This window comes from Macaca fascicularis, chromosome 10, assembly GCF_037993035.2.
Source record: "Macaca fascicularis isolate 582-1 chromosome 10, T2T-MFA8v1.1".
Taxonomy (NCBI): domain Eukaryota; kingdom Metazoa; phylum Chordata; class Mammalia; order Primates; family Cercopithecidae; genus Macaca; species Macaca fascicularis.
In genome coordinates, this window is record NC_088384.1 from 100,604,383 (window position 1) to 100,890,095 (window position 285,713).

General features: G+C 47.8%; 5 protein-coding genes, 7 long non-coding RNA genes and 2 pseudogenes across 38 annotated transcripts in view; 7 read left to right on the forward strand and 7 right to left on the reverse strand.

Annotated features, from left to right (window-relative positions):
- Window positions 1–8,661: 8,661 nt before the first annotated feature.
- Window positions 8,662–100,319, forward strand: PKIG (cAMP-dependent protein kinase inhibitor gamma). Of its 16 annotated transcripts, none has more exons than XM_074005398.1 (6): window positions 8,662–9,143; window positions 63,251–63,398; window positions 70,254–70,323; window positions 72,383–72,435; window positions 95,662–95,835; window positions 99,570–100,319. In XM_074005398.1, exons 5-6 carry the CDS (start codon window positions 95,685–95,687, stop codon window positions 99,647–99,649), a joined length of 231 nt encoding a protein of 76 aa, XP_073861499.1. In that variant the 5' UTR covers window positions 8,662–9,143; window positions 63,251–63,398; window positions 70,254–70,323; window positions 72,383–72,435; window positions 95,662–95,684; the 3' UTR covers window positions 99,650–100,319. The 16 variants fall into 16 exon arrangements, with proteins under 16 accessions (XP_073861499.1, XP_073861501.1, XP_005569143.1 ...); XM_074005400.1 differs by lacking the exon at window positions 72,383–72,435 and adding an exon at window positions 79,179–79,452; XM_005569086.5 differs by having other exon boundaries at window positions 8,662–8,724.
- On the reverse strand, window positions 79,473–85,428 carry LOC141407926 (uncharacterized). Its single transcript, XR_012419425.1, has 2 exons — window positions 85,276–85,428; window positions 79,473–79,729 (listed from the first exon to the last, which is right to left on the reverse strand). It is a non-coding gene; the product is annotated as an uncharacterized lncRNA (long non-coding RNA).
- A 477-nt stretch (window positions 100,320–100,796) lies between the features above and the next one.
- Window positions 100,797–133,072, reverse strand: ADA (adenosine deaminase). Of its 7 annotated transcripts, none has more exons than XM_005569084.4 (12): window positions 132,950–133,072; window positions 117,679–117,740; window positions 110,593–110,715; window positions 107,994–108,137; window positions 107,110–107,225; window positions 105,810–105,937; window positions 104,561–104,632; window positions 104,383–104,484; window positions 104,143–104,207; window positions 102,595–102,724; window positions 101,562–101,664; window positions 100,797–101,119 (listed from the first exon to the last, which is right to left on the reverse strand). In XM_005569084.4, the coding sequence occupies exons 1-12, from the start codon at window positions 132,980–132,982 to the stop codon at window positions 101,106–101,108; spliced, it is 1,092 nt and encodes a 363-aa protein (XP_005569141.1). In that variant the 5' UTR covers window positions 132,983–133,072; the 3' UTR covers window positions 100,797–101,105. The 7 variants fall into 7 exon arrangements, 4 of the variants coding, with proteins under 4 accessions (XP_005569141.1, XP_045218941.1, XP_015285349.1 ...); XM_045363006.2 differs by having other exon boundaries at window positions 100,797–101,217; XR_012419416.1 differs by lacking the exon at window positions 104,143–104,207.
- Window positions 133,073–133,170: 98 nt separating this feature from the next.
- LOC135965655 (uncharacterized) lies at window positions 133,171–153,637 on the forward strand. Of its 2 annotated transcripts, XR_012419421.1 has the most exons (3): window positions 133,171–134,081; window positions 136,399–136,756; window positions 153,154–153,637. It is a non-coding gene; the product is annotated as an uncharacterized lncRNA (long non-coding RNA). The 2 variants fall into 2 exon arrangements; XR_010578689.2 differs by lacking the exon at window positions 153,154–153,637 and having other exon boundaries at window positions 136,399–137,841.
- LOC141407925 (uncharacterized) lies at window positions 138,075–142,314 on the reverse strand. Its single transcript, XR_012419424.1, has 3 exons — window positions 142,197–142,314; window positions 140,833–141,038; window positions 138,075–138,679 (listed from the first exon to the last, which is right to left on the reverse strand). It is a non-coding gene; the product is annotated as an uncharacterized lncRNA (long non-coding RNA).
- Window positions 142,825–145,924, reverse strand: LOC135965656 (uncharacterized). The gene is made up of 3 exons (XR_012419427.1): window positions 145,786–145,924; window positions 143,320–143,387; window positions 142,825–142,955 (listed from the first exon to the last, which is right to left on the reverse strand). It is a non-coding gene; the product is annotated as an uncharacterized lncRNA (long non-coding RNA).
- On the forward strand, window positions 150,474–150,574 carry LOC123567327 (U6 spliceosomal RNA; annotated as a pseudogene).
- On the reverse strand, window positions 151,198–165,990 carry LOC141407927 (uncharacterized). Its single transcript, XR_012419426.1, has 3 exons — window positions 165,858–165,990; window positions 162,996–163,113; window positions 151,198–151,290 (listed from the first exon to the last, which is right to left on the reverse strand). It is a non-coding gene; the product is annotated as an uncharacterized lncRNA (long non-coding RNA).
- On the forward strand, window positions 153,680–161,723 carry LOC123567141 (uncharacterized). Of its 2 annotated transcripts, none has more exons than XR_006689909.3 (3): window positions 153,680–153,818; window positions 156,133–156,219; window positions 161,586–161,723. It is a non-coding gene; the product is annotated as an uncharacterized lncRNA (long non-coding RNA). The 2 variants fall into 2 exon arrangements; XR_012419423.1 differs by having other exon boundaries at window positions 153,713–153,818; window positions 156,136–156,219.
- Window positions 165,991–199,268: 33,278 nt separating the features above from the next.
- On the forward strand, window positions 199,269–213,125 carry CCN5 (cellular communication network factor 5). Of its 2 annotated transcripts, XM_005569089.5 has the most exons (5): window positions 199,269–199,582; window positions 199,753–199,837; window positions 204,243–204,459; window positions 209,325–209,579; window positions 211,669–213,125. In XM_005569089.5, the coding sequence occupies exons 2-5, from the start codon at window positions 199,778–199,780 to the stop codon at window positions 211,887–211,889; spliced, it is 753 nt and encodes a 250-aa protein (XP_005569146.2). In that variant the 5' UTR covers window positions 199,269–199,582; window positions 199,753–199,777; the 3' UTR covers window positions 211,890–213,125. The 2 variants fall into 2 exon arrangements, with proteins under 2 accessions (XP_005569146.2, XP_065379267.1); XM_065523195.2 differs by lacking the exon at window positions 204,243–204,459.
- On the forward strand, window positions 211,780–212,689 carry LOC135965653 (uncharacterized; annotated as a pseudogene).
- A 6,541-nt stretch (window positions 213,126–219,666) lies between the features above and the next one.
- Window positions 219,667–230,657, reverse strand: LOC102141136 (uncharacterized). 2 transcript variants are annotated; one of them, XR_281517.5, is made up of 3 exons: window positions 230,480–230,657; window positions 222,224–222,283; window positions 219,667–221,059 (listed from the first exon to the last, which is right to left on the reverse strand). It is a non-coding gene; the product is annotated as an uncharacterized lncRNA (long non-coding RNA). The 2 variants fall into 2 exon arrangements; XR_012419422.1 differs by lacking the exon at window positions 222,224–222,283.
- A 6,842-nt stretch (window positions 230,658–237,499) lies between these two features.
- On the forward strand, window positions 237,500–244,747 carry KCNK15 (potassium two pore domain channel subfamily K member 15). Its single transcript, XM_005569096.5, is given in 4 exon segments — window positions 237,500–237,887; window positions 242,526–242,567; window positions 242,570–242,774; window positions 242,776–244,747. Coding segments are annotated over 4 exon segments (1,182 nt in total). The 5' UTR covers window positions 237,500–237,604; the 3' UTR covers window positions 243,428–244,747.
- RIMS4 (regulating synaptic membrane exocytosis 4) overlaps window positions 244,217–285,713 on the reverse strand; it is a 57,561-nt gene continuing 16,064 nt past the window's right edge. For both annotated transcript variants that reach the window (XM_005569097.5, XM_065523198.1), the window contains exons 2-6: window positions 263,705–263,843; window positions 250,499–250,611; window positions 250,096–250,197; window positions 249,326–249,465; window positions 244,217–248,785 (exon numbers count right to left, since the gene is read on the reverse strand). In XM_005569097.5, the coding sequence (XP_005569154.1) occupies window positions 248,567–248,785; window positions 249,326–249,465; window positions 250,096–250,197; window positions 250,499–250,611; window positions 263,705–263,843 (713 nt within the window). In that variant the 3' untranslated portion in view covers window positions 244,217–248,566. The remainder of the gene's footprint in view (window positions 248,786–249,325; window positions 249,466–250,095; window positions 250,198–250,498; window positions 250,612–263,704; window positions 263,844–285,713) is intronic.

Below are 285,713 nucleotides of genomic sequence, written 5' to 3' on the forward strand. Positions count from 1 at the left end.
TGACTCTCTTTTCGGACTCAGCCCGCCTGCACCCAGGTGAAATAAACAGCCATGTTGCTCACACAAAGCCTGTTGGGTGGTCTCTTCACACGGATGCAAGTGAAAAAACCTGGGTTATTTTCCCCCCATATGTTGTTGAAAAGATAACACATGTACTTGGTTATAAAATACTGCATAAAGGGCACACTGTGAAAATGAAGTGTCCTTCCCACCCTTTCCCCACCCTCATCTCCCAGATCTCCTTCCGGAGTTCCTACTGGAATATGCATATGCCAACATTATAGCTATTACCCATCACTCCTTTTTACACGTGATGGCATTCTTTTTTTTTTTTTTTTTTTGAGACGGAGTCTTACTCTGTCGTCCAGGCTGGAGTGCCGTGGCACAGTCTCGGCTCACTGCAACCTCAGCCTACTGAGTTCAAGTGATTGTTCTGCCTCAGCCTCCGGAGTAGCTAGGATTACAGGTGCCCACCACCACGCCTGGCTAAATTTTTTTTGTATTTATAGTAGAGACAGGGTTTCACCACGTTGGCCATGTTCATCTTGAATTCCTGACCTCAGGTAATCCACTCGCCGCTTTTTTTTTTCACTTAACTTATTCGCTCATTCAATAAATATTTACCAAGCTATTACTATGTGTCAGGCACTGTTGCCAGTGATGAGAAAATAGTAGAGAACAAAACAAAGTGCCTACCCTTAAAAGATCTTATGCTGTAGGGGAAAAAATCAAGCAACAAGCACACACGTATATAACAGACACTGAAAAAAGCTGTGAAGAAAGAAAGGAGAACACAGAGTTGGTGGAGGTCTATTTTCTTTTCTTTTTTAAATTTTAATTATTATTATTTTTTTGAGACAGGGTCTCACTCCGTCACCCAGGCTGGAGTGCAGCAGCATGATCTCACGTCACTGCAACCTCAGCCTCCTGGGTTGAAGCAATTGTTGTAATCAAGGGAGTTATAGGGAAACGCCACACTCTGAGACTAATTCAGGAGTCCTTTATTAGCTGGCGACCGAGACACGGCTAGCGCTCAAAATTCTCTCAGCCCCGAAGAAGGGGCTGGATTTTCTTTTATACTCTGGTTTGGAAAGGGGAGGGGGAATCGAGCTGAAGCAATCTCACAGAAGTAAAAACAGGCAAAGAAGTTAAAAAGACAAATGGTTACAGGAAAACAAACAGTTCCAGGTGCAGGGCCTTTAAATTCATCACAAGGTGATAGGTGCAGGGGCTCTGGGTGCTATCTGCCGGACACAAATGCGGGGGCTTTAGAGTACTATCACCCGGGCGAATTCCTAGAACTGTGGACATAGCTTGCCACAGTACCTTATCAGTTAATTGCATTCTTTGATGTGCTGGGAGTCAGCTTGCACAAGTTAAGTCCTTGAGGAAGGGGGTGGGTAAGGAGCCCTAGATGTGTTACAAATGAAGGAGCCAAATGGAGTCCCTCTGGCTTTCTCAGCTAAGGGAGAGTCTATTCATATTACAACAAGGTAAGGTATCACACAATTCTCATGCCTCAGCCTCCCCAGTAGCTGGAATTACAGGCACATACCACCACTCCTGGCTTATTTTTGTATTTTTAGTAGAGACAGGGTTTCGCCATGTTAGCCAGGCTGGTCTCGAACGCTGACCTCAAGTGATTCGCGCACCTAGGCTTTCCAAAGTGCTGGGATTACAGGAATGAGCCACTGCGCCCGGCCCTACTATTTTCAAGAGTAGTCTGGGCAGGTCTTTTAGAGGGCTTGACACTGGGGCACAGACATGAGTGAAGTGAGGAAGCAAGCCATAAAGATACCTGGAGGAAGAGCAGGAGAAAATGCCCTGAGATGAAAGCATGCTTTGAGGCAGGAAAACAGGGTCTGGAGGCAGGGAACAAAAGGCCGATTCACACTTCAGCTATGACAGGAAATATCCTCTCCATAGGGTGTAGGCCAAGTAAATGACTTTGTAATTCTACTTCATCCTCTTCATTTACATAGGGCGTGTCCCAAGTAGAGGGTAAACTCCCAAAAATTCTGTAAAGGGGCCCTTGAGCCCCTATGCTTGGGCCCCCTCCCACACTGTGGAGTGTATTGGTGAGATGGAGTCTTGCTCTGTGGCCTAGGCTGGAGTACAGTGGCTTGAACTCGGCTCACTGCAACCTCTGCCTCCCAGGTTCAAGCAATTCTCCTGCCTCAGCCTCCTGAGTAGCTAGGATTACAGGTGTGCGCCACCACGCCCAGCTAATTTTTGTATTTTCAGTGGAGACGGGGGGTTTTCGCCACGTTGGCCAGGCTGGTCTCGAACTCCCGACCTCGTGATCCGTGTGCCTCGGCCTCCCAAAGTGCTGGGATTATAGGCGTGAGCCACCGTGCCCAATCTGTACTTTCATTTTCAATAAATCCTTTCATTTCTTCTTGCTTTGTGTGTTGTGTCCAATTCTTTGTTCAAGACGCCAAGAACCTGGACACCCTCCAATGGTGACAGCTTAGAGGGAAAATGCTGAGAGATGAGGTTGGACAAGTATTCAGGGGGCAGTTCACTTCCAGCCTTGTTGATGGTGACAACAACTCTAGATCTTATTCTAAATGTAATGGGGAAACAGTTGAAAGCTTTTGAGCAGGTGAGGGACATGGTCATGCTTACCTTTTTTTTTTTTTTTGAGATGGAGTTTCAAAAAAAAAGCTTTTAGCCACCGCGCCAATCATGTTTATGTCATGCGCATCTGTGTGAAGAAACTACCAACAGGCTTTGTGTGAGCAACAAGGCTGTTTATTTCACTTGGGTGCAGGCGGGCTGAGTCCAAATAGAGAGTCAGCAAAGGGAGATAAGGGTGGGGCCGTTTTATAGGATTTGGGTAGGTAACGGAAAATTACAGTGAAAGGGGGGTTGTTCTCTGGCGGGCAGGAGTGGAGGTCACAAGGTGCTTAGTGGGGGAGCTTTCTGAGCCAGGATGAGCCAGGAAAGGGAATTTCACAAGGTAATGTCATCACTTAAGGCAAGGACCGGCCATTTTCACTTCTTTTGTGGTGGAATGTCATCAGTTAAGGCAGGGCAGGCCATTTGCACTTCTTTTGTGATTCTTCAGTTACTTCAGGCCATCTGGGCGTATACGTGCAAGTCACAGGGGATGCGATGGCTTGGCTTGGCCTCAGAGGCCTGACAGTTTACATTTTATTTTATGTATTTATTTTTTTGAGACGGAGTCTCACTCTGTCGCCAGGCTGGAGTACAGTGGCGCGATCTCGCTCGGCTCACTGCAACCTCCGCCTCCCGGGTTCAAGCAATTCTCCTGCCTCAGCCTCCTGAGTAGCTGGGACTACAGGCGCGCGCCACCACGCCTGGCTAATTTTTGTATTTTTAGTAGAGACATGGTTTCACCATGTTGGCCAGGATGGTCTTGTACTCGACCTCGTGATCCACCCGCCTCAGCCTCCCAAAGTGTTGGGATTACAGGCATGAGCCACTGCGCCCGGCCATGTTTACCTTTCAAAAGGATCATTCTGGCTGCTGGTTAGAATAAAGACTGGAGCAGGGATGTGTTAGGGTTGAGGTATAGCAGAAGCAACGGCAGGACTAGTTAGGAGACTACTGCCATATATATAGCTGAAACCGCCTTTGCAAAATTATGACTGAGACAGTGAAAAAGATCTAACTCCATCTTCATTCTAACCTTTAAGCTGTTCTTGTTCCTTCCTGGGTGTAAGCTGAACTAACTTTGGGAGGAACTTAGTTTACAGTGTAAAACAAAGATGGTAACAGCCCCTTCCCAAAACAAACCTTCCTCTTGCCTGGGTACTAGACTGACTTTGTTGGACTAACAAATTAGCCACAAGATTAGAAATTATGGTTTAGCAGTCACACAGCTGGAGGCTACAAGATTCTGACCTTCCCTAAACGTTTCCTAAAATCAGCGCTTGAGATATTTTGCAGACCTGAACTTGATGAATCAGCTGGCACCACACAGACTGATAAACCGGCTCATCTGATCTTGTGGCCCGCACCCAGGAACTGACTCAATGCAAGAGGACAGCTTCAGCTTCCCATGATTTCATCTCCTACCTGACCAATCAGCACTCCTTGCTCACTGGCTTCCCCCCACCCACCAAATTATCCTTAAAAACTCTGATTCCACAGCCTGGAGCAGTGGCTCATGCCTGTAATCCTAGCACTTTGGGAGGCTGAGGCAGGTGGATCATTGAGGTCAGGAATTTGAGTCCAGCCTGGCCAACATGGTGAAACCCCCGTCCCTACTAAAAAAATACAAAAATTAACCGGGTGTGGTGACGCATGTCTGTGGTCCCAGCTACTCCAGAGCGGAGACTGAGGCAGGAGAATCACCTGAACTAGGGAGGCACAGGCTGCAGGGAGTGGAGATTGTGCCATTGCACTCCAGCCTGGGCGACACCGTCTCAAAACAAACAAACAAACAAAATCTCTGATCCCCGAATGCTCAGGGAGACTGATTTGAGTAATAATAAAACTCCGGTTTCCTGCACAGCTGGCTCTGTGTGAGTTACTCTTTATTGCAACTCCTGTCTTGATAAGTCCCCTCTGTCTAGGTAGCAGGCAAGGTAAACCCGCTGGCTGGTTACATAGCTTGAAGACAGCTCTGTATCTAAACTGTATCTACATCTATATCTACCTTGGTCAGTCTTAATTCTTGCTATGGTAATCTATTTTATTTTATGGTTGTATCATAATTTATTTCCTCAATTCCTAAGGATAGACTTTTTGTTTGTTTGTTTGAGACAGGAGTCTCGCTCTGTCATATAGGCTGGGGTGCAGTGGTGTGATCTCGGCTCACTGCAGCCTCTGCCTCCCAGGTTTAAGCAATTCTCCTGCCTCAGTCTCCCAAGTAGATGGGACTACAGGAGTGTGCTGCCATGTCTGGCTAATTTTTGTATTTTTAGTAGAGACAGGGCTTCACCACATTGGCCAGGATAGTCTTGGTCTCCTGACCTCATGATCTGCCTGCCTTGGCCTCCCAAAGTGCTGGGATTACAGGCGTGAGCCACCGTGCCTGGCTTTTTTTTTTTTTTTTTTTTGAGACAGGGTGTCCCTCTGTCACTCAGGCTGGAGTGCAGTGGCACAGTCTCTGCTGACTGCAACCTCCGCCTCTTAGGCTCAAGGGATCCTCCCACCTCAGCCTCCCGAGTAGCTGGGACTACAGGTGCACACCATCACACCTGGCTAAGTTCTTTATTTTTTTGTAGAGGCAAGGTCTCACTACGTTGCCCAGGCTGGTCTTGAACTCCTGGGCTCAAGCAATCTGCCCGCCTCAGCCTACCAAAATGCTGGGATTGTAACTGCCCAAGGGGTTCACCTTGCACGCTACCTAGACAGAGCCGACTAATCAAGAAGGGGGAATTACAAAAGACAAAGTAATTCACACAGAGCCTGCTGTGCGGGAGCCCTGAGTTTTGTTATTACTCAAATCATCCTCCCCGAAAACTCAAGGATCAGAGTTTTTAAGGATAATTTGGTGGGTAGGGGGCCAATGAATCGGGAGTGCTGATTGCTCGGCTGGAGGATGAAATTGCAGAGAGGTGCTGGGCGCGGTGGCTCACGCTTGTAGTGCCAGCACTTTGGGAGGCCAAGGCGGGTGGATCACGAGGTCAGGAGATCGAGACCATCCTGGCTAACATGGTGAAACCCCGTCTCTACTAAAAATACAAAAAATTAGCCAGGAGTGGTGGTGGGCGCCTGTAGTCCCACCTACTCGGGAGGCTGAGGCAGGAGAATGGCATGAACACGGGAGTCATAGCTTGCAGTGAGCTGAGATCACACCACTGCACTCCAGCCTGGGCAACAGAGCAAGACTCTGTCTCAAAAAAAAAAAAAAAAAAAATTGCAGAGTCAAAGCTGTTCTCTTCTGCTGAGTCAGTTCCTGGATGGGGGCCACAGAATTGGTTGGCAGGTCCAGTGTGGACATCTGGTTGTTAGAAATGCAAAAACCTGAAAAGACATCTCAAAAGGCTCATCTTAGGTTCACAGCAGTGATTTTACCTCAAAAGTAATTGGGGGCCAGGCACAGTGGCTCACGTCTGTGATCCTAGCACTTTGGGAGGCTGAGGCAGGCGGATCACTTGAGGTCAGGGGTTCAAGACCAGCCTGGCCAATATGGCAAAACGCCGTCTCTACTAAAAATACAAAAATTAGCCAGCGTGGTGGCAGGTCCCTGTAATCCCAGCTACTAGGGAGGCTGAGGCATGAGAATTGCTTGAACCTGCGAAGCAGAGATTGCAACGAACCAAGGTCGTGCCACTGCACTCCAGCCTGGGCGACAGAGCAAGACACTGTCTGAAAAAATCAAAATAGAAAAATCTTATGACCTCTAGAATAAGAATAATGACAGGTATTTAGAACTCCAGCCCTTCTCATTTTGGCTTGGTGGCTGGTGGCCTGTGGCCTTTCATTTGTTTTACAGGAACAGTTTGGCTTTCTGGAAAGGGCTATTATTTAAACGATACACTAAATTCTTTCCCAAAGCTAGTTTGGCCTGGCTGGGCGCAGTGGCTCACACCTATAATCCCAGCACTCTGGGAGGCTGAGGTGAGCGGATCACCTGAAACTCTGGGAGGCCGAGGCGGGCGGATCACCTGAGGCGGGGAGTTCCAGACCAGCCTGACCAACATGGAGAAACCCCGTCTCTACTACAAATACAAAAAATAAGCTGGGCGTGGTGGTGCATGCTTGTAATTCCAGCTACTCAGAAGGCTGAGGCAGGAGAATCAATTGAACTCGGGAGGTGCACGTTGTGGTGAGCCAAGTTGGTGCCATTGCACTCCAGCCTGGGCAACAAGAGTGAAACTCTGTCTCAAAAAAAAAAAAAAAAGTTACTTTAGCCTATACCCAGGAATGAACAGGACAGTTTAGGGGTTAGAAGCAAGACAGGGTCAATTAGGTCTGCTATCTCAGTTATTATTCTTCGCAAAGGCAGTTTCAGGATGACAGGTGTGAGCCATCGCGCCCAGCCCTTGATATTTTGACTGGTCGCAACTCTTTTGCTTTTACAAAAATGAAGTAATGAATATATCCTTTGCGCTCGGGTTTCAGCATTTCTGCAGTTATTCCAAGAAGTTTGATTGCTTGACACAAGGAAAAATAAATTATTCCTCAGATTGAAGTTAAATCTGATGATCTAATTCTCCATCAAAGTGTGGGGAAAAGAAAGAGATCAGCCTGTTACTGTGTCTATATAGAAAGAAGTAGACATAAGAGACTCCATTTTGTTCTGTATTTGTGATGCTGTTAATCTGTGACCCTACCCCCAACCTTGTCCTTTGCAAGAGACATGTGTTGCGGTGACTCAAGGTTTAATGGATTTTGGGCTATGCAGGATGTGTCTTTGTTAAACAAAATGCCTGAAGGTAGCTTGCTGGTTAAAAGTTATCACCATTCTCTTAATTTCAACTACCCAGAGACACGTACACGGCCAAAGGTCGCAGGGACCTCTGCCTAGGAAAGCTAGGTATTGTCTAAGGTTTCTCCCCATGTGATAGACTGAAACTATGCTGCCAAAAGGTTTATGGAGATGTTTGCATATGCATCTCAAGGCACAGCATTGTCCTTTGAACTTATTCATGTCACGGAGGTTTTTGTTCATATGTCTTACTGCCGATTTCCTCTTTTTTCTTTGATCCTATTGTCCTGCCACTCCCCTGTCTTTAAGATGGTAAAGATAATTATCAATAAATACTAAGGGAACTCAGAGACCAGGGCCCGCGTGGGTCCTCTGTAAGCTGAGCGCCGGTCCCCTGGGTCCCTGCTTTTCTTTCTCTATACTTTGTCTCTGTGTCTTATTTCTTTTCTCAAGTCTCTCGTTCCACCTTACGAGAAACACCCACAGGTGTGGAGGGGCAGGCCACCCCTTCACAAAGAAACCAATTTAATCACTCTTTGACACACCACCCCTTCAGACTATAAAAGAGAGGAATCTGCCACCCCTCCCACATGAGTTTTCTTGTCTTCAAATATTCCCAGTCTTGGCAGGGAGTGGTGGCTCACGCCTGTAATCCCAGCATTTTGGGAGGCCCAGGCGGATGGATCAGCTGAGGTCGGAGTTCGAGACCAGACTGGCCAGCATGGTGAAACCTTGTCTCTCCTAAAAATACAAAAATTAGCCGGGCATGGTGGCACCTGCCTGTAATCCCAGCTACTCGGGAGACTGACGCATGAGAATCGCTCGAACCCAGCGGGCAGAGGTTGCAGTGAGCGGAGATTGCGCCACTGCACTCCAGCCTGGGCGACAGAGTGAGATTCTGTCTCGAAACAAAAACAAAAAAACAAAAACCCAGTCTACCAAGCCACCACCTCAGGCTCCGTTTCCTCCTCGCACGGTCCCCATCTGAGGTTACAAAGAGATAAACTGAGGCACAAGCAGTACTCGCGGCCCAAGACCTCCCCCTGGCCTCACTGTCCCCCTTTCCTTCTCTTCCCCGGGCCTACTTCCAACCCGGATCCCTCCTTCGCAGCTCAGCCCTCGACTCCCACCTCGTCCCTCGACTTCCACCTCGTCCCTCACCTCGTCCCTCCTCTGCCCCCTCCGCGGCTGCGGAAAGGGACGCGAACCGTCCTGGTCCCATCCGAGCCGCCGTAGCGCGAGTGCAGCGGGAGTTCGGCAAACCAGGTCGCCAAGGCAACGGGCTGCGCTGCGGGTTGCGGGCTGCTGGCGCTAGGCTGCCCCGGGGAGGCGCTGCGGGCCGGCGGCCCAGGCACTGCGAGGCGGCGAGACCGCAGGTGAGCAGGAGCTGGGCGCCCGGTTGCGGCCCCAACGCTCCGGGCCTGGCGTCGACTCGTCGCAGGGGGCGAGGGGCTGAGCCGCCGGGGACCTCGGGGAGGGAGGCTGCGGTCCGATCTTTGTCCCTCAGCCACGCCGGGGACTGAGCTCCCGACGCCCTTTGACCCCGCCCAGCGTTCAGGGAGAGTCCGTATTCGGCTGTTTATTTTATTTGTAGCCATTGGTAAACCTCATTCGAAAGTTTCTTAAAAAAAAATCCCTTCTTATTTGGGGGCCGGAAAATAACTCGAAACTGCAGAAAATGTATTTGTGTGTGCGACTGTTCTGGGGCCAGAGAGGATTGACTTCTTTGTGCGTCAGTTTTATCGTCTGCAAAATGGGAATCATGGTAGCACCTGTCTGATGACGTTATTACAAGGTAAATTTATATTTAAAATTCGTGGAGGTAAGTCCTCAGTACTTGGGAGCTTTTATTATTCTACTACAACGAAGACCATCATTGAGCATTTATTGTGAGTCAGGGCCCGGGCTGATAGCCAGGGTAAAAAAGTGAACAAGAGACATCGTGTCCTGAGGGAACTCCACAGTTTTCCGGAGGAGACAGACCCATAAACAAGAATTCACAGTGATTCCGGTTATGATTTTGGACGTGCAGAGGGACTGTGAATGCACAGAGAAAACAGTTTAACCTGGATTTCTGGAGGTGAGGTTAGTGTGGATGATCAGGGAGAGATGCCAAAAGAAGGTGACTTCCAAAATGAGACAAGAAGGCTACCTTTATGTTGACCAGAAGATGAGGCTGGTGGAGTGTACCTTGCTGTAGGTAGAGAAAGCAGTGTGTGCAAAGCCTTGGGGAGAGAGTGCAGACTTCTTGGGAATCTGCAAGGATTTCAGGCTAGCTGGAGAGCAGATTATGAGAGTTGGAGGGGGTCTGGCTAGATGGTGTTTGAGAGACAAGCAGGTGCTCCTCCTGAAGACTCTTCGTAAGTGTGGAGGAGTTTGGGCTTTATCTTGGGGGCAGTGGGAAGCCATCAAAGGGTTTTAAGCCAGAGGTGTGTGTTTTTGATCAGAGGTATGGTTTCAGAAAGATCAGTTTTTTGTGTTTCTCTCTTGGTCTTTTTTTTTTTTTTTTTTTTGAGACATACTCTTGCTCTGTCGCCCAGGCTGCAGTGCAGTGGCGCGATCTCTGCTCACTGCAAGCTCCACTTCCCGTGTTCACGCCATTCTCCTGCCTCAGCCTCCCGAGTAACTGGGACTACAGGCGTCTGCCACCACGCCCGGCTCATTTTTTGTATTTTTAGTAGAGACGGGGTTTCACTGTGTTAGTCAGGATGGTCTCGATCTCCTGACCTCATGATCCATCCGCCTCAGCCTCCCAAAGTGCTGGGATTACAGGCATGAGCCACTGCGCCTGGCTCTCTCTTGGTCTTATCATTCCTCCCATCTGTTTTTCACTTTGCAGGCATTCATTTGTGGTGATTCATATATATGTGTGTGTGTGACTGTGTGTGCGTGTATGTATTTATTTTTGAGATGAGGTCTCACTGCGTTGTCCATGCTGGTCTCAGATTCCTGGGCTCAAGTGATCCTCCTGTCTCAGCTTCCCACGTAGCTGAGACTGCAGGTGCACACCACTGTGCCTGGCTAATTAAAAAAATATTTAATGAGCATCTTCTATGTGCAAGGCACCGTGTAGGTAGTAAGGAAGCAGGTCCCTGCCCTCAAGGAGATCACAGATTGGTGAAGAAAATATGCATCAAACAAGTGATTATAATTGTGAGGAGAATTGTGAAAGGGGGCGCATGTTAAGGTCAATCTAGCGTAGTTTGGAGATTCAGGTAGGGTTTTGATAAAATGTCTAGAGGGTGTAGTCTGAGTTAGCTATCGTGGGGATATTCCAGACATATTCAAAAGTACATTCATGGAGCCAAAAGCAGTCCACTACAACTGGAAGTTAAAGATCAATATTGAAAGAGATCTATCTAGAGAGGTTAAAAAAAAAAAAAGGCTGAGATTATTCAGGGCTACTGCATTGCATTCTCTTGGAAAAAAGAGTCATGCACTTAGGCTACGCTAAAAGAAATGGCTAGAGAAACAGGAACAGGAGAGAAACCAGCAAAGTATAGTAATGAAGTCCAGAGGAAGAGGTTGGCCTTTGTAGATGTTGCTGAGATGTCTGAGTAATACAAGTTAAAAATTAAAATGTGTCTTTTTGGGTAAATAAATATGGAGGTCAGTTGGGACCTCATTGAGCAGATTTGGTGAAATGGTTGGGGCGGAATCTATAATATCAGCAGCTTTCAAAGGTTCAATATAATATATCAGTGGGATGAGTTAAGAGTGGGATGTGAGAAAGACAAAGTGTAGGCAGCTCAGAGAAGTTTGGCTGCGAAGGGAGGTAGAGAGAAGGCTGGGGAGCGATTGGGGAATAGGTGAAGTTTTTTTGAGCATGAGAGATTAAATGCTGTTGGCAAAGAGCCAGTAGAGAGGGAAAGGGTGAGAAGATACAGGATATGAAGGAGAGAATTGATAGTATAACTTTCCTGAGAAGGTGGGAGTAGCGGAGTTCCACAGTACAGATCCTTCAATAAGGAGTCTGATGCCTGTTACTTTTTGGAGACGTGGGAAGCCAGGTTATTCCTGAAAGGAGTGCACCAGTGTGATGCAACAAAAATAAAGGTATAAGTGTGGAAGGCAAGTCACAATTTTCATTATCGGCAGATAGCAGTCATTTATTGAACTAGTATTGTGTTAAGTACTTTTCATGCACTTTTTTTTCTTTCTTTCTTTCTTTTTTTTTTTGAGACAGGGTATCACTCTGTCACCCATGCTGGAGTGTAGTGGTGCAATCTTGGCTCACTGAAGCCTCTGCCTGCTGTGCTCAAGCGATCCTCCTGCCTCAGCCCCCCAAGTAGCTGGGAATACAGGTGTGAGCCACCACACTCAGCTAATTTTTGTATTTTTAGTAGAGATGGGATTTTGCCATGTTGGCCAGGCTGGTCTTGAACTCCAGACCTCAAGTGATCCACTCGTGTCGGCCTCCCAAGGTGCTAGGATTACAGGCATGAGCCACTGCGCCCGGCTCATGCACTGTTCTTGATGAATAATGTGATGTTTACAACAACCCTGTGAGATAGGCCCTCTAATAATTGCAAGTTTATGGATAAAGAAACTGGGGTAGAATGCTCACTCAGGTTCACACAGTATTTGAGTCTAGGTTTACCTGAAGACCCAGAGCTTTTACTCTTAACCACTGCCTGGATGATATAAATCTCTACCTGTGATATGATTGTCTGCTGAAAAAATTCAAAAGAATTAAGCTAAAAATACTTAGATATAATAAGGCTAAGTGAACAGCAGTTATAAGATAGACAAAAAGCAATAGCTTTATGCAACCAAAAATAGAAAAGGTAATTGTAGGAGAACTGACAATAGCAACATGAAAAATAAATACTTAGAAATAAACTTAAAAATACATGTACCTGGCTTAGCCACACAGAGTAAGAGTTGGCTGGGCATGGGGATGGGAGGACAGGATGAGTAAGGTAAAGTAGTTTTCCCATGGGAACATCAGAGTATTGATACTGGAGAAGGGTAGGTTAAAAAAAAGAGGTGTCTGTCATAAGACATCATAAGATATTGACTTTCATGTTTTTATAAAATTGAAAAATTGGCCCGGCATGGTGGCTCACACCTGTAATCCCAGCACTTTGGGAGGCCAAGGCGGGTGGATCATCTGAGGTGAGGAGTTCGAGACTACCCTGGTCAACAGGGTGAAACCCCATCTCTGCTAAAAATACAAAAATTAACTGGGTGTAGTGATGCACGCCTGTAATCCCAGCTACTTGGGAAACTGAGGCAGGAAACTCCCTTCAACCTGGGAGGCAGAGGTTGCAGTGAACTGAGATTGCACCATTGCACTCCAGCCTGGGTGACAAGAGCAAAACTCCATCTCAAAAAAAAAAAAAAAAAAGACAATTAGGTGGGAGCTATATATATTAGAAAGATGTTTACATGATATGGTTAGGTGTAAAAAGCAGATTAGGCCGGGCGCGGTGGCTCAAGCCTGTAATCCCAGCACTTTGGGAGGCCGAGACGGGCGGATCACGAGGTCAGGAGATCGAGACCATCCTGGTTAACACGGTGAAACCCCGTCTCTACTAAAAAATACAAAAAACTAGCTGGCCGAGGTGGCGGACGCCTGTAGTCCCAGCTACTCGGGAGGCGGAGGCAGGAGAATGGCGTGAACCCGGGAGGCGGAGCTTGCAGTGAGCTGAGATCCGGCCACTGCACTCCAGCCTGGGTGACAGCGCGAGACTCCGTCTCAAAAAAAAAAAAAAAAAAAAAAAAAAGCAGATTACAGTACAGTATGTTCCTGTTTGTTTTTAATGTATACATGTTTATAATTAAAATGTCTGGAAATACTAGTTCTTTTTAAAAATGTTAAATCTTTAATTGTGATAAAATTTACCATCTTAACTATTTTTAGGTGTAAAGTTTTGTAGTGTTAAGTGTATTCATGCCGTGCAACCAATCTGCACAACTTTTTCATCTTGCAAAAGTGCAAAAGCCAAACTATACCTTTAATAGGTTAAGTTCCCCATTTCCCCCTCCCCACCAGCCTTTAGCAGCACCCATTCTACTTTTGTTTTCTATGTGTTTGGTTACTCTAGATACATTGTGTTAGTGGAATCTTGCATCCTGTCCTCAAGGTTCATCCTTGTTGTGTAGCATGTGTCAGAATTTCATTCTTTTTGTAAGGCTGAATAATATTCCATTGCATGTTTATACCACACTTTGTTTATCCATTCATTGATGGTCACTTTGAGTTGCTTCCATCTTTTGGCTGTTGTGAATAATACTGCAGTGAAACATAAGTGTACTAAAAGGTAAGCTGTTTATGAGATCATGGGGAAACTTTTATTCTGTTCTTCATTGTCTTAATTTTCCTTTTTTATGAGCATGAATTGCCTTCATAATCAGAAAAAAAAAAATCAGGAAATGTCTTCTTTAGGGGGCTGGGGAAATAAGGGTAAAAAAGGGCAGTGGCAGCAGGAAGGGAAAGGAGAGGGCAGATTTGAGAGACATTTCAGAAGGAGACTCAACAGGACTTGACCACTAAGAGGTAAGGGAGAGAGGAGTGGAAGATGAAGCTTTCCTGGCCTCTGCTGGGAAGGGGCATCAGTCCTGTTGGGGCTTTGACTAGGGGAGGAGGGAGGAAATAAGGCTGGAGAACCACCTGAGCCTTTGTTTAGCCGTTTGGACTTCTTCTAGAAGGTGGGAGAAACCATTGAAAGGAAGTGAAATGACTTGATCTGATTTGCACCTAGAGAGATTACACTGGCTCTTTCCAACCATTCTTTAAGCTGAAGCCAGATAGTGCCAGGTATCCCTTTGTGTTGCCTGTACTTGAACTTCTGTTAATTTCCTTTTATTTGAGATGAACCCATATCTATTATTCTAAAAGCACCTGGAATATTTTAAACAATGTTTTGGTTTTTTTTTTTTTTTTTTTGAGACGGAGTCTCGCTCTGTTGCGTAGGCTGTAGTGTAATGGCGTGATCTCGGTTCACCGCAACCTCTACCTCCCATGTTCAAGCAATTCTCCTGCCTCAGCTTCCCGGATAGCTGGGATTACAAGCACCCACCATTATGCCTGGCTAATTTTTGTATTATTATTATTATTTTGAGATGGAGTTTCACTCTTATTGCCCAGGCTGGAATGCAATGGTGCGATCTTGGCTCACTGCAACCTCCCCCTCCTGGGTTCAAGCCATTCTCCTGCCTCAGCCTCCTGAGTAGCTGGGATTACAGGCATGCACCACCACGCCCAGCTAATTTTGTATTTTTAGTAGAGACAGGGTTCTCCATGTTGGTCAGGCTGGTCTTGAACTCCCAACCTCAGGTGATCCTCTCGCCTCAGCCTCCCAAAGTGCTGGGATTACAGGTGTGAGCCACCGGTCCTAGCAGTTTTGTATTTTTGTAGAGATGGGGTTCCACCATGTTGGCCAGGCTGGTCTTGACTCCTGACCTCAACTTATCTGCCCGCCTCAGCCTCCCAAAATGCTGGGATTACAGGCATGAGCCACCATGCCCTGCCTGTGTTGAGTTTTATGTCAATAACACAGTCTCCTGTAAATACACTTTTTTTTTTTTTTTTTTTTTTTTTTGAGATGTAGTCTCACTCTGTCCCTCAGGCTGGAGTGCAGTGGTGCAATTTTGGCTCGCTGCACCCTCCGCCTTTGAGGTTCAAGTGATTCTCCTGCCTCGGCCTCCCGAGTAGCTGGGATTACAGGCACACGCCACCACACCAGCAGTTTTTTTTTTTTTTTGCGTTTTTAGTAGAGACAGGGTTTCACCATATTGGCCAGGCTGGTCTCAAACTTCCGAACTCAGATGATCCACCCATCTTGGCCTCCCAAAGTGCTGGGATTATAGGTGTGAGCCACTGCACCCAGCCATCCTGTAAATATACTTTCTAACTTTAGTAGGAGAAATATGAATAATTGGGAAAGTAAGAAACAAAAATAATTCAAGGTAGAGCACGTCACAATTCTGTTACAAGTTTAAAACTTAAAGTTTTTTACATTTTATTGAAAATTCTGACAGCCTCCTTTTGAGAGAAAAAGACAATATAATGTACACAGTGTCATATTAAGGAACTCTTACAAAATGAAAATTTGTAGGGTCCAGATGGATTCAGCCCATCACTTAGCTCCACTCCCACAAACCTGTAGTCTCTCTCTACTTCCAGAGCATTACAGACAGAGGGAGCTAACTGTTGTGCTAACATTTGTAAATAGCTCTGCAGTTTAGAAGAGCTGGATTTCCAAAAGATGCAAATCCATGATCTCATTTTAGTCCTCCCAACAATTCTGTGGGGTAGGGATCATCATTCTCATTTTCAAATGAGAAAATTGAAGATCAGAGGATGTGACAGATCCCTCTCAGATACTATATCTAATAAGTCCTGGAGTTTGAATCCAGGTTTTATTTTCTTCTTATATTTTAGCCTTTTATTATGGAAAATTTTAAACATACAAAAGTAGAAAAGATAATAAAAGACACCTAATATACTCAGCTTTAACAGTTACCAACATATGGTCACTTTTATTTCATCTATATTGCCCACTTCCACCCTGCCTTAAATTATCATAAAGCAAATCCTAGGTGTCGTATTTCATCCATGAATACTGTACTTCAATACACACATCTAAGAGAAAAGGATTTTTTCCTCCTCCTTTCCCCCTTGTAGTCACAATATCATTATTATACCTAAGGAAACAAGCAGTAGTCATTCCTAAGTATTACATAATATCCATTTGGTATTCAGTTTCCTCAACAATTTTATAAATGGCTTTCTAAAAAAATGTTTTTTTCAAGATGTAGTCTCGCCATGTTGCCCATGCTGTACTTGAAAGCCTAGGTTCAAGGGATTCTCCTACCTTAGCTTCATCAGTATCTGGAAATACAGACATACATCAGTGTACCCAGTTTTTTTTTTTTTTTTTTTTTTAACACGGAGCCTCACTCTTTCACTCAGACTGGAGTGCAGCGGCGTGATCTCTACTCACTGCAACCTCTGCCTCCTGGGTTCAAGCACTTATCCTGCTTCAGTCTCCTGAGTAGCTGGGATTACAGGCATGTACCACCATACCCCGCTAATTTTTGTATTTTAAGTAGAGATGGGGTTTCACCATGTTGGCCAGGCAGATCTCGAACTCCTGACCTCAGGTGATCTGCCCGCCCGCCTTAGCCTCCCAAAGTGTTGAGATTGCAGGCATGGGCCATCATGCCCAGCCTGCCCAACTTTCATAAATGTCTTTTTTTTTCTTTTTTTTTTTTTGAGACGGAGTCTTGCTCTGTCGCCGGGCTGGAGCGCAGTGGCGCGATCTCGGCTCACTGCAATCTCCACCTCCTGGGTTCACACCATTCACCTGCCTTAGCCTCCTGAGTAGCTGGGACTACAGGCACCCGCCACCACACCCAGCTAATTTTTTGTATTTTTAGTAGAGATGGGGTTTCACTGTGTTAGCCGGGATGGTCTCGATCTTCTGACCTCATGATCCGTCTGCCTTGGCCTCCCAAAGTGCTGGGATTACAGGCATGAGCCATCATGCCCGGCCCATAAATGCCTTTTTACAGTTGGTCTGTGTTCACTGGGATCCAAACAAGGTGCCCATATTAGACCTGATTGATCATCTCTTAAATCAAGCTTGTCCAGTCTGCAGTCTATGGGCCACATGTGGCCCAGGACAGCTTTGAATGAGGCCCAACACAAATTTGTGTTTTTGTTTTTGTTTTTTTTTTGAGACGGAGTCTCGCTCTGTCGCCCAGGCTGGAGTACAGTGGCCGGATCTCAGCTCACTGCAAGCTCCGCCTCCCGGGTTCATGCCATTCTCCAGCCTCAGCCTCCCGAGTAGCTGGGACTACAGGCGCCCACCACCTCGCCCGGCTAGTTTTTTGCATTTTTTAGTAGAGACGGGGTTTCACCATGTTAGCCAGGATGGTGTCGATCTCCTGACCTCGTGATCCACCCGTCTCGGCCTCCCAAAGTGCTGGGATTACAGGCTTGAGCCACTGCGCCCGGCCCCCCAACACAAATTTGTAAACTTTCTTAAAACATTATTAGAGTTTTTTGTGTGTGTGATTTTTTTTCTTCTTCCAGTGTGGCCCAGGAAAGCCAAAAGAATGGATACCCTTGTTTAAAATCTTATTACTCTGTAGCAATTTCTCCTCTTCTTTTTTTTTTTCCCTTTGCCATTTATTTGTTTTAAAAAGTCGTATCATTTGCCCTATGCAACTTCTCATATTCTGCATTTGGCTGATTGCATCTATTTATTTATTTATTTTTCTTAGATGGAGTCTTATTCTGTTGCCCAGACTGCTGGAATGCAGTGGTGCAATCTTGGCTCACTGCAACGTCTACCTCCAGGGTTAAAGCAATTCTCCTCCCTCAGCCTCCTGAGTCGCTGGGACTACAGGCGCATGCCACCACGCCCAGCTAATTTTTGTATTTTTAGTAGAGGTGAGGTTTCACCATGTTGGCCAGGCTGGTCTTGAACTCCTGATCTCCAGTGATCCACCTGCCTTGGCCTCCTAAAGTGTTGAGATTACAGGCGTGAGCCACTGCGCCTGGTCAGCATCCATTTAATATGTTTATTCCTTTTATGGTTTTTTTGTCCCTTGTACCCTATAGGTGATGCTCTGCACATCCTATTGTATCATGTCAGGAGGCAGTAAGGTCTAATTAGCTCTCTTTGCATGATATTAAGATTGATCATTAGGTTCAGATGTTGATAGTATGATCAATCTATTATAAGTCTCCCATCAGTCTTTCACAGAATGGCTTAGCAACTACTAATGATCATTGTCTAGATCCATTATTTTATTATATTGGGGTTACAAAATGAATTCACATTTTCTGATGCCAAGTCACACGCTCTGTTTAATCCCACTATCTCCCAATTAAAGGAAGCCTTTACACACTGTCATCTATGCTCCACTCTGGTAGGTGGAAAAAAAATTCCTCATTTAGTAGCTCAACTTAATGTAGTAATAAAAAAGAGCCAGAATCTATATGCTCTGTCCAACACTAACTGCTCCCAACATTGCTTTCCTGGGTTGGCCTTATATATTTGCAAAACCACACAGTGGAAGGGCTGCCTGTATTAGTGTTTTTCAAACTGCTATTCCTCAACCTACATTGTAGCCTGCTAATGTAGCTTGAGGAATATTTGGGGTAAAGGTTCCAGCATTTTTTTTTTTTTTAATGGAGTCTCGCTCTGTCACCCAGGCTGGAGTGCAGTGGTACGATCTTGGCTCACTGCATCCTCTGCCTCCCGGGTTCAAACGATTCTCCTGCCTTAGCCTCCCGAATAGCTGGGACTACAGGCACACACCACCACACTCAGCTAAGTTTTGTATGTTTAGTAGAGATGGGGTTTCACCATGTTGGCCAGGCTGGTTTCGCATTCCTGACCTCAAGTGATCCTCCCACCTCAGCTTCCCAAAGTGCTGGGATTATAGGTGTGAGCCACTGTGCCCGGCCTAGCATTTTTTAAAATGGAAAAATAGAAAAAAATCATAGTTCATCTCAGATACATCATATAGAGTAAGAGTAAGTTTTGTAAAACTTCTGTTTCAGCTCCATTTATGTATCTCTGAGTCATGATGTAAAATATATGGTGTCCTGGTCAAGTCATATAATTTTTCCAGTATTTACTTATTTTATTATTTATTTATTTATTTATTTGAGATGGAGCTTCACTCTTGTTGCCCAGGCTGAAGTGCATTGGCGCGATCTTGGCTTACTGCAACCTCTGCCTCCCAGGTTCAAGCGATTCTCCTGCCTCAGCCTTCTGAGTAGCTGGAATTACACACCCCACCACACCCGGCTAATTTTTGTATTTTTTTAGTAGAGACGGGGTTTCACCATGTTGACCGGGCTGGTCTCAAGCTCCTGACCCCAGATGATCCACCCGCCTTGGCCTCCCAAAGTGCTGGGATTACAAGTGTGAGACACTGTGCCCTGCCCAGTTTTTCCAGTATTTAAGCAACCACCCTATGCTATAACAAGTTTCTCGGTCAAGGATTCATTTATGTTCAAGCATGCTAGTTATAAAATAATACAGTATATTGATCCATTTATAAAATTATACAATATATTGATTCATTTTAGAACTTCCTTTAAAGGCTTTCTTGGGTGACTACCAATTAACCAAAATTAATTACGTTATCCCAGTGACCAAATTAATACCCTGATAATCAAATTGAACTGGGTACATGAGTTATGTGAAAAACCTTCCAGGGATTTTCACATGTACTGATGTTTTTGTTTTGTGTTTTTGTTTTTGTTTGAGACGGAGTCTTGCTCTGTTGCCCAGGCTGGAGTGCAGTGGCATGATGTCGGCTCACTGCAACCTCCACCTCCTGGGTTCAAAGATTCTCCTGCCTCAGCCTCCTGAGTAGCTGGGATTACAGGTGCCCACCACCATACCCAGCTAATTTTTTTTTGTATTTTTAGTAGAGACGGGATTTCACCATGTTGGCCAGGCTGGTCTTGAACTCCTGACCTCAGGTGATCCACCTGCCTCGGCCTCCTCAAGTACTGGGATTACAGGCATGAGCCACTGTGCCTGGCGGTACTGATGTTTTTGATTCTCTGGTTATACTGAGGTAGAGTAACTGATTCTAACCAGCACTGGAACCGTTAAAGGAATGTAGGGCCTCATCAGTATTAGTTGGTTGGAGAGGGGAAGGAAGTTAGGACTGGGCAGGAATGAGTGGGTGGAGAAACTGACTCAGCCCTTTGGTTAGCTTCTAGGCATGGGAATTCAGTGGAGGGAGCCAGACCTCCTATGCATATGATGATAGCAAGAGTAGCCCTAATTTTGTTCCTCCCTTTTCTAATCAGGATGGGCTTAGGACATGAGCAATGGGATATTTAGTGACATCAGCAATGAAGGACTAGGAAATACAGACTTTGATTTATTTTTTAAGTGATTCTTCATGGGCTGTGTGCTTTTAAGACTAGACTGTGGGTTTTGTTTTGTTTTGTTTTGTTTTTGAGACTGGGTCTCATTCTGTCACCCAGGCTGGAGTTGCTGTGGTGCAATCATAGTTCATTGCCACCTCGAACTCTGGGACTCAAGTAATCTTCTCACCTCAGCCTCTTGAGTAGCTGGGACTACAGGTGTGTGCCACCACATCCAGCTAATTTTTTAATTTTTTGTGGATACGGGATCTCTGTATGTTGACCTGGCTGGTAGACTGTGTTTTTATTTGAATATTTGTACCAAAACTTAACATTCTGCTGCTTATTGATTATATTTTACTACCTAAGAAAAGAAATATGTATTTTTTAATTGGCTTATATAAAACATAATACCTGTTTTCTTGTAGTTTTTAAGTAAAATTTGAAACATTAGATTTTTAAGTGTAGGTTCTTTTTGTTTGTTTGTTTTGAGATGGAGTTTCGCTCTTGTTGCTCATTGCTGGAGTGCAATGGCGCGATCACAGCTCACTGCAACCTCTGCCTCCCAGGTTCAAGTGATTCTCCTGCCTCAGCCTCCCGAGTAGCTGGGACTACAGGGGTGTGCCACCACGCCCAGATAATTTTTGTAATTTTAGTAGAGACAGAGTTTCACCATGTTGGTCAGGCTGGTCTCGAACTCCTGACCTCAAATGATCCTCCCACCTCGGCCTCCCAGAGTGCTGGGATTATAGGCATAAGCCACCATGCCCGGCCAAGTATAGCTTATTTTCTTATTTGTAATTTGTTAAAGCCAAAGACACTATAATAGAAAGCAACTGAAAATGACCGGCCGGGCGCGGTGGCTCAAGCCTGTAATCCCAGCACTTTGGGAAGCCGAGACGGGTGGATCATGAGGTCAGGAGATCAAGACCATCCTGGCTAACCCGGTGAAACCCTGTCTCTACTAAAAATACAAAAAACTAGCCAGGCGAGGTGGCGGCGCCTGTAGTCCCAGCTACTCGGGAGGCTGAGGCAGGAGAATGGCGTAAACCCGGGAGGCGGAGCTTGCAGTGAGCTGAGATCCGGCCACTGCGCTCCAGCCTGGGTGACACAGCAAGACTCTGTCTCAAAAAAAAAAAAAAAAAGAAAACAACTGAAAATGAAAATGATATTTCCAGGGAGGCTAATAACTTACAGAGCTTTCATGTGGCCTCAGGGTCATTGTTCTCTGTTAGCCAATCCTTAGAAATTGCTAGAACGCATAGGAATGCAGAGTTGCATAATGAGAATAAGAAAAACTTGCGTTTCAGGCAGATCAGGGTAACCTTGGGCAAAGTCTCTAAGTCTAGATTCCCTTATCTGTAAAATGTCTCATGAGGTCATGTGAGAGTTAACCATTATAAAGCTTGGCCACTAGAAGGGGCTTAATTAATGTGAGTTATCTTCCTTTCTCCCAGTCCTGATTTTGCAAACCTACCTACTCCGTGTTTCTGCTAATCACCAGAATGAAACTTAAAAAAAAAAAAAAAAAAAAAGGCCGGGCGCGGTGGCTCAAGCCTGTAATCCCAGCACTTTGGGAGGCCGAGGCGGGTGGATCACGAGGTCAGGAGATCGAGACTATCCTGGCTAACATGGTGAAACCCCGTCTCTACTAAAAATACAAAAAACTAGCCGGGCGTGGTGGTGGGCGCCTGTAGTCCCAGCTACTCGGGAGGCTGAGGCGGGAGAATGGCGTGAACCCGGGAGGCGGAGCTTGCAGTGAGCCGAGATCACGCCACTGCACTCCAGCCTGGGAGACACAGCGAGACTCTGTCTCAAAAAAAAAAAAAAAAGCTGATGGTTTAATCTTGATTTTCAGTGTCAGTTAAGCATAACATAATTCTATTGTTTTCTTATGTGCATAAGGCTTAACTTTCATTGGTTTTTGATGATCTCTGCATGTTATTTATAGCACATATTAAATGTAGTGGCCATATTTTTTAAAAATTTCTTTTATAATTTTTTTTTTCAAGACACAGAGTCTAGCTCTGTCGCCGAGGCTGGATGGAGTGCAGTGGCGCAAACTTGGCTCACTGCAGCCTCTGCCTCCTGGGTTCAGGCAATTCTCCTGCCTCAGCCTCCCAAGTATCTGGGACTACAGGAGTGCGCCACCACACCAAGCTAAGTTTTGTATTTTTAGTAGAGACAGGGTTTCACCATGTTGGCCAGACTGGTCTCAAACTCCTGACCTCAAGTGATCGGCCCATCTCAGCCTCCCAAGGTGCTGGGATTACAGGTGTGAGCCACTGTGCCTGGCAGCTGTATTTTATAAACCAAAAAATTGGGACTTGTGGTGTGACAAGTATAGTATACTTAAGAGGGTTAGGAGAACAGAATGTTTTGAAGAAGTGCACTCTCAGAGATAGGGTCGCTGTACTTTTATGTATTCATAAGGAAGCAGTACAAAGTTGTGGTTAGGAGTGAGGCCCTGGAGTCCTTTGGACATGAATTCACATCTTGGCCCAGGCACTTTCTACTTACTGCACAATATACTTAACCTTGCTAAACTTCAGAGCTTCCTCACTTGTAAAGTGGGTATTATGAGAGTTCCTTGTTTCTTGTGAGGATTGCATGAAATAAAGGGCTCAGCACAGTCTTCGCAGATAGAAAGAACTTAACATGTAAATGTCAGCTGTTACATTTGTTACTATAAAGCCTTTGACACATGAACACTTATATAGTAACCTTTTTTTTTTTTTTTTTTTTGCAAAAACCTGTTCAAAAAGCACTTCTAAAATAACTCAGTATTTGCAAACTTACTGTATAGTAAGTTCTTTATCAGGCCTCGTATGGAAAGGGCACAGAAATATTTTGAAGACCCCACGCCCTGCCTTGCATGCCCGCTGGGAAGACCTGACTTACTTTAGCCTTCCCAAAATATTTGCGTAACTCTCAGTACCTACTCCATTGCTTCTGAGATGACCTCTGCAACATGTGTATGTTTTGGCTGAAACAGTTATACTTGTCCTGGACAGACTTCAAGGTTAACTTAATCTACGGTCACAGGCTTCTTTCCCGAAGATTTCCTTGGGTGTGCCCTCCCTAGAATATTGGCCTCTTCCTCAGGCAAGCAGCAAAATAGCTGCAATAGGCCTAGACCCCAGATCTATGTATGGCACCCACCTAAGGAATAGAAAGATTGTCTTGGCTGGGCGTGGTGGTTTACACCTGTAAAGCACCTGTAATCCCAGCACTGTGGGAAGCCGAGGCGGGTGGATCACCTGAGGTCAGGAATTCGAGACCAGCCTGGCCCACATGGTGAAACCCCATCTCTACTAAAAATACAAAATATTAGCTGGGCATGATTGTAGATGCCTGTAGTCCCAGCTACTTGGGAGGCTGAGGCAGGAGAATCGCTTGAACCTGGGAGGTGGAGGTTGCAGCAAGCTGAGGTCACACCACTACACTCCAACCTGGGCAACAAGAGCAAAACTCTATCTCAAAAAAAAAAAAAAAAAAAAGAAAAAGAAAAATTGTTCCTTAGAGTGAGAAATTTTCTCAGAAGCCGCCAGAGAACTAACCCTAGAATCTCATTGGCCTGGACTGGGTCATGTGCTCATTCCTGAGCCAGTTCCTGTCAGTAGGGCAATGTGATGCCCTGATGGGCTTAGGCCTGGTTCTTGAACAAGCCGTTTACAAGAGGGATGAAATTATCTCTAGACCAATCAGAAACAGAATTGTGTTTCTGTTAGGAAAGTTTTTTTTCTATGGGTAGGGGAATGGACGCTAAGTAGATTGGTCAAAGAGGAATTGTGTTGGCTGCTGATAACAGCACGTTTAAAGAAATAACCTGTCTTTAAAGAAGACAGATTATTTTTCTCTCAAAAAATATTAAGTCCAAAGTAGATAGTCTGTTCCTGGCATGGTAGTTCCACAGTGCCATCAGGCAGCCGATCTCTTTCTGTTTCACCATGCTTATCATACAGCTTGCAGTCACCTTGTGGCTGCACGTGTTGCTCTGGCTCTCTAGCCAAACGGTCTTTGAGGCAGGAAGAAGTAGGAAAGGGGAAGGCAGAGGACACCCTTTAAAAGTACCCTAAGTCCCAACCACCATGTTCAGTTTACATCTCATTGTCCATTCTTACTTGTGAAGAAGGCTGGTAAATGCCGTTTCTTAGCTGTATACATTGCCATTCCCAACAACAGAGGGATTCTGTAACTGTGGAAGAATGAAAAATAGATACAAGCCTGGAACTGGGCAGTGCCCACCACAGGAGGCAGCCAACAATGTTAGCTATCCCCTCTATTTGGAGAAAATTGCAGTTTTTACATTGACTTTCCTTTTTCTTTCTTTCTTCCTTTTTTTTTTTTTTTTTTTGAGACGGAGTCTCGCTCTGTCACCCAGACTGGAGTGCAGTGGCCGGATCTCAGCTCAGTGTAAGCTCCGCCTCCCGGGTTTTACGCCATTCTCCTGCCTCAGCCTCCCGTGTAGCTGGGACTACAGGCGCCCGCCACCTCGCCCGGCTAGCTTTTTGTATTTTTTAGTAGAGACGGGGTTTCACCGTGTTAGCCAGGATGGTCTCGATCTCCTGACCTCGTGATCCGCCCGTCTCGGCCTCCCAAAGTGCTGGGATTACAGGCTTGAGCCACCGCGCCTGGCCCCTTTTTTTTTTTTTTTTTTTTGAGATGGAGTTTTGCTCTATGGCCTGAGCTGGAATGCAGTGGCGCAATCTCTGTTCACTGCAACCTCCACCTCCTGGGTTCAAGCAATTCATCCCCACCTCAACTTGTGGAGTAGCTGGGATTACAGGTGTGGCCCACCATGCCCAGCTAATTTTTGTGTTTTTAGTAGAGACAGGATTTCACCATGTTGGCCAGGCTAGTCTCGAACTCCTGACCTCAGGTGATCCACCCACCTCGGCCTCCCAAAGTGCTGGGATTACAGGTGTGAGCCACCACACCTGCAGTGCCCAGCCTGCATTATAAATGTTTGCTGATAATGTGTTGATAACAGTGACAGTAAATAAGAGTCAACTGGGTTTGTTCCCTAGCCTATTTAGTTTTATTATTGCGATTACAAAATAATTAAATATTATGTTAACCAATGAAATATAAAGGGAAAAAGGAAAAGAGATACTGCTTTTATGAAAAATAAGTTGAATGTGTTTACCTGATAAAGGTAAATGGCTGGCCGGGCGCGGTGGCTCAAGCCTGTAATCCCAGTACTTTGGGAGGCCGAGACGGGCGGATCACGAGGTCAGGAGATCGAGACCATCCTGGCTAACACAGTGAAACCCCGTCTCTACAAAAAAATACAAAAAACTAGCCGGGCGAGGTGGCGGGCGCCTGTAGTCCCAGCTACTCGGGAGGCTGAGGCAGGAGAATGGCGTAGACCCGGGAGGCGGAGCTTGCAGTGAGCTGAGATCCAGCCACTGCACTCCAGCCTGGGCGACAGAGCGAGACTCCGTCTCCAAAAAAAAAAAAAAGGTAAATGGCTAAGAAAAAATATTCTTTTCAAATTAGAGGTGGAACAGACCTCTGAAAAGATTGAAGAAAAAAATTTATAAAAATATGGAGATTCTGACAGGTGAGGTTCTGTAATTCTAACACTAGGAGGCTTAGGGAGGAAGATTACTTGAGGCCAGGAGTTTGAGACCAGTCTGGGCAACAGTGAGACCCCATCTCTACAAAAAGTAAAATTAGCCAGATGTGGTGGCGTGTCCCTGTAGTCCTAGCTACTTGGGAGGCTGAAGTGGGAGGATCACTGAAGCCCACGAGTTTGAAGTTACAGTGAACTATGATCACACCACTTACTCCAGCCTGGGAGATGGAGTAAGACCCTGTCTCCAAAACATATATACATATATGTTTCTGCCTTCAGAATACTTCACAAGTATCGTTCTAGTGAAAACTGGAAATCATAGATGTACATCATGAGTGTAGTTCATGCAGAAACTTTAATTGCTTGAACTCACTCTCAAGAAAAGGCCTCCACTGAGCGCAGTGGCTCACGTCTATAATCCCAGCACTTTGGGAGGCTAAGGCAGGTGGATTGCTTGAGTCCAGGAGTTTGAGACACAAGCCTGGGAAATCTGGCAAAACCCTGTGTTTACAAAAAATACAAAAATTAGCAGATTGTGGTGGTGCGTGCCTGTACTCCCAGCTACTTGGAGGCTGAGGTGGGAGAATCACCTGAGCCCAGGGAGGTTGAGGCTGCAGTGAGGCATAACCATGCCACTGCAGTCCAGCACAGGTGACAGAGAGAGACCCTGTCTCAGAGAAGAGAAGAGGAGAGGGGAGGGGAGAGGGGAGAGGAGAGGCTTTCATCCCTTAGCAAGTATTTGGAAAATAAACATACATTTTTAATGATTCCTCTCTTTAACTGTATTTTTTAAAAATGAGTGATACCATTATTAGTCCTGATCCCATCAGGGAGAGAGCTTCTACTTTGTTTCTTCAGTTGTTATGTATGGGTTACTGTGTATCAATTGAAATGAATATCACCAGGCCTTATTGTTGGTCATTATAAATGGTTCCCTGGTAAGCTTCTTTCCCGAGACACCTTTCTAGTATATTTTTTGTTTTTTCAAATTTTTTTTTATTTTTTTGAGACAGAGTCTTACTTTGTTGCCTATGCTGGAGTGCAGTGGTATAGTCTTGGCTCCCCGTAGCCTCCGCCTTCCCGGTTCAAGTGGTTCTCCTGCCTCAGCCTCCCAAGTAGCTGGGACTACAGGCATGCACCACCACACCCGGCTAATTTTTGTATTTTTAGTAGAAACGGGGTTTCACCATGTTGGCCAGGTTGGTCTCGAACTCCTGACCTCAGGTGATCCACCCATCTCGGCATCCCAAAGTGCTGGGATTACAGGCATGAGCCACTACACCCAGGCCCCTCACTGATTTTAAATAATGTTGAATATACCAAAAAGTTTGGACTGTCTCAGGGAGTTCAATGTAATGGAATTTGTCCTGATGTTATTTCTTTTTCCAAATCGCATAACACTTCAAACTTTTCTTTTTATAACATTTCTCATAAATAGTCCTCCTCCATAATTACCTTTGTGTTTATTTTGTGTCTGCTACTAAACTCTTAGCTTGTTGAGGACAGGAGTCCTTCCTTGGACATCTCTACATCCTAACATACAATGGGTGCTCAATTTACGTTCATGGAATGAGAGAATGAATCAACGTCACTGTTCTATTATTGCATAGCCATCTTCAGTAACACTTCCTTTGAATTCATTGTCAGTGGAGCTAGTCTTGTAGCCTTTTCAATAGCTTACATTCCATGTTAGAGCAAAACATGTTAAATGTTTATAAGGTAATTTCAAATATAGGCAAAAGTAGAGAGAATACTATTGAAAAAAACCTCCATTATCCATAATCAAGCTTCAACAATTACCAGCATTTTAGAACAAATTTTGATTTAGACTAAGGGTAGAGAGAATATGATGACATTGGGATGCTGATTTTGATTTTGTGGGGAGAGAAGCAGGCCATGTGTGGTGAGCAGGGTAGAGAAAGAGGGAGGCTGGTGGTCCAAATACAAACCTGCCTCATAGGGTTGTCTTGAGGATCACATGAGTTGACACAGGGAAGTGTGAAGAACAATGCCCCACACACGGTGAGTACAGCTTAAGTGCTGCCACCGCCATTACTATCACTCCCTCGTAGCTCGTGGGAGCTGAGTGTGGCAGCTGTGGCACTTACTAACTTGGTGACTTTGGACACCGACCTTTCTAAACTGCAGTTTCTTCATCAGGAAAATGGGAAAAGTAATAGCATCTTAAACATAGCATTGGTGGGGCGTGGTCGCTCATGCCTGTAATCCCAGCAGTTTGGGAGGCCAAGGTGGGTGGATCACTTGAATTCAGGCATTTGAGACCAGCCTAACCAACATGGTGAAACCCTGTTCTCCATTAAAAATAGGCTGGGGGGCCGGGCGCGGTGGCTCAAGCCTGTAATCCCAGCACTTTGGGAGGCCGAGACGGGCGAATCACGAGGTCAGGAGATCGAGACCATCCTGGTTAACACGGTGAAACCTCGTCTCTACTAAAAATACAAAAAACTAGCCGGGCGAGGTGGCGGGCGCCTGTAGTCCCAGCTACTCGGGAGACTGAGGCAGGAGAATGGCGTAAACCTGGGAGGCGGAGCTTGCAGTGAGCTGAGATCCGGCCACTGTACTCCAACCTGGGCGGCAGAGCAAGACTCCGTCTCAAAAAAAAAAAAAAAAAAAATAGGCTGGGCATGGTGGCTCATGACTTGTAATTCCAGCACTTTGGGAGGCTGAGGCGGGCGGCTTACTGGAGATCAGGAGTTCGAGACCAGCCTGGCCAACATGGTGAAACCTCTCTACTAAAAATACAAAACTTAGCCGGGTGTGGTGGTGTGCACCTGTAACTCCAGCTACTTGGGATGCTGGGGCAGGAGAATTACTTGTACTCGGGAGGCGGAGGTTGCAGTGAGCTGAGATCATACAACTGCACTCCAGCCTGGATGATAGAGCAAGACTGACCAGGGCCAAGGTGGGCGGATCACAAGGTCAGGAGATCGAGACCATCCTGGCTAACACGGTGAAACCCTGTCTCCACTAAAAATACAAAAAATTAGCTGGGCGTGGTGGCGGGTGCCTGTAGTCCTAGCTTCTTGGGAGGCTGAGGCAGGAGAATGGTGTGAACCCAGGAGGCAGAGCTTGCAGTGAGCCAGGATTGCGCCACTGCACTCCAGCCTGGGCGACAGAGCGAGACTCCGTCTCTTAAAAAAAAAAAAAAAAAAGGTAGCATCTTATCCCACACAGGCAGTGGAATAATATATGTAAATATGTTCTGGATTAATTAACATTAATCACAATTTTCCAGAGTGGTGTTCTAATCTGGAGGGAGGGACCATGGTTCTGGAAGTTTTTTCAGGAGTCAAGCCAATTCCTTCTGTGTATTCTCATTCTGAGACTTCATAATATTCGTGGCAGAGTCATTTGTCAGCCTAGCAAATAAACATTACAGCACACTAAGCTTTGTTTCCATTTGCAAAATGTTTTTTAAATAATGAAAATAATTTTACTTTATATAGCTTTTCCATATATGCACTGAAAATGAAATACTTATCAACCAAGTTGATAAAGGGATAAAAATAGTTTTCCTAAGGAAAACTATTTGCTGGGGATTTGTGTTGGAAAAGTTTTGTAGCAGTCTGTTTCCCTGTCTTTGAAATATAAGCAGTATCTTTATTTGTCTAGATTTTGCTTATAACAATTTGCTCAGCTCCTAATTAAAGATAGCTCTGCCATCCACAGGTACTTAGCTACTTTCCGAAAGCCAGAATTTCTCTAGAAAATCAGTTTTAAGACTTTAAAACACTTTGCCTTCTCCTTAGTACTATAAAGAATTCTAATTATGTAGAACATTCATCCAACCCCCCCCACACTACACACACACACACACACACACACACACACACACATCTGTCTGAGATAAGAATTAGATACTGTGGGAATAGAAATGAAATATCCCTGATGGTTTTAATCATTTTCTGCACTGTTTGTTTGGACAAGACAATCAGCTGTCACATCCCCTGGGTATAAGAGTTACATAAACCCAGGTCAGAAAGTCAATGCTGTAGACTTAAATTCTCAGGAAGTTTTAAAACTTTTAAAACTACCACTTGCGTTTTAGATTTGACTTTTTAAAAGTTTGATTTTTGCTTTTTCAGATACTAAACTTTTGGCATTCGTAGTATTTGTGATTTATAGTATCTTGTACTTTTGCAGACTTACTTATGCAAACAAACTAAACCCCCACTCTATGCCCAAATAACAAAAAACGTGTACAAGATACAGTTTTATCTCAAAATGAGCAATATCCTGAAGCTGTCATTTGGTCCCAGTGACATATGAACTGTTCGTTTTTTTCCCCATATACTCTTCTGTATAAATGTTTTATTACACAGTCTTTTTTTCTGGATTATTTTTCTGGAGATTTCGGTATACTTTGTTGATATTTCTTTTCAAAAGCTCCCGCACAAATCATCTCCAGTAGTCATCCAGCCAGTGTTGTACTAGAAGATGTGTTACTTCTAATTTAAACTTCCATTTAAGGCTTGACGCTATAGCTCACACCTATAATCTCAGCACTTTGGGAGGCCAAGGTGGGAGGATCACTTGAGCCCAGGAGTTCAAGACCAGCCCAGGCAACAAAGTAAGACCCCATCTCTATGAAAAATAGAAAAAAATAGCTGACATGGTATCCCATGCTTGTAGTCTCAGCTACTTGGGAGGCTGAGGTGGGAAGACTGCTTGAGCCCAGGCGGTAGAAGCTGCAGTGAGCTGTGTTTGCCCCACTGCACCCCAGCCTGGGTAACAGTGTGAGACCTTGTCTCAAAAGAAAACAAACTTCCAGGCCGGGCGCGGTGGCTCAAGCCTGTAATCCCAGCACTTTGGGAGGCCGAGACGGGCGGATCACGAGGTCAGGAGATCGAGACCATCCTGGCTAACACGGTGAAACCCCGTCTCTACTAAAAAATACAAAAAACTAGCCGGGCGAGGTGGCGGGCACCTGTAGTCCCAGCTACTTGGGAGGCTGAGGCAGGAGAATGGTGGGAACCCGGGAGGCAGAGCTTGCAGTGAGCTGAGATCCGGCCACTGCACTCCAGCCTGGGCGACAGAGCATGACTCCGTCTCAAAAAAAAAAAAAAAAAGAAAACAAACTTCCATTTGAGAAAGTAACAGAAAAAGTTTTGGATTTTTGTAATTATAGGAATTGTTTATTTTTCTTTGATAATACTGTATCTCTTTCAGTGAAAAGGGAGTTAGGAAGAGGTCTAAATATAATCTCTGATCTTCCTTGTTAATTGTTTAAAAATGGAATTTGGAACTAATTTTAACTTCTGAAGGAACTGGGGGAATTTTATCTAGTACCTGAGGTATACCTTAGTTTTTTATATATTGAATCTTCAGGACCAGTTTTATTCTTTCATTTAAATATGTAGTAAGCATCCAATATGTGCTTACCATTGTGCTGTGTGTTTATATATATTCGCTCATTTAATTCTCACACAAGCATTGTTAGGTACATAAAAGGGGACTTCAAAAAAATTCATGGAAAAATTGAATTAAAAGATAAAAATGAAAAAGATAAACTTTATTTCTCAATATAAGCTCCATCAAGTTCAATGCAATTTTGTAGTGATGATACCGGCCATTTAGCCCGTCCCTAAAGAACTGAGGGTTCTGGAAATTTAGCCATATTAATGCAGTCTTTTTTACATTATTAACTGAAAAAAAAAGGTTCCCTGTAAAGATTTCTTAAGATTAGGAAACAAAAATAAGTCAGAAAGAGCCAAATCAGAACTGTAAGGTGAATGTGTAATGATTTCTGTGCACAATGATTTCCCATTGAAATCTCGCAAAAATTGCCCTTGTTTGATAAGAGGAATGAGCAGGAGGAGTGTTGTCATGGTGGACGAGGACTCTGGTGAAGCTTTCCCAGGCGTTTTTCTGCTAAAGCTTTGGCCACTGTGCCTAGCCACAACTTTCGTTTTTTTTTAAGTCATCTAATCCTTACAACTGCTCCATGAGATAGGCACTATTATTATCCTTATGTTACAGATGGAGGAACTGAGGCAGAGAGAGGGAAAGTAACCTGCCTGAGGTCCCAGAGCTCTAGAGTCAGTGGTCTTAACCTCTATTATGACCTCTCACTTAATGAGGGCCAGATGGATTCCCCTCCAGCTTTTTATTATGAAAAATTTCAAATGCGGAAAAAAATTAACAAGAGTACCATGAGCACCTGTACCAAAAACCTAGCCCAAACAGTTGTTAACATTTTGCTGCATATAGTTTAGCTGCATGTGTGTGTGTATTTCCATTTTTTGCTGAACTATTTGAAAATATATCATGGACATGAGAATTCACTCCTTAAATACAAAACAAAGCATCATTTTCCTTTTACTTGGTAAATGCATTCTTGGAAAATACATTGCCTCTGAAATCATGCAAAAGTACTTTGTTACAGACAAAAAGGAGTAGAGTTCTAGGTTCAGATAACTATAAAAAGCTTTACATGGATATCTTGGTATTTGAAAGTCAAGCAGAGTAAAGGGACAATTTTTGTTTCTATAAGACAGCCCCACAATTTGCTGGATGTTTAACATCTTGGTCTCTACCTACTAAATGCCCCTTTGAGTGAGGAGACAATCAACTGTTACGTCAACCAAAAAACGCCTCCCATCCCCTCTGTTTCCGGAAAGTCCTCTAGCCAACTGTGCCTGTTGAGTGTCATTGACTTGACTGATCCTCTGCTGAAGGAGCTATAGGTTAAATTAAAATAAAATGTGCTGTCACAGAACCCTTATCATCATGATGCAGAGTTGTGGTAATAAAGGTGGTAGAACTTACCTGTAATGCTCCTTTAGTTTTACAACCGCATATGTTCTAGATTTGTAAACAAACATTCATTTATTCTGTTATATTCTGCCACCACCACTTTGTTCCACAAAAGGTTATACAGCAGATTTTTATTTATTTAACCATTAAGAGTGTCTACCCATGTATTTGAATCGGCTAGGAAATAATCATAATTGCTACGCTTTTCTATATAAAAAGGGACTTGAAGCAGACTCAGGGCCAACACAATGTAGAATCTGTTTCTTCTAGCTTTATTTCTCCCTGTGCTGCTAGAGGTACCAAACGGTTTGTCTCAGCTGTTAAACCCCCCACATACTCCATTGATCTCTTTACTTTTCTCTGTTGCCTGTCAGTCTGTTTGTCAGACTTATCTCAAATGCCATGTTGTTCATGCATATTTCTCAAAGCCATCCATCAAGATAGAATCTAAATCATCACAGCACATTCTGTCTTGTGACACTAACCACAGACTGCCTGTGTTACATTCGATTGTATGTTTCCCTTTTCTTCCACATTTGTTTCAGTAGTAGTTTCATGGGCAACCTCTATGTGGCAGGCCTTATTTGGGATCTTGGAAATAGAGAAATGAAGCTCTCCTTGATAGTCTCATTTACTTTGTATTTTACTTTTTTGATAATTGGAGTGGCCTTTTCTAGCCTTGTATCCCCTGCAGTACCTGATGCATTGCCTTACTCAGGGTGATTCATACGTATTTCTGAATTCAGTTTGGAATGAAAGGAAACAAGCAGGCACTTCCGAATCAAATCTGGTGCTGCCGCTATGCAGCTCTGTATAAATCAAACCCAACTCCTGTGCTCCAGGTTCCTTATCTATAAGACATGGATAATAACAACCATCTTACAGGATTGTTGTAAAGTTTAAAGATTAATTGTATGAAGCCTAGCAGAGTTATTGGCACGTAGTAGGTGCTCATGAAGTGGTTGTTATTGTAAGGGTGGCTCGGTCATTCCTTTAGGTCACTTGAGTGAGCTGTGGAAGCATTTAGGATCTTAATTGTCTTTAGGGAAATGCTTACTTAGTCTGGGGGCTTCTCCAAGAAGCAGGCTCTGGGGAAGGTCTGGCTCATTGCTGATTAACTGTTCCCTTTTTAGAATCAATGATCTGAGTCTGTGTTTTGGAACCACTTATATAATGTATACCACCTGTTATTTGTGTATTTTTAGAAGTGGGAGTCGGGTAATCCTAGTCCTGTCAGTAAAAGAGCAAACTATTTACCAGAAGCAGAGCTTTTTTCTTAACACTGACTCACACTGACTCATCTTTCTCATTTTTCTTCCCACCGCCTCATAACAACCTTGCAAGAGAGAGAATTTTTAGGGAATCAGTTGACTTACTTTTTTTTTATTTTCCAAAGCTGAAAGCTTGAAGGTGTCACGTCATTAATTCCACCCCAGGAAAGGCTAAAGTTTATGCTGCCTTGGAGTGCCAATGTGACCAACGCCATGTAGCGAATATCTCACATAAATCCTTGTCTAGACAAACCACTTCTGTTGGTTGAGAGGTTAGACAAGTGCCTGAAGTGTACATGTTAAGAGTAAACACATTTTGCTCTTTGAAAATTGTTGCGTTAAGTTGAACCTGGAAAATTTCCTGAGATAGGAATGTTCTGAGATAGGAAACCCAAGTAGAATTAGAGTCAGAGCTGTGATATCTTCACAGATGGATTTCAGATGACAGAGAGTCCCGACAGCACATTAGATCAGCAAAATGGTGAAGGTTTATAGATCAGAATGCCTGACATCTTTATGCCTTCATTTGACATTCATTAAATGAATATTTACTGATCATCTGTGATATACCTGCTACTAGGGTTATGACAGTGACTAATAAAAACATAGTGCCTGCTGTCATGGACCTTATACTCTAATGCTCGTTTATAATAAATGCTAAGGGAGCATAGAGATGCCTTGGCCTGCATACGTGAGCGTGTTCTTGTGCACATAGGTGAAGGGAGGAAGGAAGGCTCCTTGGAGGAAGAGGCACCCAAGCTGAGCCTGGTGGGGTGAGTTGGCATTAACTAGGAGAAAGGGGTTAGTTAAGGGAGTGTGGGATTGGCTGAAGAGTTTTACATGCTGAAATGAGCTATGAGTCTCAGGGTCGAGAGAAGAACTTGCCCTTGGAGAAGCTGAAAAAAGTGACCGAAGGACAGTGAGAGGGAAGTTTGGCACAAAATAAATTCAGAGAAGCTAACAGGGCCAGCAGAGCATTGTAGACCAGTTTATTAATTTTTAAAAAAAATTTTTTTTTTTTTTGAGACAGAATCTTGCTCTGTCACCCAGGCTGGAGTGCTGTGATACGATCTCAATCTCAGTTCACTGCAACTTCTGCCTCGTAGGCTCAAGCAATTCTCATGCCTCAGCCTCCCCAGTACCTGGGATTACAGGTACACACCACCAGGCCTGGCTAATTTTTTTTGTATTTTTAATAGAGACGGGGTTTCACCATGTTGGTCAGGCTGGTCTCTAACTCCTGGCCTCAAGTGATCCACCCACCTCAGCCTCCCAAACTGCTAGGATTATAGGTGTGAGCCACTGCGCACGGCCTAAACAAATTTTTAATCCAAATAAATTTTGCATATGGTGAAATGCTCATGACAAATGCATACACCTATGTAACCAACACCCCATTTTGAATATCATTTTAACTTGATATTGAGAGCAAGGGGAAGGATGGGGTTTTGAGCAGGGCCCAGACTTGATGCTAATTGCTAGCTAAGAACTGGGACAAGGGTGAGGGGGTGAGGGGGTAGCAAGTACCAGTGGGGACAGGGCTGGAATAGGCAGTAATTTGCTGGTGGGCAGGAGCTTCCAGCTTGGGGGAAAAAAACAGATTCTTGGTCCTCCTAACTTGTTTTTAGCAGAGGACAAACCTCTAAGTGCTTTGTAAGATCCAAAGTGTCTATGCAGAAGGCAACAGACTGTGTTTTTTCAAAGATTTTCTGGAAAGACTTTGAGGCTGCCTGCAGTTTGAAGAAAGTCTTCTGAAAAGGGAAGGGAGCATGGGGGCAGCCACAGAGACAGGATTTTCCCCAACTCAATTGATAAGATACAGGCAAATCATCACCTTATTGATTGATTTTTGTTCTTCAGTAACGTGACATTTTTTCTTTTCTGAGAGTAGGGTATTAAAAATTGTTATGGTTTTGGGTTTTATGGATTTATTGAAGCTTAATATCATTTAAGTGTCCTATTTTAATATCTGTATTTTTGACAGACTGCCAGAAATCATTTAACATGTTACTGTGCTATTTTTTTGATGCTGTCATTTTTATTTTTGTTTATGTTGTTATTCTTAAAGAAAAAAGAAAAGATACTATCAATAGAATTATCCTCAGTATTAGAAATTAAGAAATGTTTTAATTTCAATTGAAAACAAACAAGTAAACAAACATGAAACTGTATTGAGCGATCTGTGTATTCTCTACCTTCCTTTTATTCCTTTTACAAAAACTATAAGGAATAGTGCTTAACAGTTTACTGTCAAAACACTGAAATCTATTTACAGGAAGTTCATTTCTGACCAGAATTGTTTGTTTGTCTCTCCAAAGCTTGCCAGACTCTATAGGTTTTATGTAAGTTTATAAATATTCTTGTACACATTGGCTTTAAACTAAATCCTCCTAAGTATCCAGACTACATGTATCTTTCTGCGTCTAAATTCAGAGATACCATCATGTTGGTTTTAGATAAGTTACAGAGTAGTTTAGGCCCACATGATTTAAGCTCACCCACAGTTCTTTGTTGATACTTGAGGATTTCATCTGAAAAGCATCCTGTTCATACTCTGAAAATATTTCTTTCATCTTAGTACTCCCACTCATTTTGTGTGTGTATATGTGTATAGATTATTTTATTGTTCCATGTATATATATTTTGTGTGTGTGTGTCTGCTTGCTAGGGAACCTCATGTTTTTTAGTAAGAAAATACTTGTGTGATAAGGTCATAAAACCTAAGAGTTGGGAGGAATATTAGAGACCTCATTTATTTATTTTACTTTATTTTATTTTGAGACAGAGTCTTGCTCTGTCACCCAGACTGGAGTGCAATGGCACGATCTCAGCTCATTGCAACCTCTGCCTCCCAGGTTCAAGCGACTCTTCTGCCTCAGCCTCCTGAGTAGCTGGGACTACAGGTGTGTGCCACCACGCCAGGGTAATTTTTGTATTTTTTGTAGAGATGGGGTTTCACCATGTTAGCCAGGATGGTCTCGATCTCCTGACCTCACGATTCACCTGCCTTGGCCTCCCACAGTGCTGGGATTACAGGCGTGAGCCACCACACCCAGCCTAGAGACCTAATTTAAAGTTTATTGCTGCTTTATTACTATGAGCAACTAAATCATTTAACCTAAAATAATCTTTTTATTTTCTGTTCTTATTTAGCTGAATCTCTGAGCTTAAAAAAAGTGTGTTTGGCTTATATATCGCATTATCTCACATATGTTAGAACCAAAACTTAATTATTATTTTTTTTTTTTTTGAGACGGAGTCTCGCTCTGTCGCCCATAATGGAGTGCAGTGGCCAGATCTCAGCTCACTGCAAGCTCCGCCTCCCGGGTTCCCGCCATTCTCCTGCCTCAGCCTCCCGAGTAGCTGGGACCACAGGCGCCGCCACCTCGCCCGGCTAATTTTTTGTGTTTTTAGTAGAGACGGGGTTTCGCCGTGTTAGCCAGGATGGTCTCGATCTCCTGACCTTGTGATCCGCCCGTCTCGGCCTCCCAAAGTGCTGGGATTACAGGCTTGAGCCACCGCGCCCGGCCCACAACTTAATTATTAGCCATAATGTGTCTTTTGGCTAATATTAGTAGTAAGGTTTTTGTTTGTTTGTTTGTTTTTGAGATGGAGTCTGGTTCTGTCACCCACGCTGGAGTGCAGTGGTGCGATCTCGGCTCACTGCAACCTGTGCCTCCTGGGTTCAAGCGATTCTCCGGTCTCAGCCTTCCGAGTAGCTGGGATTACAGGTGTGCGCCACCATGCCCAGCTAATTTTTGTATTGTTGGTAGAGACAGGGTTTCACCATGTTGGCCACGCTGGTCTCGAACTCCTGACCTCAGGTGATCTGCCCCCCCTTGGCTTCCCAAAGTGCTGGGATTGCAGGCATGAGCCACCACGCCCGGCAAATAATAGTAAGTTAGTGAAGATCTGTACTAAATATGGATTCCAATTGAAACATTTCTTTTTTCTTTTTTATTTATGGCAGAGTAGAGAGTTGATAGGTATTTGTTGGCTTTATTAGTCTTCTCAAATTGGTATGTAAAAATCATACCAGATATATAGGTTTAAGTCTCCTTCATAGGATTTTTTTTCTTCTAAGCCTTTGGAATATGCCATGCTTTTCAAAAGGCCCCACTCATTATTTTTATGGTAGTGGAATAAAAGTCTCCAGTTTGTCAAGCTCATTATTCAAGCCTTCCAGGATTGTTTGCAGTTTCAAAATAAACTGCTGGGGGTTTTATGCATCTTGCAATATGAGCACTTCATTAAAATTAAAAGGGGGCCATGAATCTATCTACTCTGTTAAGGTCATATATAAATAAATGATTTTACTGGGATTTTCAGTGTATTTAGAGTAATCTATACTTAATGAGAGGGACTTTTCATTTCTTTTTTCTTTTTTTTTTTTTTTTGAGACAGAGTCTCGCTCTGCCGCCCAGGCTGGAGTGCAGTGGCGTGATCTTGGCTCACTGCAAGCTCCGCCTCCCGGGTTCACGCCATTCTCCTGCCTCAGCCTCCTGAGTAGCTGGGACTACAGGCGCCCGCCACCTCGCCCGGCTAGTTTTTTTTGTATTTTTTAGTAGAGACGGGGTTTCACCGTGTCAGCCAGGATGGTCTCGATCTCCTGACCTCGTGATCCGCCCGTCTCGGCCTCCCAAAGTGCTGGGATTACAGGCTTGAGCCACCGCGCCCGGCCCTTTTCATTTCTTTGTACTATTTTTTAGCCTTTCCTGAACAGTAAATGTTTAAAAAAAACTATACCCTTATTCCTTGGTCTCTAAGAACTGTGTTAGGCTGGGCGCGGTAGCTCACCCCTTTAATCCTAGCACTTCGGGAGGCCAAGGAAGGTGGATCACTTGACAAGGTCAAGAGTTGGAGACCAGCCTGGCCAACATGGTGGAACCTTGTGTCCACAAAAAATACGAAAATTAACTGGTGTGGTGGCGAGCGCCCGTCGTCCCAGCTACTAGGGTGGCTGCCGCAGGAGAATCGCGTGAACCTGGGAGGCAGAGGTTGCCGTGAGCCGAGATCGCGCTACTGCACTCCAGCTGGGTGACAGAGCGAGACTCGTCAAGAAAAGGTGGCTCACACCTGTAATCCTAGCACTTTGGGAGGCCGAGGCAGGTAGCCGGGCATGGTGACGGGCGCCTGTAGTCCCTGCTGCTCCGGAGGCTGAGGCAGAAGAATGGCGTGAACCCGGGAGGCGGAGCTTACAGTGAGTGGAGATCACGCCACTGCGTTCCAGCCTGGGCAACACAGCAAGACTCCGTCTCAAAAAAAAAAAAAAAAAGAAAGAAAAAAGAAAAAAATCTATGGTGGAGTATGTGGTACAAAGATGAGACTTGGTGCCCTTTGGGATTCTTAAAGCTTTTCCATGTCTGGGAACTCAGGAGGCAGCCTTTACGTAGCAGAGGGGCTAGGAACCTCACTATTTCTCCAAAGTTGACTAGCTTTCTGTAAGATTACCCCTATAAAATCACTAGTCATTAGAAATAAAACTTTCTGTCTTTAAATGACTATAATATTTTTAAAAAGGACAATGAATATGTACTCTATGCCATCCCTTTCCATACTGTAAATGTGTTACTGAAAGTTAGGCTATTTAGATATACTTGAGTCCTATTCTAATACACGGAGAGGTTGCTTTTTAAATTATCCTCATCATTGTGGTACTAATAGTAATATTAGTAGTACTAGTAGTTAACATTTATGGAAGACTTCATATGTTTTATATACATAGCTTTCTTTTACCCTTATAATAATCCTATGAGTTCGGCATTTTATTCTCTCCATTTTATGGGTAGGAGAACTGAGACTTCATAAGTGGACTATATGATTGATCGATTGTTTGGTTGATTTTGGTAAAGTTCAGATATCTTTTGTCCTGTGCTTGACACTCTAAAATAGTAAGTATTTGGGTAACAAATAATTGTAAGAGATAGAAAATCATCTTATCTTTTGGACTATTCCCTTCTATTCCATTCATACTGCCAGCACTCCAGTCCAACCTCACATTTCTCCTCCCTCCCTCCCTCCCTCCCTCCCTCCCTCCCTTCCTTCCTTCCTTCCTTCCTTCCTTCCTTCCTTCCTTCCTTTCTCTTTCTTTCTCCTTTTCTGTCTCTTCTCTTTCTTTCTTCCCCTCTTTCCCTTCCTTCCCTTCCTTCCTTCTTTTCTTTTCATTTTCTTTCTTTCTTTCTTACAGGGTCTTGCTCTGTTGCCCAGGCTGGAGTGCAGTGGCATGATGACAGCTCACTGCAGCCTCTACCTCCAGGGCTCAAGTGATCCTCCTGCCTCAGTCTCCCAAGTAGTTGGGACTATAAATGCGCGCCACTGTGCCCAGCTAATAAAGCTCTTTCTGCTGAAGTTATGCCTAAACTCTTCTTTGCACATGTCATTCCTTATCACTTATCACCTAAAGAATGACAGGGGGCTTTGGCTTTGAATGGCCTTCAGTATGTATAATCACCTAAAAATTTCAGTTTATCTCAGCTTCAAAGCAGTCCATCTCATCTGCCTGTTTTTCTTCTTAAAATAAACTTTTAAAAAATAAAGTTTTTAAAAGGTAAAGAATATTTAAGTAAGATTTCTTCTCCCCTTTCCTTCAAATCTCCCTTCTCATTTCATAGAAGTAAACCATTCTTAACAATTTCCTGGATAATTCTTCCAGAAATTATGCATGTCCAAACAAATATAAAATCTATTGGTTGCTTAAAAATTCTATAAATGAGATCATATTATACAAAATATTCTACTACTACTGTTCATGTAGATACATTTTATTCTTTTGAATGACTTCATGGTTGTATCACAAACCTTTTGGCTTTGAGTAACAGAAACAGGGAATATACTGAAGGAGTGTCAGACAAGGCTTCCAAATTGTCAGAACCAAGGCAGGCCAGGGAATCATCATCCTGTTTTAGCTGAAACACCCAGGCCAGTGTGTTGCCATCACTGTCCTTGGACACTGTCAGGAATAAATTCCAACTGTTCCTTTGTCATAGTGTTACTTCTTAAGGTTCAGAGTCCCATTGAGACTATGCACAATGGGGAAGTACCCCAAATAGAAAGAAGTGACTGGATGTTGGAAAACTTAAAAAATGATACATTTGCATTACATTGGTATTCTGTTGTATAAACATGCGATAATTTATGTATTAATAACTAGCCACTTCTTGGTGAATATTCAGGTTGTCATATTCAGTTTTTACTAGCAAAAACCACTGCTGCAAAGAAAATTATTTATGTGTGTCTTTGTGCATTTTTGTAAGTATATCTGTGAGATTAATTTCAAGAAGACTGCGCTGGATCAGAGAGTATATATATTTAACATTTTGATGTAGTGCCGGGCATGGTGGCTCATGCCTGTAGTTCCAAAACTGAGAGGCTGAGATGGGCAGATCGCTTGAGCTCACGAGTTCAACATCAGCTGGGTCAACATTTTTTTCATGGGCAAAACCCCAAGAAGAAAATATGAAAACAAATACAAAATAAATAAAAAGAAAAAAGAAAATTAGCTGGGTGTGGTATTGCACGCCTGTAGTTCTAGCTACTCAAGAGGCTGAGGAAGGAGAATGGTTTGAGCTGGGGAGGCAGAGGTTGCAGAGATCGTGCGACTGCACACGAGCCTAGGCGATAGAGCCAGAGCTTGTCTCTAAATAAATAAATAAATACAATTGTGATGTATATTGTAATTCATCCTTAGAAGTTTTCACTGGTTTACACTCCCATCTACAAAGTGAACTGACTTTTAACTTACAAGATACAAAGTTATTTATGGCCATGTATTCAGCAACAGCCACAAAGTGTCACACCAGGTGAAAAAGGAAGTCCAAGTTACTGAGGTTTAGAGTTTCAGTATTTATCAGGTAAGCATAGCCACCAAAGCCATTTTTGTTCTGAAAGCATTTGCTGATCCTGAGAAAGCATTTTTTAAGGTTAAGCTGTATCATTGGTGGCTTCACATATGAGGACAGAATTCTTAGCTTGTTGTCCGTCAAGGACGGGGAATCAGATAAACCACTTTTCTAGTTTGAATGGAACCCCTAAGGGCATAAGAGGGAACTTGAACTAAGTCAGCCCTCACATAGCCTTGCCACCCAGCTTCTAGGTCTAGGGAACGTAGACCGAGATCTTTCATCATTATGGTTCTCAAGTAATAGTGCCATCAGGCAGCTGGCAGAAGCAAGTGAAAATTTTCTCTCGAGGAAGATGTTATCCCGAACATCAAAATAGTCCTCTAAATAACTTTTTATGTAATGACTAGCACATAGGATTAAAACCAGGTTCACAAGGAAATAAGATACCATGAAAAGAATTAGCAAAAGCCATATACAACAAAACTATCAAAGCCATGAGATGTTGGAATTTCAGATGCAGAATATAAAGCACTATTTACTATTCAAAAAGAAATAGAAGCCAAGATAATAACGTCACAATAGGCCAGGCGCGGTGGCTCACACCTGTAATCCTAGCACTTTGGGAGGCCGAGGCAGGCAGATCACCAGGTCAGGAGTTCAAGACCAGCCTGACCAACATAGTGAAAACCCATCTCTACTAAAAATACAAAAAATTAGTTGGGTGTGGTGGCGGGCGCCTGTAATCTCAGCTACTTGGGAGGCTGAGGCAGGAGAATCGCTTGAACCCAGGAGGCAGAGCTTGCAATGAGCTGAGATCGTGCCAGTGCACTCCAGCCTGGGTGACAGAGCGAGACTCTGTCTCAAAAAACAAAAAAAGTCAGTAAGTAGACACTGTCAAAAGTGACAGCAGGCCAGGCGTGGTGGCTCACACCTGTAATCCCAGCACTTTGGGAGGCTGAGGCAGGTGGATCATGAGGTCAGGAGATCGAGACCATCCTGGCTAACACAGTGAAATCCCGTCTTTACTAAAAATTCAAAAAAATTAGCCGGGCATGGTGGCGGGTGCCTGTAGTCCCAGCTACTCAGGAGGCTAGGCAGGAGAATGGCGTGAACCCGGGAGGCGCAGCTTGCAGTGAGCCAAGATTGCGCCACTGCACTCCAGCTTGGGGACAGAACGAGACTCCGTGTCAAAAAAAAAAAAAAAAAGTGACAACAGATTTGAAAAAACCCAAATAGACATTCTAGAACCAAAACATACAATAATCAAAAACAAGAATGCAGTGGATGAATTTAAAGCAGATTACCTAGCAAGAGAGAAATAGTGGACTAGAAGATAGAATAGAAGAAAATTCTCCAGAATAAACTGTCAAGAGATTTTAAAAATGTAAAATATAGAGAAGATGGTTAGAGAATTAAAAAGACCCAGTGACAAGTTCTAATATACATTTTAAAAAGTTTTTTTTTTTTTTTTCAAGTTTTTTCTTGCTGCATTGCCCAGGCTGGAGTGCAGTGGCTATTCCCAGGTGAGATCATGGCACACTGTGGCCTCAAACTCCTGGCCTCAAGTGATCCTCCCACCTCAAGTATGTAGGTGGGACTGCACCCAGCTTTAATGTACGTTTAATTGGAATTTCAAAATGAGTGGAACAAGAATGGTGCAGAAGCAATATTTGAAGAGATAATTGCTGATCATTTTCTAGAACTGCAGAAAGATGAATTTGCAGATTCAAAAGTATATGGCCTTGAAGAAAAGCTAAAAACTGAGCAAGCATCCATCTTGTAAGTCAGACCACATTTTGTAAGTCAGAGAAAACACAGCAAAATAATTCTAAGGAAGATAAAGAGAAGCTAGGCATGGTGGTGCATGCCTATAGTCCAAGCTGCTTGGAAGGCTGCAGTGGGAAGATTGCTTGAGTTGGAGGCCAGCCTGGGCAACATAGTGAGACCCTTCCTACCCTGTCTCTAAAACAAATAAAATAAAAAGAAAGAAAGAATGAAAAGAGGCCGGGCGCGGTGGCTCAAGCCTGTAATCCCAGCACTTTGGGAGGCCGAGGCGGGTGGATCACGAGGTCAGGAGATCGAGACTATCCTGGCTAACATGGTGAAACCCCGTCTCTACTAAAAATACAAAAAAATAGCCGGGCGTGGTGGCGGGCGCCTGTAGTCTCAGCTACTCGGGAGGCTGAGGCGGGAGAATGGCGTGAACCCGGGAGGCGGAGCTTGCAGTGAGCCGAGATCACGCCACTGCACTCCAGCCTGGGAGACACAGCGAGACTCCGTCTCAAAAAAAAAAAAAAAAAAAGAATGAAAAGAGTAGAAGTTAATAAAGTATAAAGCAAATGTATAGTAGGGAAAATCAATGAAGCCAAAGTATGTTTCTTAGAAAAGATTAATAAAAATGATAATACTCTGATTAGGTTGATCAAGAAAAGGAAGACAGGAATAAAGAAAGGAGCACAAATAACCAAAATTCAAGAATTAAAAAGAGGGGACTGGGCACAGTCTTTAACCCCAGTACTTTGGGGAGCTGAGGCGGGCAAATCACTTGAGCTCTGGAGTTTGAGACCAGCCTGGGCAACATGGCCAAATGCCATATCCACAAAAATTAGCCAGGTGTGGTGGTGTGCGCCTGTAGTCCCAGCCACTCAGGATGCTGAGGTAGGAGGATGGCTTGAGCCCTGGAGCGGGGAGGCTGCAGTGAGCCTAGATCATGCCACTGTACTTCAGCCTAGGGGACACAGTGAGACCCTGTCTCAAAAAAAAAAAAAAAAAAAGTGCTTAAAAAAAGAGTGAAAAAGGTAGATTGTATACTCATTAACAAAATAATGATACTATAAATAATTTTTAAATTTTTTTTGAGATGGAGTCTCACTCTGTTCTGTTGCCCAGGCTGGAGTACAGTGGTACGATCTCAGCTCACTGTGACCTCTGCCTCCCAGGTTCAAGCGATCCTCCTACCTCAGCCCCCCTAGTAGCTGGGATTACAGGCACGCACCACCATGCCCAGCTAATTTTTTGTATTTTTAGTAGAGACGAGGTTTCACCATGTTGGCCAGGCTGGTCTCGAACTCCTGGCCTCAGGTGATCCATGTGCCTTGGTCCCCCAAAGTGCTGGGATTACAGGTGTGAGCCTCCGTGCCTGGTCACTATGAATAATTTTAAACCAAAATTTTGAAAATTTAGGTGAATGGATAAATGTATCAGTAATATAACTATTAGTAAAAACGGAGGCCAGGCACGGTGGCTCACACCTGTAATCCCAGCACTTTGGGAGGCTGAGGCGGGTGGATCACGAGATCAGGAGATCGAGACCATCCTGGCTAACACGGTGAAACCCCGTCTCTACTAAAAATACAAAAAAATTACCCGGGCGTGGTGGTGGGTGCCTGTAGTCCCAGCTGCTCTGGAGGCTGAGGCAGGAGAATGGGGTGAACCTGGGAGGCGGAGCTTGCAGGGAGCCGAGATCGCGCCACTACACTCCAACCTGGGTGACAGAGCGAGACTCCATTTCAAAAAAAAAAAAAAAAAAAATGGAGCCATCTCAGCGTGGTGGCTCAGGCCTGTAATCCCAGCACTTTGGGAGGCCAAGGCGGGAGAATCACCTGAGGTCAAAAGTTCGAGACCAGTCTGGCCAACATGGCGAAACCCCGTCTCTACTAAAAATACAAAAATTAGCTAGGCATGGTGGCCCATGCCTATAGTCTCAGCTGCTTGGGGGACTGAAGCAGGAGAATCGCTTGAACCTGGGAGGCGGAGGTTGCAGTGAGTGGAGATCGTACCATTGTACTCCAGTCTGATTGAAAGAGTGAGACTCCATTTCAAAAAACAAAAAACAAAATGGAATCAGCAGTTAAACTCTGCCCTTAAAGAAAACTAGCCTGGGAGCTTGCAGTGAGCTGAGATCCGGCCACTGCACTCTAGCCTGGGTGACAGCACGAGACTCCGTCTCAAAAAAAAAAAAAAAAGAAAAGAAAACTAGCCTGTCACTAGGAGTATACCAGAAAGAGTTAATATTACACAAATGCTTCCTGAGAATAGAAAGAGATTAGCAAAACAAAAAACCTGACAGTGACATTATGAGAAAGGAAAAATCACAAGCCCTTTTACTCAGGAAAATTTCTACATTTTACTATGAAAAATTCCCAACTATATGTTAGCAAAGCACAATCCAATATTTTACTTATTATTGTAGTATAACAAACTACCAAAGTTTTGTGGCTTAGAACAACTGATTTTTTTTTTCCAGGGATTCTGTGGGTCAGAAGTTTGGACTGGGCACAAAAAGCATGGCTTGTTTCTGTTTCTGTCTAGGCACCCAGCTGGGAAGACTCAGAGGAGGGCTTGGAATCAAGCCCTTGGCTTGTTGATCTTTGTCATGTCAATTTCTTCTTTTTCTTTTTTCTTTCTTTCTTTTTTCTTTTTCTTTTTCTTTTTTTTTTTTTTGAGACAGGATCTTGCTCTGTTGCCTAGGCTGGAGTACAGTGGCATAATCATAGCTCATTGTAGCCTCAGCCTCCTGGACTCAAGCAATCCTCCTACCTCAGCCTCCTGAGTGACTGTGACTACGGGCACATGACACTACACCTCACTAATTTTTGTATTTTTTTGTAGAGACAAGGTCTTACTGTGTTTCCCAGGCTGGTCTAAAACACCTGGGCTCACGTAATACTTCCACTTCAGCCTCCCAAAGTGCTGGGATTACAGGCATGAGCCACTGCACCTGGCCGTCTGTCTTACCAGTTTCGAAAATTTCTTTGTGGGTTAAGGAAATAAGCTATTTATATTGATAGGAAATATAATTTCTTCTAGTTCGACGTTTGATTTTTATTTTGCTCATTATGCTTTTTGCCATGCAGAATATTTTTATACATAGTCACATTTATTAATATTTCTTTCAATGACTTCTGGATTTTATATCATAGTATTTGGAAATACCTTCTCCGTTGTGAGGTCATAAAATGTGCCATTTGTTTTTCTAGTGCTTATATGGTTTCATATTTTTGCATTTAGATTTGTGGATCCACCAGGAGCTATTTTTGGGGTGAGGTATAAGACTACTTATTAACCTCACTTTTCTCAGTCAGATGGAGAGATCAATTTTGACTGTGGAGAAGGGGGCTCTGGTAAAGTATCTTGATCATCTCTTAGGGGGATCATGGGATTGTGAGGAATTACTCTCTTTTCACCCAAAGGAATTGGAATGAGCATCTGAAGTCAAAGCTGCCTGTCCCCTCCAGCAGGTGGGAAAAATGATTTTAAACTGAATCCTTTCTCACTACTCCTCATTTCCTGAGACTTTCTGCTACTGTGGTATCACTGGCCTCATGACGTCATGATTTTGATCTCATTTTTGTTCTATTTTTTTTTTTTTTTTTTTTGTATTTTTTAGTAGAGACGGGGTTTCACCGTGTCAGCCAGGATGGTCTCGATCTCCTGACCTCATGATCCGCCCGTCTCGGCCTCCCAAAGTGCTGGGATTACAGGCTTGAGCCACCGCGCCCGGCCTTTTGTTCTATTTTAAAGTGTTTTTTTTTTTCCTGATGTCATGAAAGGACACAGCTTCATTTTATGTATAAGCTCTATCTAAATTGTGATATAGTGTGAGTTATTGTGAATTCTATTCTGGCTATTATTATTATTATTATTATTATTAGAGATGGGGTCTTGCTATGTTTTCCACAGCCAGAACCAGAGCTCCTGGGCTCAAGCCTCCTGCCTCAGCCTCTTGAGTAGCTGGGACTACACATGTGCCCAGCTTTAGCCATGATTTCTAGGATCAGTTTTGGAGGGCTTTCCTTTCTCATTTTTTTTGTTTGATCCCAAGTCCATCTCAGGCAGTGGTCTTTCTGTAACTTTCTATAACTCTCCATTCATTTATTATATTATAAGGTAGGCTGTGAATATAGGAGGAAACAGACTTTCATGATCATGATTTCACATTCCTGTCATTGTTCCAGATGTGTATAAACCTCTCAGACCTTTGAGGCTTGGTTTAAGATAAGTCCTTTGAACAACCAGTAAAAATCATTAATGGAAATAAAGAAAATCAGCGGTTCTTTTTCTTCATTAGGACATCTTGACCTTGATATGAATACTACTGTGCTACTTGGTCTTGGATGAATGATACCAACTTTGACGTGGGTGCTTATGAAATTATTTTAAAGCATCATTTAAAAATTACCTATTTCACCATTCTAACTAAAGCAATAGCTTTCGTGTGTTAGTGAGTTTTTTCCTAATATCTGCTTATGCTCATTAAGTGCCTTCTGTTTGTCAGGCTTTCTGCTAGTGTTCAGACTATAGAGTTGAATAAAATACAAAATTTTCCATCTACTAAGGGAGATAGAATATAACAAGTAGTTATAATGTACTGTGCTGGGAACTATAATGGAAGTGTTATTGGGGGCATGTATTGGTCAGGATTCTTAGTAGCAAACAACAATATTCACTGTAGTTGGCTTAAGCAGAAAGGTAGTTTAACATCGGCGCTTGGATGTTACACAGATGGAAGTGAAGCAGTCACGGACAATATTTCCATGAGAAATGGCCAGCCCCACTAAGGGGGACACTTCTGGAGAAAAACCACTGCTGCCTTTACCAGCACAGGTAATGTCAGATACTGGACATCAGAAACTGTCCCATAACAGTCCTAGAACATGGGCTTATAATTTTCTTTACATTTTCTAGTGCAGTTTCCCCATTTATAGTCTTTATATCCTTCATGCCCTTCATTGGTTTATAGCAGCTGCTACTGAGTTTGAAAAAGGCCTGACTTTAATATGTACTTTACCTCGGGCAATCATAGGTGATTGATTGATTGATTGATTGATTTTGAGACAGAGTCTTGCTCTGTCGCCCAGGCTAGAGTGCAGTGGCACAGTCTCGGCTTACTATAACCTCCGCACTGGAGCCTGGGTGACAGAGTGAGACCCTGTCTGAAAACAAAGCAGTAAGTAACTCTGATATAAGTGTCCCTCTTGTTTATAAGTCAATGTATGCACATTTTGTAGCGCTTGGTATGTATGATCCAAAAGCACTTAAAGATAACTTTTTGTATTTTTTCTTTTTGTAGAAGTAATGCTATATTTTATTATAAAATACTAATTGAAAATACCAATAAGAAAATAAAAATTACCTGCAGTGTCATCATCCTGATATACTACTGATTAATAGTTTCTTCCATTTTTTTCTACTTTCCATTTTACAAACATGAGCCCCTTCTATATATAGGGGCTTACCTTAACATTAAAGTGAGACTCTTTTTTTTTTGAGACGAAGTCTCAGTCTGTCGCCCAGGCTGGAGTGCAGTGGCGCAACCTCTGCTGCCCAGGTTCAAGCGGTTCTCCTGCCTCTGCCTCCCGAGTAGCTGGGATTACAGGCACCTGCCACCGCGCCTGGCTAATTTTTTGTAATTTTAGTAGAGACAGGGTTTCACCATCTTGGCCAGGCTGGTCTTGAGCTCCTGACTTTGTGATCCACCTGCCTCTGCCTCCCAAAGTGCTGGGATTACAGGCATGAGCCACCGCGCCCAGCCCTTATGTGACATTTTTTAAATGTCATCAGATATTCTTCGATAGTATTACTTATCGTGACTGTGTAATATTCCATTCTGTAGATCTACCAAAGTTTATTTAACTACTCCCTAATTGTGGACTTTAAGGATTTTCAGTTTTACAGTATTTTGAATAGTGCTGAAGTGAATAACTTTAAGTTAAGTCTTTGCACACACATCTATAGTGGTTTCTTTTGGATAGATTCTTAGATGCGAAATGAGTGGGTCAGAGAGCATTTACATTTTTTAATTAAGAAACTTTATTTTTTAGACCAGTTGTAGGTTCCCAGTGAAACTGCACAGCAAGTACAGAGAGGTCCCATATACCCTGTACATTTTTAAGGATTCTAGCACATATTGTCAAATTGCCCTTTAGGAATGTTGTACCATTTTCTATTTTCACCTACATTTTCTCTTATTTCCACAACACTGAGAAGTATCATTTAAAAGAAATCTTGATAAGGCACATGTCTAGTAGAATATCTATTCCAGTCAAGGTAAGACTAAATTTTCTTTCTCCTGAAATGTATATTTACATTATTCAGTCCGTTATTATTTATTGTGGTTGGTGATCACACAATTCCACCAGCCTTCCTTCTTTTGCCAATGTAACAAAAATTATAAAAGTAATACATAGACACAAAAATAAACACTCCAGGACAGAAAGATATAGTGATGAAAGTAAAAAAAAATCCCCACTTGCTTTAGCCAGGCCTTCTGAAAGCTGTTTTTTACTTTAATGGTTTTTCGTAATTGTGGTGGTTACCTCCAAAACTGTAAATAAAATATACATAAACATGTAATTTTTATTTTTATTTTTTGTTATTTTTTTATTTTATTTATTTATTTTTTTGAGATGGAGTTTCACTCTTGTTGTCCAGGCTGGAGTGCAGTGGCGTGATCTTGGCTCACTGCAGCCTCTGCCTCCCGGGTTCAAGAGATTCTCCTGCCTCAGCCTCCCAAGTAGCTGGGATTATAGGCATGCACCACCATGCCAGGCTAATTTTGTATTTTTAATGGAGACGGGGTTTCACCATGTTGGTCAGGCTGGTCTTGAATTCCTGACCTCAAGTGATCCCGCCTGCCTCAGCCTCCCAAAGTGCTGGGGTTACAGGTATGAACCTTGCCATATCTCACACTCCCCGTGTAATCCTGCTGTCCAGAGATACACAATTTGGTATATTGTATATCCTTTTAGAGATTTAAATGTAGGCTGGGTTCAGTGACTCACACCTGTAATCCCAGCACTTTGGGAGGCCAAGGCATGAGGATTACTTGAGACCAGAAGTTCGAGACCAGCCTGGCAACATACTAAGACCTTGTCTCCACAAAAAATGAAAAAAAAAAATAGCCAGGAATAGTGGTGTGTGTCTGTAGTCCTAGTTATTCCAGAGGCTGAGTTGTGGGAGAATCACTTGAGACTAGAAGTTTGAGGTTACAGTGAGCTGTGATGATATCACTGCACTCCTGCCTGAGTTACAGTGCAAGACCCTGTCTCGAATAAATGAATAAATATAGCAGTAACAACAAAACATGGACTGTGAGCCAGGTACTATGCATTGTCTTGTTAAATCCTCATAGTGTCTGAGATGGGGGCCTGTTTACTAAAACGTAAACTTGAACCTTATGGCTAACTGGTGACTTGCCTAAACATTGCCAGTATTTGCTATGATAAGTTGTATGCAATAAATAAGATATATCTAATTATGTGTTCTTGTGTGATCATCTCTATTTAATACATTTCCACAACGAGGATGGTTTGGTTTAAAAAGTGCACATTTAAACTATTTAAACTTTTGATTCATCTTGAGAGAGGTAGTTTAGAGTGTGGACTTTGTCGTCACACATACCAGTATTTAGATTCCGACTGCCAGTTAACTGGCCACTCACTAAAATGAAACTGTACATCAGTTTGCCTATCTCTAAAGTGGAAGGATAACAGAAACCTCATACAGCTGTGAAGATTAAATGAGATGCTGCTGCAGTGTCCCTGGCTAGTATGCACCACCTGGGAAGAATGGTGTCCAAGATAGACCAGGCCCCTCATCTCACAGAACTGATATTTTAATGTGGGACAGGAGGAGGCAGCAGTGAAAGACAGGCGGTAAAGAAATTAATGAACAACAAAAAAAGTGGTGCTGTATGGACACTTAAACAGAAAGTGATGTGATAGGTAGATGGGTGTTTTTTTTTTTTTTTTTTTTTTTTTTTTGAGACGGAGTCTCGCTGTGTCGCCCAGGCTGGAGTGCAGTGGCGCGATCTCGGCTAACTGCAAGCTCCACCTCCCGGGTTCACGCCATTCTCCCGCCTGGGTGGTTATTTTAGGTTGGGTGGCTTGGGAAAGTTTTTCTGAAGAAGTGACATCTCAGCTAAGGTCTCAATGATAAGGATAGTTTTATAATTCAAAAATTCCTGGAAATAAAAACATGGGATCAAACATTACATGCTTTAGGCCAGGCACAGTGGCTCACGCCTGTAATTCCAGTACTTCAGGAGGCCGAGGCGAGTGGATCACTTGAGGCCAGGAGTTTGAGACCAGCCTGGCCAACATGGTGAAACCCTATCTGTACTAAAAATACAAAAATTAGCCAGATGTGGTGATGCAGGCCTGTAATCCCAGCTACTTGGGAGGCTAAGGCAGGAGAATTGCTTGAACCCAGGAGGCGGAGGTTGCAGTGAGCTGAGGTCGTGCTCTCACTACAGCCTATGTAATAGAGTGAGACTCAAATAATAATAGTAATAATAATAATAATAACAACAAAGTGACCTGAAGAAATTTCTAAATAATTTACATTCTATATATAGACACGCCTCTTTTTCTTTACCATGACCAGAACTTTTTTCCTAATGTTAAAAAAAGTGGGGTTGTTCAAAGATTGTCTTAGGGACCTTCTAATGAGCTTTACTGGCAGAGGGAAAAGACAAGAAAACATGTAAGTCCCTTTTAGGAATCTCTTCTATTTCCTCTCGCCATGTTAACTGTCTACCATCACCCATTGTACTATAAACCTTTGTCTTCACTTTACTGGCCTTTTTCTCTACACCATATCCTGCCTGCATTATATGACTGGAAGCTGCCAACATGCATGTTAACTAACAAGCACTTTTTCGTCTTTAGAATTAGGCAATGCCTGGGTCAGGGGAGATGCAAGATTCAGATCAGCAATGCTTTTGCTGTAAACACAAGGCAGCTTTTAGAGTAGACTGGTTTTTCCAAACACATTCATTGGCAAGGCTGTAACACCTTCTGTGAGTTAAAACTGTGCAGAAGGCTCTGCACATGGGTTTGTTACAGTTGAGCCTTTTTCCTGTATGGCATGCAATGGGCGCATTGGGCGCATTGGGCATTGGTGAACACCGTAGACTACCATTGCTTCTCCCCAGAATTCATAGGTAATAAGACCTCTTTTGTTTGTAATGCCTGTATAATTACACATTGTTTGTGGATCTGTTCTGAAAGCCTTTAATCATTGTATGTTAATTGCACTGTAAGAAACGTTCTCTTTGTAGGTCTTGAGCGGGCCTCAACATCTTTACAACAATACACATGTTTTTGTTTGTTTGTTGTGAAACGGAGTCTCACTCTGTCGCCCAGGCTGGAGTGCAGTGGCATAATCTCAGATCATTACAACCTCCGCCTCCCAGGTTCAAGCAATTCTCCTGCCTCAGCCTCCCCAGTAGCCAGGATTACAGGCGCCCACCACCACACCTGGCTAATTTTTTTGTGTGTTTAGTAAAAACAGGGTTTCACCATGTTGGTCAGGCTGGTCTCGAACTCCTGACCTCAAATAATCCACCTGCCTTGGCCTCCCAAAGTGCTGGGATTCAGGCATGAGCCACTTTCCCAGGTCAATATACATGTTAAATTACAGACATCATCCAGTTACTGTTTTGTTCACGTATGGGGCAAGTGTATATTTTTATATAATATACAGGTATTATAATCTAATTTCTGATTCAAGCCTTAAAGAAAATATGTAGTTCAAACTTGGAAATAAATGGATTAAAAGTCACTTGTTCTTAAAATGTGGTTTCTTTTTATAATCTTTTAAAATTCAGCAACTTAAATAAAACATCCTGAGGGCAACATGTGTTAGTGAGGGGGACTGGGGGTGGCGTGGGGAGGGAGTGTGTTTGATGAAATTGTCCAGGAGCAAAGCACCACTTACTTGAAGCCCAGAGATTTGTCATCCAAATATGTGCAGATTGCTGGTGCTATAAATAGTTTGAACTCAAGTAAACAGCCTCTTCCCCCTAACTGCTGTTTGGCCATTATTCAGATGCCAGCACAGACTGAGGAGCATCTCACACCAGGCTTAAGGCTCTTGTGCCCAAATGTTGGGCTGCTTCTCTTGTGGGGAGAGCTTCAGCTACCCTGACTTGAGATGACTGAGGGTCACATGTTCACCCTCTTTAGTTATCCCACGTTTGGCTCCCACCCCTATGCAACCTGATGTACAGTTTCATAAACATGCCTCTGCTCTGATGAGTAGCGCTGTTCTAAGAAGATTCCTGGCAACTATTAAAAAGCCCTGGGGCCCCATGGCTGTTGACTGAAGTAGATTTAGGAAGCACAGAAGTTCTTTTTTCAGGGCAGAGGCACGCATGTCTCATTTCTTTCTTTGGAACTAAGTAGAGTGGCACTGGTTGTCAGAACTGCTGCAGACTGCCTGTGCCAGCAACTCATCTGCTCTGTGCCAGGCAGGCAGGCTGCTGACATTTCAAGAGTCCCTTTGAGGACTCAAGCAACATGCTGTCATTAGAGCAACTGAGGACATTCCATGGTTTATTAGTATATTTCCTTTGGAAAAAATGTCCCCCCCCCCCTTTTTTAAATTCCTGCTTCGGCTGCATTGCTGCATTCATGTACAGTGACTCTTATGACAAATGCCTATGAGGAGATTATGACTGATTTAACATTTTGTTGTTGAGGGGAAATAAGGAATGGTAGAAGAAATACTAGATTAAGGATCAGGAGCCTGGATTCTTGCGCAAGTTACCTAACTTTTCTTAGGTTTGATTTCTTCATTTGTCAAAAAGATAGTCATGTCCCTCCTGTTTCTTGTGGTTGATGAGAAAATTTATGTAAAGGTACTTTCTGGACTATACCAAACAAATGGAATGCAAAGGAGAAGTAGGGTAATGGAAGGAGCTTGGTGTTTGAGTCTCACAGGCTTAGCCCACACTGTGACCTCAAGCAAATGGCTAATGTTTCTCAGCCTCAACCTTTTCATCTGTAAAATGGGAATATCTATACTTGCCTTGCAGGAATGTTAGAAGGATTAGAAGTAACATATGTAAAGCACTGACAAATGGCAAACAATTGTTTAATAGCAATAATTGTTATTATTACACTTAATGTGGAGATATTCACTCTGGGTGATTTAGGATTCTAAACCTGAGGAAGTATTCAGTTTATAAATGTAGAGATTAGCAAAAGGCCCTGCTAGTAACTGATAGTAGCAACTGATAATAGCTACCTTTAAAAAATCCAAGTAATACATGAATATGACTTTTTAAAAAATCTCTGAGTCCAGAAAGGCATCTGTCTCCTGCTTACCTCCCCACCCTGAGGCAGCCATTTTATTTTTCTGCTTTTACTTCTTTTGGTGGTTACTTCTATTTCTCTAAATCATATTACTCCCATTTCCTTTTTTAAATGAATTTTGTTTTTGTCAGAATGGTACATGCAAATAGTTTGCCTTAGTCTTTTTTAAGGTCAAATATCATAAAAGATTTATAATAAAAACCATCTGTTCCTTGCCCCCTCCCTTTCTTTACCCTTCCTCCTATCCTGCTCCCAAGAGCATACACTTTTGATCCTTTTAGGCGTTTGATCTAGCATTTATCTCTCTATATCTAAATAATATGCTTATTGAGATATCTGGGGTTTTTTTAAATTGTATTACAGAAATTTTCAAACATGTACGAAACTAGAAAGAATAGTATAATTAATCCTCATGTACTACCCATTACCCAGCTTCAAAAATCAACAACCCATGACCAGTCTTGTTTCATCTGTGCTGGTAGCCATTTTTCCCTGCCACTAGATTATTTTGGAGTAAATTCTAGACGTCATTTTATCAGTAATTACCTTAGCTTTTTTTTTTTTTTTTTTTTTTTTTTGCAACAGAGTCTCACTCTGTTGCCCAGGCTGGAGTGTAGTGGTGCAATCTCGGCTCACTGCAACCTCCACCTCCCTGGTTCAAGCAATTCTCCTGTCTCAGCCTCCCAAGTAGCTGGGACTACAGGCACACGCTACCACGCCCGGCTAATTTTTTTATTTGTAGGAGAGATGGGGTTTTACCATATTGGGCTGGTCTTGAACTCCTGACCTGAGGTGATCTACCTGCCTTGGCCTCCCAAAGTGTTGGGGTTACAGGCATGAGCTACTGTGCCCAGCCTTTTAAGGGAATAAGGATTCCTTTAAAAATATAACCACACTACTATCCCACATAAAATAATAATCTATTATTATTAGCAGTGATCTCCATGTTTTTTTAGTTCCAATCAGATCCAAACAAGGACCTCACATTACCCTACTGCTTTTTCTTGACTCATCAGTTTTTTGATTGTTTTTGAGATAGTCTCGCTCTGTTGCCCAGGCTGGAGTGCAGTGGCACCATCTCAGCTCACTGCAACCTCCGCCTCCCAAGGTTCAAGTAGTTCTCCTGCCTCAGCCTCCCAAGTACCTGGGATTACAGGCATGTGCCACCATGCCTGGCTAATTTTTGTATTTTTATTTTTGAGACGGAGTCTGGCTGTCACCCAGGCTGGAGTGCAATGGCATGGTCTCAGCTCACTGCAACCTCTGCATCCTGGGTTCAAATGATGCTCCTGCCTCTGCCCCCTGAGTAGCTGGGATTACAGGCACCTGCTACCACGCCCAGCTAATTTTTGTAATTTTAGTAGAGATGGGGTTTGCCATGTTGGCCAGGCTGGTCTTGAAACTTGAACTCCTGTCATGCAGTTGGTTTTCATCAGACATCCTGTCTTGCTTTATTTGACCACTGACAATCACTAATAAAAGACTTCTTTAAGGGGTAGGTCTCAGTTCATCTGTTTGTCCCATAGGCCTCTGTCCTGCCTGGGAAGCTGCTGGGTACTAGAAGGGTACTAAGGTACTAAGTGGAAGATCCTTTAGGGCACATGAGCAGGAGCAGCAGTTAGACTGAGGGCCCTTCACATGTTAGCATAAGGTGGCCAGTCTCTTACTAGAAGCCCTAGATCAATCCTAGGCAGTTCATTCAATTTATTTAAAGAGGCCTCCTGTCTTTGGCTATGGTTCTACAAAGCTTTTGGGCCCTCTGTGTGCTTCAGGTATGGGATAGAGGAGCTGGTGGCACAGGACCTTCAGTGGATTCCTTCATTTTTTGGACCTTCTGAATCTTCTCCACGCCTGCTGTCTTCAGGTCCAGAGCCTCCCTGGGGTCCCACACGTTTCCTTGTCTCTCATTTCCAATGGTGCTTTCTTGTCCTTGTGCTCCAGACTTTAGTTTCTGTCATCATACCTCTCTGATCTGAACTTTTTCTATCTTCTGGAAATTATTTGAAATGAAATCCCTTGCTCTCCAATGATCCTTCTTTCAGCAAGAAGGCCCAATTTGTAGTTCAGAAGACATGGTGCTTTTTACAAAAAGTATGTTATTGTTTTACCATAAACTGGACTAAGTAGAGTGTGTGTGTGTTTAGAAAATATTTATTGAGTTTCCTATTTTATGGCAGGCACTCTTCTAGGCACTTGGGATAGATGTTTTCAGTGAACCAGGGAGACATACTGTTGACCTTGTGGAGTTTACAGTCTGATGGGGAAACACATGGACCATGTACTTATAAATATGTTAAGGGTTATGAGAAGAGACATAGGGGTACGATGAGACCATTACAGCAGGGGGAGCTAACGTGGCTCAGAGAAAAGGGCGCCCTAGGGAAGTGACATTTAATCTGAAATCTGATGGCTGAGTAGGAGTTAACCAAAATAAGAGGGAAGAGCCCTTCAAATTTGTATTTCAAAGTGCAGTAGCAAGTGAGAGTCTCAGACCAATAGAGAGTAGCAAGTGAGAGTCTCAAACCTTCTCCTGTTGGAGCACCAGGCTGTACTACCTCAGGATAGTCCCTTGCCTTCTTTGGATCTGGCATTCCTCACCCCTAAAATGAGGAGACCACATGCTCCTTTCAGCTGCAAAAATCAGTGAGTCCAAGACTGTTTAAAGTTAAGGTCACTGTTGAAGTGAAGGTCCATCTATCCCAAAACAGCTGTAGTTGGAAACTTATCTCAAGCTAGTGGGAAGTGGTTTGAAAAAAGGCAGGGAGGGGACAGTGTGATATCCTGTGAACCTGTCCAGTTTCTAGCCACATAATCACTGGGGTCAGGCTTCTCTTCTCCTTCCAGCTCTTCTTCAGAGACACCAAATCAGCAGTCCAAAGGGGACCACAAAGTGGATCCTCAGGACATCGAACCCTGAAGAAAAAGCAGCCATGTGTACTCCAAAACCAAAAAAAATACGTCCAGCAGTGTCTTAGTCATCTTTTGTGGGTTTGATTCTCCGCCCCTCAAAAATGACTTAAGTTTCTGAATTCAAAACTGTGTGTGTGTGTGTGTGTGTGTGTGTGTGTGTGTGTGTGTGTTGATACAGATTATTATTCTGTCACCCAGGCTGGAATGCTGTGGCATGATCTCAGCTCACTGCAACCTCTGCCTCCCAGGTTCAAGCAATTCTCCTGCCTCAGCCTCATGAGCCTTCTGAGTAGCTGGGACTACAGGTGTGCACCACCACACCCAGCTAATTTTTTTGTGTTTTTTAGTAGAGACGGGGTTTCACCATGTTGACCAGGCTAGTCTCAAACTCCTGACCTCAAGTGACCTGCCCACCTCTACCTCCCAAAGTGCTGGGATTACAGGTGTCAGCCACCACACTTGACGAAGAACATTGTTTTAAGTGTAAGTGTGGTTCCTTCTCTGGGGCCTTACACTAGGATTGTGGTGAGATGATGTATTGTTCTCCTTCTTTTTTCCTGTTCTTCTGTATTTTCTTATCTTTTTATAATAAGCAATTATGATTATAGTTAGAACAAAATCTACTTTTATTCATAAATCTCAATCAATATGCTTCTCAATTAATTGTGTAGAGAAAACATGGACCTTCTAACTGCTTGGCATAGTGAATAAGTGAGTTGGAAATGGTATGGCAGCTGAAACCCGCCTTTGATAGGGTGATGAGCGATTGCACTGTACAGCAGCTATGTGGACTAGAAAGTGGGTAGTGGTGGCCAGCATTTCTTTATTCATATACTCCTTCAACAGATATCCGTCAGTTGCTAGCTGATGTAGTTGGAATGTTTAATGATATTGATGGATATCTGTTGGATGTCATGTTGAAATGGGAACCCCAGTGTTGGAAGTGAGGCCTGGTGGGAGGTGTGTGGGTTATGGGTACGGATCTCATGAATGGCGTGATCTCCTCCCCGTTGTAATGAGTGAGTTCTTGTTCGGTTAGTTCAAGTGAGAACTGGTTATTTTTTAATTTAAAAAAAATTTATTGGCCAGGCGTGGTGGCTCACGCCTGTAATCCCAGAACCTTGGGAGGCCAAGGCGGGCGGATCATGAGGTCAGGAGATCGAGACCATCCTGGTTAACAAAATGAAACCCCGTCTCTACTAAACATACAAAAAATTTAGCCAGGCATGGTGGTGGGCGCCTGTAGTCCCAGTTAGTCGGGAGGCTGACTCAGGAGAATGGCGTGAACCAGGGAGGCGGAGCTTGCAGTGAGCCAAGATGGCGCCACTGCACTCCAGCCTGGCAACAGAGCGAGACTCCATCTCAAAAAAAAAAAAAAAAGCATGGGACTACATGTGTGCACCACCATGCCCAGCTAAATTTTTGTATTTTTAGTAGAGATGGTGTTTCACCATGTTGGCCAGGCTGGTCTTGAACTCCTGACCTCAGGTGATCTGCCTGCCTCGGCCTCCCAAAGTGCTGGGATTACAGGTGTGAGCCACTGTGCCTGGCCCTGGTTGTTTAAAAAGAGCCTGGCACTTCTCCCTCTCACTTGCTCCCTCTCTTGCCGTGTGACATTCCGGCTCTCCTTTCCCTCTACCATGTCTAAAAGCTTCCTAAGGCCTCACCAGAAGCAGATGCCGGTGCCATGCTTGTTAAACAGTCTGTAGAACTGTGAGCCAAATAAACCTATTTTCTTCATAAATTGTTCGGCCTCAGGTATTCCTTTATAGCAATGCAAAACGGACTAACACTCTGCCCCAACAAATTAATCAATCTGTGTCTGTGATTTTCTCATGTGTCAGGCGGGGATAATAATTATACCTACCTCATAGAGCTCCTTATGGGATTAAATTAGGTAATTTATATAAAGCAGTTAGCATACAACTGGGCACACCTGTAATCACAACACTTTGGGAGGCCAACGCAGGCAGATCACTTGAGATCAGGAGTTCAAAACCAATCTGGGCATATGACGAGACCCCCGTCTCTACAACGTAAATAAAATAAACAGAATATTACCTGGTATATGGTAAATATCCAATATTAGTTTTGGGGTTTGTTTATGGATTTCCTTATTTTAATAAGTATCTCATAATATGTACAAAATGCTGGTAAATTAGACACAGATCTTTTCCTTAAGAAGTTAGGATTCTGGCAGAGAAAAAAGACCTGCCCCCAAATAAATATGTGTCAACAGAGAAAAGGGTGTGTTTCTTAAGAAACAGAGAGTACTAAGGAAATTCAGAGGAAGGAGAGACCCCTTCTAAACTGGGGGTAGAGGGTGGAATTAAACAGCCAGAGTTTCCTTCATCCTCAAAGGAGCTGATACTACTGTCTGTGAAAAATAGCCAAGTTTCCTGAAGGGAAGCCCTTTAAGAGGCGGTAGTGCAAGGGGGTTGTGGATTCAGTACTGGCCCCACACAGTCCCTAGTTAGAGCGCAGGCTGTGCCCCTTGCTTCCGTGAGCCTTTGAGCAGGTTAGTGTGCTCACCATGCATCTGTTGCTACAGCTGTAAGATGTAAATATTAATAATATCTCCTGTACCTGATTATTGTGAGGATGACATTAAGTGGTGTTTACAGAGTGCTCAGTGCACAGCGTGGCCCCTGCCCACATAAGTGTGTCCAGTATTGTCAGTTAAAGAAGAAATGAATGTGTCAGTGTTGCTTTGGTTCTGTCTTCCGGGATTCTGTCACAGACATAGAATTACTCAGTTCACAAGGGAAGTGATACAAAGTACACGTTGTTGAAGAAAATGATGTTGTTTTTATGAATGGGCTCCTTACTATTATTTTTGTTCAAGTAACAAAACATGATTCAAAGCACCCATCTCAAGAGCCCAGCCTCATTTCCTGACGCCTACTCAGGCTTCTGGAATAAAGGCTCAGCCAAACAATGGCCCCGACCTCCAGCCCCTCCAAACTGAGTGCTGCTGCTGAGAACAGGCCTGACAGCTCTGGGTGGGCTTTTGTTCGTTACTCATCCTGACGTTCTGGAGAAATACAGGACCCTCTTTATTTAAAATGACTTTATTTCATTGTCACATCACCATTAGGGCAAAGGATGATGAAACGGTCAGAATTAGACAAGAAGTATTCAAGTCTTTTTCAATGTATAGTATGTGCCAGGCACATAACCAACACAAGAACCTTGGAGAGTAAGGCTATTCTTCTTCTCATTTTACACTGCGAAACCAAGGCACAGCAAGAAGGTCTAGTGTCCAGAAGGAAGCCCAGATCTCTCTGAGCTGTGAGCGACTGCTCTCTGTGGGTTACCAGAATGGTGGTTTTTTTTGTTTTTTTTTTTGTTTGTTTGTTTTTGTTTTAAGACAGAGTCTGCACTCAGCTGGAGTGCAGTGGTGCAATCTCGGCTCACTGCAACCTCCGCCTCCCATGTTCAAGCAATTCTTCTGCCTCAGCCTCCCAAGTAGCTGGGACTACAGGCGCACACCACCACATCTGACTAATTTTTTTTGTATTTTAGTAGAAATGGGGTTTCACTGTGTTGCCCAAGCTGCTCTTAAACTCCTGAGCTCAGGCAATCCACCCGCCTGGGCCTCCCAAAGTGCTAGGATTACAGGCGTGAGCCAGCACGCCCAGCCAGGCTGGTGTGGTGTTTATTCCACAGCAGTCCTATGTCACATTGTTGAAAAGCCTTCAGATTGGCAAACTCCCTCCTCATATAGCCTGTTTTCTTGGGTGTTTTTTGATAAGCATCTATGTTTTCTGAGAACTAGTAAAAATGCTCATTAAACCATAAACTACCACAGCCTCTTCCCCACTACAGAGAGCTGCTTTCCCAGTAGAGCTCCGGTCCCACCTTCCCATCACCATCGAAGTGGCATTGAAACATATCACATCTGCTCCCTTTGAGAGAGTTAGTCGAAGCCCAGTCTTGCTAAAGGCCACATAGGATTTGGATAGCAAAGCAAGGAAAGCAGCCTCTCCGACCTCGTGGCCTGCGTGCTTCCTTTCCCAGGCTGGCTGCAGCAACCGTTTTGAGAAATGGCGTTGGCATTGTTGTGTGTGGCATGTGTGCTGACCTAGTTAGGAGTTGAGGCTTCATTTCTAATTCTGTCCCTTTCGTTTTGAGCTGTGTGACCTTGGGCATGTCACCTGACTTCTCTGTATATGTCTTCTTATCCAGGAAGGAGAGGTTGATCATGTAGCCTCATAGCACTTACCTCACTCTCCTAAGGATGCTATGAGAATCAAATGAGATTATGTACAACGAGAGCAAACATTGATTCAATACTTACTATGTACCAAATACTTTCAATTTCCTTACATGTGTTTTTTAATTCTCACAATCCTAAAACAGAGGCACGAGTATCCCACTTGACAGTGAAAAAAACTGAAGTTCAGAGAAATTAAGTCACACAGGACTCAGATCCACATCTGTGGCTCCCAAATGATGTTCCTAACCACTATGCATGTCACCTTGCTTCCCATTGTACACAAAAGTAGAGAGATGTTCTTTGTCTTTCCCATCAAGCATTCTCCAAATGCAAGAAATGATCTCTCGTAACCACTGCTGTTCCATGTTGGTCCCTAAGGACACTTACAGTCTCTTACTTGTTTGTCTTGTCTTGTAGTTTATGCTGCTGCTTTTCATGTCCCTAAGGACTTGTTCAGTGAATTCTTTTGGTTTTACTCCCAAAGAATGTGTCCATCTCCTTCATAAAGGGGGTAAAGGTGCCCAGCTGAGCCTGGCATCTTGGGTAATGGCCTCTGACTTCTCCAGGGTTCTTCCTTCCCTCAAGCATGTAGTTGGGTAGCTTGTAGTAAAATGCTCTGTAATGCATTTGTTGATAAGCTCCCCAGTCACTGATGTTTAGTCATTGAATCTCAGAAGTGGAAAGCAGCAAAGCCAGCATTTTGTTGATAGGGAAACTGAGGTCCAGAGAGGGATGTAACTTGCTTGAGGTCATTCATTCAGTTGAAAGCCTGACCAAGACCAGAACCCAGTTCCCCAGGGGACAGACCAGTGCTGTTTCCAAGCCTTCCCCGTGGGCACACATCACCTGCTCTACATGAAGGACAAACTCATGTACTGTGCCCAGCATGTACCTAGGAGACTTGGGAGAAATTAAACAACTTGGAAAATTGGACAGGAAGAAGGAGATAGGTGTGGGGTGGGGTGAAGATCTCCACCTTAACTAGTATATTATATACCAAAGAAAGGAATTAAACACATGGGAAAGCAGACAACCCACTAAGAAGCAAAGGAATTTACCCAGGAACCCTGGCTCAGTGAGTGGATAGGAAACCTTTTGTCACTAAAGCTGCAGGGTTGAAAATTGAAGGAAGGATGTTAGGCGAGCGTGGTGGCCTGGGATGCAGTTACAGCCCCCTGGCTCATTGTCCAAAGGAAATGGATCTCTCCCGTGGACAGAGAGGTGGAAACTGAGTGAGTGAGTTGTGTGGTTGACATCATCAGGCTGAGCATTGGATTACAACAAATGGGGACTTACTTGGCCCGAGACATGGGAAACACCCACTAAAACCTCAAAGTGCTTTTCATTTAGGAGACACGGGGAAGAGACAGAGAGCGGGGTAAAGTGAGAATCCTGCCTGCACCACAGGTCTGGACTGCTAACCTTGAATCCTGGTTTCGTAAATTCTGCCTCCGCTTCTGACTGAGGACCGCTGGATTTTGAGGAAACTTTTGCTCTTGTAAGTAGAACTTTACTCTCCTCCCCTGCCCACCACCCCCAGGGAGAAGCAGAGCTTGGAGGCAGAGCTCTCTGGAGAGCTTGCTTTCCAGCCTGTTGGCCACAAAATGTCTATTTTTATATAATGATATATGTGAGCTTGCTCTGAAAATTATGGCCTTGTCTGAAACTGCCTAAGGCTAGTCAGGAGCCTCAAGTCTCACAGATGGGCCCCATTCAGATGCCGTTTCATTTTTACCCAAAGAACTTTGACAGAGTATTCAGAGCTTTAAAAGCAGCTCCTTGTTCCAAATATAGGTGAAGAAATAAACCTTCCCTAAGAAATTGGTGTTTGTAAAACCCTTACTTTTTTTCTGATTACAAAGGTGGTATAATAATTTTTAAACATTCTAGAAAGAAAAGTCTCCGAAAGTGGTGAAAATTCCCCATGATCTTCCCCCTCAGGAATATGATTGTTGTGTTAAATTTCAGTTACAGATACGGTCAGACTTCATGAATTTATCACATATAAACCCAGTGCTACAGCAGCTGTGTGGAAAACTCCAAGATGGAAAGGGGTTGGGAATCTTTAACCTTGGGTTTGCGATCTTTTTATTGCTTCCTTTTAAAAATTTGCTGTTTATGCCTAGAATATAAACAGGACATGTAAGCCCTTAGGCGTTTTATTTGTTGGTATCTGTTTTCAGGGTTTGAAACTAAGCAAGCTACTCTGTAGAGAGGAAAACCCAGGTCCCTTACTTGGTGGGTCCCTGAACTGAGGGTTCCTAGGTGGCTTGAGATGGCTTGCAGTGTGTGGGAGCCCACCTCCCCCGTTAGCAGGTTAAGTATATTTGAAAAGTTACAGCTAACAGGGAAAGATTTCAGCTTAAACAAAAAGCTACCATATATTAGAAGGGTCACCCGAGGAAACTGTCACCTTGGGCAAGTGTTTCACACTCTCTAGGTCTTGTTTCTTCATTTGTACCTAATGAGGGGACAAAACTAGATGATCTCTGTATTTCCAAATTCAGTATGAAACGAACTGTCTGTATTTCTTTTCCCTTTGTGTTGGGCCCTTATGGCTTTAGGAGCAAAGTATCCTAGGTTTTTGGTTTCCCAGAAGAGCTAAAACCGGGTGCCTGGAGGACAGTTAAAAGAAGACATAAAACAGGCAACATTAAGTTACTTCTGAGTTTTTATGGGTCTTTTTCAGGTTAGGTGTTCTTGAAGAAAGACAAAGACAAAGTCTCAGTGGTGTGTGTATGTGCACACGCATACACAAGCACGTACACTTGGGGAGAGCAGAAAGAAGGAATTGACATTATTGAGTATCTCTTAAGCACTAGGCCCTATCTTATGCTCAACCCTTTACAGAGCACTAGATGGTCAGTATTATTCCCTCCCGTCACTGACTGAGGGCAACCATCTACTTATAGGCTCTCATATTATCCTGAACCCCTTCATGTTTAACTGAACTGTATTTACATAATTACTGGCGTAACTTCAGTTCCCCATGTCTCCACTAGACCATCTGCACCCTCTCTGCGTGTCTGTCTAGCCCATCACTATGCCCCATTGCCTAGTAGAAAGCCTGGCACGTAGGTACAAAGGAGACATGACGTAATTTAAATGTAAAGCCCACCATCCTAGTTCCTAGTTTGGCAAGAGAGGGAGAAGAAAGGGGAAAATCCCTCTATTTGCCCCTGTTTCATCATTTAGCATAGACCTACCCCCTCCTGCCACAAGGGAAGGATAGCCACAGCCAGAGTGCAAAAAAAAAAAAAAAAGCAAAAGACATCAGATCTTTAATTTTGAGTTTCTAAGGTGCCAGGTCTTAACTAATTAAGGGTTTTTTTTTCTTGCTTTCTTTCTCTCTCTCTTTCTTTTTTTTTCTTCTTTTTTTTTTTTTATCTTTAAGCGCATCAGAGACCCTAATCCTCAGGAAGTTGTGGTATTTAGAAACTATTTGTTTGAATTAAGGTTTTAGTTAACAGGAGGGTTGTCTGCCAGGCTGGAGTGCAATGGCACAATCTCGGCTCACTGCAACCTCCACTTCCCGTTTTTGTTCAAGTGATTCTTCTGCCTCAGCCTCTCGAGTAGCTGGGTTTACAGGCGTCTGCCACCACGTCTGGCTAATTTTTGTATTTGTAGTAGAGATGGAGTCCCTTGGCACTTCTTAAAGCTGCAGTCTTCCCCAGCATTTCATCCCATCGAAGGTGGACTGTTGCTGCCATGGACCCACTCATGGGCATGGGCAGTGGGAAGGCCAGGGCCGCCTCTGCTTCATCCCAGCCCCCCCGGGATCTTGAGATTTGGGGTAATCAAAAAAGCCACCTTTTTTCCTAAGGTAGTAGTGAGGAGGTGATGTTCCAGAAGGAAGGTACCTAGATTTTGTGGTCCCTGCCAGGAAGTGAAGAGTGGAAATATGGAATGCCTCACACTCCTCAACTAGGCCTTCATGTACCAGATGAGGGCGGCTTTCAGTTCTTGTTTTGTGTGTCAAAGCTGCTCCTGTTATCAGTGTGTGTTTCCTGATCTACCCCACCTCAGTCACTCCCGGCAGTGAGTTTAGGGCATCTTGGGAGTGGAGGTAGGTTGTGGAAAAGACGTGTCCAGAGATCCTATTTGGCTTTTGTATCTTCCTGAAATAAATGTCACACACAGGGCTGGGCATCTCGGATATGCTGACTTCTGTTAATCTTCACAGCAATGATGTGAGGCAGAGATCATCTCCATTTTACACATGAGAAAGGCACAGAGAGGTGCAGTGGATTGCCCAGAGTCTCACAGCTGGCAGGGGATAGAGCTTGAGTTCCCAATGAGAACTGGCTATCCCCGAAGCCCTTGAATATTTCACCATACTGCAGTGCCTTTTTCACATCACCTCCCTGGATTTCAGTCACTCCATCTGTTAAATGATGATGAGTGAACTTGAGTCAGAAGTCAGAGTAGTGTTTTGGTTTTAATTTGAATGCCTTTGGGCAGGTGTGTTCTCCAGTTCATTGCCATTTGTGCATTCCCCTGCCCCATCACTTGTGCCCTCTAGTCTCCTCCCTGGCCCCTGGCCCCTGGCCCCTGTGGGAATTTGCAACCCTGCGTCTGGTTGGTGTCCGCCATCTCTTTCAATTTAGACAATCTAGAGTTCGGTGAGAAATTGGAAAGGGATAGCAGGTAAGAGCTCTGCTCTCACCACCTCCTAGCCGGGAGATCCTAGACTGATCACTTCACCTTATAGAACCTACTTCTTTTTCTGGCAAGTGGGGGGTCACAGTCATACTGACCTCAAAGGGGTACCATGTGGATGAAATGAGATAGGGCTCATAAAGCACTTACTTGGTACAAAAATACATGCTTAGGATTAGCTGCTCTCAATTTCCAGAAAGAGAATGTCAGCCAGTGTACACAGGCATCTGCCCCCTCAGACATAGGATGGCATTTGCATGAGAAACTGGAAGTTATCTTTGAACTCATCATTTTGAAACCCCTGTGATGGACCCTGGAGCTGCCATATTGGCTCTTCAAACATTATTTCCTGTCACCCAGTCAAGTGGTGCTGAACCTCACATCAGCCAGCCAGTGCTGAGGCCAAAAGCAGAAGTGGGTGCTGTTCTCTTGGGACCAGAGGACCCTGGCCCAGCCACTTAAGGAAGAAGCTGGTAGCATGTGCTGGGTGTGACAGACAAGAAGCTGAACTGGCCCAGTTAACTCTGCCAAGTGCTTTCACGAGGGGCCAGAAGGAATTCCTAAGTGGAGACTGAGGTGGAAAATCTAAAGTTCTGGGAAACAGGTTATTAATCATGACCCTAGGCTGAGCTCACTACCTCCTGGAAATCCTTCAGAAATGCCTTAGGAAAACTTGGAGTACTGCTCCTTCAAAGAATGGTTTCTTTGGAAGTTGCCATCGGCACCTATGCTGACTGATTATGAATTGCAGATTAGAACACATAATGCATCCGCTCTTACTGGAGGAAGCCCCTTTTCCTAAAAAGTCTCTTTTTAATCTTTCAAGAAATTACAGGTTTTAGCTTAGCTCTTCAGAACTGAATAATGGCCCTTCATGGCACTGAAGAAAGTATTCGGTGTATTCTTACTATGTCCCAGGGACCTAGGTCAGTTTTAGTACTGTTTTAGTACTTTATCAGTGTGGCCTTTAACATTCCATAAATGTACGTTGAGAGCCTGTTAGTACTAAGCACTGGGCTAGAGGACCGGGTAAAGACACTCCCTCTGGTCTTGTGGAATTCTCTGTCCATCAAGGGAAGATAGGCAGAGGAGTGAATAATTTTAATGGCATGTGAAAAGTACTGCGAAAGAAATATGCACAAGTGCTCTAAAATGCCAGACACTGGATCAGCATCTTGTGGAGGTCCTGATCTTGCACTGGGTTGATTCCTTCTGCTCTCTCCCTACAGTTCCTGACTCTGAGAGCTTTGCCAGCATTTGCATTAGGAAGCAACTGAGAGCTGCCCCTGCTGAAGCACTCATTTCTGGCACCTTCCTATCCCCTGTGGCTTCAGAGGAAAGAACACTTCCTCACAAAATGTATGGGCCCCACCTGAGAGGGCCCTGAATCTGAAGTCCAAAGTTGTAGTAAGGAAACAGAGGGACGGGTGACTTTTGTAGTCTAAAATCGCCACTGATTTTCCATTGGTTTGTTTTTATAACATTTATTGTGGATTTTTTTTTCTGATTGCAAAATTAGAATATGTTTAAGGGAAGAAAAGCTAGATAGTACAGAAAAACACACTTAAAATAAATCATCACTCAGTGATTTCACTTCTCTGTTTTTGAATAAGGGCCTGTCTCCCAATCCCCCCACCCACACCACTGTATTTCAAGTTTAGCTCTAATTTTAATTTCTCCCTGGGCAGAGTCTCATGTTTGTTTGCATATCTCAAAGGTGCTTGTGTTCTGGGCTCCAGTCACTACTATCTGCAGTTGGTTAGAGCCTGCGGCCATCATTTATATTTTCCTGTGCATGTGCATGGATTCATCTACTGCTGAGAACCCTTTATGTGTTAGGCATCCTGCAAGGTGCTATGGGGAATGTCAGGGTAAATAAGACTTTGAGGTTGGAAAAAAAGACTCAGATAACATGAACACATTGTGAAAATGCCCCAAGATAGGGACAGAGTCCTGTAGAAAGCCTAAGAAATTGGAGGAGCAGTAGCATTTGAGCTGAGCCTTCAATAAATTTTTCACGTATTTAGCCAGTATTTTTTGAGAACCTAATACCCGCCAGGCACTGGGCAAGGTGATAGGTGGATGATATTAAATAAAACAGGCATGGCCTTTACCTGCATGAAGTTACAAGCACAACTGGTGACTTTAAGAAGTCAATAAGCAGGGGGAGTGAAAGAGGAGAGTGTGGCTGGGGTCTTCCTTGAAAAGGTGCTATTGAAACTGAGAAGAGGGCTGGGCGCGGTGCCTCATGCCTGTAATCCCAACACTTTGGGAGGTCGAGGCGGGTGGATCACCTGAGGTCAGGATTTCAAGATCAGCCTGGCCAACATGGTGAAACCCCGTCTCTACTAAAAAAATACAAAAATTAGCCGGGTGCGGTGGCACGCGCCTGTAGTCCCAGCTACTTGGGAGGCTGAGGCAGGAGAATCGCTTAAACTTGGGAGGCAGAGGTTGCAGTGAGCCAAGATCGTGCCGTTGCACTCTAGCCTGGGTGACAGAGTGAGACTCCATTTCAAAAAAAAAAACTGAGAAGAGGAGTCAGTTATACCAAGAGTAAAGGAGGGAGAGGGAGTAAAGAAGGGTGCTGGATTATTCCTTCCTTTGCTCATTATTGATTCTAAAAACCTCACTTATTTTCTGTATTCAGTTTCCTTTCTATTGGAGAGTATTCTTGGGGCCTGTGAATGGTAAACTTGCCCAGTCTTTGTTTGAAAATATCTTTTGCCCTCACACTTGATATGTTAGCTAGATATAGAATTTTTTGCATAGCATGTGTAATGAATGTGGAAGTTACACATGCCTCTTTAAAAGTTTTACGTGCCTCTTTAAAAGTTTTCAATCAAAACAGAAATAGATAATGTACAAAGTGAAAGTCTTTCATTTCTTTTCTCACAGTTTCTCAAAAGAGAAGAATTTTTTTCGAAAGAGAGAAATTTCCCAGGGAGAACCATTGGTTGCAGTTTGCCCTTTTCTATGTATACTTAAAATTGTTTAAAGTGTAAAGTATGTATACTTTTTAAAAATGTGCATGTACACAAATGCTGCACTTTTTTCTTTTTTCTAAACATAAATAATCACGTTCACATTTGAGCTGGACACAGTAGTTCACACCTGTAATCTCAGCTACTCAGGAGGCTAAGGGTGGATGATTGCTTGAGGCCAGGAGTTTGAGGCTACAGTGAGCTATGATCGCACTAGTATACTCCAGCCTGGGGACAGAGTGAGACCTTGTCTCTTAAAATTTAAAAAAAAAGTAAATATTTTTTTTAATTAAAAAATGATAATATATGCAATTTTACAATATACTTTTTAACAATCAAGCATGTACATTTTCCCATATCAGTACAATGAAATCTCCTTCATTCTTTGAAATAGCTGTATAGTTTCTCATGGTATTGATACACCATAATTTAACTGTTTTTCTATTAATAGACATTTAAGTTGTTTTCCCCCCTTGCTTTTGCTACTGTACAGTGTTTCACTGAGTATCTTTTTACTTAGGTAAATATATCTGTAGTATAAATTCCTGGACATTTCAGGAATGTGACGTGTCCAGGAATTTCACCCCAAAGGATATGTGTGCACATTTAACATGTTAATAGGTATTGTCAACTTGTCTTCCCAAAAGATTGTTTCAATTTATAATCCCAGAGTATGTATAGCTCTAATTTTTGCTTTTCTTCTGGTTCCTTAGAATTCCCATACTGATTAGTCAACAGTGGAAAATCTGAAGAGATGCAAGCAGGAAAAAGAAATTAAACCAGGTAGGTAGTGATGCTGTTCATACTCTACTGCCAGAGCAGCACACATTTTTGCCTGAATATCTTTATTTCTGGCCGAAGGAAGAAAATACATAAGTTCCAAATGAAATTAGTGGGAGATTTTGACCCTATGAAGAAAAAACAGGATGGCTCTTTTCAAAAGTTGTATACATAACATCACGCTGCAATTTCACAGTCAAGATTCCATTTTCAGGCAGTTTTTTGTAATAGCATCAGAAAGACAGTTTACCTCTGGTGGCTTAAGAGGGGATGGGTTTCCCAGCCATGTACTTCAGCAGGTGCAATCATACACAGGAGTTACTAGCAATGTTGGGCCTGGTGCCAGCTTTCTTCTCCACCAAGAGTTTTCTGTAAAGCTGTTTTCACAAAGACCGGGGCACATTATGGGAATTTTCATTTTAATGCTGTAATAGAGAAGCAAAAGCAGGCAAAACCTAACCCAAAGAAATGGGTTCGGCCCAGTAGTCTGGTGAGAGGGGATGAAGATGCGGTTCCTCCAGCTGAGAACAAATTGCCATTCACAGAGCACAAGTGGCCCGCCTGGCAGTATGGCCACCTTGGGTCAATGTCCATAGTTTATGATGTCTAAATGTTTCTGGCATAAGTTAATAATTTTAAACTCAGGGTAGCATAATAATTGACTTTTTACCTAAAGCAGCAGTATTTATCAACAAATCTGGTGAATTTCTTTGAATTGTCAAGTTGGAAGTACTGGGTCCACAGAGATCTTTTTACCCACCGGGCATCTATCGGCATCCATGGATGTAGTTGTTAAGGTATCAGAATTGAAGGCTATTCTGGATTGGCCTACACCCACCTGGACCTTCTCCATAGCTGGAATTTTCATAAGGAGGCTAAAGAGCCTGGGGATGAGCGCTTTGCTCTGAAGAGCTTGCGGAATCCACTGTGCGTCTGTCCATAAGCTAAGGATGGTGTGAGAACTGAAAGCTGCATGAGAGAGAGAAGGTCTTGTGATTTTCTCTCTCTTCAGCACTGTAGGGGCACAGTGCAGCTGTGTCTGGTGCAGCTCAGTTTATACTCCTGCCTCAGCCAGGAAAAGTTTTTTCATTTTTACATTAATTTAGCAGATATTTATGGAGCATCTTCTATAAATTGGACACCAGATAACAAAGCAGAAGTGGCACAGTCCTTGCCCTCAGGAAGCTTATGGGTATGGCTGACAATGGACTAGTAGCAGTAGTCTGTGGTAGGTCCAGAGGGCTAGTGGGCGGAGGGTGCTGAGGCTTGAAAGGTATGCAGGAGATGACTTGGAGAAGAGTGGACAGGGAGAGGCTAGGGGCTTGTGGAGAAGCACGGCGAAGGCCTGGAGGCTTGGGGGGCGCAGCACTCCATGGAAATTCCATCGGCTGAACACAGTGCAGAGGGGGTGCCCTGGCTGGAGTTGAGTCTAGAGGTGGCCATGAATGAATCAGAACTTTATCCTGATGGCTCTGAATGGAAAGTCACTGGAGGGTTTTAAGCAGGGAAGAATTGTGAGTCAGGCTTAGGAAGGAGACTGTCTAGCTCCAGTTTGGGTAAGGGACTGAGAGAGTTCCGCACTGTGCCTGGCCCACTCTCTTCTTAGCGCCTGTGCTTCTCCTTCCCTCGGACCTTCAAGAAGTCAGAGGACAGAGCCTGAAGTCTGAGATAAGATAGCCTCCTTGGGGAGAGAAGAGGAGTGGTGCTGGGTGGGTGGGAGGGGGCACCCAGTGTAAAGCAGAGTGTACAGGTGGCCTTAGACAAGTCACTTCACACCTGTGAGCTTCAGCTTCCTTATCTATTAAATGAAGATAATAAGTATTACTCTTCTTTTCTCTCATCTCATGAGATATCCTCAGGATATCTCAAAATATCATAGATATTTTACATGCCCAGCAAGGGCTTCCAGAGAAATCTCTCTGTTTTGTTTGCCATGTAAGGATTTGTTGAAATCCTCAAGCACATATTAAGTGCATCCTGTCACTGCAGCTTATCCCCTGGGATGAAAGTAGTGAAGAAGCCCTAGCCTCAGGATCAGTCTCACAGCTCTCTCTCCCTGCAGCCAAGAAGGACCAGTCTACAGAGGGGAGGGAGCAAACACAGACTGAAGGCCAGGTATGTGCTGGGCCACACCCACAGACAAAAGAGTGCTTGGGCAAGGCTGCTAAAACTATTATTTAAGCCATGTGCCAGGCGTGATAAGCACTTACATCCTTCTCAGCCTCATTTAGTTTGATCTTATGAAGTACATATATATTATCTCCATTTGATAGATGAGGAAACTGAGACTCAAAGAGGTGGAACTGTTTGCTGGTAGTGACACAATTAGGAAGAAGGAGAAGGGCCGGAGTCTTGAGTCCGTGCTCTCTGACTTCTGTGTGTAGTGCGTGCCATTCTGCGGTGCTCCTTCAGATCTTTCAGACAGTGCAGAGGATGCAGAGGAATCAAGGGACAGCTATTCTCTTACAAACCTTGAAAATCCTGTACAGAGCCCTCAGACAACCAAAACATGGTCCAGAACTGAATCCTGGGGCCAGCACATCCATTTAGCACTTTTCTCAATCAGTCCTTTTCCCCAGGTGCATTAAACAGGGCAGCTGCCTTCCCACCATTTGGGCAAACTGCTTGGCAGCTAGGAGTGTGCCTGCTCATCTCCCAGGCTACTTGGCTTTGCACCTCAGCAAGGAGGGCAGGCCATGCCCCCAGGGAAGCACATAGTTATTATTCCTTCTGCCGGAAGGACACCCCCTAATCTGGTTTGCCATGGACACTGAAGTCACTCCCTGTCTCCTGGCCATGAGGAAAACTCCTTTGAGAGGAGCCAGTGAAGCCAGTGGACAGAGTAAAAAATGAGAATCCTGCCTGGCTGAACAAGATCTCTAATGCCTAGTTCTGGAAAGAGTTGAGGCTATGTCCACACCAAGCCATTTAAAGAATCTGCCCAGTAGAATCAATATTGTCAAAACGTCCATACTACCCAAAGCGATCTACAGAATTAATTCCATTCCTATCAAAATTCCAATGGCATTGCTTACAGAAATAGAACAAATAATCCTAAAATTCCTGTGGAACCATGAAAGACCCCAAATGACTAAGGCAATCTTGAGCAAGAAGATCTAAGTTGGAGGTATCACACAACCTGATTTCAAATATTATAGACTGGACATGGTGACTCACACCTGTAATTCCAGCAGTTTGGGAGGCTGAGGCAGGAGGATTGCTTAAACTTAGGAGTTCGAGACCAACCTGGGCAACATAGTGAAACCCTGTTTCTATAAAAACAAAATCCAAAATTAGCTGGGCATGGTGGCATGCACCTGTAGTCCCAGCTACTCAGGAGGCTAAGGTGGGAGGATCACTTGAGCCCAAGCATCGCATTGAGGCTGCAGTGAGCCGTGATCATGCCACTGTACTCCAGCCTGGCTGACAGAGTGAGATCATGTCTACTCGGGAGGCTGAGGCAGGAGAATGGCGTGAACCCGGGAGGCAGAGCTTGCAGTGAGCTGAGATCCGGCCACTGCACTCCAGCCTGGGTGACAGAGCAAGACTCCGTCTCAAAAAAAAAAAAAAAAAAAAAATTATAATGCTATAGTAATCAACACACACACACACGCACGCACACACACACACACACACAGGAATATTATTTAACCTTAAACAAGAAAATCGTGACATTTGCAAAAACATGGTTGAATGTGGAGGACATTCTGCTAAGTGAAATAAGGCAGACACGGAAAGACAATACTGCAGGATCTCAGTTATATGTGGAATCTAAAAGAGTTGAACTCAGAGAGAATAGAAGGGTGCTTTCCAGAGAGAGTAGAAGGGTTGTTGGGGAAATGGGGAGATGTTGATCAAAGGGTACAAACTTGCAGTTATAAGATGAATAAATTTTGGAGACCTAATGTACAGCATGATTACAGTTAATAATACGGTATTTTATACTTGAAATTTGCTAAGAGAGTATATCTTAAGTGTTCTCACCACAAAAAGTAATTGTGTGAGGTGGTGGATATGTTAATTAGCTTGATTGTGATAATCATGTCACAGTGTGAATATGTAAAATTTTTATTTGTCACTTATACCTTAATAAAACTGAAAACAATTTAAAGAATCTGCCCAGGTCACAGGAAGCCATCAGTCATACCCTGAGCTGTTGTGTAAACTCAAAGAATATGGTTTATAGCATATGGATGAGTGCTCTTGTGCCAATGCTGGGCTAAACCTTTATATCCAGTGTCTAATTAGGTAGTTTCTGTTATTATCCATGTTTTACCAAGGAGGAAACTGAGGCCTTTGGAGATTACATCATTTAGCCTATGTACCAGAGCTGGAAAGTTGCATAACCAAGATTTCACTCGAGCTTTTTTTAGTTCCACATCTTCTATTTTTTCAGCTACACCAAAACGACTTCTTGAATTTAGCTTTGCCTTTCTGATAATAGTAACCACCACCTTTTATTGAGCATCTTGTCATGTGAGCCAGGCATTATACATCCATTATTTCCAATCCCAGTAGAACCTTATAAAGTATCATTGTCCCCGTTTCACAGTTGAAGAACCTGAGGTCCGGAGAAGTCAAGAATTTTGCCTAACAGGTTTCGTCTGAGACTAGAGTGAGCTCTCAGCTATCATCCTATACTTCCTTCATTCCTTACCTTTTCAGATTCCTAGGAGGAAAGGACTCAAAAAAATTACGCATGAATTTCCTTTAATTTCACAACAACCCTAAGGGTTGGGGGTTGATATCTCTGTTTTACAAAAGAAGAAACTGAGGCTCAGAGATGTTAAGTGATTTTCTCAGCATTATACAGCTAGCAATTGGTGGAGCCCCGATTCATACAGGCTCTGATCCATAGCTTACTTGCCTCCCCCATTCCCACCCCTCACCCCCTTTCAGCTCTGTCTCATTGCAATTGGGGCAGAGAATCCAGCCTTTATTTCTCCAGGTACTAGTAGTCCTGGGAGTCTGGGGGATTTCCAGCTCCTTTGAATTCCCTCTTTTGGCCTCTGCTCTGCCTCCAGCACCTCTCTTAAGAGTCCTTTTCACTGTTGTCATAGCAAGGGTCTCATCTGGAGGGAAGCTGCCTTGAGGTTGGAACTATTCAGCTGCTTATCAGCAAGGCTTCAGGGCCTTGCCATAGCAACCTTCCAAGCCACCCATCTTGTGACCTGTTCTGACTCAGGGCCCCTGGGAATCCCCTGGTTACAGATGTCTGCAGTGACTAGGATGCAGCAGTCGGCTCCCAGGACTGTTTTTCTGGCCAAGGCCATTTTTAGGAAGGCTTCTGTTCCAGCTGTGCTGGGAGAGTTGAGGTCCAGAGCCTCCAGACCTTAAGAATGCAGGGTTATGTGATGTCTAGAGCTGGGGTTTTTAGCTAGGGCTTATGGGTAGGCGTTAGGGCTTTAAGAGCCCCCTGTAATCACAGGTATGGTTACACACACACACGCAGAGAATATATCCTTTTCTGGGCAAAGTATCCGTAGCTTCCCTCAAACTCTCAAATGTGTCTGTGACCCTTAAAGTTTAAGAACACTGGTCTAGAGAGAATCCAAAGTGTTGTGGGCCACTGTGCTCCCTTGGCCACCAGCCTCTCGGATGCCAGCATCTTGAGAGCACACCAGGCCTCTAGTGTTTCTGCTTAGGCATGAACTGGGATACAGTATCAAATATTGCTGACGTTCACAATTATAACTGTAAATGTACAGCTGTCCTTTGGGATGCCCCAAGTACTTTTTTTTTTTTTTTTTTAAATTGAGATGGAGTTTCGCTCTGTTGCCCAGGCTGGGGTACAGTGGCGTGATCTCGGCTTACTGCAACCTCTACCTCCCGGGTTCAAGCGATTCTTCTGCCTCAGCCTCCTGAGTAACAGGGATTACAGGTGTGCACCACCACGCCCAGCTAATTTTTGTATTTTTAGTAGAGATGGGGTTTCATCATGTTGGTCAAGCTGGTCTCGAACACCTGACCTCATGATCCGCCCGCCTCAGCCTCCCAAAGTGCTGGGATTACAGGCGTGAGCCACCACATCCAGCGCCCCAAGTACTTTTTATGCTGTAAAAGTACAACCGTGCTGTGGGATGCCCCAAGTATAACCATGAAAATGCACGCTCAGCACCCCAGACATGCCAGCATGTTTGAACATAGTGTATTCACCCCATAAGTGGTAGCTATTTTTTTATTTTATTAAATTTTAAATAAATTAATTTTAAATACATTTTTGTTTTGTTTTACTCTTATCATTGTTATTATTTATTTGGTCAGGAGCCAGGACTCAGGTGGTTATTTAGTCACTGAGTGATTAAAATCTGTATGTCAGGAGCTGTGCTATATTTCGAAGACACAGTGACAAACAAGAAAGGCAGGGTACCTACCCTCTTGGAATCAGTTGGAACGGCAGATAATGAGCAAATGTATCAGCATCATGCCTGGCTCACGGGACATTTCTGTGTGTATTTGTTGAATGACTGTTGAATGAATTTCGACTGTGGTTATTATTAGGAAGAAGTCAAGGTGCTGCAGGTGGCAGACAAGGAAACTTCATCTCTTCTGGTGGGTCAGGGAAGAGGAAGGGGGACTCAGGCTAAGGGGCCTATGCCATGGGCCACCAGGAGTTACACAGGACTGTTCACAGGGGGCTGGCAGTCCCATGAAGACTCAGTATCTGGAGGTGTGGGGTCGAGACCTGGAATACTGAACAACCAAGGGCTTAGGAACCTTGTGTAAACTATGATAATGTGGGCCAGAGGTACGGATGACATCTACAGTCTGCTCAAGTAGTGATGGTCCCTGGCTTGCAAACATGTTGCTCTTCCAGGTTCCAAGGGAGGCTGTTGTTCAACCAGTATTTACCTATGTAGCGAGTTCTGGGTTCAGAACCCTACTTCTGTCAGGAGGCAGGAAGGATGGAAGGACATCCTTCCTGCAGCCGGAGGCAGCAGGGCCCCAGCCACTGCTGGCAGTGGCCATGGACACACAGTGCAGTGTCTGAGCAGTGTGTGAAGACACTCGCTCACTGTCTGAAGGGCTTCACTCACCCTCCACTAGTGAGAAGCCTCTGAATATTGGCATGGAAGGGAAGCATTCACATATTAAGGGTAAAATCAAAGTCAGAACAAAATTCAAAGTCTGCTCTTGGCCCTCAAGACCCTGAAAGGCCCCAGTGACTGTAATTCCACTCACCTCCTCTCCCTCTCACTGCTCCCCAGCCCCACAGCCTCTACTGGTCTTTCTGGTCAGCAGGCTCCCCTTGCCTCTTGCATGCTGTGCCCTCTGCCTGGCATACTTAGATGTGTAAACAGAAGCGATTTCTAAACTCCTCTCTCTCATCATGTGTGTGGACTGTGATACCCAACCATCAGTAACAGCAGCTGATGAGGACAGTGATCATTAGCTAGAGAGCGCACCCTTGGTCCCCCCACTCGGCATTATTAGAATAATAATAATCCCCCACCAGGTCCCCCCACCTAGCATTATTAGAATAATAATAATCCCCCACCAGGACTCCCCACCTGGCTTTATTAGAATTACTATTAGAAACTGTCCTGTAGTGATTCTGGCAATTGTGATTTGTGCCCCCTTACTACCACTAGTTAAAAATTGCGGGTTTATGAACTGAGCTCCCTAGCTAGACCATGGACTTCCCTCACGTGTACAATGGTATCTTACTCTTTTTGTATCTGTGGCATCTAGTCCCAAGCCCAGTATACATTGAGGGATCAGTAAAATTTTTCTGAAGGAATGGATGAATACTATAGAGATAATCTCTTGCTTCTTTTCATTCTCCACAGTGTATTTTGGAGATGCATTTTATAGAATTCTAGAGGAACTAGATTGACACAAACTCTCTTCAACCCATGAAAGTCTGTGCTTCCACGGAGGTCTCTGGAAAGCAGCAAAACAGTCCAGCTGCATCACTGCTTGGTGGCCGGGCATGCTGGGTCCTCCCCAGGCCTCCTGCTGTGGATGTATGATCTAAACTTGCCCAGGCTCAGATACACAGCACGGTTCTCAGAGAGTGGCAGTCTCCATCCTACTGTGAAGGGATGGGCAGTTTTCCAAGGACTTCCTTGCTTTCCTGCCCTTCCTTCAGAGCTAGAAGTCTCTTACCTCCCTTACCCCCGAGCTAGAAGTAATGTTAGAGATTGCTTCGGTTGTCCACTCCTGAGTAATCCATCACCCCTGTTACTCAATGGTTTAAAACAGCAGCAATAGTTTCTTATATCTCATGGTTCCTGTGGGTCAGGAATTTGGGAACAGCTTGGCTGGGCAGTTCTGGCTTGGATCTTTCATGCAGTTGCAGTTAGATGGTGACTGGAACTGGGGCAGCTTGGGGCCGGCACCGCTGGATGCTGGCCGGCTGCTGCTCTTTCCAAGCCGTCTCAGGACCTCTGCCCTGTGGTTACTTCATAGGCCTGTTTGGGCTTCCTCACGGCATGGCCACCTGAGATTTCCCATATGCAGCTCAAAGCTCTAGAGGCAGGTGTCCCCAGAGAGAGCCAGGTGAAAGCTATGTAACCCTTTATAGCCTCATCTTGGAGGTGACACAAAATCATTTTTGTTGCATTCTATTTGTTAGAGGTCACTAAGGCCAGCTCATTTGGGGAAATTGAAATTAAACTCTACCTCCTGAGAAGAGGAATGTCAGATAATTTGCAGACCTGTTTCAGAACCACCACAGAGATACCCAGTTTCCCCCTTCATTCCACACTTGAGACTCCTGAGGTTTGAGGGGAAGAGCCTTGTCCAGAGGTGCCCAGCCTGGCATGGGCAGACCTGGAGTGTGGCCCAGCCCCTAGGCCTTAGGCAGGGCTGCCAGGAAGTGATCTCACTTTCCCTTCCTTCCTGTCCCCTCACAGTAAGATAGAGACTGCCACTCTCTGGGAACCTTGCTGTGTAGCTGAGCCTCAGCAAGTTTGATAATACAGACACAGCAGGAGGCCTGGGGAGGACCCAGCATGCCCGGCCACAAAGCAGTGATGCAGCTGGACTGTTCTTCAGCTTTCCAGAGACCTCCTGGAAGCACAGACTTTCATGGGTTGAAGAGAGTTTGTGTCACAATTCCAGTCCCTAGCCCTGGCCCTACATGAAATAGTAACACCACCCTGCCAGGAGGATGTAGCTGCTGAGGAGGTAAGCGTTTTAAATAATTCATGCCCCAAAATAATTATTTTTACTGTTGCTGTGAAGTTAAATACCAAAGAGTAGAATGTGGTGGTAGAATCAAGAGAATCAACCCAGCATCACTGAAAAGATTCTGAAGGTTTGTATCCAGCTGAATATCCAAAACAGGAGGTTGCATAAGCATGGGTAAAACCATCTCGGTGTATGTTTTAGACAGCCTTGTAGAACGTTTTCCAGGGACTTGCTTACTTTCTTCCTCTTCCTTCAGAAATGCCTTGTTATGAAGCTGGGGACAGGGGAAAAAGAAGGTCGGAAAAGGGAATGGGTACTTTTCAGTAAACCCATACTACATGCCAGGCATGATACTAATTCACTCCCCTGCTTTATAACCTAATAGCACAGGCTCCATCTGGCTCCACACTCCTTGGGTATATGGCCTTGCGCAAGCTCCTTAACCTTGCTGAGTTTCAGCTGCCTCTTTTGTACTACAGGATAATTATATGTTCTATGTCATAGAGTTACTATAAAATTAAATGCTTGTAAGATGCTTAGCACAGTCTGGCATGCAGTAAGAAAGAAGTGTATAACAGGCGGGGCACCATGGCTCAAGCCTGTAGTCCCAGCACTTTAGGAGGCTGAGGCGGGCGGATCACGAGGTCAAGAGATCGAGACCATCCTGGCCAACATGGTGAAACCCCACCTCTACTGAAAATACAAAAATTAGCTGGACGTGGTGGTGCACGCCTGTAGTCCCAGCTACTTGGGAGGCTGAGGCAGGAGAATCGCTTGAACCTGGGAGGCGGAGGTTGCAGTGAACCAAGATCATGCCACTCCACTCCAGCCTAGTGACAGAGCGAGACTCCATCTCAAAAAAAAAAAAAAAAAAAAAGAATATAACTGTTGGCTCCAATTAATCCCCGCAGCCACTTTTTAAGGCAGGTGTAAGCCCTCCAATTTTACAGAAGGGGTGTCTGCAGTCAAGTGAGGTGCCCAGCACCATGTGCCGCTATAGGGACAACAGCTGAGATTCTGAAATCCTTGTGGCGTCCACCACACCGCATTAGCCTCCGGGCAGCTCTGCCAGGGCTTTCCTGACATGCAGTAGTTGGGGGCAGAGGAACTCAGGAGGCTTCGTGCCCTACAGGAGCCCATGTCAGGTCCTAGAGCAAGAACATTTGGAAAACCAAGGCCAGGAATCCACTTATCCACTTAGGAGGCTCTTTAGGGAGCGGGGTTACAGAGAATGTTGTACACAGAGGAAATAGTCTAGTAAAGGCTTTGAGGTCAGGAATTAAATGAGGTTTGAGGATTTAAAGAGAGGCCCAGTGTGACCAGAGCAAAATGGACCAAGAAGAGAGCAGAAATGAGACAAAGGCTCATCTGCAGAGGCAGGCAGGGCCAGATCCTTGTAGGACTTCAGGGGCTGGCATCAGGAGTGTGGATTTCACTAGATGTGAAATAGAAAAGCATCAGAGATTGAACAAAGCAGGGAAATTCCAATGACCCAATTTCCATTTTGAGAACGTTACCCTGCCTGCCATATAGAACGCAGACCCTGGGCTAGGGATGAGAGAGACACAGGACTCTGACTCTGGTCAGGGTCTCTGCTGAGAGTCCTGGTGAGACATCCTGGAGCCTGGGTGGTGCGTGTGGAGGAGCGAGGTCAGCAGATTCAAGCTCTGTTTTGCAGGTAGAAACAAAAGGACTAGGCTGGGCACTGTTGCTCATGCCTGTAATCCCAGCTCTTTGGGAGGCCAAGGTGGGAGGATTGCTTGACGCCAGGAATTTAAGACTAGGCTGGGCAGCATTGTGAGACCCTGTCTCTACAAAAACATAAAAAAGAAAAAACAAATAACAGGACTTGGTAAAGAATTGTCAATGGGTGGTGAAGAAGAAGGGAGGTCAGGGGTGGCTGCGGGTTTCCAGCTGGGCAGATGGTGGTGCTCTTGCTCAGCTGGGAAGGCCAGGGCGAGCAGGCTGGTGACTTGCCGTCTGAAGCTTGCAGTGCTTGTGGGATAGCCAAATGACACGCTCAATAGGCTGTCACAAATCTAGACTTTTAAGAGAGGGTTGGGGCTCTTTGAGGGTCACCAACGTAGATTATTTCAGGGAAAGGATAAGAGCCCCTAGGGAGAAAACAGAAGAGACTGGCATCCTAACACAAAGGTACCGGCAGTAGCAGGTGCCTGTGCGGAGTGGTTGGAGGGAGGCCCAAAGGGTGTGGTGTCTGGAAGTCCGATGAGGAGAGTGGTCCGAGAAGAAATGAGTTGGAAGAGGAGGACAGAAAGGTGTCCCTGGGGATAGGCAGCGTAGAAGTCACTCAGGACCTTGTCTGACCCCAGCACCCTGCCCTTCCCTCCCTATCACTGCCTGCATCCAGGCCTGCTTGGGTCTAGGCCTGGCAGGTGCAGAGACCAAGGCCCGGCCTCTCTGCCTCCAAACAAAGCCTCACCCAGGGCCACTCTTTGAATGGCAGCAGGCACTGCCCAGGCAGGCATCAGGCTCCTCTCTGGTGACCTTGTACTGGATGTGCCCCTAAGGCGCTGGGTAGGGCTTTGCAGCCAGCCCCGGGCAGGCCACACATGGCTAGAACCAGCAGCCCTCCCTTTTCCCAGGTTCGTGGAATGTTCTCATTTTGGGGCCCTGAGTTTTCTGTTGGCCTCAGTGACTCTCTTTTCTGGCTTTCCATCACAGAGAGAAGCCGCTACCCTTGGAATTTGATGAATGCCTGTTCAATAGGCCCTGGCATTTCTGTTTCCACGGCCCTTTCGCCCCTCAGAGAAGCCTTAGAGAACATTTTGCCCACCCCTGATAAAACTTCTCCCATGAGACCAAGTCCCACTTTTGTGCTTCATGTCTTCTGCAAAAGTCTGTTTGCTTTTTGTGTGTTTTCTGCAAATATTGAATTTTTGAAAAAGAAAAAAAAAAGCAAAACAGGAAATGACCTTTCTAGTATATTTGGAAAACAATTTGAAGCTTGTAATGGAATCTGCCTGAGCAATGAGGACTAATAGCTGCAGACTTGGAACAGACCATGTAGCTCTTGGCAGATACTGGGGCCTCTTCAGTTTACAAAGCTGGGGGGAGTATTACAAACCCACTGGAGAAGTGGCTTCCTGTGGGGAAATGCCCAGAGCAGGCACCTGCAAGCACCATAACCTCTGACCCCAGGGCCCCAAAAGGTCTGGGGACAGAGTATAAGGGCTTCACCCTTTGTCCTGGGCATTCAAGGTCAGTCACATGTCTGGCAATCATCCAGATCCCATAAGACACCAAAACCTCCTGAGGATGAGGAAAAGAAAGAGCTTCGTTCTTTAGCACCCCGTAGGGCTCAGGCTGAGCTAAGAGATTCTAGATTGTTTTTAGACTCAAATTGCCTGTTGGCTTTCTGGGTCACTCTCTATCCAACTTTTCTGTAGATTTCAGCAAAAACCACCTCCTCAGAGAGGCCTTTCCTGATCATGCAGCCGTTAACTGAATGATCCACATGCAGAGAACCCTGTCCTCTTCTCCCATAGCTCATATCATAATCTGTGATGATAGATTCATTGACTTGTTCAGTGCCTTTTTCTCTTTACACATTGTAAATATCTTTTTTAGTTTCCAGTATATACCCTGTGCCTGGCACAGTGCCTGGCATATAGAAGTTGCTCAGTACATTGAATGAATAAATGAAATATCAAGACTGGAAGACTTAGAGACCAGATGCAATGACTCATGCCTATAATCTCAACACTTTGGGAGGCCGAGGCAGGTGGATCACTTGAGGTCAGGAGTTCAAGATTAACCTGGCCAACATGGTGAAACCCCATCTCTATTAAAAATACAAAAAGAAAATTAGCCGGGTGTGGTGGTGCATGCTTGTAATCCCAGCTGCTTGGGAGGCTGAGGCAGGAGAAGCACTTGAACCAGGGAGGCGGAGGTTGCAGTAAGCGGAGATCATGCCACTGCACTCCAACCTGGGCGACAGAGTAAGACCCCATCTCAAAAAAAAAAAAAAAAAAGCCTGGAAGACTTGGAGATCATATTTCAAATTTTGTTATTTAGATGGTGGGAAAGGAAGCTGAGAGAGAGAAGGGGACTCTTCAGGGGTCACCCTACTGCACGGGTATTGAACCAGATCTTCAGCCACTGTTATGATGCAGGGCCGCACATTCTTTGCTCTTCTTTCTCTGTAATCTAGAACGTCTTCTATTATTAACTCGTTCATCAACTATTCATTGAGCTTCAAGTATGTGCAGGGCCTTCTGGACATATAACAGTAATCACGCCAGTCAGGGTCACCACTTCTGGGGAATTTATATTCTTACCACGCAACGCCATAAAGCACCAGAGAAGGAAGTTTTAATCTTCTGTAGCACCATTAAACAGAGTAAAAATAAAGGAGCTGAATGAAAATCCAAAGGCAGGTTTTACTAACTCAGCCTCCAAATGAACCATCCTAATCATTTATTAATTGAATTCCGCTTACATTCCCCGTCACTTACTAAACTTTTTGCATCACCATATTATTGAATCTTCATAACAGCCCCCTGCACTGCAGGGTGTGACTGTTAGCCCCACTTTGCTGAGGTGAGGGGACTTGTGCACGGCCTCACAGCTGGTCAACAGCAAAGCTAGGCTGGACGAGCACCCTAGATGCCCTCTGCCCTGCCACCCATTCCCCTCAGAGATTTGTAATGTCATCAGGGACTCCCAAGGGGGCCGTGTGATGTGGGGAAAAGAGCTCTGGACCAGGAGTTAAGACCGCTAGATCAAGAACCCTAGGCAAGTCCCTTGCCCTTTCTGAGCCTCCGTTTCTGCAGCTGTTGATGAGAGGCTTGTCTAGATGAGCTCTGGGATGTCTTTCGGTTAGATTCTACAACAACTTTTCATTAATTGAACAGGTATTTGCCCTGTGATGGTCCTGAATGAATCAAAGCTGTCTCCCTGCTGGAGATAGGTCATGGACTGTTGGAAGTGAAGACTCAGAAATCAGGAGAGAAGACTGTAGACCCATGTGTTAGGGCATATTAGCAATCATATATTGAGAACATCCTTCCATGCCAGTATACATAAATGGATCCAAATGCTTCTTTTTAATCATTGAAGGTTCCTGAGCTGAGCATGAGGATGAGCCAGCTGATGTTGGGGAATGTCCCTCTTGAAGTAGAGGACAGAAGGCTTGAGGATGAATTGGGGGTGGGGGATGAGGAATAAGTGAGAAGACTGGGGACAGAAAAACCAGTTGGGGAAGGTTGTAATCGAGTGGATAGAGATGATGAAGCCTAACTGAGGCCATGATTACTGCGTGGAGAAAATGGGAGGATGGACCTGAAGAGAGAAAATAATTGAACCTGGGTAATTGAGCTTTAAGGTGCGGGATGCCTTCTTAAAGAGAGGAAGAAGTCAGGCATGTGTTACGGATAATAGGTTTTTGACTTGCATAATTGATTGTGGAGGTGGCTCCTGACTAAGAGAATGAATGAGAGAGAGTCCTGGAGGAGGGAGAGCATAATTTTGTTGATATCCTCCGGGAAGATTCATCTAGATGTCTGCAGCTCAGCAGTGAGAGGATCGACATTGAAATGAATGGAAGATAATGTCATGAGAGAGAATGAGATGTGTGGAACAATTAGAGAAACATTAGAAGACAGTAAAGGATGGAACTAAGGGGGTATACAAGTAGTCAAGGTGTTGGACTAGGAGACTGTATAAGAGCATTCTAAGAAGTTGAAGGCAGTTGCTTTACTGCCTGAGCCTCAGTTTCCTCATTTCTAAAATGAGGATTTTAGAATAGTGCGTACTCATTGTGTTTAGGGTTACATGAGAGAATGTGTGGAAGGCACTTACCTTGCACATCAGAAGTAGAACTCATTCAATAATTCATCATTCATTCTGCAAGTAAGAGTCAAGCACCAGCATATGCCAGGCTCTGGGCCAGCCCTTTGGAGTACACAGAGGAGCAAAAGGGAAATCTGAGTGCCTGACCTCGTGGGAGAGGAACTGTGAAAGAAAGAAGACTCAGTATCATAAAAATGTGATTTCTGTCTACATTCAGGTACCAGATATTACTGTATATATTTAGTGCAGTCCTGATAAATACAAGAGAAATTGGGGGACAAGTTAAATGACTATTTAGTTCATTAGAAAACATAGACCAGCAAAAACAGCCAGAGAAAAAAAATCTAAAGTCAAAAAAGATTTGAGCTATCTATGAGAAGGAAACCATTCTACAGTTTTTTTTGTTTTTTTTTTGTTTTTTTTTTTTTGCGACGGAGTCTGGCTCTGTCACCCAGGCTGGAGTGCAGTGGCGCGATCTCGGCTCACTGCAAGCTCCGCCTCCCAGGTTTACCCCATTCTCCTGCCTCAGCCTCCCGAGTAGCTGGAACTACAGGCGCCCGCCACCTCGCCCGGCTAGTTTTTTGTATTTTTTAGTAGAGACGGGGTTTCACCGTGTTAGCCAGGATGGTCTCGATCTCCTGACCTCGTGATCCGCCCGTCTCGGCCTCCCAAAGTGCTGGGATTACAGGCTTGAGCCACCGCGCCCGGCCTCTACAGTAATTTTTTTTTTTTTTTTTTGAGACAGAGTCTGGCTCTGCCGGCCAGGCTGGAGTGCAGTGGCCGGATCTCAGCTCACTGCAAGCTCCGCCTCCCGGGTTTACGCCATTCTCCTGCCTCAGCCTCCCGAGTAGCTGGGACTACAGGCGCCCGCCACCTCGCCCGGCTAGTTTTTTGTATTTTTTAGTAGAGACGAGGTTTCACCCTGTTAGCCAGGATGGTCTCGATCTCCTGACCTCGTGATCCACCCGTCTCTGCCTCCCAAAGTGCTGGGATTACAGGCTTGAGCCACCGCGCCCGGCCCTACAGTTATTTTTTTAATTTAAAGCTAATGTAGGCCGGGCGCGGTGGCTCAAGCCTGTAATCCCAGCACTTTGGGAGGCCGAGACGGGCGGATCACGAGGTCGGGAGATCGAGACCATCCTGGCTAACACGGTGAAACCCCGTCTCTACTAAAAAAAAATACAAAAAACTAGCCGGGCGAGGTGGTGGGCGCCTGTAGTCCCAGCTACTCGGGAGGCTGAGGCAGGAGAATGGCGTGAACCCGGGAGGCGGAGCTTGCAGTGAGCTGAGATCCGGCCACTGCACTCCAGCCTGGGCGACAGAGCGAGACTCCGTCTCAAAAAAAAAAAAAAAATTAATAAAAATAAAAATAAAAATAAATAAAGCTAATGTAATAGAAAACATGATACTAGTACATGAGTAGACACATCAGCTGGAGAGATTAAAAGATTCAGAAACAGACCCCAATAGACAGTTTTGTATGTAACAATGGTAGCTTTTCACATCAATGAGGAAATGATGGATTACTCCACAAATGATTTGAGATAGGTAGAAAAAATTAAGGTGGCTCTCTAACTCATACCTTATTACAGATAAATTCTAGATCAATCAAAGATTTAAATATGAAAAGGGAAGCCATAAAAGTACTAGAGGCCAGGCGTGGTGGCTCACACCTGTAATCCCAGTAGTTTGGGAGGCTCAGGCAGGAATATCACTTGAGCCCAGGAGTTCAGAACCAGCCTGGGCAACATAGTGAGACCCCATCTCTTAAAAGAAAAACAAAAAAAGGGAATTGGCTGGGCACTTTAGCATGCACCTGTAGTCCCGTCCCAGCTACTCAGGAAGCTAAGCTAGGAGGATCCCTTGAACCCAGGAGTTCAAGGTTGCTGTGAGCTAAGCTGGCACCACTGCATTCCAGCCTGGGTGACTCCAGACCCTGTCTCAAAAAACAAAGTACCAAAAATAAACAAGGGATTTCTTTACTAATCTTAGAGTGGGGAAGACATTTCTGATTATGTTCCAAAGCCCAGAAACCATAAAATAAAGATCAATTTTACTTATGAATATAAAAAAGATGTGTGTGGGGAGAAGTGCCGAAAATAAAGTCAAAGTACAAATGACAAGTAAAAAATACTAGTAGCTCCCAATTAGACAAAAGACTAATTACCTTAATATATTAAGAACTCCTACAAATCAATAAGAAAAAAACCTAAAATCCATTAGAAATGGGCAAAAGGATTTGAAGAAACAGTAAACAGAAAAGGAGATGCATATGGGAAGATGCTCAGGTTCACTCCTAGGAGCAGTAGGAACTAAAACAATCAGGCACTGGTTTTAAAACCATTTTTTAGATTAGGAACAAAACAGCATTAAGAAGACTGTGGTGAAGCAAAGTGCTCATCTGATATACCTACTGGGAATTGCTATGGTTTGAATGTGTTCCCTCCAAAATACCAATGTGATAGTAGTAAGAGGTAGGGCCTTTAAGAGGTGATGAGGTCATGTGGTCTCCTTCCTTGTGAATGGGATTAGGCACCTTTTATAAAAGGGCTTGAGGCCAGGCACGGTGGCTCATGCTTGTAATCCCGGCACTTTGGGAGGCTGAGGCCGCCGGATCACCCGAAGTCAGGAATTCAAGACCAGCCTGGCCAACATGATGAAACCTCATCTCTCCTAAAAATACAAAAATTAGCTGGGTGTGGTGGTGCACACCTGTAATCCCAGCTACTTGGGAGGCTGAGGCAGGAGAATCCCTTGAATCCAGGAGGAGGAGGTTGTAGTGACCATGCCACTGCATTCTAGCATGGGCATCAGAACGTGACTCCATCGAATAAATAACAAATAAATGGGCTTGAGGGAGTGCGTTTGCCCCTTTTTGCCTTTCTGCCAGTTGCCCTGTGAGAACACAGTGTTTAAGGTGCCCTCTTGGAAGCAGAGAGCAGGCCTCACCACAGGCTGGCGCCTTGATCTTGGACATCCCAGCCTCCAGAACTGTGTGAAATAAATTTCTGTTCTTTGGAAATTACTGAGACTTGGCCGGGCACAGTGGCTCACGCCTGTAATCCCAGCACTTTGGAAGGCCGAGGCGGGCGGATCACGAGATCAGGAGATCGAGACCATCCTGGCTAACACAGTGAAACCCTGTCTCTACTAAAAATACAAAAAATTAGCCGGGCGTGGTGGCGGGCGCCTGTAGTCCCAGCTACTCGGGAGGCTGAGGCAGGAGAATGGCGTGAACCCAGGAGGCAGAGCTTGCAGCGAGCAGAGATCGCGCCACTGCACTCCAGCCTGGGCAACAGAACGAGACTCCGTCTCAAAAAAAAAAAAAGAAAAAAAAAGAAAGTACTGAGGCTCAGATATTTTGTTGTAGCAGCACAAAACGGACTGAGAGATAGGAACTAACTTCTGTGGGGAGAATTTGGCAGTACCTATTATAATAAAAAAGTCACAGATCCTTTGAGGTGGCAATTCCACTTTTATGGAAACAACTCTCAGGTCCATCAATAGGGAGGTAATTAAATCAGTCTACAACAGTGAGATAACAGAGTATCATGCGGATAATAAAAGGAACAATTTAGTTATTACTTTGGGTTTGTTTTCAGTGTGTTGATGTAATCAGTGCTGCAGTGGCTTCAGAGTGATCTACAGTTGTTTCCAAGGCGTGTGTGTGTGTGTGTGTGTGTGTGTATGTGTGTATGTATGTGTGTATATATATAATTTTTTTTTAATAGAGTCTCACTGTGTCACCCAGGCTAGAGTGCAGTGGCACAGTCGCAGCTCACTGCAGCCTCTGCCTCCTGGGTTCAAGCAATTCTCCTGCCTCAGCCTCCTGAGTAGCTGGGACTACAGGTGTGCACCACCACACTCAGCTCATTTTTGTATTTTTAGTAGAGATGGGGTTTCACCATGTTGGCCAGGCTGGTCTTGAACTCCTGACCTCAAGCGATCCACTCACCTCGGCCTCCCAAAGTCAAGACACATTTTTAAATGAAAAAAATGCAAGATGGAAAATAAAATTTTGTTTTAAATAAAGGAAAAAAGAAGGGAAGGAGAAAAAGAGGGAACATGTATATTGCATAGATTTTGTCTGGAAGGACACCAAAACGTGCTTGCCTTGGGGAGGGTGTCTGGATCAGATGGGAGGGAGATTAAGGTCTTATCTCTGTCCTTTTGGACCTTTTGAGTTTTAGACCACATTTACACATAGTCTAAAATTAAGTAATTTTAAGACTAAGTGAATATTTCACTATAAAAAAGGAAATATAATGGATTTTTAAATCACTTACAAAAATATTAATGTATGTAATTATATCACTGATATTCTTTTTCATTTAACTATATGTGAACATTTTGCTATGTCTTTAAAAAATATTCACAAACATCATTTTAATGCCTGAATGGTATTTCATTTAGATATAAATTAGTTAAGTATGTATATATTAATAATTCTCCATTGACACATCCATTAGGAACTCATTTTGGTGTCTTTAGTTTCCTGCTATTATAAATAATACTGTAGGCCAGGCACAGTGGCTCAGTCCTGTAATCCCAACATTTTGGAAGTCCGAGGCAGGAGGATAACTTGAGCCCAGGAGTTTGAGACCACGAGTTTGAGACCACCTTGGTTAACATAATGAGATTCCCATCTCTGAAAAAAAATGAGCCAGGCGTGGTATAGTCCCAGCTACTCAGGAGGCTGAGGCAACAGGATCGCTTGAGCCTAGGAAGTTGAGGCTGCAGTGAGCCATGATTGTACCACTGCACTCCAGTCTGCGTGACACAGCGAGACCCTGCCTCAAAAAAAAAAAAATAATACTATGACGAACATTTGTGTACATTTATCTTCATGTAGATCTTGGATTATTTTCTTATAATAGATTATTATAAACTGATTTAGTAGCTCAAAGATATGTAAAAAGTTGAGGTTTCTGGATACACGCTGTCAAGTCACTGCCCAAGGAGGTCTTGGAAGTTTACACTCTAACAGGGTTTGAGAATGACCCTTTTCTGACATGATTTCCAACTCTGAGGATGCTTTATTTCCCCATTTGCTGTTGTCTTTAAAGATGAGAGGGTGAGTGACGAATATAAATGTGAGAGAAAAATTAAATTACGTGTTTGTGCTTTGGATTGGAGAGCTCTCCAGAGCCATCTTTGGAGTTGCTGCTCCCTGAGGGTATACGGTAGCCAGAGCATGTTGGCCTAGTTGATGTTTTCTAGGATTGGTCTTTGAGTGTGGCATTTGCTGTCTCCATGTCCTGAGGCCCAGTGTCCTGCACTGGGCAGCTTGTAACATCAGATGGCATTGTGAGATCAAAGCCCCAGGAGACGTTCCAGCACAAAGCTGGCCTTTCAGATGGAGCCTGTAACTCCATCCCATGGTGTCAGGTCCTAGTACAAGAACACCTACACAGCACTTCACGGTGCACGGAGGCCCTTCTCAACAGTCCAAGAAGGAACTGCTGCTCCTCCCCACAGAGGAGGGGGACAGCGGGGGAGAAGAGGGATAGGTACAAACTCCCTCTCCTTCAGAGAGTGAAATCCAGCGAGTGTGCATGGAGCACCTGCTCTTTACCAGGTGCTGGATGAGAATCAGGAAATGGAGCAGCCAGAGCCTGTTGGCTCAGCTGGGATTAGGTTTCAGCTGGACATGGGAAAAATCCAGACCAAATTCCTGTTCCTGTGGAGCTGACATTCTAACTGAGGAAGAGCTGAGGACTCGGAGGCTCCGGGAGCCAGTGTGGCCTGCTCGGCGTTTGTCCCTTTCCAGAGCAGCAGGTTTCAGGTGGGAATGAGGCCCTTCTTGAGCTGTGGCTTATACCGGCCTCACTCACCTCAAGAGGGCAGCTGTGGCCACTGCGTGCGTGATGTGTGTGAAAACACAGGCACCTGGGCCATGGTACCTTTCGTTATTGATGTGTGTGAAAACACAGGCACCTGGGCCATGGTACCTTTCGTTATTGTAGGAATTTTCGGCATCATTTTTATCCTCTGTTGTTACCGTTATCATAAGCCATTTCCCTGTCCTTAAGCACTGAGTGGCTTCCCCAGAGGGAGAGGGCAGGAGTGAACCTTCGTGACCTGCAGAAGGAGCCACCTCTGGAACTTCCGGGAATTCTGTTAGCCAAGGAGGAGCCAGAACGTGACTAGGGCAGCGCGCAAGGCTGCTAGGAAGATAGGCAGGGCGCGCCATCTGCTGCAGCCGGGGGGAATTGCCGTGGACAGTGTCCTGGCCCTCCTCTATTTTACACAGGGGAAACGAAGGCCCGAAGAAAGGCAGGGTCTTGCCCAGGGTTAGGTGGCAAAGCTTGGGTTTAAGGTCACGCGTCTCATGCTTTGCTTTTTCTACCATAGGACACCTCCCACCTCCCTGTCTCACCTGTCTGATCTTTGAGGGCCCCTAATTCATTCTTTAGCTAAGTGTTTCTTCTGAGCTAGGTGTTGTGGGGGATGTGGGCCCAGCCCTCCATAGTGATCCTCTCTCTCTTTCTCTCTCTCTCTCTCTCTCACACGCACACACGCACACACACACGCACACGCGCACACACACACACACGCACGCACACACGCACCCGCACCCCTGCAGCACTTACTGGCTCAGTCCCACCCTGGGTGCCTTCTGGGCACTTCTGCCAGTGTCAGCTACCTTCGAAAAGCATTGCACAATAATTTGGGTTTATGAAAACTTCAACCATTGAAAAAATATAGACTTAGAAAACAAAAGTTCCCCTTACTCACAAAGAACCACAGTTGACAGGGTTGATACATGTTTTTTCAAATTTTTTTTTCATATGTCTGCTATCTTTCCCCACAGGAACTGGGTTTTATTTTACGTGTTGTTTTGCAACCTCTGTTTTTCAGTTGCCAGTTTATCTCAGATGTTGTCCTATGTCAGTACAGGCCCATCTGGCACATTTCTTACTTTATTATTTATTTATTTATTTTTTACTGACATGTCATTGTATATATTTGTGGGGTACAACTTGATGTTTTGATACATATATGTTGTATAATAATCAAATCAGGGCAGTTAGCATATCCATCATCTCATGCATTTATTTATTTCTGATGAGAATATTCAAAAGTCTCTCTAGTTATTTTGTAATATAGAATGCCTTTTTTTTTTTTTTGAGACGGAGTCTCGCTCTATCTTGCCCAGCGTGGAGTGCAGTGGCGTGATCTCAGCTCACGGCAATCTCTGCCTCATGGGTTCAAGCGATTCTCCTGTCTCAGCCTCCAGAGTAACTGGGACTACAGGCGTGTGCCACCACATCCGGCTAATTTTGTATTTTTAGTAGAGGTGAGGTTTCACCATGTTGGCCAGGCTAGTCTCAAACTCCTGACCTCAGGTAATCTACCTGCCTCGGCCTACCAAAGTGCTGGGATTATAGGCATGAGCCACGACACCCGGCCTAGAATGCCTTACTGTTAACCATCACCTTACTGTGCATCAGAATAGGAACTTACTGCTCCTATCTAAGTGTAACTATGTACCCGTTGACCAGCTTTCCATCCTTTCCTCTCCTTTCCCCTCCCTAGTCTCTGGTAATCATTGTTCTGTTCTCTCCTATGATATCGACTTTTTTTTTTTTTTTTTGACAGTTTTGCTCTGTCGTCCAGGCTAGAGTGCAGTGGCGCGATCTCGGCTCACTGCAAGTTCTGCCTCCCGGGTTCGCCATTCTCCTGCCTCAGCCTCCGAAGTCGCTGGGACTACAGGCGCCTGCCACCACACCCAGTTAATTTCTTTTTTTTTTTTTTTTTTTTTTTGTATTTTTAGTAGAGATGGGGTTTCACTGTGTTAGCCCAGGATGGTCTCGATATCCTGACCTCGTGATCCACCTGCCTTGGCCTCCCAAAGTGCTGGGATTACAGGCGTGAGCCACCGCGCCCAGCCAATATCAACTTTGGTTTTTTAAGATTCCACGTATGCGTAAAATCATGCAGTATTTGTCTCTCTGTGTCTGGCTTATTTCCCTTCACATTATGTCTTCCAGGTTTATCCATGTTGTCCCAAATAACAAGATTTCATTTTTTTTTTAATGGCTGAATAGTATTCCTTTGTGTATATATATATTTTCTGTATCCATTCAATCATGTTGGACATTTGGGTTGATTCCATATCTTGGCTATTATAAATAGTGCTGCAGTAACCATAGGAGGTCAGATGTCTTCTTGATATACTAATGTCAGTTCTTTGGATGTATACCTAGTAGTGGGATTGTTCGGTCATATGGTACTGTTTTTAATTTTCTCAGGAACCCTCCATACCGTTTTCCATAGTGGCTGTATGGCACATTTCTTTTTAATAAATACTTCATAATTCATGCAATGCCTAACCTCCTGGTGGACATTTGGGTGGTTTCCTGTAGGCTGCTATTACTGACCAGGTGCAGTAAACATCCTCACACTATAGAAAACATTGGGCATTTGCCTGAGTGGGTCTAGAACTAGGATTTGCTAGGTGGGCCCACCCCACTGGACTATGAACTCCTAAAGTCAGGCCAGTGCTTAGACCACCCCTCCCACTTACTAATTCAGGTCTGCGAGGTAGCCAGAGTCCATGCAATGACTGCTATCTAATTGCCTTCAGAAAACCATAGGTGCTCAATGAGAGATACTAGTATCCCCTTCGCAAATTAACCTTTTGTTAATATAGTAGCAGTACTTGTTGCCAAGAGTACATAAATGGACAATCTTGTGTGCTACCGGTGGGAATATAAATAAAAACAATGCTGACTTTATAAGTCTTTCTGCCAATTTTTTGTCATTATAAATACCACTATGCCATTTGGGAAGGCAACTGGGAAATGTGTCAAAAATCTAAAAATTATTTCACCCTTCCCTTTAGCCCAGCAATTCTGCTTCTAGAGATATACTCTCAGTATATCTCTAGAATATCTCTAGTATATCTCTAGTATAATTAGGGATGGGCACAGAGACTTTCATAAAGGCCCAGTGCTGTGTGTGGCAGTAGAAAACTGGGAAGTACCTCTGTGTTCATTTCTGGAGGCCTCATCCTAGAGTCAATCATTGCCCATGCAAGTATGCTGGCACAAAATTCATGTGGAGGGAGCCTTAGTGACATGTTCTAAAGCGTCCCAAAGAGTAGACTACATAACAACATAAGGTATGGTCTCAAATCATTTCTAAATGTATGTGGCTCTTCTTTATATATGTTGCGCTCTTCTCTTCTCTCTCTAGACTGTGTCACCAAGCACCAGGGCTGTGAACTGCTATCTGTGTAGTAAGAACTACTAATTTCATATCTTTCCTCTCCACTCCACCTCTCTTCTGAGCTCCAGCTTCCTGGTTCCATGTACTTACACTACCTCTCCCCTTGGAGGGCTCACAGGCATCTCAGAGTTACCAGATACGCCAAATAGGACTTGATGCCCCCAAATATTCCTCCTTTGTTCTTCCACATGTCAGCAAACCATACTTCTGTCCACCTACTTATTCACACCAGAAACCTAAATTACCTGTCAGTCCAACACTGCTTCTTGGTTTGATTTCCAAGTTACATCTAGAATCCTTCCCACTGCCACCCTCCTCCACCCACCATCTCGGCACCTGAACTTTGCAGGAGCCTCCTAACTTGCCCCTTCCCGGCACTGCTCTGCCCAGACACCAGAGTCATCTTTGAAAATGCATGACTGCTCCTTCATGACCTGGCCTAAAGCCCTTCAGGAACCAAGTTCCAGATGTGGTCTGGCTCCTGCCTACCTCAGCAGTGTCCTCAGTGTCATTGTCCCGCTTCCGCCATACTCCTGCCTACTGGCTCTTTCTGTCCTTCCAAGCCCCGATGCCTCACCCTCCCTCAGAGCCTTCACACGTGCTGTTCCCCTCTCTGTAATGCTCTTCCCCTCACTCTTCATCTACATGACGCCTCGTCATCCTCGGTTCTCAGGTAAAATGTCACTTGGTGACCCCCAGCCTTGATCAGGTCCTAGTGATCACTCCAGCATCCTGCATTCTCCCTTGAAGCCCTGAGCACCAAGGCTATGACTTAGGCATGAGGTGACTTTATGCCACCTGTGGTAGATGGTAAGCTCTGTGAGGCCAGGGACCATGGCCAATTTGTTCATGGCGGTATCTGCAGTATATAACCAGTGCCTGGCATGTGGTATTGATAAATATGTGTACATGTTTGTCAATAAGTTTATTTAAAGAAAAGTCTGAGCCCATGTTCTTTAAAATGTTGATGGTGGTTGTCTGGGTATGGAATTATGGGTGACTTGTTTTGTTCTTTGTACTTTCCTGTGCTTTTTGCTTTGTTTTCAATAAGAGGCAATAACTGTCATTTTGACAGAAGCCACAGTGCTGGGGAGCTGGAGCTGTCCTCTCTGCAGAATGCATCTGGACTTACCTCTGCCCCCTTGCCTCCTGTCCCCACAGGCCTGAGGAGCGATGCGACAGGCATGATGGAGGTTGAGTCCTCCTACTCAGACTTCATCTCCTGTGACCGGACAGGCCGTCGGAATGCAGTCCCTGACATCCAGGGAGACTCGGAGGCTGTGAGCGTGAGGAAGCTGGCTGGAGACATGGGCGAGCTGGCACTCGAGGGGGCAGGTTAGAGCCAGCAGGTCCTCAGCACTCCTGCATGTCAGAAGCTCTCTGCCAGGCCCCGGGCTGGCCTCCAAGTCCTAGACTGCCCACACTTTCTCAGAGAAGAAACCGCCTTTAAATCAGCCCTGCCCCATGGGCAGTGGCAGAGTCCAGCAGTCTCTAGGTTGGAAGATGTTCGAATCTCAGGCCCCAAGGACTCTTCTGGCCGGGCATCCAGGGCTCTTCCTGTCCTCCTGCCCCCTAATCCACCCATAAGTCTTGTCAGTTCTCTTCCAAGATACATCCCAGGTCCCTCCACTTCTCGCTATCGCCACAGTCATACCTGGCTTTGGCCACTCACAGCTCTCACCTGGCTGACTATAGCGGCCGGCTTCCCTGGGTTCCCTACACCCATCTCCGCCCTTCCTGTTCAGCGCTATGCAGCAGCCGGCAGACCTCGTTTAAACCATTCTGTCCGTTATGCTTCTGCCAAAAAAAAAATCCCCCGGTGGCTTCACTGAGTGAAGCTAAGCTTGTCACATTGCTCTGGGGCAGTCCTGCTGTAGGCCAGACCCTGCCCGAGTCTCACTCGATGCCACTCCTCTCCCTGCCACCCTCCAGCCACATCTACCTTTGGTCTGTTTCTAGTCAAGCCTCTCCAAGGGGCCTTCTCTGACTGCTAGATCACCCTTCCCCAATCACATGACCCTCATCACTCTCTGACAAGGTCTCATGGGTCTAAATGTGAGCGCCAGGAGGGCGGAGGCCTTGCGTTCTGTTTGGCACACAGCAAGTGCTTGGGAACCACAGACCGAATGACAAAAGGAAACAGCATCCACCCACCCAAGTACTGGCTGGAACACCCCCACCCGCTCCATCCCCCCAGAGAACCCCTTGGCTCAAGTCCATGGTCAGCCTGGGAATTTCCTTGGGAAGCTTCCCTGAGCCCTGCATGGCTGAGGCCTTTCCCTCCTGCTCTCACAGCGCCACAGAGGCCGTGTGTGCTTCTCACAGCACAGCCGTCAGGCTGCATCTGTCTCCCCGTGGGCTGTCCTTGGAGGGCCACAGCCCTGCCCCTCCCTGGGTAGCCCTAGTCTTCTTGCCCCTCACTGGCCAGAAGTGAATTAAAAGTACAGAACAGAGAAGACTTTGTGGGGGCATGGACCCAGCCCTCTCATGTTATAGATGGACAAACTGAGGCCCAGAGAAGTTGGAGGGCTTGCTCCGGGCCATCCAGGGAGTTAACATAGAATCTGGCCGCCTTTAGAGAGAGCCCCCGGCACCCTGTCGATGGAACCCCACCCCACAAGCCTTCCCTGTCCCATGATCTGTTCATCCTCCTCTGTCACGTGGCCCAGGCAGAACTTCCACGGGCTCACCCTGCTCCTCTCCAGCCTCAACTCTCATCCCCTCGCCAGCGGTAGTAAAGTACTTTGATTGCTCAGAAGCCCCTGTGGGCCTTCACATGCTGCACCTCTGTTTGCTTCTGCCCTTGCCTGGCTGGGTTCTCTTCATTCTTAGAGACCCAGGCATCTGCTCAGCTGAGAAGCCTTCCCTGACTGCAGTGCCCCTCCCAGACGGGGGAGGCACCTCTTCTCCCTGCTGCCTCCATGAGCCCACTGAGCATAATGGTCCTGCTCTAGACTGAGCTTCTCCTGACAGGCTCTGCGTCTTGTGCCCTCGGTGCCTGGTGGCGTTTGGCACATGGTGGAGGTGCCAAATCAATGGCTGTTCATTGACCAACTGAATGACCAGCATGTCCAGCTGCCACACTGGGCACTCTGCCCTGGGCTCTCTCAAGGCTTCTGTATCCTCACCCTCAGCTCTGGTGAGCTCTGTTCTTTCTCTCTCTCCCTCAGCAGTTGTAGCTGCTGGCCCATGTTCCCAGGCCCTCCTAACACCTGTTTTCCCTGACTCAGATTCCCTAAAGTGTGGGTCCTCTGGCTACATGATATTCACCTGCCAGGGTGACTGACATTTAAAAAAGGGACCTGAGGAAAGAACAGTGCTCACTGAAAGAAACGAAACACTCATGGTGGTGTCCAGGCAAGAGTGACTGGCCAAGGAACCTTCCAGGAAGCCCACAGTGAGCAGTTCTGTTTCCACAGGCAGGGCTGTGGGCCAGGCCTCGTCCAGCAGACTCCCCAAGGCAGGGGGAGTACAGAGTTCCAGGCACCGCCCCGCTGGGAATAAGAGCAGGCTTTCTAGGCAGCTTGCTCGGGACAGGGTCCCAAGCTACCACCCACTTCCTAGCTTGCTGCAGGGGCACATGAGGCAGTGCCGGTGTCAGGCCTCTATAAACCTTCAGGAATGCTGCTTATTGGAAGGGGTTAAATTTGGTAGAAGGGGTACTAGCCTTGGTGGCAGGCAGGGCTCTCCACCCTTGATCCAGGCAAATCAGCTCACCTCACTGGGCCTCGGTTTTCTCGTGCATATCATGACCCTAGTTACACCTCGATGTTACTGTGTGCATTGCACAAGAAAGTGCCCGTCCATCTGCAGACCCTGGAGCTTGCTATAGGGTGGTGGTTCTCCTGGTTCTGTGAAGGGCTTAGCCTGAAGGATAAAAAGGTGTGGTCTGGTTGGGCTGGATTTGAACTCAGGCCCTCAGTGAGCTTGTAGGGCACATAGTGACATTGCACAGTGTCACTGGGGTTTAAGAACGTACCACCTATTGAGCTCTGCCCACATGCCAGGCCCCACGTGAGGCACCTTATGAAAAGACACCTGTTTATCATGCAGCCTGAGGAGGAAGGCATGGAGACTGGGGCCTGGGCGTGAGTTTGGCACCCCCCTCACCCTGCACTGCTGGTCCAGTTGGTGGCTGGGGCTGCCTGTCCCACCTTGCACAGGGGGGCTCAAGGGAAGCTGAAAGGGAGGAGACCTGGCTTGTATCCTGACTCCCTGGGTGAGGTGCTCCATCTCTGTGAGCCTGCTGCTGCCCCTCACCCCACCGAGATGTCTGGCAGGATGGAGGTGAGGAGGAGGCACCACACACACCCCATGCTGCACAGTTGGCGCCCACAGGCCCTGATGCAGGCCGCACCCTGGCACTCCCTGAGCTGGCCTGGTGCAGTGCTTTTTACTGTCTTAGAAGAACATTGGCCGGGCACGGTGGCTCACACCTATAATCCCAGCACTTTGGGAGGCCGAGGCAGGCGGATCCCCTGAGGTCAGGAGTTTGAGACCAGCCTGGCCAACATGGTGAAACCCTGTCTCTACTAAAAATACAAAAATTAGCCGGACATGGTGGTGGGCGCCTGTAATCCCAGCTACTTGGGAGGCTGAGGCAGGAAAACTGCTTGAACCTGGGAGGTGGGGGTTGCAGTGAGCCGAGATTGTGCCATTGCACTCCAGCCTGGGCGACAGAACAAGACTCCATCCCCCCCTCAAAAAAAAAATACAGCTGCCATTTGCTGAGCACCTGTGACACACTGGGGACTTAACATCTGGCCTCTCCCTCTGGGGAACCTGCACAAATAAAACGACCTTCAAGAGCCCTTCACTTGATGCTTTAAGCACCCATCCATAATGGCCCTTAATTGACTCTTAATTATACTAACACCATGTGCATTTCCATGTAAAAAGCTATTACAGACCAGGCTGAAGTCCCATTGGCCACCACCACCTCAGTCCAGTTTGTCTTGCTCCCCAGGGCATACCCACTGCTATCAGTTTGGCTGGGCCCTTTCACACCTCCTTCTGTGCTTTGCTTTGTGTATGTGTGCCCAAGAAAAACCTCTTTCTCTCCTCTCCAGAAGGACAGGTGGAGGGAAGCGCCCCAGACAAGGAAGCTGGCAACCAGCCCCAGAGCAGCGATGGGACCGCCTCATCTTGAGTCTGACCTTGTCCAAGAAGGCTGGACGAGAGACCTTCTGTCCCCTCCCAGAGGGGGAACCCTGGCACTGGCCCAGCAGCCTCTTCTTTGAGCCCCATGTCCCAGATAAACCAGGCCAGACTGAGAAGGCTCCCCAGAGGCCTCTGTGGCCTCCACTCCGGGAAAGCCCTCCGCCCACACCCACAGGCTCCACATTCCCACCACCTTCTCACCGTGCCCAGGTACACTTTCAAGACACTGTAACCACAAGATGTTATTTATTGAGCTGGCGCCGGGACTTGGGCGGGGCCCTGCCCTACAGTAAGCAGCCCACGCAGGAACGCTCCTCTTGCGAGCAGCCCGAGCAGGATCCCTGTCCCAACACCAACACCTCCTCTCCAGCCCAATCGTCCGGGTCAAGACCTGCGTGTCCCTTTTTTAGAAAACACTTTTAAACTTTTTAAAAATTTTAAACGTTTTTTCAGCAGAGACGGAGAGAGCTGACAATCAATTCACATTTTTTAAGCCATTTTAGCTAAACTCTCATTGTGCACTCTGAGGTTCCCTCATGGAGCTCCACAGATCCATTTTTAGGGAAGGGATTTTGGCTCAAAATGATCTGACCACCTCTACCCTTTCCACCAGGATAAGTGACACCTAGGACCCAGGAAATAAATGCTGATGATTTGTGTGACTGGCTTAAGATTATTTCTCCTTAACACAGCAAAAACGGGTTAGGCCTTATTTTCCCCAAGTCCACAATTAGCCAGACTTGCCCCAGGCTCCCAGAGCATATGGTTCTGAGAAGATGCTGGCATTCCGCAGAGGCCAGCACCCTCCAAGGCCAGTGTCTGATGAGCCCTCTTCCATCTCATCCGCTCTCACTCCAGCCACCCGCTTCAGGAACCCAAAAGGAAGGTTTACTCCTTAAAACCTAGAATTAGGAGGGGGCTGAGAGTTCAGGGAATGTTTGAGCAGACAACCAGAGAAGCCTTATTTCTTCTGGAAGGAGGACAGTCTCTGGACCCCTCTTGGCCCATAGCATTGGGATCTCTGGCCTAGCATTCACAGCCGCCCCTGGACTCAGGCCCTGCTGCTGAGCAGGCTGACCCGGCTCCCTCCATGCTCACCCTGCCCATATCGGCCCGCCCAATTACATGCCACCTGCTGCATGCCACCAGCCATGGGCTTTATTGAGCACCAGATTTTCAGTACAAGTTGCCACAGAAGGAGGGTTTCAGATTCAACCATGCCCATGTGCAAGGGTGCTGGTCCCTGACCAGGACACATAATCAGAGAAGGGATACGGCCACGCCGAGGTATACGTGTGTGCAGAAATGGACACACAGGCTTCAGAAGCATCAGTAACTGACGATTGAGATCATGGTCTTCTTGGAAGGAATAAATGTAAAAATGTTGCTCAGCGCCACAGAATTGGGGTGACTCCACAGGGCAAAGGCTTGGAGGGGTGTTGTCCTCAGAGGTGCTGCCCTGCTCGTTGGTTCAGAGAAGCAGAAAGATCAGGCAACTTGTAGTACCCAGGATGTTGTAAAAATCATAGAACACCAGAACCAGAAAGGAACTCCTTCCTATGATGTCAAGAAGATGCCTTGCCAAGACCACATAGAAAGGAGCAGAACAGGCCTGGGCCTCACTCCCTGCCCTTGGCTTTGGGCAGCCATGGAGATGTCCCAAACTGCCCAGACCTTTGGGACTGGACTTCAGAAAGTCTCCCCTTAGAACAGCCTCTCAAGAAGTTATGTAGAAAACAACCTAATGAGACGCTGCTCCCAGCCAGGGCCCAGGAACCAGGGAGTCAGCACACATCCTTGGTGCTGCCCAAGAATGGAAGGGCATCTTGCTGGAAGTCCCGCAGAAAGCCAGGCCGGAGCCAGGACGGGACAACCGCCCAGAAACCCAGACAGGAACCTACCTGCAGAGGCCGGAGGTGGCATCCCATAGGCTTTATAGAGCAGGTCGAGAAGCTCCCTCTTCTCATCTTCTGGGAGGAAACTAGATTTGGCCGCATTGATGTTCTGGAAAGGCCAGAATGGCAGACGACATGGAACCAGGGAACAAAGAAGGCAGCTCTTAGCAATGTAGTGATAGTCCATCCTCTTCACTGAACATGGGCAGATACGCTTAGAGGGGGAGGGATTTGTGCACTGTTTGTCCACTGTCACACGGCAGCAAGTGCCAGAGCAGAGACCGTGAGGTTGCGTTCTTTTTTTTTTTTTTTTTTTTTTTTTTGAGACGGAGTCTCACGCTGTTGCCCAGGCTGGAGTGCAGTGGCGCGATCTCGGCTCACTGCAAGCTCCACCTCCTGGGTTCACACCATTCTCCTGCCTCAGCCTCCTGAGTAGCTAGGACTACAGGCGCCCGCCACCGCGCCCGGCTAATTTTTTGTATTTTTAGTAGAGACGGGGTTTCACTGTGGTCTCGATCTCCTGACCTTGTGATCCGCCCGCCTCGGCCTCCCAAAGTGCTGGGATTACAGGCTTGAGCCACCGCGCCCGGCCGAGGTTGCGTTCTTAATGTGTCATTACATGATAAAGGGCTGTGAGAAGGAAGTTGGAGAAAACTTTGAGAGACAGGGTAGCATGTAGGGGGCCAGAGACGCCCCGCAGACACCTGCAGGAACGGACTTACTCAGCTTGGGATTTAAGAACAACCTGAAGAGAGCGCGCGAGACTTCATAGCTGCACACACCTTTCTGGGGAGAGGGCTGATAGCTTTCACTGGATTCTTTAAAGGCCCTCAACCCAAGCAAAGGATCCAAAACCTGGTCCTAGGTCAGGTCGTCAACACAAAGAGTCTTCTCGGTGGAAAGTGTCTAGGTTGGGCTTGTCTTGGACTGTTGAGGCAAACTCGCTCCCTCTCTCCAAAGGTTCGAGGCCCCAGACCGGACCTGTAGATATCATACTCCCAAACCCGAGTCAAGGCCAGTATGGCTCACACCCACTCACCAGCCTCTTAAACTCCTCTTCAGTAAAGCCCATGTCCCGTTTGGTCATCTGGTAATCAGTGTCCAGGGTGGACTTGAAGATGAGCGGGTCGTCTGTGTTGAGTGAGTAGTTAGCCTGGTCGTTTTTGAGCCTGCAGAAGGGGGAGGAGGAGAGAACGAGCCTCCTTTTACTCGTACATAAATAGAACACATTGACATTCACCCGCTTTTGATCCTCAAAGCAGCCTCAAACAGATCTGAAAGATCTGATCCTTGTGCAGAGGGGGAAATAAATTCAGAACTGAGGTGACATTGTTCAAGTCTAGGTAACCAGAAACTCCAGACTCCAACCCATCCTGCAGACCAGAGCTGGGCAAAGGCAGCAGAGAGGCCAGACATGAGAACCAGACAGAGTGGCAGTGGGGGTGGGGGTGGAAGCCAAGAAAGCAACATCCCCTCCAGCTGCCACCCTCTCTAGCCTTCCCCTCTGCACCCTCCCCTGCTTGTTCCTCAGTCCCGCTGGGAGCTGGCTATTCCAACACACCATGAACGCTGTTCTTAGCACGATCCCTGACCACCATCTTGTTGTACCTAATGGATCTTTCCTAGCTCCGACCATAATTGACTTGTATAGCAGAATTTCACACTGTTGGCTGTTTGTTCAAACCTTTTCCCTGGATTTCTCTGACACCACACTTTTGACTTTCCTCCTACTTGTCTCTTTTGCTGGTCCCTTAAATACCGTTGTCCCACTGGGTTCTATCCTAGGCCCTCTTGCTCCACCACCTCCTGGGGCCACTGCTTCTCCTTCAGCCGCCATATCTGTGCAGATGACTCCTGGATCACGTATACCCACGTGCCTCCAAGAACCACCACAGGTGCCACATGTCCCTAAGGCAAGCCTCAAGACTCCCTTGTCATCAGAACATCAGAGCCCAAGCGCCTCCCCTTCTCATATGCCTGGCAGATGGATAAGTGCTGGCCTGACCATGGTCACCCTGAGTTCTTGCTGTCCTTGTCCTGGGGAAGGCAGCTTTTTCCTAAGGCCTGATATTGCTCCAAGGGCTTGGCGACAGGCCGGAAGAAGGGTCTTGGCCCTGGTTAGACTCCAGGATGGGAGCCAGGTAGGGTGGAACAGACTCTCCAGTGGAAAGCTTCAAGCTGGCTCTCAGGGGACTGCCCAGGGGTCCCAAGGGCCAGGTGCCAGGAACAGAGAACATGCTGGCCAGAGGGACTCCTGCTTCCTATGCGATGCCCAGGAGGCAGAGTTGGGAGAATTGGAAGGTATGGAAGCTTCCCTCAGAGTATCGGAGCATTCTGCTCCAGCTGAATGAGCTGTAGGGCCCCAGCTCTGCTGGTTAGCAGCTGGGTAGTCCCAGCCAAGCCACAGCACATCTGGGCCTCGGATTCCTCATTTGTCAGATGAGGACAGCAATGCCTGCTTCCCAGGGCGTCAAAGAGATTTCATATCTAAGAGACCCGGCGTGGGCTGATGCCCAGTCCCTGCAGTTTCTTCCCTCTTTGGCCTTCCTGGAACAAAATTGAACAGGCCCAGGGGAACAGAGCTCACCGAACGACTGCATGCTCCGTGTCCGGCTTCCAGGCACCAGTGAGGTAGCTGGACCAGGGGCAGATCTGGAAGAGCAGGTGTGTGGCTGGCAGGGATGGCCCCAGGCCATGCTGATCCCTCCCCCGTGTCTGGGCCTGGGGCCACCCCTCGAGTTCCTGGGACCTGCCCTGCTTTCTGCCTCTCTATACGGGAAGTGGGGACAGCCGGGGATGGTTCCTCCCAACTCCCTGGCCCGCTCACCTCGAAGTGCATGTTTTCCTGCCGCAGCCTGTCATAAAGGGCCTGGTCTTCCAGGGTGTGGTAGCCGTGTCCCAGCCGCTCTGTCTTGAGTATATCCACAGCCTGTAGAGAAGCACAATGGAGCCAAGTACGGGAGGAGGCAGGAAGGAGGGACCCCATGGCCAGCCCAGGCCCTCACCTCTTTTACTACTTCGGCCGAGCCCACCTCCCCAGCGTGGACAGTACGGTGAATGCCGCTCTTCACAGCCTCCTAGAAGGGGGAGAGCCAGGTCATGGGCGCCCTAGGGAGAGGGCCCCGGCAGGCCCTGCCTTGACCACGCTGTGGAGCTTGAACCATCCCAGTCAGGCCGCCTGCTTCAACAGCATGGGGAAACCTGGTCTTTTACCCCCCAAGTCCTTATCTAAGTGGTGGCTGTCACTCATTAGCCAGTTACCATGTATCACGTAGTATATGAAGTGACTTGTTTACATTATCTAATTTCACAACGATTATCCCACCCATTTTACAATGAGGGACTGAAGCTCAGGAGAGTCAAGTCATGTGACCAAGGTCAGACAGGAAGTGTGGAACCAAGCTCTGAGCCCGGGCAGTGGGACTCCAGAGCCCTGACTCTTCCCCACCATGCTGCCCCTCCACAGGAAGCCCATTCATCATCAGGCTGGAAGCGACTTTTGAGATGTCGGCTCCAACTCAGTCACCCCAATAGAAGAAACAGAGGTCCAGAGAAGACACAGTCTTGCCCAGGTTCACACAGCAAATCACAGTCAGAAGCAGGCTCAACATAGGACTCCCAACACCAAATGGAGGCTTTTCTTTCTCCCTTCCTCCCTCCCTCCCTTCCTCCCTCCCTCCCTTCCTCCCTCCCTCCCTTCCTTCCTTCCTTCCTGCCTGCCTCTCTTCCTCCTTCCCTCCCTCCCTCCCTCCCTTCCTTCCTTCCTTTCTCTCTCTCTCTTTCTTTCTTTCTTCTCTTTTTTTTTTTTTTTTTGAGACAGGGTCTCCCTCTCACCGAGGCTGGGGTACAATGGCGTGATCCCAGCTCACTGCTGCTTCGACTTCCTGGACTCAAGCAATTCTCCCAGCTCAGCCTCCCAAGTAGCTGGGACTACAGGCGTGCACCACCATGCCTGACGCTTGACTCATTTTTTGTATTTGCAGAGATGGGGTCTCACTATGTTGCCCAGGCTGGTCTCAAACTCCTGGGCTCAAGCAGTCCTCCTGCCTCAGCCTCCCAAAGTGCTGGGATTACAGGCATGAACCACCACACCTGGCCCAGGGGGATTCCAGTTCCAAGCCTTAAGACTCAACAAAGACACACTTCAGAACTCAGGAGACCCCATGCTCCCTGGTTCTTGTGATTTCTCCCAACTATGGGTGGGAGACAAGCTCACCCAGGGCCAGCCTCTCCATTCCTTCCCATAAGACCCACCTGGTAGGCCTCGACATGTCCAGGAAAGAGGCTGCTTCCTGGGATGGTCTCATCTCCAGCCAGGTCAATGGCTACCACGGTCTGCTGCTGGTACTTCTTACACAGCTCCACCACCTCGAGGGACCAGTCTGTGGGCGAGATGCCCACCCAGGCTCTGTCACCAGCACCATGGAGAGACCTCCCAGCCTGCCTGCTGTCCCATCCAAACCCCCCCATGGGAGACCAGCAGAAAACAGGGCTCAGTGTCTTCAAATCCTAACTGCCATGTCCTAACCACATGGCCTGCGGAAAACTGCTCGGCTTAGGGTCTCAGTTTCTGCCCTTTGCAGAAAGAACACTGCCGCTGTTGCACAGGGGTGGCCAGGCTTCGCCGAGGCCATGTGTGTAAAGCACCAAGGACAGGGCCTGAGCTCAGTAAATGACACGGACCATTCTCTCACCTGGTGTTTCCAACAACACTCATGGTAGGCTTACTCCCATGTGCAGGTAAGGAAATGGAGGACCGTTTAACATGTCATCTAAAATAGAATTCACACTAGTATTGTGAAGTATGTTGCTAATGTATTATGTACTGTTAACCAATAAAGTTATTATGAAGTGTTTAAGAAAGAATGAATGAACACAGGCTTTGGAACTAGATGTCCCTGGATGAAAATCCAGGGTTCGTGCCTTGCAAGAGGCTGCACCTCACTCCACCTCAGTTTCCTCATGTGTCAAATGGGAATAAGCAACGGTAGTTCTGCTTTACAGGCTGCTGCAAGGATTAGAGGAAATGCATGCAGCTAGCTCTTTGGTTCTCACTAATCCTGAGGGTAGAGGAATGAAGTAAGTGTGATCATCTCCTTGCGACACCGCACAACTGAGGTGTCTTGGTGCACAACCAGAGAGGTGGTGTGACCTGCCCAAGGTCACACAGTGAGGCTGTTCACCACGAGGCACAAACTCTAGAGATCTGATCAGCGTCAGTGACAAGGAAGACCCCTCAGAAATCCTGGAAATCAGGCCTATTCACGGGTTCTGTGGCCTAGACAGGATGGGGCCTGGTCTGGGGGGTCTCAAGGGGGGACCATGGGCTGATCAGAATCTAGCCTAGATTTTTTTTTCAATAGTTAAGTTCCTATTTGGTGTTGAGCTTCCTGCAGGGTAGCTACAAAGGCATGGCGTCCCTGGGGAGAACATCTCCAGGAAGTTCTGAGCCCGCCTAGGAAGTCTCCAGTTGTTTCAGGAAGCCCCAAGTTCCTGCCAGGGGGCTCAAGGGGGTGAGACGGGTGGCCCTGGGCAGGGCGGTGATCCTACTCACTGGGCTGGTGGCGCATGCAGCACAGGATGGACCGGGCCTTGACCCCGAAGTCTCGCTCCCCCTCCTGCAGGCCCTGGGCCACTAGGGCCACCACCTCGTCTGGGGTGAGGTCCCCTCTGTGTGAGGAGAGGAGTAGGGATGGGCCTGAGGCAAAGGGAAGGCCTAAAGGGCAGCTCTGGGACTGGGACAGAGGAGGAAGACGAGGCTTTGGGGAGGACCCTCCTCCCCCATTGATCCACTGCCTCAAAGGAAAGACTGGCAGAGATGCCCCCAGGCCCTAGCATTTCCCTTCTGGCTCTTAAAGCAGCTGGGTGCTCCTAGGTCTTAGTGGGAGGTGGGAGGTGTGTGGTGTTACACGGCCCTCTCCACCCCCAGATGGCCAGCATTGCTCAGCTGGGACCTGCCATGATGTCCACATTCTATATGTATCAGAGTCATGGCTCAGAAAATGGGGCAGGATGGTTTTGTGACACCACTTAGAGATCCATGGGGGCCCAGGCAGGGGGCTAGAAATGGCCAGGCTCACTTCAGTTATGAAGTTAGAGCAGGACCTTTAGAGATCTGATCTGCGTCAGTGACAAGGGAGACCCCTCAGAAATCCTGGCTGGCTAAGCAGGTTAACATTCCTGGACAGCAGGCCTGTGGCCAGAGCAAGACACAGCCAAACACTTGTGCCCAAGGTAAGAACATAACTGCAAGGTGAGGATGGGAACCACGTCTCTTGTGACAGAGTTAAACCCATCTTTCTGAGGCCATGGACCAGCTTAGGGGCAAGAGCAAAGTCTTACTTGGGTCAGGAATTCCCAGCAGTTCACCCCTCCAGTCTCAGAGCTGAGCCTCCCAGCCACACCCACAGCACGGCCCCTTCCAGGCCCATCACTCACTCAGCCTGGTTCCAGGGGATTGGCTCCACTTTGGAATTGGCAAGCAGGTGCGGACTGTACCGCACCTCCACATACACCACGCCCTCTTTGGCCTTCATCTCTATAAACTCGTAGGCGATCCTTTTGATAGCCTCCCGGCAGCCCCTGGGAAGGAAAGAAAGGGGTTGGGATCAAACTTCCCCAAGTCCCTTGGGAGCTCCAGGAACAAATGACATCCCCAACCCTTGGCAGATTAAACCCGCTTCTGGCCCCATTCTCATCCTCCAGACCCAAGCTCTGGGCATTCACTGGATAAGATCCTAGACACTGTGCAAGTCCTATCAGCTCTACTTTGGAACTGCATGCCAGTTCTCCCTCCTCCATCCTGGCTTGAATCACGCCATCTCTAACTGGCCTCCCTGTCTCCATGCTTGCCCCTGTCATCCTGTTCTCCACCCAGCAGCTGGGGTTTAAAAAGGTAAATCAAAGCATATCGCTTCTCCCCCCAAAGCCCCAGTAGTTTTCTGCCATAGAGAATGACATCACAACTCCCAGGTCCCATCCACAAGGCCTACATCCTCCAGGCCTTGCCAGGCTCCCCAACATCTTCCTTCTCCCTCATTCCCTGAGGCCACCAGAGAAGACACAGTCCTGCTCTTCCCCTTCCCCGATAGTGTCCTACACTGCATCTCTCCCACTCCCCTGGTTTAGAGCCAGCTCAAGCTTCACCTCCTCAGAGAGGCCTTCCCTGACCGCCTTATCTTTTTCTTTTCTTTTTTTTGAGATGGAATCTTGCTCTGTCACCCAGGCTGGAGTCCAGTGGCGCCATCTCAGCTCACTGCAGCCTCTGCCTCCCAGGTTCAAGTGATTCTTCTGCCTCAGCCTCCCGAGTAGCTGGGATTACAGGCGCCCGCCACCATGCCCGTTTAATTTTTTGTATTTTTAGTAGAGATGGGGTTTCACCGTGTTAGCCAGGATGGTCTCAATCTCCTGACCTCATGATCCGCCCACCTTAGTCTCCCAAAGTGCTGGGGTTACAGGCATGAGCCACTGCACCTGGCCCAGACCGCCTTATCTTAAAAGAGCCCCTCCACCATTCTCTGGGGCTTTCTTTTTCTCCCAGGTCCTTATCACCACTCAACATTGTGTGCCATACGGTTTATCAGCCAGTTGGCTGTATCCCCTATTAGAATGCAGTCTCCATGTGGCAAGGACCCCTCTGTCTTGTGATGGCTGTGACCTCTCAGCTGAGGACCATGCCTAGGACAGAGTAGCCCAATATTTGTCGGTGATGAAGGTAAGGCTGGCAGGGAAGAGAAATAAGAGAAAAGGATACAGCTGGACAAGTCCGGAGGGACGCCTGGATGTGAGAGACTCCTGGGATATAGTCATGGACTTGGATCCTTGTGTCCACACTTATCTGCTATGTGACCCCCGGTGAGTCACCCTCTGACAACAAGGAGTTGTTGTGGGGACAAATGAGTCGAACTTCATAAACCCCACCCGGGCCAGTGCTTGGAGCAGAGCGGACACACGCTCAAAACATTTTCATTGTTATCACTGTATGTTTGTTCCAGAAGCAAGGCACAAATTGGCCTGCCAGGGCCACTGTGTTGATCACATAACGGTGGACTGTGCTTAGCTGGAAGTTCCCGCCATGAGGAGTGAAAATGAAGCAGTTACTAGAATGTGTGAAGGAAGGCACACAAGTGCTGGGAGAGCCCAGTGTGGGAAGAAAGTGCCCTGCCCAGGGGAGATCAGGCCACTCTCAGGAGAAGGGGTCACTGGAAGTTCTTGCACCTCGAGGATGAGGATGGAGGCTGGGTGCGATGGCTCACGCCTGTAATCCCAGCACTTGGGGAGGCTGAGGCGAGCAGATCACCTGAGTTCAGGAGTTCGAGACCAGCCTGGCAAACATAGTAAAATCCCATCTCTACTAAAAGTATAAAACAATTAGCTGGGTGTGATGGTGGGTGCCTGTGAACTCAGCTACTTGGGAGGCTAAAGCAGGAGAATCCCTTAAACTGGGAGGTGGAGGTTGCAGTGAGCTGAGATCTCACCACTGCACTTCAGCCTGGGCAACAGAGTGAGATGCTGTCTCAATAAATAAATAAACAAATACATAAATAAATAAATAAGTCATTGAAATTTCTCTCTAGCAATCGCCCATACCCCTTCTGGGCCTTTTCAGTACCTAGTGCTATTCCCCAGCGACTCAAGACAGGGAAAAAAAAAAAAGCCTTCAAGAGAATCTTCCCCACATCTCCCTGACCCCACCCCACATTCAGGCCTCCCCTCCCCTCACGACACGAAGCCCTGAACTAGGAGATAGATGGCCTGGGTTCAAGCCCTGCACTGCCTCTGACCCTGTGTTCTTAGCTTCCATATTCTGCCATTTCTCTGTAGAAGGTGAAGCAATTTCAGTCCATCACACCCACATCTCAGAAGGAAAAACTGAGGCCTAAAGGCACTGGAGAGACTCACTAAGTGTACACAATGGTGAGAAAGACAGCTGTGGTTTCAGAGCACCTTCTCTGGCCCCCACAGGCTGAGGGACAGGCCCGGTCCTAGTCGTAGGGATCAATGCTGCCCCAGGACCTGCGGGTTGGGGGCAACTCACGCAATAGCAGGCATGTAGTAGTCAAACTTGGCCAGGAATTCCGGCAGGGTGAGTGGCTTGTCCATGCCAATGACGTTCAGCAGCCCCTCTGCTGTGTTAGCTGGGAGGGCGATCCCTCTCCTCCTGGAAACAAAACAGTGAGTGGTGGACCAACCCGGGGCAGGATCCAGGCAGGCCTGATGGGCCAGGGTGGAGCAGACTCAGGAGCACCGGCCTCCTTGCAGGACCACAGCAGGAGACATGGGCATCTCGCAGTCCAGCTGCTCCCACTAGACAGACAGGGAAACTGAGAACCAGGACCAGAATTTTCCCAGCACCTTTTACCCCCAGTGCACAAGTCAGCAAATCTCAAGGGGGATAAACAGGTTGAAGTTGTGTGTGCGTGTGTATGTGTGCACACGTGCACGCACGCCCTCCATATCCTTGGTTGACTGATGCTTGGAGACAAGGAAAGTGCCAGGGCAAGCTCATGACTTTCTCCTCAGCCCCAGGAGCTGGCACGGCCAGGTGGTCCTATGCCCATTCAGGGGTTATCAGGGTCACTGCAGCGTCACAATTCCCAGGGTAGGGGCAGGCATCAGGACTTTGTTCCTCTGACATCCATCTGGCACATCAGAGGCTTGCCTGGCCCAGCACAATGGGAGAGGGCTGGTGGAGGCTCAGGGGAGGGTCCCAGTGGGCTGCCATCCAGCTCAGACCTCTCTCCCCTCCCTGCCCACAGCCGCCACACCAGGCTGGACTAGAGCAGCGCTCAGTAAGGGCATGCTGGAAACAGTCACTCTGGCTTGGAGCCTTCATTTCTCCCCAAGCATCTCAGCCTCCCCTCCCAGCCACGGAAAGCAGGGCGCGAGCTCAGGGGGCTTCCTCCCTTCAGCACATGCTCCTGCCTCCTCCTCCCATCCCGGCTCTGCTCCAGCTCACAAGGTCACCTCGAGTCTCAGGTTCCCCTTTTTTTAAAATAAAAGGGACAGCCAGAGAACACCAGACATTAAGAAATGCTTCTAGGCTGGGCATGGTGGCTCACGCCTATAATCCCAGCACTTTGGGAGGCCAAAGTGGGAGGATCATGAGGTCAGGAGATTGAGACCATCCTGGCCAACAAGGTGAAACCCCATCTTTACTAAAAATACAAAAATTAGTTGGGCGTGGTGGTGGGTGCCTGTAATCACAGCTCCTCGGGAGGCTGAGGCAGGAGAATTCCTTGAACCAGGGAGTCAGAGGTTGTGGTGAGCTGAGATCATGCTACTGCACTCCAGCCTGGCGATAGAGTGAGACTCTGTCTCAAAAAAAAAAAAAAAAAAAAGAAATGCTTCTAACATGAGGGACAAAACAAGAGAACAGACAAAAGCACTCCGAGGAAATGGCACAGAGAACAGATGAAAACCTAAGAACTAAAACAAAAAAGAAATGAATATCCTCAAAGAGATGAGAAGACATAACATCCTTGAAACAAGGGAACATTCAGAACCTAGGAACGAGCGCTCGGACATTTATAAGAGAATGCGGCAGCAATGTCAGGATGTAAGAAAAGAACTGGAAGCTAAAAGTGAAGAAATCCTCCACAGAGTAGAACAAAAAGACAAGATGATAAAAAATAGATAAAAGAAAATTAGAAGATTAAATCAGGAGGTCCAAGCATCCAATTATCCACAAAGCAGAAACAGAAAAATAGGAGGCCAGGCACAGTGGCTCACACCTGTAATCCCAGCACTTTGGGAGGCCAAGGCAGGCAGATCACTTAAGCCCAGGAGTTTGAGACCAGCCTGGGCAACACGGTGAAACCCCTTCAAAACAAAAATTCACCAGGCGTGGTGGCGTGTGCCTGTAGTCCCAGCTACTTGGGAGGCTAAGGTGGGAGGACCACCTGAGCCTGGAAGTCGAGGCTACCGCGGGCCAAGATTGCACCACTGTACTCCAGCTTGGGTGACAGAGGGAGACCCTGTCTCAAAAAAAAAAAAAGGAGGATGCCAAAGAAACAGAAGTGTTTGACCAAATGGTGTTTGTATGTAAGTTTGTAAGTACTTTAATAGCTTCTGTTAGTAAAATATTAAAATGCTTCCCTACATAAATATGTTTCCTAAGCCCCCTGAATGTGCTCCCTTCCCCATCTGTTAGCCCCAGTCCCCATGAGTGCCCAGGGGTACCACCCTGGTGCCCACCAGCCTGCTAGTCAGCCCACCACGGCTACTTACCAGTCCCTAATCCCTGTAAGAGCCTGCAGGGGAACGGTGCCCTGGTGCGGCACTGGCACCTGGAGGTCGGAGCTCAGTGCCTTGGGTTCCCCTGAAACTGCTTCCCCTCCCACTGCTGGCCAGCTGCCCCAGAGTCACCCTCACAAGGCCTCGCCCAGTAACTGTGGCCCCTGAAGAGCCTGTACCAGTTGTCAAACACTGTTCTGGATATCATTCTGGGAACTGCTGGGTAGAAGGCAAGGAGATGACGCTAGGGCTGTGGCTCCCATGTTGCCAAACCCAGTGGCCACATTTGCCTGGGACCTGCTGCACCAGCCATGTGTGATTTTCCTAACGGTCTCCCTCCAGCTCCTGGGACTCCACCTACAGGGGCTCTGCCCTCTGGCCATTCTCTCTCAGACTCTGCCTTTTACACACCTGGCCAGGCCAACTCATCTCCTTTGGTGCTTTTCAGCTCAGGATCCAGAGGGCCACGGCTTCTAATTCTCTATGCTCACACACCACCACTGAGGGCCTGTGATGTGCTGGGCACTGGGCAGGTAGCAGTGACCAAGACAGACCCATGTGTCTGGCTGCCTGCTGAGAGGCAGGCATCTCATGCCACTTTTCCCCTTCCTCTAGATCACTCCCTTCCTGGGTTCCGCATTTCCAAATACGGCTCCTCCATCTACCCAGCTGTCCACACCAGAGACGGGCGCCTCCCCTTGCCCACTGCCAGCCGGTCCCCAAGAACAAATTATTTTGCTTTCTATTTCTCCTCTTCGATTCTTCTTCTCCAGCCTCCCTCCTCAACAACCATCAAGAAGGACCTTTTCAACACACAGTTTAGACAGAGCAGCCAGGGAAGGCCTCTCTGAGGAGGCGACATTTAAGCAGACGCCTTGGGGAGGGGGCGGTTCTGGGCAGAGGAGGGGTCTGTGCTAAGGCTGCAGGCAGGAAGCAGCGGGTATAGGAAGCGCAGGGTGGTTGGAGGTCAGAGAGCAGGCATTTCTGTAGATGATGCACCAGGGAGGGCAGGGCCAGGCTGGGCTTAGGAAGGGACTAGGGCTTTGGCTGAAAGCACTGGGAAGGCACTGTAGGATTTCAAGCAGGGGACTAGTGTGAAATAATTTACCTTTTTAAAAGCGCCTCTGGCTGCTGCATGGGAAACAAATTGGAGGGAAGCCAGAGCTGAGGCCAGAGAGCTAATGCGGGGGCCCGACAGGAGACAAAGAGCACAGGGACTCCCAGAGTCTCCCACCGGACCTGGCCTCCGGAAGCTGCTCAGACGGAGCTGGAAAGCGCCCATCTGGCCCGAGCACCTCTTGCTGTCCCTGGCCACCCACACAAGCCGAGGCTCCTCACAGGGCCACGCTCTGTTTTTTCTTTTGTTTTGTTTTTTTTTTTTTTTTGAGATGGAGTCTTGCTCTTGTTGCCCAGGCTGGAGTGCAATGGCGCGAGTTCGGCTCACTGCAACCTCCACCTTCCTGGTTCAAGCGATTCTCCTGCCTCAGTCTCTCAAGTAGCTGGGATTATAGGTGCCCGCCACCACACCTGGCTAATTTTTTGTATGTTTAGTAGACACGGGGTTTCACCATGTTGGCCAGGCTGGTCTGGAACTCCTGACCTCAGGTGATCCACCCGCCTCAGCCTCCCAAAATGCTGGGATTACAGGCGTGAGCCACCGCACACGCTCTGTTCTTAGACGATCCCTACTCCTTGGTCAGCCACAGCTGCTGTGCTGGGGCACTGTCTAGTCCTCTTCCTGCCCTGGTGGGCAACACAGCCACAAGAAGCCCACCCTCAGGAGCCCAGGGAGGGAGAATGAGCTCAGGGGTTGCAGGTCAAGTCCATTTCGCACCCCTATTTACCACATCATCCCGGGCAGGAGCTCTCCCCTCTAAGCCCTTGGTGCCCTTGTCAGTAAAACATAGTATTTTCCTTGTAGGGGTGCACAGAGGAAGAAAGGAAACTTTGCGTGTCTTGACTCGGAAGCCCAATGGTCTGGGTTTGAATCCCAGCTCTGTGACTTAAAGGCTGTGTGACCTTGGCCAAGCCACCCAGCCTCTCTTGGTTTACTAGGTCTGGCGTGTTTGAAAAACATCCAGTGTGGACTAAGCAGGGAGCCTTAGAGAGGTCGGAGAGGCAATGCAGGCGTTGCAGAACTTTAAGGCCCATGTGTGGAGTCTGGCTTTGACCCTGAGTGAGGTGGGGAAGCTGGGGAATGAGCTGGGAAGACCATGGGTTAAGGCTGTTGCTCCAGCTACAGCACTACAGGGCCCATAGAGAGGAAGGCCAGAGCAGACAGCTGAGACCAATCAGGAGGCCACAGCACCAGAGAGGGACGATGGTGGCCCAGACCCGGGCAGTGATCGGAGGAAAGAGCAATCCGGTTCAGAATCTCTGTAGAAATAGCTGACAGGGTGATAAACAAGACTGAGAACTATGTTGGAGAAGTCCCTGAAAAGGGCAGAATCCCGGGAACTGAAGGAAGGAGAAATGGGTGAGAACAAATGAATGAGGCAGGCCTGAGTCCCAGAGCTTGAAAAAGGGCCACTGAATTGGGCCTAGCAGGGCTCAGGCCAGAGGCTCCCCTCTTCCTTCCATTCTTAGCCCATATTTGTGTGCATTTACAGACACCCATATCTGAGTGTGACACACTCCCCAGTCCCCCGCCTGCTGATTTCAGGCCAAGCTCCAGCTGGCTCCTGCCGCACGCCATCTCCAAGGCCCAGAGGTGGTGTGAGGGACAGACGATCAAACCAGTTCCCCTGCTGGTGGTTCCTTTCCCCTTTCTCTTGGCCCTGCCCAGGGCTCACAGTCCCTGGCTGCAGCTGATGAGCCCTCCGTGACCCCTTAATGAGTGCCTCGGTTCGATCTCATCTTGGTGCCCCACTGAATGACCTCATTAGGGGCTGTATGGTAAGTTGGTGGCTTGACGTGGGCAAAGGTCAGGCAGAGATAAGCCAAGAGGCTTCACCCCACTGAGAGACGTAAGCTCTGATTAATAAGAATATTATCATTAAGTGACATTTATGGAGCACATTAATGTGTGCTAGGCCCTGAACTAAGCATTTTACGTGTGTCACTTCACCAAAACCTCTAACTGACAGGGGGTAATGGCCAGGACCATGGACTCTGGGGCAGACTATCTGGGATGAAACCTTTGCCCTGTGCTTACTGGGCACCTTACTCCACTACCGTGGCTCAGTCTCCTCATCTGGAAATGACGGCAATAGAGTTCCTATCTTACAAGGGGTTGTGAGGATTCAATAACTTAACCCGGGTAAAGCGCTTAAAGAAGTGTTTGGCACACAGGAGATGTTAATATGCTTATGCCTTGCAGTTAAATAGGAATTAAATCAGTGGCAGCTTCCTGGGGCAGAAAAAGGTCCCCGGAAGTGCGAAAAGATGGAGAACAGTGGACTTACCAGAAATCTCTCAGGGAGTTGGTAGACATGCTCCCGAGAGTTGGGGGCAACCCCCAGGGATCCCTCGTTCTCCCCACGGGGCAGGCCTCTGAATAACAGGATTCTGGCTTATGGAGCAGAAATGTTCAAATTTGGGTCCAGAGCTGAATTTCAAGACCATGAGGGAGAGGCTGAGTTCTTTCAGCTCCAGACAAAGTGAGTGCTGTGCAAACATGCGAGGAACGCAGGTCTGCTGGGGCAGGGCTGGGCGGACAAGGAGCCCGTATCTCCTAGGTCGTCTCTCTAGGGAGCACCTGTTCTTAGCCTCAGTTGATAGAGACCAAGTTCACAGACAGGAGATAATGTGTCCAGATTTCAATCCAGATCCACTGGATTTCAAAGTCCCTGCCCTTAAATGCTGGTCCTAAGAGAGGAGCTGCCGTGAGACCTTGAGGTCTGGGTAGGAAGGGAAGGACCTTCCTCGCCCGGGAACAGGGGGACCCTCTGGCCCCCTAGCGTCTCTGAGAGCTGAGGCAGGAAGTGTGTTCTCGCTTGGAAGATGCAGAGATTTGGGCCCACAGTGGGGGAGCCACTTTTCCGTGACTCCTAGCAGGTTATGACCCTGATGATGTAGTAAAGCCTTAGGGGTCAGACAGCCTTGGGTTCAACTCTTGATCTGCTATTAATTTGTGTGACCTTAGACAACTGTCTTGTCTGAGCCCATTCCCTCCTCAGTAAAATGCAGAGAGCATATCCTCCTCTTCCAAGCGTGGAGGAATTCAATGAGCTGATAAAGCCCAGCCCAGCTCTAGGAGATGCTCAACAAATGGTACTGGCATCTCATGTGGGCACATCACCAGCTATAGGCTCTTAGCTAAGTCAAAAGACAGGAGCTGGGCACGGTGGCTCATGTCTGCAATCCCAGCACTGTGGGAGGCCAAGCTGGGTGGATTACTTGAGGTCAGGAGTTCGAGACCAGCCTGGCCAACATGGTGAAACCCCGTCTCTGCTAAAAATACAAAAATTGGCCGGACATGGTGGTGTGTGCTTGTAATCCCAGCTACTTGGGAGGCTGAGGCAGGAGAATCGCTTGAACCCAGGAGATGGAGGTTGCAGTGAGCCAAGATCGTGCCATTGCACTCCAGCCTGGGCGACAGAGCAAGACTCTATCTCAAAAGAAAAAAAAAAGAGAGACTGATTGAGCCCCGGGAACTACCTTCATGCATGTATGTGGGTGGGTGGGGAGAGCAGGCTCAGGCCTGGCTCACCTGACACCAGGAGGACAAAACTCGGAGGCCCAGAAAGCTCAGGAGCTGGTCTGCGGGTCTCCAGCTCAGTGCTGAGGCCTCCATGTCTCCACAGTCCCACTTCTGGCCTGGAGCTGGCTTAATTCCCACAGGGAGACAGGAAGGAACAGTGACCCTGGAATTCCCCAGGGTCCTCTGGGTGGAGCTGTGAACCCCACCCAAATCCCAGGGAGAGAGGGCTCTTCTCTACGGACTTACCTGCCATAGTATAAGATGGTTTCAGGCTTGATGGCTCCGTCTAGGTGGACGTGCAGTTCCACCTACAAGGGGGCAGGGGGAAGAGACAGAGAAAGGGAGAGAGAGAACAAATACCTATGAGTTCCCGTCGGACCTTTCAGAGCTTAATTAATTAATCATGATAACCATTAGCCACCATTTACTGGCCGGCTGCTGACCCCAGACACTTCAGTAAACTCTGTACTGCACTATCTCGTTTAATCTGCTCCTGGGATATGGGTTTAGCTGTTATCTCAATCTCTTTCACAGTTGAGGACATTGAGGTTCAGAGGGGTTAAATATCTCATCCAAGGCCACACAGCATGCAAGTAATAGAAGCAGGGGCTCAACGCAGTATCTTTGTTCTTAATTGCAGCTGGTGAGTGGCAGAGGCGGAATTCTAACCCAAGCCCAATTCCAAAGTTTGTGCTCCAGGTCACGTAGGCAGCTCTCACTCTCAGCCAACTAAATAAACTACTTTAACAAAAGGAATTGACCCAGATGTCCCGAACTAGGGAAGAGCCACAGCATATTTCAAAATTCAGGATCCATTTTCTTTTTCTTTTTTTTTTTTTTTTTGGAGACTGATGGAGTGTCGCTCTGTCTCCCAGGCTGGAGGGCAGTGACGCGATCTCTGCTCACTGCAACCTCCACTTCCTGGGTTCAAGCAATTCTTGTGCCTCAGCCTCCTGAGTAGCTGGGACTATAGGCAGGTGTCACCACGCCCAGCTCATTTTTGTATTTTTAGCACAGACGGGGTTTTATCATGTTGCTCAGGCTAGTCTGGAACTCCTGACCTCAGGTGATCCACCCACCTCGACCTCCCAAAGTGCTGGGATTACAGGTATGTGCCACTGCGACCAGCCCAGGCTCCATTTTCAAAAGCAGATGCTACTCAAGCATAGCCTATCAGGAATCAATATTAGGCAACAGAAGAACTTTCTAGTACTCTAGAGTTTAAGAGCAGGGTCCTTGGAGGCAGCCCATCTGGCTTGACTCCCAGTTCTGCTGTGTGACCTCAGACAAGACACTTGACTTCTCTGAGCCTCAGTTTCCTCAACTAAAAAACAATGGAATATTATGCCCCCCTGTCCAAGAAAAATTGCAAGGATTAAAAACGACAGTGTAGGTGGACATGGATAGCCCAAAGGAAATAGCCCCTGCTGCTCAGTTAGGGTGTTTAGTATGAGCTGTTAGAAGCACAGCAGGCAGTGGGAGACGGTGGGGAAAGGGACTTTGCCGTTCCTGCTCTTCCTGTTCCAAATGATGGAAGCTTTCTCTGTAGCCAGGGGAGATCCGGAAAACTCTCAGCTGACATCTCATGCTGGGGTGGGGAGCATGGGGAGCTGGAGAAGAAAGTTGGCTGCCCTGGCTCAGGGAGGAACAGCCAAGGAGCTGCTGGTCCAAGGGCATCTAGGAGCACATACATGAGCTGCCTCCTGCAGAGGAAACCCAACCCAGGCCCATGGGAGGCCAGCAGGGAACAGAGACACCAGAGGTCCTATCAGCAGGACCTCAGAGTCATCAGATCTCTCCTGAGGTCCTCCAGCTGGCAAGGGACAGAGCGGTCCTCACACCCAGGCTCGGGGCCAGCTTAGTTGCTGGATTCCCTGACAAAATGAGTTCAGTTCCCACCCAGTCAAATGTTTGTTTCTTGGGTTCTCAAAATATGCTCAGCATTGGGAATACTGAAGCTTCTAGCCCAGGGAACGGCCAACCAGCTGTGTGACCTCAGGCAAGGGACCTCACCTCTCTGAGCCTCTGTTTTCTATCCTTAACCCTCACAGGGCTATGGAGAGGGCCCAGCCAGAGAGCCGGAGTCACACTGTATAGAGCCTCACGTGGTTAGAGCTGGAATCTCGGCTCCTCCACTCACTCCCTGTGGGACCTTGAGAAAGTCACTTCACTTCCTGTGCCTCGGCATCCCCATCTGTTAAATGGGGAGAATGACAGTCCTTCCTTCTAGGCTTCATGAGGGTTAACTGCATTAGTACGCAGGGAGTTCTTGGCACATAGCAAATGCTAAATAGTTGTCAACTAAAAGTCAATGAAGGCCGGGCATGGGGGCTCACACCTGTAATCCAACCACTTTGGGAGGCCAAGGTGGGTGGATCGCCTGAAGCCAGGAGTTCGAGACCAGCCTGGCCAACACGGCAAAACCCCATCTCTACTAAAAATACAAAAAATTAGCTGGGCATGGTGGCGCACACCTGTAATCTCAGCTACTCGGGAGTCTGACGCAGGAGAATCACCTGAACCCGGGAGGCAGAGGCTGCAGTGAGCCGAGATTATGCCACTGTACTCCAGCCTGGGCAACAAGAGCGAAACTCCATCTCAAAAATAAAAATAAAATAAAAGTCAATGAAGGCCTGCGCTCCTGCTGGATGCTAGATTGTAGAGTTAAACAGAAGGGTCTAAGTCCTGTTCCTGGGGCTTGTACAGGCCCCAGAGTGGGAGAGGCATTAAGCAAATGTCACATGGGAAAATGTACAGTCACAAACCAAGATGACTCCTATGACAGAGGGTAACAAACAAGAGAAGCAAACACATCTAGAGGGCCAACAACGAGCCTGAGTGAAAAGCCGGAGGATAGAGAGGAACCCACAACGCAAGGAAGGGTACAGAGGGAGGCGGGAAGAAAATTCCAGGTGGAGGGAACAGCATGTGCAAGGCCCTATGGCAGGAGAAAACGGGGTGTATGAAAGGAATTAAATAGAGGCTCAGAGAAGGGATGGTTCACGGGACTGGAGAGGCTGCAGGATAGGACCACCCAGGCAGGGCTGTGCGGGCCACGAGGAGTCAGGCTTTATCTGGAAAGCACACAGAAGCCACTGCAGGGTTGGCAGCTGGTTAGAGAAAGAGGGTGGCTCCTGCAAGGCCAGTTAGAGGCTACTGCAGCCATTTGCAAGATGACTGTGGCTTGGACCAGGGTTGTGAGGTGCATAGAGGAAAAACAGGCGGATAGAAAGAGATGCCAAGGCTCACACTTCAGGTTAGGCCTGGGTGGGGAGCAATTCCCACAGTTTGAGACAGAGAACGCTGGAAGAGAAGACCAAATGCTGGAGCTCCCTCCAGGAGGGAGGATGCGGGGGAGGGAGGCATGATTGGTTTGGTCTTAGTTATGTTAAACTGGAGATGCCTTTTGTTTTTTGTTTTTTTTGAGATGGAGTTTCGCTCTGTTGCCTAGGCTGGAGTGCAGTGGCTCCAGCTCAGCTCATTGTAGCCTCCACCTCCCAGGTTCAAGCGATTCTCCTGCCTCAGCCTCCCGAGTAGTTGGGACTACAGGCACCCACAACCATGTGCAGCTAATTTTTGTATTTTTAGTAGAGACTGGGTTTCACCATATTGGCCAGGCTGATCTTGAACTCCTGACTTCAAGTGATCTGCCCACCTCAGCCTCCCAAAGTGCTGGGATTACAGGTATGAACCACTGCGTCCAGCCAACTGGAGATGCCTTTGAGATATCCAAAGGTAAATGGAGGAAGCCAATGGGATGTGAGTCTAGAGCTGCCCTGAGAAGCCCACGCTGGGAATGTGGGTGGGAATGTAGGTGAGCACAGAAGGTGTGGGCCTGAAGGAGCTCACCTAGGGAGAGAACATCAAGGGAGGTAAGGTAAAGGCCTAGGATGAAGCTTTGACCAGCTCAAGCACTTAGTGGCTTTACGGAGGAGGCTGAGCCTACAGTACTGTGGCCAGAGAGGTGGGAGGGTGTGTGGTATGCAGAAGGCCGGGCCATCAGATGTCAAGTTAGCAGCGGTTCACAGGGTTAGCACAGTGGGCTGAATGGTGGCCCCCACAAAGCTATCTACATGCTAATCCTAATGCCCAGAACCTGTAACTATTACCTTATATGGGTTGGGCACGGTGGCTCATGCCTGTAATCCCAACACTTTGGGAGGCCAAGGTGGGTGGATCACTTGAGGTTAGGAGTTCAAGACCAGCCTGACCAACATGGTGAAATCCCATCTCTATTAAAAATACAAAAATTAGCCAGTCATGGTGGCGCACACCTGTAGTCCCAGCTACTCGGGAGGCTGAGGTGGCAGAATCATTTGAACCCAGGAGGCGGAGGTTGCAGTGAGCCAAGATTGAGCCACTGGACTCCAGCATGGGCAACAGAACAAGAATCCCTCTCAAAAAAATATTACCTTATGGCCAGGCACAGTGGCTCATGCCTGTAATCCCAGCACTTTGGGAGGCCAAGGCGGGTGGATCACCTGAGGTCAGGAATTCAAGACCAGCCTGGCCAACATGGTAGCTACTAAAAATATAAAAATTAGCTGGGCATGGTGGAGGTACCTATAATCCCAGCTACTTGGGAGGCTGAGGCAGGAGAATTGCTTGAACCCGGGGGCAGAGGTTGCAATGAGTCGAGATTGCATCACTTCACTCCAGCCTGGGTGAAAGTGCAAAATTCCATCTCAAAAAAAAAAAAAAAAAACCTTATATGGCAAAGTGTGATTATTAAATGTCTTGACAGGAAGAGTTTATCCTGGATTATCTGGTTGGGACCTAGATGCAATCACATGTATCCTTATAAGAGACAAACAAATAGTTTTAAGAGAAACACACACAAGAGGAAGCAGCAACGTGACCTCAGAGGCAGAGACTGGAATGATGCGGCCACAAGCCAAGGAATGCCTGGAGCCGCCAGCAACTGGAAGAGGCAAGGAATGGACTCCCCCGAGAGCCTTCAGAGGGCAAGTGGCTCTGATGATATCTTGATGTTGGACTTCTGGCCCCCAGAACTACAAGGGCACACGTTTCTGTTGGTTGAAGCCAGCCAGGTGTAGCAACTTGTTACGGCAGCCACAGGAAACTCACATAGTCAGGCCCTGCTGGAGGTCACAGGATGAAAGGGCAGAAACATGTTCCCCGGGCTAAAAGCGCAGGCACTGGGGGTTTCGGATGAGTAGTTCTCAACCTCGGCTGCAAGTTAGGAGCATGGGAAGTTCTGGCCAGTTCCCAAGGCCTCAGCCCCATCTGAGGTCAATTAAAGCAAAATCCTTGGTGGCAGGCCCAGGCAGAGGATTTTCAAAAAAAATATGTAGTCAAGGTTGGGAACCACTGCCCTAGAGGAACCATTCTAGAGGCCTGAGTGAGGGTAAAATCCGCACTGGAATAAGGTAAGAAAGAAGTGGAGGTAAGAAGAGGAAGAAGGTTTAGACTACTCTTTCACAGTTTTGCCCCTAAAGGAACTAGCAGCCTTGGAGGGGGCAGGACGTGCATGAAGGTCAAGAGAATGGCGGGCTTTTTTAAAGGCAGGGATGTCTTGGGTAAGTTTAAACATCCATGGGGATGATTGAGGCTGAGTGAGAGGAGTTGCATGAGGTTACTGGGAAGGTAGGAGGAAGTCAGAAGGTCAAACCAGGCCTGGCCTTGGAGCCCAGAGAACAGGAAGATCAGGCAGTGAATGGGGGCAGTAGTCACGCGCCCTTGTGGGTGGGGCGGTCTGCATGGCTACTTCTGGCTAAAGTATTTGTTTCTTTACTTGTTTTTTTTTTTTTTTTTTTTTTTTTTTTGAGATGGAGTCTGGCTCTGTTGCCCAGGCTGGAGTGCAGTGGCAAGATCTCAGCTCACCGCAGCCTCTGCCTCCCAGGTTCAAGGGATTCTCGTGCCTCAGCCTCCCAAGAAACTGGGATTACAGGCGCCTACTACCACGCCCGGCTAATTTTTGTACTTTTAGTAGAGACAGGGTTTCACCATTTTGGCCAGGCTAGTTTCGAACTCCTGACCTCAGGTGATCCACTCACCTAGACCTCCCAAAAGTGTTAGGATTACAGGCATCAGCTGCCTTGCCCCGCCTGGCAAAAGTATTCAAATGTCAATTCAAGAACCAGCTCTGCTTTACTCTGGCACAATAATTGGCAATGTTCAGAGTGGAGTCTTCCCATCTGCCTGGGCCCTGAGTGATCGCAAGGAGCCAAAACCTCACTGGAGGCCCTGGAGGGACAAACAGTATAAGGTGAACCTGGGTCGCTGCAGGCCCCTCAGACCTGGGGGCTGTTTGTTACTGCAGCAGCACGAGGTAGCCTCTCCTGCCTGAGAATGAGCAAACACACCTTTCTCAACTCAGCCTTGCAAACTGTGCTAAGCAGCAGAACCAAGTGCTATGAGATAAAGAAAAATCACACTGGGGTGGGCGCAATGTAGAAAGTGTGTTGGGAAAAGATCACTTAAAGGAGGAGTTCACCAGGGAGAAGAAAGAAGGAAGGAGAGGGAGAATGGCTCCAGGCAGGGGAGCTGCGTGTGCTTAGTGTCTGAATCAGGAAGCAGGCGGGGAGTTGGCGAGAGTGCAGTGCGAGGTTAGTGGTGAGAAATGAGGCCAGGGCAAAGTGGAGAGGGGGCAGGGAGACCGCAGAGCCCGAAGCAAAGGGTTTTCCACCCAACTGTGTTAAATCGGAGAGTCCCCTTTAAAAAAAACCTTTCCCGGCTGCTGTGTGGAGGACAGGATGGCAGGAAGCCAGAACAGAAGACCAGCTACTGTGGGAGGGAAGATCTGATTGGGATTTGAATAACATGCAGGAAGTACTCAAGGCAGCATCAGAGACAGTGGGTGCTCAGTGAGCAGGAGCCAGACGGTGCCGGGGTGCAGAAGCAAGGGGTTGAGGGAGCCGGGCAGGAGGCAGGAGCGCCTCCGGGAAGGGGCAAAGCAGAGCCAGCTGCCCACCATGACCAGTAGCATTCATCCCTTCTCAGGGCTGCCTGAGAAGAGGCCCAGACACATTTCAGGAGTGGAGCAGAGGCAGGAAGCTACCTCCACAGGTGGCTCAAGCTCAGGCAGGCCTCTCACTGAATTTTCTAGAAAACTGCAACACACCATGGGAAGTCTGTCAGCCAATTCCAGATGACAATGACAATGGGGTGGGGACCCCGCTCTCGTGTCCCCTTTCAGGGAAAAGGGTCAGCAGTGGCCTCGAACTTTTGAGTATCTACTATGTGCTAGACCGTCTACATGCATTATCTTATTTCATCCTTACAACCAGCAAGGTAGCGACTTCACTCCCATTTTACTGATGAAGAAACTGAGGTTCAAAGAAGTACCCCCAAAACAGTCAGTGATGGAGTCAGAATTTGAACCCTAGTCTGATTCTTGAGCTCCTAACCACTCTACTATACTGCCTCTGTGGGCCCAGCCTCAGACATCAATAATACAGCAATAATAATAATGATAAAGCAACTACCTACTGTTTTCAGACCCTTTATCTCATTTAATCTTAATCCCTAGGCAATGGACATATCGGCCCCTGTTACAGATGGGGAAGTGGACTTGCCAGGCTAAGCCCGGAGAAGTTTAGTGGCCCGTCCAGGGTTACACAAATTGATGGTGGTGGAACTAGGGCGGAACTCAAGTCCCTCTGCCTCTATTCCCAAGCCCTGCCCACAGGCCACACCCCCTCCCTGGCACTCCTGACCTCTCCAGAGGGGAATCCCACGCCCCTCCCACTGCCTTTGCTCTCTGCAAGGCTGACTTACAGCCAGCCCAGTAACAGTCCCCACAGCAGGAAATCCTCCCAGCGCTGATGTGAACAGGAAGCATCCTCAGTTACCAACAAATATTTACTAAGCCCCACTATGTGCCAGGCACTGTGGAGGCCCTGGGGAAATGCACTAAGTCTCTGCTCTCAAGAGATGCCCGCCAGAGAGGCCCAGGGCGGTGGGTTCACTCACCCAAGGTCACTCAGTGTGTCGGCAGCAGAGCTACCATGAGGACCCAGGTCTTGGACTTCTGGGCCAGATACTCCCAGATCTGACTCATGTTTCCATGTTCCCAGCTGCTGGAGGGCGAGTAGGGCCGTCTACCTCCAAGGCAAACCCAGTCAGATGAGCTGGCCCAAGGCTCGCCAGGGAGAACTAAGCTGACTGGGTTTGCCTGGGAGGTAGACGGCCCTGCTCGCCCCCCAGCAGCTGGCTTTGCCTCCCAAACACATTGCTCTGTTTTGTTTTCATCTGACTTTTTGGGTTCATGTATGTAACATGTCTGTCTCACTCATGAGCCATTTGCTGAGACGGAGCACCTTGTCTGTGTCATCATGCCGTGTCCTCAGTGCCTACGACAGCACCTCGCACAGCATCAACTGCTCTCTATGTTCAATGACCACGCCGTATTTCCTCGTCTCCCTGTCCCATGTCAGCAATGCTGGGTGCTCTCCCTGCAACAAGGAAGGGGCTGACCTGCCCCCATGGGAGCTGGCAGTACCCACACAGGGGCAAAGGAGCCAGGGCTGCCCGGTCAGCTCACAGAACCTGAGCACCATGGCCAGAACCCAGATGAGCCACTGGTGCCCACTGCCAGCCGAACGTCCCCTCCCTCTCTAGCCCTGCTTTTGGTGATGAGCTGGGCAGTGCCAAGGTCAGTGATTTATGCCACTGTGGCCTCTCAGCTGACTTTTAGTGTGAGGCCAGGAGACAGAGCAGCCCTGGGCTGATAAACTGTTTCAGCTCCACCTCCTCCAGGAAGCCCTCTGTGCTCAGCCTCATCTAGGCTCCACCAGCTCCGAGGTACACAGTGGAAGGGACTGAGCAGTCCCCGCAGTGTCTCCTGCTGACTTGAGGCCTCACAGCTCTGCTGCTCAGAGGCTTCACAGAAGGCAAGGTGTGCCTTCCACCTGGGGAAATTCCTGTGGAGCCACAGCATAGGGACTCAGCACACCTATACACGTTTTAAAGGCAACAAGACTGAGGCTCAGAGAGTGGGAGGACCTTGAGTTAGAAAGTCTAATACACACCACAGCCACGAAGCTATTTGACTCTAAACCCAGAGGTCTTAACAGCAGCACGCTCCCTTCATGCCACATAGCAAGGTGCTGGGTCACTGATGCTAACATCTGAACAGGGGCCAGGCGCGGTGGCTCACTCTTGTTAATACCAGCACTTTAGGAGGCTGAGGTGGGTAGATCACTTGAGGCCAGGAGTTCGAGACCTCCTCTTCACAGAGGTGGAAGGGAGGACCAGCAAGGGGAAGTGGATCCCAAGTCCCAGCTACTTGGGAGGCTGAGGCAGGAGGATGGCATGAACCCAGGAGGCAGAGGTTGCAGTGAGCCAAAATCGTGCCACTGCACTGCAGCTTGGGTGACAGAGTGAGACTTCGGCTCAAAAAAAAAAAAAAAAAAGTAACTGAAGGCACCTGGTACCCAGGACTACTTCAAGGACAGCCATTGTTATGAACAACATGGTGAAACCCTGTCTCTACTAAAAACACAAAAATTAGCCAGGCATGGTGGCGCACACCTGTAATCCCAACTACTTGGGAGACTGAGGCAGAAGAATCACTTGAGCCCCGGGGGGCAGAGGTTGTAGTGAGCCAAGATCGCACCACTGCGCTCCAGCCTGGGCGACAGAGTAAGACTCTGTCTCAAAAGTCTAAGCAGGACCATTACCAACCATGGTGGTGCTGACCAATGGCAGCCATTGCTGCCGCACCTGCTCGGAGCCAGGCCTGCACTTGGTGTTTGAGAGGTGGGTATGGGTATAATTCTCATTTTAGAGAGGGGAAACTGAGGCACCATGAAGTTAAATGACTCATTCAAGCTCCTCTAGTTGGAAAGTGGGAAATCAGGACTCAGACCCAGACAGCCTGACCCCAGTTGGTGTCCAAGTTCAAATTCCTTGCTGTTCTAGCTCCGTGGTCACTAGGCGTGCAGAGGTTATCCTCAACAACTGCTCTGGGGCCTGAGAACACTAAGGGCCGAGGCCAAGCCTACCCCCAACACCTTGGGTAAATACAGATTCCAACCTCACTCTGCCCCACAGCCTGCTCCTCTCCACCACCCACAGCCAGACCACGGTCCTACTACCTTGCCCCGCCCCAGGGGGTCCTATAGGGACCCCTTCAAGACACCCGAGCAGGCGGACAAGTCTCTCCTGAATCACAGGGCCCCAGCCACCCAGGCCAAGCCCACCCTGAGGTTGAATGCAGGATTGGGAAGCTGTCTGGCCTCCCCTGCTTCCCTGTATGACCACAGACCACTTCCCCTCTCTGCTCCGCCCTTCCTCCTCTGAAGCAAAAGGCTTCAGTGAAACTCAGCCTCCTCTGTTCCCTTCCCCCACCAACTGCCACGTTAGTCAAAATGGGTAAGGCGGGCTCTTCCTAGCGACATTTGTGTTTTAACAGGTGGCTCTGGTAACTGAAAACCCCTGCAAGCCCGAAAAGAAGTGCAGCTGGTGGGTTTTGTGTCAGGAAGAAAAAAGGAGGGAGACTGCAGCTGGGGAGGCCTCTCAGAGTCTGCCGCAGCCCCTACTCCAGTCCCCAGGAAGGAAACCCACCCCTGAGGGCCTGCTGGTACCAGCCAGGCACCGTGCAAAAACCAGTCAGCACGTCAGTTTCCCCTAGAACCCCAAGATCATGGTTTTGTCATCCCATTTTATAGAGGGGGAAGCTGAGGTTCAGCAGGTGTCTCCCTGAGGTACCCTAGCTGCTATGCAGCAAGGCAGGAATTCAGCCCCAGTACATCTGAAGCCCGGGGCTAACGCACTGGCCCGCACTGCCACCCTGATTCTAACTCTTCCCCCAACACGGCCCCACCTTTTTCTGCATAAAGTGGGAGTGGCAAATGAGCAAAGCAATGAACAGCTTCTGCTTCAGTGCAGGCAGATCTGGGTTCAAGTCTAGCTCTGCTGCTTGCCAGCTGTGTGACTCTGGCAATTTCCCTCCCCTCTCTGAGTCTCAGTTTCCTCCTCGATAAGTGAAGTTAATAATAGTACAGGACTTTCCTCAGAGGAAAACATTAAATGAGTCACTGTATGCAAAGCAGGACAGCGCCTCGTGCAGAGTAGACATTCAAATATGAGACAGAAAAGGGACATTGCTGATTTAGCCCCAATTCCCCTCTGCATCAGACAAGGGACAGTTTAGAAATTGCTGTCCCTTGGCCGGGTGCGGTGGCTCACGCCTGTAATCCCAGCACTTTGGGAGGCTGAGGTGGGTGGATCGCCTGAGGTTGGGAGTTCTAGACCAGCCTGGCCAACAAGGAGAAACCCTGTCTCTACTAAAAATAAAAAAAATTAGCTGGGCATGGTGGTGCCTGCCTGTAATTCCAGCTACTTGGGAGGCTGAGGCAGGAGAATCGCTTGAACCCGGGAGGGGAAGGTTGTGGTGAGCTGAGATCGTGCCACTGCACTCCAGCCTGGGCAACAAGAGCGAAACTCTGTCTAAAAAAAAAGAAACGAAACTGCTGTCCCAGCCCATATCAGTTCACTCGCCAGTCTATAGCTTCAAAGCTCTCAGATTTTGTGTAGCCCTGGCAAGTCCCTCCACTCTCTAAGCCTCAGTTTCTTCATCTGTAAATGGGGATGAAGACCTATGCCTTGTCAAGTCATTCAGAGGATTCCGTGAGATAAAAGTTACTGACTGGGCACAGTGGCTCACACCTGTAATCTCAGCACTTTGGGAGGCCGAGGCAGGAGGATCACCTGAGGTGAGGAGTTCGAGACCAGCCTGACCAACATAGTGAAACCCTGTGTCTACTAAAAATACAAAAATTAGCCAGGCGTGGTGGCTGACGCCTGTAATCCCAGCTATTCCGGAGGCTGAGGCAGGAGAATCGCTTGAACTCGGGAGGCAGAGGTTGTAGTAAGCCAAGATCACACCACTGCACTCCAGCCTGAGCAACAGAGTGAGACTCTGGCGCAAGCCTGTAGTCCCAGCTACTCGGGAGGCTGAGGCAGGAGGATCGCATGAACCCAGGAGGCAGAGGTGGCAGTGAGCCAAAATCGTGCCACTGCACTCCAGCTCGGGCGACAGAGTGAGACTCTGGCTCAAAAAAAGAGAAGTCACTGAAGGCTCCTGGTACCCAGGACTACTTCAAGGATAGCCATTGTTCTGATTATTATAACAACAGGCATGTGATCGGCATTGGCCTCCAGGATGCAGAATGCCTGAGTGCCTGGTGCCACCTGTGAACACAGGCTGATAAGGGCCACCCCTCCAACCTCCCTTTCCACTTCCTCCAGTGCCCAGCAGGTGTTCACACACCTGACAGGGAAAACTTGACTTGGGCATTCCCTGACAATGACCCTGCGTGGCAGGCACACTTGAATGCGTGTTTAGAGTTCCGAGTGAAGGAATCCAGGAGTGGCCAACCTGGAGATCCATTCCTTATCTATGAGGAACATCTGAGCCCCACCGCATTCCCACGGGACACTGACCATAGAGGGGTATAGAGACCGAGGCCCTTTGTTTTGGGTTAAATGAAGGTTACTAGGTGCAGGTGGTTGGGGGAAGGTGTTAAATGAAAATGCTATATAAACTGCATGCTTCTGCAAGTGGTTGCGGTTCTTCTGCTCAAGCCTGCCACCACTGGACTCTCTTCCCTGTATGTAAGCCCCCAGTAAAACCCCATATCTTGTTTGCTACCTCTTCCAAAGAAGGTAGCCTCTTGAACCTGGTGCTATCTCCACTGGAGTCAATAGGGGTCCCGCACAACAGAAGGCAGCTGCCTAGGGCCTTGCTATGCAAAGTGTGTTCCTGGATCGGTGACGTTAGCATTTCCCGGGAGCTGGTCAGCAGTGCAGCATCACAGGCCCCACCCCGACCCACACAGAATCACAGTGTGAACATTAAAAGTCAGGCCATCTGAGTTAAGTCTGAAAAGCACTGCCCTGCTCTGCTTTCTTCTAGCTGACCAGGTCCCAGGCCTCAGCTGGTGGCAGGTATGAAGGACACAGCAAAGGCTCCTGTCTCAGGAGGTTTGCACCTGGGGCACTGGCACCTCTATCCCCAAAGGCTTCTGCAGAGGTAGTTTAGGAAAGATGGTTAGGGGCATGGGATTACGAAGCCAGCCTCCCTTGGACTCAAACCCCAGACTGGACATTTCCTAGCTGTGTGATCTTGGGCCTAGTTAACCTTTCTGTGCCTGGATTAAATGAAAAATGCAGATAATGTGTTTAGAACGGTGCCTGGCACAGGAACATCAACACTCCATAAGCTGCAGCTAGTAATGCTAATAATTATAACTATCATCTGTCCCACCCACGAGAGGGCAGGGAGCTGGCTCTGGTCATAGTGGCTCTGGGATTCACACTCCTTCCCACTTCTCCTGCCAGCTCAGGCAAGTTCCTCCTCACAATCATATAAGATTTGTCACGCCTCAAACACATGGCAGGTAACAGTCTACCTTCACTCTCAAGCATCACTTTGTGGCCTTGGGACTCAGGACACAGGACACCCACATAAGCAGCTGATGTCCCATCCTCCCGATGTGGACACTGAGGTCCCAACAGGGAAAATGATCTGCCAGCTTGAATCAGATGGGAGGACTGGGCAAGGCCAAAAAAATGGGGATAATAATATGAGCCCCTCCCTTGATGGGCTGTTACAGAAGAACTGCAAGGATCCAGTGGGTGTCTGCAACAAGTTCTCTAGAAGTGGGCCCTGCTGTTTGTCTCCATAACTCCCAACACATTCGCAATCGAGGAGTTTTGTTTTTTTTTTTGAGACGGAGTCTCGCTCTGTTGCCCTGGCTGGAGTGCAGTGGCGCAATCTCGGCTCACAGCAAGCTCCACCTCTCGGGTTCACGCCATTCTCCTGCCTCAGCCTCCCGCAAAGCTGGGACTACAGGCGCCCGCCACCATGCCCGGCTAATTTTTTGTATTTTTAGTAGAGACAGGGTTTCACCGTGTTAGCCAGGATGGCCTCCATCTCCCGACCTTGTGATCCGCCCACCTCCGCCTCCCAAAGTGCTGGGATTACAGGCCTGAGCCACCGTGCCGGGCCAATCAAGGAGCTTTACTACTGCCATAGGATTCACATCAGGGGACAGTGGGTCCCCAGCCCAAGGGCAGAGGGAGCCCAGAGCATTTAACAATAAGACTGAAAAGGAGAGGTGCCAATCATGGGCCACCTGGCTCCAGTAAGATGTGAAGGAGGCAGGGGTGGGGGTAGGAGGGCTTGTACAGCACCTCAGTGCTCCCAGCTTCTGATGGGGAGTAGCTGAGCATTTTCCCTGGGCTGGGGGCATCAGTAGTGGGGGCCGGGCCCCACCCTCCGCAGAAGGTAGGTGGGCTCTCCCACCCACAGCCTGTCTCCCTCACACTAACACATGCACACTCACTGGATTCTCAACGGCACGTTTGTGATATCTGTCATCATCATTCACACCTATTTCTTTTTTTTTTTTTTTTTTGAGACAGGGTCTCGCTCTGTCTCCCAGGCTGGAGTGCAGTAGCACCATCACAGCTCACTGCAGCCTCGACCTCCTGGGCTCAAACAATCCTCCTGCCTCAGCCTCCTGAGTAGCTGGGACTAGGGGAGTGCACCACCACACCCACCTCCCTTAACTTTTTTTATTTTTTGGAGAGATGGAGTCTAGTTATGTTGCCCAGGCTAGTCTCAAACTCCTGGACTCAAGTGATCCTCCCGCCTCAGCCTCCCAAAGCACTGGGATTACAGGCCTGAGCCAACCTGTGGGGCCACTCACACCTGTTTCTAAGAAGGGTAAGTTGAGGCTGATTGCAGCTGACTCCTACCCCAACCCCCCACTCTCACACCCTACTGGCTGATTCACCCTGCTTGGCAGACTCCTGGCCCCTCCTCTCGGACTCTGAGACAGGCCAAGGGGGTCCGGACCCTCCCTGACCCCACCAGGCCCAAGACGCCACAGCTGGTGGGCGGAGAGACAAGAGGATTCTCCCCTGGGGCCAGTGGCCATGGCTTGCCCTCGAGTGAACCCTGCTAGGGCCCCAAACCCAGGGCCTACCTAGCTCCTGTTCTTCCCGCGGGGGTAAGGGGGTGCCTTGCTCCCCTCCCTCCCCTTTCTGGCAGGGCTCACGGTTCTTCCCCGGGACACATCCACAAACCCGGGCTCCTTGGCGCCCACCACCATAATGCTGGCGTACAAAGCTGCTTCCATTCACTGAGCACTCAGTAGGCACCGGGCACAGCACTAGGTGCCTATCCGGCGTAGACATCGGGCCCGATCATACAGCTGAGCTTCAGAGACCTCAAGCCCCTGCCCAGGCCCACACAGCGCTCAACAGTGCTAGGATGCCCACTTGACAGACAGCGAAACTGAGACCCAGAGGGGTCAAGTCAGGGGCAGAAGCAGACTCTGGAGGCCTCTGGGTTCCGGACCTTCTCTTTTCCATTGTCCCTGATTAGCCCGCAAGCAAGCCACAGCCTAAGCCGAAGGAAGAACGCGCCTGCAGGAGCCCCCGTTCGTTCCCGGGGTTCGGACGCCCCGGGCTGGGCCCCGTTAAGCCCCTCGGGCCGCCCAGGCGCTGGTCCCCCGGCCCCAGAGCCCCCGCGCACTCTCACTTTGGGCTTGTCGAAGGCGGGCGTCTGGGTCATGGTGCCCGCGTGCGCCCCGGCGCTGCTCCCTCCGCCGACGCTCGGTGGGTCTCTGCCGGCTCGTTGGCCACTCGACTTTCTCGGGGGCCCGCGGTGGCCGTGGCCGGCCACGCTCTTAACGGGGCTGGGCCCCGCCTCCTACCCCGCCCCGCCTCCTACCCCGCCCCGCGCCGTTCCCCGGGCCCGCCCTCTCGCCGGAGCCCCAGCCCGGTCCGCCGGCCCGGGTCCCGCGTTTCCTGGAATTCAGGACCCAGCGTCCTCGCCCGTCGACCCGAAAACTACCGCCCCGCGGCGCCCGACCGGACCCACCTGTGGGCGCGAGCCCCCGCCGCCTCGCTGGGCGCTGCCTTCCCCCCGGCTCCTCCAGCAACTTTCAAGGGTCCCCCTGCAGTCTGGGCGCTGCTGTGAGCCAGGCCCGAGCTAGAAGCGGGGACCCCGGGAGCATCGCAAACCTCGAGGGGAGTGCTTTCCACCGGAGAGACGGACGCTCGTCGCAGAAACACATGACATAATTGTATAGTTAAGGAGCTTTCGAGGGGGGCCAGCCTTGGCCTGCAGAACCTGCAGGAATTCACCAGGGGTGGAGAGAACATTCTACGTGAGAGACTCCAGGGAGCTGGGAGTGAAAGAAGGCGAGGAAAGCTGGAGCCCGAAGGGTGGGAGAACACAGACAGTCCCCTCCTGGGCATTCACCTTTAAGAAACCCGCCCAGGCGCAGCCAGAGACCTGTGCAGAATGTTCACACCGCGCTGTTCCGAATAACAGGAGCATTGGAAACACCCCTAAATGCCCCTCCATGGGCGAGTGGGCAAATAAACTGGAATATTCACACCATGAAACGTTAGACAGCAGTGAAACGGAATGAACTTCAGCCAGATAACAACAGAAGCAATGCCTCAGAAACAACGTAGAGTGAAAAAACTAAGTTGCAGAAAACTGAATACAACGGTGCAACTTTTAGAATGTGTAAAAGCAAAACCAAAAGTGTGTGTGTTTAGACGCATGCACCGGTGAAAAGAAATTTAAAGCAAGGGAAAAATGAGCATAGGTACTGGAGAAGAGTGGTTATCTCACGTGAATGGGAAGGAGCTGGGAGGAGGTAAGGACGGAGGGAAAGAACACCCGGGTACAGCTGATTGATTGTTTGATTGATTGATTGATTGAGAAGGAGTTTCGCTCTTTCGCGGAGGCTGCAGTGAAGTGGCGCGATCTGGGCTCACTGCAACCTCCGCCCCTCCGGCCCCCCTCCCCCCACCCCCCACATCCCCCACACTCCCATCCTCCCACCGTTTCAAGGGATTTTCCAGTCTCAGCCTCCCCAGTAGCCCACCACCACGCCTGGCTAATTTATTTTGTTTTGTTTTGTTTGTTTTTTATTTTTTGAGATGGAGTCTTGCTCTGTCGCCTAGGCTGGAGTGCAGTGGCGAAATCTCGGCTCACTGCAACCTCCGCCTCCCGGGTTTTAAGCAGTTCTCTGCCTCAGCGCGTGGCACCTCGCCCTGCTAATTTTTGTATTTTTAGTAGAGACGGGATTTCACCATGTTGGCCAGGCTGGTCTCGAACTCCTGATCTCAGGTGATCCACCCTCCTCGGCCTCCCAAGGCGTGATTACAGGCATGAGCCACCACGCCTGACCACACACAGGTTATTGATAATGTTCCAGTACTGGGGTGGATGGTAGCTTCATCTAATTTCATCATAAATAAATTAACAAAACCATAAACAAGGGGGAAAGAGAGGACGGGAGAGTGGAGAGCAAGGGGCTAGAAGGTCAGATGGGAGCTGAATCCTGCCCGGCCTGTGGGACCCAGTGATGGTGTGGGATTGCTAGGAAGTCAGTGGAGTGTTTTAAGTGGAGTCGAGACAGAATCACCCTTTTATTTGGAAAAAAAATATTCTCCAGCTACTGAAAGTGTGATCCAGGAGTCATCAGCACCCACATCACCTGGGAGCTGACCAGAAATGCAGACTTTCAGACCCCATCCCAGACCTACTGAACTGGAATCTGTATTTTATACAAACAGGACCCCCCAGGTGGCTTGCACCCACAGGGCACTTTGAGAAGCCTGAGCTCCCTGCTGTGAGGGGAGGGCATTACAGGGGGCAGGCGGGGGTGAGGGAGGACGGGATACCAGGAAGGAGGCAACTGCCATGGTCTGGGTAGGGCATGGTGATATCAGTGGGGGAAGTGGAGAAACATATTCAGGCTGCATTTCGGGTGTAAAATCAGCTGGATTTGGGGTTTGGTTGTATGTGGGAGTGTGGGAGAGGGTGGCTGTATTAGTCCATTTTCATGCTGCTGATAAAGACATATCCGAGCCCAGGCGTGGTGGCGCATGTCTGTAATCCCAGGACTTTGGGAGGCCAAGGCAGGAGGATCACCTGAGGTCGGGAGTTCGAGACCAGCCTGGCCAACATGGTGAAACCCCATCTCTACTAAATAAAAATACAAAATTAGCTGGGTATGGTGGCATATGCCTGTAATCCCAGCTACTCAGGAGGCTGAGGCAGGAGAATCACTTGAACCTGGGAGGTGGAGGTTGCGGTGGAGGTTGCATTCCAACCTAGGTAACGAGAGCAAAACTCCATCTCAAGGAAAAAAAAAAAAAAAAAAGACATACCCGAGACTGGGTAGTTTACAAAAGAAAGAGGCTTTAATGGACTTACAGTTCCACAGTGGTTGGGGAGGCCTCACAATCATGATGGAAGGCAAAGGAGGAACAAGTCACATCTTACATGGATGGCAGCAGGCAAAGAGAGAGCTCCTGCAGAGAAACTCCCATTTTTAAAACCATCAGATCTTCTGAGACTTATTTACTATCACAAGAACAGCATGGGAAAGACCATCCCCCATGATTCAGTTATCTCCCACCGAGTCTCTCCCACAACATGTAGGAATTATGGGAGCTACTAAATGAGATTTGGGTGAGGACACAAAGCCAAACATCAGTGGGTTTCATACATTGTCAAAGCCAGGGGAGTTTTTTGTTAGATCCTTTCCTGGCTCTCTGTGTTACTCAGGTTCAATAATAGGGGCTGCCATTTACTGAGACACGTTTGGAGCCAGGTACACTGGGAAGCACTTTATAAGCACCATCCCATTTCATCTTCACAGTCATTCTGAGATGTAGAAGGTATTCTCCTCATTTTACAGATGAGGACACTGAGGTTCAGATAGAGAGACAGCCTGCTTGGCCCATGGGTTGTAAGTGGCAAAACTGGGGTGTAAATTTGAATCTGACTCGAGAAACTTCACTCCCCACCTTATTACCTCCCCAGCCTCTCATGACATTCAAGTCCCTCTTCAACATCAGTCCCACCACTTCCCACCACATTGCTGAAATGCCAGTCAATCTAGATGAGTTGCTGGTTGCTTAAGGGTGACCACAAATTATTTGCAATTCTTCACATTGCAGGATGGAGTCTAGGTTTCCTCCTCTTGGACCTGCGCTGGCCTGAGTGACTCATTGGAGTGATAGAGCATGATGGGAGCAAGCTTCCTGGATTTCCGAGCCTTGGTCATTAAGAAGCTTTGTGGTGTCCTTTAGGGCCTCTTCAACATTCTCTCTGGGAACCCAAGCTTCTAGAAGAGACCATCATGCTAAGAGAGTCCACATATGGCCATTCCAGTTGGCAGTCCCGCTGAGCCCAGGCTTCCACCATCCCTACCAAGACAGCAATCATGTTAGTGAAGCTGTGGTGGGCCATCCAGCCCAGCTGCCCACTGAAAACCAGGCTTCGGTCAATGCCATGTGGGACAGAAGAATTACCCAAGTAAGCCCAGCCCAAATTCCTGACCTACAGTATTGAGATATGTAATGAAATGGATGTCTTTTTTTTTTTTTTTTTTTGAGATGGAGTCTCACTCTGTCGCCCAGGCTGGAGTGCAGTGGCGCGATCTCGGCTCACTGCAAGCTCCGCCTCCTGGGTTCACACCATTCTCCTGCCTCAGCCTCCCGAGTAGCTGGTGCCTGCCACCACGCCCGGCTAATTTTTTGTATTTTTAATAGAGACGGGGTTTCACCGTGTTAGCCAGGATGGTCTCGATCTCCTGACCTCGTGATCCACCCGCCTTGGCCTCCCAAAGTGCTGGGATTACAGGCGTGAGCCACCGCGCCTGGCCAAAATGGATGTCATTTTAAGTCATTGTGTTTTAGGGGGAGATTATCACACAGCAGTAGATAACAGGAATGCTTGCTCCTACCTGGCCCAACCCTCCAGCCTCTGCACCTTCGTCGCTTCCATCCTGACACCTGGAAAACCCTTTACCCAGATCCTAGACTATCAAAATTCTGCTTTCCAAATGGGTCATATCTAAAGGGCTGGGCTGCGTGCTGCAGTTCTTCTGTTTGCCACTGCAGGTGCACTCTCCACCCTTCTGCATGCTGCTCTGCTGCTGTTTCCAGCAGCCACACCGCTGTGGGTGACACCAATGGGCTCTCCTGCTCTCTGGCTCTGATTGGGTTTTGTCAACAGGGGGCACCAGCAGGAGATCAGCAGGTGAGAGCAGAGGGGTCAGGATTTTCATTCCCCCTTTCCCTCAGTGCAAAGTCACCGGGCTGACTGTGTCTCTCTACCAAGGCCACAGCTCCGGACAGTCCTCCTGGCCCTCCTCTCCGTACCCTCCCCTCTCCAGGTTCCTTCTTGCCTATTTATTTATTTACTGATTGATTGATTTTGAGACAGAGTCTCACCTGTCGCCCAGGCTGGAGTGCAGTGGTGCAAACTCAGCTCACTGCAATCTCCACCTCCCGAGTTCAAGCAATTCTCATGCCTCCACCTCTGGAGTAGTTGGGATTACAGGCACCCACCACCACGCCCGGCTAATGTTTGTATTTTTAGTAAAGACGGGGTTTCACTATGTTGGCCAGGCTGGTCTCGAACTCCTGAACTCAAATCATCCACCCGCCTTGGCCTCTCAAAGTGTTGGGGTTACAGGCACGAGCCACCGCGCCCGGCCTCCTGCCGTTTTCTTGAAAGGCAGTGGTTTCCTTTGTTACCAGTCCCAGAGTCCCACGCCATCCTTTGTTGCTTTCCTTAAACTCTCCTCTCTAGGTTCAGGTTTCCCCAGAAGCAGAGCCTGAGACAAAGATTTGAATGCAAGTAGTTTATTTGGGAAGAGGAAACATGGGAAGGATGTGGCTGCAGAAACAAGACAGGAAAGGGGAAGAAGCTGACACGGGCAGGTCACCACACTGAGCATCTGGAGCTCTATCCCTGGGCAGCACTCTGGGAGATGACAAATATGTCACAGGCTTAACCCAACTGAGGTCCCCAGCGAGGAAGCTGAGGAATCTATCTGCCCCCTCCCCTCTGGCAATGCTTCCAGAACATTAACTTCCTGGCACTCTTAGTTTGTTCGGCGTAACTGTCTGAGCTTGCTCGCATGGCTAGAAAATACTTGCAGCAACGAGAGAGAGATTCTTTTGGCAGTAAGTAGTTCTTGCCATGTAGAGGTGATTTCAAGGGCATATGGGCAGCTACACCAGCCCACACCTTTGTAAATAACTCCCATATTAAACCCTCTTCAATGACTCAGTTTGAGAATGACATCTGGTTCCTGCCAGGACCCCGAGTGATACAGGCTGGTCTTGAGCGTCTTCACAGCAATACAGAGTGGACCAGCGACTACAGAAAGCTTGAGAGGGGCTGGAGAGAGACACCTTCCCCAACATTCATCCACACAGCACGCCACTCCTGTGAGAAGACAACAGAGATTGTGTATGTTTGAGAATGTCTCTCCACCTCTCATGTAGCCATCCTGAAAAATCTAGTTCAAGATCTATTCCAGGCCAGGCACAGTGGGTCATGCCTGTCATCCTAGGACTTTGGGAAGCCGAGGCGGGCGGATCACCTGAGGTCAGGAGTTCGAGACCAGCCTGGCCAACATGGTGAAACCCTGTCTCTACTAAAAATACAAAAATTAGCTGGGCCTGGTGGCAGGCACCTGTAATCCCAGCTACTTGGGAGGCTGAGGCATAAGAATCACTTGAACCCGGAAGGCGGAGGTTACAGTGAGCCGAGATCAAGCCACTGTACTCCAGTCTGGGCGACAGAACAAGACTTCACTGGGCTCTAGTGTCTTCCTCTGTGAAACTTTGAGCAAGGGGTTGAGAAATCAAGAGTTGCAAACTCAGGCCAGGTGCAGTGGCTCATACCTATAATCCCAGAACTTTGGGAGGTCAAGGCAGGTGGACACCTTGAGCCCAGGAGTTCAAGACCAGAACAACATGGTGAAGCCCTGTCTACCAAAAATACAAAAATTAGCCAGTCTCATAACCCGGTCTCAAAATAAATAAATAAATATATTGAAATATTAAAAAATACATAGAATCTAAACAAAAAAAAATTAAGTTTTTTTAAAAAACCACATAGAATATAAACATTTTGAAAAAAGTTAAAAAAAAAAAAAAGAGTTTCAAGCTCAAACATAGATGATTGGGGCTGGGTGCAGTGGCTCATGCCTGTAATCCAGCACTTTGGGAGGCCAAGGCGGGTGGATCGCTTGAGACCAGGAGTTCAAAACCAGCCTGGGCAAGATAGTGAAACCCTGTCTCTACTAAAACAAAACACAACAAAACAAAACAAAAAGCCAAGTGTGGTGGCACGTGCCTCTAATACCAGCTACTTGGGAGGTTGAGGCAGGACAATCATGTGTACTTGGGAGGCAGAGGTTACAGTGAGCCAAGATCTCACCACTTCACTCCAGCCTGGGCGACAGAGGGAGACTCTGTCTCAAATAAATAAATAAAAATCAAGATCAAATGTATATGATCAGGAGCCTCAGCTCCATCACTTACAGCTCTGTGGCTTTGGGAAAGTTGTTTTGAGCCTTGATTTTCTCATCTGTGTAGTGGGGATAACAATACATACTAATTAATAGAATAAACCATAGACACGCCTTGTTCATAGGAGGAGGAGAAGAGAATCCTCACACAAGAGGAGAGGTGGGGATCATGGCAATGAACGAGCAAATGCCCCATCAAGATGCTGCTGCGCTGAAACATAAATCCAGTGTTGCCAGATCCTCCAAGCATCCAAAAAAGCCAGTGACTCCTCTTTTAATGTTTAAACTGTATTCAAATGTGTCCTAATGTTTAAAACTTTGTACAAGCCAAAGAAAACATCTGTGGGCCAGATTTTGCCCCACACAGCCAAGGTCCCTGCTGATTCTGATCTTCTAAGATCTCTGAGTAAGAAATAGGACAAGGGAGAGGTTGCATTTTCACTCACATTTATCAGACAGGATTAAGATCAGTTGTACACAACAGAAAACCCCCAAATAATAATGGCTGAAAAAAGACAGAAGTTTATTTCTCTGTTGTGTAAAAACAGATTAAAAAACCAGAGGCAGGCAATGCCACTGATGTGACAACTCTGTGAAGATGGCTCCTTCCATCCCTCTGCTCTGCCATCCCTAGCATCCAGCCCCTATCCTCATTGTGCAGTATGGCTGCTGGAGCACCGGTCTTCACATCTGCAGTCAAGAGAGCAGGGCTGAGGAAGGGAAGCAGCAGCTGGTGCTTCTCTCTTTTAAAGATCTAGATACCTGGTTTTTCTCTCAACAAATTCTGCTTATGTAGTCACATGGTCACACCTAATTGCAAAGGAGACTAGGAAATCTCTTTTGCTGTAAAGCAAGGTACCCAGCTAAAAAAAAAAAAGGAGATTCTGTTACTAAAGAAGAGGATAGTAGGCGTGGTGCGGTGGCTCACGCCTGTAATCCCATCAGTTTAGGAGATCGACATGGGCGGATCACAAGGTCAGGAGTTCGAGACCAGCCTGGCCAACATGGTGAAACCCTGTCTCTACTAAAAACACAAAAATTAGCCAGGCACAGGGGTACATACCTGTAATCGCAACTGCTTGGGAGGCTGAGTCAGGAGAATTGCTCGAACCTGGGAGGCAGAGGTTGCAGTGAGCCAAGATCGCACCACTGCATTCCAGCCTGGGTGACAGTGCGAAACTCCATTTCGGCAGTGCAGGACGCAGTGGAGGGGGGAAGAAGAGGATAGTAGATACTGGAAGGGTGGTCATTTCTGCCACATCAAATAGCCTGGTAGGTGAGGAGGGTGTATGGGTAGGTGGAAAGAGTGTTAGCAGGAAGCCAGATTCTGCTGTCCATACCATATGTCTTTGAGCCTCTTTCTGACCAGAAGAAAATAAGAGAGCAAGATAGAAAGAGGCCTGAGTGTAATCAGACTGACAACTTACCAAGGGCCTGTTGTATGCCAGGCCCAGCACTGAGTCTTGTGCCAACATTGTGTTAGTTCATTTTGTGCTGCTATAGCAGAACACCTGAAACTGGGTAATTTTTATGGAACAGAAATGTATTGGCCCATGGTTCTGGAGGCTGGGAAACCCAATATCAAGGTGCTGGCATCTTTCAAGGGCTTTTTGCTGCGTCATGCCATGGTGGATGATGAGAGAGTCAGAGAGGGTAAGAGAGGGAGCAAGAGATCAATCTCATGGCCTTAAGCCTTTTTATACTCAGCATTAATCCATTCTTGAGTATGGAGGCCCCATGACCTAAACACCTCCATAAGGCCCCACCTGCCAACACTGCTGCATTGGGGATTAAGTTTCTTTTTTTTTTTTTTTTTTTTTGAGACAGAGTCTTGCTCTGTCACCCAGGCTGGAGTGCAGTGGTGCCATCTCGGTTCACTGCAGCTCTGCCTCCCCGGTTCACGCCATTCTCCTGCCTTAGCCTCCCGAGTAGCTTGGACTACAGGGGCACCCGCCACCACACCCAGCTAATTTTTTGTATTTTTTTTAGTAGAGATGGGGTTTCACCGTGTTAGCCAGGATGGTCTCAATCTCCTGACCTCATGATCCGCCCACCTCGGCCTCCCAAAGTGGGGATTAAGTTTCTAACACACGTTTGTTGTGGCACACACTCAAACCATAGCAAACATCATCTCAGATTATTCTTTTCACCCAGCCTATCCAGTGGGTGGGCCTCCTGTTATTGTGGGGTGGGGTCACAATTGCTTGTGCCAGCTGGGGTAGGAGACCTAGACATCCAGTTGTCCCCCAGATTGATAACCAATCCACCCTTCTGTCTTCTGCCCTACCCCACACCACATGGTCTTCAGAGATTTCTGGTCTGTCCAATCCCTGAGCCTCTCCGAGATTCTGTGATTTGCTTTGTCCTAATGGCTCCCCGTGACTAGCTAGGTTTCAGCTTCCTGGTTTCTTGTCAGTCCCCACTCACCATCTGCCTTCCAGCTTCCGGAATTTGGTTGATTCTTCTCATCTGCTATTTTCTTCCTCATATGTTTTCTTTGTCCCAGAAGATAGATGTGCATTAAAAAAAAAAAAAAAAAAAAAATCCCTGTGTCATTTTCTTGGAATTTCAGAGAACCATGGGGAGAAATAAGTGTGTTCAACCTGCTATGTTTAAACAGCAGTCTCCAGCCTCAGTTCTTGACTGGGGAAATCCTCAGCCCTCAGGAGGATTGTATGGTACCCCATCCTCCCCCCATTCCTTCTTCATCCCGCTCCAGGAGTCCATGGGAGCCCTCAGCACACAGGACTCTCTTCCCCACTCTCTGAGCCTGGGGCATAGTTCTTTCCTGCCTCCATAGCCCATACCTACTTCTCAAGAGCAGAGGCCTTGCCTTCTTCTCTGTACTTCGACAGGTCTGGGCAGGCCTCAGGAAGATAGATATGAGCTCATGGTGTGGGTCATTCCTGAGAAGTCACTTTGGGCTTTGAGGAGTTAAAATTCAAAGCTGGGGATGAGAGTCAGGCATTTCTCAATTAGAATATCGAGTGTATTCCCACTGTATATACAATGGAGGCCAGCATCAACACTCAAGGCGAAAACCTGATAGAGTCACATTTGTCCTTGGAAACCTCTTAGGAAGATGCCAAGTGGAGACAGAGGCATTATCCCTCACTGAATCTGATACAGCCAGCGTTTCCTCCAGGGCTTCTTCCCTGTATCTTGAGTAAGTGCCTGCTGGAGATCCTGGTTTGGGTTAAGAAGCTGTGTTATATAGATAATGAGCATCTTCAGATCCTAGAATCTTCCTCAGTGGGTCATGATCCTCATGTTGCTCATAGGAAAAGAGGGCAAGAACTAGGGTGATCAATCATCCCGGTTTACCAGGTCTGGGGAGTTTATTGAAATACAGAGTTTTCAGTGCTAAAACTAAAACAGTCCCAGGGAAATTCCCAATGGTTGTCCACCCTACAGAACAACCGTAACAACAGGATTACCTCTCACACACCCTCCTGGGCGTGCGCATGTTACACAATTTGTCCACTTTCTGTTGCTTTCATAGAACCCATGAGACTGGGTAATTTACAAAGAAAAGGGGTTTGTTTCTTACAGTCCTGGAGGCTGGGAAGTCCAAGACAGGGTGGCTGCATCTGGTCAGCTTCTGGTGAGGGCCTCGTGCTGTGTTGTAACATGGCAGAAGGTATCGTAGGGTGAGAGGAAACAAGACAAAGCCGAGGAAGCCAAACTCATTTTTGTAATGAACTACTCTCAATAACTCACCCACTCCTGTGAGAATTAACCCACTCCTGTAAGAAAGGCATTAATCCCTCCTAATGACCTAATCCCCTCTTAAAAGCTGCACTTCCCAATACCATTACATTGGGGACCAAGTTTCTACATGCATTTTGGAGGAGACAAACCACATCCAAACCATAGCACACACACAACATAAATTGGTTATCTCCTGCTGCTTACCATACCCCTCAACCTCCACGCCCACCCCACCATCCATTTTTTTTTTTTTTAATACAGATTCTTGCTGTTGTTGGTCCAGGCTGGAGTGCAACGGCACAGTCTTGGCTCACTGCAACCTCTGCCTCCCGGGTTCCAGCAATTCTCCTGCCTCAGCCTCCTGAGTAGCTGAGATTACAGGTGCCCACCACCATGCCCAGCTAATTTTTGTATTTTTAATAGAGATGGGGTTTCACCATGCTGCTAGGGTGGTCTCAAACTTCTGACATCAGGTGATCCACCCACCTCAGCCTCCCAAAGTGCTGGGATTACAGGTGTGAGCCACCACACCCGGCCACACCAGTCCTTTTAGGGGAAATAGATGGTAGAATTGTTCAGAGAATGGGCTCTGGAACTGGGCTCTGGAAGTTTCAGCTACAGCATTCATTAGCTGTATGTGTTTGGGCAAGTCACTTCACCTCTCTCTGCCTCAGTTTCCTTATCTATAAAGTTAGAAGAGTAATAGTAAGTTCTACTCTGTCAGGTCATTGTAAGGATTGAGTGAGTTAATTGATGGAGAGCAGTTAGAACAGTGCCTGTCATGGAGGAAGCTACACAGGTCACAACTCCTTAACTGAAACTCCAATGTCTCAGGATCCTGATGCATTTTGGAATTTAGGGAGTTCTGGGGTTTTGGAAAGCACATGACTTATATAACACACTAGTGGGTAGTGGGATCTGGCTTAGCATCCCATAATGAAACACGTTAATATTTCTTCAGAAAACAACATATGAGTATTCATACATCTGTTCAGGTTAGGTTTTGGCTACCGAATGAATTTTGGTGTTACACTTAAATTATTTTGTTCAGAAACGTTGGGATCTCTGAAGTGTGGATAAGGGCTTGTAGATCTGTGTAAGGGTTTGCTGTGATTATTGTTGAATGTGCATCTGATATAACTGCCATACAGTTGCTTCTTGAGGACAACTCTGAGCTTTTATGCTCAAGGCCCTCCTGGGCTCTTGGAGTTTTCTAGCAGGGCCTTCCTGTACCAAGAGCTCTGAATAAACTTTGAAGACTGACAGGACACTCTCTTCTCTCTCTACCTAGGTCCTCAATTTAGTGATGTCTCCCTGTTCCTTTCAGTGTGGCAGTAGAGGTTGGCAGGGGAGGGGTAGGTTGCAAATGCAATTTCCAGGAGCCTTCCCCAGCCTGACCCCCACTCCTTCCACCCCAGCTGGTCCCAGTGGGGGAGGGGCACAGGTTGTGTGGAAGTGATGAGTGAGCCCCTCTTCTGGCAAAGCTGTTGTGGGTTCAGGCAGTCATCTGGCCTGCACAGGCAAGATAATGGAGTCAAAGGAGGCTTATGGCCCCTCAGCCGCCCCTGGGCGTGCACCGAGGTCTCTGTGGCAGACACTGTAGCACTTGCAGAAAAGCGTTGGTGCCAGGTGCGGTGGCTCATGCCTGTAATCCCAGCACTTTGGGAGGCTAAGGCGGGTGGATCACTTGAGGTCAACAGTTCGAGACCAGCCTGGCCAGCATGGCAAAACCCCGTCTCCACTAGAAATACAAAAATTAGCCAGACGTGGTGGCGGGCACCTGTAATCCCACTACTTGGGAGGCTGAAGCAGGAGAATCACTCAAACTGGGGAGGCGGAGGTTGTAATGAGTCGAGATCATACCACTGCACTCCAGCTTGGGAAAACAAAAACAAAAAGCAAACAAAAAAGAAGGAAGGAAGGAAGAAAGGAAGGAAGGAAGGAAGGAAGGAAGGAAGGAAGGAAGGAAGGAAGGAAGGAAGGAAGGAAAGGAACGAAGAAAGAAAGAAAGAAAGAAGTGTTGGAGGGGAACCAGAAAGTTCCCCCTTAATTCTCAGCCAGCATTTACTGAGTGTGACCCTGGGCTAGGCCGCAGGCTAGGTGCTGGGGACACATGGTGAGGAAGACCTGGCCCCTCTGAGAGAAACCCACAGGGTCAGGGGCAGCTGCCTTCTGACCTCACGGGTATGGGGCTGGCCCTCATCCTGCCCATGGTGTCAGGTGACAACCCGCCCTTCAAAGCAAGAGGAGGGAGGGAGAAGTGCCTGTATGTTCAAGAGTTACTTTACGAGGACAAAACAATCACATTGGTTGACATCAGCAAAGAAACATCAGCCAAAGGCTTAAGATGACTCCAAAGGACTGGGGTGCAGGTTGGGGGTGGGGCGCTGAGACAGGCTCAGCCTGGAGAGAGGAGGGGAAAGCTCCTGCGGAGGTCCCAGCTTGCAAAGATGAAGCTATTGCTTGATGATGCTGTCTCCAGGGCCAGAGATCTTCCTCTCATCTCGCACCATCTGCAGTCCTCTCCTGCTGCCGGGGAGGCGCAGTCATTAGACCCATTTTCCAGGTGAGAGATCTCTGCCTCAGGGCTCAGACCGCTTCCTGGGGTTCCAGGTCAGTCTTCCAGGATGGAAGATAGGAAGCAGGTCATCGAGGGCTCTGGTAAGAAATGAGGTTTCTGGCCAGGCACGGTGGCTCATGCCTGTAATCCCAGCACTTTGGGAGGCCGAGGCAGGCGGATCACTTGAGGTCAGGAGTTCCAGACCAGCCGGGCCAACATGGTGAAACCCTGTCTCTACTAAAAATACAAAAATTAGCGAGGAGTGGTGAAGTGCGCCTGTAGTCCCAGCTACTTGGGAGGCTGAGGCAGCAGAATTGCTTGAACCTGGAAGGTGGAGATTGCAATCAGCTGAGATCGCATCACTGCATTCTAGCGTGGGTGACAGACGGAGACTCTGTCTCAAAAAAAGAAAAACAGAAAGAAAAGAAAAGAAACGAGGTTTCCCTGGCTGAGCCTGGGAAGCTAGAGTTCATTCGTTCGTTCATTCATTCATTCATTCATTCATTCATTCATTCATTCATTCATTCATTCTGGCTGATCCTGAGTTCTGGCAGTTCCTATCTGCATGACCCTGGCAGTTCAGCCCTCTGAGCCTAAGATTCTACTATGTACCAGGCACTGTTCAGTCTATTGAGGATACAGAAGGAACTAGATAGTCATGGCCTCCAGCCTCACGATGCAGATAATGGGGTGGAGGTAGGGACAACTAGCTTTTTCTGGAGGCTTCCTGTAAAAAACAACGCTTAAGTGGAGGTGGACAAAATCTCCCCATCATGCTGGGGAGAGGCAGAAATGGATTTAGCAAACTTACTGTGAAAGTCACAGCTTAAGCCTTAGAGCCATTCACTTGCCAGGGGCCTTCCAGGGGCCTGGGAGGGGCCAAGTAATGCACTCTCAGGATCACATGCTTTAGTAGAATTTGCCAATGTAAGATGTTTTAACTGTAATTTATTAAGAATGCTACCCCTTTCCACTCCAACTTCCCTCTCTGCTACACTTCCCTTCCTTTTGGGTATTGCCCCGGTGGTTCTGGCATTTTGGGGGATCTAGCTAAGGGGAAGTTGTCACGGAATAATGACATTGATGAAAATAACAAAAGTCAAAATACACCACTACAAAAAGGATATAATAAATAGCATCAGTTCAAAAAAATTTTAAGATTAATAATCAAGGAAACATAACAAGTCCGGAAATCTTACAGCCCTGATATGAAAGAAACTTGATAGAGGTTCTTCTAAATTTGACAACAATCCTAGAATTTTATGACCTTCCTATAGTACCCCCTTATCCTCGAGGGATACATTTCAAGACCCTCAGTGAGTGCCTGAAACTGTAGATAGTAAGGAATTCTATTTAGACTATGTTTTTTTGATCCAATAGCCAAGACAACTACTAAGTTGGCTAATGGGCAGGTAGTGAAGATGCTGGACAAAGGGACAGTTCACACCCCGGGGGGACAGGGTGGGGTGGAGTGGGACAGCACCAAATTCCATCACGCTACTCAGAACAGCATACAATGTAGAACTTAATGAATTGTTTCTGGAATTTTTCATTTAATATTGTCAGACTGTGATTGATCATGGGCAACTGAAACCTCAGGAAGCAAAACCTTGCATAAGAGGGGGCTACTGTGCCAGTAATAAGTTGTGAAGCTGAAAGAAACTTTTAACTATCGACCATAAAAAATTTGGGGCCAGGCACAGTGGCTCATGCCTATAATCCCAGCATTTTGGGAGGCCAAGGTGGGAGGGTGGCTTGAGGCCAGGAGTTCAAGACCAATCTGGGCAACACAGTGAGACTCTGTCTCTACAAAATCTTAAAATATTAGTTGCGTGTGGAGACACATGCCTGTAGTCCTGGTTACTTGGGAGGCTGAGATGGGGGGATCCTTTGAGCCCAAGAGTTTGAGGCTGCATTGCACAAAGATCAGACAACTGCAGTCCTGCCTGGGCAATGGAGCAAGACCCTGTCTTAAAAAAATGGGGGCCAGGTGCGGTGACTCACACCTGTAATCCCAGCACTTTGAGAGGCCAAGGTGGGTAGATCATTTGAGACCAGCAGTTTGAGACCAGCTTGGTCAACTTGGTGAAACCCCGTCTCTATTAAAATTACAAAAATTCGCCAGGAGCACCTGTAGTCCCAGCTACTTGGGAGGCTGAGGCAGGAGAATCGCTTGAACCCAGAAGGTGGAGGTTGCAGTGAGCCGAGATTGCACCACTACACTCCAGCCTGGGTGACAGAGTGAGGTTCTGTCTCAAAAACAAACAAACAAACAAACAAAAAAAAACATTAGTCAACGGTGCTAGAGAAAAAAGACTAAAGTAGGCCAGGCACGGTGGCTCAAGCCTGTAATCCCAGCACTTTGGGAGGCCGAGACGGGCGGATCACGAGGTCAGGAGATCGAGACCATCCTGGCTAACACGGTGAAACCCCGTCTCTACTAAAAATACAAAAACTTAGCCGAGCGAGGTGGCAGGCGCCTGTAGTCCCAGCTACTCGGGAGGCTGAGGCAGGAGAATGGCGTGAACCCAGGAGGCGGAGCTTACAGTGAGCTGAGATCTGGCCACTGCACTCCAGCCTGGGTGACAGAGCGAGACTCCGTCTCAAAAAAAAAAAAAAAAAAAAAAAAAAAAAAAGACTAAAGTATCTTCTTATCCTCTCTAAATAAAATGACATTACAAAATCAATGTCACATGAAGAGGTTAACGTAAAAGTACACAACCACAATGTAGGAATGAAATAATTATAGATATGTATCATATGAATGTAAATATGACAGTAAATGTAAATTTTAATGTATGTAATTATGAACAAAGATGTAATGCTATTATGTAAATAAATATATTGTCTTATATATAACTTAACATGTTTAATATCATGTTATATTAGGAACTGTTGCTGGCTATGTGGCCACAACAGGGCAGGGAATCTTGGGACCCTTATTCAGAGAGACCAAGACCAAATAAAGTCATTTCCTTCAACCTATCACCAGTGCAGGAATCCTCTTCCTGATGACAGCTGTCCCCTGAGCCTTGGCTCTGCACATCTGCTGGGATGGGGAATGCCCCCCTCCTCCAAATCCTGTACTATCATGGGTCAAAACTCTGGCTGTGGGAGGTTCTTTAGTCATGCTGATCACTAGCTATCAGTGGTTTCCTCTTGTGTCCTCGTCTTCCTGCTTCCCATTTTATTATAGCTCTGCAGTACTACAGTGCAGCTCTAGTATCTTGCCCTGGCCTGGGATAACCTGGCCTTCTTCAAAGTTTCTTTTTATGTTTTGACTTCCAAAGTCTTCTTCATCCATGATCTCAGAGATTAATCAGCCACCCATACATATATGACGATGACAATGATGATGATGATAATGAGAACAGCTAGCCAACACCGAGTGCTTACTGTGTACCGGGCTCTGTGCCGGGTGCTGTATGAGCACCTGTTGTTAGTCTCAGGCACACCTATTTATGTTGGTTTTGAGTAACTTGTGCACGTATACCTTTGATTTAAAATTTTGGTTTCTATTTAGAATATGATAGGAATTTTTTTGTTTTGTTTAGCCTTCTCTCCTAAGCTTAATGAAACCACATATTCAGAAAGAAAGGACACATTTAATTAAAACATTTCAAAGGCAAACAGCTTAAAAGAGTGATTACCCTAGACCTCTAACAAACAAATATGCCCCTCCTACAAAACTCTTCTTAATGTAAATTCCAGAGAGGAAAAGCCAAAAAAAATAAAATAAAATCAAGAATGTTTGTTATTTACCTGGCTAAAACCTGACAAAAATATTTTCTTAAGAGCTCTGTAGTTTAAAGTCAACTTAATTAAAAGCAGATATTCAGATTATAATTTTTAAAATAGGGCCTTTCTGCTTCTTCTATTTTGGATCTTGTTTTGGGGAATTTTTTTCAGGTGACTGAAACCCCTCTTTTAATGATATGGTAAGTCCCTCTCTCTGTTTGCGTCCTTTCTTGTTGGTATGATTTTTTGCTGAAGGAAAAAAAATGTAAATCTTAAGCGACTTTCTGGAAGGCTTAAATTTCTTCTCTGTGCTTTGAAATGTAAATTTCCTACCTCGTCTAAAATTCAGTGAGGTACTCGCTTCGGCAGCACACATACTAAAATTGGAATGAAGGCCGGGCGCGGTGGCTCACGCCTGTAATCCCAACAATTTGGGAGGCTGAGGCAGGTGGATCACCTGAGGTCAGGAGTTCGAGACCAGCCTGGCCAACATGGTGAAAACCCATCTATACTAAACATACAAAAATTAGCTGGGTATGGTGGCACATGCCTGTAATCCTGGCTACTTGGGAGGCTGAGGCAGGGGAATTGCTTGAACCCGGGAAGTGGAGGTTGCAGTGAGACAAGATCGTACCACTATACTCCAGCCTGGGTGACAGAGAGAGACTCTGTCTCAAAATAAATACATAAACAAATAAGTAAATAACTAAAATGAAATTGGAATGATACAGAGAAGATTAGTAGCATGGCACCTGTGCAAGGATGACACGTAAATTCTGAAGCGTTCCATTAAAAAAAAAAATATATATATATATATATATATATATGTTATTTAATAAAATTAATTAACACCAGGTGTGGTGGCTCACACCTGTAATCCCAACACTGGGAAGCTGATGTCAGGAGTTTGAGAGCAGCCTGGCCAACATGGTGAAACCCAGTCTCTACTGAAAATGCAAAAATTAGCTGGGCGTGGTGGTGCACGCTTGTAAGCCCAGCTACTTGGGAGGCTGAGGCACGAGAATCACTTGAATCCGGGAGGTGGGAGGCTGCAGTGAGCTGAGATTGTGCCACTGCAGTCCGCTTGGGCGACAGAGCAAGACTATCTCAAAAACAAACAAACAAAACAAAAAACGAAAAGAAAGAAGTCACAAAGGGATCAAACTTCATTTTGGCTACTCCTGCTTTGGCGATGGCCACAAAAAGGAAAAAGTTTTTCAAATTTGTTTGGTAACTATGACTTTAGAGTTTTGCCAAGCTAAATTAAACTATGAATATTTATTGAATATCTAGATCATTTCCAAATAAGATATAATGCTAAAACATTAATTACTACATATAAGTTTAAGCTCATATACTTTTGGTTTCTTATTTCAGAGAAACAAAAGATATTTAGAGGCTGGGTAAAGTGGCTCATACCTGTAATCCCAGCACTTTGGAAAGCTGAGGTGACGGGACTGCTTGAGGCCAGGAGTTCGAGACCAGCCTGAGCAACATAGTGAGCCCTTGTCTCTACAAAACAAAAGTTTAAAAGTTAGCCAGGAGTGGTGCTGCATGCTTGTAGTCCTAGCTACTCGAGAGGCTGAGGCAGGAGGATCACTCAAGCCTAGGAGTTTGAGGCTGCAGTGAACTATAATCACACCACCATATTCCAGCTTGGGCAAAAGAGCAAGACCCTGTCTCCAAAAAAAAAAAAAAAAAAGAGAGCTATTAAGATCCGCTAGTAAAAGTATCGTATTCCACATTGAAAAATTGTTCCATTAGAAAGCTTGTGTTTCCAAATATTGTAAAATGTGTATTCATAAATTGTAGTACATACTGACAAAATCACTTCCGACTGGGCAGTGGCTCACACCTGTAATCCTAGCACTCTGGGAGGCTGAGATGGGCAGATCACCTGAGGTCAGGAGTTCACCAGCCTGGCCAACATGGTGAAACTCTGTCTCTACTGAAAATACAAAAAATTAGCCGAGCGTGGTGGTGTGTGCCTGTAGTCCCAGCTACTTGTGAGGCTGAGGCAGAAGAATCTCTTGAACCTGGGAGGTGGAGGTTGGAGTGAGCCAAGATCGCACCACTGCACTCCAGCCTGGGTGACAGAGTGAGACTCTGTTTAAAAAATAAAATAAAATAAAATAAAATTTTTTTTTTTTTTTTTTTTTTTTTTTTTTTTTTGAGACGGAGTCTCGCTCTGTCGCCCAGGCTGGAGTGCAGTGGCGGGATCTCGGCTCACTGCAAGCTCCGCCTCCTGGGTTTACGCCATTCTCCTGCCTCAGCCTCCCGAGTAGCTGGGACTACAGGCGCCGGCCACCTCTCCCGGCTAGTTTTTTTGTATTTTTTTAGTAGAGACGGGGTTTCACTGCTTTAGCCAGGATGGTCTCGATCTCCTGACCTCGTGACCCGCCCGTCTCAGCCTCCCAAAGTGCTGGGATTACAGGCATGAGCCACCGCGCCCGGCCTACTTCTTAGATTTTTAGTATAAATTGAGATTACTAAGATTTAAAATTCTGACTAATGTATGGTAACTAACACTGGAGACCAGAAGGAAGACAATTCTGTATTCAGAATATGTAAGGAAAGGAAGATGCGTTTTTAGGAAGGAAGACCATAAGAAAGACATAAGTATGTGGTTTTTGTTAAAGAGTAAGTGATTTTCCCTAGTTTAGGGGTTATTTAAAGGCTGTATCAAATTGGGATAAAAGAAGGAAAGAATAAAATAGATTAACTGAATGGCTATAGAAAGTTGGGAAAAGAAAGAGGAATGGAAAAATTGTAAGAGGTTATAAAAGGTTTAGGGAAGTATTATCTTGTGTGGTCAAAGCTGATTGAGATTAGATGATTTATAAGGCTTTATTAAAATTAACTTTCATATTTGTAATTCACTGATGCAAAAGTAGAATCAGTTTTCTCTTTTGAACTAGATATTCATACAGTTATTTTATTTTATTATTATTATTTTTTGAGATGGAGTCTCGTTCCACCCAGGCTGGAGTGCAGTGGCGTGATCTCGGCTCACTGCAACCTCCGCCTCCTGGATTCAAGTGATTCTCCTGCCTCAGCCTCCTGAGTAGCTGGGATTGCTGGCATGCGCCACCATGCCAGGGTAACTTTTGAATTTTTAGTAGAGACAAGGTTTTGCCATGTTGGCCAGGCTAGTCTTGAACTCCTGACCTCAGGGTGATCCGCTCGCCTTGGCCTTCCAAAGTGCTGGGATTACAAGCATGAACCACCGTGCCCTGCCTCATATAGTATTAATAAGAGATAGTAAAAGATTTTTTTGTTTACCTTTTGAGTAAACTGCTACTAAAAAAGAAAAGAAAAGAAACGAAACTGGGGAGAGGGGGAGACATTCTTTTGGTCTCAAGCTGTCTTTTTCAGGTCTTTTGTGTCAGGCCTCTGAGCCCAAGTTAAGCCATCATATCCCCTGTGACCTGCACATATACACCCAGATGGCCTGAAGCAACTGAAGATCCACAAAAGAAGTGAAAATAACCTTAACTGATGACATTCCACCATTGTGATTTGTTTCTACCCCACCCTAACTTTATAATCTCCCCCACCCTTAAGAAGATTCTTTGTAATCTCCCCCACCCTTAAGAAGGTTCTTTGTAATCTCCCCCACCCTTAAGAAGATTCTTTGTAATCTCCCCCACCCTTAAGAAGGTTCTTTGTAATTCTCCCCACCCTTGAGAATGTACTTTGTGAGATCCACCCCCTGCCCCCAAAACATTGCTCTTAACCCCACCACCTATCCCAAAACCTGTAAGAACTAATGATAATCCCACCACCCTTCGCTGACTCTCTTTTCGGACTCAGCCGGCCTGCACCCAAGTGAAATAAACAGTCTTGTTGCTCACACAAAGCATGTTTGGTGGTCTCTTCACATGGACGCGCGTGACATTTGGTGCCAAAGACCCGAGTCAGAGGGACTCCTTCGGGAGGCCAGTTCTCTGTCCTCACCCTCACTCCGTGAAGAGATCCACCTATGACCTCCGGTCCTCAGACCAACAAGCCCAAGGAACATCTCATCAATTTCAAATTGGGTAAGTGGTCTTTTCACTCTCTTCTCCAGCCTCTCTTGCTACCCTTCAATCTCCCTGTCCTTCCAATTCTAGTTCTTTTTTCTCTCTAGTAGAGACAAAGGAGACACATTTTATCTGTGGACCCAAAACTCCAGCATGGGTCACGGACTCGGGAAGACAGTCTTCCCTTGGTGTTTAATCACTGCGGGGACGCCTGCCTGATTATTCACCCACATTGCATTGGTGTCTGATCACCGCAGGGACGCCTACCTTGGTCTTTCACCCACATTCCTTTGGTGGCAAGTCAATTGCAGGGACACCTGCTTTGGCTGCGCACCCACATTACAGCCCAGGGCTGCTCCCCACCCCTTTCTCCGTGTTTCTACCCTTCTCTTTAAACTTGCCTCCTTCACTATGGGCAACCTTCCACCCTCCATTCCTCCTTCTTCTCCCTTAGCCTGTGTTCTCAAGGACTTAAAACCTCTTCAACTCTCACCTGACCTAAAACCTAAGCGTCTTATTTTCCTCTGCAACACCGCTTGGCCCCAATACAAACTTGAAAACGATTCTAAATGGCCAGAAAACGGCACTTTTGATTTCTCCATCCTAAGAGACCTACATAATTTTTGTTGAAAAATGGGCAAATGGTCTGAGGTGCCTTATGTCCAGGCATTTTTCACACTTCGTTCCCTCCCTAGTCTCTGTTCCCAATGCAATACGTCCCAAATCCTCTTTCTTTCCCTCCCACCTGTCCCTTCAGTCCCAACCCCAAGCTTCACTGAGTCTTGTGAATCTTCCTTTTCTACTGACCCGTCTGACCTCTCACCTCCTCCCCACACCGCTCCTCCTCAGGTCACTCCCCGCCAGGCTGAATCAGGCTCCAACTCTTCTTCAGCCTCTGCTCCCCCACCCTATAACCCTTCTATTGCCTCCCCTCCCCACACCCAGTCTGGTTTACAGTTTTGTTCTGCGACTAGCTCTCCCCCACCCGCCCAACAATTTTCTCTTAGAGAGGTGGTTGGAGCTGAAGGCAGAGTCAGGGTACATGTGCCTTTCTCTCTGTCAGACCTTTCCCAAATGAGCCAGCTTTTAGGCTCTTTCTCATCAGACCCCACTAAATACGTACGATATACGATAGGAATTCCGATATCTAACTCTGTCCTACAATTTAACCTGGAGTGACTTAAATGTCATCCTAACTTCTACCCTCTCCCCGGGTGAACGGGAAAGAGTTTTTTCTCTAGCCCAGTCTCACGCTGAGAACCGCTGGCTTCAGGAGCCAGACCTCCAGGAAGACATTAGAGCAGTTCCCTGAGGAGATCTCCAATAGAACTATCAGGCCAATTCCCCACGTATAGCTAGGTGAGGTTACATGGTTTCCTGTCTAGTTATAGGGCTTAAAAAAGCAGCTTACAAAGCTGTTAATTATGACAAACTTAAAGAAACTACCCAAGGTAAAGACGAAAACCCAGCCCAGTACATGGCCCGCTTAGCAGCAACCCTTAGACGCTTTACTGCTCTAGACCCAGCGAGGCCAGAAGGCCACCTTATTCTTTTTTTTTTTTTTTTGAGGCGGAGTCTCGCTCTGTCGCCCAGGCTGGAGTGCAGTGGCGCGATCTCGGCTCACTGCAAGCTCCGCCTCCCGGGTTCCCGCCATTCTCCTGCCTCAGCCTCCCGAGTAGCTGGGACTACAGGCGCCGCCACCACGCCCGGCTAATTTTTTTGTATTTTTAGTGGAGACGGGGTTTCATTGTGTTAGCCAGGATGGTCTCGATCTCCTGACCTCGTGATCCGCCCGTCTCGGCCTCCCAAAGTGCTGGGATTACAGGCTTGAGCCACCGCGCCCGGCCTTGCCACCTTATTCTTAACGTGCATTTTATCACCCAGTCAGCTCCTGACATTAGAAAAAAGCTTCAAACATTGGAATCCGGCCCTCAAACCCCACAACAGGAATTAATCAACCCTGCCTTCAAGGTGTACAATAATAAAGAGGAGGTAGCCAGACAGCAACGCATTTCTGAGTTACAGCTACTTGCCTCTGCTGTAAGACAACCCACAACCATGTCTCCAGCATGCAAGAACTTCAGAATATCCAAGCTATAACTTCCAGGGGCTCCTTCAAAACATCCTCGTGGACCCTGCTTCAAATGCCAAAAGCCTGGCCACTAGGCCTCAGAATGCCTGCACCCCGGCATTCCTCCTAAGCCATTCCCTCTCTGTGCTGGCCCCCACTGGAGGTCGGACTGTCTGACTCACATCGCCGCTGCTCCTAAAGCCCCTGGAGCCCAAACCCAACGTTCCTTGGCTGACTCCTTCCCTGATCTCCTTGGCTTAGCAGCTGAAGACTGATGCAGCCCAATCGCCTCAGAAGTCTCCTGGACCACCACGGACGCCAAGCTTCACGTAACTCTTACAGTGGAAGGTAAGTCCTTCCCCTGTTTAATTGATATGGGGGCTACCCACTCCACATTACCTTCTTTTCAAGGGCCTGTTTCCCTTGCCCCCACAACTGTTGTGGGTATTGATGGTCAAGCTTCAAAACCCCTTAAAACTCCCCCACTCTGGTGCCTACTTGGACAACATTCTTTTATGCACTCTTTTTTAGTTATCCCCGCCTGCCCAGTTCCCTTATTAGGCTGAGACATTTTAACCAAATTATCTGCTTTCCTGATTATTCCTGAACTACAGTCACATCTCATTGCCACCCTTCTTCCCAACCCAAAGCCTCCTTTGTGTCTTCCTCTTGTATTCCCCCACCTTAACCCACAAATGTGGGACACCTTCACTCCCTCCCTGGCAACCAATCACACCCCATTACTATCCCATTAAAACCTTATCACCCTTACCCCACTCAATGCCAGTATCCCATCCCACAACAGGCTTTGAGGGGATTAAAGCCTGTTCTCACTCGCCTGCTACAGCATGGGCTTCTAAAACCTATAAGCTCTTCTTACAATTCTCCTGTTTTACCTGTTCAAAAACCGGGCAGGTCTTACAGGTTAGTTCAGGATCTGCACCTTATCAACCAAATTGTTTTGCCTATCCACCCTGTGGTGCCCAACCCCGTACACTCATTTGTCCTTAATACCTTCCTCCACAACTCACTATTCCATTTTTTACTTTAAAGATTTTTTTTTTTCACTATTCCCCTATACCCCTTGTCCCAGCCTCTCTTTGCTTTTTCCCGGTCTGACCCTGACACCCATCAGTCTCAGCAGCTTACTTGGGCTGTACTGCCACAAGGCTTCAGGGACAGCCCTCATTACTTCGGCCAAGCTCTTTCTCATGATTTACTTTCTTTCCACCCCTCTGCTTCTCACCTTATTCAATATATTGATGACCTTCTACTTTGTAGCCCCTCCTTTGAATCTTCTCAACAAGACATCCTCCTTCTCCTTCAACGTTTATTCTCCAAGGGATATTGGGTATCCCCCTCCAAAGCTCAAATTTCTTCTCCATCCATTACCTGCCTCGGCATAATTCTTCGTAAAAACTCACGTGCTCTCCCTGCCAATCGTGTCTGACTGATCTCTCAAACCCCAACCCCTTCTACAAAACAACAACTTCTTTCCTTCCTAGGCATGGTTGGATACTTTTGCCTTTGGATACCTGGTTTTGCCATCCTAACAAAACCATTATATAAACTCACAAAAGGAAACCTAGCTGACCCCATAGATCCTAAATCTTTTCCCCACTCCTCTTTCTGTTCCTTGAAGATAGCATAAGAGACTGCTCCTACACTAGCTCTCCCTGACTCATCCCAACCCTTTTCATTACACACAGCCAAAGTGCAGGGCTGTGCAGTCGGAATTCTTACACAAGGACCAGGACTGCACCCTGCAGCCTTTTTGTCCAAACAACTTGATCTTACTGTTTTAGGCTGGCCATCATGTCTCTGTGTGGTGACCGCCACCACCCTAATACTTTTAGAGGCCCTCAAAATCACAAACTATGCTCAACTCACTCTCTACAGTTCTCATAACTCCCCAAATCTATTTTCTTCCTTACACCTGACACATACTTTCTGCTCCGCGGCTCCTTCAGGTCTACTCACTCTTTGTTGAGTCTCCCACAGTTACCATTCTTCCTGGCCCAGACTTCAATGTGGTCTCCTACATTATTCCTGATACCATACCTGACCCCCAAGACTGCATCTCTTTGATACATCTGACATTCACTCCATTTCCCCATATTTCCTTCTTTCCTGTTCCTCACCCTGATCACACCTGGTTTATTGATGGCAGTTCCACCAGGCCTAATCACCACACACCAGCCAAGACAGGCTATGCTATAGTATCTTCCACATCTATCATTGAGGCTACTGCTCTGCCCCCTTCCACTACCTTTCAGCAAGCCGAACTCATTGCCTTAACTCAATCAAGCCCTCACTCTTGCAAAGGAACTACGCGTCAATATTTATACTGACTCTAAATATACCTTCCATATCCTGCACCACCATGCTGTTATATGGGATGAAAGAGGTTTCCTCACTACGCAAGGGTCCTCCATCATTGTTGCCTCTTTAATAAAAACTCTTCTCAAGGCTGCTTTACTTCCAAAGGAAGCTGGAATCATACACTGCAAGAGCCACCAAAAGGCATCAGATCCCATTGCTCAGGGCAATGCTTATGCTGATAAGGTAGCTGAAGAAGCAGCTAGCATTCCAACTTCTGTCCCTCATGGCCAGTTTTTCTCCTCCTCATGGGTCACTCCCACCTACTCTCCCACTGAAACTTCCACCTATCCACACAAGGAAAATGGTTCTTGGACTAAGGAAAATATCTCCTTCCAGCCTCACAGGCCCATTCTATTCTGTCATTTCATAACCTCTTCCATGTAGGTTACAAGCCACTAGCCTGACTCTTAGAACCTCTCATTTCCTTTCCATCGTGGAAATCTATCCTCAAGGAAATCACTTCTCAGTGTTCCATCTGCTATTCTCCTCCTCCTCAGGGATTGTTCAGGCCCCCTCCCTTCCCTACGCATCCAGCTTGGGGATTTGCCCCTGCCCAGGACTGGCAAATTGACTTTACTCACATGCCCTGAGTCAGGAAACAAATACCTCATGGTCTAGGTAGACACTTTCATTGGATGGGTAGAGGCCTTCCCCACAGGGTCTGAGAAGGCCACCACGGTCATTTCTTCCCTTCTGTCAGACATAATTCCTCAGTTTGGCCTTCTCACCTCTATACAGTCCGATAACGGACCAGCCTTTATTAGTCAAATCACCCAAGCAGTTTCTCAGGCTCTTGGTATTCAGTAGAACCTTCATACCCCTTATCATCCTCAATCTTCAGGAAAGGTAGAACAGACTAATGGTCTTTTAAAAACACACCTCGGTCGGGCGCGGTGGCTCAAGTCTATAATCCCAGCACTTTGGGAGGCCGAGACGGGTGGATCACGAGGTCAGGAGATCGAGACCATCCTGGCTAACACAGTGAAACCCCATCTCTACTGAAAAATACAAAAAAAACTAGCCGGGCGAGGTGGCGGGCGCCTGTAGTCCCAGCTACTTGGGAGGCTGAGGCAGGAGAATGGCGTAAACCTAGGAGGCGGAGCTTGCAGTGAGCTGAGATCCGGCCACTGCACTCCAGCCTGGGCGACAGAGCAAGACTCCGTCTCAAAAAAAAAATAAATAAATAAATAATAAATAAATAAATAAATAAAAATAAAAAAAATAAAAACACACCTCACCAAGCTCAGCCTCCAAGTTGAAAAGGAGGACTCTGTCAAGGATACAGCCCAAAAACTCACCAACCAAGCAAGTAATTACGCTGAATCGCCTTGGGCACTCTCTGATTGGATGTCCTGGGTCCTCCTAATTCTTAGTCCTTTAATACCTATTTTTCTCCTTTTATTCAGACCTTGTATCTTTCGTTCAGTTTCTCAATTCATACAAAACCGCATCCAGGCCATCACCAATAATTCTATACGACAAATGTTCCTTCTAACAAGCCCACAATTTCACCCATTACCGCAAAATCTTTTGTCAGTTGAATCTCTCCCACTGTAGGTTCCCATGCCGCCCCAATCCCACTTGAAGCAGCCCTGAGAAACATCGCCCGTTATCTCTCCATAGCAGCCCCAATATTTTTCGCTGCTCCAACTTCACCACTATTTTGTTTTGCTTTTCTTATTAATATAAGAAGACAGGAATGTCAGGCCTCTGAGCCCCAGCTAAGTCATCATATCCCCTATGACCTGCACATATACACCCAGATGACCTGAAGCAACTGAAGATCCACAAAAGAAGTGAAAATAACCTTAACTGATGACATTCCACCATTGTGATTTGTTTCTTCTCCACCCTAACTGGTCAATGTACTTTGTAATCTCCCCTATCCTTAAGAAGATTCTTTGTAATCTCCCCCACCCTTAAGAAGATTCTTTGTAATCTCCCCCACCCTTAAGAAGGTTCTTTGTAATTCTCCCCACCCTTGAGAATGTACTGAGATCCACCCCCTGCCCGCAAAACATTGCTCCTAACTCCACCGCCTATCCCAAAACCTGTAAGAACTAATGATAATCACATCACCCTTTGCTGACTCTCTTTTTGGACTCAGAGCCCGCCTGCACCCAGGTGAAATAAACAGCCTTGTTGCTCACACAAGGCATGTTTGGTGGTCTCTTCACACGAACGCGTGTGACATTTTGATTGTTTGGAAAATTGAGTCTCCTCTCTGTGAAAGAGTAAAGGTTTGCTTTTTGAAATATTTGAATCATCACTTTGGCTAGATGAATGACATAATTTTAAACTCACTTGGCCAACACACTGAGATTGGCAGAGTGCAAAAATGGCAAGAGCCTAGGTCCATGGTGACACTGTTAGGGAAACAGGAGCATAACAGAGTCAGGGTGATGCCATTTTAAAATCAACTGTGGCTGTGCGTGGTGGCTCACGCCTGTAATCCCAGCACTTTGGGAGGCCAAGGCAGGTGGATCACCTGAGCTCAGGAGTTCAAAGTCAGCCTGGCCAACATGGAGAAACCCTGTCTCTATTAAAAATAAAACAATTAGTTGGGCATGATGTTGGGCACCTTGTAATCCCAGCTACTTGGGAGACTGAGGCAGGAGAAGCACTTGAGCCCGGAAGGCAGAGTTTGCAGTGAGCTGAGATTTTGTCACTGCACTCCAGCTTGGGTGACAGTGTGACACTCTGTCTCAAAAAATAAAATAATAAGATAATAAAACCAACTGCATCTTCAAACTAGCAAGGCACAGTCCTTGGCAGTCACAACTCCTGGCCATGAGATGTTTCGGGCGAAGGAAGCGATTTAGTAATGCCTGCAAGGGCAAACTCCTATGATGGCAGGGTGTCCAGATATCCTGATAGCACATAACAATATCTGATTTTGAGATAAAGTCATGCTTTGATGTATTTCCTCACTAAAATACCAAGGATAATTTTATTTAAATCAACAAAGCACTAAATTTTCTTTAAAAAAATTATTGTATTTATGGCTGGGCACTGTGGCTCATGCCTGTAATTTTAGCACTTTGGGAGACTGAGGCAGGAGGATCACTTGAGGCCAGGAGTTTGAGACCAGCCTGGGCAACATGGCGAAATCCCATCTCTAATAAAAATACAAAAAAATTAGCTGAGCATGGTGGTGCATGCCTGAAGTCCCAGCTAGTTGGGAGGCTGAGGTGGGAGAATCACTTGAACCCGGGAGGCAGAGGTTGCAGTGAGCCAAGATCGTGCCACTACTCTCCAGCCTGCACAGCAGCCTCCATCTCCAAAAAAAAAAAAAAAAAAAAATGTATTTATTTATTTTTCATTTATTCCAGGTAGAAGAAACAGCAAATGCGTAGGTCCTGAGGCAGGCATGCATTTGGCATGTTGGAGAACCATCTAGAAGGCCTATGTGGCTGGAACAGAATGAAGGAGAAAAACATAGAAGATGAGTTGAGGCATGGGCACTGGCCAGACCACACAAGGCCTTGGAGAACATGAAGAGGAGTCCAGCTTTTGCTCCAGTTGTCACAGAAGTCACTGGGAGAGGCCTTCTCTGAGATAAGACACGAAGAAAGCAGTGTCAGGCCAGTCAGACAGGTCTGGACTTGTCTTCTGGAGTCAAATGCAGGCAGCAGACAGTTAAATGGCCAGTCACAGAGAGGGTGACGGGGGCCATGATGGGTGACCCACAGGGCTGTGAGAGCACAGAGGAGGGACCCTGCCCCATCCTGAGGGTCCAAGGATCCTTCCCAGGGGAAAAGAGAGCTCAGCTGAGACCTGAAGGCTCGACATATTGTGAACATTCTTCTGTGTCAGTAAGGATCCTTCTGCTATAGGATTTTCAAGGGCTGCACATTCCGTCGTGGAATAACCAGTCCTCCAGTGTTGGACATTTAGGTTCTTTCTAGTTTTTCCCTCTTAGAAACAATGCTATGTTGAACATCTTTGTCTGTCCATCTTTGCACACATGCATTATTATTTCTGTGCAGTAAAGTTGGGAAGTCTCGGAGGCTACTTGGTGGACAGGATTGACAGCTGCCTTGGAGAGGCCTGAGTCAGATCTGTTTGCCAGATCAGTCCCTCCACTGGGTTTCTACTGGAGGGGCCATACACAGGGAGATGCCAGGAGAAGGCCTGAGGGAGAGATAGAGAGCCCTGATCGTGAGCTCTGGCTGTCCAGGCCAGATAATGGCAGGGGAGAGAGGAGGCCCCGATCCTGGGCCCCTGTCTGTCCTGTCGGCCTGGTGCGTTAGCTCCTGGTGCCTTCTAAGGAGGCAACAAAAGTACTTCAAATTGAGCATGAGCTTGGGTTCAAATCACACCTCTACCACTATAAAACTAAGTGCCGTTGGGCCAGTTACTTAGTCATTCTGAATCTCAGCGTCCTCATCTGTAAAATGGGGAAAATAAGCCTATAGGGTTATTGTGAAAGATACATGAGATTAATGAGTCCTGGCGATAGTCCCTGCTCCCAGTAAATGATGGCGTGTATTTTTATCGTCCTCTTGGGTCTCCATCCTTTTTTAAAAAATACTTTATTATAACAGCTTTATTGAGATAAAATGCACATGTCATACAATTCACCCATTTAAAGTGTACAATTCAGGCTGGGCGTGGTGACTCATGCCTGTAATCCCAGCACTTTGGGAGGCCGATGCGGGCGGATCACTTGAGGTCAGGAGTTCGAGACCAGCCTAGCCAACGTGGGGAAACCCCATCTCTACAAAAAATACACAAATTACCTGGGCATGGTGGTGGGCACCTGTAATCCCAGCTACTCGGGAGGCTGAGGCAGGAGGATCACTTGAACCCAGGAGACGGAGGCTGCAGTGAGCCAAGGTGATGCCACTATACTCCAGCCTAGGCAACAGAGCAAGACTCTGTCTCAGAAACAACAACAACAAAAACAAAAACGAAGTGTACAATAGTTTTTCATATATTTATATTCATATATTTAATATATTTCATATTTATATTTTTAATATATTTCATATTTATACTTCATATATTTATATTTTCATATATTGATGTGATAAATCACAATCAATTTGGCACTTTTTCATTATCCCCCACAAAAACCCTGTTCCTATCAGCAGTCATTCCTGCCGCTGACCCCCCTCTGGCCCTAGGCAACTGCCAATTACTTTCTGTCTCTATGGCTTTGCTTATTCTGGATGTTTCATATAAAAGAAGTCATGTAATCTGGGGTCTCTTTTTTTCTTTTGAGACAGGGTCTCCCTTTCTTGCCCAGGCTGGAGTGCAACAGTGCAATCACAGCTCACTGCAGGCTCGAACTCCAGGGCTCACATGACCCTCCCTGCTCAGCCTCCCCAGTAGCTGGGACACGACCATGCCCAGCAAATTTTAAAAAATTATTTGTAGAGAAGGGTTCTCCCTATGTTGTCCAGGCTAGTCTAGAACTCCTGGACTCAAGCAATCCTCCCACCTTGGCCTCCCGAAGTGCTGGGATTATAGGCTGAGCCAGTCCGTCCAGGCCTGTGGTCTTTTATGACTGGCTTTTTTCACTTTTTTCATCCCTGTCAGCAATGTTTGAGAGTTCTGATTTCTCTGATTCCTCACCAACACTTGTTATTATTTGTCTTTTTTTATTGTAGCCATCCTCGTGGGGGCGTGTAATGGGATTGCATTGTGGGTTTGATTTGCATTTCCTTGACGGTTAATGTTTCTGTTTTTCTTTTTCCAATGGAATCCCCTTCATAACCAATGGGCAGATAAATCCTGGGACACCCTATTCCCAATGTGGAAATGCTAACCTGTCCCAAAGGAAGAAAAAAAATCCTAGATGGAAAAAGGTGTTCATTACTGCTACATAACATTTCTTAATACAAGTGGTTCTTCTATAACTGAGTGAACTATTTCCCTGTTTTGAGGAATTAGGTAGTTCTTAATTTTCTTTTATTATCTTTTTTTTTTTTTTTTTTTTGAGATAGAGTCTTACTTTGTCCCCAGGCTGGAGTGCAGTGGCGCGATCTCAGCTTGCTGCAACCTCCGCCTCCCGGGTTCAAGTGATTCTCCTCCCTCAGCCTCCCAAGTAGCTGGGACTACAGAAACACACCACCACTCTTGGCTAATTTTTGTATTTTTATTAATAGAGATGGGGTTTCACAATGTGGAAACACTAGGCCACATTGTGAAATGTGGCCAGGATGGCCTCCATCTCCTGACCTCATGATCTGCCCACTTTGGCCTCCCAAAGTGCTGGGATTACAGGTATGAGCCACCACGCCTGGCCTATTATCTTTAATAATTACAAAGACTGGGCTGGGCATGGTGGCTAATGCCTGTAATCTCAGCACTTTGGGAAGCCAAGGTGGGTGGATCACTTGAGGTCAGGAGTTCGAGATGAACCTGGCCAACATGGTGAAACCTCATCTCTACTAAAAATACAAAAATTAGCCTGTCTTAGTGGTGCATGCCTGTAATCCCAGCTATTCAGAAGGCTGAGGCAGGAAAATGACTTAAACCTGGGAGGTGGAGGTTGCAGTGAGCTGAGATAGAGCCACTGCACTCCAGCTGGGCGACAGAGCCGTCTCAAAATAATAATAATAATAATAACAACAACAACTATAAACACCAGCTATCATATGGAAAATGTCCATGATATGTGAACAAACGCAGGATGGAAAAATACTCAGTGTAGTCATTTTAGCTAATACATATTTGTTAAAGCATCCAAATATTTTTTTTGAGCCCGGTGCTGTGTGCCAAGCCCCGTGCTGGCTCATGGACAAAGTCAGGAAAAGAACAAGCAAAAACAAAATTTCTTCTTGTGTTGGTAGTGGTGGGGTTCTGGGGGACAGGTATGCCCCCTTCCCCATATCTTTTTCCCAGACTTCCTCTACTGTTGTTATATTACCTTTGCAGTGATAAAACCAAGAGAACAGAAGAAACACTTCTGGACCTAAGCATGAAAGAACGATGGGAGAAACATTTCTTGAGCTAGTCCCTTTCAGTGTTCTTGTTTTGTGGAATCCGCACACATTCCCGGGGAGCTTAATAAAAACGGGTACTATCATGGCACTTACTGTGTGCCTGGCTGGTTCCACCTGTTAGGTGTCATTGTTGTCCCCATTTTACAGACGAGGAAACTGAGGCGGGGCAAGGAGATGCCCTTCTACTTGGTGGTCCATCCTTCGGCGCTACGCACACACACGCAGAGCTACACAAAACTCATGTTCACACTCAGATTCACGTCTGCACCCACGGGCACATGGAGGATCGCACAAGCCACGGGCACATGGAGGATCGCACAAGCCACACTCAGACACACATGTGTGCTCACACATAGGGCTGCCCTTGTCCACAAGTATGTGCATGGGGACACACATGTATACATGTGCATATTCCCATATGCACACAGCACAGGTCACTTTTGGACACACATCGGCCTGAGAGTGGGAAAAGGGGTGCAGATAGAGGGGCAAAGTCTGGTTTTTGCCTCCTCCCTGCACCTGCTACCAGGTGTGTGCAGGACGGGGTGGGGGAGAAACAGGTGGCTCTGAGCTCAGAGGGCAGAGGTGGCCTTGCCCTAGAAACCCACCTGCCAAGCTTCCAAATGGGCTACAGCGACTAAGGGGCCTCACCTGCTGGGCAAACCTGCCAGCCAGAGGGCGTGCTCCAGATCCTCCAGGGGCCCCCGGGGGTTGAGAAGACGAGGGGCACACCAGCAGCTTCTCAGGGAGGAAGCGTGGCCATACTCTTCCTGCAGGCCGCCTGATCAGACGCCTGTAAAAAAACACAGCTTTACAAAGAGGGTGTGGGAATGTGAGGAGGGGGAGGGACAGGCACCAGTAGAAAGACCTTCCTCAGGACCTAAAGTCCGATGATCCTGGTCCCGCGTCCCACTAGCTAGGTGATATTGAGCAAGTCACACAACCTCTTTGAATCACAATTTCCTCATTTGTAAACTTTGCACAAATCATTTCTTTGACCGCTAGACAAGTATGTTTTCAGGACCTACGACATGCCAGGTACGGTGCTGGGCACTGGGAAAATAGTGGCGAGCAACACAGACATGGCTTTGCCTGTGTGGAGCCTGCAGAATTAGGGAAAGGATGAATGGAAACATCTTGCACATGGTAGGTGTTCAGTCAGCGTTCCTCCTGGTCTCCCTTTTCTACCATTGTAAAGATGATGCAACAACATTATAGAAAGCTTGGAGAATGGGGTGCGGGTTGCTGAGGTAGGGAACTCTGTCATCCAGAATTCCACCACCCCAACACAACCACTAGCTTCATTTTTGCCAATTTCATCAGCTCATACAGGGGTTGGCCTGCTGTAGGGCACTCAAAATATTGAAACCAATTAATGCATTGCATTTGTGATCAGAAGAAAAAAGCTAATTACAATGTAACAGATTTACTTGATGCAAAGCAACACAAACACGGACATCCCTCTGCGTATATGGAAGTTTTTCCTTTTGGGGGAAACAGCAATATTTCCATTTTATGGAAAAAGAAATGGAGGCACAGAGAGGTCAAGGCATTTGCCCAAGGTCACACAGACAGAAATGCGAAGAGCAGCTCCAGAGGCCAGAACTCCTGCCCACCCTGTCCAGGACTGTGGGGTGCATCCAGGGATGGACACTGGGGTTGTGGGCTGGATCACCTGGCTGCCTTTCCAGTGATTGGAGCTGTTTAGGGAGCCTACCCCAGCCACTAGCATCCAGTCCTAGAGACACAGAGAATGAACAAGGCTCTTCACTGGCCAGCCTCACTTTTGAGCCCAGAAACCCCTTACCCTTCCTCCTGCCGCTTGGGAGGCCTGTGTTAGGTGTTAGCAGGAATGAAAAGCTCCGGAAGGCCGGTTTCTGCTTTCTGCTGCCCTCCAGTGGGCAAAGAAAGCAAACCTCTGGATCCATCAGGAAGCGGGTAAGCCGGCGTTGCCCAAGTCAGCTGCCGCTAATGGTAACAATAATAACAGCTGCCGCTCAATGAGCACTTACCACGTGCGGCGTTTTTACATCTAATCTAATGTAACCCCTTTAAACAATTTAATTAACATTTAATTCCTCTATCAAGGTAGGAATCACTTCCTATATATATCACTTTACACACATAATCTGAGACTTGGAAAAATGACTTCCCAAAGTCACAAAGCTGGTTGGTGGCAGAGCCGAGAGTGAAAGTCCTTGGAGATCAGAGGAGGAAGAGGCTATGATCCTGGACCAGGAGACAGCCCTGCCTAGTTGGGCACAGAAGTGAATTTACTGTGAGGCCGGTGACACACCAGGGATCCTCTCTTGCATGTCCTCTCCCAGGGCCATGGAGGAACTTTCCAATGCATTCGCACGGGCATATGTTCCACAACATTTGCAAAACTAACACATTTTAGTTGCAATTGGCTAAGACCGCTCTCTCTCTCCACTGCCTAGGATAATGTCTTCATAGAGTAGGTAACAAATATGTGTTAATAAATACATTTTGTGTCTAATAAATCATGTTGAGTGAAAGGGTAGAGAAATGAAGGAAGTGGCATTTAGTTCCATCTTGAAGGAAGGGCAGGATTTGAGAGAGTGTTTCTAATGTAGCCTAGTGGGCCGCTCCACACACAGACCATCCCAGGCCATGAGTGGCCTTGAATGCCAGGGTGAGGAATCTGGGCTTACATGGCAGGCACTGGAGAGCCATGGAAGGTTGCAGAGCAGAGGAAGGATGTGAGTGTAATGGACAATTAGGTAAGAGTTGAATGTCAGATAAGAACACAGGGCCCTACAGCGGTGGGCCAGAGTGGCGCAGATAAAACTCCCCTCATCCAGCACCACACAGACAGCTGGTGCTCAGCCAGTGTGATCACGGAGGCCTCTGCTGGGGTGTCTATAAGCTCCCTGGAAGAAGATACTCAAATGCTTTGTGTGTGTGTGTGCGCGTGTGTGTGTGTGTGTGTGTGTGCGCGCGTGTGTGTGTGTGCGTGGCGGGGAGGGGGTTGCTGAGTGTGGATTTGCTCAATACTCTAGTGCACCCAGCCCAACGCGGGGGAAAGGTCAAGGCCCTGTCTGGCTTAGGCAAGGAGTTCTCAGCATTGCAGTATGACTGAGCCTCTGGCCGGAAAGTGAGGGAGCCAAGAGAAAGCAGGTTTAGAAGTTGACTAGGCAGAAGTGAACCTATGAAATTCCAGCGGCACCAGCTGCTTCTTTTGCTAAGCTCCCGTCATCCTTTCTGTCTCCCCGCTGGGTCTTTCTGAATGTCAAGAATTCCAGCCACTGTTTATTTAGCACTTGTTTTGTGCCACACACTCAGTGAAGCACCTTCAGGCCCTATCAGCAGATAATTCCTCCAACAACCCAGAGACTGAGAAGAATGGCTATTATTTCGATTTTATAGGTGAGGAAGTGGAAAGCCCAGAGAGGTGAAGTTGCTTACCCGAGGTCACATAGCACTCAACGGTAGACGTGAGATCAAACCCAGACTCCAGAGGCGCCCCCTCGGTCCCCAGCCGCCCTACCTCCTCTCCTGGTCCAAGCTGCGGAGGAAAACCCCATCTTGGCCAGCAGGGGGCGCTGTGACCTCAAAGATAAGCCCTGCTTCCCAGAACTCAGGCCAACAGAATTTGCCCTGCATGACAACAGCACGCTTCTGAAATATCTGGCTTTGAGCCCTCATTTAGTCCCAGCTCTGGTGGGGCCTGGAGAATGGGGAGAGGGGTGAGAGAAGTATAAAATAGCCCTCAAATTGGTGAGTCAATGCTTCTCAGAAAGGAAAGTGCAGTGGCTTTTTAACATATAAAAAATCCTCATTTTCACCCCTAGGAAGAGAAACGTGTTAAATCCACACCACCTGAGCAGGCACTGTTTTGCTATCAAATTGGCAAAGTTATGCAGGTGGGGATATGGAGACACACTCCTTCAACGTTGTTGGTGGGATTAAAACTTGGTTTTGGCCAGGCGCGATAGCTCACACCTGTAATCCCAGCACTTTGGGAGGCGAGGAGGGCGGATCACCTGAGGTGGGGAGTTTTGAGACCAGCCTGGCCAACATGGTGAAACCCTGTCTCTACTACAAACACAAACATTAGTTGGGTGTGGTGGCACACGCCAGTAGTCCCAGCTACTCGGGAGGCTGAGGCAGGAGAATCACTTGAACCTGGGAGGTGGAGGTTGCAGTAAGGTGAGATCACGCCATTGCACTCCAGCCTGGGTGACAGAGTGAGACTCCATCTCCAAACAAACAAACAGAAAAAAAAAAAAAGAAAGGAAAATAAAACTTGGTTTAACACTTATAGAAGCTAATCTGGTAATATCTATCAAAATTAAAAATTCACATGCATCTAACAGGTATGCATGATACATTCATCAAACGACTTGAACTAGACCTGCATGATCTAACGTGGAGCCACCCACCACATGTGGCTGCGGAGTCCTTGAAATATGTTTGGTCCAAGCCTGGCTGACATGACAAAACCCTGTCTCTACTAAAAATACAAAAATTAGCGAGGCGTGGTGGCACGTACCTGTAGTCCCAGCTACTAGGGAGTCTGAGGCACAACAATTGTTTGAACTGGGGAACGGAGGCTGCAGTGAGCCGAGATGGTGCTACTGCACTCCAGCCTGAGCAACACAGCAAGACAGTCTCAGAAAAAAGAAAGAAATATGGCTGGTCAAATTGAGATGTGCTGCAAGCGTGAAATATATATGGGATTTTGTATACTAACAAAAAAAACAAAATAACTCCTTAATAACTTGCTAATATTGATGATGTGTTGCAATAATATTTTGGATAGATTGGATTTTTATTTTTATTTATTTTTATTTTTTTGAGACAGAGTCTCACTCTGTCGCCCAGGCTGGAGTGCAGTGGCATGATCTCGGCTCACTGCAACCTCTGCCTCCCAGATTCAAGTGATTCTCCTGCCTCAGCCTCCTGAGTAGCTGGGATTACAGGCGCCTGCTACCACGCCTAGTTAATTTTTTTTGTATGTTTAGTAGAGATGGGGTTTCACCATGTTGGCCAGGCTGGTCTCAAATTCCTGACCTCAAGTGATCTGCCCACCTCGGCCTCCCAAAGTGCTAGGATTACAAGTGTGAGCCACTGCACCTGGCCTGGGTTGAGTAATTTTTAAAATTATTTTTACCTATTTCTGGTTCTTTTTTGAATGTGGCTGCTAGGAATATACATGACTTGCATTGTGGATCATATTATATATTTTTACCTTTTTACTGTGGTAAGATATACATAACATTTACCATTTGGACCATTTTTAAGGGTCCAAAGTTCAGCCATGTTAAGTACATTCCCATTGTTGCACAACTGTCACCACCATCTACCCCCAGAGCGTTTTCATCTTCCCAAACTGACACTCTGTATCTATAAAACAACAACTCCACTTTCTCCTCTTCTCCCAGCCCCTGGCAACCACTATTCTACTTTCTGTCTCTGTGAATTGGACTATTCTAGGTTACCTCATATGAGATAAATCATACACAATTTGTCCTTGGTTGCCTGGCTTATTTCACTTGGTGTAGTGTCTTCAAGGTTCATCCATGTTGTAGCATATGTCAGAACTTCCTTCCTCTTTTAAGACTGAATAATATTCCATTGTATGGATATACCACATTTTGTTTATCCATTCATTCATCGATGGGCATTTGGGTTGTTTCCACCTTTTGGCTATGGCGAATAGTGCTGCTGTGAACATTTTTGTACAAATATCTGTTTGACTCATATTTTTAGTTCTTCTGTGTCTGTCATATTTTATTGGACAGGACTCTGCTAGTGATCTCCATAGCCACACGATTTGAAATATCCCTAAACCAGGAACTACTCAAATGCTCATCAACAGCGGAATGGATAAATTGTGGTATCTTCATACAATACAATACTCCAGTGAGAATAAAAATGAATGAACAACTACATGCAGCAGTGTGGATGGAACTCGCAAACATGTATGTGGAACAAAAGAAGCCACACACAAAATAATACATATTGTATGATTCCACTCACAAAAAGTTCAAAAGAGGCAAAACTAACTTATGATGTTAGAAGTCAGGATGATGGCTGGTCTTTGGGGGCCATCTGGGGGCTTCTCTGGGGCTGACAATATTCTGGACACCGTCTTCAGGAGTGTGGCCACTCTGTGAAAATTCATCAAGCTAAGCACTTGGGATTTGTGTGCAGTTTTGTGTATAAGTTAGACTTCCATAAGAAATTCCAAAAGATGCTTTGATCCAGCCATTCCATTCTCGGGAGTTAAACAACAGATATATTTTCATATGTGTGAAATGAGGTGTGTACAAGATTATCCACTGCAGTTTTTATCATAGCAAAAAATTGGAAACATGCCATCTCACACCCATTAAGATGGCTACTATTTTTAAAAAATGAAAATAAGTGTTGGTGAGGATGTGAAGAAATTGGAACCATTGTGCTCTGTTGGTGGGAATGTAAAATGGTACAACACCTACAGAAAACTGTATAGCAGTTCCTCGAAAAATGTAAAATAAAATTACCTTATGATCCAGTCATTCCGCTTGTGGGTATGTGCCCAAAAGAACTGAAAAGCAGGGTCTTGAACAGATATGTGTGCACCTATGATTGTAGCAGCACTACTCGCAATAGTCAAGTGTGGAAACAATCCAAGTGTCCATCAATGGACAAATGAATGAACACAGTGTGGTCTGTATGTAAATGGAATATTATTCAGCCTTAAGGAGGAAGGAAATTCTGACAGATGCTACAGCGTGGATGACCCTTGAGGACACTATGCTAAATGAGATGAGCCAGACGCGAAGGCTCAAATACTGTATTATTTCACTTAGATGAAATATCTGTCTAAAGTAGGCCAGGTGCAGTGGCTCATGCCTGTAATCCCAGCACTTTGAGAGGCCAAGGTGGGCAGACCACCTGAGGTCAGGAGTTGCAGACCAGCCTGGCCAACATGGTGAAACCCCATCTCAACTAAAAATACAAAAGTCAGCCAGGCATGCTGGTGCGTGCCTATAATCCCAGCTACTTGAGAGGGTGAGGCAGGAGAATCGCTTGAACCCGGGAGGTGGAGGTTGCAGTGAGCCAAGTTTGCGCTACTGCACTCCAGCCTGGGCGACAGAGTAAGAGAAAGAAAAATAGCCCAATTCATAGGGACAGAAAGTAGAATGGCAGTTCCAGGAGCTGGGAGGAGGGGGAATAGGATATTAGTATTTTATGAGTACAGAGTTTCAGTTTTGCAAGATCACATTTTGGAGAGGTTTGGTGGTGATGGTTGCACAACAATGTAACTATATTTAATGCCACAAAACTGTACACTTCAAACGATTAATTAGCTAAATTTTATGTTATGTATATTTTGCTGCAATTAAAATTTTTTTAAGTGAGGTATCTATAAAGAAAGGTGAGAAAATATTCAAGATATAAAGACAACAAAATCCAGAGCAAGTATATAAGGCCTGTTTCCTTCTGTTGAAATATATCAAAATGTTCAACAGAAGATCCCAGGATAGGAAAGATGTGAAATCCTAGACTGGATCATCAGGTCCGACGGATTTACACAGAAGGCGGCCGAGGATCTGTCTCCCCAGCCTTCACCCCTCACTGACTGTGGGAAAATAAAGGGCTTGAGGCTTGGGAAGGAGCTGTTGTAGGAGGAGCGGCAGCTCCAGCTATGAGACCTTACCCAGAGGGGGCCACTCCTGCACCTCCACATACCAGGCAGGGGACCTGGAAGGGTCTGGAAATCAGATGTGGGCTGGGGTGGGGGTAGCTTGCAGTGGTCAGTTTGGGTCTTGTCCCCTAGGGCCTCCTGGAGGGTGAAGTGATCTTAGCAGCAAGAAGCTGGAGTTAGATGTTGGATTCCTGACGGCCAAGGAAGGACTTACAAGGGACCTCTAGAAGGAGAGGTGCATCCCCCACAGGGTCAAGAGTGAGGGAGCTCTGCAGCCATGGCCATCTGTGGTACATCTGTGACACGGTCAGCTGGAAGCCAGCAGGATGGTGGCAGCTCAGGTGAGACCCTTCCCCTCCCCTTACTATCTCCACAGCCCCCACCTGTGGGGGGAGGAGGTCTAGAGAAGGAGGCCCCCAAACTGCCTCCCCAGAACAGCACGAGCTGGGTAAGGGGAGAAGGCTTAAACCCAGATCCAATTGGCAGTTTGGATTAATAGCTTGACTGAACATTTTAAATTTGAGTTGAGACCATGTTTGTGACTTAAAGTGATGGTAGAACTGTCTTCTGTAAGAATTGGGGTCAGGCACATTTTGGGAGGCCGAGGCAGGTGGATCACTTGAGGTCAGGAGTTTGAGACCAGCCTGGCCAACATGGCAAAACCCGCCTCTACTGAAAATACAAAAATTATCCAGGCATGGTGGCGTGCGCCTGTAGTCCCAGCTACTCGGGAGGCTGGGGCGGGAGAATCACTTGAACCCAGGAGGAAGAGGTTGCAACGAGCAGAGATTGCCCCACTGTACTCCAGCCTGGATGACAAAGTGAGTGAGACTTCGTTTCAAAAAAAAGAGTTGATCCCACTCCATGTGCTCTCCCATTCTCCAGTGGGCTGGGCTGGGCTTGTCTCATGGTGGAGGAGGCTGGCAGGCGGTGGGTCAGGTTCAGGGGGGTGGGGGAAGGTGGGGAGCAGAGGGTGGGAAAGAGAGAGAGAGACTGCAAGGACTGCATTCTTCTTGAGGCTCAGGCTCAGAGCTAGCACAAGGTCACTTCCACGACGTTCAATGGACCAAAGAGAGTTCCAAGGCCAACCCACACTGGCGAGAATGAAGGCAAAGTCACATTGCAAAGGGGTGTGGAAACAGATAGTGGTGCAGAATCTGGCCCACTTTCATAATCAGTCCACTGGAAGACTTTGTTTTCCTCGCAAGGAAGGCTGGAGATGTAGACTCACTGCTTGTCCAGGCAGAAGAGAAAATGAGTTCAGGGAAGAGCTTGCCAGTCCCCAGTCTTTGCCCAGCCCCCTACTCATGCACATTTAGGCACACACCTACTGTGTGCTTAGCCCAGCAGGGTAGATTAGAAAGAGAGAGGGCATCGGGATAGAGGGCCTGATTCCCCAACTGGGTGACTACCACTTGCAGTCTCATGACCTCCAAGTTCTCATGTGTAAAATGGGGGTAAACATCTTCATCATCTCTCCTGCCATTGGTATGGTGGTGATAAAAACACTTGACCAATTCATGAAAGTCATCAGGCAAAGTGGATGATGCTGTGCCTGCCCTCAAAGGTGTTAAATAAAGAAGATGAGAATGAAGACATGTCCCCAGATCTGGTGAGACTGTAGGGGTTGTGTTAACAAGGGAGGGAAGAGAGATCAGAGAGCTGTTGGCAGGGGAGAGCCCTGTGGCCAAGCCTTGACAGATGGTGAACAGAATCTGGAAAGACAGAGGGGATGGGGCATGGCAGCACACGCAAAGGTGTGGAGGCTGGACACACATGATATAAGGCAGGGTCCCCTACTCCATGATTCAAAGCAGAAATTCTCAAAGACTTTGATGTAGGCTAGGCTGGGAGCTGACCACACTTGCATGCCTGATGCTTGGCAGGATGGATTTCAAAACAGAAAAAAATATAATAATGAAAGATTGAAAACAGATTATTGGGGAGAAAAGTATCTCAGGCACTAGACGGCTGTCTCTGCAGCCTCTGGCTCCTGTCCCACCCATTCCCCAGCCCTGACGCAAGGCTGGCTGGAAGAAGGTGTTCTCGAGATTGTTCAGGCTGAGGGCCTGACTGGCAGGAAACTGAAGCCTACCCCATTCCCGCCTGGGTGCCAAGCTCTGCATGAGGTTTAAATATACCCACAGCCTGACACTATGCCCTAGACCAAGTTAAATGTTTCCATACTCCTTGAATTCTCTTCTCAAGGTTCATTTATTGTCCCCATTTTTCAGATGAGTAAGCTGAGGCCCAGAGAGGTTAACTGGTTTGCCCACAGCCACACAGCCAGATAAGGTTGAGTATGTCTGATTCTATTGCCTTATTCTGGGTTTGGGGTACAGGCAGAGTAGGGAGAGGTTTAGAATGGCAAAGAAGAATGTTCCAGGAGGAACAGAGTTAGTTTAAGGGCAGTCTAACCTAAAGTCAGAATTTGGAGCTGTTTGTTACAACAGCTGACCTAGCCCATCCTGACCGATACAAATAATGATAAACTAATTTGTATGTCCTGAAAAATATTAGAACTTAGCATCTACCTCTTAGGAGAGGTTTTTTGTTTTTTGTTTTTTTTTTTTTTTAAACGTTTACATTTTGGCAAAACACATGGAATATAAAATTTACCATCTAAGCAATTTTAAATGTACAATGCATGGCTTTAAGTACATTCACATTATTGTGTTTCTATCACCATCCTTCCACAGAACTCTTCATCTTGCAAAACTGAAATTCTAAACCCATTAAGCAAACTTCTCATTTTCCCCTCCCCAGCCCCTGGCAATTCCACTTTCTGTCTCTACGAATTGGACTACTTTTGACAGATACCTCCTATAATTGGAATCACACAGTATTCATCTTTCTGTGACTGATTTATTTCACTAGCATAATGTCCTCGAGCTTCATCCCTGTTGTAGCATGTATCAGAATTGCCCTCCTTTTTTAAGGCTGAAAATCTTCCATTGTGTGGCTACACTATATTTTGCTTATCCACTAATCTATCAATGGACTCTTGAGTGGCTTTCACCTTTTGGCTATTGTGAATAATCTGCTGTGAACATGGACACACAAATATCAGAGGTAGCCTTTTCAAGCAAAGTGTTTTTGGGGAAAAAGCCACAGTCCGGGCAGGACTCTAGGCTTGGCCACTAACTTGCTGTGTAGCTGTGGGCACATTGCTTCCTGCATCGTGTATGGTGATTCTAACTCTCTCCACCTTCACTGCCTACTCACAGCCATGTGCTGGGGACCAGATGAGACCGTGGACTATGAAACTCTCAGCAAAGAAAAAGCCACGAGGGGCTGTTATTGTTATTACTCAGTGGGGTCAGGGCAGTGGCTTCCCAAAGGCATGAGTCACTCATGGTGGAATTCCAGACATCAGGAGGGCCGTTCTGGGCAGCAGAGCCCAGATTCCACACAGAGAAGTGACCCTGACCCTGAGCCCCTAGGGGAGCCACACCCTTTCTCTTTGGCCACTGGCTGCTGTGAGGAAGGAGTCAGTGAATGTCATAATCATATGGGCGCTTAGGGTGAGAGCCTCCAGTCCGACTGCCTCATGTAACTGTTTAAGGAGGCTCAGAAAGGGTCATGCACTTGCCCAGAGTCACATAGCTAGAGAGTGGTGGAAGCTGGCCTGGGTCAGATTTGGAGATCTACAGAAGCCCTTCTCCTCCCTGCTCGCACCCCTCTTAGCCCCAGCATGTGAGGAAGGCAGCTGTCTCCCTAAGCTCCATCCTTCTATGCCTTGGGTTTAGCTAAAGTCTAAACTCCAACGTCCCTCCCCTTCTTGCCTTCATCCTTCTCTACAGGGAGTGGGCAATGTACTCAAGGAAGAAATCATTTCCCATACTCAGGGGCTAAACCATTCAAAGCTCTCTGGTGCCCTGGCTAGTATGTATGGGCAAGGTCAAACCATGTTGACTACTGTAACAAATAACTCCAAAACCTCAGTGGCTTTGCATCATAAATGCTTGGTTCTTTCTCACATCAAACTGCAATAAGTCTTGACAAGAGGGCTCTGTTTTCTGCAGGTCATGCAGGGATTGAGACTTTTCCTATTTTGTGGCTTTCCTCATTCTCAGAGTCCTCTCCATTCAGCAGGCAGATGGTAGAAAGAGCAAGGATTGTGGGTAGGAGATTTTTATAAGCCAGACTTGAAATCAGTACAGTTATTTTTGCTCACATCCCATTGGCCAGACCTCAGTCACATAACCACATCTAACTGCAAAGAAGGCTGGGAAATGTATCCCACATGTGTGCCCAGGAAGAAGATGGCTATTGGTGAGCCCTGGTAGTCTTCCACAAGAATATGACCCAGTTCTGCCCAATAAAACATAAAGAAAGTCTGCTGGGGCAGGAGGTTTGAGAAGGGCTGGCCTCAATTATTATATATAAAAAGGGGTATGGGGAAGGTCCCCTATTCTTTCCCTTTAAGTGATTGCATGAGGATGTGATGTCTGAAACTTTGGCAGCCATGTTGAGAGCATGACAGGCGAAGCCTGAGGGCTGCAGCCAATATACTGAGGGTGCGGAAGCCAAAATGCGGGTCCTAGATGACGTCATTGAACCTCTGAATGAATCAAACCTGGAGCCACCTAACCTCCAGATTTCTTGACTGCGAAGGCACCTATTGTTGAATTCAGGAGTAATAGGGTATTCTATTACTTGCAGCCTAAAACTTCCTAACTGATTGACACTCAGGTGTAAATGCTGAAAACAGCTAAGAGGGAAAGGTTAAGTCATGCCAGCTGCTACAATGAATAACTCCAAAACCTTGGTGACTTTGCACTACAAGTGCTTGGTTCCCTTGAAACCCCTCCTCTGCTTGAAGTTAGGTAGAGCCAAGTAACATAGCTTTGGCCTACCCTGGATGTTGTGCTTTTTTGGGGGAGTGGGGGACAGAGCAGCAGTTCAAGCACAAAATGAGCAGCTGCTTTGTGCCAGGTCCTTTATATACATAGTGTATACATGGGAGCAAAATGCCTGGACTCAAATCTTGAGTCTGCCCCCTCACCAGCCATGTGACTGTGGGCAAAGTCAATCAACCTCACTGAGCCCTAGTTTCCCCATTGAAAACGTTGGGGTGATTATAAATGTTCTACTCACAGAGTAAAGGATTAAATGTCCAATTCAGATAAAGAACTTGGCACATTATCTGTAAATAAGCACTTAAAAAATTCTGACCAGAACCTGGTGGGATGTGAGTAATATCAACCCCACCTTAGAGATAGGGAGTCTAGAGTTCAAGGAAATGAAGTCCAAGGACGTATAAATAATAAGAGACAGAGCCTGGATTTTAATACAGACCTAATTGAGCACCTGTTATGTGCCAGGCATTGTGTGAGGTGTTTAGATATATTATCCCATTGAACATACCAGCAATCCGGCATGGGAGATATTATTACTACCATTATTGTTGTTTTTTTTTTTTTTTGAGATGGAGTCTCGCTCTGTCGCCCAGGCTGGAGTGCAGTGGCCGGATCTCAGCTCACTGCAAGCTCCGCCTCCCGGGTTCACGCCATTCTCCTGCCTCAGCCTCCCGAGTAGCTGGGACCACAGGCGCCCGCCAGCTCGCCCGGCTAGTTTTTTGTATTTTTTAGTAGAGACGGGGTTTCACTGTGTTAGCCAGGATGGTCTCGATCTCCTGACCTTGTGATCCACCCGTCTCGGCCTCCCAAAGTGCTGGGATTACAGGCTTGAGCCACCGCGCCCGGCCATTACTACCATTATTGTTATTCCTATCGGGCAACTGAGAAAGCCAAAGCTCAGAGAAGTGATGAGACTTGCCTACGGGCCAAGTCAAGATGCAGGATTTGAACCTAGGCTGATTTCAAGCCTTTACTCTTTCCATCATGTATAAGCCTCCCTAACAGAAACCCACCAGACTATTATAGTGGAATTTTAGGCATCAGAGGAGTAATACGTTTGTCTCCCATGGCTATTCAGGGTTCCCTGAAGTCATCCCCAAAAGCTGGCTGCCAGTCCAGCCTGTCGTCAGGGTTGTCCTGGTGATGGCTTTACCCTCGCTCCTCCAGTACAATAACTGGGCCCTGGAGTGGACGGTCCTGAGGGAGGAAGTTTGGCTCACTTGATAAAGCAGAGCTTTCAAACACTTTGAGCTCATCCATGATGGAATAGGCTGCCTTGGGATGTGGTGAACTCCGTGGTCCTGGGAGGAGACAAGCAGAGAAAGTCTGGTGGTCACCTGCAAAGAAAGATTGTTAAGGCAGTTACTGCATAGAAAGTGATATTAGATTCAAAGACCTTTCAGGTTTGAAATCTGTGGTTGCAAGATTCTCAGATCCCATTTTCTCAGATTCCAGTCTAAGATTACATGATACTCAAAATCTAGGACTCTAAGGCTGCATGAGTTTTCTCCTTGGATTTTTTGTTCCCTATTTAGGCAGTTAGACTGCAGAACATCTACTGACTCAGGAAACAGATGTTTTAGTAAAAGCAGAGAATACATTTCTGGGTTTCAAAAACACCCCTTCCTCCCAGGAAAGAACATTCCTAAGGGACTTGGGCATCTTGAACACCTAATGAATCTGAAAGAGGCTCTCACTTCCTGTGACTGTCTTTAGGGACTGTCCACAAATACTCTGTTTCTTTTCCTTTGAGGGTGTCTTAGTCTGTTCAGGCTGCTATAACAAAACACCTTAGACTGGGTAATTTATAAACAATAGAAATTCATTGCTCACAGTTCTGGAAGTTGGGAAATTCAAGATCAAGGCTCCAGCAGATTCAGTGTCTGGTGGGAGCCTGTTTCTCATAGATGGTGACTTCTGTGTGTCCTCACATGGCAGAAGGGACAGATGGGCTCCCTCAAGCCTCTTTTACAAGAACACTAATCTCATTCATGGGTGGAGCCCTCCTGACCTAATCAACTTCCAAAGGCCCCACCTCTTAAGACCATCACTGTGGGGATTAGGTCTCAACATTTGAACTTTGGGGGACACATTCAGACCACAGCACAGGCCCCTAGTAAGATTTCCACTTGAACTCCCTCCTCTGCTTGAAGTTAGGTAGAGCCAAGTAACAAGCTTTGGCCAATGAAATGTGCACAGAAGCGAAGAGTGCCACTTCCTGGGGGAGACTTTAGGAGCCAGTCTGTGGCTCGATGCTTTCTCTTGCCTCTGCTATGCAACAGTTGAAATGGTGGTTGTTCCATCAGCTGGGATCCAGGAGCAAGGAGACACAGAGCAGGGCAACAGCTGCCCAGCAGGGGATGTGCATCAGGAGCCACTGAGAAGCAGGATGTGAGCATCGCTGTTACTGTAGCAGAACCCACCCTACCCTGACTGACCCACACCTCTCCCTACCTCCCTCTTTCCTCCCATCTAAGAAGGCAGGGAAGGAGGTCAGAGAAAAAGCTATGAGTGAGCGTATTTTGGATTTTGTTGGTCAGTGGGCCCCAGAGAACTTTGAAGAATTCAGAAGCAGAGAGCAGGGAGGATCTCCAAGAGATAAAATGGCCAAGAGGGCCTGAGACAACCTCACATCTAGACACAATCGGGGGAAAAATGAATGGAGCTGGGAAAGTGAAGGGGTTGGGGAAAAAAAATCCCAATAGAATAAGATGAATTTTCTGCCCACATATGGAATGGAGCATTGAAATGAGAATGAATTTAAAATAGAATACATTTCCAGCCCATCTGAATTTCAGACTGAGACTATCTGCTGCACATAATTCAGGATTCCACAATCTCAAAAGGCTTGGCTCCTGGGCTTTGACAACGACCCTTTCCCTGGGCAGAAGGTTGTACATGGACACTGGGAGCACCTAGGCCTGGAAGCTGGGAGAACTAGGCTCTCCTGTCTGATGTCACTTTCCCAGGGAGGCCTTCCCTGACTGCCTGATTTAAAAGGAACTTCCTCCACCACCCTGGCCATTCTCTATTCCTCTTCTTAACATCAACTGACACACCACATGGTTTCCTTTTTTTTTTTTTTTTTTCTTGAGACAGAGTCTCGCTCTGTTGCCCAGCCTGGAGTGCAGTGGCATGATCTCAGCTCACTGCAACCTCCGCCATGTTCAAGCGATTCCCCTGCCTCAGCCTCCCAAATAGCTGGGACTACAGGCGCGTGCCACCACGCCCAGCTATACTTATGTTTTTATTGTTTGTTTCCCCCCACTTGATTGTAAGTTTCAAAATGGCAGATATTCCTCTCTCTCTCTCCCCCTCTGTTTTCTTTTCCCTTTTATGTATAAAAAACTTCAAACATACAGAAACCTATCATGAAGACCCATTTACTGCTTACCCATCATCTAGATTTCCAACTGTCAACATTTCACTATACTTGTGCCATGTGTTTTGGTGCTGGCATTTTCTGAAGTAAATAATATTCATCAGGATATTTTCTTTTAAAAAGTTGAAGGTAAGGAGTTGCGTCTATTGTATTCACTGCCATATTACTCACTGCCTGGAAGTTGGTAGGCCTTCAGTAAATAGTTGTTGAGTGAATAGATGGCATTAAATCCTCATGACAACCCTGTGCAGTAGATGTTATTATTATCCCCCATTTTACAGAAGAGGAAACTAAGGCACAGGGAGGAAAAGTAACTTCCCCAAGGCCACATGGATAGGAGGTGATGAAAGGGGGATTTGAGCTCAGGTAGGCTGAGTCCAGAGCCCATGCATTTAGTGCGCGACTGCTCTCTGTGGGGAATATTCATTCATCTCCAACTGGGATGCATATTCATCCTCTCTAGGTATCATCTACAGAGGAGATGCAGAGGAGGAAGAGGGGCTCACAGGCTGGCCAAAAGCAGGTGATCTGCCTCTGGGGACCCTGTGCTCTCACAAAGACTGGGGCCTTCTGTCCTGCCCTAGAGTGGAGACAGAACGCTCTTTCCCAGACGAGTGACCTTTAGGGTTTGTTATGAATAGAGATTCCTTCTGGGGAACGTGGTGGCTGATGCTGGGAACCCGGGTCCACAGATTTAACCCCCAGGAATGTGGAGAGGAATCTCCAGACCTCCACCCGGGAGGCCAGCTCTCCCAGCCACCCAGACCAGCCAGAGGAGGGTGGTTCTAGGCAGCTCTTCCAGTTATTGGACCACTGGGAGGTGGACTGGAACCTTCCATCCCCAGGCTGGAAGGCAGCTCCTCAGAGTAAAAATAACTCTAGGCTTTGAAATCCTGGGGTCTGCCTCTTCCTCCCCAGCTATGTGACATTGGACAGGCGCCTCATGTGGGGAAACTTTGGTTTTCACATCTATCAAATGGGACTAATTATTATATCAACCTCTCAGCAGGGGTGGGACTAGGGTGAAGCCAGCCAGGTGCTCAAGGCATAACATTTAAGAAGGTGCTTGTTCTGAGGCGCCAACGCTGCACTTGCGCAGGCCCCAGGGTGAGCGCCTCAGTAGATTTGCACCCTGGTCACCTTGCTGCCTCATCCTGGCCCCAGCCCTGACTCCCAGGGTTGTCATGGGAAGGAAATGAGATATTTTATACAAAGCATGTTAGCACAGCACCTAGCATGCCCTTAGTGCTCACTCATGGGTAAAATGCTTTATCGTTCTTTTTTTTTTTTTTTTTTTTGAGACGGAGTCTCGCTCTGTTGCCCAGGCTGGAGCGCACGATCTTGGCTCATGGCAACTTCTGCCTTCCGGGTTCAAGTGATTCCCCTGCCTCAGCCTCCCGAGTAGCTGGATTGCAGGTGTGCACCACCATGCCTGGCTAATTTTTGTATTATTTTATCTATTTATTTATTTTGAGACGGAGTCTTTCTCTGTCCCCCAGGCTAGAGTGCAGTGGTGCGATCTCAGCTCACTGCAAACTCCTCCTCCCGGGTTTACGCCATTCTCCTGCCTCAGTCTCCTGAGTAGCTGAGACTACAGGCGCCCGCCACCTCACCCGGCTAATTTTTTTGTATTTTTAGTAGAGATGGGGTTTCACCGTGTTAGCCAGGATGGTCTCGATCTCCTGACCTTGTGATCCGCCTGCCTCGGCCTCCCAAAGTGCTGGGATTACAGGCATGACCCACCGTGCCTAGCCAATTTTTGTATTTTTGGTAGAGATGGGGTTTCACCTGTTGGCCAGGCTGGTCTAGAGCTCCTGATTTCAAGTAATCCACCCGCCTCGGCCTCCCAAAGTGCTGGGCTGGGATTACAGGCATGAGCCACTGCACCTGGCCTGTTCCTATTATTTTTATTGATTGCCTTTCTGAGGTTGACTGGGCCTGTTTCCCAGCAATGGCCCTGCCTTGGACCTCTCACCGTGGCCTCCACTTGTATATGTTACACCCTTTTTATAATTTATTCCCTGGTAGCATGGTTTAATTCCCAGTATTTACTGTTTCCTTGTCCCGTATCTCCCGCTCTGTGTGGATGGCCTGGAAACAGTGATTGCTAATATTTACCAAGTGCTCACCATGTGCCAGGCCCTGGGCTAAGCATTTACATGTCGGATCTCATCTAATCTTTACAATGATCCTATGAGGTAGGGACTATGATTATACCTATTTTTCAAATGAGCAAATGGAGGCACTTACAAATTGAGTAACTTGTCCACTGTTAGAAAAGGATGGAACTGAGGGCAGAATCAAGACGGCTTAATCCCCAAAACCCACGAGATGGAACCCAGAACACTGCCTCTTCCACTCTTTGCCAGCTTCTGCCCTGCAGGGTACACACAGATGGCTCCAAGCAGCGGCCTCAGTGCTCACTGTGGGAAACTGGCCTCCCTGAGCTAAGTCAGGCCCTGGGCTCCTGAGAGCAGGCAGAGGGACCAGATGCTCTCTGTGCATCTCTAGGCCACAGCAGGGTGTTTCCAAGTCCTTCCCAGACCAGACGGTGGCTTCTGCTGTAGGCTATGGTAATAACGGTGGCTTCTGCTGTAGGTTATGGTAATAACGGTGGCTTCTGCTGTAGGTTATGGTAATAACGGTGGCTTCTGCTGTAGGCTATGGTAATAACAGCATCGAGCGCTCACACTGTACCAGAGCAGGGGTGGTGCCGCGCTGCACGCCTGCCACCCAGGGTCTCCACAGTCCTCATGCTGCCCTCGCATTTACTATTGTCTTTATGTGACTAGTGTGGTAGCTCAGGTGTCAAGACCTGAAGGCAACTGGCCAGGGTCGCAGCTCACGCCTATGGCAGATCCAAGATCTGAACTTGGACTTGTCTGAATCCTGGATGAGCTGGGGGGTAAGGCTGGCTGCTGAGGGCCCTGTGTGCCCCTCAGTCCTGTTCCCACCACCTCTGTGCCTCCTCCCTGCTGGCAGCCACTGTGGCCACAATGGGATTAACCCCAGAGGAAGGCATTGAAGGCCCTGGGGTTGGGGTGGGGAGGAAGGCACATTTTGGGACTCCAAGGACTTGAAGCCTGGCTGCTCCGTGCCCAGGCTCTGGACCCCCAATACATGCACACATTGCTTTAAATGAAGCGGAACTCTAGGCAGGCAAGTTTTGATTTAGGGGAGACAGCTCCTCATGGTAATGATGCTGAGGCTTGTGATTTGGGCAAATAGGTTTTCTCCCAGGCTCCTACTCCTTTCTTTGTAATTCATCTTCCATCCTGGCCACATGCAGGCCCTGCTTGGAACCTCTGAGTACTCCTACCCCACAGGATAGTCTAAAACCCTGTCCCGACATTCAAGGCTGTTTGCAGATGTTCCTCAACCCCACCACCCGTTGCTCCCAAAATTCACACACCCCAGCCCTGCACACCACAGTTGTTGCTATTCCACACACAGGTCTCTGGGAACAGCGCAGGGCCCAGCCCTACCTTTCTGCAGGTGGATCCCTCTGCCTGGAAAGTCCTCCCTCCCCTCCTCCGGATCCTCTTGGTTCAGGCTGGGTGCTCCTCCGAACTCCCAGGCTGAGGGTTGCTGTGTAATCTGATACTACATTGACATTGCAGGAAGATCATATATGGCTGAGTAGCTAAAAATGCAGGCTTTGAACTTTGATGTGGGTTCAGCCTCAGCTATATCTCCTGCCAGCTGTGGGACATTGGGCTGGCGTCTCTGAGCCTCAGTTTGCTTCTCTGAGCATAGAATGATACGCCCTATTCCATTAAGGTGCTGAGGGTGAAGGAAGCCACGGGCTCAGTGTGGGCAGCTTGGCCAGGGCTCCAAGTGCATCGGGTGTTCATGTAGTCCTAGTGCCAGGCGGTCATTAGCAGCTTGGTGCCAGGCTCTGAGCTGGTCTCCAGGACGGAGCAGAGGAGGGACCATATAGCCCCTGCTCCCACAAACACAAAGACTGGACAGCCAATTAGTTACCCCAGTTCATTACCATGGAGACTATAATTAGGGATGTCACCCTGCCCAACTGCACAGGCCTCACCTCCCATCCTTGCCTTAGCTTTGGAGCTCCCTGGAGCAGGATCTAAACTGGATTTGTCTCTGTAACCTCAGTTCCTCATTATTCACGGTCGGAATGCTCAGCAAACGTTTAAGTGGAAGAGATTTCCATAACAAACACTCGGGAGTTCAGAGGAGCACTCGTCTGACCTAAGCAGAGAAGGAGGATCTCAGAGGAGGGAGGACACTCTAGGCAGAATGCGGTGGCACTAAGGGTGGCATTTAGTTTGTGACAAGGACTATTCTAAGCACATCACTTAGATCATCTATTAAATGATCACTTGTTTATTCATTTATTTTTAAATTTTGTTTGTTTGTTTATTTATTTATTTATTTTGAGATGGAGTCTCGCTCTCTCGCCCAGGCTGGAGTACAAAGGCACAATCTTGGTTCACTGCAGCCTCTTCCTCCCAGGTTCAAGCGATTCTCCTGCCTCAGCCTCCCAAGTAGCTGGGATTACAGGCATGCACCACCATGCCTGGCTAATTTTTGTATTAAGAGATGAGGTTTCACCGTGTTCACCAGGCTGATCTCGAACTCCTGACCTCAAATGATCTGCCTGTCTTGGCCTCCCAAAGTGCTAGGATTACAGGCATGAGCCACTGCGCCTGGCCAATGATCACTTATTTAAATCACTTACTAAAAAATAAAAATAAAAAAAAAATCACTTACTAAAATCATTTAATTATGTCAACACCCCTGTGAAGTATGTACTCTTATCACCATTCCCATTTCACAGATGGGGAAACTGAGGCACAGAAAAGCTAAGTAAACTGCTCAGAGTTAAGAGCCTGAGAGGGCCACAGCCAGAATTCAAACCCAGGCCATCTGCCTCCACAGTCCACTTTCCATGTCCCTCTCCCGAGATGATGTCCCTTTCCCAGGGGTATCTGGAAAGGGCCTGGCCTCTGGTCCCAGCTCAGGCAGCTGTCCAGGGAGGCCTGAAGACCTGGCCAATCTCCACTGCTCACCGGGCTTCTCTGTGTTCCACTTCCCAGGTGGACCGTGGAGGCAAACAAGGCCCCAGCTGCAGCCTCTGAAGGCTCCTGCCAAGCTGGCACTTTGAGGCCTGGGGGTGTCCCAGGGGATCCCAGCCCAGCAGCTGGGCCGACCTCAGGGCCAGCGTTTCCGTAAACACCCGGAGAGCCAGCCCCACGTGGTTGGTCTGTGGGTTGCTGGCCAAGAGGGGCTGAGGTTTGGCTGACCTTGTGCGGTCCTTCAACAAGGCCACTTCCACCCCCTCTGCCTGGCTGGGCTTCCAGTAATGAAGTGTTTTCTCTGGGGCTAGGGGAGCTGACGGGGCTGGTGGGGTGGGGCACTGAGGTCTTCCTGTCCCACGTGCCCCCAACCCCGGGCTTCTGGAAGCTGGTCTAGATGCCCCTCGCTGCCGCCTGGGCAGCCCATATGCCCACGCCGATCCCTGAGGGTGAACTGGCCTCTAAGAGGACCAGATCTTGGGCTCTGAGCATGGAGCAGGGGCTGCGCCCGAGAGACAGGGTGTGGCTAGACTTTCTCCTGCTTGTCCTTTCCGGGGATCTGAGGGGAAACTTCTCCTGGGGACACACCCAGGTAGCTCAGAGACGGAAGAGAAGGTCTCCACTGCAGCTGCCACCTCTTCCCCACCCAAAGACAGTGTCTGCAGGGGGCCGTGGGGCAAGGGTGGGCACTGAAGGAATACTAACCACGATCACTGCTACCATCTCCTGAATGCCACTGCCCCAGCCCCTGCATTCTCACAACAAACCTGCTTGGAAACTGAGGCTCAGAGAGAGGAAGTGTCTGGCCCAAGGTCACACAGTGAGTAAATGCCCAGAGCTTCTCCCTCTTTCCCTTGAATCACCTCTATCTTACTGTCCAAATGCCAGGCAGCAGGAACTAGCAGGTGCTTTGGGATCATCTGTTAAGAGGTAATATAGCACAATGAGTGAGAGCAGGGACTCAAGGGCCAGCCCCCTGGATTCACATCCCAGCTCTGCTTCCTACTGGCTATGTGACCTTGGGCAAGTCACTCAACTTCTTGGTGCCTCAGTTTCCCCATGGGTATAATGAGGATAATAACGATGCCTCCTTTAGGGGGTTTCTGTGAGGATTGCCTATACACATGACACATATTAAGCCCTGCGCCATGCTAGTTATCCCAGCCTCTCACTCTTCGCACTGAAAAGGTGTAGACACAGACCCAGAGATGGAGACAAATTCTGCAGGGATCATGCCCAGGGCAGAGCATGGTTCAGCTATGTTGCCTATGGTGCCACCAAGGAGCCACCATGTACTTGAGCTGAGAGGAGGTGCCACTGGACACACGACCTCCTGGAGGGAAGGGAGGCTCTGAGGAGAGCAGGGGATGGTGGAGGAGCCTGGCTCTACCTTCCACTCTCCAGGAAGGAGGAAGGGCAGTGTCAGAGCCCAGGAGAGGAGAGCAGCGAATGAACGTGCTGCGTGAGCTCCGGTCAGTCCCTACTGACTCTGGGCCTGTCACTCCTCTGAGGGATTTGGGTGTTTGGACTCTTAGACTTGGAGGGGTTCCTCGGTGGGGCCTTGGGGACTGCTCTGGGTGAGGGCTCTCACCATTTGCTTCAACCCAAACCACTGTCCTTGGGCCTGTTTTAAATATTGGAATGTGGCATGGGGATTTGCTCTAGCAAAGGGTCAGCCGTCTTGAGAAGGGGGCTCTGTGATGAGCAGGGAATGGGGCTCCCCTGCCCCCACCCGGGGACCCTGGGGCCCAAGCTTATGATTGACCAGTGACTCATTCCCTTCTCAGCACATCCTGTCATCCCATGACTGGGAGCCCCTTGGGGGTGACTCCTAACCGAGGTTCCCCTAACCAAAGCCCCCCATGCCCTCCCCCTAACACACATAGAGACTGGGAACAATTAACTACCTCCTAAGGCCAGACCAGATGTTCACATGGGCATTGGTTTTGCTGACCACATGTGACTCAGGAGCTCGCTCAGAGCTGGAAGAGTTCCAAGAGGCTAAAAGGGCAACCTGTCACGTCACAGCTGGGAAACTGAGGCCCAGAGAGGCCAGGTGAGCTGCCTAATGTCCCTCAGGGGTAGAAGGGAGGAAGGAACCTGGAGTTCCCATGCCTGACCCAGAGCCTTTCTACCTCTCCAGATAGTTCTTAGATGTGCCCAAGGCCTCGGTCCCCATTCCCACCTCAAGTTGCAAATGTCCTCCCCAACTACACACAGCCTCACAGCTTCATCTCACCCCACCTCCAACTGGCTCTCATGGTTTCATCCAGGCTCAGCTACTCGCAGCTCCCCAAACAGCTCCTGCTCTCAGGTCACCTCCAGACCTTTGTACTTTCCTGCTGCTCTATTTTATTTTCCTCTTCACCTGGACAACTCCTAATCATGCTCCAAGACTCAGCTCAGATGTCACCTCCTCCAGGAAGCCTTTCAAAACCACCTCTTTCACCTCCCAGGCTGCGTTAGGTCCTCCATCTCTTCACCCTCAGTACCTAGTACCTCCCACTTACTGTGCTGGAATCATCTCTTTGCTTGTCTCTATATTGCCCTCTAGTCTGTGAGCTCATGGTGGACAGAGACCTTAGTTTTTATTCTTTTTTTTTTTTTTTTTTTGAGACGGAGTCTTGCTCTGTAGCCCGGGCTGGAGTGCAGTGGCCGGATCTCAGCTCACTGCAAGCTCCGCCTCCCGGGTTTACGCCATTCTCCTGCCTCAGCCTCCGGAGTAGCTGGGACTACAGGCGCCCGCCACCTCGCCCGGCTAGTTTTTTCTATTTTTAGTAGAGACGGGGTTTCATGGTGTTAGCCAGGATGGTCTCGATCTCCTGACCTCGTGATCCGCCCGTCTCGGCCTCCCAAAGCGCTGGGATTACAGGCTTGAGCCACCGCGCCCGGCCAGTTTTTATTCTTTTTTTTTTTTTTTTTTTTTTTTTTGAGACGGAGTCTCGCTCTGTCGCCCAGGCTGGAGTGCAGTGGCCAGATCTCAGCTCACTGCAAGCTCCGCCTCCCGGGTTCCCGCCATTCTCCTGCCTCAGCCTCCCGAGTAGCTGGGACCACAGGCGCCGCCACCTCGCCCGGCTAATTTTTTGTGTTTTTAGTAGAGACGGGGTTTTGCCGTGTTAGCCAGGATGGTCTCGATCTCCTGACCTTGTGATCCGCCCGTCTCGGCCTCCCAAAGTGCTGGGATTACAGGCTTGAGCCACCGCGCCCGGCCCAGTTTTTATTCTTAATAGTAGGGAATGACCCATTACATTCAGTGTTTGCTGAATGAATGCATAAATGGATGGATGGATGAATGAATGAATGGTTGGATGGAAGAATAGATACATGGATGGATGGATTGATGGATGGATGGAATGAGTGACCAAATGGTAGATGAATGGACAAATGGACTTACAAACATGGAAGGATGGATGGATGGATGGATGGAATAATAGATACATGGATGAATGGATTGATGGATGGATAGATGGATGGATGACCAAATGGTAGATGAATGGACAAATAGACTGACAAACAAGGATGGATGGATGGATGGATGGATGGATGGATGGATGGATGGATGGATGGATAGGTGGGTTGATGGACAGGTGGATTGATGGACAGTTGGGTTGATGGACAGGTGGATGAATAAATCAGGCAGATAATGGCATCTGTAGGGACTCAGACAGTGAGGGGTAAGTCCCTGGAGCCTGGATATCCTGACTGATGAAGGGGCTCTTGGATGGGAAGGGAATAACTAACCTGTTGTCTGCCTTCTCCAAGAGATATTTAGTCAAGAACAAAGCCACCCCTGCCCTGGTGCCTGCTCCCTTCTGACCAACTGGTTCCAACTCAGTGGGGTCTCCTGAACTCTGGTAATTTGTCTGACACCAGAGCCTATAGGAATCACCCTGCCTCTGACATTCAGGGACTCTGCAATCTTGAGGCCCTCCCTCCCTGCCTCTCTTCAGGTCAGAGCTGCTGCCCCATAAATGCTTTCAAGCGTAGAAACATACACCCCTAAAGCCAGGAAAGTGTAAAAAAGATGAGATTCACTCCTCTACCATTTTTTACAGATGAGGAAACTAAGGCCGAGCAAGGCCAAGAAACTTGCTTAAGGACGCACAGCAATAGAGCTGGGATTAGAGCTTGGGTCTTTCAATTCATTTATTCATTCATACATAGCAAGTAGGTACCTAGAGCCTAAAGTGCCAGGCTCAGTGCCTTTTCCCGGGCATGCTAGGCCTGTACATAAACTTTCATGTTAATTTAAAAGCTATTTCCATCCTCCATATGACCTCCAGTTTCCCAGCAGGCTGGTCTATGCCTCACTAGCTGCATGCCTGGCACGACCCCTATGACAACACCCTCTCCCAGCAGATGAGGACGACTTCATTGTCAGGAAGCCTGGCTGGGACTGGTGTGTGCTGCCGTGTGCAGAGGAGGCAGTCACATGGGTGTGCTGTGAGCTGCACATTCCATCCCAGCCTTAGTGAGGACCGGGTTAGTCCCTGCACGCTCATTCTTGCCAGCTCAGACTGGAGCCAAGCATTAAACTGTTCAAGCCCCACAGCTGCCCCAGGGGAGCCATTGCATGGCACCTGGGAGCTCAGGGCCAGGAGCAGACCTCTGAATTCCTGCCCAAACCGGGGAATATGTGGTGAGAGGAGGTCATAGGGAGGTGCCTGGGGGCTGGACATTTGCAAGCCAGCTGAGCAGGCAGCACTCAGCACTTTCCTCTTCACCCGTCCCACCATGGCCAAGGCAGGGGCAGCGTAGGGTAGCCAGCTTTGGAGAGATGGAGCCTCATGTTTGGGGCCAGAAGCCCGGTCCCAGGCAGGCCAGGGCTATTTGCTGGGCCTTGTATGAGGCTTCTATGAAGTATGTAACCTCACTGAAGACATGGAACTACTCAGAGTCGTTAAGAGCCAAAGAAAGGCTCAGCTGTGTTTAACAGAAAAGCTTCTGGGAACAAATCAATGAATACGGGAACAAATCAATGAATACGAGAACAAAGGAAAACTGCAGAAGATGAATAGAACCAGAAGCCATGTCTAGGATGAAATTAACATGAGACTCCTGATGACATTGATCAGGATGAAAGAAGTATGAGGCAAGGGAGTAAAATCAAATGCCGAGTAAAAAGGGGGAACAACGTTGACCAAGGAAATTGAAGGAATTTAAGAGCTGTTATGAACAATACAAAAAAGAAAATTATAGGCCCATTTCACTTATGAATATTTAGACAGAAAAACACTAAACAAAATATTTGCTGACTGGATTCAGCCGAGTTAAAATAATGACACCACATCACCATCAGGAAGAGTTTATCCCAGAAAAACATTCCAGAAAATCCACCAGTGTAATCCACTACATCATTAGATCCAAAGGAAAATCTATGATGTCAATTGATGTGGAAAAAATTTTTGATAAGGTCCTTTTGTATTTATGATGCTTATAAATTTGAAAATTCTAGGAAAATGAAGAAATTCCTAGAAAGGTATATAACATGTCAAAAGATTGGCCCAAGAAGAAGTAGAGAATTTCAATAGGTCAATCAATATTACAGAAATTGTAATGGTGTCAAAGCCCTCCCACTCCCCCAAAAATCAGCCCAGATGTTCTCGTGGGTAAGTACTGCTGAACCTGTATTTTATTTATTTATTTATTTATTTTTTGAGACAAGGTCTCATTCTGTCACCCAGGCTGGGGTGCAGTGGCCCAATCCTGGCTCTCTGCAACCTCCACTTCCCAAGGCTCAGGTATCCTCCTGCCTCAGCCCCTCAGGTAGCTGGAACTACAGGTATGCACCACCACACCCAGCTAATTTTTGTGTTTTTAGTAGAGATGGGGTTTTGCTATGTTGCCCAGGCTGGTCTTAAACACCTGGACTCAAACAATCCACCCATCTCGGCCTCCCAAAGTGCTGGGATTACAGGTGTGAGCCACCGCGCCTGGTCTGCAGAAACTTTCTAGAAACAATTAATTCCTATCGTATGCAAGTTGCTTAAAAAGAAAACACAAGAAAAAAAGAAACCAATGTAGCTTATTTTAGAAGTGTTGTCTTCATTATGAAAGCCAGATAAGACAATACCAAAAAGAAAAGTGTAGGTCCATTTCACTTATGAACATGGATAGAAAAACACTAAACAAAATCTTTCCTGACTGAGTCCAGCAGAGTTAAAATAATGATACTACATCACCATCAGGAAGCGTTTATCCCAGAAAAGCATCCACATCTGAAAATCCACCAGGGTAACTCACTACATCATTCAATCAAAAGGAAAAATCCAATGATGTCAGCTGACGAAGAAAAAGTTTTTACTTATAAATACATAAAGCTTATGTATTTATGATTTTTAAAAATTCTTCGCAAACTAGGAGCATGAGAGAAGTTCCTTAATTTAGTAGGGATTTTTAATACCAAAAACCTACAGAAAATATTCCTAGTGGAGAAACTTTTTATATAATACATGTCTTTTAAGATGAGGAACAAGGCAAGAATGCTAGTTATTACTGCTACTATTCAATACACAGAGCTGGAGAGCCGGGCTAGAGCTATAAGGAAAGAAAATAAGAGGTGTAATTATTGGAAGGGAAGAGATAAAACTGTCATTGTGTGTACATGGTGTGATCATCTACCTTGAAAAACTAACCCAATAAACTGACAAAATATTAGAAAAAATAAGAGAGTTCAGCAAGGTTGCCAGATACACAGTCAGCAACAAAAATCAATGACACTTTTACATCAGCAATAACTAACCAGAAAAACACAACATAATTTTGGCTTAAATAGAAAGTTTTAAAAATATATAATATATGCATATAAATATACATTATATATAAAATGTATACACATATATATATACACACATACACACATTTAAAAAGCACAGCTGGGCATGGTAGCTCATGCCTGTAATTCCAGCACTTTGGGAGGCTGAGGCAGGAGGATTGCTTGAGCTCAGGAGTTCAAGACCAGCCTGGGCAACAAATTGCCAAAATTTTTTTTAAAAGCATTTAGTCAGGCATGGTGGCACATGCCTGTAGTCCCAGCTACTGAGGAGGCTAAGCTGGGAGGATTGCTTGATTCCAGGAGGTGGAGGCTGCAGCGAGCTGTAATTGTGCCGCTGCACTTGAGCCTAGGCAACAGAGCGAGATTCTGTCTCAAAAAAAAAAATAAATAAATAAAGGTATATATAAATAAGTATAAAAATAGTGTATATATAACATAATGTCTCTCTCTCCACACACACACACACACTCACACACACACACACACTCACACACACACACACTCACACACACACACACTCACACACACACACTCTCACACACACACACTCTCACACACACACTCACACACACACTCACACACACTCACACTCACACACACTCACACACACACTCACACACACACTCACACACACTCACACACACACACTCTCACACACACACTCTCACACACACACACACTCACACACACACACACACTCACACACACACACTCTCACACACACACACACACTCACACACACACACTCACACACACACACACACACACACACACACTCACACACAATTATTATGTTTCTAATCACACGAATGAAATCTACACGTAGAGTCCAGGGTGTGTTTGGCAGCTCTGGGTGTTATCAGGGATCTGAGTTCCTTTATTTCTCCTTCACCCTCTTCTGCACACGAAGTCCATCCTCAGGGTACCCTCATGGTCCAAAGATGGCTGCGGAACTCCACCATCACGTCCCTATTACTGACTGGAAGCAGGAGGGAGCAATGAGCAGTGCTGGAGTCACCAAAGGGAAGCCCTTCTTTTTAAGGAGCCTTTCCAGAATCGGCACGCAGCATTTCTGCTTGTATCTCAGTGCTGGAACCTATCCTGGGGCCCTGCCTCCTGCAAAGCTGAATGCATTGCCACCCCAAACAAAAAATCAGCGTTCGGTGACTGAGGGAGGAGGGAAGAAGGATATTGGAATGGGCATTGGTCAGGCTCTGCCACAGATCCCAGTCTCCAAAACAGGAAATTGAGGCACTGAGGTCCAGAGAAGTGAGGGAATTCACACACAGCCATGAAGCAAATTAGCAGCACAGTTGGGGTTTTCACCTGACTGTTGACCTTGCCATAGTACAGGTGTCCGCTCACACCCTGGTACATCCAGCCACTGGAGCACTGCCCCTCCTCACTTCCAGCCCTGCTGGGGTCAGGATCTGTTTTGGCTTTCTCTGTCCCCCCTACCTAATGTCACACCTGTGAGCTCCACCTCCCCAGCGTCAGCTTGGGACTTGGCATGGGGTAGAGGCTGTAAGCGGGAAGGCAGGCACACACCTTGGGAGCTGACAAACTGCAAAGGGCTGAGACTGGCTTCACCCTTTCAACTGCAGATATTTACTTGTGGCTTCCATATGCTGCGCCTTGATGGTGATGTTTCATAAGTTTCACTTTTCAGGTGCATTTTTTCTTATTTTTTTGAGATGGAGTCTTGCTCTGTGGCCCAGGCTGGAGTGCGGTGGTGCGATCTCGGCTCACTGTATTCTCCGCCACCGGGTTTCAAGCAATTCTCCTGCCTCAGCCTCCTGAGTAGCTGAAATTACAGACACAGGCCACCACTCCTAGCTAATTTTTGTATTTTTAGTAGAGATGGGGTTTTGCCATGTTGGCCAGGCTGGGCATGAACTCCTGACCTCAAGTGATCCACCTGCCTGGCCTCCCAAAGTGCTGGGATGACAGGTGTGAGCCACCGTGCCCGGCCAGATGCATTTCTTAGCCGCTAAAAATGTTCATTCTGGCTCAGGCCTGGAAGAACATGTAGGCCACTTTTATTTTTATTTTTTTTAACAGATGGAGAAACTGAGACCCAGAGAAGCAAAAGGGTGTGTCCCAGATGCCAAGGTACCTGCAGCAAAGAATATTACCTAGCTGTCCCTCACTCTGGTTCTCCTTCATAGATACACACAGGATGATGGTATTTCCCTGCCTCCCTTGCAGTTGGGGCCATGTGGCTAGCTCTGGCTAATGAGATGTGAGTAGAACTGATGATGTGGCTTCTCTATCCCTCTTTTTCCCTGCCAAGGTGACCTTGGAGGCCACTGGTCCAGAACAGGGATTCACAAACTGTAATGTGCATGCAGATCACCTGGGGGTCTTATTAAAATGAAGATTCTGATAGTGGGGCCTGGGAGTCTGCATTTCCAACATGCAACCAGCTGATGCTGATGCCATCGGTCCTTGGACCACACGCTTGAGTAGGGAGGAGCTACAGGATGTGCCTGGCCCACTTTGGACTATTCACGAGCAAGAAATAAGCTTCACTGGGTTAAGCCACTGAGATGTGGGCATTAGTTTGTGATCTCAGCACAGTCTTACGAAGTCACCATTTAGCCATCAACCAACATTGACGGAGTTCCTACTATGAACTCCTGTGTGACCTGGGTGCCTCACTCTGAACGAGGCGCTCACTCTTGGGGTTGTGGAAGTGCAAGGTCAACTGCTGAGAATGAGAGTCTCCCTAAATGTTGCACCTGACATGCCTCTGTCACCTCACCCTGGTCCCAGCCCTGTAAGTCGATGTGGGGAGAAGGGATTTGAAGCTCAAACCTGTTGACTTCTGAGCTTGTGTTTCCTCCTGGGAAAGCAAAGGGCAGCCACACTCACCCTGGGCCCTTGTGTGGGGGCTGCGGCTGCAGCCAAAAGACTCCTGGGTTCCCTGGACGCCCATATCCCTCTGGTGCCAAAGCTGGACAGTTTGGAGGGAGGGCTGAACCGCGGCAAACCAATCAGCAAAGTGGCAGCTCCCACCGCTCCTGCCACACCCGCCGCTCCTGCCACACCCACCGCTCCTGCCACACCCGCCGCTCCTGCCGTACCCACTCATGCTGAACTGTGTGTGCAAGCTCCATCCCTCACACTTCATCACCAAACACCCTTGACAATGACGCCTGCTTCCTGATCTGGCCATGGCCCAGGGCCCCTACTGCCCACACTTTCCTATCCTCAGTTATCAGAGAGAAAAAATTCCAAGAAAAATCCATGCTCTGACTCAGAGGGCTCTAGGTGGGCATAGCATTCTGCCCCGTTCTTGCCACCTCCCTGCCCCGTGGAGCCCTGTCTTTTTCACCATCCACGACACCCATGCCCTGCCTCACCTCCTCATCATCAGGGTCTCCTTCCTCTGCGATGGACATGTCAGACCAGTGTGTCTCCCTCCAACTCTTTTCCTCACACCTCCTCATTTCTCCCGTCTTCCTTCTTGCCTCAGAGAGAGAGGTGGCTTAAAACTGTTCCTCTCAGGAACAACTAATCTGTGGCCACAGAGGTCAGAATAGTGGGTACCTGGGGAACAGAGGGTAGAGTCTTGGAAGGGGCATAAGGAACCTTCTGGAAGTGTAGCTTGACCTGGGTGATGATCACATGGGTATATACATAGTCATGTACATAGATATGTCAAGAGTCAAAATTAGCCAGACATGCTGCCTCATGCCACCAGCTACTCAGAAGGTTGAAGAAGGAGGATCCCTTGAACCCAGGAGGCTGAGGCTGCAGTGCACTATGTTCATGCCATTGCACTCTAGCCTGGGAGACAGAGCCAGACCCTGTCTCAAAAAAAAAAAAAAAAGAGTTGTCAAGTTCTATAATTAATATTAGTGCAGTTTAAGCACTTTTCTGTGTATACATTACCCCTCAACTTAAAAAACATATCACAGAGAGCTCTATGGGCAGTAGCAGAAATAAACAACAGCAGCAAAAACCGAAACTTAGGCATTGGAGTCATGTGGACCTGCACTGAAAACCTGGCTCTGTTTTCTAGCTGTGTAGCTTTAGGCAAGTTACTTAACCTCTCTGAACCTCACTTTTTTTCATTGAGATGTGGATTGTGAGGATTAGAAATGCTGCTTTTTATAAACGGTACTTAGCACAAGGGCTGGATCTTGCTGGGTGCTATGCACAATTGCTTTTATTGTTATTAATATCAGTGGCCTAGGGAGGACAGGAAGGTAGGAGTGACCTTCTCTGGGTGCAGGCAATAAGGGGTGGGGGGCCTACAGAATTTAAAGATAAAATAAAACTGATGAGAAGTCAGTCTGCTTTTATGGTCACTGTGCAATGGCAGGTCTAAATAATTTCAGTGGTAAAATACTTTGTCCTGAAAATATCCTTTATTCGTCTAAGTTCTAACAACTGGTACAGTAACTGTTAGAGTTTAATAATGCATATGTAAGCTTCAAATCAGCACATTTTCATTCTTATCCTTTAATAAACATATTCTACATGGAAGTCAACTTGGAGAACTTTAAGAAATATAGTTGCCCCCAGCGCATGTGGTCTCAGGAACACACATGAGTTGAGAGTAAGCTCCTCGCAACTCTAGAATCTTCCAAGCTTGCTTTGAATGCATTCCTGTCTCCACCGTCCAGCATTGATATTTCTGCATTTATTTTTATTATTATTTTGTGTGTGTGACAGAGTCTCTCTCTGTCGCCCAGGCTGGAGTACAGTGGCAAGATGTCGGTTCACTGCCACCTCCACCTCCTGGGTTCAAGCAATTCTCCTGCCTCAGCCTCCCGAGTACCTGGGACTATAGGTGTGCACCCACCACATCCGACTAATTTTTGTATTTTTTTAGTAGGGATGGGTTTCACTATGTTGGCCAGGCTGGTCTTGAACTCCTGACCTCAGGTGTTTCTCCCACTTTGGCCTCCCAAATTACAGACGTGAGCCACTGGCCTGGCTGTATTTTTGCATTTAAACAGTAGAGTGAAATCAACAATGAGCGCGGAGTGATGGTAAAGATGACAATAAGAGAATTTCAATTTTGTCATTTTACGAAACTACTTGGAGTTTTGATTTGTATTACAGTTTTTAAAGGAGTAAAACAGTGTGAACTGTGAATGGTAATTATTTTGTTTGGTAAGTACAAATTTTAATTCATACATGAAAAATATTTGTTTCATTTCATGATTATTACTGAAAATAATTTTGTAGTATGAAGGAAGAGGGGTGTTAAAAATGATCTACTGTGGATGTAAAGTACTCTAGGCATGCTTCTGACTAAAACATCCGCATTTCCACAAGAATCCCAAAATAAAACAAAATAAAAAAGACCTCTTCTGTTTCTTTTCCTCCAAGTTTCTGGACCCCCATCTCCACCCTGGCCACCTCTTCCTGCCATAAATAATCAAATCCCACATTTTCATCTTCAACTTCTGTTTCCATTGCCTCTTCTAATAGGACAGCAGCCGTGGGGGGAATCGCCTCCACGCTCACAATCCCCATCTTGCCACTATCTCAAGTCACACTTCTTCCTCACCAATCACCCATTCTGGAACCTCTGCTGTCCAGCTAGATCACTTTGAGGTTTGGACTACTACTGGTGGAGGTAACGGGGGCCCAGACAGCCCTTGACATCACCTCTTTTATCTTTGCCAAATTCTACAAACAAAGCCCATGTCTTTTCATCCCCTGCCCTCATGGCTGGGACATCGTTGATGTCCCCAAATCTTGGTGGTGTGAACTTGTATGTCTCACCTTTCACAGACATCACCATTTCCCATTGCACAGAAGGCTCTGCTCATACCAGGCACTTTGGCTCCCAGAATAAGCAGGCTATCATGCTATGTCCGACATCTAGGCGTTGGTACGTGCTGTTCCCTTGGCCTGGAACATTCTGCCCTCTCTCACCCTCTCTTTTCTTGGCTTTCTGAAATGGCACCTCCATCAGAAAGCGTCCCATACTCTTGGTCTGAGCAAGGGACCTTGCCTGGTATTCCTGAACTTCCACCTGCTTTCCCTCTGTTTTCTCCCTCTCTGGGCCTTGTCCTCAGGTCAGTGTTGTGCTTTCAGCTCCTGCAGAGGTGACTTCAGAGGTGGCTGAATGAAACCAAATGGATTTGGCTCGACCCCATCATCTAGCAGTGCCCAGCAAGCACCGGCACACAGTAGGTCCAGCCTGCCCGGACTCGCCCACCACGGGCCCCCTTCCAGAGCTGGGAGGCAGGCCAAGGGAGGTCCCTTATTGCCAAGAGCAAACAGGCCGCCCAGGGAAGTTTTGCTCTGGGTCACACCCGCCTCTGGGTGGCTGCCAATCTGCCTGCCAGAAACCGCAGGCTGGGCCGCGGCTACCCAGAGTCAGGGCCACGGAGCTTAGGAGACCTTGGGTCAGCTCTGCAAAGGGGGTGTTTACGGAATGCTTCCGGTATCTGCAGCACCACTGGGGTTCGGACAGGGGTCTGGGATAGGGCTTCGCAACTACAGCAGGGCTAGGACCCTCTTGGGCTGGGAGGAGGTAGGAAGGCCCCTGCAAGCTGTCACAGGCTCTTGGTGCTGGCACTGGCTCGGGCTTTCACCCACACACACGCACGCACACACACACACACACGCACACGCACACGCACACGGACAGGCATCCCCTTGGTGGCCTTCACAGTTTCACCTCCAGGTAAATGGGCTTATCCTTTGGGCCATGAGGATGGGAAGCGAAGCAAGGAATGAAAAAGCTAGTGTGTGTGTGTGTGTGTGTGTGTGTGTGCGCGTGTGCGTGTGCCTGTGTGTGCCTGGGAGTGACCTCACAGCTGCCGGAACATAAAGACTCACAGGTCCGCCTCCCAGGCTCAAAGCTGGCTCTGCGGGGGACATGAGAGCCACACTGAAGACCCACCTTCTGGCCTTCTCCCTCCTCTGCCTCCTCTCAAAGGTAAGGAGGCCCGGGCCCTTGAATGCACTGCTGACTACTTGGGTGTGGAGGGGATGGGGATGTAAAAATCACAGCCAAGGACCCCCTTGGCAGAATTCCTCCAGGGCCCCACATTGGGCACAGTCTGGCCACCATGCCTAAGCAGGGCTTCTCTCCCTGGCACTCAGAGCTGCCTCCGGCCAGCCCTGCTCTGTGACCTCAGACACATGCCTTGCCTTCTCTGGGCCTCAGCATCTTCCCAGGTGAAGGGTATACAGTTTGTGAGGCCTCTGTGAAGGCCATTCAAGATCATTCATCAAACTTACCGGCAAATTAAGGAGGATTTTAATGTACCCTCATTATGAATGGGGGTACTGAAGACATGACATACTTGGCCTAACTCTGAGCCAGCATTTGGATGGATACCTAGCTGATTGGAAGTTTTATTCTGCAAGGGCATCAATGCCATTGGACTCTTAGGCAGTGAGTGACCCGCCCACCCTAGCTAGAGGGGGACAGGAGACACCTCTGTGGAGTAATGACCTTCTCCCCGAATGCTGCATGGGACATTCACCAAAGAGCTTGTGGGACATCTACCTGTCTAACATGCACAACAACCCCATAAGGAATTTTCAGTTAAGTGAGGCTCAGAAAGGGTAAGCAACTTGCTTAAAGTCACACAGCAAAAAAAGATCAGAGCAATAGAGAAGGGCCATGGCGGAGCCCAGAACAGACATGGATGTAGGGGGAGAGGCACTCCAGTCTGTGCCTCCCCAAGCCCAAACTGGACCAAGGCAACAGCTGCTAAGCCTTGTCATCCCCTTGGCAAATGCTGAGTTCTCAGAACCATGGAATCGGCCCCACCACAAGCCACGATCTCACTGTATTTTCACGCTCCTTTGAGAAGCATGGGCAGGAGCTTCTCTCCCTCAGGCCCCAAGTTTTGGTGCCCGGGAAGGCTGAGAACCACACTGGCATCCTGCCCTGCTGTTTGTTCTTCCAAAGGGGATGGGTAGGACATGATGCCAATGTGGGTGGCTTGGGTAGTTGGAATAGGGGACTTGGGGCTCTAGGAGGAAGAAGGGGTCCAGGATTATGAGAGAACAAAGTAAACCTGTCCTAGACTTGCCATTAGGGTGAGACTTACGGGGCCATTCTTCCCTGGTCCTAGGAAGCAGGGACTGCAGAAAACATACAGGGACTTAGTCACCACGACATGAAAAGCCACAGCAACCCTCACAGGGAGAACTCTGAGTCTTCCAGGCTGACCGTTGGCTCCGGGGCTCCCGGCTGTGGACCGGGACAGGAGGCTGACACCTGGACACGAGCAAAACCACATCGATCAAGGACTGGCCAGGACCTCATTTAATCTCCACCATCACTCAGAAACAGGTGTTCTCTACTCCACTTTACAGAGGAGAAAACTGAGCTTCACCTCCACCTGCCAAAGCCGTTCGTCCACGTGTTCAGTCACGTAGCAAGTCAGTGGCAGAACCTGAATGTCAACTCTTGCCCAAAAAACTCCATGCCCAGTGCTCCTGCCCCAGATATCATAAGCCTTGCCCCCTCCCCAACCCCTAGATATCACAGCAAGGCCCTGGGGAAACTGAGACACAATGGGACAACTTGAGTTTGGGCCTTGGATGTCAACTTGAACTTGGATGACAATCCTGATTTTGTCTCTTACTGGCTGTGTTACTACATGCTTTGAGCTCCAGTTTTCTCATCTTTAAAATGGGCGTAACGACGGCACCTCACATTGGAGGGGTAAATGAGACAATGGCACTTGGCACATGACATACATATGGTATCACATGGGATAATTGTACACTAGAATAGTTGATGTCATTAATAGCCTCTCCTGGGTATTGGGGCCTACAGAGTCCTGCCCCCTGACAAACATGGCCAGTAGAGGGGTCCACAGTGGGATCCCGGGTGCACAGCTGCTGGTCTATTTCCTGGCACTCCTGTTTTCAGGTGGGAGGGACCTGAGGGTCACTCCTGACAGTCCTCCCACCATTGCCCACAAGCCAAGGCAGCTGAACCTCTGACTTAGAAGGGAACCCAAAAGCCCAGACTGTTTCTATGTGAATCACTTGTGGATTTATGAAAATGCAGATTCAGGCCGGGCACGGTGGCTCATGCCTGTAATCCCAGCGCTTTGGGAGGCCAAGGTGGGTGGATCACGAGGTCAGGAGTTTGAGACCAGCCTGGCCAGCATGGTGAAACCCCGTCTGTACTAAAAATACAAAAAATTAGCTGGGCGTGGTGGCGCGCACCTGTAATCCCAGCTACTCAGGAGGCTGAGGCAGAAGAATTGCTTGAACCTGGGAGGCGAAGGTTTCAGTGAGCCAAGATCGTGCCACTGCACTCCAGCCTGGGTGACAGAGCAAGATTCCATCTCAAAAAAAAAAAAAAAAAAAAAAGGAAAAGAAAAAAAAGAAACTGCAGATTCGGATTTGTTATATAAAAATCCGGCTTTGGATTTATAGAGGGGCTCCAGATGCTGCCTCTCTAACAAGCTCCCAGGTGACGCTGCTGCTGCTAGTTCAGACCACACCTTGAGGGGCGAGGTCAGGCCATCGTCTCTCGAATCTGAACAGCCTGCAGCGATGGGACCTGCTCCCTCATGAGGCAGCCAGACACCTAGCTCCGTGCGTTCATCTGCTACTCAGTGCTGTCTTAGTGGGGGCCGTGATCGCCTCCTACTTTGTGGCCCCCACCAGAGGCCGGTCAGCCAGTTTGCAATGGCTCCTAGTGGCCAATGTGGGAGTTGCCGGGAACTGAAAGCAGGTTTGCAGGATTGTGGGTGGGGGGGCACTGGGTGGGGCAGGGGGTGAGGCAGGGCAAAGGGGTCATTGCCTGCTTTGGGGCTGCACAGGAGATATAAGGTCATTAGCCCCATCAATGTAAACTGCAAGTCTCCCTTCCTCTAGATAAAACCCTCATCCCCTAAGGATCCTGCTAAACTCAAACTTGGCCCCCCACAGATGGGGCCACTGGAAGCATCTTGAATTATGCTTCCTTCTTGGTTCCCACCTTCAAATGGGCGGACAGGGAGCCCACGGCACCTTGCTGTATGTTGTCGTTGTTTTTCTGATGTGGGTGGTGAGGGGCAGGCAGGTCACATGGGCTGATACCCTGACCCTGTCACTGGGGAGTGGGTGCCTGGCTTACGGACACAGTCTACCCCCACCCTGTGACCCTGAGTCCTCACTTGGGAAGCAGGACCTGGGACGCTCCCAGCCCTGAATCGAACACACTGACTTGTGGCAAGTCCCTGTCCCTCTCTGGAGCTCCGTTTCCCCATCTGCACCTGGCAGGGGGAGGAGGTTAGACTGGGGCAGAGGTGCTGCAAACCTAGCTGAGCTGCAGAAGCCACTGGACAGCTTGTTAAAAATAACGATTCCAGGTCCCAGAGTCAGGGACTTCTGATTTTGTAAACCCCAGAGTGGGTTGGGGGGTCTGTATTTTCCCAAGTCTCCTGGCTGATCTGGTGCACATCCAGAGCTGGGAAGCTTGCTGGATGAATCAAAAGGCCAAAAACATCCATGATACGGTTCGATTTATTCGTCCTAAGATAAGTAGCCATATGCTGGAAAATGTACCAGCCCCTGCCATTTTCATCCTTGACTTGTTACTTTTGCCTTTCTGTAAGCTCCCAGAGGGCAGGCAGGGGCTGAGCCCTCTGCCATCATTAACAACAATGATCATCAAAGCTAAGTGCACTGAGCGCCTACTGCATGCCAGGCCCTGTGCTGAGGGTTTGCTGTGCAACATTTCACGTACTCCTCAGAGTAATCCTCTGAGTTAGATACTTCAAGGAAACTGAGGCTCAGAGAGCTTAAGTAACGTCCTCGAGGTCACTCAGCTAATAAGGGGCAGAATTAGAACTGGAAGTCCAGCCAGGTGCAGTGGCTCATGCCTATAATCCCAGCACTTTGGGAGGCCGAGGCAGGTGGATTGCCCGAGCTCAGGATTTCAAGACTAGCCTGGGTAACATGGTGAAACCAGATCTCTACTAAAAATACAAAAATTGCTGGGCGTGGTGGTGGGTGCATGTAGTCCCAGCTACTTGAGAGGCTGAGGCATAAGAGTCGCTTGAACCCAGGAGATGGAGGTTGCAGTGAGGCTGGGATTGTGCCACTGCACTCCAGCCTGGGTGACAGAGCAAGACTCTTGACTCCAAAAATAAAAATAAAAAGTAAAGAACTGGAACTCTAGCCCAGAGTCCTTGCCCGTAACCACATGCCATGCTGCCTCTTAGGGTATGTTGTGGGACTACTGGCCTTCGAGGCCAGGTCTGCATGGCTCTGAGGCTAAGGTGTGGACCCCACACTGCCCAGCCTGGCAGAGGTGGCTGGTTGTGAGGGTCTCACTGCCGACCTTGAAAGCCCATGGCTGAGTGAGGTTTCTGTCTCTTCAGGTGTGTACCCAGCTGTGCCCAACACCATGTACCTGCCCCTGGCCACCTCCCCGATGCCCACTGGGAGTAGCCCTGGTGCTGGATGGCTGTGGCTGCTGCCGGGTATGTGCACGGCGGCTGGGGGAGCCCTGCGACCAACTCCACGTCTGCGACGCCAGCCAGGGCCTGGTCTGCCAGCCCGGGGCAGGACCCGGTGGCCGGGGGGCCCTGTGCCTCTGTAAGCAGGTTTGCAGGACTGAGGGGGGGTGTGTGAGTGGGAGGTCAAGGCCGTGGTGTCCTGAATCAAAGTGCAGTCCTCCTCTATCTCCTTGGATGCTCACTTCAGGTACCCCACCCATTCCAGCTGAACTTGGTGGCCCAAAGCCCATTCCGTACTTCCTCCTCTCCCTTCTTGGCCTCTGCTTAAATCATCTTACTACCCCAGTAACCTTCCCCCATCCCTACCTGTCCAAATCATTGCCAACTTTCAAAGCCATGTTCAAACACCTTCTCCCCTGAGAAGCCCTCCCAGATTCTTCAAATCGGATGCCACCATTCCCTTCTCAGGATCCTTACCACACTTTGAGGAAAATAAAAGTGCAACCTCTTATTTAGGGCATAATATGTGTCCAGAACTGTGCTAAGCACTTACTACACACGTCACATCATCCTCACAATAACCCTATGATGGGAAGTACTTTCAGACCCATTTTATGAATGAAGAAACTGAGGTTCACCAGCATTAAGGGACATGCTTCATGTCACACGGCATGGGACCGGATCCAACAGGCTCTAAGGAACATTTCATTCTGTCTTCACTCAGAGTGGGGGCCCTCGGAGCACTGCTGGAATCCTGGGTTTGCTATGTACTCACCAGTCACCCGAGCAGGTGACTTTCCTCACCACTCTTCTAGGCCTTGGTGTCCTCTGATGCTTTGGGGCAGGCTTTGCAAGCTGGCTTTAGTGACTTGGTGCCAGAGAATTCGTTGTCTTGGGAGGGCTGTCCTGTGCATGGTAAGACTTCTAGCAGCATCCCTGAACTCCACCCACTGTATACCAGGAGCACTCCCCGTCCCCCACGTCATGACAGTCTGTCTTCAGACAGTGCCAAATTTCCCCAGGGGGCAAAATCTCCAGTCGGGAACCATCACTTTAGAGAAATGCAAAGAGGCAAGAGATTGTTCTTCTTCTTTCTTTTTTAATAATAAGCCTTGTGGAACAATTTACCTCTTTCATTCATGTGCATGTCACACTTTTATAAAAATAAGAACGAGAGAGAGAGAGAGAGAAGCTCATGAATTATTGACAATTAATCTATTTATAGGAAAAGCATTGTCAAAAAACAACAGGCCAGGCACAGTGGCTCATGCCTATAATCCTATCACTTTGGGAGACTGAGGCGGGAGGACCACTTGAGCCCAGGAGTTCTAGGCCAGCCTTGGCAACATACTGAGATCCTATCTCTGCAAAAAAAAAAAAAAAAAAATTAGCCAGGTGTGGTGGCACATGCCTGTAGCTACTTGAGAGGCTGAGGCGAGAGGCTCGCTTGAGCCTGGGCGACAGACCAAACCCTATCTCAAAAAAAAAAAAAAAAAAAAGTAATAACTCCATGTGAAATGCTTTATTTACAAATATTGTAAGGATAAGGAGGGTGATTTGTTACACAGACTGAGGGATGATTGCTTGTGAAAATGTATCTGAAGAACAATTGAGATAAGTACCACTTTGCTTACAAAGCTGTTATTTACATTTGCCATGACACGTGTAAACAGCACCCACAGAGTTTATTTTACACTTGCACAAGCCCTTAGCATGTGTAAGACACTGAGGGTTTCGCAAATATAAACTCATTTAATCTCACGACCACATGAGGTAGGTACTAATGTCACCCTTCTCTCTCTTTTTTTTTTTTTTTTTTTTTTTTCCTGAGACGGGGTTTCGCTCTTGTTGCCCAGGCTGGAGTGCTGTGGCAAGATCTCCGCTCACCGCAACCTCCGCCTCCCAGGTTCAAGCGATTCTCCTGCCTCAGCCTCCCTAGTAGCTGGGATTACAGGCATGTGCCACCAAGCCCGGCTAATTTTGTATTTTTAGTAGAGACAGGGTTTCTCCATGTTGGTCAGGCTGGTTTCAAACTCCTGACCTCAGGTAATCTGCCTGCCTCGGCTTCCCAAAGTGCTGGGATTATAGGTGTGAGCCACCGCGCCTGGCCCACCCTTCTGTTATAAATGGAAAAAAGAGGTATAGAGAAGCTAGGCAACTTGCCCAAGGTCACAAAGCTCATAACTAGCAGAGCTGAGATTTGAACTCAGGGAGCTGACTCCACAAACTCCATTGCTCAACTGCCTGACATGCAGCTGTTGAATAGTACATAGGCTGTGATTGTCGATAAGTGTATTAAGGGATTTTTCGTATTCCATCTTAATTCAGACTTCAAACACCACAGGCCAAAGTGTACTTGGGTCCCTGGTCCTTCCTGCAACTCCCCACCTTAGTCTGTCAACATGGTGGGTGCTCATGAGTGCTTAATGATTTAAACTGATTTAAAGTTCACCGGGAACTGGTGAACCCCAAAGAGTCCAGCTAACACATCACAAAGGCTCAGTCTGGGGCTTTGCAGGGAACACGCTGCCAAAAACCTCTCCTATCACTCATTGAACGCCCTTCTGTAAGGGCCAACTCTGAGCTGCGAGACGCGCTACAGATTCACCATCGTGTAACAGCACATCCAATGCTGGGATCCTCATCTCCTGCCCCCCGGATCGGTCTCCCCCGTCTGTTGAAAGCATCTCCATGCTTCTCATGGCTCAGGCTCAAGACCTTGGAGTCATTCTAGATGTCTCTCTCTCTCTCTCTCTCTTTTTGAGATGGAGTCTCACTCTTTCACCCAGTGTGCAGTGGCATGATCTTGGCTCACTGTAACCCCCACCTCTTGCATTCAAGCGATTCTCATGCCTCAGCCTCCCAAGTAGCTGAGATTACAGATTCCTGCCACCATGCCCAGCTGATTTTTGTATTTTTAGTAGAGATGGGTTTTTGCCATGTTGGCCAGGCTGGTCTGGAACTCCCCACCTCAAGTGATTCACCCGCCTCAACCTCCCTACGTGCTGGGATTACAGGCGTGAACCACCACAGCCAGCCTAGACGTCTCTCTTTTCTCACCTCCCACATACCATCCACCAGCAAATTCATCATGGTATTTCCAGCATCCGACACTCCCATCCCTTCTGTGGCTACCACCCTTGTCTGAGCCCCGTCATCACTGGCCTGGATTTTGCAGTAGCCCCATAATCATCTCCCTCCTTCTCTCCTTGCCCCTGGTCTATTCACAACACAGCAGAGAGCTCCTGGGAAGTCATAAGCCAGATCACCTCCCTCCTCTGCCCCAAGCCTTCTGGTGGCTTCCCATCTCAGAGGAAAAGCCAAAGTCCCCACAGTGGCCTACAAGGCCCCACAGGATCTTGCTTCTGCTTCCTCTCTGACCTCATCTCCTCCTGCTGTCTGCTGCAGTCACATTGGCCCCTTGCTGTTCCTTAAATACCCCAGGCACACTCCTGCCTCAGGGCCTTTGCACTGGCTGTTCCCTCTACCAGCATTATTTCTCAGTGAGGTCTTTCCTGCTGGAGGATTAGATGAGCCAGAGGACTTACAGCATTTTGCCCCAAGCCTGGCACATAACAGATGCTATGTGGAAGCATAACCCACTCCCATTTATTGAGCATCTGCTATGTGCCAGGCTTGGGGCAAAATGCTGTAAGTCCCCTAGCTCATCTAATCCCCCAGCAGCCCTGTGAGCCAGGTACCAAGGCTCAGAGAGGCAAAATAACTTGCCCCAGGTCCCACAAGTGGGAGCCAGAGTTGGAACCTGAGTATGTGTGGTTCTGAAACCCCTGTGTGTGTATAGACCTACTGGAAGGTTTTCTCAGAAGATCTGGGAGAACCTGTTTGCTAATGAGTCCTTTCCCCAGACATAGCTCAGTGGTCACCAAAGTCTCACATACACGCTGTTCCTCATCTGCACTTCCTGAGCGGCTCACATGCCTCTCCAGCGCTCTTACTTCATTCTGTCTTGGAGATGATGCCCTCACACCTGTGCCCCCTCCCCAGGCTCGTAAGTCCCTCGAGGCAGGAACTGTCCTCTTTCTGTCTAGGAGCACAGTGGTTGGCACACAGGAGGGAAACAGTAAATACCTCTGGAATGATAAGGAGTAGGGCTATTTTATCAGTGTATCTCATGTGCCAAGCCTTATGCCAGCTATTCATTCAAGGGGCATTTCCTGCAGTGCTGTGTGTTACACCTAGGCTCTGAGCCCATCAGAGGGATGCAGAGATGCACACTGGCAGCCCCAGCCCTCAAGGAGTTCATGTCCAGTGGAGGAAGCGGCAATAACACCCATATCTTGAGGGCTTCATTGAAAGAGTGTTCCCTGAGCACTTAGGCCATGCCTAGCACTGTGTGCTAGAGGGTATGGACATGTCATCCCATGGAACCTGGAGGTACAGTTACTGAGCTCATCATTGCTGTTGTTCAGGCCACTCAGAGAAGTTAAGTAACTTACTCAAAGACACACAGCCGGCAAGTGAAGCCCTGACATGACAGTGATGACTACAACACAAGTGGACAATGACTTTGTTGCATGAAATCTCAGTGTGCATAGAATACTTAAACGTTATTAATATATAGTAACTATACTAATGATAATAAGCAAGGACATATGGAAGATCTCCTTTATGTTGTGATCATTACACCTGTCATTCCGAGTAGTCTCTACCACCTTGGAAAATAAGTACCATTATATCCCACCTTGCAAATGAGGACACTGAGGCAAGAAGAAGTGAAATCACTTGGCCCAGGTCCACAGCTAAGAAAGGGCAGAGCTGGGGGGTCAGTCCAGTCCTGTCTTCTTGCAATCCCTGTGCCAGGATGCAGGGTGCCCCAGCAGGCTGGTGGAGGGCTGGGGAGAGGTGCATATCCTGGGCTGGAGCCCTGGGCAGGGCTCAGCTACTGTGAGACCGCTGCCTCCTGCGGCGGGATCTGGGCAGCTCTGCAGAGAGGGTTGTGCCGCTTTGTGGGTCACCGATGGGGGTGCGGTTTCTCCTCCGCAGTGGCAGAGGACGATGGCAGCTGTGAGGTGAACGGTCGCCTGTATCAGGAGGGGGAGACTTTCCAGCCCCACTGCAGCATCCGCTGCCGCTGCGAGGACGGCGGCTTCACCTGCGTGCCGCTGTGCAGCGAGGACGTGCGGCTGCCCAGCTGGGACTGCCCCTACCCCAGAAGGGTCGAGGTCCTTGGCAAGTGCTGCCCAGAGTGGGTGTGCGGCCAAGGAGGGGGACTGGGGGCCCAGCCCCTTCCAGCTCAAGGTGAGCACAGCGCTGGTCCAGGTCAAGGGCAGGACTGCCTGGGGGCGCCAAGGGCCACCTGGGGGGTGAGGTGGGGCGGGGCTTCCTGGGTACCAGGACCCAGGGACACATCAGAAGCTGGGAGGGGCAGAGGCTGAGGAGGGAGATAAGAAAGAGGAGCGGAGGGCCGGGCGCGGTGTTTCGCCTCTGTAATCCCAGCACCTTGGGAGGCCGAGGTGGGAGGATCACGTGAGGTAGGGAGTTCGAAACCAGCCTGGCTAACATGGGGAAACTCCGTCTCTACTAAAAATTCAAAAATTAGCCGAGCATGGTGGCCGGTATCTGTAATCCAGCTACTTGGGAGGCTGAGGCAGGAGAATCGCTTGAACCCAGGAGGCAGAGGTTGCAGTGAGCCCAGATCACGGCGCTGCACTCCAGCCTGGCCCACAAGCATGAAACTTCGTCTCAAAAAGAAGAAGAAAAGAAAGAGGAGTGGAGGGTCACCAGGCCTCCCACTTTAAAACCGATAAACAAAAAGCCACAGCCTTTGAGATGTGTAATTTAAAACCATAAATAATTAAAAATAAAAACTGGGTGACGGAGTGGAGAGAGGAAAGATAGGTTAGGGTACATGAACCAAATTCTCACATTTCAGAGATATAATAGAGCTAAGCTCTTAGAATATATAATGTTACTGTCTTTATAATATATTGATACATATTAATAAAATATTATTAATTTATTGTTATTTGGGCTTATTAAAAAAGGAACTCAAAACTGAACCAGGCAAGGTGGCTGCTCTGGAATGTGGGCTGAGGGTGGGCTAGAGATGGAGAATAGACAGTTACCTCCCACCGTCCCACTATAAATCTTCAATTTTAGAGATTTTTGCTGTTGCTGTGTTGCTTTTTGAAAATTATTATCACATGAATGTGACTTTTTTAAAAAGGCAACTGAAAAGAGGAGGATTGGTTTCATAAATGCTGCTGCCACCCACAAGAGGTAGTCAAGTGTTTTGGGTCAGGTGCACGGTGTCTGCACCAGCCCCGCCACCCCCTTTTTGCTGTGTGACTCTGAGAAAGTTGCTTAACTTCTCTGTGTCTCAGTTTCTCCAGCTGGACAATAAGAGCATCACTTCATAGCGTTGTGAGAACTACTTGAGTTTGTTCAAGTCAAGCAGCTGTAGCAGTGCCTGGCACATGGTACTGTATCAGAGGTAGCCGTTATTATCCCTGTGATGGAATATGATATATCCATTTAAATACATAGGAAAACGCAAGTGAATTTGCCTTATGAATAAAAGCAGGATAAGAAGGTGTATTTCCAACTTAATCTCAACTAAGTGTGTCCCTATGCATGTATACAGGTATATCTACACGTACACATGCATACACAACCCACACATATGGGTAGAAGTCAGGGTTTCTTAACCTCACCACTAATGACAATCAGGGCAAGTAATTATTTGTTGGGGGGGCTTTCCCGTGCACTGCGGGGTGCTTAGCAGCATCCCTGGCTTCTACTCACCAGATACCAGTAGCATCTGCCCAAACGTGATGACCAAAACTGTCTCCAGATATTGCCGAACCTTTCCTGGGAGGCAAAATTACCCTAGTTGGGGACTACTGGTGTAAGACTAGAAGGAAGGACACCAAAATATTCACAGAGGGAGACTTGGAGCAGAGAAAAAGCTAGACCATGGTAAACCCGCCATCTAGTTCCTGGCACAAGAATCCTGGAATCTTTAGCATCCTTGCCACTGGGTCAAAGCACTACTCCACACAGGCTGGGCACCCTCTGCCTGTAAAATGCTGTTTATCCAAAGAGATGAGAAAGCTGTAGTTGACTGAGGGGCCATTGTGACCAGCAAACTCTGGTTGCCAAATAACTAATATTTATGGAAATCTTACAAGTACCAGGCACTGTGCTAGGCACTTCATGGCCATCATTTTATTCGATGCCATCCACTGTTAGGAAATTTACATAAGAAGAAACTGAGATGCAGAAAGCTGAGCCATTTGACCAAGATTGCCGTGGCCGCTGATGGGTGGGTTGACTGAGCTGCTGAGCCCTGGCTGCTCAGTGCTAACTCTTGTTTTTTCTCCCCTAGGACCCCAGTTTTCTGGCCTTGTCTCTTCCCTGCCCCCTGGTGTCCCCTGCCCAGAATGGAGCACGGCCTGGGGACCCTGCTCGACCACCTGTGGGCTGGGCATGGCCACCCGGGTGACCAACCAGAACCGCTTCTGCCGACTGGAGACCCAGCGCCGCCTGTGCCTGTCCAGGCCCTGCCCGCCCTCCAGGGGTCGCAGTCCACGGAACAGTGCCTTCTAGAGCAGGGCTGGGAATGGGGACATGGTGTCCACCATCCCCAGCAAGTGGCCCTGTGCCTGGGCCCTGGGCTGATGGAAGATGGCCCCTGCCCAGGCCTTTGGCTGCAGGCAACACTTTAGCTTGGGTCCACCATGCAGGACACGATTAACACCCTGCCTGGTCTGCCTGGACCCCGAGGTACAGTGGAGGTGCAAGACCTAGTCCCCTTTCCTCTAACTCACTGCCTAGGAGGCTGGCCAAGATATCCAGGGTCCTCTAGCCCATTCCCTGCCTACACACACCGCTTATATCAAACATGCACACAGGCGAGCTTTCTCTCCAACTTCCCCTGGGCAAGAGATGGGACAAGCGTTCCCTTAACATTGAGGCTTCAGCAGGTGCTGGGCTGGACTGGCCATTTTTCTCGGGGTAGGATGAAGAGAAGGCACACAGAGATTCTGGATCTCCTGCTGCCTTTTCTCGAGTTTTGTAAAATCGTTCCTGAATACAAGCCTATGCGTGATCTTGTGTGTCAGGCCTGTGTTTTCTGAGAAAGCCCTCCCATTATCTGGGGCAGAATCCGGGGCGGAGTTCTCTGTGAACCTCACAAGGTGAAATCGCACGGTCTTAAAGAAAGCCAGAAGACAGGCCTTTATGTGATCCATGAAACCCAATTCATATTAATAATAATTAACTTTTTTTTTTTTTTTGAGACAGAGTTTTGCTCTAGTTGCCCAGACTGGAGCTGGAGTACAATAGCACGATCTCGACTCACTGCAGCCTCCCGGGTTCAAGCAATTTTCCTGCCTCGAGACTCCTGAGTAGCTGGGATTACAGGTGCGTGCCACCATGCTCGGCCTTTTTTTTTTTTTGTATTTTTAGTAGAGAGGGGGTTTTGCCATGTTGGTCAGGCTGGTCTCGAACTCCTGACCTCAAGTGATCCGCCCGCGTTGGCCTCCCAAAGTGCTGGGATTACAGGCGTGAGCTACTGTGCCCAGCCAATAATTAACATTTCTTGAGCACCTACTATGTGCTAGGCACTAGCACTTTATACAGACAAGTGCTTCCCAGTGTTTTCGACCAGAGAAGAGCAGGGAGAATGAAGGCTGCCTCCTAGGGACTGGGGAACATAGCCTGAAATCAACTAACCCAAGGGTAAAATTGTTTGAAGTCTCATGTTTTATCATTTACAAACAACAACAACAAAAAAACAAAAACAAAAACACTCAACACCAAATACATAAATTTTACATCTTCCTCCATGGTCTACCTGTGTTTGTTTAAAAAGTAAAACTGTATTTCCATTAGGATCCAAGCAGGAAATTAGAAAGCACTCTTGGTATTTAAACAGGGATTTCTTCTTATTGAACTAATTTTATTAAGGTATAATTTACGCACAGTTAAATATACAGGTTTTAAGCATATGGTTTAACGAGTCTTCATAATCATACACGCTCATGTAACCAACTCCTCAATCAAGGTATAAAACATTTGCATCATCTCAGGGAGTTCCCTCTGGCTCCTTCCCAGTTATCTCTCTGCTCCCCAAGGCAATGACTGTTCTGATTTCTATCACCATAGATGAGCTTTGCTGTTCTTGAACTTTGCATTAATACAACCATAGAGTAGGTACTCTATAATGAATGACATCTTTCACTCAACATAATAAAATAAAAGGAATTTAATGAGAAGACTTAGTTACCCACCTGAGAGGCCAAGTAGGGGACTGTGTGATGCAAGAGGAGAAACTCAACACCAGCCCTCGGGGTGGAGGGGCAGAGGGGGGGCAGAGCCCAGAGCTGGCACCAGCAGGCAGAAGATGGGGACCTGGCAAGGCTGTCTGCTGGGAGCTGCAGCCGCTAAGGAGACGCAGCCTTGTAGACCTAACAAAAAGTAGACAGAGGTGGAGAGATGTGCCCCCGCTTCTGCCTGCTGCTATCCCCCTGTTTCCGGTTATGCTTCCCATGAGTCAAACCTGCTGGGAAGGTGGAAGAAAGGGGAGCCTTGGAGATGCAGGACAATTAAGGGTAGGGAGGGTTCTGAGAATGAGGGCAATTCCCAGACACAGTGTTTGTAAATTACCCACCCCAGGTAGAGTTGCTGGCCACAGAGGCCCGTGCTGCCCAGCCCCCAACACTCATCTCCGGTATCAGCCACTCCAGAAACCTTAGTTTGAGAATCACAGGCTGAATCTGAACCATGTAACCTTCACAGAGCCCCTGCATGGCAAATCTAACTAACTCCAGCTCAGGGAGGAGGAAACACCCGGGAAAGTGAGCTGTCTAAAAGCTGGTCTACAGCTGGGGTGGGATTTTAGTCCAACCTGAGTTTATCTGACTCTCCAGAATGGCTGTTGGGGTCTCTCATAGACTGAGAATTTCCATGGGTCTGGTTCTGCAAGGGTAAACCCTAAACACATTTCCAGGCGAAATTCTGATGACGTCCCCCCAAACAGGGAGAACACGGACAAGAACGAGGAATGGGCACTGAGGGACTCCCACACATAAGGCTGTCTCTGCCAAGTGCTCTGTCCCCACCGTTGCACGTCATCCTTGGGACATTCCTAAAGGGAAGTGCCACTAATACTCCTTGCTTAGAGATGAGTAAACTGAGACCCAGAGTGATTAACAAGCTGTCCTGGAGTTGTGGAGCTGGGACTCAGGCCTATGACCTTACAGCTGAGCCGCTGCTGTGCAGTGGGGCAGTGAGCGGCCTCGGCCAACCCGCCCAGGTGTGCGTCCTGGCTCTGCTATTTCCTAGCACTGTCATCTTAGGCAAAGTACTTAACCTCCTTGTGCCTCAGTTTCCCCTTCTTTAAAATGGGGATAATGGCAATACTCAACACAGAGGATTGTTGAGAGTGTTACGTGATTTACAAAAAAAAATTTAGGGCTGGGCACGATGACTCACACCTGTAATCCCAGCAATTTGGGAGGGCAAGGCGGGCAGATCACTTGAGGTCAGGAGTTCAAGACCAGCCTGGCCAACACATGAAAACCCCGTCTCTACTAAAAATACGAAAATGAACTGGGCGTGATGGCGCACACCTGTAATCCCAGCTACTCAGGAGGCTGAGGCACGAGAATTGCTTGAACCGGGGAGACAGAGGTTTAGTAAGCCAAGATCGTAGCACTGCACTCCAGCCTGGAGGTACGGAGGCCGAAAGATTGAGGGTCATGATCAACTCGGTATACCACTGGAAGCTATATGAGTAAGCAGCAAACTATTTCTCATAAATGCAGAATGTTGGCAAACTGACAAACTGTTTCTGCCATCCAGAAGGAATGCTGAGGGCTGTCAGGAATGCCCCAAGCATAGTGTTTCTTGTGATTAGGCATACCTGAAGCCTGTTAGTAACAATATGAACCTGTGATCAATCAAGCAGCTGACCAGTCGTTACCTCCTCCTCCCTGCTCATTCTACCCAATAAATAGGAGGGGCTGTGGACGCTCAGGGGCTGCCTTTGCTCACTAGAAGCAGGGAGTTCTCTTCTTCTTCCCCTGGTCTCTTCCTTTAAAACAGTTTCTTTTGTCTTAAGTTTTCATTTCTACGTTCGTCTGTTCGTCCTTTTGTTCAGTCCTGTAATGAAGTCTCAGGCAGTAACAGTAGTAACTGCTGTAATGACGGTCTCAAGTAGTAACAGTAATAACTGTTGTAGTGACAGCCTCAAGTAGTAATTGTGGTAGTCTGCAACAAAATAAAACAAAATAAATTTTACCAACCATTATCCTAACTTTTGGCGCTTTAGTTTTTTGATCTGTAAAATAGGAATAAATAGTAGTGCCCACCCCATAGGACAGCTGTATAAAGTAAGTACCCAGCTGGGTGCAGTGGCAAGCACGCCTGTAATCCCAGCACTTTAGGAGGCTGAGGCGGGCGGATCACTTGAGGTCAGGAGTTCGAGACCAGACTAGCCAATATGGTGAAACCCTATCTCTACTAAAAATACAAAAAATTGCCTGGGCATGGTAGTGGGCACCTGCAAGCCCAGTTATGTGGGAGGCTGAGGCATGAGAATCACTTGAACCCAGGAGGTGGAGGTTGCAGCGAGCCAAGATCATGCCACTGCACTCCAGCCTGGGCAACAGAGCGAGACTCTGCCTAAAAAAAAAAAAAAAAAAGTATCCACTCCGCAGGGGTATTGCATTAGGAAGGTAATTCCTTCATGTTCTTCAACTGAAGCTATTATCCTCCTGCCTGCAATTCTTGGCAAATGTTGTGAAGGCAAGGACTGGGAATCCTCTTGTTTGTGGAGAAGAAGAAACACGTGTCAGGGGAAACGTCACAGGGGCAAACCAAGTTAACCCTCTCTGAAGCTCTCAGGGCCACAGGAGCCCAGGCCTGGCCATTTCCCCATGGGAAGCTTCTGCACTCACTTCCTCGGTGCTGGCCTGGGTCTGCAGGGAAAGCTGAGTGTCCTGGGGCAGAATGCTTTCTGGAGAGGCCTCTGCCACCAGCTGTGGCCGAAAGACCTGGCATAGAGCCTGTTCCTGGGGCCCCTGGCACACCATCCTCCTCCAGCCAAGAGCCGTAAGGAAGAAGGGACTGAACAAAGGGACAAATGTAGAAATGAAAACTTAAGACAAAAGAAACTGTTTTAAAGGAAGTGGCCAGGGGAAGAAGAGAACTCCTTGCTTCTAGCGAGCAAGGCAGCCCCTGAGCTTCCACAGCCCTTCCTAGTGAAGGGCATCAACAGGCCCCAGGAGGTCCTCCCCATTCTAACTAGTTACAATTAAAATGAATCTAGCAAACACAGACAGCTAGGCCCTCCCAAGCCCTGCTCTGGGATCCAGAGATCCAGTGCCCAGGGGAGCCCACACACTTATGGGGAGCAGTTGACCGTCTCACTGTTTATTGAGCAGCTACTGTGTTCCTGATGCTTTTGTAAACCAGAAAGTGTCTGAGACAGGTCTCAATCAGTTTAGACATTTATTTTTCCAAGGTTAAGGACATGCCCAGTAGAGAGGTCTGTCCCTTTCTCTAAAGATGACTTTGAGGGCTTTAGTATTTAAAAGGGAAAGCAGGCTGGAGGGGAAAGAAGGAGGGTCTGGAAATCCACATATTGCAAGAGAAAAAGAGCAGGTAGGGAAATTATGTATTCAATTACGTATTCCTCTCACGCTCTGTAACTTTACATAAGATAAGGAGTAGCTCCCCGTGGAGATACGTGGCCTTTTATCTGTGGCTCTCTGCCTAGGAACAAAGAAAAGGCAACTTCTTGTATGACTCAACTTTCAGCTTAATTGTTCACTTTTGGCAGAGTGAATTGGGGTTTTCATTTTCCTTTCACATTTTCTATACCTTCTCTTATTGAAAGTGAGGTGGTTGCTGTGATCTGCATTTTACAGATGAGAAGCTGAGGCTTGAAGAACAGAATCACCACTCACCATCCAGGATGGGAAGTCAGAACCAGCTGAACCGGCAGCTGGCTCAGTCTCTCTCTCTCTCTCTCTCTCTCTCTCTCTCTCTCTCTCTCTCTCTCTCTCTCCATTTCTCTCTCCATTTCTCTCTCTCTCTCTCCATTTCTCTCTCTCTCTCCATTTCTCTCTCTCTCTCCATTTCTCTCTCTCTCTCTCCATTTCTCTCTCTCTCTCTCCATTTCTCTCTCTCTCTCCATTTCTCTCTTCTGTCTCTTTCATCCTCTCGCCTCCTCTCCTTCCATTTTTGTTTCTCTTTCCTTTGACTTTCTTTTTCCTCTTTCTTGAATTTTTAATGAAGTATAAAAAGTATACAGGACCAGGCGTGGTGGCTCATGCCTGTAATCCCAGTACTTTGGGAGGCTGAGGCGGGTGGATCGCGTGAGCTCAGGAGTTTGAGATCACCCTGGGTAACGCAGTGAAACCCCCTCTACAAAAAATACAAAAATCAGCCAGGCATGGTGGCACATGCCTGTAGTCCCAGCTACACAGGAGGCTGAGGTGGGAGGATGGCTTGAGCCCAGGAGGTAGAGGTTGCAGTGAGCCAAGATTGCATTACTGCACTCTAGCCTGGGTGACAAGAGTGAGACCCTGTCTCAAAAAAAAAAAAAAAGTACACAGATAATAAGTGTTCAGTTAGTCCAGTTTTCACAAATGAGTCAATCAGTACCTGGGTCAACTGCAGGACCATGCATTGCCTGCACCTCCCAAATCCACCTTGGACTCCCTCTCTTAACTACCCACAAGATAATCACTATCCTGACTTCCCACAAGATAATCACTATCCTGACTTCTAACAGATAGATCCATTGTACTTGACCAGAAGCAGCAGCCATCAGCTGGAGACTTGTTAGAAATGCCCTGTCCCAGACCTACAGAAGCTCTGGGAGTAGGGCCCAGAAATCTGTTTTAACAAACCTCCCATCTCATTGAAATCAGACACAGCGCGAGGTTCGGGGGACAGCAGTGATGTGCTGCTGCCCCCTTGTGGCATTTCCATGCATGAACAGCCGAGAGGCCACTTGCCGGGAGGAGGGTCTTCAAGGGGCAACTCCAACACTGGTAGGTATCCCCCCACCTTCTGCCTAGGAAAAGGGAGGCGACCAATGGCCACCATGTATCATGTGCTAACGAAAAGGCCTCCTGCTTCTTCATGGCTAAAATGTGGTCTAGGGTCTGAGGTGCATTCTCAGCCATCTGATTCTCACGAATTCATCTTTTTTTCACTTCCACTGAAATGAATTATGGTATCAGGGAGAACCCAAGGGCAGAAGCAGGGGCCAAGTCCTCTTCATCACCTTCAGGTTGGCTGACAAACTTGGTTGCAAGTGGCCCCATCATACTGGCTTGGTCTTTATCTATGGCCCCTTTGTTAGAGATGTTAGAACCAGAGCAACTCCATTTTGAGTAGGGGCTGGGTAAAATAAGGCTGAGACCTATTGGGCTGCATTCCCAGATGATTAGGCGTTCTAAGTCACAGGATGAGATAGGAGGTCGGCACAAGATACAGGTCATAAAGACCTTGCTGATAAAACAGGCTGCAGAAGATGGCCAAAACCCACCAAAACCAAGATGGCGATGAGAGTGACCTCTGGTTATCCTCACTGCCACACTCCCACCAGCGCCATGACAGTTTACAAATGCCATGGCAACATCAGGAAGTTACGCTATATGGTCTAAAAGGGGACACATGAATAATCCACCTCTTGTTTAGCATGTCATCAAGAAATAACCATAAAAATGGGCAACCAGCGGCCCTGAGGGCTGTTCCGTCTATGGAGTAGCTATTCTTTATTCCTTTACTTTCTTAATCAACTTGCTTTCACTTTGTGGACTCGCCTCAAATTCTTGCAGGAGATCCAAGAACTCTATCTTGGGGTCGGGATCAGGGCCCCTTTCTGGTCACACCTCCACTGCCCAATGCCTCCTCACCACTGGCTTTCATGAAAAAGGCTTTGTCTTCGCCGGGCCAGGTCTTTTCATCCAGGCTCTGTTGGATGGCCAGTAACCTAACATGAACCTCTTCGGCAGCTTCTCCCCTGCCCTGAAGCCAGCAGGGGTGGGACACAGGTGACTGACTTGACTCCCTGTATCCTCTCAACCACCTCACTGCCACTCACCTCAAGAACACGACCTCCAGGTCTGCCAACCCTCCTGTCTGTCTCAGTCTCTGAGACATCTCGTTGCAGTCCCACTCCCCTGCCTTCCTCTCTTGACCCCTGCTCTGTGGCCACCTGACTAAAACCCAAAGTTTGAGAACCTGGTGGTGTCGCCGCTTCCTCCAGATGGCTGATGATCTTTATGTTCTGGATCGGGTCCCAATCCAGACCCCAAGAGAGGGTTGTTGGAGCTCACACAAGAAATAACTCAGGGAGAGTTCATAAAGTGAAAGTGAGTTTATTAAGAAAGTAAAGGAATAAAGAACGGCTGCTCTAAGTCACAGGATTCTAAGTCACAGGATGAGATAGGAGGTCAGCGCAAGATACAGATCACAAAGACCGTACTGGTAAGACAGGTTGCAATAAAGAAGCTGGCTAAATCAGAAGCTGGTGGCAGAACCTGGTGCTGCGCTGCTTACTCCAGATGGCTGATGTGGCATCTGTGGAATGCAAAGTCTCCCTGAGTCTTTTCCCCACGCCAGGCAGATTGCTTAAGTATCAGACTGCAGTCGCCAGAAGAAATCTAAATTTATTTTAAATGTTCATGTCAACAGTCATATTTGTAATGTTTTTCTCCTTAAAAAACATGGTGTACATATGGATGTTCGTCATTGCTATTTATACCTTTATGCCTGTCTTTATTAGCTAGGGTAAACCAGATCCCAGTAATAAATAAACCCCAAATTCAGTGGCATACCAAGGGACCAGGGGAGGTGGTGGTGTTACAGGAAGGGGGTCCCAATCCAGACCCCAAGAGAGGGTTCTTAGAACTCGCATAAGAAAGAACTCAGGGCGAGCCCATAAAATAGAAGTGAATTTGTTAAGAAAGTAAAGGGAAAATGATCCATAGAGCAGCCCCGAGGGCTGCTGGTTACCTATTTTTATGGTTATTTCTTGATTATATGCCAAACGAGTGGATTATTCATGCCTCCCATTTTTAGACCATATAGGGTAACTTTCTGATGTTGCCATGGCATTTGTAAACTGTCATGGCACTGGTGAGAGTGTAGCAGTGAGGACGACCAGTGGTCACTCTCGAAGCCATCTTGGTTTTGGCGGGTTTTAGCTGGCTTCTTTATTGCAGCCTGTTTTATCAGCAAGGTCTTTATGACCTGTATCTTGTGCCAACCTCCTATCTCATCCTGTGACTTAGAATGCCTTAACCATCTGGGAATGCAGCCCAGCAGGTCTCAGCCTCATTTTACCCAGCCCCTATTCAAGATGGAATCACTCTGGTTCAAACGCCTCTGACAGTGGGAGTTTTCTCCCTGGTAAGAAGGAATATTTTAACACTGGCATTATTTAGAATTGCTGGCATGTGGTGACAATAAAAAGCAGATTGACTTTTAGACCTTTTCATTACTGTTTTAAAATTCTCTACAGACAGTGTACCCCTTTATCACCTGCATCCACTTCCACTACCACCAGTGTCATTGGAACGTCACTGCCAAAGTGCTTACTAGCCAAAGCACAAAGTCTATTTGTGTTACATAACATTCCCAGTGGGTGCTTCTGCTTGGTGGGCTCCCCCACATGATGATCCAGGAATTCAGGCTCCTTCTTCTAGGACTCTTCTTCCTCTCTCCTTCTCCCAATCATCTGCATCCAGTAAGGCCTGAATAGGTCAGGGAGGAAGCCCAGACAATTAATTCATGGAAAGCCGGAGCCAGGAAGTTGCACACAGAACTTCTGCTCTTGTCTCTTTGGTTAGAACTCAGTCACATGGTCACACCCAGCTGCAAGGGAGGCTGGGAAATGTAGTCTATCTACATTTCATGTGCTATCACAAACATCCAAAAACATTAGTCTTTGCCACAATGTTTTAAATATTTCACAATAAAGAAATGTTAAATGTCCGTGTTAGACAAGAATGTGGATAAACTACCTTCTATGAGTCTTCTTTCTCTAGTATAGGAATTTTACCATGGGACAGATAGTCATGGTTCAAAGTCATGAAACAAATGATGTCAAATTTTATACTGTCCCAGTGACCAGAATGCTAAGTTCACAGAGCTTTCCACTGCCTCTTTCTCCTACTCAGATGCTTTCCCTTCTGTCTGAGTACATGCCTAGACTACATTTCCCAGTCTCCCTTGCAGCTAGGTATGGCCATATGACTCAATCCTTACCAATAGAACATGAAGGGAAGTGACATGTGCCACTTCCTGACCTGAGCCTTACAAGTTTCTGTGCCTGCTTCATGAGTTCTTTCCTCTTCCCATTGGCTGCAACCCTCTGTGCCCCAGCTTCCACTGTGCAGACAGGAATAGTATCCTAGGGCAGTGCAGTGATTCTCAAACTTGCAGAATCACTCAGAGGGCCTGTAAAGATACAGATGGCTGGGCCCCACACATAAAGTTCCTGATTCACTAGGCCCAGGATAGGGCTGGAGAGTTGACATTTCTAACAAGTTCCCAGGTGCTGCTGATGCTGCTGGTCCAGGGACCACCCCAGAAACTGCTGTCCTAAGGAATGATGGCATGCACTATGAAGAAACCTGGGTCTCTGAGTGGCCCCCTGGATCATAGCTGCCTTGACAACTTGGCAGCTCAGTTGAAAAAGAAGTAAACTTTTGTCTTCTTTAAGTCACTGCACTGCTGGGCATCTTTGTTACAGCACCTTAACCTTTTACCCACACTAACAGAGTTGGGATTCTGTCACTTGCAACTAAGAGTCCTGATCAATACAGACTCAAAGCTTAACTTCAGTAAGTTCCACCACCAAGAGAGTTTGCTTCTTTTTTCCTGCTTATCCCAAACCCCCAGTTTTTTCATCCTACCTTAGTATTGACCAGGATTCTGGAAGGAGATATGCATATGCACGAAGCCCTGGGAAGGAGCTGGAAAGTGGAGAATATTCCACTCTGTTACAATCTTTTCAAACATTAACATTATTATTATTATTATTATTTTTTTTTTTTTTTTTTTTTTTGAGACGGAGTCTCGCTCTGTCACCCAGGCTGGAGTGCAGTGGCCGGATCTCAGCTCACTGCAAGCTCCGCCTCCCGGGTTTACGCCATTCTCCGGCCTCAGCCTCCCAAGTAGCTGGGACTACAGGCGCCCGCCACCTCACCCGGCTAGTTTTTTGTATTTCTTAATAGAGATGGGGTTTCACCGTGTTAGCCAGGATGGTCTCGATCTCCTGACCTCGTGATCCGCCCGTCTCGGCCTCCCAAAGTGCTGGGATTACAGGCTTGAGCCACCGCGCCTGGCCACATTATTATTATTATTATCTCAACTACTTGCCTGAGTCCCTTGAACACAGGCCCGGCTCTGAAATGTAGTTGCCATGGGGTCTGGAAACAGCCCAGACACCCATTCCTCATTGGTGGGTACCTCTTGTGCTGTTTTCCTGGGTCTAGGTGAACACTCACACTGTGCAGGTAAAGCAGGGTGCAAATGCAGGATATGGGGACTCGTGTGGCTCAAGCTCTACCTTGGAATGTGTAGCTTAAAGCCCTGGAGATCAAGCTTGGTAGCGGGAGAGGAGGTGGGGGGAAGGTTCCATGACCCTGTGAGAAGAGGACTCACAATGTCTTCAGGGCTCTGTTTCCTGAGGTTAATGGGCCCTCAGCAAAGCACTTTAGAGGGTGTTTCTGTATTTCTCTTGCCTACTCCTTTACCATGTATAGGTGGGCCACAAAGGGGTCCATGTAGAATAGTGTTTTTCCTATGGTCATTTAGCAAGTCTGGGACAGAGTCCATTTGAGAACCAGGCCTCCTGTCTCCCAGCCCAAGGATTTAAACAATTATCCCATCCTCGTTTGGAAAGCAGCCATGTCCCCAATTGGAATATGGGCTCTGGCCTTTGGAGGACCAGAGAGAGCCTAGCAATGGCCTCTTCCTTTCTGGACTAGACTCAAACTTTCCCCAGCCTCCTGGAACATGCCACAGAGCCCCACACCAGCCCCATGTGGTCTTGGTCAAGATTCATACTCTTCCAGCACCAGTCTCTGAATTTCATAGGGTGCTTCATAGCAAATAACAGGAAACCCCACCCAAACTAGTTTGAACAGTAGGAGATGAACTGCCTACAATGTTTTGTTATGTTTTGAGGGTTAAAAAGTTACCTATTGGGTACAATGGCCTACAATGTTAATGGAGTCCAGCAGTGGAGTAAAATTCAGGTCTGGTTTGATCAGGGGCTGCAATTCTTTCAGCTCTTTCCTCCTCTGTGTGTTAGCAATAATTTCAGGCTGGCTTCTGTGTTGTGCAGAGTTCCAGCCTCAGCTCTTTACACCATAGCCTTCAGAAGGATCAGGAGACAAAGGATTCCCAAATTCCTAGCTCAGGTCCTAAGCCTCCTGCTTAAACCAGTCCCTGGGGCCAGGGGTTTGACAAGTACTGACCGGTTTGGGCCTGGCTTTCCTGACCCAATTATTATGGCCAGTGAGGGGAGGGTGCTCTCAGTGAGAAGTGTTTTTCAACACTGATGTGACTGGCATCTTCGGTGAGACAATTTTTTATTTTGCCAAATTATCTTGTACATCCCAGAACATTACAATCCCTGGTCACCCCACCCCCAACTAAGTGCCAATAGTGCCCTCCAGGCACCTTGATAATAGGCTTGCCCTCACTCTACTACAAATGCTGTCCAACCCACCCTCAGCAGGGGGTGGGGAGTGGGTAGTACTACTTCAGAAGAGAATCTCTAGGATCAGTTAGTCCCAGCCCTGGAGCTGGGGGTAGGGCTAATCTCACTGAAATCCAGAACTACTAAGCAAGATGGACAGGTAAAAGGAATTTTGGGGCTGGGTGCGGTAGCTTATGCCTGTAATCCCAACACTTTGGGAGGCCGAGATGGGAAGATCACAAGGTCAGGAGATTGAGACAATCTTGGCTAACATGGTGAAATCCCATCTCTACCAAAAATACAAAAAATTAGCTGGGAGTGGTGGCACACGCCCGTAGTCCCAGCTATTTGGGAGGTGGAGGCAGGAGAATCACTTGAACCCGGAAGGCAGAGGTTGCAGTGAGCTGAGATCGCGCCACTGCACTCCAGCCTGTGCTACAGAGCGAGACTCCATCTCAAAAAAAAAAAAAAAAAAAAAAAAAGGAATTTTGGGGAGATAACCCCTGATTCTGCAACCATCTTCTACTCTGAATAAAGAGGGGATCCATCCTTGCCAGTCCTCCCCATCTCTGCTTCTAGGTCTGGATTGTCTTGGTGATTTCTGGTGACCTTATGCCATTGTTTTTTCAGGCTTAGAAGCCCTAATTCATTACTCTATGAATCATACCTGTTCTCATGTGACAAGTGGCTCTGTGACTGGGCCACCACTTCTGAGAGGATCTCAGCCTCATCCCTGGGTTTGTCTGCTATCCTGCTACTTCCAGTTGACCAGACACAAGCAGCCCATCCTAGGTTTACCAATCATAAATACAGACCCAGCCTCTCCATCTGAGTCTGCAGGGCAAGGCACAGACACATTCCTATCCTCACAGAAGCTGAGGACTTCATGGAGTTCTCATTCCCTTCCTGCTATTGTCATAAATGGGCAAAGTGAGACCAGAAGAGAGAGCAGACTTACTTAAGGACACATGACTAGGGACAGAAAGGTAGAAGTGGGAGATGATCAGGGAGGAGGCAGTGGAGAAAGTAATGGATGGGAAGTCAGCAGACTTTCTACTGGACGGCTCCACCTAGATATCCACCAGAGTCTCAAACTCAACCTGCTGAAACCCAGATTCCATGGGGGCAGGAGCTGCAGCTGTCCTGTTTACCACTGCGTCACCAGCTTCCAGCATTCTGCTTGACATAGAAAGGTACACAATATATATTTATGAAATGAATGAATGAATGAGCCAACTTCCCCTTCTTTGTTCTCCCAGCACTTGCCCAACCCTCTATCTCCATTACCCTCTGCATCCAGATGGTCATCAAGATCTGGTTATTTTTCCTTAAAAAGCTCTTGAATATTGCCTCCCCTATCACACACTTTATTCCTGTAAACATCCCCTGTATGAGTTATTTATTACTGCATACAAAACAAACCACCTCAAAACTTAGTGGATTAAAACAATTACTTATTTAGCTCATAATTCTGAAGTTGGCAATTTGGTATGGGCTCAGCAGGGTGGTTCTTCTGGTCTCAGCTGGGCGGTCTCATACATCTGCAGCCAGCTGTTGGCTGGGTAGCAGCTTTGCCTTTCTTAGCTGGGCTCGCTCACGTCACAGGGACTTAGGTGGGATGGCTCAGATCTGCTCCATGTGTCTCTTACCATCCAGCAGAATGGCACTGGCTCATTTACAGAGTGGCTGGACAGAGTTCCAGAAGACAGAGGGAAAGTCTGCAAGGTCTCTTTTGAGGCCTAGGCCTGGTACTGGCCTAAGAAATTTATAAGTCCTGCCCAGATTCAAGGAGCAGAGAAACAGATTTCCCTTTGTGATGGGGCGTGAATATAAGGAATAAATAATGACAGCCATTTTTGCAATTTAGCATCAACCCTATTCCAGACCATCCCAGTGTTTTATCAGTTGGCTTTCTAGCTGGTCTTGCAATCTCACTATAGTCCCTCCCATCCCACCTGTCATGTATATGCAGTTTCCCAAGTGTTATGGTCTCTTCATTACTAGGTCTTTATACATGCGATGTTCCCTGTGCCTGGTACTCTCTCCTGCCTTACCTTCCCCAACTTCCAGCCTGGATTGCCTCCTCCCTCTGCTCCCATAGCAGCCAGTACTATCACCACCATTGCCATAAGGGGCCTCTGTTGGTTTTGCCTTCCCAGTATATTTTCCCTTTTCTTTGAGGGACAGTCCCCCAATTTTCCTTTGGGAGGCCTTCCACATCAGTCCCCATGGTTCAAAGGAGGCTGATTAAAGCACCTCAGATGCAGACGCCAATATGTGACCAGGCCTGGTCAATCAAAATTATAGTGATTGGTTCAGGGATAGTCATGTGACCCCATTCCAGCCAATGAGAGTCAACCTCAAGACTGTTTCTGGAACAATTGGGAAAGAGGTATGATCTTTTGACTCAAGTTGCCAGACTAGTAGCGGATAAGCCTGGAATCTCTGTGGGCTATCTTTGTCACCATGAGATGAGACCCTGTCTGAAAAGTGAACCCACACATACCCCAGAGAATAAGAGAAACAAATTTCAGGGAATATGGTTTGAGAAGCTGGATCCAGCCATGCCTAAAGCCTTACATTTCTGAAATTTTTATTATGTGAACCAATAAATTCCTCTTATTAAACTAATTTGAGTTGGATTCCTATCTCTTCAATTAAGAGTCTTGACAAATATAATTATATGTGGTAATATAATTACCTATCGATTCTTGGCTTTTCTATTGGGCATTCTCCCTAGAAGCTGAGTGGATTTCTGGTTCATCTCTGTATCCCTGGACCCCAGCACAGAACCTGGGATATAGTAGGTATTTAATACATGCCTGTTGAACGGTGATTGAGACCACTGTAGCCCTGATTCTGCCTCTAGTTTGTGACCTTGAGCATCCATTTCTCCTTTCTGAGCTTAGTTTCCAACTCTGAATATGGGAATGATCCTTCTTGCCCTGTCTTGTTGAGGGCTGTAATAAGGACCAGATGAGCCCAGGCTTATGAAAGTACTTGACAAACTCTAAAGCTTTGTATACATGCAAACTATAATTCTATTTTCAATGATGTACATTTTGTCCTAATTTCACCAGCCCCCAATAAATTGTAAGTTCTTGGGGACACAAAACAGCCAGTACATTGGAAGAACAAAAGGAAAATCTGAGAAACTCAATCTCAACCATCCTTAGAACTGTCTCCATGCAATATAGACTTGTTGCACCTGCAGATAAAATGAGGAAGATTGGCACCTGGTGCCCAGTACCTCCCTCCCTCCTACTACCTGCACAAATCAGAGGATGCTGGACAAGAGGTCCCAGCGTCTCTTTAATTTGAGTCATTGCAAGTGACATAATGGGGCAGAGTCTGGCTTGCTATTCTCTGAACTATCTCCTCTTTCCTCCTGAGCACCCAGAAAAAACCACATCTCCCAGCCAGGTGACTGAGGTCTGGCCATGGGATGTGATTCCAGACCTGGATCCTTACAATCTTTCAGACTCCATCTCTGTCGTAATCTTCTGGGCACATGCAGAGAATCCGGTAGAGGACTCCAAGGCTCTAGAACATGATTCCTAACCTTTCTTTATGAACCTAGGGCCCCTTGAGCAGCTGGTAGAGTCTATGATATCCTTCTCAGTTAATACCTTTAAATGCATAAAATACATGGAATTACAAAGGCAACAAATTATTAAAATGTAGTAACCAAAATGTAAAAAGTATGTGATATAGTGATTCCTTATTAACACATGAAACAATAAGATCTAGTCTAATTACCATAATTTCAATGTCATGATAGTATAAACAGTATTTAAAGTTATCTGTAATAACATCAATATAATATGAAAATATCTATGATTTCTATTGGCAACAAATAGGTACTGCTAATACCACTTTGTTATCTAGATTCATAATGGAAAGAAATGTTAAATGTCAGAGGTTAGTGTAAATAAAGATGCAATTATTTTCTCTTTCAAGTTCATGAATTCCTGAATTCCATCCATAGATCCCTTGGGGGCCTGTTGTCTCCAGAAGAGGAATTTCAGCTTTAGGACATGGAAGATCACAAGAAAGGAGCCTGGATCCCCAGATGACCACGTGGAACAGAGATCCCTCCAACACATAATTACCCTGGAGGAAAAGACTGTTTTTTTCCCAGAGCATTGAGACCCTGGGACCAGGCCTGAACCCAGCTGGGTGACCCTGAGCAAGTCACCAAATCTTTGGAAACTCCATATCCTCATAGACTACATTCCCTGCTGTGGTCTGAATGTTTGTGTCCCCCCAAAATTCGTATGTTGAAACATAATCTGGTATTAAAAGATGGGGCCTTTGGGGGTTGAATGAGATTAGTGCCCTTATAAAAAAGGCTTGAGGGAGCTTGTTAGCCCTTTGCCCTTCCCCCATGTGAGAACACATAGAAGTTGCCATCATTCAGGAGAAACGGGCCGTCACCAAATACTGAATCTGCTGGAACCTTGATCTTGGACTTGCCAACCTCCAGAACTGTAAGAAATAAATTTCTGTTGCTTATCAATTACCTAGCATAAGGTATTTTTGTTAGAGCAGCCTGAATAGACTATGACAATCCTACTTTTGTAGGACCATCATGAGAGATAACAGCTCTGAATGCTTATACACTTTGTGGTAATTTATATCTGGAGTCTCCAAACATGGGCCAGTAAACTGTACTAAAAATAAGGGCAACCTAGTGAATTCTCTTCAGTTAAATGGATTCCATCTGAAGGACTGTCCTTTACTCTGAGATTATGACCTTCCTAATTCCAGGGGTTATGAAATTCATTCTTTTATAAAATGAAGGTGATTATAAACAGCACTTGCAGATTTTTTCCCATTGTTCTCACTTTGCAATTGGAGTTGCCATTCTTATTTGGATTCACAAATATTTTGAAGTATTGGCCAGGCATGGTGGCTCACGCCTGTAATCCCAACACTTTGGGAGGCTGAGGCGGGTGGAACACTTTAGGCCAGGAGTTCAAGACCAGCCTGGTCAACATGGCAAAACCCCATCTCTACTAAAAATACAAAAAAAAATTAGCTGGGTGTGGTGGCGGGCACCTGTAATCCCAGCTCCTGAGGAGGCTGAGGCATGAGATTGCTTGAACCTGGGAGGTGAAGGTTACAGTGAGCTGAGATTGTGCCGCTGCACTCCAGCCTGGGTGACAGAGTGAGACCCTGTCTCAAAAAATAAATAAATAAATAAAAATAAATTTTAAAACATTGAAGTATTATGAAAACCCAGAAGTATGTGGATCATTGCTTTCTACCACCCCAAAAACATTAATTTGTATTCTCACTCAAAAGTAATAAAGCTTAGAGAGGATTTCGTTCCTGACCTGGCACAATTTTGAATAATAATAGTTAAGATGTATTGAGTTAAGATGTATTGAGGGTTTCAGTGTGCCCCAAGCTGATCTATATATTTCATGTGTCTAACTGGTTTATTGAATAATCTGAACATGATGAGGGATACACAAAAATGAATTTAGCTTTTCTTCAACCATTGCCTTTCCAATACATTCAATGAAATCTCTCCTTTTTGCCCATGCCTTTCTGTCCAGTTTCAACATCCAATCATATCATATTTTACACTTTCCCTGAATCAAGCTTGGCCCTTCACCTCAAGAATGTTATTTAACAGTCAAGTAGCCTAACTATGTGCACCTTACAAGGCTATGAGGTAGGTACTATTACTAATGGCATCTTACATCCACTAAGGCCCAGAGAGGTGAGGTAGCTTTTCCAAGATCACACAGCTAGTGAGTTTTAGGCACAGGATTCAAATACAGGCTGTCTGGTTCCAGAAACTTGCCCTTAACATTTATTCATAATCTTCTGCTTTATGTAGGCTGAGGGGGCTTTTCAGAGAAGGAAAGCTTTCTTCCACATCCTGAAGAAAGTCCTGCAGGGGGTGGGCACAGTGACTCACGCCTGTAATTCCAGCACTTTGGAAGCCTGAGGCAGTGGACTGCTTGAGCTTAGGCGTTCGAGACCAGCCTGGGCAACGTGGCGAAACCCCATCTCTACAAAAAATACAAAAATTAGCCAGGCGTGGTGGCTCGCACCTATAGTCCCAGCTACTTGGGGGGCTGAGGTGGGAGGATAGCTTGAGCTCAGGAGGCAGAGGTTGCAGAGCCAAGATCGTACCACTGTACTCCAGCCTGGGTGACAGAGTGAGACCCCTATCTCCGGAAAAAAAAAAAAAAAAAAAAAAAAAAAGTCCTGCAGGCATGATACGGTGGTATTTGACACCTCTTGTCCGTTCTTGACTTTGGGGCTTTGGCTGTAAATCTGAGACAACAGGAAAAGTCCCATTTAAGAGTCTCTTACATGTGTGTCATTTAACTTAATCCTCAAGACAGCCCTATATGGGAAGTGTATTAAACAGGGTAATGCTAGTTGCTATAGCAAACAGCCCCCAAGATCTAGTGGCTTAACACAATAGCAGTTTATCTCTTACCTAATATTGCAAGGCAGGTGCTTGTTCCTGGTTGGAGAGCAGATTTCCTTTACGTGGTGATCCGGGTGACTTCCATGTTGCAGCTTTGCCATCCTGCAGGGCTTTGGGGTTCTCTGTATCTAGACAGACAGGGATGGAGAAGCTCACCTGCTTCCTCAAGGCCCTGCCTGGAAGTGACACTCACCACTCCTGTTCACATTCCATTGGTGGAGACTAGTCACATGGTCATACCTAGATGCCAGGGATGCTGGGAAATGTAGTCTCCAGTGGGGCAAATGTCTTCCGGAGACAATTCCACACTATGGAGTCTTTTCCAGAGTTAGTGCACAAAGTCCTTTTACTAATCTGTTTAACCAGCTTGCCAGGCTAACCAGTGCTCTCCATGCTGTCTGAATGCAACGCTACTGCCTCAGGCACATTGAATGCTTATGGCTAGTAAGCCATTCTCTAGGCCCCTGGGGCTCTTGGCTGTAGAAGGGCATGCTTGCCAACAGTCCGCTGGGTGTGTTCCCAAATCAGTTTGCAGAAGGCACACTTAATATTGTAACAATGTAACTGAATTAGATATTCCATAAACTGATGAAATATGAGTGCAAAAGGAAGAGATTTGTTTTTCTGAAAACTCAATGAAGACTCGTTGCTAAAAAGAATACTGTCAAATTAGGTGTGGAAGAACCAACTACAAAACATCTGGAAAAAAAAATAACCACAAGAATCTAGAGGGATTCTGCACTCCAGTTGCTATACAAATGTCTGCAAGGTCCTTGCCCCACTTTAAAGAAACCAGAATTGACCGGGGACAGTGGCTCATGCCTGTAATCCCAGCACTTTGAGAGGAATTACAGGTATGAGCCACTGTGCCCAGCGCCTGTGGGACTTTCTTCAGGACATTATACCAGCTTTCCTTCCCTCAAAAGCCTCCTTAGCCTATATAAAGCGAAGATTATGAATAAATGTTAAGGGCAGGTTTCTGGAACCAGACAGCCTATATTTGAATCAAGCAATCCTCCTGCCTCGGACTCTCAAGTATCTGGGAAAATAGGCGCACACCATGGCACCTGGCTTGAAATTTCAGCTTAATTCAATTTTAATTAATTTAACTATAAATGGCCACATATGGTTACTGGCTAAGGCATTGCATAGGGAAGCTCTCTGTTACACTAACATTAGCACATGTATTTCTTCACGTCTCAGACTCTTTATCCCTTTGCCTTGACTCTTTCTAGCCCATGATGTCTTCTGCAATGCAAGTCCTGCCCCCTTTGATTCAGACAGACAGCTCTTGATTCCAATATATTATGCTGGCTGGGAAAGGGAGGGTGGTCCTTGGCAGGAGGAAAAGGGACAGGCCTCTGTCTGTAGCAGCTGGGCTCAAATTGCCACACGGCAGCAACTGCCACCTGTAACAGCACCATGCGAAGCTTCTCACCGGCAGGGAGGGGCCACCGTCAAGAGCAAGAGCTCAGCAGCTGGCTCCCCCTCTCTTTGCAATTGTGACTTTGAAAAAAATCTCTGCATCCTTCTGAGCCTCAATTTCCTCATCTATAGGGTGGAATTAACAATGCCTACTGTTGTTCTGAGGATTAAATGAAGTGAGGCCTGCTTTGTGCTTGGATCATACTAACTACTCAATCAATGTTCTTATTTACTCTAACTCTCAGAGTCACCGCCTACTCAGACCAAATAAACAGCAGGGGAAAAAATAGGGTGGGATGGACAGAGAGAAAGATTCTTTTAAAAAGTGTTTTATTGGCCAGGTGCAGTGGCTCACACCTGTAATCCCAGCAGTTTGGGAGGCTGAGGAGGGTGGATCACCTGAGGTCAGGTGTTCAAGATCAGCCTGGCCAACATGGCGAAACCCCATCTCTACTAACACTACAAAAAAATTAGCCGTGCGTGGTGGTGCGTGCCTGTAGTCCCAGCTACTCGGGAGGCTGAGGCAGGAGAACTGCTTGAATCTGGGAGGCGGGGGTTGCAGTGAGCTGAGATTGTGCCATTGCACTCCAGCCTGGGCAACAAGAACAAAACTCCACCTCAAAAAAAAAAAAAAAAAGTTTTATTGTGAAAATTCTCAAATATACATGAAAGTAGAGATAATGGTTTAGCAAACCTCTATACTCCTATCAGTTAGATTTTCAAATCTAAAACAAACCACAGCAAAGGTTTTTTTTGTTTTTTGAGGCAGAGTCTCACTCTGTCACTCAGGCTGAAGTGCAGTGGCTGATGGACCAACCTCCCCAGGCTCAAGTGATGTGATCATGGCTCACTGCAGCCTCGACCTCCCAGGCTCAAGTGATCCCCCCACCTCAGCCTCCCGAGTAGCTGGGACTACAGGTGTGCACCACCATGCCCAGTTAATTTTTTTTTTGTATTTTTTGTAGAGACAAGGTTTCGTTGTGTGACCCAGGCTGGTCTTGAACTCCTGGGTTCAAGTGATCTACTCACCTCAGCCTCCCAAAGTGCTGGGATTACAGGCATGAGCCACCGCACCCGGCCCAGAGTAAGGGTTTTAATAACTCCGTTAACTCAAAGATATGGATCCTCATGAGGCTGAAGAACAAACTCTCAATGGCTCCAACTAAATGGTCACAAACACATATTAGGACTTCTCTGAGCAGCCCTGCCTAAAACCCATCAGAGAGAGAGTCTTGTTCAGACAGTTGTCATTTGTTCCCCAAATAATATCCTCATTGGCCTGGGAGCAATGGCTCCCCCTGCTGGGTTTGGCTATGGTGTTTTCTGATGATACTCAAGGTTCCATCTCTCTGGATCCCCCAAACCGTATGTTTTGTCTTTCAGTGCCCAGAAAATTATGAGAGACCCCAAATTCCTACCAGCAACGGTGCTTAAATCAGCAAGAGACAGCTTTTAATTTCTGGTCATCTAGATCCCTGAATGATAATCAGGCTACAGAAAGGCCACAGCTGCCACCTCTAAGGAGCTGGCACCTACTGTCCCCTGAGGTTAAAATAATCAATTCTTTCAGGAGAGAGACAAGAGAGAGATCTTATTAGGGAATGTGCCAGGTCTTCTGGCTTTCTGGAAAATTACTGGGCTATAGTCTAATTATAAAAAATCAATCCCTTCAGATCCCAGTAGTCCTGGGGAATAGGTAGTGTGGAAAAGGGCAAAGAAGAAATTAATTGGGTGGAGGGCAGTACTAACTTTTGCTGGGCATACTCTGTGCTGAGCAGTTCTTCACACACTCCATTTAATGCTTATGGGAACACTGTCAGGCAGACATTCCTACCCCAGGTCACAGACAAGGAAACTGAGGCTCAGAGAGGTGAAGTTACTTGCCCAAGACAGAACCAAGGTCTAGCTAACTCTGACACCCATGTTCTTCCTTGCCACTGCCCTACCCTGTGTGGCCTTAGGTGAGTCTCTCTCTCTCTCCTTCTGAGCCTCAGTTTCCTCTCCCTGAGATGGGAATGGCCTGACTGGCTCACAAAGGCTTCAGAAGGATCTAGACTCCTAAGTGCTTAAAAGCATGCTCAGCGCCCAGCCTGGGACTGGGATTGCCTTTTTTGTCATCCTCAAAGCTGACAACCTTGGAGCTCTGAAAGAAGAAAATCCAAGGCCCCATTGAGGGACGCAGGTGTGCCTCTGGTGCGATGGGACAGAGGAAAATCACTGGGTTCCCTTAGGTCTTCAAAGGAGGAAGGAGGGGAGGAGGCAGAGAGGTAAGATGAAGAGGGAGATGTTTCAGGTGTTGCTGTTTTTGGTGACTGCTCAGCTGACAGCTTTCCAACCTGAGAAATACACATACTCAAAGTCTAACCTCCTCTGGCTTAAAATAGAGCCACTGAACCAAAAATGCCAAGTACAGGGCAGAGTCACCTGCCTGATGGGGCCAGACACATCCCCCATGGCCCCAGTAACACCCACCCCCAGCGGGCACACCTAAGCGCCTCTCAGCTGTGCATCATGGGACCCTCACAACAGTGGGGGAGCACAGCCAGCCACAGATCCTCGGCCCCATCCCGGAGACAAGGAAAGTGAGAACCATAGAGGCAATGGGAGGGGGATAAAGCTAGCAGCACCTGGCCTGACAAGGATCATGACCTGGGGAGCCAGACAGCCCTGAGTTCAATCCTGGCTCAGCCACAGCCTGGCTGGGAGGACTTGGCAGGTTAAGTATCTCTTGGCAGGTTAAGTGCCTCTGTGTCCTGGGCTGTAAGGTGAGAGTCCCGTGAGAGATGTCTGTGACTATGCCTAGCACAGGCAGAGTGTTTGGCCCTGCCCCTGCTTATGGAAAAAGAATTTTCGACATCTGCACACAGACAGTTGTGAAAAAGGAGGAGAAGCAGCTACTGGCTAAGGGGCACCTGGATAGTAGCACAAAACAGCTTCTATAATCCTCAACATGGTCCTATGGGGTGAGCGTCATTACTACCCCCATTTCTCAGATGGGAAAACCAAGGCACAGGGAAGTACAAGTGTTCTGTTTATGGACACCCAGTGGTATGGTTTAGCTCTGTGTTCCCACCCAAATTGTATCTCCAATTGTAATCCCCGTGTGTTGAAGGAAGGACTTGGTGGGAAGTGATTGAATCATGGAGGCGGTTTTCCCCATGCTATTCTCGTGATAGTGAGGTGAGTTCTCACGAGATCTGATGGTTTAAAAGTGTTTGGCAGTCCGCCCCCTTCTCTCTCTCTCCCACTGCTATGTAAGACATAGCTTGCTTCCTTTTTGTCTGTGCCATGATTGTAAGTTTCCTGAGGCCTCCCCAGGCATGCAGAACTGTGAGTCAATGAAACCTCTTTCCTTTATAAATTACCCAGCCTCAGGTAGTTCTTCATGGCAGTGTGACAACGGACTAATACACCCAGCTGGGAGTGGAGGAATTCAAACTCAGGTCTTATTGACTCCAGGTGTGTCCACAACCAGGCCCTCATTAACTCTCCCCTGAGTGGGCCCTGCCCTTCCCCCGAAGATCAGGCCATTCCCCGCATCCCACTGTCTCCACAAACTCTTTTTGGGCTCTTGTTGGGCTGTGGGTCCTTGGAGCCCCACTCACTCTGACTCTGAGACTTTAGCCCAGGTTTCTGCTCCTCTGAAGTCTGAGCAGAAATTGGAATGTTAAACTTGCTGATGCCGTTGCTAAAAATCAGGCTGAGGTAGTGGCACCAGCACCCTGTTTCCGGCCCACTGAGCTTCATCCTGCTTCTCGGGAGAAGAAGGGATCCAAGGCCCTCTCTACCAGGTACTGGGGCCCAATTCTGCCTGGGAACTGAGTCGGACAGGCACCGGGTCGGACATCCCTACAGGCCCCAGGCATCTGATCACTTGTGATATCTGTAACGGTGGCTCACACTTCTAGACAAATCCTCAGGGCCAAGCTCAGCTCTCCGGCTCCACATCTACTGGTTCATTTAATCCTCACACCCACTGTATTAGTTCCCTGTTGCCGCTGCAATAAGTTATTACAAACTTGGTGGCTTAACACAAATGTATTATTGTCTTGTTCTGTAGGGTGGAGGGCTACACAGGTCTCGCTGGGCTCAAATCGAGGCACTGGCAGGACTGAGTTCCTTTCTAGAGGCTTCCATATGGAAGTATAGCCTCCTCTGGGACCTGGAGGGCCTAGGCTGCAGGCTGGGCCTCAGGGGCTTAACATATGTCAGTGACTTAATACAACAGGACAGAAGCTCAAAACCCGGGCTCCTGATTGGGGGTTGGGGGACGACCTTGCAATGTGTCATTCAGCCCCACAGTTTTCCCGTCTTGTGGGCTCCCTCTCATCTAAAGACTAGGTCTCGGCATTCAGCCTTCCAGTGGGGAAAAGAGACAGAGCACGTGTGGGGCAGGGTTTTATGGGCCAGGCCTGGAAGTGGCATACGTCCCTTCTGCCCATGTTCCATGAGCTAAGGCTTGGTTACATAGACCCCGCTAAGTGCAAGAAAGGCTGGGCAATGTGGTCAGCTGCGTGTCCAACTCCACCTCCCCAGTGCATCCCGGGTCCCCCCATTTCTCTCCATCTTCACACATTTGGACTACACTAGCCTTCGAACTGGCCTCCACTCCTAGCCACCATCCCTTTTCCCCATGACAGCCAGAGGCTGTTTAAAAAATATAAATCAGATCATTGTGGTGGTGTTGCGTGTGTGTGTTTGTGTGTGTGTTTGTGTGCCTGTGTTTGTAATGCAGCCTTTCCATGGCTTTCAATAAACCCACATAAGGGCTTGTAAGACCCTGTGTGAAGTTGCCTCTTTGTCTTCCTTCTGCTCCGCCAAAGTATCTGCACCCCAATTCTCTGGCTCCAGCGACGCTGGCTTCCCTGCAGTTCTGGCTGCCAAGCCATGCTCAGTTCTGTTTTTAAGCACCACCTTAGGTGGTGGGGTTCACCTTCCCCAAGAAACTATCCCCTTTCCTTCTTTATCACTCTTGTCTTAAATTAGTTTTTTGTTTGTTTGTTTGTTAGCTGGCCCTCCTTACTAGGACTTCACCTTTACTTACAACAGGAATGTTGTTTGCACCAGTAGGTGCTTGGTAAATATTTGTCTGAGGATTGACTGACGGAAGGAAGGAAGGAAGGAAGGAGAGAAGGGAGGAAGGAATGAAAGGAAGGGAGGAAGGAATGGAAGGAAGGGAGGGAGGAATGAAAGGAGGGGGGAAGGAGGCGAGGGAGGGAGGAATGAATGAAAGTAAGAGAGGAAGGAAGGAAAGAAGGGAAGAAGGAAGGAAAGAAGGGAGGAAGGAAGGAATGGAAGGGAGGAAGGGAGGGAGGAAGGGAGGGAGGGAGGAAGGGAGGAATGAAGGAAGGAAGGAGGGAAGGAAGGAAGGAAGACTGGCACAAGGTCACAACATGAGTTAGCGGCGGGAACAGGATTTCTGCAGGCCCGGGGATTTGGACCTTTGCTTCAGATCTCACTATTCGCAGACACGTGAACCCCGGGCAGGCGCGTGGGAGGCGGACAGGGGAGTGGCTCTTTGGTCCCGGACACGTGGCGATCCCAGCCTCCAGGTGCCCGGCAGCCGCCCCGCCCCGCCCCGCCCCGCCCCGCCCCGCCCCGCCCGTCACAACTCTGCCGCGTGGGGCAGTGGCTGGAGGGGGTGGAGCGCGCGGTCCAGGCACATGGAGCAGGTTGGGACCGGGGCGGGGGTACCGGGGCCGGGGCGTCATGCGGAGGCCGAGCGTGCGCGCTGCTGGGCTGGTCCTGTGCACCTTCTGCTATCTGCTGGTGGGCGCCGCTGTCTTCGACGCGCTCGAGTCCGAGGCGGAGAGTGGCCGCCAGCGACTGCTGGTCCAGAAGCGGGGCGCGCTCCGAAGGAAGTTCGGCTTCTCGGCCGAGGACTACAGCGAGCTGGAGCGCCTGGAGCGCCAGGCTGAGCCCCACCGCGCCGGCTGCTAGTGGAAGTTCGCCGGCTCCTTCTACTTCGCCATCACCGTCATCACTACCATCGGTGAGCCGCCCGGAGCCTCCCTCCGTCCCGCTCCAGCCCCAGCCGTCCCGCGGCGCCTTTGGGTTTCGGTCCCACCTCTGCCCCCGCCCAGCTGAGCTACTTCAGACGGGTCATTTCGGCTCACCGAGCCTCCCTCGCCTCCCTCGCCTCCCTCGCCTCCCTCGCCTCCCTCGCCTCCCTCGCCTCCCTCGCCTCCCTCGCCTCCCTCGCCTCCCTCGCCTCCCTCGCCTCCTTCGCCTCCCTCGCCTCCTTCGCCTCCCTCTGCTGAATGGAGCTGTCAGCCTACGCAGGCAGGGACGGGAGGAATCAGTAAATCGAGTTTGCCAAGAGGCTGGGTGACCCGGAAGTGCTCAGAAAACGTCCAAGGGGCTTGGAGATAGATGAAGCGGGGCTCGGAGACCAAGAGGCTGGAGTTGCTTTTCCTTGCCTGGTTGCATCACACTTGCTGTGTGACCTTAGACAAGTTGCTCAACCTCTCTGAGCCAGAGTTTTCTCTTCTGTAAAATAGTGTCGCTAATTGGCCTTATCTCAGGGCTGTGGTGAGAGTTATTATCCAGGAGACAGACTATGCACAGACAGGGCCTGTGCTAAAACGACACATACAGAGCACTACAAAGAAAAGATAGATTTTTGATTATTGCAATTGTTGTTGTTACCCCATAAGAATGGGGACCTCGGCCGGGCGCGGTGGCCCAAGCCTGTAATCCCAGCACTTTGGGAGGCTGAGACGGGCAGATCACGAGGTCAGAAGATGGAGACCATCCTGGCTAACACGGTGAAACCCCGTCTCTACTAAAAAATACAAAAAACTAGCCGGGCGAGGTGGCGGGCGCCTGTAGTCCCAGCTACTCGGGAGGCTGAGGCAGGAGAATGGTGTAAACCCAGGAGGCGGAGCTTGCAGTGAGCTGAGATCGCGCCACTGCACTCCAGCCTGGGTGACAGAGCGAGACTCCGTCTCAAAAAAAAAAAAAAAGAATGGGGACCTAGTCTGTCTTAGGGACTGCTGTATGACCAGTGCCTAGCATGCAGTAGATGATCAATAAATACTTGTTAAAGGAATGACTGATAACCACAGGCTCTGGACCTTGCCCTGGGGGATGCAGAGCAGTTCCTTTGGAGCATCTGGACCACCAGCTGTTGCCATGACTACCATCTGGCTGGTATCTGCTGAGCCTAAGCCTGGGGGAACAAGGAGGAGAGAAGCGGGCTCTGCAGGGTTCCAGGCTTGGTGCTGGCCACTCCCCAGGCTCCAGCTGTGAGCGTCCAGGCACCCCTGTGGGGCTTGGATCACCAGCCTGAAAGCCAGTGCCTTGGGGAAAGTTTCTCCATAACGCTCTTGCAAGTGAATGTGAGCTGTGGCTTTTGCAGTGGAGTTAAAAGCGTGAGTTCTGGAATCACAGAGACTGGATTTCAGTTCTCATCTCTGTTACCACGCGCCTTCTCTGGCAATTGATTCTACCTGTCCAAGCCCTGGTTTCCCCAAAGGCAAAATGCAACTGTTCCTACCTCACTGGGTGGTTGCTGGTTTCAGGGAGGTCAAGCGTGTAACATGCTTGACAGTGCCTGAGGCCAAGTAGGCACTATTCTTTAGTAATAATTTGTTATTTGCCAACATGGCCCCAGCTTTTATTCAGCTCTTTTGCCCCCTCCTGTCCACATGGACACCCCTGCTTCCTATCTTGGTACAGCCTGAGACCCTCCGGGTTACTGTGCCCACTGCTTTGGGATGCCATCAACCTGTTCTCTCTGCCTTGTCCACATTCTTTGGAGGCTTGCCAGGGTGTTTTGGCCTCTTATCCTGGTTCTTTACCTCTGAGGTACATCTGGGAGGCTGATAAAAGAGACTCAAGTGGAAACAGGAGGAATTTTGCCTTTTCTGGCCACTTGGGGGCACCACCACCCTCTGTGGTCCAGTAGGCTTAAGCCAGCCTTGCAGAGAGCCAGGTGCCAGGCCCCAGGAATTTGGGCTTTGCTTGGATGGGAGAGAGGCACTGAAGCAATGGAGGATGCTTTTTAATAGCTCAGGCCCGTGGAGGGTGCTGGGTAATAGCTCAGGCCCCTGGAGGGTGCTGGGTAATAGCTCGGGTCCGTGGAGGGTGCTGGTTAATAGCTCTGGCCTGTGGAGGGTGCTGGGTAGTAGCTCAGGTCCATGGAAGGTGCTGGTTAATAGCTCTGGCCCGTGGAGGGTACTGGTTAATAGCTCTGGCCCATGGAGGGTGCTGGGTAATAGCTCAGGTCCATAGAGGGTGCTGGGTAATAGCTCAGGCCCCTGGAGGGTGCTGGGTAATAGCTCAGGCCCCTGGAGGGTGCTGGTTAATAGCTCTGGCCCGTGGAGGGTGCTGGGTAATAGCTCAGGTCCATAGAGGGTGCTGGGTAATAGCTCAGGCCCCTGGAGGGTGCTGGGTAATAGCTCTGGCCCATGGAGGGTACTGGTTAATAGCTCAGGCCTGTGGCCTTTGGGCAGTTTTGTCCCTCTGAACCTAGTTTTCTTATCTATAAAATGGGAATAAAAACATGTCATATAGTCATTGGGAGGGTTAAATCTGATAATCCATGCAGAGTATGTGGATTAGTTACTGTCATTATTAGTTATTATCTTTATTCATTTCACTCTCTGCCAAAACCTGGCACAGTCCCAAACAGCTGGAAGCCTCTTATTCCTAAAGAAACTCCTCTGTTTCTCACTAGCACCCCCTTCAACTTGGTTGAGCTTCAGCTTTCATTGAGCATCTAGTCTATCTCAAGCTCTGTGCAGGACCCTGGTGATGGGGACTACAGAGAGGTGACCACCTTCGTCCCTGCCCTCAAAGAGCTCAGTCTGGTGACGAGCAGGTCCCCTTTCTCCACAAAATAACAGACAGGCAAAGTGATAGGGTTATGCAACAGAAATGTGGAAGTGGAGCCACAGGCCTTTAAATGTATGTAGTGCTGATATTTTGAATAAGTTATATATGCATACAGTAGACACTTCACAGAGCACAAAAGGGTATGGAATGAAAAGGAATTCTCCCTCCCACCCTGTCTCTCAGCCCATAAATTCCCCTTCCTGGGTCAAATACAGTTACCAGTTTCTTGTGTGTCCTTCTAGATATATTCTCTGCCTATATATTCCTTTAAAACACACACACATACATTGTATAGACGTTATACACACAGTTTTGTATCTTGCTTTTTTCACTTAATATATGTTGTTGGTGTTTTTATGTCAGTCTCTAAAGAGCTGCGTCCTCTTGTTTGTAGGGTTTCTCAGCCTTGGAACTACTGACATTTGGGGCTGTGGGGACTGCCCCGTGCATTGCAAGATGTTTAGCAGTGTCCCTGGCCTCTACTCTCTAGATGCCAGTAGCACACAGACATCCCACTCCTCCCCCCTCCATTTGTGACAACTGGAATGTCTCCAGATGTTGCCAAGTGTCCTCTCAAGGGCAAAACCACTCTCGATTGAGAACTGCTACTGTGTAGTATCCCATGGTTTGGATGGCACTATAATTTATTTAACCAGGCCCCTTTGGATGAACACTTATATTGTTTCTCATTTTCACTATGACCGACAGTGCTGCAATTATGACCCAAGTGCACACATATTTTTGCTCACGTGTGTATACTGAAGGGCTAACTTCCTAACTGTGGAACTACGTTAGTCAAAGGATTTGTATTTTTTGCTTTTTGGCAGGTAGGGCCAATCTGTTACAGGAGGCACATTCTTTTTGGGAAGATCCACCTGACTGTTCCTGGGGTACAAGCTCCTTTGAGAATATCATGAAAGTGACTGCTCCTCTTTCCAGGAAAAGACACACAATGAGATACCCATTCATTCCCCTGCAATGGCATGGTGTTCCAGGACTGAAGGTTGGCCAGTCGTGTTTACATTCCCTATAGTAGTTGAAGGGACCCAGTAAGAATCCCCACGCCAGACAATCAGAACCAAAAGGTGTTTAGTGTGGGCAGGCTGAGCAGTGGAGGGGGAGGTAGTCAGGGGAAAAGGCATGTGGAGAGGACATGCTAGCTGGGGAAGCAGCTCGGCGTATAGCTGGAAAGTGGGGCAAGTTTTGCTTTTTTTTTTCATTAAAGCATAATTTACATACAGTAGAACTCACCATTTTCCTGTGTACACGCCTGACAAATGAATACCTGTCAGGTAACTGCAGCCGCGATCGAGACAGAACATTGCCATCAACCCCCAAAATTCTACCACGACTTCTGTAGTTAAGCCTGTCCCTAACCCCAGCTACTGGCAACCAACTATAGATCTGTTCTCTGTCGCCACAGTTTTGCCATTTCCAGAATGTCATTTACATGGAACCATGCGGTCTGTAGGCTTTGGAGCTTGTCTTCCGCCACGCAGCTGGAGACAGTTGAGATCCATCCTTCATTGCCGCAAGTTACAGGACTTCATTCAGTTGCTGAGAAGAATTGCAGTGTTTGGATGCCCCACGGGTTGTTTACTCATTCTCCAGTCGAGGGATACTTGGGTTGTCTGCAGTTTGGGGTGATGAATGACCTAGTTAGGACTAGTATTTGAAGATGCCCTTCCAGCCCCGGGGCCGGGGAGGGACGCCAAGCAGGCAGGCTGCAGGCGGGACTGTAGTCAACCGGAGCTGGGCGCTCACAGCCCTCCCCTCCGCTCTTTCTGCATAGGGTACGGCCACGCCGCGCCGGGTACGGACTCTGGCAAGGTCTTCTTAAGTTCTACGTGCTCCTGGGCATCCCGCTGACGCTGATCACTTTCCAGAGCCTGGGCGAACGGCTGAACGCGCTGGTGCGGCGCCTCCTGTTGGCTGCCAAGCGCTGCCTGGGCCTGCGGCGGCCACGCGTGTCCACGGAGAACCTGGTGGTGTCCGGGCTGCTGGCGTGCGCCGCCACCCTGGCCCTCCGGGCCGTTGCCTTCGCACTTCGAGGGCTGGACCTTCTTCCACGCCTACTACTACTGCTTCATCACCCTCACCACTATCGGCTTCGGCGACTTCGCGGCGCTGCACAGCGGCGAGGTGCTGCAGAGGAAGACCCCCTACGTGGCCTACAGCTTCCTCTACATCCTCCTGGGGCTTACGGTCATTAGCGCCTTCCTCAACCTCGTAGTCCTGCGCTTCCTTGCTGCCAGCGCCGACTGGCCCGAGCGCGCTGCCCGCCGCCCCAGTCCGCGCCGCCCGGGGGCGCCCGAGAGCCGCGGCCCCTGGCTGCCCCGCCGCCCGGCCCGCTCCGGGGGCTCCGCCTCCGTCTCCATCTCCTGCCACGTACACCAGCTGGAGAGACACGCCCGCGACAACCTGGGCTTCTCGCCCCCCTCGAGCCCAGGGGTCGTGAGTGGTGGGCAGGCACCCAGGCTCGGGGCCCGGCGGAAGTCCATCCGACAACCCCACCCAGGCCGGGGTCGAATCTGGAACGGGAGGGTCTGGCTTCAGCTATCAGGGCACCCTCCCCAGGGATTGGAGACGGGTGAGGGGCCTCTAGGCCGTCTTCTGCCACGAGCAGTTTCTCATTACCGTCTGTGGCTAAGTCCCCTCCCTCCTCTCCAAAAATATGTTACAGTCACATCATAAGCACAAAGCAGGCTCTAGGGTCACCCTGTAGGAGCAAATTCCTTGTAGTCCAAATTGTATGAGGGCGTGGCCACATCAGCACCCAGGAGAGGCTCTGCACAAGTCCACGTCACAGCCGACCCTCCAGAGCGACTCTTCTGTTGTGAAGAGGCTGGTTTTCTGAGTAACGGTTGAAACGTGCAACTTTCAACACTGGAATCTTCGCTGGAATTAGTGAGGTCAGACGCTCACATTACAAGAAGCATGGGGAACAAAGGTGGACCAAATGGGACAGTGTACAGTCCAGCGTGGACAAGTGGGTCAATCTCTGCGCTAAACGATCTCATTCTCTGCGCGGTGTGTAGAGTGGAGTCAGCCCACGTGTGAACGGCGGCCTCTCTCCCCCGGACGGCTGATGCTCTGTCCCTGGCCAGCCCCCATTCAAGATGAGGGAGGCCTTGCTGTCACCCACCCGCCACGTACTGGGACCACTTGGACGCAGCAGAATGCCATGGGACGAGCTGTCTTCCGGGTCCCATCAATCACCAGCAATGTGACCTTGGAGAATCTCATCCTCTCCCAGGGCCTCAGTTTCCACATCTGTAAAATGACTGGGTTCATCCAGAGCCCTGCTCCCTCTTATGCATCTCTGGCGGAACTTTCTGGAACAGGCCCCTTCACCATAAGGGGGCAGAGACAAAGCCCGAGGTGTGGCATCCTGGCACCCCGTGGCACTCAAAGCCTCCAAACACCCACTTTCCTTGTCTTCCCAGATAGGGCTGTCTCAACACAAAGCATCAACGAGCCAGGTTAGAAAAGCCAAAAACTTTAATTTCAACATGAGCTACATGGTCATGAACACAATGCAACGCGACCCCACTCCAACCCAGGGGCCCCAGAAACCCTCCCTCCCTAAAGGCCTGGGCAGCTCCTGCTCCAAGAGAAGGAAATGAGGGAAAGGTGGGTGGATGGAGAGAGGCCCCCAGCCTAAGGACCCGGGCTCCTGCCTTCCCGCCACCTGCCCAGGAAGCAGTCATAGAGTGAAAGGGCTCCAGAGGTGATGCCCACAGCCCTGGGTTTGGCTCCACTCTGACCTCCCTGAAGCACTGGGTTCAGTGGGCACCACTGGCCCACCTCACAGGCTCGGCGTCGGGTGAGCTCGTGGACGCTAATACTTTCCGTCCACTCTGAGGTGCCGCTCCAGACGTGGGGCCCTCCCAGAGGGCCTCGGAGACACCATGGGGGAACAGGGAGCGGGGCTCGGTCCCTGGGCCTGATACAGCGCTGCTGCTCAATAAATAAACGCAGGTAGCCTTGCCTGACGCAACAGCTGTGCCTCCAGAGGGGCTGGGACTTGGTGCTGTTTCTGACACGGAAATGCACCCAGGAGCTCCTGGCTGAAGGGAATTGGCTTGTGAAGTGCATAACCACCCCAAGAGCCATCTGCTCCACCTCTGGGTGTAAAAGAGTGAGCTCTGGGCTACTGGAGAACCGAGTTCCAGTCCTGCCCACCCACTAATACAGTGGGACCTTAGGTGAGCACATTCCCCTCCCAAGACCTCAGCTCCCTGCTTTGAAATGGGGAGGACAGCACAGGCCACCACCTACTCCTCAGGGGCTCTTGTGAGGGCAGAAGCGCACACTCGAGGTAAAAGCATTCTGAAAACAAAGTCTGAAAAGCACAATAGGAAGGCCAGGTCTCATTGCATCTGAAGGTTTGCTGGCGACTTCCCTGAAATGAGGCGCCCACAGCTGCTCCCATTCCCTCACTGCCCCAGGCAGGAGCTGGTGTTTCCTAACTCGCCCACCAGTTGGTCCTGAAGAGGCGATGGCCCCTTCCCGGGGGCCTCCACCCAGGCATCAAGGTCTAGACCCAATCCTGTGTACCCTCAGTCAGCTGGGCCAGCCCCCCAGGAGAGCTAAGTCTCCCTGGCAACCCTCTCCCCCAGACCCAGGCCCAGGAAGTCACTGGCTTATAGAGGTGGAGCCCAGCGGGGCTATGCAGCCCAGGGCTTAGAGGCCAGGAATCCTTGTCCCAGCAGACATGCACTGGAGCAACGGTCTCCTGTTGCCTGAAGAACAATGGAGCCCCTAGTTCTTCCCCCTTTGCGCCCTTGCTGAGGGGTCTTGTGTGAGTCACTTCCTGTTTCTGGGCCTCAGTTTCCCAACCTCTCAGATGGGCTACAGCTTGTCCTGCCCATCTTTTGGGGGCCATTAGGCTTCAAAGAAAGAAGGGAGGAGGAGGTATGGGCAGTGGCAGCCCTACCTCATACTGCCCTGGCTCCAGCTCAGCCTCTATTGGGAGGAGGGGACCCAGGCTGGGGGTGTCACTGAACACACAGGTGACTCCAGGGGTGGCTTTTCCCCCCAAGCTAGGTCTTGATTTCCTTGTCTGTAAAATGGAAATGGACTAATGGTCCCAAAGGCCCTTCCCCTTTACTATGCAAAGGGGGTTCTGGAGAAGGAGAGTGGAGAGGGCTCCTTCCTTTCCATGGTATCCTGCATGTGATCTTGGCCCAGAGATTGAAAAGAGTCACTCCCTGGAGACCCCAGCCCCCCTATGGCCCCCAGTGCCACCCTCTCTGCTCCTCTTCAAACAGTGCGGCCTGAGTCAGCAAGGGGTCAGGCGGTAGTGGGGACAGGATGGGCTTGAAGCTTCTCCAAAGCTAATGATGAAAATGTCAGTCTCCTCCCCAAACCCCCATCCCTTGGTGAGGACAGACTGTAGTTCCCACTCCCAATGGTCACAGCCCCTGGGAAGGGGGCACATGCTCACGATGATACAAAGAAACAGGGCTCCAGCCCCCAGCTGCTCCACCCCTCCAGGAGGTGAGCGGGATTTCACAGAACAAACAAGAAAATCATTGAGGGGGCCCTCACTGACCACCCCCAGGTGTTGTTATTGCTTCGGAGCTCTCTCTCTCTCTTTATAAAGGCTGTGCAGACACCAGGGGAAGGGCTCAGGCTGTCAGGGCCAAGCCCCTGCTCCCTCTGGTTGGGACAGCCAGGCTCTGCCCTGTTTTTGAAAAGCTACCCCTGAACAACCACAGCGGTGATGGCTGGAGAGAGAAGGCGCTCTCCTGGCTCAAAATATTCCAATGGTGAGTAATAAACGAACAGCAGAGAAATCACACTGGTTAGAAAAACAAACAGGCAAGGGGCCAATTCTGTGCCTCGAATGTGAGTCCCTCCGGAGCCCTGCTCCTTCTGCCCCCAGCCTTGGGATTCCACCCACCACGGTCCCAGGAAGCTCTGAAGACTTCCTGGGTAAAGGGAGCATCTCCCATCTCCCCTTCCCAGTGCAGGGTAAGCAGCTCTGTGGAGGTGATCTACATCGACCAGAACTTTAAAGGATACCCAGGGCTTACACAGGCTAAGGGAAGGGAAGAATTTCCAGGTGGAAGGAGTTGCCTGGTGGGACTGGGACTGGGACCGGGACTGGGAACAGGGTGGGAGCAAAGGCAGCCTGGGTGTCCTCAGGGGAAAACACCACCCTCTGATGGAGGCCAGGCCCCCTCTGCCAAGGTCCTACAACCCTTAGGAGTGCCTCATAAAGAAAGTCAGTACCAAGAATAATAAATCAGAACAGCAGAGTCTAACAGGCAGCTCCAGCTATAACCCTACAGGGCACAGGGGATGGAAGGGGGCGGAGGAGGAGGGGCTGGCCTCCTGTGAGCCAGGCTGCCCCATCTAGGCCCAGGCCAGCGAGGAGACAGTGGTCTCCTGGAATGTACTTGAGTCTCCTCTCCACCCCCGGTCCTGGGACTCTGTAAGGACTATGCATGAGCTAAGAACAGGCCCCAGGGCTTGGAGCACTAACTCTACCTAGCTGGCCTGGACTATGCCCTACACAGCAGGGACTAGGTCAAGAGTGGCAGGCTTCTGGGTGCCTCCCAGGGGAGGTGGCAGAAATGTGCTTCTATAAAGAGGGGCCAGCCTCCATCCTCCCTTGCATGCAAAAGGGCTCCCGCAGGCCCCAGGGAGGGCTGGGCTGGGAAGGCAGCTACCCAGGCCTGCTGGAAAAGGAATCTCCCAGTTCTTACACTCACACATCTTCACTCTTCTCTCGTACCATCATCTTTCCTTCAGCCAAGGTAACTGAGGCCGGGGCAGTGGGTTCTGCCCTTAGTATAGGATGGTTTGTTTAAAAAGACTAAAATAGGGGGGCTCTATTTGCCTCCCCAGCCCCCTGGCCTGGAGGCAGGGGGGGTAGACAAGATGACCTTTGACCTCATGCAACAAGGAGGGGTTCTCCAATTTGAGAAACCCTTATCTTGGCACCACCAATCCCAATCCCAACTTTCCTTAGCCTCCCCTCCAATACAGCACCCCCCAAATGCTCTCTAGGGTTGGGGTTCTGGAAACTCAGGTTCCACAGCTCCTCCACCAGAACACAGACGACAACATTCTTTCCAGTCCGCCAGCGGTTCCTAAACTAGCTTGTTGCAATCCCATGGAGCGAGGCACCTGGGGGTCTGTACCAGACCCCCGGCACCTCCTCCTTTCCTTTGGTCCCTGCTGAACCCCAATTCCTAGAGCTACCAGAAGAGGGGCAGGCAGGAGGGGACGGACAGATGGACTCGGACAGGCTGCGGCAAAGCTCCTTCCACGGGCAGGCAGAGGGAAGCCCAAGCTCCGCTTCAAGTGGGGGCTCTGGGCCCCTGGGAGCTGGCTCCGGATCCTTGCAAAGCTGCCCCTTCATCTCTGGGGCAGGAGTAGCTGCCTGAACCCAGTGCCGCAGGAAAGACACTTGCTGGTAATTGGCACCATGGAAATGGCCGGCTGGGTTCTGGACTTGGCTCTGGGCAGCAAGCTTCCGAGGAGGCAAAAAGGGGGAGAAGTTGGACAGAGTTTGGGAAGGGAGAGTGGTCTGCTCTGCCACCTCAATCTTTCCTTTCTCTGGACTGTAGCCACATCCACCAGGTCAAGAACCGGCCAAGTCAAAAGTGTAGCCAATCCCGTTGGGAGAGGGAAGGTCTCAGGGGGTAGGAGGCAAAGAAGGGGTGAGGAGGGGCCCAAGGGGGGCAGGTCTCCCCATTCTGCTTCCCCACTATGGGGGAGAGCCCCGTCCTCCTGTTCAATGTGCCCCTGGGCCTGGGGTCCCAGGTCAGGGCTGGGTGGTCTCCAGGCCATCTTGGGGAGCCCCTCCCCATCCCAGCACTAAGAGCGCTCTCCGCAGGGCCCCACGGTGCTCTCGAGGGACAACTGGGATGCCTGCCGGAGCAGGGGGCCTGTGGCTGGGTCCACCATGGAGGAGGTGGGGAAGAGCTTGTACCAGCCCACGGCCAGGGTGGTCAAGTCCAGCTCCTCCAGTAGCACGCGAGCCACACCCATGAACTGCTTCCGCTCCATCCGCCCGTAGTTCCCCCACACGATCACCTGCGGGGCAAGAGACACAGTGGTTCAAATCCTGCCAGTGCCACTCACAGGCCGAGAAGCAGAACCTGGGTCGCCCCCATGCCCAATCCATCTCAGTCCTGTGATTTCTACCTCCTTAAAATTGCAATTCCTCAACAGGCCCTTCTTATCACAGGCACCACACCAAGCCCCTGCCTCCAGAGGCTGGTGACGGTGATGGTGACGGTGATGATGGCAATGGGTAGAACACTTGCTGTAGGCAAAACTGCAAATACTTTTCCTGCACACAGCACACATTCCACTGGCACCAGAATGTTATCAGGTAGGTACCGTTAGGGTCCCCACTTTATGGATGAAGAAACTGAGGGTCAGAAGGGAACTTGTTCAAAGTTGCACAGCAAGTTGTAGAGCTCAGTTCAGCCACAGTGAACTGAGGGCCTCACCTATTTCCTCCAGGCGAGGCCCTCCAGAGACACCCCCCGCCAGGGGTGCCCGCCTGTCATTCTGGTCCTGTGCATGTGTGCTCGTGCACACACGCGTGAGCGCACTAATGCCCCTCACCTGGAGGACTTTGCCCTGGGGACTCTCGGGAAACAGCAGCACCTGGTTATACAGTGGGTCCAGCGACTTGCGAGCGACTTTGGTCTTCTTCTTGGCAATGCAGACGCCATTCTCTAGCAGGTAGGCCTTGATATAGGCCGCTGGGGACAGAGGCCAGCAGGGGTGAGTTCTAGTTGGCCCTCAAATGGTGGGCAAAGGGTGCAACAGAGGGAGGCCGCCCACCCTCTGCTGGAGATAGGTGTGCCCCCATGGGGTCTGGGGAGGACGCACCAGGACACATGGGGGGTGGGCATTTGGGGGCAGCAGGTACAGCGGGGCTTGGGTGCAGCCTGCCCCACCTTCTCTGGTGGTCCTCACTGTCTCCCCTTCCTTTGCTCACTCGCTCACCTGTTTCCTCCCTCAGTCCGTGACGTGCCCACCCTCTCCCTGGCTTATGCGTCCATCTGCGGACCCACTCACTCACCAAGCCTGAGCACCTACTGCAGGCCAAAAACTGCTAGGCACTGGGGTATAACAATAAGCAGGAAAGATGGTTCCTGCCGAGCTCTTACCACTGGGCACCATGTGTCCAGTGGAGGAGAGGAACAAGGTCAACAGACAATCTCAACTGGCTCCCCAAACAAACCCTAAACTACCAGTTCCACATATTAGAGTTGGGACGGGGGTCCCCACAGTTGGGCCCAATTTTCTCTCTTCAAGGCCCTCGGTACCCATCAGGATATCCTCCCTGACCTCCACCCCAACCCTGCAGGGGAGGGTAGGCCCCAGACCTGGCAGTGTCTTGGAGCCTGGCTTGGCTGTCAGTCCCCGGGCCTGGATAATGTCCACTTCCAGCTGACCGTTCCGCTCCTGCAAGCCAATCTCCACATCCCCTGCAAGAGGCACCAAGAGATGAGACTGGGAAATGGCTCAGAAGCTCAAGCTGGGACTCAGCTCTTCCCCTCTACTTAGAGCTGAAACCCCCTTCCCCTGCTCCCAGCTCAGGATAAGACCAGAACCAACTCCCACCAAGTGCCTAGGCTCTGCTGAGGGCTTGAGAGTGTGCCCTGGGCCCTAGGTGGCATGCGCAGAAGATGGATCAACACGCAGAGGGGAAGGAGGGAGAGATGCTGGGCTTCCAGTGTGACCCCCCACCTCCCATAGTCCATTTGAAACCAGCCTTGGGGCACTCACCCATGGGTGTGGTGGCCAGCGTCTGGCGGCCCACAAACTGTGCTGGCCCCATGCTTCCCAGAAAGTCACTGAACTGGGCATCCGATGCCAGGCAAACTCCTCCATAGTTAAGGCTGCGAGAGGAAAAGATGAGACAAAGCACACGTTCCCAGTGGTTGACTGACAACTCTGGACTCAGGCAGTCAACCTCCATGAAATGGATATGCTGAGACTTCCCTCTTGGGATGGAGATAAGGTTTACCCAGTATCTGGCTCATGTGGTTTCGTGCCTTGATACTCAAAATGTGGTTCAGAGACCAACAGCATCAGCATCACCTGGGAACTAATTAGATCCATAGAACTGCAGCCCACTCCACCCCCAGCTGCTGAATCAGAATCTGAATTTTAACGTGAGCCACAGATGATGCCCTTGCACGTGGAAGTGTGAGCTGTACTGCACGGGGCTCTGGACTCTGAGGGGTGCATTTCTTGCTGCTGCTTGGCCACCTAATACTCACTTCCCCTTCCTCTGGTAACAACATCTCAAATTTTCTTTGTGGAGCCCCCTCCCCATGGCACATGATCACAGTGGGGTGGAGGGAACAGCTCCTAAGACTGGGTCTCCAGCTCAGCCTGGCCAATCAGGGCATCCCTTCCCCTTGGCCAGTGATCGGCTCAGAGACAGGCATGTGGCCCAGTTCATCCAACAAGAATCAGGCCTGGAAGCTTTGTTGAACTATGGGGAGTGAGACGGTCTCATTCCCACCAGACTTGAGCCTGAGATGCAGGACTGGAGCTTCTGGTGCTATGTGGCTACCATCTGGATCCCGAGAACAAAACCATCAAAATGACAGCATTGTGTGAGCTCCTGGATCAAGCTCTGCCTGAAGCAAGCTACTTCATCTTTTGGTTACATTAAGTCAATATCAACAGCAACAACAAAGATAATTTTATTATTTTACTTAAGACAGCTTGAGTAAGTTCTCCCCACTCCCTTCACTTCTCTAAGTGTCTCTTTCCCATCTGTGAAATGGGAATAATAATGTTCCCATCTCTTAGGTCTGTTGTATTAAGTGCGATGAGGCACTAAGTACCATGCCTGATGTGCCCCTGTTATCCTGAGGACCAAAGCACTTGCAACCCATTTTCTCATCTGATCCTCACCACAACCACAGGAGGTTTTTTTTTTTGTTTTTTTTGTTTTTTGAGACAGAGTCTCACTCTGTTGCCCAGTCTGGAGTGCAGTGGCACAGTCTTGGCTCACTGCAGCTTCGAACTCCTGGGTTTAACCGATTCTCATGCCTCAGCCTCCCAAGTAGCTGGGAATACAGATGTGTATCACCACATCCAGCAAATTGTTGTGTTTTTAGTAGAGACAGAGTTTCATCACATTGGCCAGGCTGGTCTCGAACCCCTGGCCTCACGTGATCCACCCACCTCGACCTCCCAAAGTGCTGGGATTACAGGGGTGAGCCACCACACCTAGCCCAAGAGGTTGGCTTTTGATCTTTATCACCATCATTTAGGTAAGAAACACATCTGCCGAGCAAAATGGTGACCCTATTCCCTGGCCAGAGCTGATGCATACAGAGTTAGAGGCTTAACCCAAGTCAGGCCAATCAAAACCTCTCTCTGGGAACTAAAAAACAGAATCCTGGAGACTAAAAGTCACAAGAATGGCCTGCCCTCATGCAAAACCCATAAACTCTACTCGCTACCCAGTCCCAGCTGCCCAATTCTTCCCTGAGCCATGTGAGGTCCCCCCGTATTCTGTTTTTATTTAAGTTATCTGCAGAGCTAATGGCAGAATATTCAGCCTGAGTGCTTTTCCTTTTCCTGATTTCCTAATACCCCTGGCCTGCTTTCCCCATTCAGACAGTAGCCAGGGTGTCCTATGTTTGCTGCCTCAGAGAAGGAATGACCCAGCAGGAGGTAGACAGCAAGAGACTTGGGCTCCTGACTTTTCAGTTCCAAATCTAAGAAACAGACTTGAAAGAATAGGTACAAAACTAGGCTATCCTGCCCCGAAACAGACATATCCTCAGCCTGGGAGAGCAGAGGAAGTCAGGCAAGGAGGGAAGATTGCTGAGATGCTGCAGGATCCTTGAGGAGGGTCTGCAGTCCCCAGCTGGTGAGTGCTGGGGGAGACAGAAAACTCCAGAGAGGCTGGGGGGATCTGAAAGCAGAGGAGACTTGCACCCACCCTGCTTATTGGGTGGAGCTAAGAAAAGGGCAGAACACTCTAGAGAAATGGCTGCTTGGGCATCTTGTCAAGTGAGCCCCTGGGAGATCTCTGAGGCTCGCTGTATGTCCCTCCACACCCTAAAGAGGAAAGTATGATCCAGGTGCACTGGACGGAAGGGCAGATTCAGTGTCCTGGTGGTCTGGGCATAGAGAAGTAGCTGAGACCGATGGGAAACAATGACCAGGGAGCAGACAGTAAGATCACGTTCCAGGAGACAGCAGAATGACAGATGATGACTGAGGAACACATACTCTGTGCCCAGTGTCTGAGCACCACAATAATAGCAGCCCATGCTACTGGACATGAGCCCTCACTGACATCCAGCTGGTACACCAGGTGTTATGGCCAGCGTCCATATGATCTATTCATTCATCCAACAAATGTTTACTGAGCACATACTATATACACTCATTGTGTCCAGGCACTATTCTGGACACTTGGAACATGTCAGTGAACAGTGATTCCTGCCCTTGAGGTGCTTAGATTCTAGTGACATATTATACACAATTAATATCATAAACATTACAGTATGTTAGAAGGTGGTAAATGATAGTAATCTTAGGAATAAATACATAGAAAATTCATGTGGGCCGGCGGGTGGGGGCAGGGGGATGTGGGTTGCAATACGAAATAGTGTGATTAGTAGCTGTGACCTGTGCTTCCGATTAAATACTTTAACGGTTACCCTGGGCCTGTTCCAGAAATTTACATGGCTTCTCTCTACACAAACTTCCCCAGGACACAGGCATAACCTTTGGGAAAATCCTGAACTAAGTGAGTCTAAGTTTTCAGCAAACAGAGGACACAGGGGGACTTGATACACAGATTAGCAACAGTGATCTCCCAGTGCTCACTAAATGCCACAAATGTCAAAGTGCTCTATACTTATTCATTCATTTCAGCCTCACAACAACCCTATGAGGTCAATACTATTACTGCGTCCATTTTATAGATGAGCTGGAGAGTTAAGAAACCTGCCCAAATCACACAGGTACTGCACGGCCCCACCCTACCCCTTGGCCCTCACTTCTATACCCTGAGGCTACCTGCTCTCATACCTGCCACTAGGTCTGAGGGCTTGTTTTCTGGCTGTGAGAATTCTGAATCTTGCTGGGAGAGAAAATTCAGCCTGTGGCCCAGGGCAGGCTGGAAGCACCTGAAGGTTCATGCCCCAGAAGGAGCCCCCACCCAGTGACAAACTGGGAGTCTGCAGTGGGGATAATGCAGGTGAATGTTCGCCTAGCCTCCCAAGGCTCCCCAGTGGGCCTGAGCTCCAGCTGCCCTTAGTGGTAGCAGGCCTGATGATGCATCTGTTATTAGCTCCTCTCCCTTCCCATCCCATTCCTTGCAGCTCCCACACTGGGGATTCCTGGGATGGCCTGCCAAATATCCAATTTCCACTTGAATCTTTGCGTCAGGGTCTGCTCTGGAAGAAGCCAAACCAAGACAGAAGCTGAGTGGTATCTGAACCCAGAGAGTCAGGCTTCCAAGTCTATTATCTTAACGATTATGCAACAATGGTTTTTTATAGAGAGGAAGTGTGAAAAATAAAGTCACTTAAGTGTCTGGGGACTGAAATGTGTACCCACTATTCTTGCAAAACCAAAGCCTCAATTAACAGCACAGAGGCCATGGTCTAGACCAGGGGTCCCTAACGTTTTCAGCACCAGGGACCAGTTTTATGGAAGACAGTTTTTCCATGGACTGGGGCAGGGAGTGGGGGATGGTTTTGGGATGCAACTGCTCCACCTCAGATCATCAGGCATTAGCTAGATTCTCATAAGAAGCCCGCAACCTAGATCCCTCTCATGCACAGTTCACGGCAGGGTTCACGCTCCTGTGAGAATCTAATGCCGTCACTGATCTGACAGGAGGCAGAGCACAGGCGGTAATGCTCGCTCGCCCACCGCTCACCTGCTCTGCGGCCTGGTTCCTAAGAGGCCAGCGACCAGTAACCCTCGGGGGACCCTGGGGTTGGGGACCCCTGGCCTCTTTCACACTGGTGACGTGGCCTTTCCTCCATGCCCCTGGGTCTCTTTTCCACCCTACCCTCCCAGCCATCTAGGGGGTCAGGCTCCATTTTGTAAGGAGTGTCTGGGCTCCAAAAGCCTGAGAAATGGTGGGGGTCTCACAGATTCCAGGCATGGAAGGAGTGCAGCCTCCCAGGCAGAGGGAGGCCCTCTGCAGCCTGAAATTGAAAGTTTCCTCCAACATCATCATTGTCTGCTCCTCAGTTCCTGGTGGGATTGTGAACAGACAATGGGGAACTGGCAGGCCTGGTAATTAGCGGTAATTGTTTATAATATCTGGGCGGCTGCCTGATTTCCTATCCCAGGGAGCCTTGCTAGCTGCCAAGGAACCCGGCTGACGCCCCAGAAACCCTGAATAGGTTATCACGTCCTCCTGGGGGCTGGAGGAAGGTGGAATAAAGTGGTGGCCGCGCCCTATTAGCCAGAAATCCAACCGCATCAGAGACCTGACTCCACCTTGGGGTCTTTCCTGGAGCACGAAAAGAAGGCAGAGGCCACAAAATCAAATCTGCCTCTACTCCTCACTAGACAACCGCTTGCTGTGTGACCTCTGACAAGTTGTTATTGTCTCTGTATTTCAGTGTTCTTATCTGCAAACGAAATCACACTGCCTCATGGACAGTGTCTGGTCTTTTCGTTGGCCAGTGCCTGTGCTGTCTCAGTTTCAAACGTTCTTCTGCTTGCGGCATCCATGAGCACAGGGGTATAAAAGAGCTTACTGAATTAAGTGCTGCATACATGCTACAACTTTGACAAGTCCTTGTATGCAACAGGAGCTCGATAAATGTTCACTGCCAAGCCCTACAGCAGGACTCACACTGGGAAAATAAAGGATGGGGTGAAGACTGGATTTGGTGTAACATAGACCCTGGATTCCAGTATTATACAACCTGTGGGAAGTGTCTTAACCTCTCTGAGCTACAGTTTCCTCATGTAGAAAATGGGAATAAATAGTAATCACCTTGCTGAGTTGTTGGGGAGGGTCAGAGAGCTAGTGCGGGCAAGGTGCTTAGCACAGAGGACCTGCTGAGTGAATCAAAGGGTGAGATACCGTGGCCTGCTGGGCCTGCTGCCTGGCCTGGGAGAGCATCCTTGCTACATTCTTGGCATTTTCATGGCATTTCAGATTCTAGACCTGTTAGTAAGTGCAGCATCTGGATGCCTGAGAACAAGCCCAAGCCATTTTGGGGAGGACTGCAGCAGCGGGTCCCTTCCAGGGACGTGTGCCACTTGGACAGGCGCAAAGCCCTGAAACAGGATTACAACCCGTGTTCTGCTGGCCTTTTATTTTGTGTTAATGGTGAAATGAGATTTCCTGCATTTCAAATCCTATTACTCTTGTTTGCAGAGCTGAAACCCACTGGTCTTTTATTATTAACCTCTGAGCTTGGTTTGACCCCTGGATTTTCTGTGTTCTTGATGGTGAAAGAAGTAACTGGGTCATGCAGGGGTTTCACTCCATTCTCTTTTCCAGATGGATCACTCGTTTCAACAGCATCAGAAATTAAAAGGCTGCACAGCCCTTATGGTGATTATGGGTTATGTGGTTCTCAAAGGTTTAGGAATTTATGGGTTCCCTGTCCATCCATTCACTACATGCCCGCCCATCCATCCATCCATGTATCCATCCATCCATCCATTTATCCATCCATCCATCCATCCATCCATCCATCCATCCATCCATCCATTTATCCATCCATCCATCCATCCATCCATCCATCCATCCATCCATTTATCCATCCATCCATCCATCCATCCATCCGTCCATCCATCTGTCCATCCATTTATCCATCCATCCATCCATCCATCCATCCATCCCTCCATTTATCCATCCATCCATCCATCCATCCATCCATCCCTCCATTTATCCATCCATCCATCCATCCGTCCATCCATCTGTCCATCCATTTATCCATCCATCCATCCATCCATCCTCCCACAAACTCGCCAAACCTACAATACAGTCAATTCTGCTGTAACATGAAATATACGTTTCTAAAAATTACTGTGCAATGCAAAATCCTGCTATAAAAATCACAGAGCTTATGGGAAAATGGGGTCAGTGTCACATCAAAAAAAGAAAAAGGCAGGAATGCAGTAAAAATGACAGCATGGTTTTATATATGTTAAATGCTTTAGAAATGCATAAATACTATAATAAAAATGGCACGTGACCTTGAAAACAACCTGCAGTTTGCTTGTGGAAGGGGGTGTTAGAAGAGGTGCAGCCTGTGAGTGATTTTGAGGTAGTGAGGGAAAAACTGAAGTCAATGGAAAGTTGTACCACCAGGTGTGGACGGGTGTGGCTTATAATAGTAAACTGACGGTGCCGTGGATGTCTGAGCCATATGCGTTTTGTGTATTCTTATGTGGGTGCAGTTTTCTTCATTCACCCAGTGTTCCTCGTGGATGAAATTGCACCTGAACAAATGCAAAATTTATGTTATGCTCAAATTGTTCCCTAATACTTGAATCATGTTGGAACAAATTCTCGTTTTCAAAACAAGCATTGTAGCAGAATTGCCCTGTGCCAGGATATACCATATCACACAATGCTGACTCCGACTTCTCAAGAATTCAAGATATTTCCAAGCCTGACCACCTCTATGAGACAGTGTGTGGCTCGTGGGTGCAAAGCCAAGGATTTTTTTGTCAAAAACTTGTCATGAGTCAAGCACTGATAGTACTATTTATCAATGTTGATCCATTTAATCCTCTTAACAACTCTATAAAAGCTAGGTACTTGTAATTCATACCCATTTTACAAAAAGGGAAACTGAGGCACAGAATTGTTAAGTAATTGAACCAGAATCACTCTGCTAGGAGTGGAAGACCTAGGACCTAAACCTGGAGCGTCTGGCTCCAGAATTCACCCTCTTAAGCACTATGTTATACTGTCTCTATTTGTCTTGAGGGGACCTCAGCCTTGCCCAGAGCAGAGCACAGGGATTTGCAGGCCAAGCTATGGGGTCAGGCAGGCCTGGAACTGAATCCTGACTCCACCACTCACTAGTCGTGGAGGCACATTCTTCACTTCTCAGAGCCTTGGTTTCCTTCCCAGTAAAACAGGAATAAAGAACAATAGGATAATCCCAGTGCTATTGTAAGTATTAAATGAGATAAACGCCTTAGAACAGAGTCTGGCACAGTCAAGTGCTCAAGAAATACTAGCGTTTATAAAACAAAACAAAACAAATCCCTGTCTCCTAGCCACAGCTGCATCCAGTTCTGCTTTGTCCTTTGGGCATGGGGATGCTGTTAAACAGTAGAGGTGGGGAAGAAAAGGGGTTCTGACCACCCACCCAGACTCCTGAGCCTTTGGTGATCAGGAAACAGCCTTGACAGGACCATGACCCTGAGCCTGGGTGCAGTGGCCCTGCCATCGGCTCATACTCTGCTTCCCTGGGCTGTGGACACAGTGACCCAGACACTCAGAGACCCGGATGCTGATGACCCAGACATCTCAGGACAACAAAGAGCAGAAGGAAGAAGCAGGTGGGCGCTGGGAGCCAGCCTGGAGTGCTTTTGGGTCAACAGAGAGGATGCCAAGGCCCTGGATTCTGTGTGCTGAAGGGGTGGGAAGGAGTGGAATGTATGCATGCTTCTGCTCACACACACCCACCCATTGTTCATCCGAATGTGCAGAGCACCGACTGGGCCAGCTAGACAGGCACTGAACTCAGTGTCTAGTGGGACAGACAGACACACATGTGACAAGATAGAGAGTGGAGGGCACTGTGGTGAGGGAGGGACAGGGGACTGTGAGGGCTGCTGATACAGCCAGAAGAATGGTAGGCCCTACCTGTTCCATTCCACTTCTGCCCACGCCCAGGACAGACATTGCTAATCAACCTCAGCTCTCCTGCCAAGCCTGGACTTGGCTCCAGAATCCTTCTCAACACAGCACTCCAGGGAACCACTATCAATTACTGGTGTTGGCACATGGGATACAGTCTTTGTGCCAGTTCTCAGCTGAGGTCTGGAGAAGGAATGAGTCAGAGGGTGAAGAGGGAGCAGGGGTAGAGAAGGAAGTGCCAGGTAGAGGGCGCAATGGATGCAAAGACCTGGAGGTGAGAAAAGTGAAGGGTAAAGGTTCAGGGTGGTGGAGTCCCCACATGGTTGGGGACTGAGAGAGGCTGGGAAAGGTCAGAAGAATAAATACTGGGTGACAAACTGTGATGTCCCAAAAAGGAGACCTGCAGGTGTCCAGGCAAGAGCGATGTATGGCCTTGACCAGGAGATGGAGATGGGGAGGAATGGATGGATTCAAGAGATCATTAAGAGTAAAATGGCACAGCATGATTATGGATTGGGAATGGATTACGGATTGGAGAGAGAGAGAGCTGGCTGCAAGAACCCCAGATTTCTGGTTTGGGCAGCTGGTCAGATGGTAGCCCTATGCACCCACATAGTGTAGCAGGCTCTGCTGGGCCATGCCCCCACCCCTTATTATGTCAGTGCTTGCTGACTTCTAACCACCAGCATCTGCATGCCTTTGCCCAGGCTTCTCTGGCCCCTGAAGAGCTTCTCTAGCCTCTAGAGCCTATTTTACCACAGTAAGAGCCAGAGAGTTAACAGGGAGCAGCCGCTGTTCAGTAACTGGTTAAGAGCTGGAATGTAAATACCTCAACTCCCTAGCCTCCTGAGGAGATAGCTCCCAGGTGCATGTTCCACATGGGTTCCCAGAGTTCCCCATCAGGATTGGCTCTGGTTGCCCCCTGGGAAAGCTGGCTTCTTATGCTTTATTGGGTGCAATACCTCTCTCCCACATGCTCCTCTGCTCTTATTTTCTAGAATCACCTCCCAGGTGACTCACTTGCACTCGAACCCATGTCTCAGGTCTGGTTCTGGGAAAACCCAAACTAGAACACACAGTCAACAGGGAGTATCTCAGGATTAGGGCAGGTGGGGAGTATGGTATGTCTGGAAGGTTTTGTTCTCATGGCCCCATCTCAGGGGGCTTGAGCTCCAGCTCCTGCCCTTTTCCTAGGTGAGATGGGCCTGGCCTGGTGGCATGGCTGGTTGACTCTCCATCCTTAACCCACAAAGCTCCAATTTTTGATCAGGCAGAAACAGGCTCAAAGAAAGAAAGCCCTTCCTCAGCCCCAGGGGATCAACCATGGCTGGCCCAACATAAGGCCCATGGTGTGGAAACAGAGAGGGGTTCTGGGTCCTTGATGGCATCCTTGAACTACCAAACCATCCTGGAAGCCTCTGCTTCCAGAAACCTTGATAAATGCAACCATTAAATGAGGAAAAGAGTTGAGTGTAAACGTTAAGGGCAGATACCCAATGCTCGGATTTGAATCCTGGCTCGGCCACTGACTGGCTGTGTGACCTTGGGCTACTTATTTACCCTCTCTGAGTTTCCATTTCCTCATCTGTAAAATGGGAATATTAACAGTCCCATTGTCAGGTTGTTGTGAGAATTAAATGAGTCAATATAAGTAAAAGCACAGCACAGTATCTGCACATAGCAAGTGTTCTCTGCAAGAGTTAGCTATGGCCATTATTACCATAAAGCCAGGGTTTCTCTACCTTAATGTGCATACAAACCACCTGGGGTCTCATTAAAATACAGATTCGGATTCAGTGGGTCTGGGGTAGAGCCTGAGATTCTGCATATTTAACAAGCTCCCATGCCAGTGTTGCTGGGCTGTGGACCACACTTTGAATAGCAAGGGCTGAAGCCATTGTCCATTGGTATTACATAACCCGGGACTCAAGGCATCCTCACTGGCAGAGTGGCCCAACCCACAGGCACCCCTTCCCCACCCCTGACACCTGGGAACACAGCATTTCCCAAGTTTTCTATACCTGTCCTTTGCAGCTCTCCTCACACTGCTAGTTGCTTAGTCAGTGCCCAAGAGTGGAAGCTCATGGAGGACAGGGTGTCTGAGGTGCCCAACCCAACTGCCTGGCACATTCTAAGTGCCCAATCACATCTGCCGAAATGAAAATCCATGTGGGAGCACTCCTGTGCCCGCCTGCAGGAATACATATGCCTGGTGATCCAGCGCAGTCAGACAGACCCAGTGGTGCCAGGGGCTGCAGCCTTGCAGGGGCTGCTCAAGCGAGGCTGGCTCCCTGTAAGCCTCAGCTGGGCTGGCAGAAGCCCAAGGGGTGGGGAGAGGGAAGAACAATCCCTTCGTGTTTCAGAGCCTGGCATTTGGGCCCAACCAGTGCCCCAAATGCCTGCAGAACAAGGAGGCTGACCACAGCTCAATGTCTCCATCCATTCCTTCTGTGTCCCTACCTTGCCCAGGTGGCAGCGCTGGGCCTGGCTGGGATCCACCAACACTCAGCCCCTCTCAAGAGGCCAAGACTGTCCCCTGCTGCTGGACCCATCACCCTCCAACCCACCTGATACCTCCTCAGTTGGGCTCAGAACACCCACCTCAACCCTTTTAGTAATCGTAATCATCACAGTCAACACTTACTCAGTGCTTACTCTGTGCTAAGCACTTTATAGACACAATTGTATTTGGGGTGGCTCACTATATCTGTTACAATACAACTGACCAAAACAGCAAAATAGCCAACACACAGTGGCTTAATTAACAACCAACAATAATAGATAACAATTACAGTGCCGGTCACTGTGCTAAGTTCTTTCACATGTATTAACATATTGCACCCTCACAACTCTGTAAGTGTCTGCACTGTTACTGTTCCCTTTCTGTAGATGAAGAAACTAGGCTCAGAGAGGTGAAGTAACTTCCCCCAAAGCCACACAGCTACTAAGAAGCTGAAATGAACCACACACCAGGGCAGTCTCATTCTTGAGTCCTGGCTTTGAACCTGTCTGTCACGTAATTAGACTCTCTGGTCCCTTAAAGCCCATGACAGCAAACAGTAACAAGAGCCATGTTCCAAACACCTGTCACCTGCGGGCATCACCTCGTTTCTTCCTCACAGCACACTCTGATAATGCTCCCCTTGGTCATGTGGCCTTTCTGAGCCTTCACCTCCTCTTCTATAAAATGGAAATGCAGGTCTGACTTCTCTCCTGCTGCTCACTGCAGCACGCTGCCCTTCCCATCATCTAGGCCTCCAGACCTGCCTGGGAGGCTGACAGATGTTTACTGGCCTCCTCAAACATTAGGGAGGCAAACTGATGTGCCCAAGCCCACCCAGGGGCATGAGTGGCAGAGCCAGGATTAGAACCTGAGCTTCCTGACTCCCTGCGACTCACACCTGCCAGCAGGGCCCCACTGCTCCCCAGATGCTGAGAATATCTTCCTCCAAGTTCTGCTGCCTTGCCATGTTTCTCAGGTTAAAGAAAACACTGGCTCCCTTCCTCCTCCTCCTCCTCTCCCTTCCGCTGTCCTCCTCCTGTTCTCACCCACGGGAAAGTCTCGCTAGGAGGTGGGTGGAACAGCAGCATCTGCTAAGGCAAGGCCATTCACGAGGCTGGAGATGCCCAGTTTAGGAGGGGCTGGGGGTGGGTGGGGAAGGCTTTTAGCCAGCAGGAGCCCCCAGCTGAGGGGCAGGGCCAGAATGAAGGGAAGCAAAAGGTGGAGGCCGAGCCCCAGCCCCACCTCTCAGTGGCCGTGTGTCTGTCCTTGCACTAGTCACTTAGCTGGTACTGTTCAAAAGAATTTTCTATGTATGATGATGGAAATGTTCTATTTTCTACACCACCCAATATGGTTGTCACTAGCCACAAGTTGCTAGCGAGCACTTGAAATATGGCTAGTGCAATAGAAGAACAGGAAGTTTCATCTTATTTAATTAGCCACATGCGTCTAGTGGCTACTTTTCTGGACAGTTGTGGCATTTAATTTTTCTAAGCCTCAGTCTTCCCATGTGCACAAGAATCATGATATCCCACCCCACTTCCCTGACTTTAGAGGATAGCTAGGACCATGAAGCAATGCAGTGCTGGGAAATAACCGCTGGCTGGGAGTCAAGACTCCTGGGTTCCAGACCTGGTAACATGCTTCGTGATGCAGAGTGAGCTCCTTAACCTCTCTGAGTGCCCTGGTCATCTATATGATAAGGAAGTTGCTTTGGATCAAAGTTTCTTTGATCTAGGGATCCACAGATGGTTTTAGGGGACTCTGATAACCCCTGTAGTTATGAGAAAAGCATGTTTGCAGGACTGTGTGTGGGAGAATGAGTGTGTACATGCACTGGGGGCTGTGTGTATTGGGGGAAAGCCCAGTGCTTTCCTGAAATTCTTAAAGGGTTCTGTGAAAATGAGAAACCCCGAGTCCAGGTGAGTTCCTCTAGGATAAAAGCTTTTTAACAGTGGAGTTCTCAGGCCACATTCCCAGAGACTAATTCAGCAGCTCGGACCTGGGGCCCTGCGAGCTGCATTGGTAACGTGTTCTCGTGATTCTGACGTGAAGCCCACAGAGGGAAACGCTGGCAAGGAGCTAGCCGCACTACTGTCTAGTGAGCTGATGCTCAAGCAACGCTTTTATAAAGCAGTAGTATATATTTTTCAAAACCAACAGGATTTAGGAAACTAAAAAAGTAAAGATGAAATAATGATGATAATAAAACCCCTCTCTACCCCCTCCTTTATTTCTTAAGCAGCACTAACATACAGCACTTAGTGCCAAACACTGCCTTATGCTGTGTATAAATATTACCCCTGCATTATATGGATTATAAACGTCTAATCCTCATGACACCCCTATGAAGCTGATGCCGTTAATCCCATTTTACAGATGAGGAAAGTGTGGCACAGAGACCTTGCCCAAGGTCACACAGCAGGAAAGGGGTGCAGCCAGGATTTAAATCCAAGCAGTGGGGCTCACTCTCCCTTGGGACTTTGCTGTTACACTGTCTCCCTTCTGAAGATGGGGGATGAACCTGGAGCCCTGAGCTGGGGCCTCCACAGCCTGGAGCTGCCCCAGGGCTCCCAGAGGGGTTGCTCAGTCCCTCCCATGCCCCACCACAAAAGAATGCAAGAGCCAGGAGGGCTGGTGGCCCCACACTTACTTGCCCTCCGAGCCATAGCTGTTCATGCTGTCCTCAATGGACTCGTGGCTGGCCTGGCGCAGCGTCCGGCTGGGCATCTCCACTGCCAGGCCCGTCTCTGTGCTCCTCTGGATGGCCCCCTTCAGCCTCCGGCTGTCTCCTGGGCAAAGCGGCCAAGCGAGATGGGGAGAGAGACACAGGTGGGAGGGCGACAGAAAGAAGAGTCATCTGGTTAGCAGTGTTTCAGCAGTTGGGGGTTATCCAGCTTCAGCCTCCATCCTCAGTCCATCAACCTCCATGGATCCCCGGCCTCACCAGGAACCACCCCACCAACGAACAGTATTGCATGAGTTTTGTTAAATGATGGATTCATTTACATCTGCTTTTTCTCCCCCTTGAATTCATTTCTCCCCTGAAACCTTCTCCAAATCATTTCTCTTCCTCCTCTTCAGCTACTATTTATTGAGCACCTACTATGTGTCCTACTGTGTCAAGTGCTTTGCATGGATTTTGACCAGGGTTTCTTAACCTCAGCACACTGGCTCTGTGGATGGCATATTGCTTTGCAGTAGGGGCTGCCCTGTGCATCACAGAATGTCTAACGGTATCCCTGGCCTTTGCCCACTAGATACTAGTACCACCCCCACCCCACCCCGCTGCAGTCCAGTTGCAGCAATCAAAAATATCTCCAGACATTGCCAAATAGCCCCTAGGCAGCAAAAATCACCCTTGACTGAGGACTACTCGCTCTGAAACCAGATGGCATGGGTTCAAATCCTGGATATCTATCTCAGTGGCTGGGAGACTTTAGGCAAATTACTCAGCCTCTCTGTGCCTCTATTTGCACAACTGTCAAGTGGGAGAATAACAGGATTTTATGAGGCTAAATGGCCCCCATCAGCAGCCCACTCCTTCCATTCTGTGGTCAAACATCATCTCATCTGAGATCTTTCTTGACCACTCCTGGCCCCTCCAAAACAGCAGCCTTCTCCCACCCGCTGCCCCTCTCTGCCCTGACTCCTGCTTTGGTTTTGCTGACGTTTATCACCCAAATGCATTAAACAATATTGGTGTTTTGGCCGCTTCCTCTGTGAAGACCATAATCTCCATGAGGACAGGGAACTTTGTTCACTCTTGAAACCTCAGCACCAAGAACAGGGTCTAGACCATTGTAGAGCTCAACTAATAACTGTGGGATGGACCAATGTCTGCCTTGAGAGCAGCCTTAATCCTCACAACCAGCCATAAGGTGGATGCTGCTGTTCACCCCCATCCAGTGCCCAAAACTGGAGGTACAGAGAGGTCAGGACTTGTCCACGCCTGTAGAGCTAGTAAGGCGGGGAGCCAGGACACAGCCCCTGGAGGGTCTCTGCTCCCTGCTCCATGGCCTAGTGATTCAAGGGACCGTGGGCTTGTTAGAGGTGGGGTAGATCATTAGTGGGATCTTTTTCATGGTCCCACAGAGTCCAGATGTGGGCTTATACCCAAGGGGATCCTTCAGTGCTTGCTGATTGGCCCACTGGGGAAAAGCAGCCCCAATCACACCCAGTCATCCTGCTCCTACCAGAGGACAGGAGAGCTGGGCCTGCATACCAGGAGCAGGGCAAGGCCAGGACACCTCTCGCTGGCCTTCTCCTGGCCTCCCTCCTCCTCCCAGCTCCAGGATGGTCTCTCCTTCCTCCCTGACTCTAAGAATCACACGTACATGTACACACACACATGCATGCGTAGATACAAACACTCTGTTTCTCAGAACGTGTAGCCTCATATTTCTGTCTCCCACACGTGTCTGTGTTATTGAGACACACAGACACCCACATTCAGAAAAACACACAGCAACATACACACACACACACACAGGAAGATGCATACAAAGACAGTGGTTAATGCAGGTCTGAGTGTGTTCCCAGGGGTCTCCACATGCCTGTCACTCTGTGTGTTTGAGGCTAAATGGGTAGGTATATACACATCCTTCCTGGGTGTTTCTGAACACGTGGGAGAGCGTGTGTGCCCTTATATCGGTGTTTCTACTCATTCCATCATCTGTTCTTTCCCTAGCTTGCATCTGCAGCCTCCCTCCATCCTCCATCTCCTCTGTTTCTGTATTTTTCTGTATATAGCAGGTACAGTGACACAGAGAAAGACAGAACCACTCACATGCACATTCAGAAACACAGACTCAGAGACATTCCTGTACACACACACACACACACACACACACACACACACACACACACACACAGAGCACTGTACATATATCCCTGTCAGATGTGCAGGAACAAACACCCCCCAGCCCCACACTAGGGATACAGACCCACGACTGGGCACCCTGCAGGCAGACAGCACACACCTGCCCTGGCTCCCTCCCTCTGCTGAGCCCTGTTCGGGTCCCCCCACCCTGGTTCCATCTCCACCTACCTGGGTCTGACACATTTCTCCCGGAAGAGGGAGGAAAAGAGCATGACAAACAACTCAGTCCCCCAGAGCTGTGCCTTGCATCTGTGTGGCACCCTACAGCCCTGAAAGCAGTTCCCAACTAGGCCCCTAGGATCTGCCTCACAGCAGCCCTGGCTCCCCACACAGGTGAGCATGGTTGTGCAGTCAGAAGGCCCAGGTATGGAGACCTGGGGCAAGTTGGACAGCATCTTCCCCACGGAGCTGTTGAGAGGGTTACATGACAGACGTTTCCCACAGTGCCGGGCACAAAGTAGGTGCCGAACATAGAAAGCCCAACCACTGCAGAGGAAGAAAGACCTTCCAATGTCCCCACACCTGCCCTTGCCAACTGTCTTGCTGATGCCCTTGTAAATGCATTTTTCCCTTGACACACCACCTTCCGCAAACTGGAGACCATGACTGGACCCAACCACAGCAATGTCCACTGTCCAACCTCCGCCACCTACCCTTCTGTGGGTCCTCTCTTGCTAACTGGGCCATGGTCCCCAAAGTGACTGTCCCAATGCTTTCCCAACTACCCCCACCAAGATCCATCCATCTCAGGTGGCTGAGATGTGTTCCCTTTGTTCTGCTCTTCCTCACTTCCAAATGTCACTGTGATCGTTAATAGTGAGTGTCAACTTGATTGGGTTGAGGATACAAAGTATCACTCCTGGGTGGGTCTGTGAAGATGGTGCCAAATGAGATTAACATTTGAGTCAGTGGACTGGGAAAGGCAGACCCGCCCTCAATCTGGGTGGGCATCATCCCGTGGTGCCAAATGAGATTAACATTTGAGTCAGTGGACTGGGAAAGGCAGACCTGCCCTCAATCTGGGTGGGCATCATCTAATCAGCTGCCAGCATGGCCAGAATAAAAGCAGGCAGAACGTGGATCTCGTCTCAGGGTCACGTTTGGGGACACCTGACCTTAGATAGCCTGGCACCCTAAGCCAGTCAAAGTTCAAAAATCTTCACATAGGTGGGCTCCCGCATCATTACTGTACTTGTACCCATTTACACCCAACCAGAACATTGGGAAGGAAATTTATTTCTCTTTTGTATGCTTCTATGTCATTTAAATTTTTATAATGAATGTATTAATTCTATAATGCAAATGAAGGTAAATACAAACAAATTCATAAATAAATCACAGTTTCAATCATGCCACCATCTTATTTAAAACCTTAGCCAGGCACGGTGGCTCATGCCTGTAATCCCAGCACTTTGGGAGACCCAGGCAGGTGGATCACTTGAGCCCAGGAGTTTCAGACCAGTCTGGACAACATAGTGAAACTCCACCTCTACAAAAAAACCCCACAAAAATTAGCCAGGCATGGTGGTGGGCACCTGTAGCAGAGGTAGGAGGATTGCTTGAGCTTGGGAGGTTGAGGCTGGTTGCACTCCAGCCTGGGCGACAGAGTGAAATCCTATCTCAAAAAAACAAAAAAGAAAACAAAACAAAAACCCAAAACCCAAAACCAAAACGAATACCTTAGAATGTTTCTTCACTGCCTGCTGAATTAGGTTTGTTTTTGCATCCAGGCACCCAAGACTCTCCATTTTCTGACTCCCTCCCCATCAGCTACTGGTCTCCCTCCCAGTCTCCATATCCTAACCCAGCCAGACACCTCAGTGCTCCATCCTGAGAAATACTGTACATCCTCAATAACTTCCCCATCCTGGTTCTCACTCCTTTCCTTTCCTCCCTTCTTCATCTTCCTATCAAATTTCTAACCATCCTCCATAGTTTAGCCTTAAATAACACCTATAATTTATCAGGCACTCTGTACTTCAGTTTCTTCATCGTATAATAGGGATAAAAGCACCAGAATCTCAGAGCTATGTGAGCACTAAATGTTAACAAGCAAGCAATGTAAAAATGTAATAACATTTAACCTAACATTTAACCCTCAGGATGGCCTAGGTAGGCTGGGACACACGGTCAGCCCTCAACAAAGTTGACTATTATTAATATGGTTATTACCATTTTGCTAGATGCCATGCCAAGTGTTTTACAAAGGTATCATCCCACTTAATTCTCACAATAAACCATGAGATAGCTGCTGTCTCCCTCTACAGAGAAAGAAAATGAGGATCGAGAAGGTTAAGTAACTTTCCCAAGGACATGCACTGGAGCTGGACTTCAACCCCAGGCTATTCTGGCTCCAAAGCCATGTTTTAAATGCACCCTAAAGTAAACTCATCAAGCTCCACACCAGAACTCTAACGTCATGTCTTCCACAAAGACGTCTCTCATCAGACTCCTTGAGTCCTAGGGGCATTTTAATCTTCACTTCTCTTGGGGTAACTATTCCACGGCACCTTGAAACACAGTTCTCATCCACCTAGTCGATGTCTGTGTTTACAGCATGAACTCATTCGTCATTTACTTCCATTCAGCACCAGGGATAGCGCCCACACTGCCCATCCCCACTGAAAGTCTGTTAAATTGAATTGGCTTTAGGATGTGTCCCCAAGAAAAATGTAAATTCTCTCTGGTAAAGAAAACAAGTAGATCTCACTCTGCTGTTTATACTTGAATATGAATGTGTCTAATGTACGTTCTCCCAAAAGTAAGTATTCATAAAGAACAGGATAATAAAACGATGATAAATTATGAAAACAGATTTTATTGTTTTTAGCATTTACCCTGTACCGTGTAAAAATTATATATACATATATAATTTAACCCCACAATAACTCTGAAAGACAAGTATTATTATCCTAATTTTACAACAAGGAAACAGGCTCAGAGCAGTTCAGCAACTTGTCCAAGGTTATACCAGGTAAGACAGAGCTAGGCTTGAAACCAGGTCTGTGTGAAAACAGCTCATCATATACTCTTAACCATGAGACCTCAAGGATGTGGTGGGGGAAGGGAGAAGGAGAGAACTCAACCAGTCCCCACTCTGACATTTTATTGAAGATGGACATTATCAGCTTTGACTTCCAGATGAGAAGCCCCAAGCCGAGAGAGGCTCCATGACCTGTTCCAGGTCCCCAGGCTCTAAAATCACTAACCACATCCTGGTCAGTGTGTGTCCACTCCGAGTCCACAGAGCAGCCTGTGAAGTTCCCCCAGACACAAGAGCTCTGGGTGACTGGCTATTTTAAACCAAGATGCAAAAGGCACCACGGTCCCTGGCTCACTGCTTCCCCTTCCCACAGCAACTACTCTTCTGTCTCTCTGAGATAAATACCTGGAGGCTGCTGTCTCTTCTTCCTCCATGGTCAACCTCTCCCTGGCCTAGTCATTCCCAGTGACTTGGGCCTCATATGCCTCCCTGGTCCAGGTCTTGAAGTCCATCTGAAAATCAAGGGCTGAGAACCATCTGCAGGTACTCAGGCCTCCACGGCACTGATGTTGCCTCTGGTTGTGTCTCCAAGGATGGGAGGAGGAAGCACAACGCTGATTACTTCTGTGAGGGCCCTAACCTTCCCCTTCTTCTCCCTGGAGCTATAGGAAGCTGCCCTCCCTTAAAATAAGAGACGGTTTCATCTGGAGGGAACTTAGGGATCACCCAGATCAATACCTTTATTGTACAGAGGGCAACTGAGGCCCAAAGAAGGGCAGGAGTCAAAGGCCATGTTGATATTATAATTCAGGCTAGGGACAGTGGCTCATGGTTGCAATCCCAACACTTTGAGAGGCCAAGATGGGAGGATTGCTTGAGCCCAGGAGTTCAAGACCAGCCTGGGCAATACAGTGAGACCCTGCCTGTACAAAAAATTTAAAAATTACTAGCCCACACTGTAGTCCCAGCTACTCAGGAGGCTGTGGTGGGAGGATTGCTTGAGCCCAGGAGTTTGAGGCTGCAGTGAGCTATGATCATGTTGCCGCACTCCAGTCTGGGTGACAGAGACCCTGTTTCAGGAAAAAAAATCCAGGTCTCCTAACTGCTAACCTCTCTACTCCTTTTCAGTTGACAGCCTTTCACTATTTCTAGAGCATCTTCAGGAGGCAGCATGGCCTAATGGTTAAAAGCATAGACAATGGAGCCTGAATGCCTGGGTTGTAAACCTGGACCCAGTCACTCTACTAGTTGTGTGATCTTGATAAAGTTACTCAACCTCTCTGTGGCTCAGTTTCCTCCTCTATGCTAACTGGTGTCCACACCACCAGAGTGTCCTCTTTGGCCAGTTTCTTCTCTACTCAGCGGCCCGCCTGAGCTTCCTAAACCTCAATTGTGAACACACCACCCTGTGATTAAAATCCTTCAATGGCACCCCATTGCTTGCAGAATAAATTCCAATTTAACACACACTGTCTTTCTGACATGGTCCCAATTTACATTTCCAGCCTCAATTTTTCCCTTTTCCCTAGTGTTCTCTACATTCTATTCACGCTGAATAATTCCAAATCTTCCATGTGACCAGCTGCCCCTCCAATTTCTTACCCATCATCCTGCATACAAAAGTCTCAGCATTTTCTTCTTCTCTTCTGGAGAAAGGTGCTTTTTAAAACAACTGTTTGTTGCAGGACAATACACATAAAGAAAACTGCACAATTATATATCACACAGTTGTAAGTGTATACCTTGATGACCATTACAAAGTTCTATGGAACCAGCACCCAGATCAAGAAGCAAAACATTACCAGTGCCCTACAGAAGGCCCACATGCCACTTCCAGTTACTTTCCACCAAAAGTAGCATTATCCTAACTTCTAACAGCACAGACTGGTTTTGCCTATTTTGCAGTTTTCACTACATAAAATCACCTAGTGTGTATTCTTTAGCATCTGGCTTCTTTTACCCAACATGACATTTGTGGGGTTCATCCATGTTGATTGTTTCATTGTAGTTCATTCATTCTCATGACTTATTGTAGTACATTGTGTGAATATATCAAAATGATTTTCATTCATTCTATTGCTGATGAGCATCCGGGTGGGTAACCTCCAGTAATGGAATATTACAAATAGCTCTGCCAAAACATTCTTGTATGTGTCTTTTGGTGACCATTTCTGTGCAGTTCTTCAGGGCACATACCTAGGAGTGCAACTGCTGGGTTACAGGATATGCATTTGAAATGCCTTTTAGGTGGGTTAACCACGGTGTGGACTGGAAAGGTTAACACATTAGACTCTCATTCAGCAGGAAGCAATGTTCTGAAGAAGTGAGGCTAAAAATTGGAATGTTTTGAGGAAAACGATGGTGGAAAGACTGTTGATTTACTGTATATCTGGCTCACATTTATATTCCCCAAATGTAATCTTTGTTATGAGAATATGTATAAAGGGCAAACAGCACCCAGAACAGGAGAGGAAGGAGGGGAAAAGGCCTGGAATACGGTTGGCATTCAATAAATGCTGGCTATTATTATTAACCTCTCTAAAGGTCAATGGTCAACTGCTCACTGATACCACCTCTAGTAAACTCGTTATTTCATCGATTCTAAGACAAGATGTGAATGGCAACCAATGGCATGTCAGAGTTAAATTCTGACATGTTTTAGCTTCCTTGGTGGTATATAAAGTTGTGACTTGCAACTGAAGGCCTCTAAAATGCAATTAAGTCCACAGCAAAGAACCAGTGCGTGCAGGAACTGTCCGTGGTGCTGACTGAACAGAGAGGACTGGGCCTGCCTAGGGCGAAGGTGGGGCTCACAAGGGAGATTTTAGAACTACGAAGCATCCCTATCCTGTGGTTGTTTTTAAACTACAATTCCTTCCCACTGGCTTGCTGATGCCTGAAATCCCACCCTCAAAGAATCACCTTTCCACATAAAGACAGGAACTTCCATTTATCGAGTTGAACCAGAGCCTATGAGAGGTGCTTACCATTCATCATTTCATGTAATCTTCACAACCACCAGTGAAGTAAGTATTGTGTTCATTTTCAGAAGGGAAAGCTGAAGCTCAGGGGTTAATGAACCTGCCCATAATTACAAAGCTGGCATGTGGGATGTGATCCTGGTTCAACGCAGACCAGAGTGCAATTTTTGCCCTTTAGGCTGCTCTACACTGGAGGGAGGGATGAGTGCCTCAGACCTTTTCCCAAGAGGATTTGAAGAGGAAAGAGGGAGAGATCATAAAGACACAGAGATGAAATGAGTGAAAGCAACAGAGGCAAACGGCACATGATAAGGATTTGAGAACCCTAGAGAGGGAGAGGAAAGATTTTGTGAGAATCAGCTGGGTAACAAATACGGAATGTGCTTTGTAACTCTAAAGAGTTATGCCCCTGGAAGGAAACGTTACTCTCACTTATCCAACAAAATATACATTTATTGAGCTCATTTCCTATGCCATGCTGTTCTTGGCTCTGGGGATTTGAATGAGATACAGTCTTTGACCTTAAGGAACTTACAGTGGGGAGGGGACATGAAACAGATAAGTAATTATCATTCAACAAACTCTTTACTAATTGCCTATTCAGGGCCAGATCCTGTGCTGTAGACTTAGATAGATGAATTAAACCCAGACTTTGCTGAAACTCCCAGTCTACCAGAAGAGATAGGCAAGAAAAGGGGAAATTGTGCAATAATTACAAGGTAGCATAATGTAAGGGCAGAGATATACACAGAATATTATGGGAGCTGAGGAGAAGGGTAATTAATGCAGCACTGGAGTTAGAGGCACGGTGTGGGTTGTAAGCAGAATTGACTCAATGCTGAATTATACTTGATTGCAAATAAAATCGGAAGATTTCATTGTACATGGAAGCACTGCTTTCCAGTACAACTGAAGGTTATACTGACAAATAAAAACACGTAGACAGAGTGAAGGGGAAAATGTGGAACTAAATGAAAACTGAAGACAAGAAGTTCCGGAAGCAGAGTAAATGCATTTGGGGTGGAGGAGTCCTGTGCTGAGCAGGGGTGGTCAGGGGAAAGTCATTTACTCTCCTCAAGCCAACGTGGAAAGACTTTCTAAAGAAGAGGCATTTCCGCGATCATCGGAAGGAAGACAATTCACAGCCCCACAAAAAGCTGTTTTTCCTCAGGAAGCTATTTCCATCAGCATTTGGGACAAGCTAAACAAGCCTTGGAAGGAACTGGGTTGTGGGCAAAAGGTAGAGTCTATGGCCCCATATGGCACTGGGAAGCTACATAATCCACACAGCATTCAAGACTTCCAGGATTTGCCCCAAACCTATACTACAAGTCTGCCATGATGCATATACCAGGTGTTCTATCCACACGGAATTACTCATCATTCACCAAATACAGCCCACGTACTTCCGTCTTCTTAGGAGAACAGGCTCTGAAGCCAGAAAAACTGAGTTTGGGACTTGAAGCGTGCCTCTGCCACTTTCTGAGTAAACTAAAGAAAGTTACTGAACCAATCTGAGCCTAAGTTCCCCTGCAAAACAGGAAAAATAATAGAACCCACTCCATCTATTGTTGTAAGGATTAAATGCATTAGTAAGCTCTTACTAGGTTATGCTGCAATAACAAGTTACCCCCAAATTTCAGCGGTTTACAGAACAAAGTTCTTGTTCATACTTAACATACTTTTTTCTCTTTGGAGATGGACTTTTGCTCTGTGGCGTATACTGGAGTACAGTGGTGCAACCTTGGCTCACTGCAACCTCTGTCTACCAGGTTCAGTGATTCTCCTGCCTCAACCTCCCAAGTAGCTGGGGTTACATGCATGCACCACTATGCCTGGCTATTTTTTTTTCCCTTTTTGTATTTTTAGTAGAGATGGGGTTTCACCATATTGGCCAGGTTGGTCTCAAACTCCCAACTTCAAATGATCTGCCTGCCTCAGCCTCCCAAAGTGCTGGGATTACAGGCATGAGCCACCATGCCCAGCCATACTTAACATACTTTATGAGTTAGCTATGGCTCTATCCCACGAACTCTTCTGGGACCCAGGGTGAAGGGGCCAGCCCTACCTGGGACAAGCTGGTCTCATGGCAGAGCAGTGATGGAACCATGAGGGAGTTCTTCCAGCTGCTGCACTTTTCTCTATGTGTATTTCAAAACTTTTAAAAGAAAAGGAAGTGAAAGAAATATGGCCTCTAACAGAAAGACAATGCCAAACGTGTAGGGGAGGCAGGGAAGCTCCCTCCTCCCCACGCACACTGGAAAGAAAACTCCTCAAGGCACCAAATGGTTTGTTCCAACAAGGTAGCATCTTAGCCCATGATAGCACAGATCCATGCTAACTGTGAAATAAATGTCTCATACCCCTTGTGGGACTGAACTCAATGACATAACATATGCACAATGACTGTCACAGTAAGATACATGCAGCACTCAGTAAACTGCAGCTACTATTATAAACAATACTCTGAGATAGACAGTAGTGTCCCTGATTCTCAGAAACTCTCAGAAAACTGAGGCTCTGAGAACTGAAGCAGTATGCCCAAGGTCCCACAGCAAGTAAAGGTTGGAGAGGAGGAATGCAAAACAAATCTGATCCATCCAAACAAAGCTGAACACAAGTGTTCACAGTAGCATTAACCGTGACAGTCAAAAAGTGGACACAGCCTGAATGTCCATCCATGGATGAATGAACAAATTGTGGTATATCCATGCAATAAAGTATTATTCACCCATAAAAAGCATGCAGTACTGGGCTGGGCATGGTGGCTCACGCCAGTAATCCCAGCACTTTGAGATGCCAAGGCGAAAGGATCACCTGAGGTCGGGAGTTTGAGACCAGCCTGACCAATATGACGAAACGTTGTCTCTACTAAAAATACAAAAATTATCTGGGCTGTGGTACTGTGTGTCTGTAATCCTAGCTACTCAGGAGGCTGAGGCAGGAGAATCACTTGAACCCAAGAGGCTGAGGTTGCAGTGAGCTGAGATGGCGCCACTGCATTCCAGCCTGGGTGACAGGGAGACTCTGTCTCAAAAAAAAAAAAAAAAATGCATTACCTATACATGCTTCAACATATATGAACCTTGACATTATGCAAGCAAAAGAAGCTGGTCATAAAAGACCATCTCTTCTATGACTCTACTTATTTGAAATGTCCAAGATAGGTAAGTCCATAGAACTAGAAAGCAGACTAGTGGTTGCCAAGGACCAGAGGGAGGGGCAAATGGGATGTGATACTGCTCACGGGTACAGGGGTGAAAATAATATTCTACAATTGACTGTGGTGATGGTTGCACAATTCTGTGAATATATTAAACATTAAAACCCACTGAATTGTTCACTTTAAACTAGTAAACTGTATGGTATGTGAATTATATCTCAATAAAGCTTATATACATCTCCTTCCACTTCATCTCATCTCCCAGGCCAGGCTGTTAACCCCTATTCTACACTGACCCCAAGAGGGTCAAGGAGCCCATAGTACGGCAAGGAGGCTCCCCCTGAGCCAGAAGCAGTGTGGAAACCCTGCCGCAAAGGCCAGAGAAGGCCAAGCCATACAGTCTGGCCCCTCAGATGTCATCTTCAGATAACACATGTGAACATGTATCCCCACAAAGGCCCACGGATGAAAACAAGCAGTGGATACATGGGGAGCAGGGATGTAGGGGATGGGGTAGGGTTGGATATGAGGGAATTCCTTCCTCCCAGTCCCACCAGGGCAAGCCTCAGGCTCCCCACCACCACCTTCCTCAATCAACACATGGCCAACTTCCTCCAGAACCTGCACGACCTAGAGCTAGCAAGGCTCAATTAAGACCACCTGAAACCACCTGGCACCAGCACTCACCAGAGCAAACCCACCTTGGACTAGCTGTTCTCAGCACCGAGGCTGTAGTGATGTTGGGCTTAGGCAGCACATCCCCTGTTGCTCCAGCTTGGCTCATCCACGTCCCACAACTACTTAAAATCCATCTCTCTCCAGGATAGCAGCTAACCTGGTGTCCACTAAGGTTTCCCAAGAACCTCCCACATACATGCTTAATGCACGCTGGGTCTCCTACTCCTTGGATGAGCAGCGCTACCCTTTATCTTGAAGCAGTTTAAACAAACTCTTCCTTGATTTGGCCTCAGCAGAGTTGCACAGCAGCTGGGTCCCACCTTGGCTAAGGCACCTCCGTTGGTTGCTTTTCTCTCTCTCAAATGAGGGCAGGGACACTGGCTGGCACAAAGCAGGTCCTCCACACGGACACCAAAGGCTGAAGGAATTCCAGCTCATCGTTTCTCAACTTCAATGTGCAAATGGATCACACAGGAATCTTGTTAAAATGCAGATTCTAATTCAGCAGGTGTCAGGTGAGGCCTGAGATTCAGCATTTCTCGCAACTCTTAGGTGAGGTCAATGCTGCTGATCTTTGGCCCACACATTGAGTAGCAAGATTCCAGCCCATTCCATTCACTCTTTTCTGATTTCTTTGCCTTCTTCGTTGTTCAAGGAGCCTCTTGAAAGTGGATAAAAGTTACTGTCTCTTAGACAAGGACCTGCCAGCACATACACACGGTATGTTGCATAAAGTTTGGGAGCCTGCAGTCCCTGGGTTAAAAGCCATTCTTCTTCATCTTTTTTTTCTTTTTTCTTTTTTAAGAGACAGGCTGTTACCCAGGCTGGAGTGCAGTGGCACAATCACAGCTCACTGCAGCCTTGCCTTTCCAGGCTCAAGTGATCCTCCCACCTCAGCCGGTACTACAGGTGTACACCACAATGCCTGGCTAATTATTTTTTGTAGAGACAGGGTCTCGCCACATTGCCCAAGCTGGTCTCCAACTCCTGGGCTCTAGGGATCCTCCTGCCCTGGCCTTCCAAAGAGCTGAGATTACAAGCATGAACTACCTACCACGCCTAGCCTAAAAGCCATTCTTTTGCATACACAAACCTGCAAACCTTAGTTCCTGTGGAAAAGAGGATGCAACAGGGGATAGAAGAAGAAAAAGCCTTGGCAGGGAGTCAGAACTCCTGGGTCTCATCCCAGCTCCACTACTGACTTCCGGTGTGACATCAGACAACTTTCTGCTCCTCTCTCGAGCTTCAGTTTTCCCACCATGAGAGGAGTGGACTAGAATGGGGATGATAAATAGGTTTTCTTTTTCTTTTTTTTTTTTTTTTGCCAACTCTGCTAGCTGTTGCCTGAAATACCCTGTGCTAAGAATTCTTAGACTGTGCCTGGACTTGGCAGAAAAAGATGCCATGATTGATTGGTGATGCCTGCCATGGTCCCAGGAAAGGGGGCCTTGATTGATTGGTGTTGTCTGCCAAGATCCCAGGCCTGGAGGGTGATGGGCTTCCTGCCAGATGTCCGCCTACCCCAGAGAGCCCTTCCAGCTGTGACATTCCACACAGCTCATTCACAGTCATGCCAGACTGGGGAAAGAGAAGTCTGTGCCTGTCCTCAAGGGGGCAGGAAGGGATAATTCTTTAAGCTTCTGGCTTCTCAAACCTGCCGCCCTACAGCCCCCTTTGAGAAGAGGTAGCAGAATCCCTGCTCAGTGGCAGAGGACAGCATGTCCTTGTGCTCCCATCCTTCCCTATTTTTAACTCCAAGGACAGCAGCTCAGGCAGAAGCTGAAATATGGAAGGGCCACCCAGCCTCTGTGGGAGGGGAACCACACCCCACCCTCATTCCCAAACTGCTCCATGGTTGGCCAAGTGAGAGTCGAGGCAAGGGACAGAAGGTTCCTCACCTCCCGTGTGAATCTCTCACAGCCCCATCCTATCCTTCCCCAGGCAGGGCCAGTCGCCCCTCCTTGGTACACCCACAGACCTCTCTGCTAGTCCCTATCCTGCTGCACCCTGTATTTGTTCGTTCATACACCCCATTTACATATATGTGCCAGCCTTCATACTAGTGCCGAGAACGCAGCATTGAACAAGACAGAATGGGGGTCCTCACCCACTGAGCTCTTCTAGTCTAGGGTGGAAGACAGACAGCAAACAGGACGGCAGCATAATTCTGCAGTTACAACTATAGTCTAAGTGCTTAGAAGAGAACTGTACCATGGTCACCCCACGTGCCTGTGCACTCCTCAAGAAATGGGATGTTCTCACTCATCTTTCTATCCCTGGAACCTAAGGCCTAACTTGGCAGAAAGGAGGGTTCAGAGATTATTTGTTGATTGAAAATATTACACAAGAGACATCACGGGAAGCTTGAGAGCCCTACAGAAGCCTGTCTCAGACTAGATGAGATTCATTCATTCATTCACTCATTCACTCACAAAGTAATTTTTTGAGCACTTTCTAGATATCCAGCACTGTTCTAGGCACTGGACCTAGAGCAGGAAACAAAATAAGGAAAAACGAACTGTCCTCCTGAATCTCCATGCTAGGAGAGGCAAGCAAACATCAAGTCAGACAAATACAGAAAGATAGAGAGGATACTAGAAGGCAATGAGGGCAGGGATGAGTGCTTCTCTCTGAAACAGAGTGATCACAGAAAGCATTCCCAAAACAGGCAACAGAAACATAAAGGCCCGTGGCAGGCATGTCTGGTATGTTCGAAGGAGACAACAGTGGCTCTAGCAGACAGAGCAAGGGGGAGTGGTGTGAGATGAGGTTTGAGATGATGGGGCAGGAGGAGAGGGCAGACTGAAAAACTGACACACCTCACACCAAGCTGGCATATAATGGATGGAAGAGATGGTGGCGATGATGATAATGACAATGACGATGTGATGATAAAAGTAGCTAGCATCCATTGGGCACGGGTGACAGGTGCCATGCTACTCAATTAACATGGATTTGTTTACCTAATCCCCACAACAATCTGTGAAATATGTCCTGTATCATACCCATTTTACAGATAGGGAAGCTGAGGTTCAACAAAGTTTACGCAGCCTGGAGGTGGCAGGGCTGGGACAGGAACACTGGCCGTCTGGAGCCAAAGTCCACTGGTTCGCTAATCACACCCTCTCCTGTTCCACATGCACCATGAACACCAGTTTCCTTCCTCCCAGAGCTCCTAAATCTTTTGGAGTCCTTTGAAAATCTGCTGGGAGCTGCTTTTCCCCAGAGAAAAGTTTTGGTTTTCTCCAGGAAAAAAAAAAAAATAGAGATGCACAATGATACAACTTGAACATAATTTCAAGAGGTTCAAGGTTATAAACTCCAGCCCTAAAAGTAAGCATTTTGTAAGCATTTATAGCAAAAACAAGAATTTTCAGAATTTTCCAAAGATGCAATAGGGGAACACGAGTGTCTGCAATACCAGCTAAAACCACTTCTACACAATTTGTCAAAAGCCTATCGGGAATAAGGCACTTGTAGAATCATATCTCATTTAAACTTTGTTTTAGTTCTGTGAGGTGATTATAATCAGGATCCCTTTACAAACTAGGAAACTGAGACACAGAAACTTTAAGTAACTTGCCCAGGGTCACAGAGGTGGTATCTGGCAGAACTGAAATTAACTACAGATCTAGCTGGCTCCAGACCTCAGTCTCTATTCCAAACATTCTCTTCCGGCTTCTCCAATGGCATTTCTTCATCTTCCCAGACAGGGGAAGAAACTTGCTCAAGGTCTCACAGCTCAGCACATCTGGAGTACCATTAGCCACATGTGAACACTTAAACTTTAAACTTCAAAAAAAAAATTAAGAATTCAGTCCTCAGTTCCACACATCACACTTGAAGTGCTGAGTAGCCACCTGTGACTAGCGGCTACAGTATTGCACAGCGCAGGCACAGAACATTTCCATCATTGCAGAAATGTCCATTGGGCAGCACTGGGCTAGAACTTGGTCTCTTGACTCCCAACTTCAGTTTTTCCACTGTCAGAGGCTATTAGAAATTAGATTTGCTTGATAAATGAAATTGACCATGAAGAGGAGACAGGAGGCGGATACAGTGGTCCATACCTATAATCCCAGCAGTTTGGGAGGCCAAAGCAGAGGATCATTTCAGCCCAGGAGTTCGAGACCAGCCTGGGTAACATAATGAGACCCTGTCTCTAAAAAAATTTTGAAAATAGTCATTCGAGGTGGCTTGTGCCTGTTGTACAAGCTTCTTGGGAGGCTGAGGTTTGAGCCCAGGAATTCAAGGCTGCAGTGAGCTATGATCCACCACTGCACTGTAGTCTGGGTGACAGAGAAAGACCCTGACTCTAAAAATAATTTTTTAAGTGGGTGATTTTACTACCCAGTTAAAAAAATGATGCTGATGATGCTGATAACAATGACTGCCATTTAGTAATATCTTTTTCACAATGTACCCCATCAACTGGAGCAGGGCTGGGCATGTATTAAGCACTCCATAAAACTGTCTTGGATGTTGAATTTATCATGCAGATGCCTTACAGAACAGTAATAATAATAAATTACTATGAAGTGAATGCCTTACGGCTGCACTGCGCCCAACCACACCTAATGTCATAAGCGTGACACGTCACGCAATCCTTCCAATAACCTGAGGGGTAAGCACTGTTATTATCTCTATTTACAAATGAGGACACCGAGACACAGCGAGGTTATGTCATTTGTTTAGAGACACAGCTAATAAGGTAGAAGAAAAAAAGGGAGAGGGTGGTTTAAACCCAGGTCTCTCTGAATTTAAAATCTATATATTTTTTGCCTCCCAAATCAAGAGAGTATTTTGTATACAACAAAGGTCTGTACAAATGTTACTTACCAGTATCATCACAGTATGATAATGTCTCTCTTTTTTTTTTTTTTTTTTTTTTTAGATGGAGTCTGGCTCTGTGGCCCAGGCTGGAGTGCAGTGGCGTGATCTTGGCTCATTGCAAGCTCCGCCTCTCGGGTTCACACCATTCTCCTGCCTTGACCTCCCGAGTAGCTGGGACCACAGGCATCCGCCACCAAGCCTGGCTAATTTTTTGTATTTTTAGTAGAGACAGTGTTTTACCATGTTAGCCAGGATGGTCTCGATCTCCTGACCTCATGATCCGCCCGTTATCACAGTATGAGAATTTATTTTTTTTAGAGATAGGGCTTTGCTGTTGTCTAGGTTGGAGTACTATGACACAACTGCAGCTCACTGTAACCTTAAACTCCTGGGCTCAGCATTCCTCATACCTCAGCTTCCTGAGCAGCTAGGACTATAAGCACACGCCACCACATCTGGCTGATTTTTATTTATTACAGAGATGGGGGTCTTGCTATGTTGCCCAGCCTGGGCTGGAACTCCTGGCCTCAAGTAATCCTCCTGCCACCTCAGCTTCCCAAAGTGCTGGGATTACAGGCATGAGATGAGCCACTGTGCCCAGCCCAACATGTGAAGATTAATGGGCCCAGGGGGAAGAAGGATTTTCCACAGTCGAGCTGCCTGTCAATGGAATGGGGAGCCCCTGGGAGATTGTGAGCTCTCTTTCCTGTTGCTAGACGCACCCAAGGGAGAATCAACTCCTACCTAGCAGGGAGACTGGGATGGGAACTGAGCTGTGGTCCCCAGATGGGACACTGGATCAGCACAGAGAATCCCAAATGTGGTTGAATATCAGAATCGCCTGGGAGCTTGTGAAGCAACAGAGTCCAGGCTGCACGCCCGATTTTTAATTCAGTGGTCTGGGTTGGGGATCAGGATCCTGGCTGCTGACGAAAGGCCTATGCAGAGCAGGTTGAGAGTCACAGACTAGCAAAATGCTGAGTGTCCTTCGTACCCAAGATCACTGGATTGCAGAAGCCACTAAAGGAACTCAGGACACACTCTTAAAAAACATAGGATTTGCCTAATAATAATGAAGGCATGCTCTGGCCAGTTACTGTGCCAAGCATGATACCCGTGGCCCTATAGACCCCTCCTCCCCAGGTTCCTCTACCCTCCTTCCACTTTTCAACTCCAGCATCCTCTCTTCCAGGAAGCCTCCCCTGATTCCCAGAGCTGGGGACCCCTCTTGGGGGTCCCACAACAGAAAAGATTCTCACTTGTGAATGTCTGTGTCTATGTTTACCCACTGCCACTCCAGGCTGTGACAATGCTAGTGTCTCACTCAAGTCCCTGCGCCCAGCACCTAGGGCCTGACCCAGTGGAGGTGCTCACTAAACATCTACAGAGAGGACTTGCTCTGCTCCATGAAGGATGGACAGAGGAGGCAGCGAATAAAGCAGCCGCTGCAGGCAGGAAGTAATCCAGGTCACCAGGTTGGAAGGAGACAGAACCTACAAATTTTCCCCGCCACTGTTCAGAAGAGGCCTGGGCTATTTATAGCTCACAAGCCTTCTGCTTCTTGCATTTAAATGCAGGGCCAGGCATAGAATAAAATCCTGGGGAGGTCTGTCAGTTTTCAAATTTATTTATTTATTTTCTATAAGAACGGGAGCAGAAAGCAGGGACAAAAATGAACCATGGCTATTAGGGTGAGCTGTCTCGTGCTGTCCCTAGGCCTGCCTTGCCAAGTCTGTTGACAGAAGAGTGGTAAGCAGTTCTAGACCTGATCCTAGAAATCAGAGTGTCCCTGTGGAGCACGGCCTGTGAAGGTCCTTTTAAGGTGATTTTTAAATGGTAGCTTCAGCTTACAAACTAGTATTACAGCATGACCCTGCGTTGGTTTAAATATGTGTTCTGGTGTGTGCGTGCACGCGCACGCGCACACACCCCTAGAGAGAAATAGCCCTAGTGGTGAAGCATTCTACTTTTGGATTACAGAATTTGAGACATTTTAATTTTCTTTTTGTGTGCTTTCTCTGCATTTTCCCAAAATTGCCACCATGGGTGCACATAGCATATACAGTTTTACGAGGATGTTAGACTCAAGGAAACCAGCTCTGCCACTTGCTAGCTGTCTAACCTTGGGGGAATTACCTAATTTCTTCATCCGTAAAGTGGGAATAGCGACAGAACCTTTCTTAGAGGTTTGCTCCAAGGATTGTATAAGGTAACATATGTGAAATCCTAGCACAGCATCTGGAATGTGGCATGTGCTCAGGAAATGCCAGCTAGTATAACTGGACAAGCATTTGTAACTCGTGAAAGCATGATACCGTTTTTAAAAATTAAAACCATAAATGGCGACTCTCCCACTCCTGGGTGTGGAAGGAGCCCTGAGAAGGGATTGGATCATGGCTGACTGAGGAGGGCTCAGAGGCCTGAGTTCCAACTCGACCTGCCTGAAAATGTACAAATGACTCCTCCTCCTGATCAGTTTTCCGACTTTGAAAAGGATGGTGGAAGGGGGTGGATGTTAAGTCCTGCTCCTCTAAGCAGAGGCCCCAGAGGACTCACGATGATGCTATAACTCGGATCTCCAAGAAGGAGCTGATCCTGGTCCCACCCGGCCCCTTTCCTAGCTCCATTTCTTCCCTGTGTCCACTTCCTAATGCACCTGCTTTGTCGCCCTGAGACACAAATAAACCCCAGGAAGCTTCTTCCTAACCACATAAGGACCCCAGTGGTCTGGGGCACCTTCCCCACATCCAGCCTGGTAGTCAGCCTCTCACCCTTCAAGGTGGGACTCAGCACTCTCTGCTCAATGGAGTCACCATTATCTGCTCTGCTTGTCTTTTCTCCTGGGCTGAGAAAGTCCTGGTCCTATTTAGCACCATAACTCCAGTGCCCAGCACACTGGAGTGGGCCACTGAATATTTGTTGGCTTCAAAAAGAATGCTATAAAATATGATCCAGGGCAGTGCCAAGCAGCAGGTAGGCTCACAGACTCGAGTGTCAGGCAGGTCTGTGTTTGAACTTATTATTACACATATATTTTGAGATGGAGTTTCGCTCTTGTTGCCCAGGTTGCAGTACAGTGGCGTGATCTTGGCTCACTGCAACCTCCACCTTCTGGATTCAAGTGATTCTCCTGCCTCAGCCTCCTGAGTAGCTGGGACTACAGGCATGCGCCACCATGCCCAGCTAATTTTGTATTTTTAGTAGAGATGGGGTTTCTCCATGTTGGTCAGGCTGGTCTCGAACTCTTGACCTTAGATGATCCAACCACCTCGGCCTCCCAAAGTGCTGGGATTAGGGGCGTGAGCCACTGTGCCTGGCCTGAACTTATTATTGAATGGCCCTGGGCCAAAGATGGGCCTGTCCTTTCTGAGCTTTAGTTTCTTCATCTGCACATGGGGTATGACAATGGTATACCCCTCATAGTCTGACGTTTCAATAAGATAATCCAGGTAAAGTGTTCAGAATGCCTGGCATATATGAAACAATAAATATTACTATCATAATGAGACTGATCATTAACAATGTAAAATGACTTGGTGGCTACCTCCGGAAACCAGTCTCAGCACTTTCCCTTCAGGTCTGGTTCGGGTCTGTGGGGTGAGGTGAACTCCCGGACAGAGTGCTCCCTGCACAAAAATGCCCGACTGAGAAGGGGCACAAGCAGAGGTACAGCCTGTTTTCCCTTGCCCAGACGTGTACCCTGCTGGCACTGGAGAAAGGGGAACGTTGTTCTGATTCATCCTCCTAGAGGAGGCAGCACTTTTAAAATTCTACCACCAGGATGCGGGGAGGGAGAGAAGTACCTTCCTCTAACTTGTATAAGGATGCTATCTAAGTGCTGTGTCTGGACCAGGGCCCTCGTTATGGGACCATGAGGGAAAGGGCCACCCTGGGCTGTGCTCACTGTCAGTTCTAAGGATGACACAAAGGCCCCTCCAAGATTATGGGGCCCACGGCAGGAGAACAAATGGAGGACCTCATACTTATTCTAAATATGTAAAAGTTATAAATCAGGCTATTAAATAAAACATGTTCTATCCTTTCATTGTGACAAATATGTCTTCATAATGACCTTCAAGGCCAGGACAGTTCAAATTTAGAATCCTCCAAGTGCCGCAGATGAATGTGGAGTGGGGAGGGAGCCAGCCCTAGGCCATGGCCCACCCTTTCTCCTTCTGCTCCCATACCCAGAGGGCTCACTCTGCACCTCTGTGCTGGCTGTCACCTCCACAAACAGCACCTTCAAGGCCACACTCAGGATACTACCGATGGATGCATCCACCCGCAGGAGAATGAAGCCAGGGAAGGGGTCGAGACAGACCCTGAAAGCTGACTCAGGGCCATTTGGGCAGGGAATCTCAGGGTCCCCATGTCTAGAACAGGCCTAGAAGGAAAAGTCCCGGTGGGTAATATTCCCTTCACTCAACAAGAGTGAAGCCAGAGTCCTGACTGGAGGAGGGTCAGAGAACATTCCAGTAATGCTGGTGACCCCAGATCAGGGCCCTCCTTGCCCAGGTCTAAAGGTAGAAACAAAGGCTGGGCATGGTGGCTCATGCTTGTAATCCCAGTGTATTGGGAGGCCAAGGTGAGAGGATTGCTTCAGCCCAAGAGTTCAAGACTAGCCTGGGCAACATAGCGAGATCCTGTCTCTACAAAAAAATAAAATTAGCTGGGCAGGCTGGCATGTACCTGTAGTCCTAGCTTTTTGGGAGGCTGTGGCAGGAGGATTACTTGAGCCCAAGAGTTTGAGGCTTCAGTGAGCCATGACTGAGCCAGTGCACTCAAAGCCTGGGTGACAGAGTGAGCCCCTGTCTCTAAAAATAAAGGCAGGAACAAGACAGTACCCAATTCTACCACCAGCCAGGTCTGATATTCACCAAATGGGTCATGAGAAAACTCACAAGAGGTTTATACGGGGTGATTCCTTTGGGGATTGTGGTCTCCAATTTTTACCAAACCCTTTCCCAAATCAACAGATGTACCAACATCTGTGAGGTAGGCATGAAGCTTCTCTTACTTTCTTCCCCGGCAAGGCTCAGATTGAGGAGTCACATCTGTAGACCCTGTCCCAGCCTGGGCCTTTTCTGGGGCTGGAGACATTCGGACCCCACTCCCAATTCCTGGCCAGCGCTGAGGTCACCA

Coding starts and splice junctions, on each gene's coding strand:
- ADA (XM_045363006.2), bottom strand. CDS start 132,982: ATGACCCAGACGCCCGCCTTCGACAAGCCCAAA. Junction 108,138..110,592: donor TACTACATGCCTGCTATTGC/GTGAGTTGCCCC, acceptor TTTCCTTCCCAG/GGGCTGCCGGGAGGCTATCA. Junction 101,218..101,561: donor GCCACCTCCGGCCTCTGCAG/GTAGGTTCCTGT, acceptor TTGACATCATAG/GAAGGAGTTCCTTTCTGGTT.
- CCN5 (XM_065523195.2), top strand. CDS start 199,331: ATGCTTCCGGTATCTGCAGCACCACTGGGGTTCGGACAGGGGTCTGGG. Junction 199,583..199,752: donor CTTCACAGTTTCACCTCCAG/GTAAATGGGCTT, acceptor TCCGCCTCCCAG/GCTCAAAGCTGGCTCTGCGG. Junction 199,838..209,324: donor TCCTCTGCCTCCTCTCAAAG/GTAAGGAGGCCC, acceptor TCTCCTCCGCAG/TGGCAGAGGACGATGGCAGC.
- PKIG (XM_074005398.1), top strand. CDS start 95,685: ATGATGGAGGTTGAGTCCTCCTACTCAGACTTCATCTCCTGTGACCGG. Junction 95,836..99,569: donor GCTGGCACTCGAGGGGGCAG/GTTAGAGCCAGC, acceptor TCTCCTCTCCAG/AAGGACAGGTGGAGGGAAGC.